The 253346-nt window shown below is 48.8% G+C and overlaps 16 protein-coding genes, 2 long non-coding RNA genes, 5 other non-coding genes and 1 pseudogene across 42 annotated transcripts; 5 read left to right on the forward strand and 19 right to left on the reverse strand.

The window, feature by feature from the left end:
- Positions 1–5888: 5888 nt before the first annotated feature.
- On the reverse strand, positions 5889–5960 carry TRNAE-CUC. Its single transcript has one exon. It is a non-coding gene; the product is annotated as a tRNA-Glu (tRNA).
- A 6439-nt stretch (positions 5961–12399) lies between these two features.
- LGALS7 (galectin 7) lies at positions 12400–14681 on the reverse strand. The gene is made up of 4 exons (XM_025269078.2): positions 14570–14681; positions 14085–14173; positions 13216–13417; positions 12400–12584 (listed from the first exon to the last, which is right to left on the reverse strand). Exons 1-4 carry the CDS (start codon positions 14582–14584, stop codon positions 12471–12473), a joined length of 420 nt encoding a protein of 139 aa, XP_025124863.1. The 5' UTR covers positions 14585–14681; the 3' UTR covers positions 12400–12470.
- Positions 14682–19648: 4967 nt separating this feature from the next.
- On the forward strand, positions 19649–20720 carry LOC102398315 (annotated as a pseudogene).
- Positions 20721–35261: 14541 nt separating this feature from the next.
- LOC102398000 (galectin-7) lies at positions 35262–37540 on the forward strand. Its single transcript, XM_006068832.3, has 4 exons — positions 35262–35365; positions 35762–35850; positions 36519–36720; positions 37356–37540. Exons 1-4 carry the CDS (start codon positions 35351–35353, stop codon positions 37467–37469), a joined length of 420 nt encoding a protein of 139 aa, XP_006068894.2. The 5' UTR covers positions 35262–35350; the 3' UTR covers positions 37470–37540.
- A 9272-nt stretch (positions 37541–46812) lies between these two features.
- On the reverse strand, positions 46813–54671 carry LGALS4 (galectin 4). 2 transcript variants are annotated; one of them, XM_025269079.2, is made up of 10 exons: positions 53443–54671; positions 53032–53120; positions 51179–51383; positions 50222–50356; positions 48458–48484; positions 48306–48344; positions 47877–47906; positions 47497–47585; positions 47136–47301; positions 46813–47054 (listed from the first exon to the last, which is right to left on the reverse strand). In XM_025269079.2, the coding sequence occupies exons 1-10, from the start codon at positions 53485–53487 to the stop codon at positions 46908–46910; spliced, it is 972 nt and encodes a 323-aa protein (XP_025124864.1). In that variant the 5' UTR covers positions 53488–54671; the 3' UTR covers positions 46813–46907. The 2 variants fall into 2 exon arrangements, with proteins under 2 accessions (XP_025124864.1, XP_044788228.1); XM_044932293.1 differs by lacking the exon at positions 47136–47301.
- Positions 54672–54814: 143 nt separating this feature from the next.
- On the reverse strand, positions 54815–64071 carry ECH1 (enoyl-CoA hydratase 1). The gene is made up of 10 exons (XM_006068693.3): positions 63915–64071; positions 62829–63030; positions 62612–62700; positions 56850–56974; positions 56717–56765; positions 56515–56579; positions 55863–55933; positions 55706–55777; positions 55299–55449; positions 54815–55116 (listed from the first exon to the last, which is right to left on the reverse strand). The coding sequence occupies exons 1-10, from the start codon at positions 63964–63966 to the stop codon at positions 55012–55014; spliced, it is 981 nt and encodes a 326-aa protein (XP_006068755.2). The 5' UTR covers positions 63967–64071; the 3' UTR covers positions 54815–55011.
- Positions 64072–67504: 3433 nt separating this feature from the next.
- HNRNPL (heterogeneous nuclear ribonucleoprotein L) lies at positions 67505–81388 on the reverse strand. 3 transcript variants are annotated; one of them, XM_025269081.3, is made up of 13 exons: positions 81310–81388; positions 76771–76889; positions 76129–76366; positions 75917–76002; positions 74793–74889; positions 74634–74706; positions 71276–71347; positions 70884–71164; positions 69897–70018; positions 69434–69635; positions 68670–68727; positions 68474–68569; positions 67505–67900 (listed from the first exon to the last, which is right to left on the reverse strand). In XM_025269081.3, the coding sequence occupies exons 3-13, from the start codon at positions 76351–76353 to the stop codon at positions 67842–67844; spliced, it is 1371 nt and encodes a 456-aa protein (XP_025124866.1). In that variant the 5' UTR covers positions 76354–76366; positions 76771–76889; positions 81310–81388; the 3' UTR covers positions 67505–67841. The 3 variants fall into 3 exon arrangements, with proteins under 3 accessions (XP_025124866.1, XP_025124865.1, XP_044788229.1); XM_025269080.3 differs by lacking the exon at positions 81310–81388 and adding an exon at positions 78822–79111; XM_044932294.2 differs by lacking the exon at positions 81310–81388 and adding an exon at positions 78822–79117 and having other exon boundaries at positions 70884–71347.
- On the reverse strand, positions 72533–74627 carry LOC123330470. The gene is made up of 2 exons (XR_006546451.1): positions 73032–74627; positions 72533–72935 (listed from the first exon to the last, which is right to left on the reverse strand). It is a non-coding gene; the product is annotated as an uncharacterized LOC123330470 (long non-coding RNA).
- Positions 81389–87511: 6123 nt separating the features above from the next.
- On the reverse strand, positions 87512–87584 carry TRNAW-CCA. The gene has a single exon. It is a non-coding gene; the product is annotated as a tRNA-Trp (tRNA).
- A 7000-nt stretch (positions 87585–94584) lies between these two features.
- Positions 94585–103665, reverse strand: RINL (Ras and Rab interactor like). Of its 5 annotated transcripts, none has more exons than XM_006068689.3 (12): positions 103426–103665; positions 101337–101428; positions 100978–101137; positions 99248–99350; positions 97811–97883; positions 97660–97724; positions 97018–97167; positions 96525–96932; positions 95807–96124; positions 95426–95557; positions 95122–95285; positions 94585–95039 (listed from the first exon to the last, which is right to left on the reverse strand). In XM_006068689.3, exons 2-12 carry the CDS (start codon positions 101387–101389, stop codon positions 94977–94979), a joined length of 1689 nt encoding a protein of 562 aa, XP_006068751.2. In that variant the 5' UTR covers positions 101390–101428; positions 103426–103665; the 3' UTR covers positions 94585–94976. The 5 variants fall into 5 exon arrangements, with proteins under 5 accessions (XP_006068751.2, XP_044788231.1, XP_006068753.2 ...); XM_044932296.2 differs by lacking the exon at positions 103426–103665 and adding an exon at positions 101511–101969; XM_006068691.3 differs by lacking the exon at positions 103426–103665 and having other exon boundaries at positions 100978–101121.
- A 131-nt stretch (positions 103666–103796) lies between these two features.
- On the reverse strand, positions 103797–123501 carry SIRT2 (sirtuin 2). Of its 2 annotated transcripts, XM_006068692.3 has the most exons (16): positions 123383–123501; positions 122509–122555; positions 119400–119448; positions 119023–119136; positions 115996–116037; positions 115773–115879; positions 115594–115650; positions 114908–114976; positions 108954–109083; positions 106577–106636; positions 106214–106269; positions 105988–106064; positions 105849–105900; positions 104849–104919; positions 104640–104706; positions 103797–104522 (listed from the first exon to the last, which is right to left on the reverse strand). In XM_006068692.3, exons 1-16 carry the CDS (start codon positions 123396–123398, stop codon positions 104364–104366), a joined length of 1173 nt encoding a protein of 390 aa, XP_006068754.2. In that variant the 5' UTR covers positions 123399–123501; the 3' UTR covers positions 103797–104363. The 2 variants fall into 2 exon arrangements, with proteins under 2 accessions (XP_006068754.2, XP_025124869.1); XM_025269084.2 differs by lacking the exon at positions 122509–122555 and having other exon boundaries at positions 123383–123491.
- Positions 123502–123731: 230 nt separating this feature from the next.
- Positions 123732–134343, forward strand: NFKBIB (NFKB inhibitor beta). The gene is made up of 6 exons (XM_006068688.4): positions 123732–124013; positions 131693–131798; positions 131880–132213; positions 132999–133087; positions 133178–133450; positions 134201–134343. Exons 1-6 carry the CDS (start codon positions 123835–123837, stop codon positions 134294–134296), a joined length of 1077 nt encoding a protein of 358 aa, XP_006068750.4. The 5' UTR covers positions 123732–123834; the 3' UTR covers positions 134297–134343.
- On the reverse strand, positions 126257–126329 carry TRNAG-UCC. The gene has a single exon. It is a non-coding gene; the product is annotated as a tRNA-Gly (tRNA).
- Positions 134344–134436: 93 nt separating the features above from the next.
- On the reverse strand, positions 134437–139327 carry CCER2 (coiled-coil glutamate rich protein 2). Of its 2 annotated transcripts, none has more exons than XM_025269086.2 (5): positions 138786–139327; positions 136499–136539; positions 136263–136350; positions 135418–135920; positions 134437–134776 (listed from the first exon to the last, which is right to left on the reverse strand). In XM_025269086.2, the coding sequence occupies exons 1-5, from the start codon at positions 138859–138861 to the stop codon at positions 134687–134689; spliced, it is 798 nt and encodes a 265-aa protein (XP_025124871.1). In that variant the 5' UTR covers positions 138862–139327; the 3' UTR covers positions 134437–134686. The 2 variants fall into 2 exon arrangements, with proteins under 2 accessions (XP_025124871.1, XP_006068749.1); XM_006068687.4 differs by having other exon boundaries at positions 136790–139327.
- A 143-nt stretch (positions 139328–139470) lies between these two features.
- SARS2 (seryl-tRNA synthetase 2, mitochondrial) lies at positions 139471–148895 on the reverse strand. Of its 2 annotated transcripts, XM_006068683.4 has the most exons (16): positions 148613–148895; positions 145890–145985; positions 145094–145123; positions 144424–144564; positions 144288–144342; positions 143937–144000; positions 143588–143693; positions 142802–142849; positions 142233–142341; positions 141922–141967; positions 141744–141831; positions 141554–141663; positions 140443–140536; positions 140247–140339; positions 140069–140134; positions 139471–139970 (listed from the first exon to the last, which is right to left on the reverse strand). In XM_006068683.4, exons 1-16 carry the CDS (start codon positions 148877–148879, stop codon positions 139827–139829), a joined length of 1557 nt encoding a protein of 518 aa, XP_006068745.3. In that variant the 5' UTR covers positions 148880–148895; the 3' UTR covers positions 139471–139826. The 2 variants fall into 2 exon arrangements, with proteins under 2 accessions (XP_006068745.3, XP_025124868.3); XM_025269083.3 differs by lacking the exons at positions 139471–139970; positions 140069–140134; positions 140247–140339; positions 140443–140536 and adding an exon at positions 140562–141210.
- MRPS12 (mitochondrial ribosomal protein S12) lies at positions 148892–150991 on the forward strand. Of its 4 annotated transcripts, none has more exons than XM_025269087.3 (3): positions 148892–149200; positions 149629–149696; positions 150339–150991. In XM_025269087.3, exons 2-3 carry the CDS (start codon positions 149648–149650, stop codon positions 150707–150709), a joined length of 420 nt encoding a protein of 139 aa, XP_025124872.1. In that variant the 5' UTR covers positions 148892–149200; positions 149629–149647; the 3' UTR covers positions 150710–150991. The 4 variants fall into 4 exon arrangements, with proteins under 4 accessions (XP_025124872.1, XP_006068748.1, XP_006068747.1 ...); XM_006068686.4 differs by having other exon boundaries at positions 148892–149184; XM_006068685.4 differs by having other exon boundaries at positions 148892–149130.
- Positions 150992–151994: 1003 nt separating this feature from the next.
- FBXO17 (F-box protein 17) lies at positions 151995–184211 on the reverse strand. Of its 6 annotated transcripts, none has more exons than XM_045163468.1 (7): positions 183873–184211; positions 164251–164345; positions 163046–163149; positions 157830–157941; positions 155879–155974; positions 155212–155347; positions 151995–153093 (listed from the first exon to the last, which is right to left on the reverse strand). In XM_045163468.1, the coding sequence occupies exons 1-7, from the start codon at positions 184194–184196 to the stop codon at positions 152950–152952; spliced, it is 1011 nt and encodes a 336-aa protein (XP_045019403.1). In that variant the 5' UTR covers positions 184197–184211; the 3' UTR covers positions 151995–152949. The 6 variants fall into 6 exon arrangements, with proteins under 6 accessions (XP_045019403.1, XP_006068739.2, XP_006068743.1 ...); XM_006068677.4 differs by having other exon boundaries at positions 162781–163149; positions 164253–164345; positions 183857–184092; XM_006068681.4 differs by having other exon boundaries at positions 162781–163149; positions 164235–164345; positions 183857–184092.
- LOC112580522 lies at positions 169693–169804 on the reverse strand. Its single transcript, XR_003104916.2, has one exon. It is a non-coding gene; the product is annotated as a U6 spliceosomal RNA (small nuclear RNA).
- LOC123330471 lies at positions 183413–187365 on the forward strand. 2 transcript variants are annotated; one of them, XR_006546453.2, is made up of 4 exons: positions 183413–183550; positions 184698–184737; positions 184839–184960; positions 185102–187365. It is a non-coding gene; the product is annotated as an uncharacterized LOC123330471 (long non-coding RNA). The 2 variants fall into 2 exon arrangements; XR_006546452.2 differs by lacking the exon at positions 183413–183550 and having other exon boundaries at positions 184139–184737.
- Positions 187366–194198: 6833 nt separating this feature from the next.
- On the reverse strand, positions 194199–194271 carry TRNAG-CCC. The gene has a single exon. It is a non-coding gene; the product is annotated as a tRNA-Gly (tRNA).
- Positions 194272–198245: 3974 nt separating this feature from the next.
- LOC102397030 (mitochondrial import receptor subunit TOM5 homolog) lies at positions 198246–199622 on the reverse strand. Its single transcript, XM_045163215.1, has 2 exons — positions 199609–199622; positions 198246–198683 (listed from the first exon to the last, which is right to left on the reverse strand). Exons 1-2 carry the CDS (start codon positions 199620–199622, stop codon positions 198494–198496), a joined length of 204 nt encoding a protein of 67 aa, XP_045019150.1. The 3' UTR covers positions 198246–198493.
- A 16587-nt stretch (positions 199623–216209) lies between these two features.
- Positions 216210–220992, reverse strand: LOC102396720 (F-box only protein 27-like). Its single transcript, XM_044931846.2, has 6 exons — positions 220922–220992; positions 220277–220660; positions 220024–220135; positions 219848–219943; positions 217714–217849; positions 216210–217031 (listed from the first exon to the last, which is right to left on the reverse strand). Exons 1-6 carry the CDS (start codon positions 220935–220937, stop codon positions 216834–216836), a joined length of 942 nt encoding a protein of 313 aa, XP_044787781.2. The 5' UTR covers positions 220938–220992; the 3' UTR covers positions 216210–216833.
- Positions 220993–231079: 10087 nt separating this feature from the next.
- Positions 231080–235194, reverse strand: LOC112580117 (F-box only protein 27-like). Its single transcript, XM_025268272.3, has 6 exons — positions 235115–235194; positions 234467–234844; positions 234149–234263; positions 233971–234066; positions 232587–232722; positions 231080–231920 (listed from the first exon to the last, which is right to left on the reverse strand). The coding sequence occupies exons 1-6, from the start codon at positions 235119–235121 to the stop codon at positions 231777–231779; spliced, it is 876 nt and encodes a 291-aa protein (XP_025124057.3). The 5' UTR covers positions 235122–235194; the 3' UTR covers positions 231080–231776.
- A 10090-nt stretch (positions 235195–245284) lies between these two features.
- LOC123465077 lies at positions 245285–246273 on the reverse strand. The gene is made up of 2 exons (XM_045163216.1): positions 246145–246273; positions 245285–246005 (listed from the first exon to the last, which is right to left on the reverse strand). Exons 1-2 carry the CDS (start codon positions 246271–246273, stop codon positions 245442–245444), a joined length of 693 nt encoding a protein of 230 aa, XP_045019151.1. The 3' UTR covers positions 245285–245441.
- Positions 246274–253346: the final 7073 nt, after the last annotated feature.

Here is a 253346-nt window from a genome sequence, read left to right on the forward strand (position 1 = left end):
CCCTAGACCGAAGGCCTTCTCTGTGCATGCATTGAGCTGGGAAACCCACAAGAATGCAGTAAATCAGGACCCACTGCTCCTGCTGGTATCCTATCTTGGAGCATCAGCAGGAGACCAGCTGCAGCTGCTCAGCCTGGGGCCTGATCCTTGTCTCAGATCCCTCCTGAGAGATGTGGACCCCCCCCCCCCAAATCTTATTGGGAGGATGATGGACAATGGTCCATCTTCTGTAGCTTCTTCAGGCTGACATTGGGCTTATACACCCTACCTAATTGGGGCCATGGAACACTCTTGTCAAGGGGCCCCAGGGCAGCTTCTGCTGTTTGGTTTGGTTTGGAGAGTCAGGATTGGTTTCAGAGAATCACTGGAATCCCTCTATCACCATCATCTTGAATTGCTGTAACCTGGAAAAAGCAAACTTAACAAGCAGATTAAAAAGACAAGCGTTGAAGATCACTCTGTGAACAGGCCTTTGCTCTACCCCTCAGATAAGGGGCTGTCCAAGGCCCCTCTTAACCCTAACATGGCCCAGAGGGAATCCAGAAAGTCTCTCCCCCGGAGTGGTGTAGGATGCTCAGGAAGAGCTAGAAAGGCATGTGAGATCAAACGCCGTTCTAATTGGCAAGTGAGAGGCACAGTGAAGTTATGGGTTCAAGGTTTCCCACTGACACCAGTTACGGAGCAAATTTTAGAGGAAAGAGGCCCATTTTGAGAAATCAGGATGGAATAAATGGCTCCGGCATTGATTAAAAAATTGATCTTCTGGACTTCTCTGCTGGTCCAGTGGTTAAGAATCTGCCTGCCAATGCATGGGACATGGGGTTCGATCCCTGGTCTGGGAAGATTCCACATCCCAGGGGGCAGCTAAGCCCATAGGTCACAACTACTGAGGCACAGGCATCCTAGAGCCTGTGCTCTGCAACAAGAGAAACCACTGCAGTGAGAAGCCCGCACACCACAACTACAGAAAGCCCACGTGCAGCAACAAAGACCCAGCGCAGCCAAAAATAAAGAAATAAAATAAACAAAAAACCCAAACTCCTTTAGAACAATTTTTAAAATTAATCTTATCTGCTTTGTTAAGGACCACCCAGGGAGAATTCCCTGGTGATCCATTGTTTAAGACTTTCCACTTCCAATGCAGGGGACTCAGGTTCCATCCCTGTTCAGGGAAATAATTTCCTGTATTCTGTGCAAAAAAAAAAAAGGACCACGCAGGATTCCTCGATGGAGATAGACATCTCCTTGGGGGAAGAAGGGAGCTGCTGGAATCCCTGGGGGCACCTTAGCTGTTCAGCATGGCCATTTCAGGAGCAGAAGCCCCCCCTTTCCCATCTGGGACTGAGGTCACTCCCTTCTCCAGAGCCTGGTCTCTTTGCAGGCTGAGAACGGCCCGGGGGGCTCCTGGCATCCACAGGCCTGGTAGCAAGTTGACTTACATTTGAAGCATTCCCCCTTGTTGGTTTTACCTCCAGATGGATGGGGGAATCTTCCTGAACACTGGGTTGTCCTGAGGTTGCAAAGCATGGCTGACAGCAACCCTATCAGTTGAGCTTGAACCCTGGCCTGCCTTTTCTCAAACTGAGCTCTTTTCTCCTCTTCCTCAGTTTGATCTTGATCATTAAGTACACCAAGGCCATAAAGAAGGCTGAGCACCGAAGAATTGATGCTTTCAAATTATGGTGCTGGAGAAGACTCTTGAAAGTCCCTTGGACTGCAAGGAGATCAAGCCAGTCCACCCTAAGGGAAATCAACTCTGAATACTCATTGGAAGGACTGATGTTGAAGCTGAAGCTTCAATACTTTGGCCATATGATGTGAACTCATTGAAAAAGACCTTGATGCTGGGAAAGATTGAAGGCAGGAGGAAAAGGAGAAGACAGAGAATGAGATGGTTGGATAGCACCACCAATTCAATGGACATGAACTTGGGTGAAATCCGGGAGATAATGAGGGATGGCAGGTGGGGGCGGGGGCCTGGCATGCTGCAGTCCATGGGGTTGCAAAGAGTCAGACACAACTGAGTGACTGAACAACAACAAAATTGCCTAGGAGGGGATTTCCCTCCTAAGTGGTCCAGTGGCTGAGACTCTGCACTCCCAGTGCAGGGCACGCGGGTTTGATCCCTGGTCAGGGAACTAGATCCCACATTCTGCAACTAAAGATCCTGCAACTAAAGATTTTAAAAATAAATAAGTATTTTTTAAAGTCTATTAGAAAAAAAATAAAATAAAATAAAGTCTATTAGGAGAAAGACTGAAGCGACTTAGCAGCAGCAGCAGGAGAAAGACACATGTACTTTAACTGTGTCTTCACCATTTGCCACTTCCCTAAGAGGACATATTTTCCCTGATCCAGGGTGATAGGAAGTCCCACTCTAGGTCACCCCAGCAGGACTAATCTTCTCATCCTGGGGTACCAGTCGTTGTAAACAAGCATAGGGGACTGGGGATCAGTCAGTGGAATACAAACTTATAGGAGTAGGAGGGGCTCAGTTTCCTTCCTGAGAGTTGGTGGGTGTGGTTAAAGAGGATTGTCTAAAATGGAGGAGAGAACATATGGGAGAAAAAAAGTACATGTGGAAGAGCACACAGGTAAACCCAGAGTGAGCTGCACGCAATAGCGGCAGTTCTGTCGCTCAGTTGTGTCCGACTCTTTTGTGACCCCATGAACTGTAGCCCACCAGGTTCCTCTTTCCATGGGATTTCTCAGGCAAAAATACTGGAGTGGGTTGCCATTTTCTTCTCTAGGGGATCTTCCCGAGCCAGGGATCAAACCTGCGTCTCCTGCATTACAGGCAGATTCTTTACCACTGAGCCACCAGAGAAGACCAGGGGCAACTTAAGTTGCTCATATAGGGGCAGTTTTCCAGGTTGTTTTTCTAGCCCAAGATTCCCATATTTTGTCCTGGAGTGGGCCCCCATCACTCAGCCAAGATGGCATCCAGCTGGCATCGTCTCCTTCCTTTGTCCTTCCTCTAAACTGAGGGCCTTCTCTGCGCTTGTGTCAGGCCAGGAAATCCACAAAAATGCACAGAATCAGGACCCAGTGCTCCTGTTGGGACCCCATCTCAAAGCATTAACAGGAGACCAGCTGCAGCGCCTCAGCCTGGGGCTTATCTATCCTCCCATCTTAGAGCTGTTGAGACAAATGGGAAAAATTGGCTTCAAGTGGCCAAAATTCACCAGTTTTCATCCCAGAAGCCTGTCCACTCTCAGCAGACAGGGGGGTCTCCTGCCCTAACAGAGCTTCATCTCCTCTGTGACACTAGATGAGCTTCAGCCCTCTGGGATCTTTCCCTCCAGATGGACCAAAAGATACTGTCTGTGTCCTGGTTGTGTGCCCACCAAAGAGGGGTTATAAACAGGTTTTCTTCCTATAGAATTGCCAAGACCAAACCCTCACATGAGGCAGGTGGCAGGGTCAGAAGCCAGAGGCATGCGTGTGTGCTAAGTCACTTCAGTCGTGTCCAACTCCCTGCGACCTCATAGATGGTAGCCCACCAGGCTCCTCTGTCCATGGGATGCTCCAGGCAAGAATACTGGAGTGGGGTGCCATTTCCTACTTTAAGGGATCTTCCTGATCCAGGGATCAAACTGGTGTCTCTTACATCTCCTGCATTGGCAGGCTGGTTCTTTACCACTTTCGCCACCTGCGAAGCTCAGGAGCCAGAGGGCCTGGGTTCAAATCTCAGCTCTGCCACTTAGAACTGTGTGTTGTGAGCAAGTCACTTAACCTCTCTGTGCCTCAGTTTCCTCATCTCTGTAATGGGGGTGATAATAAGACTTACTTCTGAGTGTTGAGAAACAAACAAGTTGATGTGTGGGACATGTTCAGAACAGTGCCTGACACATAGTTGGTGACCAATGAACCTTTGACGTCATGACTACATCCTGCAATCCCAACCATAGTCACCTATCACCACTGGCTCTGGAGGTCATCTCTGCCATTTTCATGGTCACTTCCACCATTCCCTATCTGTTCCCTATCTTCTCACCCCACGAGGTCACAGTGCTCTCCCCTTTATTTGCCCCAAAGTATCACTAACAGTTGCTTGTGTTGTTCAGTTGCTCAGTCGTGTCCAACTCTTTTCGACCCCACGGACTGCAGCACACCAGGCTTTCCTGTCTATCACCATCTCCCGGAGCTTGCGCAAACTCATATCCATTGAGTCAGTGATGCCATCCAACCATCTCATCTTTTGTTGTCCCCTTCTCCTCCTGCCCTTAAGCTTTTCCAGCATCAGAGTCTTTTTCGATGAGTCAGCTCTTTGAATTAGGTGGCCAAAGTACTGGAGCTTCAGCTTTAGCGTCAGTCCTAGGGGAAAGCTTTTAGTAAAACTTGACTGACATCTTGTTAACTGTTAGATGCCCTGGCCTCCTTCCCGCTTCTTCCCTGGCCCCTCCTGAAAGGCCCCCTCCAGGCTGCTGCTCTTCTTAGCTCCCCTCTGGCTGCCATGCTGCAGGGCTCACACCACCAAGAGTTCTTGTGATTACCACTCCCCAAATCTCTCCTTGAACCCAGAGTCAAATATGCTTTCCCCAGCCTAGCTAAGAAAAACAGACTGATGTTACTGTAGTGGCTGTTTGTGAACCCAGCACTCCTTACCTCTTTCTGGAATCAGTCACCTCATTATGTTTGGGGGACCCACGGGTCCCTTATTCTCAAGCCACATGGCTCTGGTTGGGCTGGCCCCTCCCACCTGTTCCAGGGAAACGCATGTGATTCAAGCCAGCCAATCAGAGCGCCTCGCCACCACCACCCCAACCCCGGCCCCGCCCGGCCCCGCCCACCCCCCCCACCGCCCACCCCCACCGCCCACCCCCCCACCCCCCCCCAGCCCCCCACCCCCACGTTACTTGTTTCAGTGCCTGGAAGTGAGGACAGGGCTTCTCTTTCCCTGAGGCCCCTAAGCAGGGGGGATGAAACCCCCGAGTGGCCCAGCTCTACCTTGGCCATGTTGTCAGGAGACCCTGCCTGAGAATGCGGACGCCGCTGAGTGAAGCGGAGCCAGAAATAAGATTTACTGAAGTACAGAACCCCTCCATCTGGGTGTGCTCAATACCAGACTTTTACATTCACAGAGTCAATAATTCTCTCTTTCCCATTTTTATTTTATTTATTTTTTTGTCAACCAAATAAAACCTTCCTAATTCAGTTGGCATGATCTCTGTAGCGGTGCACCAGCCCTAATGTCGATTAACTCATTTCCCTGTGGAGTAAGGAATCTGACACAGCCATGGAGTCAGGGGTCCGGTGCCAATTACCCAATTTCTACTCCTGCTTCCTGACCTAACCAGAAAAGTAGAGTGTTCCTGTCTCAACAACTTAAGGATTCACTTGAGCCAAATTGAAAAAAATAACAAGGTTTTGCCTGTAATGCTATCATGTAAATGAAGACATCCCATAGACAGCAGATATTTGTTATAAATAGGATAACAAGTGCTTACTATTTGCCGAGCACTTGCTGTGACTGTGTACACTAGGCACTATCCTAAGCTCTTTATAAATAATGATCTCATTTAATCCTCATACCAACCTTCAGAGATAGCTCCATCACCTCTGGCAGCTATAGCGAACACCACAGACTATGGGCTCACACAACAGATGGTTATTTCTCAGGTCTGGGGCCTGAGGATCCCAGATCAGAGTGTCAGTGTGGTCAGGTTCTGCTGAGGGCTCTCTGCCAGGCTTGCACATGGCCACCTTCCTGATGTATCTTCCCAGACAGAAGAGAGGTCTGGGGTCTCTTCCTCTTCTTTTTTTTTTTTTAATTTTAATTAAAATTTTTTTCTTTCATTTGGAAGATTTACACTTTTTCATTATGCTTATTTCTATGTCCCATTTTCCCCCCCTTGGCTGTTGCTTTGTGGCTTATGGGATTTTAACTCCCTGACCAGGGATTGAACCTGGGCCTCGGCCATGAGAGTGCTGAGTCCTCACCACTGGACCACCAGGGAATTCCCAAAGATTTCTTAAATAGGACACAAAGGCACACACCATAACAGAAAAAAAAAAAAAAAAAACCACACCTGATATTGCGGAACTCATCAATTAAATACTTCTGCTCTGAGAAACGCATAAACAATGAAAAGACTTTAGGTTTTTGTTTTTAGTCTGTTTACCCAAAGGAGAATACATGTTACATATTCACAATACATATATTTGGCAAAGGACTATATCCAGAACTCATAATTTTGGACTATATCCAAAAACTCATATATTAATAAGAAGAAAGCAAACAATCCAATTAAAATTGGCAAAAGATTTGAATAAACAAGTCTCAGAATATACAAATGGCCGGCAAGCACATAAAAGGATGCTCAACGTGAGTAGTTACAGGAAAATGCAAAGATGCAAATTAAAACTACAATGAGACACAAATACAGATCCACTTGAATGGCTGCTGCTGCTGCTAAGTCGCTTCAGTCGTGTCCGACTCTGTGCGACCCCATAGACGGCAGCCCACCAGGCTCCCTCGTCCCTGGGATTCTCCAGGCAAGAACACTGGAGTGGGTTGCCATTTCCTTCTCCAATGCATGAAAGTGGAAAGTGAAAGTGAAGTCGCTCAGTCGTGTCCGACTCTTTGCGACCCCATGGACTGCAGCCCACCAGGCTCCTCCGTCCATGGGATTTTCCAGGCAAGAGTACTGGAGTGGGGTGCCATTGCCTTCTCCGACTTGAATGGCTACAATTAAACAAACCAACAAACCTGGCCATACTACATGCTGATGAGGATGTGAGGTACCAGAGCTTTCATTCATGGCAGGTAGGCATGTAGCATGGTTCAAGTACACTGGAAAACAATTTGACAGTTCCTTAGAAGGCAAGCATACGCTCATCATTTGACGCAGCATCTCAACTCCTAGGTATTTAATCAAAACATATGGACAGGTACTTCCCTGGTGGTCCAGTGAGTAAGACTTTCTTTCCAATGCAGGGGATTCAAGTTAGATCCTTGGTCAAGAACCTAAAATCCCGCATGCCTTGTGGACAAAAAACCAAAACATAGAAGCAATATTGTAACAAATTGAATAAAGACTTTAAAATCTGTACACATTAAAAAAAATCTTAAAAAGAAAATACGTCCACACAAAGATTTGTCCATACCACTCTAGTTCATAATCACTAACACTAGAAACAACTCAAAAATCCATCAACAGGTGAATAGGTAAACTTCAGTGTGGTCATACAATGGTTACCATTCAGAATGAGTGGCTGCTACATGCAAATACATGAATGAACTTCAAAAACAAGCTGAACAGAAGTAGCCAGGCAGAAAAGAGCACATCCTACACTGTTACACCAAGTTTAGAGCAAGAAAAACCAGTTTATGATGATAATAAACAGTTCAGTGGCTAGCAGTTGCTAAGAGTGCTTGAGAAGAGGTGATGGAAATATTCTGTGCCCTGACTGTGATGCTAGTCCCACAACCATATGGATTTGTCAAAACTCATGGCACTGTACACGCAGGGTGAATTTTATTGTATGAGCAATATACCTCACAGCTATACTCCAATAAAAAGATTAAAAAAGAAAAATCAGACATATAAAAATCATTAATATGTATGTATTATAAAAAAAATACACCTCAATAAAGCTGATATTAAAAATTGAAACAAGAAAAGAAATAAAACATGATTTCCCAGTGGTTTAGACCCCAAGCTGTGGAATCTCCTTCACCAGGTATTTAATCAAAACATATGGATGGGTATGGAGCAGCTCTGGTCCCTGCTCCACCATCTACATGATATGTAACCTTGATCAGGTCACTTTACTTTCTTGTGCATCAGATGTCTCCTTTGCAAAATAGGAATAATAAGACTATACTGTACTGCTGCTGCTGCTGCTAAGTCACTTCAGTCGTGTCCGATTCTGTGCGATCCCATGGACTGCAGCCTTCTAGGCTCCTCCGTCCATGGGATTTTCCAGGCAAGAGTACTGGAGTGGGTGTCATTGCTTTCTCTGATACTATACTCAGTTCAATTCAGTAGCTCAGTCGTGTCCAACTCTTTGCGATCCCAGCACGCCAGGCCTCCCTGTCCATCACCAACTCCCGGAGTTCATTCAGACTCAGGTCCATCGAGTCAGTGATGCCATCCAACCATCTCATCCTCTGTCGTCCCCTTCTCCTCCTGCCCCCAATCCCTCCCAGCATCAGGGTCTTTTCCAATGAGTCAACTCTTCGCATGAGGTGGCCAAAGTACTGGAGTTTCAGCTTTAGCATCATTTCTTCCAAAGAAATCCCAGGGCTGATCTCCTTCAGAATGGACTGGTTGGATCTCCTTGCAGTCCAAGGGACTCTCAAGAGTCTTCTCCAACACCAGAGTTCAAAAGCATCAATTCTTTGGCGCTCAGCTTTCTTCACAGTCCAACTCTCACATCCATACTATACTACTCAGCCATAAAAAAGAACGAAATAAGGCCATTTGCAGCAATTTGGATGCAACTAGATCATAACTTGGATTGAAACTAGAGATTATCATACTAAATGAACGAAGTTAGAAAGAGAAAGACAAATACCAAATGATATCACTTATATGTAGAATCTAAAAGATGACGTATAGAATCACAGACATAGAGAATAGATTGGTGGTTGCCAAGGGGAAGGGGTTGGGGGAGGGATGGAGTGGGAGGTTGGGATTAGCAGATGTAAATTATTATATATAGGCTGGCTAATAGAGGATATATACAGGATAACAAGGTCTTACTGTGTGGTACAGAGAACTATATTCAATATCCTTTGAGAAATCATAAATGGAAAAGAATATTTTAAAAAGGAATCTGTATGTATATATGTATGTAAAGCTGAGTCACTTTGGTGTACAGCAGTGATTAACACAACACTGTAAATCAACTATACTTCATTTTGAAAAAGAAATAATTTTTAAAATTAAAAAAATAAAAAATTGTTATCTTTCTATAAATGAAAAAAAAGTATCTCAGAGTGTCATTTTAAGGACTGAATGGTTAGCACAGTGACTAACAACACATAGTAGGGACTCAGGAAATATTAGCTAAATATGTATATAAATATATATATATATTCCAACTTCCCCAGAATGTACAATGTAGATAAATTATTACAGAAAAATGCCTAGAAGGAAGTACACTAATACATCGAGTGGTTATTTCAGAGTGGTGAAATTGTGGGTGATTCAAAAAATCTTGTTAAAGATTGTACGGTAAATATGCATATATTTTCTAATCACAATGGAGAGTGTAAAAAAAGATGAAAGCTTTGGGCTGATGTAAGTCCAAGGAAACTGAAAAACTAAAGTACAGTTTGCATGCAGGGGATGCTTTGACACCAGTAGACATCCAGGGGGCCTCAAGTGGCCTAAGTTGTGCTATTCCTTACAATGGAGCCCTGGGGAGCCAGCAAAGTGAAAGAAGAAAAGTCAGTGTAGGGAAATGCAGCTGATTTTTGTGTGTTGACTATGTGTCCTGCTACTTTGCTGCATTCATTCATTAAGCTTTTAACAATAGGGTGAGGGAAACTTTGGGCTTCCCGGGTGGCTCAGCTGTAAAGAGTTTGCCTGCAATGCAGGAGACACAGGAGATGTGGGTTCGATCCTGGGTCGGGAAGATTCCCTGGAGGAGGGCATGGCAAACCACTCCAGTATTCTTGCCTGGAGAATCCCATGGGCAGAGGAGCCTGGTGGGTTATGGTCCATTGGGGTCACAAAGACTTGGACACGACTGAAGCGACTTAGCACACACACACGGGGAAAATTTTAGGGAATCCTACATATAAGATCATATCATATATATATGTTATAATTCATATATATATGTATTTCTTGACATGAAAAAAAAAGTTTTAAATACAATATAAACTTCAGTTTTTTCCTGAGCGATTTATGAATAAGTTGCCAATATATTGCCTCTTTACCTCCAAATACTTTACTCTGTATTTTGTGCAAATAAGAACATTCTCCACTATCTATACGGTAAGGCAGAGATGAAACCAGTAAATTAACACAGATGAATCATTACCATCTACTGCTCAGAACCTAACCACGTTTGTGGTTGTGCCAGTAAAATGCCTTACTTTTCACTCTATTTTCTAAAATTTGTACCGTATTGGTATGTTATCTACAAACATTTTAAAATGTTCAATAACGATATGAAAACACATACATAGAATAAAAATTAATTCACTTAACAATGAGCCTTGGAGTTCCAGTGGATGCCAGACTGGTCTCCGCAGGGGACCCCTTATTCCACTGTCCCCGAGAAACATACTCAGAAGGGCTGGCCATGGGGATGGGTACCTGCAGTTGGAGGTTTGCAAAGTGCAGGATAAGTTTGGGTCATGAAAGGGCTCAAACTGGCGCCCGGGGTTGGTGGTCCCACAGGATTTTGCACCCCTCTTCAAGGGCTTGTGTAAGTCGCTTCAGTCGTGTCCGACTCTTTGCGATCCTATGGAGCCTTCCAGGCTCCTCTGTCCATGAGATTCTCCAGGTAAGAATACTGGAGAGGGTGGCCGTTCCCTTCTCCAGGGGCTCTTCCCCGACCCAAGATTGCGATGTGGGCAGCGGCCAGGAGGGGGCAGCATGTCACTGGCTTCGCAAGGTACTAGGCTGAGAAACATCCAGCCAGGGGAGCGGCTCTGGACTTTTCCAACTCCTGGTATGCGGTGCACGCTCCCTCCAACCTCTCTCCATCAACTGCTTGAGACCATCCGCCGCTGCGAGCACCTCAGAGAGGGTGCGGGAGTCGGCGGGGGAGGGGGGCACTCCGTGGTATGGGCTCCTCTCCCCACAGTGGCCAGAAAATCCCCACCTGGCACTCGGGGCTGACTTGGCTTCTGAGTGTACCCCGCCCCCCGTTCCCCCTCCAGGATCCCTGGGGGAAGGGGCAGTTCAGGGCCATCAGGCGAGCCGAGAAGGAAGTGTGAGAACAGCGCCCTAGACGGCAGCAGGGACACAGGAGCCGGCACTTCGCGTTCCGGGCCCCGCCAGTGTGCGTCTGCCTCCGGGCGCGAACTGGCGGAGACTGTCCCATCTCGGGGACAGAGAAGTAGGCCGGCAACGCCCGGATCCCTTCCAAGCCTGAACCCGCCCCAGCGGAGGGCTGGAAAGCCTGGGGAGCCAGGAAGCGGGGGCAACTGCACAGAGAGGCCGAGATTCACACATCATCTCCACGAGACTGGGGTCTCCAAGGGACCTGTTTGCAGGCTGACCAACCGCTGGGGGGGGGGGGTGGAGGCGGGGGAGGGGGGGTGGAGGCGGGGGGGGGTGGAGGCGGGGGAGGGGGGGTGGAGGCGGAGGGGGGGGTGGAGGCGGGGGGGGGTGGAGGCGGGGGAGGGGGGGTGGAGGCGGAGGGGGGGGTGGAGGCGGGGGGGGTGGAGGCGGGGGGGGTGGAGGCGGGGGGGGTGGAGGCGGGGGGGGGGGTGGAGGCGGGGGGGGGGTGGAGGCGGGGGGGGTGGAGGCGGGGGAGGGGGTGGTGGCTGTTATACCCTCAGAGGGGGCGCCAAGGGTGGGCTTAGTAGTAATTCGTGCTCAGACTCTTTGCAACCCCGTGGGCCATATCCCGCCAGGCTCCTCAGTCCATGAGATTTCCCAGGCAAGAATACCGGAGGGGGTTGCCATTTCCTCCTCCAGATCTTCCAGACCCAGGGATTGAACCCGTGTCTCCTGCATCTCCTGCACTGGCAGGTCGGTTCTTTACCACTGAGCCACCTGGGAAGCCCAAGGGAGGGCTTCAGTTCAGTTCAGTCGCTCAGTCGTGTCCAACTCTTTGAGACCCCATGGACTGCCGCATGCCAGACTTCCCTGTCCATCACCAACTCCCGGAGCCTACTCAAACTCATGTCCATCGCTTTGGTGAGGGCTTGGGCTCCTCCAGACTCCCTCAGTCAACTCCACCGCATTATCACCCGGCTCCTCCGTAAAGTGCAGCAGGAAGGCGAGTCAAAGCCCCACCCCCACCCTCTCCAAGCCTCCAGGAATAGAAATTGCCCTCGGAGATTCAGGGTCGGACCCACCTGGGCCACTTTGTGACCATTAGCCATTGTCTTTACCTCTCTTCCCTGATAGCGCAGTTAAAGAATCCCCCTGCAATGCAGGAGACCCCGGTTCGATTCCTGGGTCAGGAAGATCCGCTGGAGAAGGAATAGGCTACCCACTCCAGTATACTTGGGCTTCCCTTGTGGCTCAGCTGGTTAAGAATCGCCCACAATGCGGGAGACCTAGGTTCGATCCCCGGGTTGGGAAGATCCCCTGAAGAAGGGAAATGCTCCCCACTAGTATTCTGGCCTGGAGAATTCCATGGAATGTATAGTCCATGGGGTCGCAAAGAGTCGGACACAACTGAGCGACTTTAACTTCACCTCTCTGAACTTGCTACTCTCGTCTATATGAAGGAGACACTGACACAAGAGAGGCGCACAGATGAGGGACTAAAGACTTTATTTGCCATCCAAGACCCCTGCCCCGGGTCTCCGCCAGCCCTCCTGGGAAGGCTCAGAAGATCTTCACCAACTCCAGCTGCAGGTCCCCGCCCACCTCCAACGCGCGCACGCGCCCTGGCGGGATCCGGTACCGGAAGTGGTGGTATTCAGAGTCTGCGATGACCGCCTGCAGGGACGAGGAGACACTGCTTAAGGTTCCCCAGGCACCTGCCGGGTTATTCCCGGCTCGTGCCCACGCGGCGTGACCTGGGCACGCACGCAAGCCCCCAGTGAAAAAGAGGTCTAGTATTCAATGAAGCCCCTTGTCATGAGGATTAAATGAGTTCATTGTTGACACCTGAGTGCTTTTTAAGCTTTGGCAGTGATGCAGTTGCCAGGATTCCTGGATGCATCGCCTTCCTAGGACTCACAGAAAGTGAAGAACAGCCTGGGTAGTGGAGGGTCTTCAGTGACCACCCGCGGCTGGGACTTATTCGGGGTCCTGTCTTCCAAGTCGTCCATTTCCCTGTCCCAGAACTGCTACCTCAGACGCCAGTGGACAGGGAACAGGATAGAGGATGTCCACATCTTCTGGCTGGACTCCCACCCTTTGAGCACTTGGCTCTCACTATCTCGTCCTTGCTACCGACACATGCCTGCCCTCTGACAGTAGTGCGCTTGCGCCAGAGGAGGTGAGGAACTGGGGAGGCCCTGCCCACCTTGGCCACGCCTTTGATCCCAACCTCTGCCAAGGGCCTTCCTGGCCTTGGCAGGGAAGAGATGTGGGTGTTGGAGCCCGCCCTGTGGAAGAGACACACCTTGAAGCCTTCTTCGGTGGCAATGAGGAGCACGTCGAAGGGCTGCCCTCGCTGGAAGGGAATGCCTGAGCCCCGCTCCTCTGCGCCCCAGGTGCCGCGCTCCAGGGTGTTGAAGACCACCGTGGACTCGTCCAGGCGGGGGTTGAAATGCAGGGCGGCATCACTGCCTGGTTCCTCACTGCACAGCAGGTTCACGTAGAACCTGGCAGGTGGTGGAGAAGAACATTGGATAGAGGAGTTACCCTTTGCCAGAGCACATCCATATTTACAGGAACGTGAGAGCCACACACCAGGGAAAGAGGGGAGATGGACTGGAGACCATGGAGCCCAGATCCCACGGCACCCAAAAATCAGTGGGAGACCTGGACACTCACCTAGACCAGGGCCTGGGTCCCCCTCATTTCCAGAGTCTGGGAGATGCCAAGGACTCATGGTCCTGAAGACCAGGGTGCTCCCAGTTCCCAGAGGGCTGGGACAATACCAGGGACCCTCAAATTCCCAGGCACTGTAGATTCTCAGAAATCCTGAAGATCCCCACCCAGGAAGCCCTAGGATTGATTGCCTAGGCCTCCTACATGCTGCCCAGGGCACCTCTGATTCATAGGTTATATTTCCAGAGTGGCTGTGCACTTGGACTTGTCATGAGATTGCCCTGGAACCCCGAGATTCTTTGATGTAGGGTCCCCACCTGCACAGTCATGGGACAGATAAGTGAAGACATCAGATTCCAGAAGGGCAGAAATAGCCTGGGGATTCCAAGATCCTGGTGGGCAAATTTGTCTTGGGGCTTTGTTCTCTGGGCTGTAAAAGTGGGGTTCACTGAGCCTGGAAACCTCCCACCCGTTACCGCTGAGGCTCGGGGGTCTCACCTGCCAGCCTTGTCGGGGACTAAACCACGAATTCTCAACACAGTGCCCACTCGGATGCCCTCGGGCAGCGAGGTCTTGTGGGGGACGTTCTGCAGCAGCCAGAGTGGATCAGGGAGGCAGAGGAGAGAGACAAGTGGGTCAGCTGTGTGGAGAACATGACCAGGACGCAGAGCAGCAGAATCAGAGAGAAGAAAGGGCACAGAGACACGGGAAAGAGAGCCGGGGGTGCATAGGAACACAGAGACTCAGCAGGAAGATACTCAGAGGGACAGAAAGATAGACAGTAAGGGGAATCAATGGGGGGAGGGGGGAGAGCGTGGGGATGGATTGGGTGAACCCAGAAACGGCAGCCCAGAACATTCTGGCACAACGGAGCACCCGCTTTCTCCGTGAAACAGGAGCCCTGAGCCAAGCTCCAGCCCCTCCCCTCTGCCAGTGCAGCCTTGGGTCCAAACCCCTCAAGCCCCCACACTGCAAGCACTCACAAAGCTCCCGGCCATGGCTGGAACAGCGGGATGGCAGTGGCAGTGGGGGCATGGCTGCTGGGACCTTAAATCAAAGCAGGGTGTGCCTGGCCCTGGTGACTCACCCTTTCCACACCCACCACCCACACCTGGCACAGACCCTGGGGCCATGCTGGCCCAGCACTCTCTTTCTAGGGCCTCTGATGCCCCTGTCATCCTGAGGATTCCCAGGTGTACGGTCCCTCCCCTTTGAGCTAATAGTGATAGAGACAGTTAACAATAATAACCATACCAGCACAGCACACAGCATGGAAGGCTTGTTGAGACACCATCCCTCCAGCCCTACCTTCCTGCTGCCTGGTGGAGAGAGAAGACTCGCACATCCATTCCATCATGGAAAATTTGAGTCCTGAGAGGCGAAGCTGTGAGCTCAAACTCTGCACCCTCTCTCCCAGGTTAGGACCTGCTGCCTAGGGCTAAGGATGGGTCTCCCCTGAAATTCCAGTTGATGCTCCTGTAATATAATAATAACCATGGCAACAGGATAATGATAGGAAAGGCAGCTAAGAGGACAGGATATTCTGCCCAGTGGTCAAAGCTGTATCCTTGGTGCCTAGTGCAGTGCCTGGCACACAGTAAGTGCTCAGTGAATGTGGATGAAAGAAAGAAGGAAAGATAATGAGAAGTGCCACTGACAAAGCCTCGGGCTTGCCTAGCATGTGGGAGAGACCACTGATCTCTGACAGGCCACTGAGCATAGGGCCCCTGATCACCCTTATCTGACAGATAAGGAAACTGAGGCTCAGAAAGGAGAAGCAGGTTGCCCAAGAAACACAACTAAGCAGAACCATGCAGACTGTGTGTCTGGCTTTCTTCATCTCTGGAAGTTCCTCTCTGGTTTTTTCTCCAGGATGCCCTAGTCTCTGGCTGTCCTGTTTCTCTGTCCTGCCCTGTCTCTCTCACATGTTCCTGTCTATTTCTCTCCTTAGAGTCTCTCTCGTTCCACCTCCCAGAATCGCCTCCTCTGTCCCACCTGGTGTTCAAGATAAGGGAAGGGAGTTGGAGAGGGGGAAGGGTGGCCCCTCTGCCCAGGCCAAGTCCCCACAGCCCAAGGCTCCTGAAGGGGCATGCAGGTTTGAAGGGTGGTGTGAGAGGGAGAATGTTGACAGAGGGTTCTGGAAGGCAGGGAACAGGGCATTGGGGAGCTGAGCAGAAACTCCTCCTAGAAGCCCGGGCAGCCTACCACTCCATTTCCATCTCCCCACCCCACCCACCCCTGTTGGTGCCCCACCCAGCAGAGGGAGAAAAGGCCTGGGGCTGAGTCAGGAATGGAGACTTTGGGTGGAGACAAGTAGAGTCAGAACCTGATCCACCGCCCTCAGCCTCCCAGCCTTCAGCCCCTTCACTGCACAGTTGGTGCAGCTGGTGGGGGCAAGCGTCTCAGAGAGCAAGGGTGGGAAACTGCATTTGGGTGGGGGCTACAGTCACCTCCATTTGGCAGAAGAGAAAGTGGGCTTAGAGAGGGCCAGCCCCTCCCCAAGGCCTCATGGGGAGGACGGGGCCAGGGGCTGGAGCTGATCTGTGTGCCAAGGACACCTACCTCATGGAGATTTTAAATAGAGAGGACAAGGACTTCCGTATTTGGTCCAATGGCTAAGACTCTGCACTTCCAATGCAGAGGGCCTGCGTTCGCCCCTTGGTCAGTGGACTAAGATCCCAGACGTGGCAGCTCAGCTGGGACACTGAAGTTAGAGAAGCTTACACACTGCAACAAAGACCCAGCACACCCAAAATAAAATAAATAAAAGTATTTTTCAATCTGGAGAGGACTGTGGGGTTTGAGGCGGTGACATCGATGTCTGTTCGGATGGAGAGTTTCCCAGAATGATGGGTTCTGTTATTCTGATCAGTAATCGTGTGCCTTTTGTATATGTCATTCTGTATATTGCTGTGTATCCTGGCAGTTTATCTTTTCCTGATTTCTTCATTGTCTCTAGATATTTCTCCACATGCTGCCGACCTGCACGTCCAGGCTTGTTTTTGATGTTTGGTCAAATGAGGCATTCAATCTGTCATCAGTTTGATTCCTGGTTTATTTCTCATAGCTCAGCTGTGGGATGCATTCTTATTCATCTGTGTTGATTATCTTCTATCAGTTTGGAAATAATATACTTAGTATCTTTTTTTTTTAACTTCTAAATAAGTGGTGAATGTAGTTATTTCCCAATACTCTTTTTGTTTTTCCAAGCTATATGCTACACTCATAAATCAGATCACCCAGGTTTCAACAGAATACTTCCATGAGTCTTAATGATATACAGACCTGGACAACCACCACCCTGATCAAGGTTTATCTCCTGAAAAAGTCTGCCCCTCGCATCTACCCCAGGATGAACCGTTATTCCTTAGTATTGAGCCAACACGATCATTTGCCATGAAAATAAAAAGAAGGATGCCCAGCAGGTTGTGTGTGTCTCTCCTTCCACCTTCCAGAATCACCTCCTGCAGAAATAACTGGGGGAGGGCTTCCCTGGTGGTCCAGTGGTTGGTTAAGAATCTGCCTTGCAATGCAAGGGACACTGGTTTGATCCCTGGTCCTGGAAGAGCCCCCACGCCATGGAGCAACTAATCCGTGGGCCACAGCTACTGAGCCCACACTCTAGGGCCCTCGTGCTTCAACTACTAAAGCCTGTGTGCCTAGAGCCCATCCTCCATAAAAGAGAAGCCACGGCAGTGAGAAGCTGGCCACCACAGCTAGTGAGTAGCCCCCACTCTCTGCAAATAGAGAAAGCCTGGGTGCAGCAATGAAGACCCACCACAGCCAAAAGATGAAATACATAAAAAGAAACAACTGGGGCGATGTGGGCTACCACTACTAAGAGCTTTAGACCCCACACTCCGCAACAAGAGAAGCCCGTGCAGTACAACTAGCGAAAGCCGGCGCGCAGCCATGAAGGCCCAGATCAGAAAAAATAAAAAGAAACAACTGGGGCCAGAAGTAATACTAAGTGCCCCCACAGCGGTTCCAGGAATTGAAAATCCCAGGCTCTGTCTGTGTCAGCTTCTTGGCGACTTTGGGTTGGTTTTCATATTCAGTGAAGATGTCCCAGGAGCTGCTTTGGTTTTGTAAATTACCTTCCCAGTGAGGAAAATGACGTTTTAAAAATCTGATTTTTTTCTTTTTTTGTTAATTTTTTTCTTTTTTTGTTAATTTTCTTCTTTTTTTTGGCCTTGATGCACTGGGCTTGCAGGATCTTTTTCCTGGATTGGGAATTGCCCTGGGTCCTCGACAGTGAAAGCTCTGAATCCTAACCACTGGGCCACAAGGAAATGCCCCCAAATTGGACTTTTCTTTTTAATTTATTTTAAAAAATGTATGTATTTACTTGCCTGAGTCAGGTGTTAGTTGCCCTTCTGCATGTGGGACTAGTTCCCCAACCAGGGATCGATCCCATGTCCCCTGTACTGGAAAGCAGGTTCTCATCCACTGGCCCACCAGGGGGGTCCCCCATTCTAACTATTTTTTAAATGTACAGTTCAGTGGCCTTAAGTACATTCCCATGTTGTGCACCCCTTACCACCAACATCTCCAGCACTTTTTCACCTTCCCCAACTGAAACTTGTACCCACTAAACACTCACTTTCTCTTCCCCTATCCCCAGCCCCTGACCACCACCATTCTACTTCCTGTCTCTGTGAATCTGGCTGCTCTGGGTACCTTGTATAAGTGGAGTCATACTTGCCCTCTGTGATGGATGAGCATTATATACACAAAAAAGAGAAAGTCAGTTGTAAATACCTGTGTTGTGTTGAAAGGTGACAAATGTGTCACCCAAAATATGCCCTTTGGTATAAGGATTATTTTGAGCTTTCAGCACTTGAAAAACAGCAAATACAGGAAGGTCATTCTAATCTCCACTTTTCTCCTGAAAACAGGAGATAAAAACTGCCAAGTGAAAGATGCTCTACTTGTGCCCTAAGAAAGTAACAATTTTATCAGCAGGGTGAGAACCTAGGGAGGCCTTGTTAAAATAATTCTTGTCTGGGACTTCCCTGGCAATCCAGTGGTTAAGACTCTGCACTCCCACTTCGGGGGAACTAAGATCAAACGTGGCCATTGCAGCCAAAAAAAAAGGTTCCTATCTTCCTTTAGCCTCCCCATGTATTAGTTTAGTTACTTTTCCACAATGCCTTTCATTGTTCTTAACTTGTAGGTGTAGCTACTTCTTTGTGTTTATTTCCTTATGCGGGCTCCAGGATCATGTAAAACATTTAAATGTGTATTAATTTCTTCTGTGTTGATTTGGTATGTCAGTTTAATTCTCAGGCCTTGCCAAAAGAAAAAAAAAAAAGGAAGATAAAGGTAAAAATGTGCCTACCCTACCATATGTAGACCTACACTTGTCTTCTTGTATTCCCACCTGGTTCCCCCAGAGGGCCTGGGAGCAGAGACATCTGAATGGCAGTGAGCACACTTGCACTCAGTCTTCCCTGGTGGCTCCAATGGTAAAGAATCTGCCTGCAGTGCAGGAGATCTGAGTTTGATCCCTGGGTGGGGAAGATACCCTGGAGAAGGGAGTGCTACCCACCCCAGTATTCTTGCTGGAGCATCCCATGGACAGAGGAGCCTGGCAGGCTACAGTCCATGGGGTCACAAAGAGTCAGACACGACTGAGCAACTAACACTTTCCCTTTTCACTGGCACCCATATCTTGGTTCCTAAGGACCATATCTTTCTCTACTGAAGGAACTGCTGTAGAAATGAGCGCTTCCCAGGCTCAGACAGGGAGCATACAAGATGTGCTGGGACCAACTGCTTGTGTCAGAGAAGAAGGAAGCACTTACAAAAGGATGGGGCATCCGGGGCAGGTGTATGAACTCACTTGAATCACTTGAAGGACTCCCACAGACTGAATCTGGGACCATGAGACTCCTAAGTGATAACACCATGACTAGAATAGGAAGCCATGAGCCCGTACTGATGTTGTCTTATTCTGTTAGGGCCACTGTGACAGCCCTAGAATATCATTGCCCAGATGGCTTACAAACGACAGAAATTTATTTCTCGGGGAGCAGAGAGTCATGATGGCGTCTGTATGATCTCTGGAGGCAGCAGCGTCAGAGTTCGGCCATACATTAAAGATCACAACAGCAGCTCGGCCAACTTTTGAACCTGCAAGAGGTGGAAGAGGAAAAGGCGAGGGTGATTTGAGCCAACTGTCAAAGCAGTATTCAAGCAGAGACCTACCCTCTCATACAAAGACAAAATATAGACAGACCACTCAGGATGCCCCTGAAGAGGTTTGAAACCGTGACTTCAGGAGAGAGTTGGAGGAGAGAGAGAGAGCTGCTGCAAGAGAAAAAAACAAGAGATCGGCCAACCTGAGAACATACAACCTCCTCTTCAGTGTCAAAGAAGCCTCGATTGGACCAGATTCCTGCTGCCAACCTTGATGCAGACGATCTACTAACAGATGAGGAAGATGAAGATGAAGATTTTGAAGAGGAAAGTGATGATGATGATACTGCAGCTCTTCTTGCAGAGCTGGAAAAAATTAAAAAAGAAAGAGCTGGAGAGCAAGCCAGGAAGGAACAAGAACAAAAGGCTAAAGAAGAAAGGATTCGTTCTTCTTAATCTCACTGGCCCATCCCAGCCTCAGGCCAACTTCAAAGCTAAAAGAAGGTGGGATGATGACATTGTCTTCAAGAACTGTGCAAAAGGTGTAGATGATCAGAAGAAAGACAAAAGATTTGTAAATGATACGCTTTGATCTGAATTTCACAAAAAGTTCATGGAGAAATACATTAAATAGTACAGTTTTATGTGCTGGATTGAAGGCTATAAATTGTAAACGATCTGACTTCATTTTGATGTATTTTTCTCTCCCACCCCTATCTAAATTGTGTATAGGCTTCCCTAATTTTTAGTTCTAAAGTATCTTTTCCTTTATTGATGAATTACTTGATAAGGACTTGGGAATTGGTTTAACCCAGTTTCCATCTCAATATTTCCAGTCATGTGTTTTCTCTTAAATATAGGAAAAGAAACCTTGTAATAAATATTTTTAATAATCTAAATAGCCAAATCTGTGTCCCCAACTTGTTTGTTGAAATGTATGCAGCTAGTAAAACATTGCATATTAAAAAAGAAGAAGAAATTTATTTCTCATGGTTCTGGTGGCTGAGAAGTCCAAGACCAAGGTGCCATTATCATCACTGAGAGCCTGATTGTGAGAGAGTCATTTCCTAGGCAGGTTGATAGGGAGTCTAGGGGTCCCCAAAGAGAGAGGGGTCTGGAATTCTCAAGGAGGAAGAAAGGACAAACCTTTTTCTTTCTCCACATTCCTTAGGATTATATAACAATAATGTATCCTGCCTAAGGACAGTCTCTGGATTAAACCTTCTGTTATCTTAAAATGTAAATTTTGGGAGTAGACCTGGTCTTTACAAGGATGTATCCTGCCTGAGGACAGTGTTATCTTAAAATGTAAATTATGGGAGTGGGTCTGATGAGGTCTTTACAACCTCAGACATCCTTTGGATTATATAACTTCATTGTTACCACTAGCAAGCGGGTACTCTTTCTGCCCCCTTCTGATGCCTATGTCAGAAGCTTTCTCTATCTCCTTTATACTTTAATGAAACTTTATTACACAAAAGCTCTGAGCGATCAAGCCTTGTCTCTGGCCCCGGATTGATTTCTTCTCTTCCGGGGGCCAAGAATCCCGGTGTCTTCACGTGATTCAACAACAACCTTTCAATTGCTGGTTCTCACCATGTCATGGTCCCCCCATGACTAGAGGGTCAAGGCACTCTCTAGGTCCCTTTATTTATTTTTAAATTTTTATTTATTTATTTTTGGCTGTGCGGGGTCTTCGTTGCTACACGTGGGTTTTCTCTAGTTGTGTTGAGCGGGGCTGCTCTCTAGTTGCAGCACGTGGGCCTCTCATTGCCGTGGCTGCTTCTTTTGTGGAGCACGGGCTCTGGGTGCACAGGCTTCAGTCATTGCAGCTCGAGAGCTTTGTTGCTTCCCAGCATGTGGGATCTTCCCAGATCAGGGATTGACCCTGGGTCCCCTGCATTGGCAGGTGTATTTTTTTTTTAAAGATTTATATTTATTTGGCTATTCCGGATCTTAGTTTCGGCACACAGGATCTTTGATCTCCATCACGGCATGCAAAATCTTTAGCTGTGGCATGTGGACTCTAGTTCCCTGACCAGGGATCAAACCTGGGCCCTCTGCACTGGGAGCGTGGAGTCTTAACCACTGGACCATCACAGATGACCCTCTGGGTCCCTTTATAAGAGACTCCCACTCATAAGGCCTCTGTCTCATGACCTTGTGTGTATTAGTCACTCAGTCGTATCTGACTCTTTGTGACCCCGTAGACTGTAGCCTGCCAGGCTCCCCGGTCCATGGGATTCTCCTGGCAAGAATACTGGGGTGGATTGCCATACCCTTTTCCAGGGGATCTTCAGGATCCAGGTATTGAACCTGGGTCTTTTCCTTGCAGGCAGATTTTTTTTACTGTCTGAGCTACCAGGGAAGCCCTTTATCTCCTCCTAAAGGCTCCACTTCCAAATACCATGGCATTGGGGATTAGGTTTCAACATGGGGATTTAGGGGGAGGAACATAAACAGTCTATAGCAGATGTGCATAAGGAAAGGAGAGAAATGATAAAAAATGGAATGAAGAATGTTTGCACTAAGTTCTAAGTGCTTCCCTACGAAATGTTTACTAATGACTAAAGACCAAAGGGTAACTCGATGGTGGAGAAACCTGGCAGGTACTGCTAATCACATGTTCAGAGTCCACATCACCAGCAACAGGATACCTGGAGGTTGTGAGCAGCTTCATAGGTACACACAGTGATGCTTCTGCCCCCAAAAATCCAAGGACAAGGAAACATCAACCTGTAACCTTCTAACATGTCAAGGTCTTGAAAGAAAGAAAGACTGAGGAACTGTTCCAGACTGAAGGGGACAGAAACTAAGAATATGTGACAACCAAGTCAATGCCAGGTTCTGAACTGAGTCCTCTGCTACCAGCTCCTCGGTGGCACCACAGGCAGAACTGGGATGGGGTCTGAAGGTCAGGTGGCAGTAGGGGCTCTAGGGTGAACCCCTGATGTTGGTGGGTGTGAGTGACTGTCCTCCTTTACCCCTCACACACACTCATTAGCGTATTTGAGGGTGGTGGGGCTGTCTATTGGCAACTGACTTACATAGTCCTGTATTTGCAAAGACAAACTAATACAAACGTACAAACTAATCTGTAAGTTTCCAATTGTTTCCAAATGTTTCAGTGATATCAAAATATAGGGAGTCTTCACAGACATAGAAAGCCAACTTATAGTTACCACAGGGGAAAGGGAGAGAGAGGGATGAATTAGGAGTTTGGGGTTAACAGATACACCCTACTACATTTAAGATAGGTAAACAAAGCTTTGCTAGTGGCCCAGTGGGAAGGAATCTGCCTGCCAATGCAGGGAGCACAGGTTCCATCCCTGGTTTGGGAGGAGTCCACACGCCGAGGGGCAACTGAGCCCATTTGCCACAACTACTGAGCCCGAGCTCTGGAGCCTGCGTGCTGCAACTGCTAAGCCTATGCGCCCGGAGCCCGTGTTCTGCAACAGGAGAAGCCACTGCAGTGAGAAGTCTGAACGCCACAGCTACAGAGGAGCCCCCGCTCGCCACAACCAGAGAAAAACCCTCTTGTGGCAATGAAGACTCAGCACAGCCAAATAAATGAATACAATTATTTTTAAAAATAGATGAACAACAAGGACCTACTGCATAGCACAGGGAACTATGTTCAATACCATGTAATGAGCTATAATGAAAAAGAATCTGAGAAAGAATTCATGAAAGTGAAGTGAAAGTGTTACTCGCTCTGCCATGTCTGATTCTTTACGATCCCATGAACTGTAGCCCAGTTCAGCCCTCCTCAGTCCCTGGAATTCTCCAGGCAAGAATACTGGAGTGGGTAGCCATTCCCTTCTCCAGGGGATCTTCCTGACCCAGGGATCAAACTCAGGTCTCCTGCATTACAGGTGGATTCATTACCATCTCAGCCACCAGGGAAGCCCTATATATTCATATATATATATACACACCTGTATTTATCACTGAATCACTTTGCTGTAGACCTGAAACTAACACAACATTATAAATCAACTATCCTTCAATTCAAAAAAAAGAAGAAAAAATATAATTAATCTTAAGTAGTCTGTAGTCCTTTTAAATGTCCCAGCACTGTTTTTAGAAATCATAAAGTAAAATTCACAAGTATAAACCATAACTCAATTATATACTTTAAGTTGGAATCACAAGGATATTCAGTTAGGTATTTTAATATGCCAAAGTTCTTTAAAACTTTACACATACTTAATACATCAAAGTTAACATCTTACAAAAGAATTATTTTAGCCCACTAGGATGGCAACAATAAAAAAGATAGATAATAACAAGTACAGGTAAGGACATGGAGAAAGGGATTTCCCTGATGGTCCAGTGGCTAAGACTCTGAGCTCCCAATGCAAGGGGCCTGGGTTCGATGCCGTTCGATGCCTGGTCAGGGAACTGGATCCTGCATGCTGCAACTAAGACTTTACACAGCCAAATAAATAAGTAAATATTTCTTAAAGAAGGATATAGAGAAACTGGAACCCTCTTAATTTGCTGGTGGGAATGTAAAATAGTGCAGCTATAGAAAACACTCCAGCAGTTCCCCAAAGATTAAACGTGAACTTATCCAGTGACCAAAAACCCCGTTCCTTGGTTGTTGTTCCTTTCTTGGTATATACCCAAGAAAAATGGTAACATATATCCACACAAAAACTTATATATTGGGAATTCCCTGGTAGCCCAGCAGTTCAGACTCTGCTGGACTTTCATTGCTGGAGCCTCAGTTCAATTCCAAGTCAGGGAACCAAGATCCCACAAGCTGCACAGCCTGGCAAATAATAATAAATAAAAATGCTCATGGAAGTATTATTTATAATAGTTGAAACAAAGTATTCATTATCAAAATGTGAAAACATTCCAATTATCCATCAACTAATGATGGATATGGTATAAATAATGGTATAAATATGGTATAAATAAATATGGTATATCCACATAATGGAAAATTATCAGCAGTAGAAACAGATGAAGTACAAATCCATGCTGAAAGATGGATGATCTTTGAAAGCACTGCTAAGTGAAAGAAGTCAGACCTAAAAAGCCATATATTGCATGATTCCATAGGAAATATCCAGAAAAGACAAATTCATGGAGACAGTGGTTGCCAAAAGCTGGGAGGAGGGGAGAATGGAGAGTGACTGCTGCTATGTGTGGGGTCTTTTGAGGAGTGAGAGGATATTTGGAATTAGATAGTGGTGATGCTTGTACAACCTGTGAAGATAGCAAAACCCACCGAACTGTGCGCTTTTTAAAACTTTTTATTTTATATTGGAGTGTAGTTGATTAACAATGTTGTGTTAGTTTCAAATATACAGCAAAGTGATTCAGTTATATGTATACATGTATCTATTCTTTTTCAAATTCTTTTCCCATTTAGGTTGTTACATAATATTGAACAGAGTTCCCGGTGCAATACTGTACACTTTAAAAGATTGACTTTAATAGTATATCAAAAATAAAGAATATTATCTTTACTAGGTAGAAAGTGGGCACACATGCAGATCAGGCAAGATTGGCTATGGTTTGGCAGGTGTTGTGCTGGGTGAGAGGTGCAGAGAAATTTATTTTCCTATGTTTTGTTGACTTTTGTACATTTGATAACCTCTGCTGCTGCTAAGTCGCTTCAGTTGTGTCCGACTCTGTGCGACCCATAGATGGCAGCCCACCAGGCTTCCCGTCCCTGGGATTCTCCAGGCAAGAACACTGGAGTGGGTTGCCATTTCCTTCTCCAATGCATGAAAGGGAAAAGTGAAAGTGAAGTCGCTCAGTCGTGTCCGACTCTAACAACCCCATGGACTGCAGCCTACCAGGTTCCTCCGTCTATGGGATTTTCTAGGCAAAAGTACTGGAGTGGGGTGCCATTGCCTTCTACAGTAAGACAATTTACTGCTGCTGCTGCTGCTGCTGCTAAGTCACTTCAGTCGTGTCCGACTCTGTGCGACCCCATAGACGGCAGCCCACCAGGCTCCTCTGTCCCTGGGAGTGGGTTGCTATTTCCTTCTCCAATGCATGAGAGTGAAAAGTGAAAGTGAAGTCGCTCAGTCGTGCCCAACTCTTAGCGACCCCATGGACTGCAGCCTACCAGGCTCCTCCATCCATGGGATTTTCCAGGCAAGAGTACTGGAGTGGGTTGCCATTGCCTTCTCCGAGACAATTTACAGGTATATACAATTAACTGAGACAAAAAATGTTTCCAATGATAATAACAAGTATTAGTCACTCAGTCGTGTCTGACTCTTTGTGACCCCATGGACTGTAGCCCACCAGGCTCCTCTGTCCATGGGAATTCTTCAGGCAAGAATACTGGAGGGGGTAGCCATTCCCTTCTCCAGATCTTCCTTCCTGACCCAGGGATCAAACCCGGATCTCCATACTGTAGGCAAATTCTCTACCATCTGAGCCACCAGGGACGTTCTGACAATAACAAAGTGCATTACAAAGGTCTGATCATGAAGTCAGGCAAGACAAGAGAAGTGCAGACCATAATCTGCTGTCATTTGAATATCTACAAGCATTGTGGTCCTGGTAGGCAAGAAAACTAGGAAAGGGGACTTCCCTTTCCCTGGTGTCCCAGTGGCTAAGACTCCATACTCCCATTGCAGGGACCCAGGTCTGATCCCTGATTGGGTAACTAAGATCCCACATGCTACAGAGCAGCTAAGACCTGATGCAGCCAAATAAATTAAAAAAAAATTTTTTTAAAGGCGGGCTTCCCTGGTGGCTCAGTGGTAAAGAATCCACCTGCCAATTCAGGAGACATGGGTTCTATCCCTGGTCTGGGAAGGTGGCATATGCTACAGAGCAACTAAGCCTGTGCACCACAACTATTGAGCCTGTGCTCTAGAGCCTTGGAGCCGAAACTACTGAGTCCACATAGCCTAGAGCCCACGCTCTGCAACAAGAGAAGCCACTGAGATGAGAAGACCACACACTGCAACTAGAGAAAGCCCTTGCAGCAACGAAGGCCCAGCACAGCCAAAAATAAATAAATAAAAATTTACATATATATATAAATGTTTGAGAAATGTGATGAATTGTAGTTTCCAAAGATGGCCACAAGACTATCTCACGTCCCACAGGCTTTTCTATGATATACGACTTTGGCAATTTTCCCACGGAGGGGGGATGGGTATCCTACAGCACCTCTGCTTGGGTCAGGGTGGGCTTCTGATCCATTTGTAACCAATGGAGTACAGCAGAAGTGGGACTGTGTCAGGAAAGGTTGCCATCCTGTGACCTGGGATGGTCCTTTTGGAACCCTGAGCTGCTATGTGAGCAGCCATATTATGAGGAAGCGCAAGCCATCCAGAAAGTGTTCATGTCCACCGCTCCATGCAGCTGAGATCCCAGTCAACCACCAGCATTGACTTACAGACGGACTTTTGAGTGAATAAGCCTCCAGATGATCCAGCCCCAAGCTTTCACATCAACGCCAACCACTGAGTCTTCCCAGCTACGGCCCCCGACATTGAGAAGCAGAAACAAGCTGAAACAAACTATACCCTGTTTGAATCCCTCACTCACAGGATCCTTGAGCAAAAGGAAATGGTTATTTTAAGCTTCTAGGTTGGAGTGATGTGCCAATCAGTAATAATGTATAATGTGACTCCCTTTCTGAAACCCACGAGCAGCAGCCACTCCAGTGCAAACGGCATATCCTGGTGTGTGTCACACAACTCTAGGCACTTTATCAACTTTCACTGTTTAGTCTCTCACTCTAATATTATCTTATCTATGCAGTAGCGACCACTGTTACCCCCGATTCACCAACATAAAGAGAAAAGCAACTGTCTTCAGTTCATGTAGTCAGGAGATGCCGAGCCAAAAAAAAAAAAAAAAAAATGATCTCAGACTTCTGGCCCTTAAACCATTATGTTTTAAAGGACTTTTAGAACATATTTTAATTAATTAATTTGGCTGTGCTGGGTCTTAATTGTGGTACACAGGATCTATTTCCCTGACCAGGGATTGAACCAGGAACCCCTGCATTGGGAGCACAGGGTCTTAGCCACTGGACCACCATGGAAGTCCGTACAGGATTTTTTTAAAGGTGTAAACCCTCAGGGACAAAGAAAAAGAGAGAAGACAGATTTAGGTACTGAATATATGGTAACGTAGTAGACCCCAGAAATTGAATCCTAGGCTGGAGTTGAAGAAGTGGAGAAGAAACTCATTAATTCAGAACTGCCGAACAGCCCAGCCCAGGAAGCCATGGCACCAGGTGCTTCTCCAGGACTAAAAATGTGAGGCTGAGAAGTGAGAGCTGTGCACAAAGACAGCTACCCGGGGCCTTCAACCACCTTTCCACCGAGGAGGAGATAGAGGACTGGAGTAAAGGGAAGTTTCCGGCAAAATCTGAGAAAGTGAAACTGATGGAAAATGGGGTGCATCTGAAAGTACTGAGGGCTTCCCCTGTGGCTCAGAGGTAAAGAATTCGCCTGCAGTGAAGGAGAGGCAGGAGACATGGGTTCGATCCCTGGGTCAGGAAGATCCCCTGGAGGAGGAAATGGCAACCCACTCCAGCATTCTTGCCTGGAAAACTGCATGGACAGAGAAGCCTGATGGGCTACAGTCCATGGGGTCGCAGAGTCAGACACAACTGAGCACACACGCACGCACAGAGAAAGCTAAACAAATACAAAACAAGATGATCGCTAATTCCAGGGAGAACACAAAGTTATACACCAAGGAGAACCTTCACAGATACACCACACGGCTGGCTGGAGAATTGTGCCAACAGAGTCACATGAATGTGAACACTGAACACAGCTCTAGCCACGATGACTTTAAAGTCTGCTGGTAAATGATAAGAGGGCACATGAACCCAGCAGTAGGGAGGAGGCGAGGAGATGAAAGAGAGCCACACCCTCTCCCTCTTTGTGTGTGCCCGTTCAGTCGATTTAGTCGTGTCCGACTCTTATCGAGCCCATGGACTGTAGCCCACCAGGCTTCTCTGTTGGCGGGATTTCCCAGGCAAGAATACTGGAGTGGGTTGCCATGTCCTCCTCCAGGGGATCTTCTCAGCCCAGGGATTAAACCAGTGTCACCTGTCGCACCTGAGTGGGAGTCAATATATAATGCCCCTACAGAAAACCCAGAAGTAGCAATAAATAGATTATTTATTTATAATCTATGATAAATAATGGACGGACCTAGGGAGTGATATACGAGGTGAAGTTAGAGAAAAACAAACATCATACATTAGCACATATACCAGGAATCTAGAAAAACGGTACAGATGAACCTATTTGCAAAGCAGAAATAGAGACACAGATGTAGAGAACAAACGTATGGACACCAAGTGTGCCAATGAATTGAGAAATTTGAAAAAAAAAAAAAGAAAAGAAATTGGGACTGACATGTATACACTATTGATACTATGTATAAAACAGATAACTAATGAAAACCTACTGGATAGCACAGAGAACTCTATTCAGTGCTCTGTGGTGACCTAAATGGGAAGGAAATCCAAAAAAGAGGGGATTGCAAGGAGATCCAACCAGTCCATTCTGAAGGAGATCAGCCCTGGGATTTCTTTGGAAGGAATGATCTAAAGCTGAAACTCCAGTACTTTGGCCACCTCATGCGCAGAGTTGACTCATTGGAAAAGACTCTGATGCTGGGAGGGATTGGGGACACGAGGAGAAGGGGACGACAGAGGATGAGATGGCTGGATGGCATCACTGACTCGATGGACATGAGTCTGAGTCTGAGTGAACTCTGGGAGTTGGTGATGGACAGGGAGGCCTGGCATGCTGCGATTCATGGGGTCCCAAAGAGTCAGACATGACTGAGCAACTGAACTGAACTGAACTGATGTAAACATATAGCTGATTCACTATGCTGTACAGCAGACACTAAGACAACATTTTAAAGCAACTAAATTCTGATAAAAATAAATAAGTAAATAAAGTAGCAATTGGCACACATCATATTAATATCCATTCAAATCATGTAAATGTTAAAAAAATTAAAAATCATTAAAAAGAAACGAAGAGGCAGGTTTCACCAGGTTAGCTGAAGGGGCACTAGCTTTTGGAGCCCTGGGCTGCCTTGGAGGTAGTCTGGCTTCTCTGAGGATGTTCAGGCTTCCTAGGGAGGGTAAGTGCAAGTGGCCCAGATGATCCCAGCCTCTAGCACTAGAGGTTGCCCAGACATCATGGACTAAGACAAGCCATTCCCATGTGCCCCATCCAAACTCTGGACCTACAGCAGCCGTGAGCCCCACCCACAATGGTCATCTGAAGCTGCAAGGCTTTGGGGCAATCAGCTTCACAACCAAAGTAACTGGAACCCTGGGAACTGCAACAGCCACATTGCCATCCTGGATTGAGTCAAGAGTCTTTGACTAAGAAAGAAAGTGATAGGAATTCCCTGGCAGTCCAGTGATTAAGGACTCGGAGCTTTGACTGTGGAGACTGTGCAGTGCGACCAAAAATAGAAAGAAATAAATAAGGAAGAGAGGGAGGAAGTAAGGAAGCAAGAAAGAACGAAAGATAATAAATAGTGGATGGTCAACAGGTGCTCCCTGCTACAGTCAACTCCTTTGGCTACAATGAGATTCACATGTACTGTTCTTCTCCTACCCAGACCATTCACTTCCCTGTCCAGGGCAGACAAGTTTAAGCTTCGTGTGCAACAGAGGGCCCAGGATTTTGGTGGAAGACATATTCCTCTTTGTCAAGCCCAGCTGAGTCTGGGCCCAGACACCCAATACACTAAGGTGGGAGAGGCTTCTTATTCAGAAACAGGGGAGCGTGGAAACTTGCAGCAGACACTGGCCCATGGCATAGATCAAGCCCACTGGACATGAAGACCAGAGACTGGCTCTGGTTCCGCCTCCAGGGAGGTTTTTCTTGTTGCCATTGCTCTCCAAGTCCTCATCTGGGGATATTCAGTGTGAATATGCTTGTGTGTGTGTGTGTGTGTGTCCATGTGTTCAGTCGTGTCCGAATCTTCGTAGCCTCATGGACTATAGCCCACCAGGTTCCTCTGTTCATGAGATTTTCCAGGCAAGAATACAGGAGTGGTTTACTACTTTCTACTCCAGGAGATCTTCCCTTCCCTGGGGATGGAACCCATGTCTCTTACATCTCCTGCATTAGCGGGGGAATTCTCTACCACTAGTGCCAGTGAACTGTACATTTATTTTTTTAATTTTTATTCTTCCACCCCTGCATGCCTGGCATGTGAGAGCTTAGTTCCCCCGACCAGGGATAGAACCTGCATCCCAGGCATTGGGAGTGTGGAGTCTTATTTGCTAGACCACCAGGGAAAGTCCAAACTGTACATTTAAAAAACCGTTAATGACTCAGGGAACTCAAACCGAGGCTTGGTAACAACCTGGAGGAGTGAGATGGGGAGGGAGGTGGGAGGGATGTTCAAGTGGGAGGGGACATGGGTAAACCTATGACTGATTCATGCTGATGCTTGGTAGAAGCCAACACAATACTATAAAGCAATTATCCTTCAGTTAAAAATAAATAAACTTTTAAAAAATGGTTGAAAGGGACTTCCCTGGTTAAGACTTTACCTTCCAATGCAGGGGGTGCTGGTTCAATCCCTAGCTGGGGAACTAAGATCCTGCAAGCCTAGAAGCCAAAAAAAAAAAAAAAAAGGTAAATTCCATGGTTTTCTATTTTAACAGAATTTAAAAAAAAAAATTGAAAGAACCCCCTTCAAAAAAACCCCCCAACTCATGAAATCATTAGTTTAAAAGGACACCTCAAATTTCAGTTCAGCATCATGGTGCATTTCTTTGGTCCGAATCTGTACCTGCCTCCATCCATGACATCCACAGGGCATTTCCTCCCCCGACTCTCATCCGGCCGCCCCCTTGCCCCGCATGGACACCTCCTCCCAGATGGGGTTGGGGTCCTCCCTTTACTCCTATCCAGAGGGTCAGCCTCTACTGAGCACCCTTCTCAGGGTTCCTTTTGATATCCCAGCTGATCCAGCCCTAGGGGAGCAGCGCCCCTCAGTCCCCTCCCCCTCCAACTATGACTGAAAATTCTCCTCCTTAGCAAGTCATTGGATTGGTACAACTTACTATCTTTATAAATAAAACTAAAAGCTATCCAATGGACTTAATTGCTTAAGGAAGAGTCAGGTTTGGGAGCATTCCCTGCATTCCCTGGGGGGTCCGGTGGTTAAGACTCGGTGCTTTCACTGCCGAGGGTCCGAGGTCAGTTTCTGGTGGTGAAATAAGATCCTGCAAGCCAAGCATGGCAGGGCTTTAATCAGATTTTGAAAACATGTCACTTTCCTCATTGGTAAACTAATTTACAAAACCAAAGCAGCCCCTGAATTATCTTCACTGAATATGAAAACTGACCTGAAGTCAGCAAGAAGCTGACACGGACAGAGCCTGGGATTGTCGATTGCCACAACCACCATGGGTGCAATGAATATTTATTTTTTGCTCCAGTTATTTCTGAAGGAGAGGAAAGTCAGCATGCTCGGCCCGCTGGGCATCCTTCTTTTATTTTCATGGCAAATGAACACGTTGGCTCCTAACTACTGAGGAATGACACTGTGTCCTGGGGCAGGTGGAGGGGGTCAAGCTGCCTTGATTAAACCTTAACTGGGGTGGTGGTTGCCCAGGTCTGTATATTGTCAAGGCTCAGGGAAGTATTCTGTTAAAATCTAGATAATTTATGAATGTGACATGCAGCTTGGGGAAACAAAAAGAGTCTTGGGAAATAAGCACGTTCACCACTTATTTGAAGTGAAGTGAAGTTGCTCAGTTGTGTCCGACTCTTTGGACCCCTGGTAGAACTGTAGCCTACCAGGCTCCTCTGTCCATGGGATTTTCCAGGCAAGAGCACTGGAGTGGATTGCCATTTCCTTCTCCAGGGGATCTTCCCAAGCCAGGGATCGAACCCGGGCCTCCCATATTGCAGGCAGTCACTTTACCATCTGAGCCACCAGGGAAGCCCAGCTTATTTAGAAGTGGTAAAAAAAAAAAAAAGTGCTACCAAGTGTATTATTTCAGAACTGATAGAATGCATCCAGGGTGCCCATATCTGAGTTATGAGAAATGAACCAGCAATCAAACTGATAACAGATTGAATGCAAATATCTGACCAAACATCAAAAACAAGTCTGGACGTACAGGTTGACAGCATGTGAAGAAACAGCCAGAGACAATGAAGAAATCAAGACAAAGATGAGCTATCAGGATACACAGCAATGTATGGAAGGAGGCCTACAAAGGGGACCCGATTATGGATCAGAGTAACAGAACCCATCATTCTGGGAAACTCTCCACCCGAATAGATGCTGGTGTTACCACCTCAAACCCTACTACTTTCTCTAAAATCACGATGTCGGGTGTCCTTGGCACATAGACCAGGCGCTGGCCCTACCCTTTCCATGAGGCCTTGGAGAAAGGCTGGCTTTCTCTAAGCCCACTTTGTTCTCTGCCAAATGGGGGTGCCTGCAGCCCCCACCTAAATGCAGCTGCCCACCCTCCCTATCTGAGAAGCTTGCCACGCCCCCACCCCCAGCTGTACCAACTGTGCGGTGATGGGGCTGGAGGGAGGCTGGCAGGCCTGAGAGGCTTTGGGCGGTGGACCAACTTCTGAGTTGTCTTGTCTCCACCCAAAGTCTCCATTCCTGGCTCGGCCCCAGGCCTCTTCTCCCTCTGCTGAGTGGGGTACCAACTGGGAGGGTGGGTGGGGTGGGGAGAGGGACACGGAGTTCTGGGCTGCTAAGCTGCTAGGAGGGGTTTCTGCTCAGCCCCACACCTCCCCTGTTCCCTGCCTTCCAGAACCTGATCTCGGGTGGCAATGGCTTGGAGCGGGGCTTGGGTTCCCAGCCAGAGACTGAGGCTGAGTTTTGGCAGTGAGAGCACCAGATCCTAGGGATGAGACCAGTGGTCAGTGACAAGGGCCCTGGTCCTTTGACTTTGCAGAAAAGAATTTCCACAAGGATGGAAGTAGTGAAGCAAGTAAAGTGTTTATTAAGAGGAAGAGTACTGCATGTGTAGAAGGACAAATGGGCAGACTCAGAGGGAAAGTCCCTGAGTGGTGCCCACATTGCATTTTAAGTCACTTATATGGGGCATTTCTGCCAGTTTTCCTTTGGCCAATCATTTTGATTTGCCTGGTTCACAATTCATATTTGGTAATCTCAGGATCCTTCGATGTGCGCGCACACATCTCTTGGTCAAGATGGATCCTACCACAAAGGCTTCTGGGTAGAGCATCCTTTGATATTGCTCCCCCATTGGCCTGCAAGGACCCTTTTCTGTGCACACGTGGTTGGGGAGGTCTCCTGACTTTAGGAACAAGAAATATCTGGTCTGAGCAGAGCCCAGCTTCCTCCCTTTGTTGTCCTGCTATTCTTGTCTAGAAGTTTTGGTCAATAATGACTCTCCAATTGCTTTACCCTAGGGGGACCCATCTGTCTCTAGCCTCAAACCCTTTCCAGGATTTTCTTTGTTACCCCACCCTTCATACCTGTGTTCCCCTCCTGGAGTCTTGGGCTGTGGGAACTGGAAATGGACCTGTGGTTCCCACTTTTTTATCTCCTTTGATCTGAGTCTGGGTGGTCCTCTTCCCCCTCCCTCGTCCCTGGTCCTGAACACCAGGTGGGAGAGAAGAAGCAATTCTGGAAGGAGAGAGGCTCAAAGAAGAGAAACAGACAGGAACACGTGAGAGAGAGAGAGAGAGAGTCAGAGACAGGGGTAGACAGAGACACAAGACAGCCAGAGACAAGGGGGTCTAGGGCATCCTGGAGACAGAAAAATCCAGAGAGGAACTTCCAGAGATGAAGAAAGCCAGACACACAGTCTGCATGGTTCTGCTTAGCTGTGTTTCTTGAGCAAACTGCTTCTCCTTTCTGAGCCTCAGTTTCCTTATCTGTCAGATAAGGGTGATCAGGGGCCCTATGCTCAGTGGCCTGTCAGAGATCAGTGGTCTCTCCCACATGCTAGGCAAGCCCGAGGCTTTGTCAGTGGCACTTCTCATTATCTTTCCTTCTTTCTTTCATCCACATTCACTGAGCACTTACTGTGTGCCAGGCACTGCACTAGGCACCAAGGATACAGCTTTGACCACTGGGCAGAATATCCTGTCCTCTTAGCTGCCTTTCCTATCATTATCCTGTTGCCATGGTTATTATTATATTACAGGAGCATCAACTGGAATTTCAGGGGAGACCCATCCTTAGCCCTAGGCAGCAGGTCCTAACCTGGGAGAGAGGGTGCAGAGTTTGAGCTCACAGCTTCGCCTCTCAGGACTCAGATTTTCCATGATGGAATGGATGTGCGAGTCTTCTCTCTCCACCAGGCAGCAGGAAGGTAGGGCTGGAGGGATGGTGTCTCAACAAGCCTTCCATGCTGTGTGCTGTGCTGGTATGGTTATTATTGTTAACTGTCTCTATCACTATTAGCTCAAAGGGGAGGGACCGTACACCTGGGAATCCTCAGGATGGCAGGCGTATCAGAGGCCCTAGAAAGAGGGTGCTGGGCCAGCATGGCCCCAGGGTCTGTGCCAGGTGTGGGTGGTGGGTGTGGAAAGGGTGAGTCACCAGGGCCAGGCACACCCTGCTTTGATTTAAGGTCCCAGCAGCCATGCCCCCACTGCCACTGCCATCCCGCTGTTCCAGCCATGGCCGGGAGCTTTGTGAGTGCTCACAGTGTGGGGGCTTGAGGGGTTTGGACCCAAGGCTGCACTGGCAGAGGGGAGGGGCTGGAGCTTGGCTGAGGGCTCCTGTTTCAAGGAGAAAGCAGGTGTTCTGGTGTGCCAGAATGTTCTGGGCTGCCGTTTCTGGGTTCACCCAATCCATCCCCACGCTCTCCCCCCTCCCCCCATTGGTTCCCCTTACTATCTATCTTTCTGTCCCTCTGAGTATCCTCCTACTGAGTCTCTGTGTTCCTCTGCGCCCCTGGCTCTCTTTCCCGTGTCTCTGTGCCCTTTCTTCTCTCTGATTCTGCTGCTCTGCGTCCTGGTCATGTTCTCCACACAGCTGACCCACTTGTCTCTCTCCTCTGCCTCCCTGATCCACTCTGGCTGCTGCAGAATGTCCCCCACAAGACCTCGCTGCCCGAGGGCATCCGAGTGGGCACTGTGTTGAGAATTCGTGGTTTAGTCCCCGACAAGGCTGGCAGGTGAGACCCCCGAGCCTCAGCGGTAACGGGTGGGAGGTTTCCAGGCTCAGTGAACCCCACTTTTACAGCCCAAAGAACAAAGCCCCAGGCCAACTTTGCCCACCAGGATCTTGGAATCCCAAGGCTATTTCTGCCCTCTGGAATCTGATGTCTTCACTTATCTGTCCCATGACTGTGGAGGTGGGGTCCCTACATCATTGTAAGAATCTGGGCATTCCAGGGCAATGATATGACTTCCAGTCTGAGACCACAGCCACTTTGGAAATATGATCTGTGAATCAGAGGTGCCCTCAGCATATGGAAGGCCTAAGCAATCAATCCTACGACTACCTGGGTCCAGTCTTCAGGATTTCTGAGAATCTACGGTGCCTGGGACTACTGGGGTCCCTCGCCTTGTTCTCAGCCCTCTGGGAACTGGGAGCACTCTCGTCTTCAGGACCATGACTCCTTGGTCCTCTCAAACTCTGGAAACGAGGGGGACCCAGGCCCTGGTCTAGGTGGATGTGTGTCCAGGTCCCCAGTTGGTTTTCGGGTGCCCTGCAATCTGGGCTCGTGGCCTCCAGTCCACCACCCCTTTCCCCCTGATTGTGGCTCTCAGGTCCCTCTAGATATGCTCTGGCAAAGGGTTAATTCTCTATCGGATGCCCCTCTCTTCCACCACCTGCCAGGTTCTACGTAAACCTGCTGTGCAGTGAGGAACCAGGCAGTGATGCCGCCCTGCATTTCAACCCCCGCCTGGACGAGTCCACGGTGGTCTTCAACACCCTGGAGCGCGGCACCTGGGGCGCAGAGGAACGGGGCTCAGGCATTCCCTTCCAGCGAGGGCAGCCCTTCGACGTGCTCCTCATTGCCACCGAAGAAGGCTTCAAGGTGTGTCTCTTCCACAGGGCGGGCTCCGACACCCAAGTCTCTTCCCTTGGCGAGGCCAGGAAGGCCCTTGGCAGAGGTTGGGAGCAAAGGCGTGGCCAAGGTGGGCAGGGCCTCCCCAGTTCCTCACCTCCCCTGGTGCAAGCGCACTACTGTCAGAGGGCAGGCGTGTAGCAGTGCCAAGGACCAGAGAGGGAGAGCCAAGTGCCCAAAAGGTGGGTTTCCAGCCGGGAGTTGTAGACATCCTGGATCCTATTCCCTGCCCACTGGCGACCGAGGTAGCGGCTCTGGGGCAGGAGAATGGATGGACTGGGAGACAGGGAAAGTGCAGGGTGTGGTCGCTGCAGATCCTCTACCACCCAGGCAGTCTTCACTTCCAATCTGCACGTCGAGGGAGGCAATGAACCCCGGCAATGCGGACACTACATCCACAGCTAAACCTAAAAGCACTCAGGTGTCAAAAATAAATTCATTTAATCCTCAGGACAAGGGGTTACAGTGAACAGTAGCCATTTGCCCAAAGGGGCCCTGGGGCCTGACAGGGTTCCCTGAGTGTCCAGGTCGCCGCGTGGGTACGAGGCGGGAATGACCCCACAGTTGCCTGGGGAACGTTAAGCCGCGTCCCTTTGCCCCTGCAGGTGGTGATAGCAGATTCTGAATACCACCACTTCCGGTACCGGATCCCGCCAGGGCGCGTGCGCGCGTTGGAGGTGGGCGGGGACCTGCAGTTGGAGTTGGTGAAGATCTTCTGAGCCTTCCCAGGAGGGCTGGCGGAGACCCGGGGTAGGGGTCTTGGATGGCAAATAAAGTCTTTAGTCGCTCATCTGTGCTCCTCCTTTGTGTCAGTGTCTCCTTCATATAGACGAGAGTAGCACGTTCAGAGAGGTGAAGACACTGATTGAAGGTCACACAGCAATGCCCTAGCGGGGGCGGGTCTGAGCCTAGATCTCCCAGAACTAGGCAGGTGCTGTCCCTAGAGGCCTAGGGACGGTCGCGATCTGGTGGGGCTGGGGCTTTGACTCGCCTTCCTGCTGCACTTTGCGGAGCAGCCAGGTGGTAGTGCGATGAGGGTGAGCCGATAAGAGTTTGGAGGGTCCCTCCCTTATGGGCTTCCCTGATAATTCAGTAAAGAATCTGCCTCCAATGCAGGAAACCCCGGTTCAATTTCTGGGTCGGGAAGATCCACTGAAGAAGGGATAGGCTACCCACTGCAGTATTCTTGGGCTTCCCCTGAGGCTCAGCTGGTAAAGAATCCGCCCGCAATGTGGGAGACCTGGGTTCAATCCCTGGGTTGGGAAGACCCCTGGAGGAGGAAAATGCTCCCACTCCAGTATTCTGGCTTGGAGAATTCCATGGACTGTATAGTCCATGGGGTCGCAAAGAGTTGGACACAACTGAGCGACTTTCCTTTTCTAAGCCCTCCCTTGACTTCCCTGGTGGCTCCAGCCGCCTGCCAATGCAGGAATTGCGGTTTCAATCTCAGGGTCGGAAGATCCCTGGAGGAGGACACCACAACCCACTCCAGTATTCTTGCCTGGGAAATCCCATGGACAGAAAAGCCTGACAGGCCATAGTCCATGGGGTCTCAAAGAGTCGGACACGACCGAGCGATTGAGCACATACACACACACATACACAAGCCTTCCCTTGGCGCCCCCGTGTAACAGACCCCCCAATCGGTTCGTCTGCAATCAGGTCCCTTGGGGACCTCAGGTGAGTGAATTTCAGGCTCCCCGCACGCACCCCCAGCTTCTTGTCTCTCCCCAGCTTCCCCCACCTCCAGGCGGCTGCAGGTGGCTCGTGCGGGGAGGGGTTCGGAAGCAAATCGGACTTCACCTGCCTAGACCTCTGGCAGTCGGGTCTGGACAGGCTTCCGCCCTTTGTGCCCCGGGTCAGAAGCGCACTGGAGCGCCAGCCTCCCCGCGGAGGAGACGCTGGACGCGAAGGGCGGGTCTGCCATGTCTAGTGGGTCCACACACTTCGTCCTCCTGGGCTCACCCGAAGGCTGCGAGCGTCCCATCCCCAACCCGGTCTTACCCGAGATTCTACGGGAAAGGGGGAGCTGGGTCCCTGCAGACGCCCAGTCTCCCCCCACTGCTCCCACCCCGCGACCTCCAGGTTGGGATTATCTGGATTCAGGGGTTCTCTGGGCCGCCACTGAAGGGCTCTGGTGGGGGCCGGGGGTAGTCAGGGACACACGATCACCCCCAACCCCCTCAGCGAGGCGCTCGCAGCTGCCGGGGTTGTCACCTGCGGATGGAGCCGGGAGGGTGCAGCATGCCAGCCGCGCACGGAGGGCTGGGCCGGGTTCTGGGAAAGTCCGGGGCCGCGCCTCTGGCGGAATGCACCCAGCTTCCGTGTCCATGGAAGATGTAAGAGACGTGGGTTCTGATCCTTGGGTTGGGAAAATCCCCTGGCCTAGTCCAGTACTCTTGCCTGGAAAATCCCATGGACGGAGGAGCCTGGTACGCTGCAGTCCATGGGGTCGCCAAGAGTCGGACACGACTGAGCGACTTCACTTTCACTCTTCACTTTCATGCATTGGAGAAGGAAATGGCAACCCACTCCAGTGTTCTTGCCTGGAGAATCCCAGAGACGGGGGAGCCTGGTGGGCTGCCGTCTATGGGGTCGCACAGAGTCGGAGACGGCTGAAGTGACTTAGCAGCAGCAGCAGGAAATGGCAACCCGCTCCAGTGTTCTTGCCTGGAAAATTCCGTGTCTGCTACAGAAGTTTAAAACTTGCTGAGCCTCGGCTTAAGAACAGAGGCTCAGCAAGCTGGGACCGGTTCCCTACTGAACCTGGGGTGGTGGGAAGACCAGCCGTGCTGCGCGGGGCTTCAGCCTTTTCTGGACCCATTTTTCTGCCCCTTGAGGCCCTTCGGCTGAAGTCACCCCACCCCAGGTTCAGCTCTTGAGAGTGTGTCTCTGGATGAATCGTGGGATGAAGGCTCCCCTCTCCCAGTGGAAGACCCAGGAAAGTCTGAATTCCCCTGGTCCCCTGGGCTCATTTTTGTTGTTGTTGTTGTTTTTTGTTTTTGCCTCTTCAAGGATATATTCCTGCTGTGCTTAGTCGCTCTGTAGTGTCCGACTCTGTGACCCCATGGACTGTAGCCTGCAAGACTTCTCTGTCCATGGGGATTCTCCAGGCAAGAATACAGGAGTGGGTTGCCATGCACTCCTCTAGGGGATCTTCCCAACCCCGGGATCGAATTCAGGTCTCCCAGGCATTCTTTACCGTCTGAGCTACCAGAGACATGTACACACACGCACACATGCACACACACACAGAGCAGATCTGGTGGCTCAGATGGTAAAGAATCTGCCTGCAACACAAGATACCCGGACTTGATCCCTGGGTCAGGAAGATCCCCTGGAGGAGGAAATGGCGACCCACTCCAGGATTCTTGCCTGGAGAATCCCATGGACGGAGGAGCCTGGCGGGCTCCAGTCCATGGGGTCGCAAAGAGTTGGACACCACTGAGCAACCAAGCTCACATGTACACAGATACACTTACGGTACAAATTTCCAGGTTTGCAGTGAAAAGTAGTCATTGGCACCATGGTAAACGCGGTTCGAGTCTTCAGAACAGATGATAGTTCTCCATGCCCGTAGATTTCCTGATTTTCACTGTGGCCTTACAGTGGACATGCAAAAAATGTTCTTGTTTGTGTGGAAATACACAGTGAAGTATTTGAAGGCGATCAGGCAGCATATTGGCAACTAGTGCTCAAATGTGTATAGGAAAAAAAAATGTTTGTGCTGTGCTTACAACTTTCTGTGTTTGTCATTTCAAAACAGAAAAATATAAATATATAAAACATGCCTATGAAAGTCCTCCTTTATAAGAATAAACTTCTGTTACCAGTGTCTTCATTTCTTGTGTTTCTTTCTAAAACTCTGTACTTCTTTTTTTAAAAATATGTTTTATTATTTACCTTTTTAATGTATATAAATATTTTATTATTTATCTACTTCTGGGCTGTGCTGGGTCCTCATTGCTGCTCTCTAGTTGCGGGGCTCGGGCTACGTCAGTTGTGGTGGCGTCTCTTGTGGAGCTGGGCTCTGGGGCGCGTGGGCTTCCGTATTTGTGGCACACCAGCCCGGTTGTCCCTTGGCACGTGGAATCTTCCCAGACCAGGGGTGGAACCAGTGTCCCCTGCATTACAAGGCAGATTCTTAACCACTGGACCACCAAAGAAGTCCTCTCTATACTCCTAAACTCATGCATATGCAGTTTTCCCGCCCCTCCCTGCATAAAATTGAGTTCTCCACCTACTCACCTTGCTTTGGTCACTTAGCAATATACATGTGTTTGGGGTTTTTTGTCTTTTTTTTTTTTTGTCTTTGCCATGCCTCTGGGCATGCAGGATGTTAGTTCCCTGACCAAGGATAGAATCCCTGCCCCGCTGCTGTGAACCCGTCAAGTCCTAACCACTGGAGCTCTAGGAAATTCCCTACATGTGTATCTTTGATGTGTATATTTGATGTCAGTTCAGTTCAGTTCAGTTCAGTCGCTCAGTCGTGTCCGACTGTTTGCGACCCCATGAATCGCAGCACGCCAGGCCTCCCTGTCCATCACCAACTCCTGGAGTTCACCCAGACCCACGTCCATGGAGTCAGTGATGCCCTCCAGCCATCTCATCCTCTGTCATCCCCTTCTCCTCCTGCCCCCAATCCCTCCGAGCATCAGAGTCTTTTCCAATGTGTCAACTCTGCGCATGAGGTGGCCAAAGTACTGGAATTTCAGCTTTAGCATCATTCCTTCCAAAGAAATCCCAGGGCTGATCTCCTTCAGAATGGACTGGTTGGATCTCCTTGCAGTCCAAGGGACTCTCAAGAGTCTTCTTCAACACCACAGTTCAAAAGCATCAATTCTTTGGTGCTCAGCCTTCTTCACAGTCCAACTCTCACATCCATACAAGCTAAGCTAAGTCACTTCAGTCGTGTCCGACTCTGTGCGACCCCATAGACGGCAGCCCACCAGGCTCCCCCGTCCCTGGGATTCTCCAGGCAAGAACACTGGAGTGGGTTGCCATTTCCTTCTCCAATGCATGAAAGTTAAAAGTGAAAGCAAAGCCGCTCAGTCGTATCTGACCCCCTGCGACCCCATGGACTGCAGCCTACCAGGCTCCTCCATCCATGGGACTCTCCAGGCAAGAGTACTGGAGTAGGGTGTCACACATCCATACATGACCACAGGAAAAAGCATAGCCTTGACTAGATGGACCTTTGTTGGCAAAGTAATGTCTCTGCTTTTGAATATGCTATCTAGGTTGGTCATAACTTTCCTTCCAAGGAGTAAGCGTCTTTTAATTTAATGGCTGCAGTCACCATCTGCAGTGATTTTGGAGCCCAGAAAAATAAAATCGGACACTGTTTCCACTGTTTCCTCATCTATTTCCCATGAAGTGATGGGACCGGATGCCATGATCTTCGTTTTCTGAATGTTGAGCTTTAAGCCAACTTTTTCTCTCTCCACTTTCACTTTCTATGTTCTTCTTTGTCTCTAGTAAAATTTTTTTAACATCTATTGCACTGATACCAATTTTGTCCTCACTCTCTTATGCTTACTGTTTGCCTGGTATTTTTCTTATCCTTTTACTTTCAACTTTTTTATGTCTAAAAAGTTAGATCTAAAGTACAAATAAGCATATGCTTGGGTCTGACTTTCTTATTCAGGCTGACAGTGTATTATTATCTATTGCTTCATAGCAAAGTATCCCATTAACGTCATAAAATAACAAATACTTATTGTCTTACTGTTTCTGAAGTTTGGAGTCCAGGAGTGGCTTAAGTAGGTGGTTGGGTGCTGAGTTTTCATGAAGCTACAAACTATCAGTGAAGTTTCTATCATCCGAAAGAAGTTTTGGCAAACTATGGCAGTGGGCTAAATCCACCCAATGCCTGTTTTTGTAAGAGTCACAATCTGAGAATGATTTCCACACTTTAAAATAGCTGGGAAAAAGTGAAAAAAAAAAAAGAATATTTCATAACTCTGAAAATGATATGAAATACACATTTCAGTGTCCATAAATAGTTTTACTGGAACATAGTCATGCTCTTTCATTTATGTATTGCCTATTGGCTGCTTTTGCGCTTCACCAGTGGATTTCAGGAATTTTTCAGGTCAACCACAACGCCTAAAGGGTTTACTATGTGGCTTGGCAGCTTAGCAGGAAAGAATCTGCCTGCCAGTGCAGGAGACTCTGGTTTGAATCTGGGTTGGGATGATCTCCTAGAGAGGGAAATGGCAACCCACTCCAGTGTCCTTGCCTGGAAAATCCCATGGACAGAGGAGCTTGGCCAGCTGCAGTCCATGGGGTGGCGAAGAGTTGGACACGACTTAGTAACTAAACAACACACAACAACATTATAGAAAAAGTTTGCAACCCCTATTCTCAAGGCTTGACTGGGATTACAGGAGCTTCTCCAAAGAGGGCTCACACACATGAGTGCTGGCAGGAGTTTCAGTCTCTTGTCACATGAACACTTACCCAGGACTGTTCAAGAAGTTCCTGACTCCTCCGAGAGGAGGGATGGAAAAATGTCAGCGGTAGAACAAGCCCAGACAGAAGCTGCAGTGTCTCATAACCCCGTTTGTACCACGAGTTCTGCCGTATTTTCCTACTCATTCACAGCAGCACTGGTAGTTTGGGAGGTGTTCACACAAGGGTGTGAGTATCCTTGGAGGCCACTTTGGAAGCTGACTACCACAGATGATCTCTGACTTTAGATTGGAATGTTTATGTCATTCACATGTGATGTCATGATCGATATGGTTGGCTTCATGGCTGCCATTTTGTTGTCCGTTTTCACTCGCTGTGACTCATTCACTACCTTCTCCTGTGTTAAACAACTTTTAGTATACTATTTAAATTCCTCTGTTTATTTTTTTAAAAAACTATATATTTTGAAAGCTGGTTTTTAAATGGCCACTCTAGGGATGACAATATTTATACTATAAATGATCACAGTCAACTTTAGGTTAATACATATTGAATTACAGTAAAATATAGCAGACTTGTTCCAACATATCTCCATTTCCCACCTTATTTTGTGCTACTGTTGTTCCATCACATCCATATATGTTATACACTCTACAACATAGTGTTATAATTTCCACTTTTACAATCACATTTTTAAATTAAAAAAAAAAAAACAAAGAAAAACACTGATTTTTAAAAATGTTTATCCACATATTTATAATTTCTAGGATTCTTCATTTCTTTCTTCCCGTGGATTTGATGTCATTTTCTTTCAAAGTGAAGGACTTTCTTCAGCATTTCCAACAGGGTAGATCAGCTCACAATGAATTCTTGATTTTTGTCTACCTGAGAATGTCTTTCTTTTGCCTTCGGTTTTGTTTTTTTAATATTTACTTAGCTATTTGATCATGTTGGGCTGTGTTGGGTCTCAGGTGTGGTGTGCGGGACCTTCCTGTGGCCTGCAGGACCCTTTGCTGCAGCACGCTGGCTTCTCTGTAGTTGTGGCAAATGGGTTTCAGAGTGCTCTGTGGTGTGGCCCATGGGCTTAGCTGCCCTGGGCATGTGAGAATTTAGTTCCCCAACCAGGGATTGAATCCTCATCCTCTGCATTGGCAGGAGGATTCTCAACCACTGGACCACCAGGGAAGTCCCTTGCCTTCAGTTTTAAAATGTAGTTTTGTTGAATATAGAATTATTGACAGTTTTCCTTTCTTTAGTACTCTGAATAAATCATTCAACTGCATTCTGACCTCCACCGTTTCTGTGAACAGTTAGTTCTTTCTGTAAACACATGCTGTTCCCCTGTTTGTGTTGAGCTGTTTTTCACTTGCAGCTTTCAAAACTGTCCTAGTCGTTTTTCCTTCTTCCTGCAGTTTGCCTATGTTGGGTCTAGGTACGGATCTCTTTGTATTTATCCTACTTGCAGTACACTGAGCTTCTTGGATCTAGAATCTAATGTCTTCCATAAAATTGGGTAAGTCTGTAGCCATTATTTCTTCAGACATTTTGCAGCAGTGATACAAAATCAGACATGACCTCCCCAGCTCTTTGGGGGCCCCTCTCCCTAAGCCCCTCTAGGCTCAGGTCTGATGTGTAGCTCCATGGCCATTCCTGGGCAGTGACTGTTCAGTGTGACAAGAGAGAGTCCAGAAGGAGAAGCCTCAGACTGGAGGTTGCCCAGGTCATCCCTCCTCCCTTCCTGACCCCTCCTAGCATCCATCCAGGGTCTGAGGAACATCTTGTATCAGAGTCTGACAAATCCATAGAATCATCTGGAGACCTAAATGAACATATTGATGCCTGGAACCTGCTACTGATATACCAGGCTGGAACATATGGAATGATTGATATTTAAGCATTTTAAACCTACAAAAATGGTGTTTTTATATAGTTTAATCAAATCATGGTCTGGGTTGGGATCAGATATCAATATTTTTTAAAAGCTCCCCAGGAAATTGCAATGTAGAACTGTTTGAGAACTAGACTAGGTGAATGAATGAGACAATAAACTGAATGAGCAACTGAGTGGGCACTGACAAATAACTGGATATGAGAACAAGCAAGTGAGTAAGTCAAATTATAAGGGAATAAATGGATGCAAGAAAGTATAAATAAATGAATTACTAAATCAACACAAAGGTGATGATAAAGGGATGTCTGAATAAATGACAGATGGTTAGTGGACATATGAAGAAATAATGGGTGCATAAACAGTTGGGAATGAATCATGAAGAGATGAATGGATGACTGGATAGATATAAATGGAGAAATGAATGGATGACTGGATGGAGAGGTGAATGGACAAATGGATGGATGGATGGATGGATGTGCTGTAAGGCAGAGAATTGCATGGACAAATGAAGGAGTGAAGAGATGAATGGATGAATGAAATTTGGATGTAAGGATGGCTGAATGGGTAGACATATGGACTAATAAACGAGTAAAAAGATGCTTGAATAGATGGAAGGTGAAAGATTGGATGATGAGTGGATGAACAGAGAGCTGAATGGATAAAGGGAGAGGAAGATTGACTGATGAGTGAATGAATGGTTGGATATTTAGGTGGATGGATGAACATATGCTTGCATGACTTTTTAGAAATATTGCTGGATGATGACAGAGATAGGTGGAGAGATGAATGGATGGGTGGATGGATGAAGGGTTGGATGAAAAGATGGCTGAACAGATGGATAAATGGACTAGCGAGTGGCTAGATATTTAGAAGTTGAATAGATTTATGGCTTTTGGTTAGATGGAGATAGTGGTGGATGGGACAACAGGTTATGTTGCCCTAATGGTCCAGGAGCACGTGACGAGAATGAAGACAGAACACGAAATCTGGTGCAATGGGTCAGGGGAACTGCAGCCTATGTGGGACTGAGGGGCAGAGTCCACTCTGAGTTCAGCTTTTATTCCTAATTGCATACTACAAGACTTTCTCAGATCTTATCCTTCTCAAGACACAGGTTATGTTAATCACGTACTTCTAAACGTAATAACTACACTGACTTAGTCCAGATCTCCTTGTGCTTATCCCAGGCCGTTCCCTTCTGGACTAGTCTCGGGAACAATTAGCAAGTACTTAGGCAGCGTTCATGCCTGGAGCCAACCTGGTGTTTCAAGGCCCGTGTTTTCATGATCCCAGTCATACTCCCTTCTGGGTCTGGCCTTGGAGTTCGTAACAAGGTGATTGTTCTTAAGAAAAACATGAAAGATAATCATTAACATAATTTCTTAATATATGCTGTTTTTTCAGGTGCTATTTCTGTGAAATTTCTCAAGCCTGTAAAAGTACATTATTAGGAATTCCCACTACAAGACTACACAGTGGTTGAGCACGGGAGCCAGACCACCTTGATTTGAATCCTAGTTCTGCCATTTATGGACTCTGTGACCTTAGGCAGTGAAGTTCATTTTTCTTTGCCTGTTTCCTCATCATTTACACATGGAAGATATTAATAGTTCCTACCTATTGGCATTGTGAGGAGTGAATGGGTTGATACACTCAAAGGCCTAGGTTTATTATGATGAGAAGATGGATGACCAGATGACTGGATGGCTGAATCAAAAAGAAAGAGACAATGAGGGAAGTGAATGGAGTCACATACATTCATGAGACACCCTCAGACATTTTATTAGGGGCTTAGAAAGGGTCCTACAGGATCTTCCTCTGTGTTCCCAAGGGTTATGGCCCCAGGAATAGATCAGATCTGGACGTAGGACAAGGTGACATCACCGTGGATCTCCACCAAGTCCACCCTCTGGAAGGCTGAGAGGCGATGGGAGAAGTCAAAGAGGTGCTGGCCATTGGCATACACCTTGAAGCGATCTGCGCCACAACGAATGGACAGCTGCAGGGAGAAGGGCAGGCATGAGGCCAGGGCCAGGACAGACGCTTCGGAGGGAAGCAGGGAAAGAGACCCCAGACTCACATCAAAGAACTGTCCAGGACCAAACGGGTTGTGGGGGACCTTCCTCTCCTCAGATCCCCAAGAGCCATTCAGAAAGCTGTTCCGAACCACAGCGCCCTCGGTCATGCGGGGGTTAATGTGCAGAGCCACGTCCCCAGAGGATCCCACCTTGAAGTTGATGACAAAGCTGGGGCAGAGAGGAAGGCAGGAGTAAGGTGGGGGTATGGGAGGGGGGCTGGGGGAGCACCTTGCTCCCCAAGGAAAGAGGGAACTGGGGCCTGGACTCCAGGGTCTCCAATGGAGGAGGGGATTGAGGGTTCAGACTCCTAGGTTTGAGCAATGATGGCGACAGAGATTTCACACCTCAATCTAGATTCTGTACCTCTTGGCTGTGGGGGGTATGTAGCCCTTGATAATGATGGTTCTTCGAGCTATGAGCCCCCCTTGCAGTCTCCCATTAAATGGCACGGGCTGTGGAAAGAAAACACAACACTCCAACATCTCTCAGGTCCCCAGAAGCCAGAGGCAGGGATGAATTTTCAGAGAGGAGCGTTCACTTATTGTGGGAAACGCTGCAAACCTCCAAGCCCCACCGACTCTGACCACCAATTCTACCCTCTCCCCACCCACCTCCTGTCCCAAATGTGCTCTGCCCGTTCTGTTTCCAACCTTCTCAAGGCTCCCAGTGGTTCAGGACCTCCCACTCCTGTTTTCCCACAAACTTCCCACCACAGAACCCTAAACTCCTGCCAGACACCTTACCGGGTTGAAGGCTGGGGGTCCCTCCATGGTCTGTGAAGTGAGGAAGAGGAGATACTATTCTGTAATATTCGACAAAAATTAGGGCACACCTATGGCATACAGGGGCCGTCCCTGATGGCTCAGAGATAAAGAATCCACCTGCCAATGCAGGAGATGTGGGTTCAGTCCCTGAGTTGGGAAGTTTGCCCAGAGAAGGAAATGGCAACCCACTCCAGTATTCTTGCCTGGAGAATCCCATGGACAGAGGAGCCTGGAGGGCTACAGTCTATGGGGTCACAAACAGTCAGACACGACTGAGCGACTAAACAACAACAGCTACTACATGCAGGCATATCTCTAGGTGCTGGATTAATACAACTGGGAACCAATCTGACCACCCCCCAACTCTTACCACCCAACACCCAAATGGCCATACACCGTCCCACTTACAGGCAGTCTGCTCTGTTGTTGATAGTACTGTCCGGGACTCTACATGGATAGAAGGAAGACATGAGTGGTGAGAGGCTGGGGGCCCCAGGGCCTCCTCAGCCACTGAACCCCCACCTCGAGGGGAAGTCCATCACCCACCAGCAGGTACTTACTGGGTACACCTGAGCAGGCATGGGCATCTGTGGAGAGAGGAGAAGGAGGCAATGAGGAGGGCCCCAAACTAGGGCCTGGAAGGTGTCAAGGATGCCTGCCCCAGGGCAGCCCGCCACCACCATCCATGGGAACTCTGGGTGTGCCCAGATGGCTCATTCATGGCAAGGAACTCATCAAGTTTAGGGATCTTCAGTGCACCTCTCCCCACCCCTCTAGGACAAGGCTGATACCTGCCCCATCCTGGCTTCCTGCTGTCCCAGGACCCTCATCCACTCCTCACCTCCCTCCTCAATCCAGGAGTCCCGCAATAAAGTGAGCATCCTCAGAACACCTCCCAAGCCCACACAATACTCTGCTCACCTCATCACCAACCACAATTTGCCCCTCACTCTGCGTGACCACCCTGAGGCAACCAGGGGTGCTTTTACCAGCCGAGTTCCCATCTCTCCCCTGTCTGTCTCAGGCGTTTTCAGTCTGTGTGAGACTCTCTCTTTCTCAGTCTCTGGCTCTCCCTGCCTCTGTTTCTCACTTGCCCTCACCTTCTCAACTGTGGCTTCTTGTGCCCGGAAAACCTTTTCCCCCATCTGGACAATTTTTCTTCACCCTTTCTCTCTGTTTCTAATGAACTCCTTTCTGCCTTGACTTCTGTGTTAAGCCAGTTTTTAAAAATAGCTTCTTTTTTTTTTTTTTTTCTCCTGCCTGTATTGTGCATTTGGTGGGATCTTAGTTCCCTGACCAGGGATCGAACCCAAGTGCTCAGCAGTGAAAGAACAAAGTCGTAATCCCTGGACCACCAGGGGATTTCCTTTTTTTTTTTTTTTTAAGATACATTGATGAGGGAATTCCCTCATTTTTGGCAGTGAGGCCAAAAATAAATAAATAAAAACTAAAAAAAATAATACAATACATTGACGGAGCACAAGATAAAATGAGGTTACCCTAGGCCTGAGGTTACCTTATGGATGAAGACATTCCTCACTGGGGAGGCAGAGTGGTTTGATCTGTGCCTCTGCCAATTACAAGCTCCAAGACCTTGGGCAAGTTACTTAAGCTCTCTGTGCCTCAGTTCCCACATCTGTAGAATGGGGCTGATGATCGTCAGAGAGTACTTTCCCCTGGGAGGGACTGGGGGACTCACAGGTTGGGAAGGGGAGAGCCCTCAGCTAGAGGACATGCCAGGGGTATGGAGTCTGAGTTGCTCCAAGTGGTGCTGCTGGGAGGGTTCTAGTGCCTGTGTTTTGGTGGCCAATCGTTCACTATGGACCTGGGAGTGGGTTTCCTGGTCACTGGGTCTGTGCTTTCTGACTCAGCTCACACACCTATGTCTTCTTCAGAAAGTCCTTCCTTAAGACCCTGCAGGGAATTCCCTGATGGTCCAGAGGTTGGTACTCTGTACTTTCATTACCAAGGGCCAGGGTTCAATCCCTGGTCAGGGAACAAGGATCTTGTAAGCCAAGTGGCACAGCCAAAAAAATAAGTAAAAATAAACAAAACAAAATGATGGTGTAGAAAATGGTTCAAATACCTTAGAAAAAGAAAGACTCTCCAAATCACCTGTATACCTCCCACCCCCGCACTGACCACCTGTGGCCACCACCATCTGGCGACAGAGCCATCTTCCCAGTAGATTGTCTTGGTTGTCGCTAGGTCCATGGAATCACCCAGCAGTGGGTCTGGCACAGAGAAAGTGCCCAGGAAATAAGTAAACATGGGCATGAATTAAGGAAGGAAACAAGCAGACAGGAGAGAGAGACACCACACACCTGGTTTGAGGGGGGCTGGCCTCCAATGAAGTTAATTGATTGAAGCCTCAGGTCACCATCCACATGCAGGTGGGTGACCATCTGCAGCGGGATCCGGTGCTTAAACTCATGGAAGGGAGTCCCATTCACCACCACCTGGAGGGCAGGGGTAAGGTCAGAGTCGGCACCCATGACCTTGGGAAGGTAGAAACAGGAAGCAGGCAATAGGGAGCTTTTTGACATGGGGTCAAAACAAAAATATTTATGAATGAAATTATATGATATCTAGGATTTGCAGTTAAATAATAGGGGAGGGGAAGTGGCAGGTAGAGATGGGAGCAGACAGACCTGGAGTTGACAGCTATCAGCCCTGGCCCAGGAGAGGAGGGTTTCCCACAATTCGGTGCTTCCTTTTGTGTGTGTTGGGGCTTCCCTAGTGGCTCAGAAGTTAAAGAGTCTGCCTGCAATGTGGGACACCTGGGTTCGACGCCTGGGTCAGGAAGATCCCCTGAGGAGAAGGGCAACCCACTCCAGTATTCTTGCCTGGAGAATTTCAGGGACAGAGGAGCCTGGCGGGCTGCAGTCCATGGGGTGGCAAAGAGTTGGATACGACTGAAGCGACTAACACAAATCTCAATCTCCCAAGAACACAGAGGGGCAAGATGATAAACGCGAAACATGTCAGAAGGGTCTCCACGGTGGAGGAATGGGAATAAGAAAAAGAGATGAGAGAATTTGTATTTAAAAAGTTCTAAATGAAAAAAAAATTAAAAGAAAAAGAATTGGCTAATAGGCAGGAAAGAAAGAAAAGAAAAGAAAAAAGGGAGGAGAGAGGGGAAAGGGAGAGAGGGAAAAAGAAGAAAGAAACGGCGGGTGGGAGGGAGTAAGGGAAGAAAGGCAGGCAGGCAGACAGGAAGAAAGGAAGAAAAGGAGGGAGGGAGGAGCGGGGCGGGGAGGCCCCGCCCCCACGGCTCTGACCTTGAAGTGCTCCGTCGTGACCATGAACACCAGCTCGAAGGCCGCGCCCTTGCGGAAGGGCATGCTCATTTTCCTCTCCTCGTTGCCCCACGAGCCGTTCTGCTTCGAGTTCAAGACCACCTTATCCCAGCCATCAAAGCGGGGATTGAAGTGGAAGGCGACGTCTGCCCCTTGGCCCTGCCCCACCTCGAAGTTCACGAAGAACCTGGCGGGACACGGAGGGCTGTACCCTTGGCCGCACTCCAAGGGGCAGTTTCCCATCGCTACCCCGTCGCTTACTCCCTGTCCTTATGAGAAATCCTTCCCCCACCCAGTTTCAAATAGGACCACCCCTGGGACTCCTGCGTTTGCCCCGACAAACTTGAATCTATCAGTTCAAGTCTCTTTATCCCCGTCCCCAGTTCCTGAAGCCCATTCCCCACGTGCAGCCAGAGGGACTCTCAGTTCAGTTCAGTTGCTCAGTCCTGTCCAACTCTTTGCGACCCCATGGACTGCTGCATGCCAGGCTTCCCTGTGCATCACCAACTCCTGGAGCGTGCTCAAACTCATGTCCATGGAGTCAGTGATGCCATCCAACCATTTCAAGACCCAAATCCGAGCACTTTCCACAGCTCATTTCACATCAGCATCCCACAAATTACCTCAAGGGGGCAGGCACACACCTGCCTCAGGACTTGGCAGTCAGATACACCTCAGACACACCCCAGACTCCCTCCCTCACCTCCTTCAGGTCTTTGCTGAAAAGTTCCCTTCCCTGGCCACCTTATTTAATGGGACAATGCCACATCCTCTCCCCCACATCTGTTCCCCATCTCTCTTCTCTCCTTATTTGTCTCCATAGCATTTATCACCATTTGCCAAATTGTATATTTGAGTTAAATTTATTTTTTATCCCTCTCCTCTACTAGGATGTCAGCTCCAGGGATCTTTGTCCTGTTGACTGCTCTGTTCCCAGCGTCTAGGCACAGAGTGGGCGCTCAGCGGATGTATAAAAAATGAACAAAGAAACGACGATCCTATTTTAAAGCCATAAAAAAATCTAAGGACTTCTCTGATGGCCCAGTGGTTGGGACTCTGCCTGCCAGTGAAAGGGACATGGGTTCAATCCCCGGTCTGGGAAGATTCCACATGTGCCAGGGCACCTAAGCTCGTGAGCAGCAACTACTGAGCCCATGCATCACAACTACTGAAGCCCGAGCTCTCGAGCCTGTTTCACATCAAGCTAAGCTACCACAATAAGAAGCCCGCACACTGCCACTAGAGAGTAATGCCCCCTCACTGCAACTAGAGAAAAGCCTGTATGCAGCAATGAAGACCATGTATGCAGCAATGAAGCCAAAAGTAAATAAATTAATAAAATAACATTTTTTTAAAAGCTAAGTTATTGTAGCACTGATTATACTACTTTACACATTTTACACATTGAATCCTCAAAACTCATTTTACAGATGAGAAAGTAAAGCACACAGAGCTTTCCCAGTCACACTGTTGGTAAGTGACAGATCTGGGATGTGAACTCAAGCGGACCAGTTCTGAGCCCATGATCTTAATTCATGCTATCATACCCATCAATTCCAATCCAGTGGTCCAAGTTTGGGGCCACCTGTCATAGTGAGTCTCCCTGACACCTCCCAGTCCCGAGGGTCCCCTTCTTGATCTGATCACCAAACCCTGGACTCCCCAGACCAGGGCTGGTCTTTGGCCATCCGATGCAGTGACATAGAGTCCTCTTCTCAGCCAGGGTGGAGGAAGGGAAGTAGGCCTCCTGCATTTGGGCTGGAAGCCCCGTTTGTAGTCACCCCCTTCCCTCCCCACTTCCTCCTTTGCTCGCCTGGCACAGGGGAGGGTCTTACCTCTTCATGTGCTCGCTTGCCACTCCTTGGATGTAAATGGACATTCCAACTCTGAGACCTCCTGGGATGGGGTTGTGGTAGGGCAGCGTCTGCAGATGGGGTCAGGTGAGGGGCCTCAAAGGCCATCTCCCTATTGCAGCCCTTACCACTTATTCAGAAGCCCCTCCAGCCCCACTCCATTAAGCAAGGGAGAGGAAACCAAAGTGGGAGGGATCAGTGAGATGAAGAGAGCTGAGTTACAGATGGAAGCAAATAGCCTGAGAGTCAGAGTGGGAGTAAGTCAGGCTCCAGGGTCACTATTGGGTAAATCAGCCCCAAGGGTCACAGATGGGTGCCTCTGAGGCTCAGGATGAGGATAAATTGGTGCGTGGAGGTCTGGGTGGAGCTAACCCCGGGGTTAGGGTATCTCACCGGGTTGTAGGTGGGCTGGTAGCCTGGTGCAGGGACAAAGGCCATCTTTAGAGCCTGGGCTGGTGACTTCTCCTGTGAGAAAAGCTGCAGGAGTCATGAATGGTGGCAGCTAGCAGGTGGTGGGTGGCTCTTATAGCTGAGGATAAGGGTGTGGCTGGCAGGGCAGGGTCCATGGTGGGGTCTCTCTTCTGCACATCCCAGGCTCCCTTCTCTTAACAGCCTCACTAGTGACCAACCAGCATCCAGATCACTGGGGCCACACCTGGTGCAACTCAGCTCAGAGCCGCTCTAGGCTCTTTTGTAAAGAGGAAGTGCTGGTGAACTTTGGCCCTTATCAGAGCCAATAAAACCTGACTGGACCTTTGTTAGCAGAAGGAAGGTGAGGCCAGGAGGGTTGGGCAGGGCAAGGCTAAAAGGAGTGGCTCAGAACAGATGGGCAATGAAAAAAGTGAAAGCAGGGAGGACCTGGGCACTCTTGGTACTCCCAGGAACTGTGAAAAGACCTAAATTTATTGCTTGCCCACTGCATGGCTCTACTATGTACATTATATTGTGTATGTAGTGCTTTAGATCACCAACTTCTGGAGCCAGAAGCCCTGGGTTGAATTCCTTCCTCTGCCATTTCTTGGCTGTTTGATCTTGGGTCAGGGCCTTCACTTCAATTTGCCCATTTGCCTGTCTGTTAAATGGGAGAATATTAATAGTATCAACCTCATAGAGTCCTTGAAAGTAATCACTAAATTAATAAATATGCAGAATAGGATGTGGCATATACAAGACACCAAATTAATGCTAAAATACTAAAAGACAGAGGGAAAATAATACTTTGCTCTCATTCTAAACATAAATCCAGGAGGTTAGTTGTTTTTTTTAATTAATTTTTTTGGCAGTGCCACCAGGCTTGTATGATCTTAGCTCCCCGACCAGGGATTGAACTCTGGGCCACCGCAGTGAAAGCGCCTAGTCCTAATTCCCCAGGAGGTTGAGATTACCTATGGAAAACTCGAAGCTTAAAGAAGTGAGGCAGTTGGCCCAAGAGTGTGTAGCAGCTGACTCCTAGTCACACTCCAGCACCGGATCCCACTATGTTCTGTGGTGTGTGGGTACCAGGCAGGGTAGACTCTGCCCTTGAGCATAAAGCAGGCAGGGAGACCATCTGGGGCCTTGTCAACCTAAAGGGAGTCACATGACTTTCTACCAGGCCTGGCCTGCCCACCAACACTCTGAATGGTCATCATCTGCACAGCTCCCGTTCCCAATTGGTCAAATCTCTATTCCCAACATTCAACACAACCGTGGTCCTTAGAGCCCCCAGGGTCATTGATCTACCTACTCTTTCTGCCTCGCCTCTCTTTCCAACAAGGACACCGGGTTCTTTACATTGCTTTATTGTTCGTGGGGCAAAGATAAGGCAGGAAGAAATGTGTCATAAAGATAAAAACTGGAAGACTTGAGAAGACAGCAAGCTAGACCATCTTTATGAATCTTCCCTTCCCGTGAATGAGAACACGCAGGCAGGAGGCAGGGCAAAGCCAGACCCCTGTGTCAAGACCTGGGATGACAGGCCTCTCAGAGCTTAGAGAAGGTGATGGTCTTCAGATCCTTCTTCTCCATTGCGGCCTGGACACACTTCATGATGTCTTTTGTTTGTAGCATGCTCATGTTCCAGGATTTCTGGATAAAGATGGCAGCCGGTAATAGAAAGAATACAGGAAGATTTTCGTTGGACCAATGAAAAATGGGAGGGAGATAGCAGCGAGCCAATCAGAGGACAAGGCCTGTAAACGGCCGCTGGGCCCTGATTGGTCACTCAGGGAATCAGAGATGGGTGTGACTGGTTGGATGGAGAGTCTCACCATATAGTTGAGGCTCTCCATCACCGAATGGTCGCGGGAGTAGATCAGGTTGATTTTTGTGCTCTGCACTGCCACGGGGCTCTTGCTGGAAATCTCAGCTGCCAAGGTGAAAGCCGCATCAAGCATGCTCTCCTTGTCTGGGAAGAGCCGGCTGAGGATGAAAGGAATTGGAAATCAGGCAATCTGAGAAGAGCTCTCCTCTCCCTCCCATGGATGAAGTGACCAATCGCAGTAGAAAGTGGAAGACAGTGCTGGTGAAATGGACCAATCGGAGCAAGGCAGTAGACTCCAGACCACCCACAGAGAGGAGGCCACTTGGAATCCATGAGTTAAGGTGCATGGGAATCCAGGGGGCCCCACCCAAGTCTGCCCCTGAATTCTTATCCAGCACAGGCCTCAGCCCTTACCTGACCAGTCCACTCTCCAGGGCCTCATCAGCCATCATCTTGCGGGCAGTGTAGGCCAGCTCGTTGACCAGGCTGCAAGAGGGCAGGACATGCGAGAGGATGGCATCCGGTTTAGGAGATGCTCTGCTGTCCCCTTCCCCAGGTTCCTCTCACCCACCTCTGGTTCCCGATGACTTTGGGCAGTCGCTGCAGGGTTCCCACATCTGCCGCCAAACCTATGTCCACCTCCTGGGGGAAGCGATAGTGTTAGTGCTTGGTTTCTGCCCAGTATTGTCCCCACTGCAGCCTCAATGCCAGCGAAACTCTGCATTTACCTCAGAGTCCCAGCACACTCTCACCTCGGAGATGCCCCTCCCAAACACCCCTTTTCATTCCCATCCACAGACTTTTGCCCATATAGGTTCCTTCGCTCTAGAATATAGCCCACCTTCCAACTCCTCTGTCCTCCCAACTCTTTGATGTCAGCTGCATCTATCTCCAGGAAAAGCCTTGCCCTGACCCCCTCCATCCATGAGCTCCATCCTGCCTCCCACCCACTCCAGCACTGACTTGAGCAAAGCCCCCACCCTCTTCCCCTCCCCCACACCTTGACTCACTCTTGACCTCACATTGACTCCGTGACCTCCCCTTGATGTCCCCAATGGCCAAGTTTTACTTTTTAAGATTCAATTCTAACTCTTCCATGAAGCCATCGAGGCTCACTCCCACCCCCTTTAGCTTGCTCCGTCCCTGCTCTGACCCGGCTCTGCCACTCATTTCTCAGCCCTCAGTAGGACCCAAGGGAGCAGAAGCTTGGGAGGATGGCTCACCTTCACCTGGAAGAAAGAATCCCGGGTACTGTATCGGATGTCACAGGCGGTGATGAGATCCACTCCTGGGAAGTAGAGGCCAGAGACAATGAACAACCACAGGACTGACCCACACCCATTCCCAGAGTGGGGAGCAGGGGCTTGCACCTTGGGGCAAAGTCTAACTAGCAACAGATCTGGGGTGGGTGGGTTCAGACTCAACCTCCGCCAATGCAGCCTCCATGGATGGCGGCGATCACCGGCTTAGGGCACTGGAAGGGGACAGAAAGGGCGGGGTCAAGGCTGGTCCGGGAGCAGCAGGTCGGGGGGACACCCTGCTAGACTCCCAGAGTTACCTTCTCGATGACGCTGAAGGTCTCTTGGTATCTGGTGAGGAGCCTATGGAGGTGCCAGCTGATGCGGGCATTGTCGTCACCTGTGGGCTGAAGGAGGTCTGAAGCCATGTCCATGAGGTCGATACCTGGTGGGGAGATGTGGGGAGGCTCACCTAGCCTCCCAGGCCCTACCCATTGCCCCGACTAGAGGTCATAGGCCAGGCAAACCACCACAGTGGAGAAAGCAACTCACACAGGACTTCTGGCGGGGTCGAATTTGGGGTGTGAAGGGCAATACAACTTAACACGTATTGAGTCTCTGCTCACTTTAGCCTCACAGTGATCCTCTGAGGTAGGTCCTATTACTATCTCCATTTTATCGGGGGAGAAACTAAGGCACAGGGAGCTTAAGTCACTTGCCCAAGGTCACCCTGGCTTGTGAGCAGTGGAACTGAGATTTCAAACCCAGAGCCATGCAGCTGGCTCTGGGCGGTAAAGAATCTGCCTTCAATGCAGGAGACCTGGGTTTGATCCCTGGGTCGGGAAGATCCCCTGGAGAAGGAAATGGCAACCCACTCCAGTATTCTTGCTGGAAAATCCCATGGACAGAAGGGCTGGCTCCTCTGTGGACTGGGCTACAGTCTATGGGATCTCAAAGAGTTGGACATGACTTGAGCAACTAACACTAATTTCGTCAAAGGTGGTAATGTTTCCTAAGACAGGGAGGTCAGAAATGGAGCAGTCTTTCTCACTCCAACCTTAAGACAATCCCAAGTCCGACCTTTTCCTCCACTGACCTGCTCCCACATTCTGTTCCCCACACACAGCCTCAGGGCCCTTGTGATCACTTCAGGGCCCTCTCTTCTTCCCATCCATCCATCCCTCTCATATAGAACAAAATGCGGGGTCTTATACCAGGACCTTACCAACTCCGCACAAGCACCATTTCTAACCTATTCCACTGGGCACGCAGGCCTCCACCAGCTGTTACAATAACGCGACACATTCCCTTCCTGGGGCCTTCATGCCTATTCCTCCCTCTGCCTAGAGCAGCCTTTCCCCAGCAATGGTCTCAAGACTGACTCCATCACACTGTTCAAGCCACAGGGCAAAGTCCACCTCCTCAGGGAGGCCCCCCTCCCCACCATGGCTCGATAGCAGCCTGTCACCCTTCATCTCCTTTCTCTGCCGTGCCTCCCACACTGCCCTCTGGTTATCACATAATTGTGTGCCTGTCTCCCTCTCTAGGATGTGAGATCCACGAGCAGAGGAGCTTGTCAGCTACACACACACACACACACACATGCACGGGCATGTGTGTGCGCGCAAGGCGTTTGGATCTTTGCCTCCCATTCTATCCCTGTGCCTAACACAGCTTAGTACACAGCAGGTGCTTCATAAATGAACAACACAGACAACAACCTCTGCCCCCAGGGGGCTGCTCTTCTATGGGGGAAACAAACAAATGAGAAAATTCATTTTGTCCAGTGGAGAAAAGTACTAAAAAAATTAAAGGAGGGAAATGGAATGGAGTGTGAGTGTGTGTGTGTGTGCACGCGCGTACGTGCACATGTGCACAGGCATACGCCGTGTGCAGTGAGGGCTGTTGCAGTATTAACTGGGGTGGTCAGGGACCCTCTCACTGAAACGGTGACATATGAGTAAAGATCTGAAGGACCAGAGGGAGGGAACTGTACAGATATCTGGGATAAGACAGTTCTCAATGTTAGGGACAGCCCGTGCAGAGGCCCTAGGGTAGGAGTGCCCCTGGTGTCTTCGTGAGGACCATGGAAGAGGCCAGTGTAGTGGAGCAGAGTGAGCAAGGAGAGTAGGAAGAGCCAAGGATAGAGAGGTGACAGAGGCAGATTCTGTGGGGCCTCCTGGGCCAAAAGGAGGACTTGGCTTTGACTCTGAGTGAGATGGAGCTACAGGATGGTTCTGAGCAGAATTTTCTTCTTCCTGAGGTTAATCATTCTCATTCTTTCGCTTGTCTGAACAGTGCAATTTGACAAAGCCGGAAAAATCAGTCCCACATTTGGCCACACCCCTGACCCTCTATAGCTTTGTGGCCTCTGCAGCTTGTTTAAATGAGCGAGAACAGAGGAGTGTTGACTTGGTAGAGCTGAATTTGTGCAAGGTAAATATCAGTAGGATATAACCCCAATTATCCTTCAAATAAAAATAAAATAGGGCTTCCCTGGTGGCTCAGTGGTAAAGAATCCGTCTGCCAATGCAGGTGAGATGGGTTCGATCCCTGGGCCAGGAAGATCCCACATGCTGTGGAGTGACTAAACCAGGGCACCCCAACTACTGAACCCGCACTCTAGAACTCAGGAGCTGCAACGACTGAAGCCCTTGCACCCTAGAGCCCGTGCTCCGCAACAAGAAGAGCCATCACAATGAGAGGCCCTCATACAACAGCTAGAGAGTAGCCCCTGCTCGCCACAACTAGAGAAAAGCCCTTGCAGCAATGAAGACCCAGAACAGCCCAAAATAAATAAATACAATAAAATTAAAAAAAAAAAAGAACTCTGTGTGACCTCAGCTAGGTCACTCCATTCTCTGGGTCTTGGGTTTCTGCTCTGAAAATTGAGGCTAAAACCCTCCCAAGAGTTCATGGGGATGCAAGGATTCAAGAGACAGAGCTCATGGCACTTTGAGCAGTGCCTGGCATGTAATGGCATCACAATAGTTCCTATTGTTATACACTCCATCTCTGCCAAGGCCAGAACCGCCTGCATCAGTCTGTAGGCATCTGCTGGCTTCCACACCAGGTCCGAGAAGCTTGTATGACTCAGTGGGAACCACGCTTACTCCCAGAACAAGCTCAGCTCAGCAACTTGCGACACCTCCTCCCACGGGCTTTGCTGGTTTACCTGCCCTACTTGGATCTGCAGACATGGGTGGTTGTCTGCAACCCCTTGGAATAAAGGGCCCCAGACCATGGTACAAGGTCTTTCCCTTCCAGAGCCAGAACTCATTCTTGAGGAGTCTCCCATCTCGTTCCCTGGGAACCTCTAAATGTTTCAGATCTCATTCACTGTCATAATTAAGTTATTCATCATCATCAAGAATAACAGCTACATCAATACAAGTTTCACATGAATTAACATTTGGTGCCTATTAACTCATTTAATCCTCTATGCAACCTGATGAGGGGGGTGATGAGTTGCTAAGTTGTGTCCAACTCTTTGCGACCCCATGGACTGTAGCCTGCCAGGCTCCTCTGTCTATGGGATTTCTCAGGCAAGAATACTGGAGTGGGTTGCCATGTCCTTCTCCAGGGGATCTTCCTAACACAGGGATCGAACCTGTGTCTCCTGCCTGGCAGGTGGATTCTTTACCACTGCACCCGTGGGTGCTCATAGCATCTCCATTGTCTTCAGATCAGAAGATCACAGAGAGGTGAAGGTGTGTGGAGGTGGCAGGGGTGGGAGGTAGCTGGCTACTGGGCCAGGAATACTCTGAATCAGCTTGCCACACACCTGGGCCATAGTCACTTAGTGGTGAAGGGCAAGGATTCTGCAGCCAGGCAGCCCACATTCAAAAATCCCAACAATGAGGACTGGGCACACTTCTTCCTCTCTGTGGGTCTCAGTTTCCTCATCTATCAAATGGGGATGATGACCAAGCTTGTCTCATAGGGCTGTGGTGAGAATTAATTAACATGTGTAAAGTGCTCAGAGACACTCCACAAATGTAAATAAGTCTGGACTTTTTTTTTTTTTAATTAGCAGTTTCATTCAATCTTTAAAACTGCTAAATAAACCAAATGTCTTCTTTCTGGCCTTCAGGTTGAAAATGGAACAAAATGGGCACAATCAACTGAGAGCTGAAAGATGAGGACCTCTGGCCTGGCACAGCTAGAGATGAACCCTCATCCTGCACTTCATCAGGATGAGGGGTCAGAAAACAGGCTGCTTCCTATTTCAAGGTCGGTGTCACCCAGGAAGGCGGCTGACACTGGAGTGACCTCACAGAATGTTGAATGGATGAACAAAGAAATGAAGGAGAACAGAAAAAGGAAATAAGGGACACGCAAAGATGTTACAGAGAAATAGAAAGAACAGAAGGAAAGAGAGGAAACACAAAGAAATACATTGTTTAATGTCCAGTCTTCCCCACTGAATGAGGGGCAGGGCCTGGGGCTATCTCAGTCGCCACTGGGTCCCCAGCACTGGGTTGTGCCCTGTGCAGAAATCAGTGTATGTGATCCCTCACTTCTGGCATGGAGCCTCCCACAGATGCCAACTATGTGCCCTAGATGAACAAGGTCCAATTACCTGACGGTACCAAGCAGATTCTTCTAGAAAGAACCAGCCAAGTGAGTTACCTGTTTTTGTTTTTTTTTTTAATTTAACCTGAGTACAGGGTGAAGTTGTGCCTGAAGAGCCATAGGACAGAGTCCAGGGGGAGCTCAACTGATGGAAAATGAGGGGGGAAAAATTCCAGAAAGCAGACAGCCAGAGAGGAGAGCCCCAGATTCTGTGTATGAGCTCTGCCCAAATCTCTATAACAAGAGACCCATGAACTAGACCTACAGCCCAGCAAAGAGATTTAAAAACTGATACCAACGTAGCAGCTAAAACAGGAAATTCAGCACTCTGGAATTATGTAATAGGATCGAGAATTTCCACATCATTTTCTTCCATAGTCCAACATCCAGGATACATGCAATCCAACCTTACTCCAAAAACAAAGAAACAGGAAAATGAGACTCATTTTTTTTCAGGAGAAAAGGTAATAAACAGGGATTGACCCCAAGGTGGCCCCGATGTTGGGATCAGGAGACAGGATTTTAAAAACAGCCATTGTAACCATGCGGAATGACACAAAGAAAAATATGACTGTGATGAATAAAAAGATATGAAACTTCAGCAGAAGAATGAAAACTATAAAAAAAAAAAATGGAAACTACGATACAGGCATATCTCATGTTACTGTGCTCTGCAGTATTGGGTTTTTTACACCTTGAAATTTAAAAAAAAAAGTCACTAGATGGGTTTAACAGCAGAAGAGAGATGACAAAGGAGACGATGAACCTGATCGATGGAAATTATCCAACCTGAAGAATAGACTTGTGGGACAATCAAAAGACCCAATAGACATGAACAGAAAATCAGTTCATGTAGGTTCAAAATTAATTGCACAAAAGCATGTATTTAAGAAAAAAAGGTTTTGGCCAATTCATGTGCAGCTGGCAGGATCTTAGTTCCCAACCAGGGACTGAACCTGGGCCCCTGCAGTGAAAGCACCAAATCCTAACATTGGACTTGATACGGAATTCCCAGAAAGCATGTAATTATCACAACACATTTTATTGACACCCAAAAAAAGACTGAGAGGTCAAGGGCCTTGATCAAGGCCATAGATTCAGCGTGAAAACCCAGACTTTAGAGCCCGTGATCCTGTCTTTTGTTGGACTAATTTCTACATTTGAGAATGATTTAAGTAGACCTTCCCCAAGTAAAAGATGGCACTAGTGGTAAAGAACCCGCCTTTCAATGCAGGAGACATATAAGACATGGGTTCGATCCCTGGGTCAGAAAGATCCCCTGGAGAAGGGCACAGCCACTCACTCCAGTATGCTTTCCTGGAGAATCCCCATGGACAGAGGAGCCTGGTGGGCTACAGTCCATGGGTCGCCGAGTCGGACACTGAAGTGACTTAGCATGCATATAAAGCAGAATTTAAAAGCTGCTTAAAACCCTAATTATGAAGCATTATTCTACTCCCAGGAGCAGGGGAGACTGGCAGGGGTGGGTGTGGAGAGCAGCTGGTACCTGAACTGAACATTTTTCCTGCACCAGAGATCACCACCACACGACAGTCAGAATCTTCTGCAATCTTGTTGAAGCATACCACCATTTCTCTGCAGAGGGGGAAAGGAGGAAGGGCTGTGTCTGGGGTGGGAATCCCCTGCCCTCAGGCCCTCCCCTGTCCAGTCCCCCAGCCCCTGCCTCCTCGTGCAGGCAGGCCTCCAGGATCTGCAGGCCAGACCTCCAGAAGGCCTTGTTCATGGCGTTTCTCTTCTCAGGCCGGTTTAGTTGCACATGCAGAACGTGTTTCTGGGCAGCTGTCACCCGAAGGGACTCATAGCTGTGGCCTGGGGCTTCTTCTGGGGACGCTTTGGAGGCTTCCTCTTGTGCAAAGGCACTCATTGGGCGAAGGTAGAGACCCAGGTTGGTGGAGGCTGTCAATCCTGGGGAGACAGAGGTAGGAAGTGCCTTTGATGACCCTGAATACGGGGCACAGCACCTTCAAGAGCAGAGGGTACACATCTCAGTTGACACTAGGTTGGGGGACACAGCCTATGAGAGGCCTCGGTTTAGGGGATACAGACTTTAAGATGGGCTTCCCTGGTGGCTGACTCAGTAAAGAATCTGCCTGCAATGCAGGAGGACTGGGTTTGACCACCCTGATTAGGAAGATCCCCTGGAAAAGAAATGGCAACCCACTCCTGTATTCTTGACTGGGAAATCCCATGGACAGAGGAGCCTGGAAGGCTACAGTGCATGGTGTCACAAGAGTCAGACGCCACGGAATGACTAAAGCACCACCACCACCAGACTTTAAGATTCAGGTGCACTTATAACGTGGCCTCAGCCTGAGGATCACTTCAGACCCATGACTGTGGTGCACGCTAAGTTGCTTCAGTCGTGAAGCAACCCTTTGGCCCTAGCCCGTTCTTTGCAACCCTCTGGGCCATAGCCCGTTAGGCTCCTCTGTTCATGGGATTCTCCAGGCAAGAATACTGGAGTGGGTTGCCCTGCCCTTCTTCAGGGGACCTTCCCGACCCGGGAATCGAACCCGTGTCTCTTAAGTCTCCTGCATTGGCAGGCAGGTTCTTTACCACTAGCGCCACCCAGAAAGCCCTGTGATCATGGTACTCACCCCAGAATGAGTACACTGAGCTTGTCAGCGGCCCAACTGTAAGACATAAGCCCTTTGGATGGGTGCACATAGACCCGTGAGTTTAATAAGGGGTTCGAACCCTCGGTGACCCTGGACAGACCTCTCCGTCCAACTGTCGCGATGACAGCACGACAGCTCAAAGGACCCCTCAAAGATCAAGAGGTGACTCACGCGGGGTAAGCAAGCTGCCGAATCGCCGAAGAGCTGCGAACGCTGCCGCCATTGCCACTGACTGGTGGTGTAAGGCGACGAGAGTAAGCTATGGGGGCGGGCACAAAGGGCCGCCATGTTTGGTGAGGGCATCGAAGCCTCAGGCTGACCGCGAAGACGGTCCCTCTTTCCGCCATCTTTATCAAGGGCAACCGGAAACAGTCTTCTAAGTTCACCGGCCATTAGAGTGATTCGGCATGAAACCTTTAACCCAGTAGGAACCTGGCCTAAGAAAACAGTTCACACTGCTTTTGAACATTGTGTTCAAAGTTCACCACAGCTGTTTCATAAAGGAGAAACTGGAGACAACTGAATGTCCACGGGCATAATGGCGAAATAACTGCCAACCTCCAAGTTTGCAATCATGCGTTTGTATATAGCCGGGAGAAATATCAATAACCTCAGATATGCAGATGACACCACCCTTATGGCAGAAAGTGAAGAGGAACTCAGAAGCCTCTTGATGAAAGTGAAAGAGGAGAGTGAAAAAATTGGCTTAAAGCTTAACATTCAGAAAACCAAGATCATGGCATCTGGTCCCATCACTTCATGGGAAATAGATGGGGAAACAGTGGAAACAGTGTCAGACTTTATTTTTTTGGGCTCCAAAATCACTGCAGATGGTGAGTGCAGCCATGAAATTAAAAGACGCTTACTCCTTGGAAGGAAAGTTATAACCAACCTAGATGGCATATTCAAAAGCAGAGATATTACTTTGCCAACAAATGTCCGTCTAGTCAAGGCTATGGTTTTTCCAGTGGTCATGTATGGATGTGAGAGTTGGACTGTGAAGAAGGCTGAGCGCCGAAGAATTGATGCTTTTGAACTGTGGTGTTGGAGAAGACTCTTGAGAGTCCCTTAGACTACAAGGAGGTCCAACCAGTCCATCCTAAAGGAGATCAGTCCTGGGTGTTCATTGGAAGAACTGATGCTAAAGCTGAAACTTCAATACTTTGGCCACCTCATGCGAAGAGTTGACTCATTGGAAAAGACCCTAATGCAGGGAGGGATTGGAGGCAGGAGAAGGGGACAACAGAGGATGAGATGGCTGGATGGCATCACCAACTCGATGGAGGTGAGTTTGAGTGAACTCACTCCGGGAGTTGGTGATGGACAGGGAGGCCTGGCATGCTGCGATTCATGGGGTTGCAGAGTCTGACACGACTGAGCAACTGAACTAAACTGAAAAGGAAAAAATAGGTCCCACCAAAGTTATCCACACAAGGGAATGTGAATACAGACAGGCCAACGTTAAACTCTGTGTAATCTGAATTGCCCCACCACACCCAAAGAACCCGGTTCTCCTGCGTTGCAGGATTCTTGACCAACTGAGCCACCAGGGAAACCCATCTTCAAGTCTGTATCTCCCTAAACCAAGGCCCCTAGTAGGCTGGTGGGGGTGGGGGTCTTACTATGTTACATCTACCTCCTCACTTGATAGGGGTCGTACTATTTTACCTTTGTATGCAGATGACTGGCTGGGGAGAAGTCACTAGTTCAAGGTCTCTGAGCTTCAGGAGTGCTAAAGAGGGGATTTATATATACAGTAAGTACATGTTGAAATTTCTTTCAAAAATAAAATGACTTTGGAAAAAGCTAGTTAACCCTAGAGTGTAAAAAAACAAAACTGGGGCTTCCCTGGTGATCCAGTGGTAAAGAATCCACCCTGCTATGCAAGGGACAGGTTGGATCAGTGGTCGGGTTAGATTCCACATGCCATGGAGCCACCAAGCCCCTGGGCCACTATTTCTGAGCCAGCACTCTAAAGCCTATGTGTTTTTTTTTAAGTGCTATTGAAGTGCTTAAGTATGCTCTTGTAGGTGAACAGGTGTCCCTGACACATGGGATTGAAATGAATATTTTGCTTTCTTTCTCCCCTTTTGGCTGCACCCTTGACTTGCTAGGTAAGTCCCACTTTGCCTTTTTCACGTGTCAGATGGTAAAGGTCTTTTGGAAGACAGAGAACTGTTTGGTTATCTGGAACCACTAAGCAGGTACCAAGATTTGAAATTTGAGGTAGTACATTTAGTTCAGTTCAGTCGCTCCGTCGTGTCCGACTCTTTGCGACCCCATGAATCGCAGCACGCCAGGCCTCCCTGTCCATCACCAACTCCCGGAGTTCACTCAGACTGAGACTCACGTCCATCGAGTCAGTGATGCCATCCAGCCATCTCATCCTCTGTCGTCCCCTTCTCCTCCTGCCCCCAATCCCTCCCAGCATCAGGGTCTTTTCCAATGAGTCAACTCTTCGCATGAGGTGGCCAAAGTACTGGGGTTTCAGCTTTAGCGTCATTCCTTCCAAAGAAATCCCAGGGCTGATCTCCTTCAGAATGGACTGGTTGGATCTCCTTGCAATCCAAGGGACTCTCAAGAGTCTTCTCCAACACCACAGTTCAAAAGCATCAATTCTTTGGTGCTCAGCCTTCTTCACAGTCCGACTCTCACATCCATACATGACCACAGGAAAAACCATAGCCTTGACCAAACGGACCTTTGTTGCCAAAGTAATGTCTCTGCTTTTGAATATGCCATCTAGGTTGGTTATAACTTTCCTTCCAAGGAGTAAGCGTCTTTTAATTTCATGGCTGCACTCACCATCTGCAGTGATTTTGGAGCCCCCCAAAATAAAAGTCTGACACTGTTTCCCCATCTATTTCCCATTTAGTTAGGTTGGTATAGACAGACAGTTGTGAAACAATTGAAGGTGGAAGGGGGTTGACAGGATATGACTGGATGGCATCACTGACTCAATGGACCTGAGTTTGAGTAAACTTATGCACAGGCTACCTAGGAACTAGAACTTAACATGGGGTGAAAGCTGAGTGCTGGGAGTCAGAGTAGAGAAATTTACTTTTTACCCAAGTAGCTTAAAACCTAGTAGATTGTGTAAGTTATGGCTGCCAAGTGACTGTAGTTTCTCCTTGTTTAGAGGTTCTCTTAAATTTCAACCCTGATGAAGCAGTTTATCTGATGTCACTTGACTTCGGTATTGTTTAAAACCTCTACAGAAAATCCCCAAAGTGGTGATACAAACACATACAAGTGGGGGATACACACACACAAGGCACTGGACTTTGTTCCCAGTCACCACTATCAGAGAGTATCAAGAGTAACTGAACATACCCTTTAATCCAGCAATTCCACTGCTAGGAATTTACTTCTAGATCAGTATCAGGGAAGTTGCCTAAGAAGTTTGTGTAAAGCTATACATCACAGTACTGTTTGCAAAACCAAATAATCGGAAATTACCTTCAGGACCAAGTAAACTATGACACATCCACACGTTAGGAGTAAAGATAAGGAGGTTGCCCTGCATGCGATATGAGATCACTGTACAGTACAATGCATTTTGTTAAAAGACACACAAATTGGAAAACTTCCCTTATAGACAAAAAAAGACTCTCAGAATTCCCAGCATCACCCCCAAGCCACAGCTCTGGCCCACACTGCTCCTCAGAGCTGGGTCCGTCCCTCTGGAGGCTGCAGCTGTTCCTAGCCACCCTGCCTGCCTTCAGAAGACTGAGTGGGAGGGAAGCAGACACACCTCAGAATCCCAGAAAGTGACCTTTATTTTCCAAACAATTTTATTGAAATGTGCCAAGAGTACATGGGCAGCACAAATGTATGAACAGGAAAAAAAAAAAAAAAAAAGAAATCACATGTACAATAATTTTTAAAAAGTGAAGGTTAATCTTGGGAGATATCAGTTCCCCTTCCCCTCCCCCTTTAGACTTCCAGCCAGTCCATTATGGTTAAAGCCTCTACTAAACTAGCATTTAAAAAAAAGGAATACAGGAACATTTGCAGGAAAAAAAAAAAACAAACAAAAACCAGCATAAAAGAAAGAAATGTTTTCCTGCTCAGATGGGACTCTTCTTAGGCACCTAATTAGGAGGCGTGCTGAGCGGTGGAGAAACACAACTTCAGAGTGTATGGGTATGGCCCATCTGTAAGAGAGGAGAGAGACATGACTGGGCCCCTTTCTGGAGACTTCCCACTCCCCACATTTCCCTGGTTTTGCACACATCTTTTTCTGCAATTCGGGGGTCTAACTCATCCTTGCCAGTTTTGAGATTCAAAAACAAGCCAAATCCACAAGGCATTCCTCCTTCTGTTCCTTAACTGCAAGGAGGACCCCTTTCCCAGCTCTTTAGCTGGTACATGAGGAGAGGCCTGCCCAGGAACTGGGTAGGTGAATTTTACCTGGTGGCTAGCACAGCCCCCCTTTTCCTGGGCATTATGTGAGCCAGCCTCTGACGCACACAGAATGCCAGCTCCTTGGAGGACAAGCCTAAGCAACTCCCAAGCTGGCAGAGTGGGTGGCAGCAAGCGGCTAGGCTGGCCCTCCCATGTGGAACAGCAGGCTGCTCTCCTGGCGACCAGGTCCCACCTGCCTGTGTCAGCAACAAGGAGGAAATCTCCAGGGCCCTGTCTTGACAGTAGGAAGGACGGCTCTGGCAGGAAGCCAGCCAACCCACTAGGCCACAAGGGAGATGACTGCGGGACACACAGATACTCACTTGGGTTTTTCATCTGGTAATGGTTCAGGAAGCCCAGAGTCTCCAGGGCATCACTCTTGGATTCCCACTCCAGCAGTCCAGAGGAGCTGCGTTCACCTGAGGGAAAATGAAGGTGTTAGGCTGATCTGAGGAGGAGCCAGCGAGCTGCCTGTGTACCACCAGGGAACGGTGGAGACAGGCGGGGCAATTCACTCACTTTTGCCTGAGAATACTTTCACAGAAGATGGCCGCTTCACTCCCAACTCATCGCAGATCTGCAACAGAGAGAGAAAACAGACTCAGGAACACAAGAAGTGCCACATGGTGGAATGCAAGCACACAACCAAACACCTGCGTTTTTCTGGACAAGGAGTCGCTAAGCTTTTCTCACACACTCTGTGTTCCTATGATCCCCCTCCCCAAAGACTGAAGTACATCACTATTATGTTGCCAAACACTGGAAAACTGCTTTTTAAATTTCCCATCTTCAGCTGTTAATTTGGGTGTGTTGCAGGTACTAGGTAAATGTTTGCTGAACTGAACAGCAACACCTCAGGCTAGAATAAGGCCGAAAGTCCAAATCAGCAGTCAGACTCCCACCCTTCCCTGAAGCTGCCTGGTTCCCCTCTGAGGGCACTGTAATGGGACCCTCCCTTCTAATGTCATCTAGGCCCCAGAGGGCCTGACAGCGCAGGTGTTTCAAGATTGGGCTCCAATCACCAACCTACCATCTAGACAAGGAGGACTCTCTCACGGCAGATGAGCAGCCACTCTAGCTTGCCAAAGACGCAGAGAGCACAGGAGACTTCACTGCTGGTAGGTGTTCTGTGCTGTTCTGAGCCTTCCTTGGTCCCTGACATGTGTCCAGCACCCAACCCAAAGCCCAGGAGAGTGGGAGCTCAATAGATATTTGTTAAAAAATAAGAAAACGGATGGCCTCCTCAGATGGCTGTGCTGAGGGACCAACTCTGCAGCACCCACCTCAAAGAAGTTCTCTTCAGTCACCTCCAGAGGGGCATTGAAGAAGTGCAGCACATTGCTAGGGTGCTGGATGCGGTTCTTGGCTGCCTGCTCTGGAGTGGAGAACCGGTTGTTCCTTGATTCACTGAAGTCTTTGTAACTGCAGGACCCGTCTTCTAGCCCATATGACTGACCGGGCATGATGGCTGGTTGCTTGGAGACACTGTTGGACAGAAGGGGAGCCCCCTGTCAGACCTCAAGCTGTCCCCCACCTTCTACTGTGGCTTTCCCATCTGACAACACTGTGTGCCTCGCAGGGCCCTGCTCCACAGCAGAGAGAGGCTGACAAGACACTTCCATCACACCCAATGCCAGCCTGGCTAAGCACCTGGCTGTTCTGTGCTCCTCTGACCCCTGTCCAGATTGGGCTCCACTGCCCTTCCCCTCTCCACACCTCCCAGGCCCACAGAGATGGGGTACCTACCAGACATTCAGCTTCTGCCCAAACATGAAGTTGTTGTTGAGGTGAGTGATGGCCCGGTCCACAGCATAGCCATCAGCCATCTCCACCATGGCAGCCCCCGGCTTGCTTTTCATGAATTTCACCTTGAGAAGAGCAGTCACGGTCAGCACCACTGGTCAGGTGCCAGAGACCCTTCTGCTGACCCTTCCTAGTTAGTTAAAAGCAAGTGAACTCCTGCTCTGGATCTAGGCTTCTTCTATCTCCTCACTTGTTAAGACAGGTGGACAGAGACACTGGCCTGGCCCACAGCAAGTGCTGAGCCCAAGGTGGGCAGCAGAGACTCACTTGGCAGTGTTTCCCTAATGGCAGGACCCAACCCATGAATGGGTCATTTAATGAAGCACAACAGAAAAGCGGCCACAGGGGGAAAAAAGCACCTACTCCCATCAACACAGAATATGTACAAATACTGAGTTGTGGCTGTTATACAAACACTGAAAAACAGTAGTGTCAGCTAGAAGTCCTGCTTCCACATAAAGGCATGTGAAACTGGACAAGTTATCTGCTGCCCCCGATGCTTTCAACTTCCCTGCTTGTCTCACTAAGGATTCTTATAATGAATTTAAGCAACTTACAGCACCTTTAACACCGTCCTGATACAGCAAGAATACCTGACATGTGCTAGCTGCTATTATCAATGGGCTAGGTCAGGGGCTGCAAAGCAAAAGGCTTTCAGGACCCAGATGGGTTTGACAGCAGAAACCACCTAGTCTGAGGTCGGCGGTCACCAGGCAGCCCCAGGCAGCTGTTACCCCTGGCAAGGCAGAGCACTCAGGGTGCTGTTATCACCTGAAGCACTCCAGAGAAAACCCTTATTACCCACTCTGGACCTGCTTGCTTCTAAAGAGGCTCCTGCACGCTCTCTGCTCACTGAGGGGTCAGAGGATCAGGGCCTCCCTTGGGCCTGTCAGGTTTACTAGGAAAGCAGTGGACCTAGCAGAAGCTCACCTTCTCCACATTGCCATACAAGCAGAAGACATTGAAGACCCGGTCACAGTTCATCTTAGACTGATCCAAGCCATAGACCATGAGCACAGGGCTGTCGGCGTGGGGGCCATACTCGGGTGGTGGGGGAGGGGGTGGGGGGTGCCCATACTGGGGGCCGTAGCGACTTGGGCCCCGGCGGTGACCCCCCACTGGTGGGCCCATCCTTCTCCCTTCGTAGTGAGGTGGGGGGGGCCCGTAGCCCTCATCATGGTAATGGCTGTGGTACCCACCGTGGGGCCCTCCTGGGGGGTGGGAAGGAAAGAGAGGGAGGGCGGGTGAGAATTTGCGTGTCGGGCGGCGGGCAGGGGCACACGAGCCACGGGAGTCCACGGAGGAGAACCCCCTGCCCTCACCATATTCTGCGGGGTGATCTCCCAGTAGAGGGGGCTGCCTCTGGCGTTTGTTAGGGTTGCTGCCAGGGTCACCTGTAGACAGAGAGAACAGTCAGAGGCTGACTTGGAAATGGGCATCTCCCTCCCTCCTGACTGCAGGGCACAGTCTCAGCGTCCCTTGGCTCCTGAGGGCCTGGGCACCGGCCTTCTGAGGGCTGGATCCAGGGTGGGCATGAAGCCCAGGTCTCAAGGCTGGAGCCCACCGTCCCTCCCCCAGCCCTGCCCACTGCAGGCAGGTTGCTTTCCTTTCCCAGTGAAGGGTGAAGCCAGATTCTGGACTTCCCACTTCCCAGAGCTCTGCCAGGAAGGTCAGCTCTTGGGCCCTCTGGGAAACTTGCAGCCACTATGGAAGCTGACTGGGGGCCAGGAACAGCGTTCTACAGTAACTCCCAAAAAGGCAAAGGAGTTAAGAGCCATAAAATAACTCAGGGAGGAGCAGAAAGGTAAAATCGGGCCCTTGAAGCCCCAAGGTTCTACGTCTCACTCTCTAGAGACGATTTTCTCAAATCTGGTCCCAGTCACCCTCCCCGCTCATCATGTTCACCCCAAGGAGAGGGACTGTAGGAAAGGACAAAACAGGGCATCATCAGAACCAATTCAAATGAGCATCATGTACAAGGCATCAACATTCTCAAGACAATGGCGCAGATCCACCCTGCCCCACCCACAGCTACAGTTCATAATCGCTACCTTAACTTAGCACTTCAAATGGCAGACACGGTGCTAAGCGCTTTACAAACAGACATCATTGTTTCTTAAATTCCTCACAACAACCCTATGAGGTAGGTACTAATATTTTTGCCCCATTTCACAGATAAGGATAATGAGCAATTAATTTTTAACTGAGCAGTTAAGACACTTTGGCCCAAGGTCACAAAGCAAGTTAGTGACTGAGCCGGGATTTGAACCCAGGCCTGGCTGACTCCAAAAACCCAGGGCTTGGGGCCACTGCCCTTTCCTGCCACCCGGCCTGGGTTTTGTTTTCCAACAGTCATTACAAAAATGGAAAAGGGTTACTTACAGCAGAAGTACAGAGTACAATATCCATTTGTCACAAAAAACAAATCTGTGTTTTCTCTTACCATTGGACGCTTCAACAGTGAGTTAGCACAGTTCTGAAAGATGGCGTCCCACCAAACATACACTGCGACCCTGCATCACATGGTTTTACAGTCATAAATACAAGTTACGGTACACATCCGCTACAATTTTTTTTTCTTTAAAAAGAATTGTTTTAAAAGTCAATGTCTCGATTAAGTCAAAAATGGCTCACAGATGTTCTGTCCTCAGAAGATACCAGAAAGCGGACAATAAAGGTGTATGCAGTGGGTAGTGTCCCTCCGTGTTGTCACTCCTCACTGTGTGCTCAGTGCGGTGCTGCTGGCTGTGTAGCGCTCCGTGTGCGTGTCTCCTGGTTGTGAGGTGTGCCAGTGGCCCCGCTATGCCCGCACTTTTGGCCTTGGGAGCGCGCCTGGTTACCCGCCAGCAGGTAACTGTGTACCTCTGAGCTGTTTGGTTTTAGGTCTGTTTTGGCTTTTTGATTTTTTTTTTTTGCTGTTGTTGTGGTTTTTTTTTTGGTTTCTGATCTCCAGCTGGTGCAGATTATGTTGGCAGCCGATGACTGCAGAAAAAAAATATATCAAAACACAAAAGAAAAAAAAAGAAGGCCCTCCCCAAACCAAAGGACTTAAAAAACAAACAAAAAAACCAAACCCACATGGCGAGGAATGGAGAGGATCCTATTGTCTTGGAGGCCCATGGAATCTACTTCAGTCTATGAATCGTTCTCCGAAAAGAGCGCCGCTGGCTGGCTGGGAGAGCTCTGTTCTCTGTGTTTCCTACTTCTGTGTACATTTTCGGGTTCAAGTTTGCTTGGATTTTGACTTTTTTTAATGTTTAGTAAAAAAGCAGTGTCTGCTGCCATGTTGCGTCTCTTTCTTTGTCTCTGTCTGCCTCTGTCTCTGTGCTTGTAGCTGTTCCTTGGAGCACGGTGTGGTGGTGTTCTTGATGTAGTGAGCTCAAGTCTGCGGCTGTTTCTGGGGACGTGGTGGAGGCTGCGTGTTCTGTTCTCTCCAGGAAGAGCTAGTGGTTTCTACCCTGTGTGTTGGTGAGCAATGTGCAGAGGCAGAGCCGCTGAAGTCTGGTTCCCGAGGGGGTGGCGAAGCACCGCCCTCACTCCAGGTCACCTCATCAGCTCTCGTTTTTTTTTTGACCCCGGGCCTGGGGCCGGCCAAAGCTGAGAGGCATGAAAACCAATGCACAGCCAGCCCCTGCCACTAGCCCCTGCCGGTCTGCACATCTTCTACTTATGTTCCTTGGAGAAGAAATGGTTGGTTGCCGTGTTTCTGTTAGCAGTCATGTAATGCCATTGCCCGCTCTGGTACATTCACTTGGTCACCAATTTGCCTCTGATCTCTGGAGGGGGCAGCCTGCCCCACAGCGCCCATTGTGAGGGTCCTGGGGAAGAGTCTAGCCCACCCGGCCCACGGCTTCCCAGCGGCAAGGGCAAGCAGGACAGGCCTGCCTAGAAACAGGCGCCTCTGGCTTCCCAGGGCCGGTGAGATGTCAGCAACCAGCACCTCCCTCAGCCCATGGCCTAGTCCAAACAATCAGACCAAAACAGAAACAGACGGGTGGTTTGGCTGAGGGGGTGCTGCTGTTTTTCAAAGGCAATGCTCCACCTCTCCCTCCTATCCAAGGCAAACCATTCTTGAGAGATTCTAGGAAGAGGGTTGTCCATTTGGGCCCCATGCAGAGATGTTGCGTCCCCTCTACAAGTGAGGCAAGGCGTGTCTGCCCCGCTCCAATCCGGGGTGTCTGAACTTCACAAGGTCAATTTGCTCAAAGGCTCTGCTGCAAAGGCCTGGGAGCCCTCATCACCTCCCCCGTCTCTCTCCCCACAAGCAGACCCTGTCAATAGTGGACAGCAAAAGGGCCATTCCTAGCCCAGTGAGAATGGAGTCAGTGACCCTAAGCAGCCTCTGAGAAGGTGAGCGGCAGAACCCGCCTGGGAGCTGGGAGGCACTGGTTTGCAAGCCATTGCCAGGGCCTGTGCTCTGTTCCCCACCCCACCCAGGCCTCTGCCTTGACCCTGCATCCTCAGCTGCATCAAAGGGCCGCAACCAGCAGCTAGGATATAGAGGCCCCTTATTTACCCTCTTCCACAGGAGTGCCTTCTCCAAGAGCTGATCCTTAAGGCCCTCCCATGTCCACAGGGAGCCCAATGGCATTACATAACCCTGAGCCCAGGTCTATGAAGTGAGCTAATCAAGTGAAGGCAAGGCGGGTGTGTTTAGAATAAAGCGGCCATCAGGATTACCTTGTCCACTGAGATTGGGGTTTGTGTAGTCCCAAGTATCCTGATCATTCTTGAACACGTTTAAGCGTGTAGGCTGCAGGGACAAAACAAAGCTTGAGATCAGCCAGGCCCTAGGCTCACCTGAGAAGCGGACAAGGGGCAGCCATTTCCCAGACCTACCTTTGCATATTCTATCTTCAGAGTGCAACAGCCTGAGTAGATGTCAGCCCCGTTGAGTGAGGCCTTAGCTCGCTGGGCACTCTGCACAGAGTCAAACGTGAATCAAGTTAAGGGAAAGTCCCTTCCCAAGAGCTTTTCGGAAAGAGCTCAAGTTGGGCCAAAGGGGAATGAGGGCAAGGCAGCACCCAAAGACAGCTCCAAGTGGGCTCTGGGGTGAGCTCACTGCCCACAGCCACTCCTATGGAGACAGGTAGAGTGCTGCGCTGAGGCACAGAAACTAGCTAGAGTTCTTCTATGACTTGTACGCCCCCCGCAACCCAGATATTAGCATCAGCCTTCTCTGTCACCATCAAAGGTCAAACCACCTTCTTCAGCCGAACCCTCCCCTCGTGCTACATGTCTTGACTAAGCCTGAAGAGCATCTGAAATGTCAACGAGATTATGTTCCTGTCCCGAAAAATCCATCACTGAGCTCCCTCTGCACCCTGATCCAAGCTTCACCCCACTGCCTGGGCCACCCTAACTTCTCCGGATGTCTTAAGGAACCCTCTGTTCGCTACTCCTCAGTTGTCAGGTTGTTTGCTTTCTCCAACACTAAGTGCCTGCCCACTCGCAGACCTCTGCAGAGGTGGTGTCCTCGGTGGTGCACGTATCAGTTCCCACCTCCACGTGAAAACAGGACGTCACTTCCTCAGAGACCTTCCCAGAACCTCTGTAAATTCCATCCCCTTATAGCTCACAGCATGCTCTTCTTTCCCTTCAAGCTTTAAACTCTGCACTGCACTTTCACAATACACAATTAACCCTTAAACATGGGTGTGTTTTACAGATATCGACCTCTGTGCAGCTGAAAACCAATATATTTAACCAACTACAGATAACCTACTACTGAAGTATGCACTTAGTACGTGAAATTCACCTTAAGAGGATCCACAGAGTTCAAGCCTGTGCTGTTCAAGGGTCATCTGTTTACATGTGATTGTTTAACTAACCCTCCCAGGAGACCATGGGCTCTATGAAGGCATCTGGCACAAGGCAGGTTTTCAGGAGACACATGCTGCTTGAAAATACGGACTCCTGTGAGCTCCCATCTCAAGGAACACCCATTTCCCAGCAAAGGATATTCCACCATGGCCTGGACGCCATTCTTCCGGAAAATCACAATTCTCTGGACAGGACCACAAGGATTACAGATAGTATAAAGAACATCCTGTAAAAACCAAAGATGAAAAGGCACCAGCCAATCAGTCTGACTCAGGGGAAAGGGAACAGGGAGAAATGGCAGGAGAGAGACTATACAGAAGGAGAACCTCAACAAATAACTGCTGGCACGCACCGTGGTAATGGAATAGATGGGGTTTAGGATGGTAAAGAGAAGCACACTGTTGACGCTCCGGGAGTCATCTGAGTCCCCGGGACGGGAGATTTTCTGGCTGGTAGAGTAATTGACAAAAGCTGGGTGGCCCGCAATGTAGATCTGGTTGTCGGCTGCGTAGTTCACAGCGTTGCAAGCCCCCAACACATCTTCAAACTCCACCAATGCTTGTCTCTTTTTAGGCATCACCACCACATAGCTGGCAGAGAGAACACAGGTTGCAATCATCTTAGGGGGATGGAGACAATGAGAATCAGAGGACAGCTTCAACCTTCTATGAGCTGATTGCTCCCTGGCCTCTCGAGTGCTCTGAGCCCTGTCATGGCATCCTGACCCGTACCTTACACCCCTTACCGTAAACGGCATGACAAGCAAAAGGTGTCTGCAGCTTTGGCATTACATTCTTTGGCACAGAACTTGCTGTAACTTATCCAAAGTACAATGGCTAACCCCAGGAGTAGTGGAGCCTCAGGACCTAGCTAAAGGAACCTGGACTGAAACTGAAATAGGTTACTTCCAACCAGAAACCCGGTGACACGTAGGACACCAAGGAGTTAACTCATTTGAATACCCAAGCCCAATCCCTGGCCTCTGACTGAGTACCTGATGGGTCCAAACTCCTGCAAGGCCTCCACAAGGTCAGCTTCCACCACACCATCAATCAGGCCCCTGATGTGAACAACTGGGGAGGCAGGGGTTTTATGCGGGTCATCGTAGTTCTCCTGAGAAAGGAAGCAAAACCAAGATTTTACTTTCTGCTGTATAAGATGGTGGCCTACTGGGTTCTGCACTGTTGGGGACTCAGATGGATAAAACATTTGCGTGTCACCCAGGAAGGACATACATGGCAGACAATAAGGAACAGCAATTCAACCAATCATCCCAAAAGGATTCTGGGTCAACAGAGCAGAAGGCCTAAGTGGATGGCCACTTGCCTAATGGCTCTCACTGTTAACTTCTGAAGATGACAAAATGGAAGATGAAGCAAATCTCAAGCCCCATCTTATTAATTCATTCTTCCCAGAACCAATCTCTTCCAACTGACCAAAGAAATGTGGGAAGAGTGGCTTTGGAAAGGGGACTCAATGTTCTGCTGCTGCCTGAACCGGGACATTCCCTTTCCATTCATCCCAGCTTCTTCGCTCATCCTCTATTGGAGGAAGCTGCCATCACCACACAGCCAAACACTGCTGTTCCCCATCACTCATCCCCAGGTCCAGCAGGTGCCTCAGACACTGTGGCATCCAGGCCAGTCTTTACTCTCCCACCAAAATCTGTATTGAAAAATACTACCTAGACACCAAACTAAGGAAAAAGAGGGTGAGGAAAGTCTTTAAAAAAAACAAAACACAAAACTCCAACCCATATCACTAAAAACCAGGACACTTCCTTTCCCAGGGGAAGTATTTTTCCACCCACAGACAAAAGTCTCTGAGAGTCAAGAGGAAAGTTAAGCTTCTCCTCCTCTCCTGGGCTCTGGGCCCAGCCTCCCGTCTGAGAACCACTAGGCAGAAGCCCATGTAACAGGGGCAGAATGGGATTCTATTTCAGGAATGAACCACACAAACCACAGGCACCACACCCGCCTGAGGTTACCAGCTCAGCGATTTGGAGTTCCACAGCCCTCATCAGTACTAATCCCAGCTGCTCCCTAGTTTAGCTACAAGATCAAACGTGTAATAGTAACACCATTCTTTATCTTATAGAAGAGTGTTAAGTATTAAAATACCTTTATTATGCATGCAATGAAGCTTCTCGCACAGTTTAAATGCCTGTAAACCACAGCTACAGAGCGCCACTAAACCCTGGAAAACCCTGCAAATGGCTGAACCGGACAGGATTTCATGAACTTCCAGGGGAAAAAAAAATGGGCTCCAAGCCAGGAGTAACAATTGGTTGTCTTTTCGACGTAGGACGCTGAAGAGGCTGAATCCCTTCCAAAGTGCCCACCCCTCAGGGAACATTTTCGTTCATCACACCTACCGCACCCATTTAATTAACCCCAGAAATTGTAAGCAAACTTGCGATGACTCCAAAGCATGGTTCAACTTCCAAATATCTAAAAAGACCTTTCACAATTTTTTTCTTCCGGTTTTCAACGTTCACTAAATGAGGCATACTTTGATCTGGGTAAATACCCTCAAGTAAATAAAGTTCTATATTGAGACAAAACATGACGCTACAAAACTAAACAGTGTTCAGGCATAATGCCCAACTCAGGCGCGGAAAAGGCCACCACCCACTAGTTCCCGCTCAGGCGGTCCCCCCCACCCCCCGCACAACCGCCCACGAGGCCCGGACAGGAGAAGTGCGCCTGCGCATAGGGCCAGAGAAGAGAATGATAAAGAAAAAAAAAACGGCCCGGCCGCGTGCCCGGCCCCCACATGCCAGCCCGCGACGCCTGCGCACTGCAGCACCTGCAGCGCGAGCAGTTTCCTCCGCCCCCGTACACCCGGCTCTGTAGAGCGCGCACGCGCAAGCGCTTGTCCTCGCGCAAACCCCGCCGTTTGCCCAACGCCCGCCCCTCCCCCACCCCTTCTACAGAGCGAGGGCCTGGGCGCGTGCGCACAGCCCCCCAACAAATAAATGCCCTCAAAGTGAGAAAATTTCCCTCCCTGCCCGACCATCTCCAGCGTCTAGGACCCTGGCCTCACCCCGCCGCCACCGCCCGCCGCCCCGGCTCCTCCGCCGCCGCCGCCGCCGCCTCCATGCTGGTCGCCGGCGTTGTCAGTCTTGAGCCGTTTGGGGGCCCGGCCGCCCTCACTGCCGCCGCCGTAGTAACGGCCACCGCCGCCTCCGCCGCCCGCCGCCGCCATCTTCACCATCGCTCCGGACCGCCTCCGCTGCTCGTCCGGCTGCTGCCTCTGCTCCAGCCGCCGACGCCGCTTCTCCGCCCGGGGCAGCAGCCTCCGCGACATGGCGGCGCAGAACCCGCCTCCCCCCGCCTCTCATTGGGGGAGGGACACGCCCGTCACCCGCCGCCCCCACCCGATAGGGGGAGCCACTGGTCCCGCCGCGGGGGGAGGGGAAGCCTCCATACGCCTTGCGCGCCTATTGGGTAAAGCGCACGCCCTTCTGCAGGAGTGCCCGCCCTCGTTTGTCTGGGACACTTCTTATAGGCGAGAGCTTTCTGCCAGTCATTTCTCTGGCCCCGCCGCCTTAAAATAAACTGTAACTTGATTGGTTGGATTTCTGGCACGGCATGGCCTCCTTAGGAGTACCTGATAGGAGCAGCACACCCTCACTGTCAAAAGCCCCGCCTCCTTCCCACTTTCATTGGTTTTTCTCGCTAATCCATCAAACCAAAAGACCCCTTCGCCTCTCCACAAGGAAAGAAGACGGCCCCCTCCCTTTGCCTCTCTCCAATGGCTACTGCAGACGCCGATCTTCTGCTAGACGCCCGATTAGTTAATTGAGAGTGGAAAGAGTCCTCTCACTAGATGTTAGGCCCACTGGTGACCCCTGATTGGGTGAAAAAGGGGAACCCACTTTGGCGCAGTCTACGAAAGGATCGGGACCGAGGACGCACGCGCGAATCGCGTTCAGTCACCTCCGGAGGCGGGGCGACCCTCCAGAGGAGGGAAGGCCTGGAGCACCAAGAGTGTGTGTTGATTCCTGTGAGCGGCACCGGCAGGGTAGACTCTTAGAAGGGCAATTGCCAGTGCAGCTCTGTACCGATCCCTATCTCCTATTCCTCTCCATTGCTAACCTTCACAATGCCAGAGGGAAAAAAAATTTTAAACTCAATTTGACCCTTTCCCTCAGTATTAAACCATTTGCTGCTGCCGTCTATCTTATGACCCTGTCCAATTCGCCCGCGTCCTTTCACCACTTCACCTCTAAATTCAACCACAAATAACTCCTTTTAGTTTGCAGAAAGGGAAGAATCTCGCACCACACGATCTATGCCCGAGCAGGCTCTTCGAACTAGAACACTTTCATCCACTATCCCTCCTGCCAGAATTAGGGATCAACATTCTAAAATTTCTCTTGTTCGTGCTCAGTTCACGCTGAAAAGCGTTCTTGGCCCTACCATCCCAGACCCTCGGTTTCCCTCGTGCTAACCCCTGATAGCTCAGGCCACCGGTTTTCACTCGACAGTCCTTACTAGTCTGGGTTGTCAGTTTGGTGAATGCCCTTTTTCGTAGCATGAAAGTGCTTGTGTGATCTGTGTGTTGATCTTAGTGAAGCTGCCCACGACCACGCCCGCCACCAAGCGCCAGGCACCCGGCACAGTGCTAGCTAGCTACTCGGCAAAGGCGAGCAGTTATGGTGTTCTAAGTGTCCGACGGGCCTCATTTCCTCTGGGACGGGTAGGGCTACCCACGCAAAGAACACCCACCCAGTCTCTAGGGTCCAACGACGGCCAACGCCCGGAACGTGGGGGCGGGGTCCGGGGTTGACCCTAGGATCCGGCCCAAAGAACTCTATAACCTTACGGGGCTGTCTGCTGGCGGGTGGTGGGTGTGGGGGGTCGTGGGGAGGAGGGAAGGAGAATGGAAGAGGCTAAAGATGCTACGGAACTTTTCCACTCGGGCGAAAGGGGCTTCCTGAAATAGGGTGTCCTCGTGGAAACTAAGTTTGAAATGGGGTCAGTGGCACTAAGAGAGTGGGATCGGCTTGGTAGCTCTGTGAGTTTGGGGAGGTGAAAGTTGGGGTAGGCTGATCTGGATCTAAATCAGCTCTCAATCACCCCGGAAAGATCCGAAGAGGCCGGCCAAAAGGAGACGGGGGACGGCGCAGCGCCTCCAACACGTGATCGGAGCGACAGAATTAAGGCTGGGCGGGTCGGACTGAAGGGCGGGGTCGCCGAGGTCCCGACGTCAGAGGAATGCGGTGGGGGGAGGGGGAGAGAAGGGGCCCCTCCCCTCCCCGCCCCCGCGCCTGTCCCGGACGCCCCTCGCGCCGGCGCGCGCCGACGGGACGCGGCGGAACCGTACCCCGCGCGATACGTTTCAGGCCGCTCGCCCCCTCGAGCGCGTCCACGGCGGGCGACCGAACGGCCGCGTTATCTGCACCCCTGGGCTCCCAGCCTCCGCCCCTCCCCCACCCGTTGCACGCGGACCGCGGCCGCGGGCCCGGGGCGGCGCCTCCCTCGGATCCCCCCGCACCCCTCCCTGACCCCTCGCCCCCAGCCCCTACCAGTTCGGCGGCGAGCCTGGCCGGCCGTCCGAGATCGAAAAGAGAGCAGACACTGGGAAGTTTTGGGGGAGGGAGGGGCGGGCCTTAAAGGGACCACGACCTTTTTCCAGCCGGGGGAAAAAACACGTGGGGGGGTTGTTGCGCGGGGAGATCGAGAGTTGCCCCGCAATTGAATGGAGGAAACAACGCAAAAAGAGGATGGGAAGACTCCGCATCCCTTTTCCCCAAACAACTCCAACCTCTCAACACCCGCCCCACATCCCTCACAGAAAGGGGCACAGTTGTTTGGGAATCAATGCCTCTTTGCTCCTGGTCAGCCAAGTGTTGCGTTGGTTGAGGTGAATGTTGGGGTGCTCATTATACAGACAGGGAAATGAGCTCAGGGGACGCTGGCAACTAACCCAGGATCCCACCGCTTGTAAGTGGCAGATATAGACGAATTTGCCGCAAAGACGCATAACCACTGCAGTGCCTGTTATGGTTATGGAGTGGGGGTGGGGTGGGGCTGCAGTATACCCTGGAGATTAAGAGCGTGGGTCCCGGGGTCAGACTGTCAGCTTTCAGATGTGGACGGTGAACCTACTAGCTCTGTGGCGTTGGAAAAGTGATTTCGCATTCTGGGGCCTCTGTTTGAGTTGGGTGCAGGTGCACTCAACTCACATCGTTGGCTGGTCTTGAGAGGTGCTGAGAATGTCCAAACGGAAGAGACTGAGGCCGGGAGAAGGGAAAGACCAGCTGAAGATTAACTAGCCTCTGAAAAAACAAATCCTCCCCTCCTTAGCACCCCCAGGGCATAATCTAACCTTTGTGGGCCCTTCTAAATCCACGCCTAACCCTTGAACACTGGTTTTCCTTCTGTTCATCAAATACCCAAAGCTCATTCCTGATGCTGCACTGGCTACTAGTCTGTCTAGAGGACACTCTTCTCCCAAATATTTGCTCTCATTTGACAGGCTTTGGCTCAAATGTCACTTGCTAAGCACCCTGCCTAGTTAGCCCCCATACATAATCATGGTTTCCCATCTTTGCTCTTATTGACATGTGAAAATATCTAATTATTTAATTTTTGTCACCTCACTAGCATCTGGGCTCTTTGGGAGCCAGAAGTAGGTATGTTTTAATTCCTCCAAGGACCATTCATTCATATAACAGATGTTTATTGAGCTCACACTATTTGGGGTATCTGGGATAAAATGATGAACAAGATAGGAAAAAACTCCCTCCTTCCTGGAGTTTACAATCTAGTGTAAAAGATGCACAATTCCCAAGTAAAACATGTATCAGATGATGATAACTGCTATGAAGATAGTAAAATAGGGAAGGAGGATGAAACGTGCATGAGGGCAGTTGGCTCAGAAGGGTGTTCAGGGGAAGCCTCGCTGAGAAGATGATATTTATTTAATTATTGTATTTAAAAAATTTAAAAATTTTTTGGCTATGCCACACTTAGTTCCCCAACCAGGGATTGAACCTGAGCCCCCTGCATTGGAAGCACAAAGCCTTAACCACTGGACACCAGGGAAGTCTCTATTTTATTATTATTATTTACAAGATGACATTTTAGCAAAGCCCTGAAGTGGAGAGAGAGGAGGTCATGTAGATGCTGGGGGAAGAGCATTCCAAGGGAGCATCCAGTGCAAAGGCCCTGAGGTGGTAGTGTGCCTGATGTGTTCCAGGAACTGGGGCTTCCCTGTTGGCTCAGGTGGTAAAGAATCTGTCCACCATGCAGGAGATCGGGATTCGATCCCTGGGTCAGAAAGATCCCCTGGAGAAGGGAATGGCTACCAGTATTCTACAATATTCTTACCTGGAGAATCCCATGGACAGGGAAGGCTCCAGGCTACAGTCCATGGGGTCACAAAGAATCAGACACTGCTGAGCCACTGACACTTTGTGGCAGGAGTAAAGGGAGGAAGGGGTAAATGGTAAGTGATGACATCAGGGAACAGGGAGAGGGCAGCTTGTGAGTGTCCTCCTGGGCCACAGGGAGGGGAGGACTTTGAGACGAGGTCTCAGGACGGTTATGAGCAGGGGAGGGCCCTGATCCGGGTCGGGTGTTCATGGGAGCCCTGCGGCTGTGGGCTGTGGGTGTGGGAAACTGTGGGAGGTGAGATGGGAGCAGGAAGACGGTGAGGAGGCTGAGTCAGTGGGAACGGCTGGAGAAGGTGGAAGAGATCAGGATGGGAGCCGTGGAGGGATTGAAGTGAGCAGGTTATGGATGTGTTTTGAACGCTGAGCTCACAGGATGGTCTGAGGGGTCAGAATTCCTCATGATTTAAAACTACCCCATCTGCAGGGCTTGTGGGGGTTTAGTCACTAAGTCGTGTCCAACCCTTGCAACCCCATGAACTGTACCCGGCCAGGCTCCTCTGTCCATGGGATTTTCCAGGCAAAAATTCTGGAGTGGGTTGCCATTTCCTTTTCCAGGGGATCTTCCTGACCCAGGGATTGAACCCACATCTCCAGCATTGCAAGTTGATTCTTTAGAGACACAGATAATGCCTGCAGGGTTCATAGCGGTGGCCAACATCCCCAGCTATTTTTGGTCCTCTATCCACTAAGAGATGCTGCATTTTTAAGGAGAATCTCTTTTCCCTCTCCGTTTGACAAAGACCTTTTCCATGGCCTCCCAGGACCAGCTCTCCTGGGAGTGTGTCCATGTCAGTGTTGGGCGTGTGCATAACCACTCTAGAACACTTACAGCAAAACCCAATCCAGAGGGAGGTGGGGGTTCCTCTGTCTTGTAGCCTTAAAAAAAACCACACAATTTTTTTTTTTATTTTAAAATTTTATTTATGTATTTACTTTTTGACCACTGCATGGCTTGTGGGATCTGAGTTCTTGGACCAGGGATCAAACCCATGCCCCCTGTAGCAGAATCACCGATTCTTAACCACTAGACCACCAGGGAAGTCCCAATAATTTTTTAAATTGAAGTATAGTGGATTTATGATATTGTGTGTCCCTCCCATGGCCATACTTAGACCTTGTCTCACTAACCACAGCCTCTTTAGAACCTCAGTTTCAGGTGTGTTACTCTGTACCTATTGCCTATCTGTTTCATTCCTTTCAGAAGCTCAACTCCAATAATTCATTAGCCCTACCATGTTTCCATGGCCGCTCAGCTCCCTCGTACCTTCACACAGATTAAATTCCTTGACCAACCACTGTCATCACTGCACCCGACCTTATGCCCATTCTCTATACACTCCACCCTACTCATCTTGCAAAACCACAATCCTTATTAAATCTAAGGCTCCATCTATCACATGCCTGCATCTGTGCAGGTGAATGTGGGTGGATAAAAATACACAATCATGTTAACTGGTCTCACCTTAAATTCATTCCCATGGACTTGGAATGGATGCACAATGGTGTGTGATTTTCCTGTGTCCCCGGTCCCTTGGGCTTCCCTCGTGCCTCAGATGGTAAAGAATTCGCCTGTCATGCGGGAGACCTGGGTTCAATTCCTGGGTTGGGAACATCCCCTGGAGGAGGGCACGGCAACCCACTCCAATATTCTTGCCTAGAGAATCCCCTTGGACAGAGGTGCCTGGCGGGCTACAGTCCACGGGCTGGCAAAGAGTCGGACATGACTGAGCAACTAAGCGTGCGTGTGCGTGCGCATACACTCACGCACGCACACATACACACGTCCCTTGACTCTCCCAGAGGATATATCAGATCTTCTCCTCAAATCTCTACCAGCGGGTCTTCCCTGGTTGTCCAGTGGCTAAGACTCCATGCTCCCAATGCACAGGGCCTGGGTTCCATCCTGATCAGGAACTAGATACCACATGCCACAGGAAAGACTGAAGATCCCACGTGCTGCAACTAAAACCCAGAACAGCCAAATAAATAAAATAAATTAATCAAACCCTCTAACATCATATTCCTCTCAACAGTGTCTTTCTTCTTGCTTCCTGAGAGAACCACAGCCACCCTCCCCCCACATCCCCTCTCCTGCATCTTCACCGCCCACTCCACCTTCCCACTTTTAAGTGGGGTAACTAGCCATGTTCCCATCTGCTGAGCTGCTTTTTTTTTCCCCTATGCATATTCTTATTTTTTTTTCTTCACTTATTCAAGAAATTGGTCTCCTGTGGGCTCAGGGTCTCAGGAGAGAAATGTGACAAGCCCCAAAGCAGGAATAGGTCAGCTTTCTTTTCTTTTTTTAAAGCCTCTTCAGGGCTTTGAACGAAATAGCTTCATGGTCTGTTGGGCCTCAAATTGAAAACTCAGATGCCATTAGGGGTTAATGGGTAAAGCCGGCCTGGTAGGGGGAAAATTCTCAGTTGCATTACACAGTTGCAACTTAATTTTCCTCAAGCTTTATTGAGATATGCCTGACTTTCAAGAAACCATACATATTCAAAGTATACAGTTGCTGGGGACTTCCCTGGCAGTCCAGTAGTTGAGACTCCTAACGCCCAGTGCAGGGGGTGCAAGTTTAATACCTGGTCAAGGAATTAAGATCCTACATGCCACACAGTGCAGCCAAAAATAATTTTAAAAAATAAAATTAAAACTATAAAGTATACAGTTGATGAGTTTTGACTTACATATAAACCTGTAAAAATACCACCACCGTCAAGATAATGACCAAAAGAAACAAAAGACCTACTAGTGTACAGCACAGGGAACTATACTCAATATTTCATGATAACCTATATGGGAAAAGAATCTGAAAAAGAGTGTGTGTGTATATATATGTGTATGTATGTATACACACACACACACACAGACTTCCCAGGTGACGCTAGCAGTAAAGAACCCACCTTCTAGTGCAGGAGTTCGATCCCTGGGTCAGGAAGATCCCCTGGAGAAGGAAATGGCAACCCAGTCCAGTATTTTTGCGAGGAGAATCCCATGGACAGAGGAGCCTCGTGGGCTACAATCCATATTGTTGCAAAGAGTCGGACATGACTGAAGCAATTTAGCATGCACACATGCATATATATGTATATATATATGAATCACTTAGCTGTACACCTGAAACTAACACATTGACATTGTAAATCAACTATACTTCAATAAAAAATAAGTTAATTAAAAATTTTTTAAAAAGGGAATCTGTAAAAGAATGTATATGTGTATAACTGAAACACTGTGCTGTATACCTGAAGCTAACACAATATTGTAAATCAACTATCCTTCAATTAAAAAAAAAAAAAGGTGACTTCTCTGGTGGGCCAGTAGCTAAGACTCCATGCTCCCAATGAAGGGGCCTGGTTTTGATCCCTGATCAGGGAGCCGAATCCCCCATGCCACAACTAAAAGATTCCCACATGCTACAAAGAGGATGGAAATTCCCATGTGCCACAACTAAGACCCAGTGCAGCCAAATAAATAACAACCAAAAAAAAGAAGCAGCAGCAATGGCTTAACCATGAAAACAACAAAAATTAAAAATAAATGAATAAGGGAGAGGGTGGGAAGATTTGGGAGAATGGCATTGAAACATGTAAATATCATGTATGAAATGAGTTGCCAGTCCAGGTTCGATGCACGATACTGGATGCTTGGGGCTGGTGCACTGGGACGACCCAGAGGGATGGAATGGGGAGGGAGGAGGGAGGAGGGTTCAGGATGGGGAACACATGTATACCTGTGGCGGATTCATTTTGATATTTGGCAAATCTAATACAGTTATGTAAAGTTTAAAAATAAAATAAAATTAAAAAAAAAAAAAAATAAAAAATAAATGAATAAGTTAAATGTATGTTCTGAAGAAAAGATAATGACGCAAAAGTAATGAACATATCCATCATGTCTGAATTTCCTCCTGCTTCTTGATAAACCCTTCATCCCTCATCCTTCCACACACACACATCCCCAGACAAGCACCAATCTACTTTCTATCGCTATTGGTTAGTTTGCATTTTTTAGAATGATATTCTATAGTATGTACTCTCATGTCTGGCTTTTTCCCTTCAATATAGTTCTTTTGAGATTCATATATGTTTAGCAGTAATTCATTCTTTTTATTTCTGAGTACTGTTCCATTGCATGCAATAGTTTATTTATCAAGTCACCACAATTTGTTTATGAGTCACCCACTGGTGGGCATTCAGGTTATTTGTAATTTTTGGCAATTACAAATGAGGGTGCTATGAACATCGATGTGTATGTCTTTTTTTTTTTTTTTTTAATCTTATTTATTTGGCTGAACTGGGTCTTGGTTGTGGCGTGTGAGATCTAGTTCCCTGACCAGGGATCGAACCTGGGCCCAGTGCACTGGAAGCTTGGAGTCTTAACCACTGGACTACCAGGGAAGTCCTGATGTGCAAGTCTTTGTGTAGATATTTTTCCTTTTTTTAGCCTATATACCCAGGAGTGGAATGCTTGGATCATATGGTGGGTATATATTTAACTTTTAAATAAAAGTCATTTTCTGAAGTAGTTTACTGCAGTGTCCAACCAGCATCTATTACTTAAAAAAATATATTATTTATTTCTTTATGGCTATGTGAGGTCTTTGCTGCTGCTCAGGCTTTTCTCTAGTTGTGGAGAGCAGGGGCTACTCTCTAGCTGTGATCTTCTCATTGCAGTGGCTTCCCTTGCTTCAGAGCACAGGCTCTAGGGCGTACACTATTCCGTACTTGGGGTGTGTAGGCTCAGGAGTTGCAGCTCCTGAGCTCTAGAGCACAGGCTCAGAAGCTCTTCCCCAACGAGGGATGGAACCCGTGTCTCCTGCATTGGTGTGTGGATTCTTCACTACTGAGCTACCAGGGAAGCCCTCAACTTCTATTACTTTTAAAAACAACAACAATAATAAACTGGTTGAAAGTTTAGTGTTTATTTTAATTCATTCATTCCTTGATCAGACAAATATTTACTAGGTACTGCCAGACCTTGTTCTAGACGCTGGGGATTCAGTAGTGAACAAGACACACAAAATTCCCACTCTTGGGCAGCTGGTGTTCGACTTAGAGCCTCTCTCAGCCCAGGTGTGTTGGTTTTCTAGATTGGGACCACACACACGAAAAGGACACAGATGACCTGGTCCAAATCCTGGCTCTGCCATTTCCTAACTATGTGGCCTGGGCAAGACCCCTTGTCTCTGAGTCTTGCACTGTGAAAACGGGATGCTGATAATACCATCTTTACCTCCTAAGGTTGTGGCATTGTTGATTCACAAACTGGCCCCTGAACATAGAGGGTCAGAAGATGCCAAGAAAGAGGCATGTCCAGATAGAAAAGTGACAGTGTTAGTCGCTCAGTCCCGTCCGACTCTTTGTGACCCCGTGGACCGTAGCTTGCCAGACTCCTCTGTCCATGAAATTCTCCAGGCAAGAATACTGGAGTGGGTTGCCATTTACTTCTACAGGGGCTCTTTGTGACTCAGGGGTCGAACTCGGGTCTCTTGCATTGCAGGCAGATCCTTTGCTGAGTCACCAGAGAAAACCTGGTGCTAGACGGCAGGTGTAACAAGCAAGGGAAAGTTCATAGGAGGCTTATCTTGGGCAGCCAAAAGATGAACAGATCTCTGCACCCACCTGCAAGAATCTTCAAACTCTATGTACAGAGGCCTTGACTGGGCCATCAGGTATACCATCTAGATGGTCTCAACAACACCGTACTTTCCCAGAGTTATGTGCCCTTGGAACAACTCCCATTGTGGGAACAGTGGTCAGTGTACATTCCAAGGACAGGGGAGAGGGTGAGGAGCCTCTGATGGTCTGGGTCCAGCTCTCAGGTCAACTGGCAGCCATGTGTGTTCTCTTGATGACCTCCTCCAGCAGGCAGGCAAGCCACTAGACATTAGTTAGTATCTACCCTTGGGTTTCTGGGGAGCCAGAGAATAAATAAGCGAAACAAAGCATGCCTCTTTAAGGGTCATGAAATGGTGGCTTGTAGTGATTTTGATTTGCACTTCTTGAATGATGAGTGATATTTATTATCTTTTCAAGGCTTCTCTGATGGCTTGGTGGTAAAGAATCTGCTTGCAATGCAGGAGATATGGGTTCGATCTCTGGGTCGGGAAGATCCCCTGGAGGAGGAAATGGCAACCTGCTCCAATATTCTTGCCTGGGAACTCCCATGAACAGAGGAGCCTAGTGGGCTACAGTCCATGGGGTCTCAAAAGAGTTGGACACGACTGAGCACATTATCTTTTCATGAGCCTTTTAGCCACATGCATATCTTTTTTGGAGAAATCTCCATTTAATTCCTTTGCCTGCTTAAAAAATTTTATTGTTTGGGTTTTGTTGTTGTTGCTGCTGAGTTTTAGAAATTATATATATATATATATATATATATATATATATCTCATACATATTCTGGATATTAACCCCTTATGATTTGCGGATACTTTCCCCTATTCCATGGGTTGATTTTACATTCTGTTGATTGTTTCCTTCCCCCCACCCCCCACCACCTCCCTGGCCATGCTGTGTGGCTTGCAGGATCTTAGTTCCCCTAGAAGGGACTGAAACCAGGCCCACAACAGTGAAAGCAGCAAGTCTTAACCCACTCCAGTGTTTTTGCCTGGAGAATCCCAGGGACGGGGGAGCCTGGTGGGCTGCCGTCTCTGGGGTTGCACAGAGTCGGACACGACTGAAGTGACTTAGCAGCAGTAGCATCCATCCAGTTTTCCCAATTCCATTCATTGAAAAGACGATTCTTCCCCAGTCCAATAATATGAAACCTTTGTCAAAAATCATTTGATCATACTTGCTGCTGCTGCTGCTGCTGCTGCTAAGTCGCTTCAGTCATGTCCGACTCTGTGCGACCCCATAGACGGCAGCCCACCAGGCTCCCCCGTCCCTGAGATTCTCCAGGCAAGAACACTGGAGTGGGTTGCCATTTCCTTCTCCAATGCATGAAAGTGAAAAGTGAAAGTGAAATTGAAGTTGCTCAGTCGTGTCCGACTCTTAGAGACCCCATGGACTGCAGCCCACCAGGCTCCTCCATCCATGGGATTTGCCAGGCAAGAGTACTGGAGTGGGTTGCCATTGCCTTCTTCATTGACCATACTTGTGAGCATTTATTTCCAGAATTTGTATTTTTAACAAATTGCTGCTGAGAATGATTGATACATGGTATCAGATTGTTGCAGGAAGAGGTACTGCTTCTGTTACAAAGTCCAAGCTCTTTCTATCGGTCCTAGGCCATGAAAACAAGGTGTTGAGGCAAGGAATTCGACTTTATTTAGAGAGGTGACTGACCAAGAAGAAGGCAGGCTAATGTCTCAAAATAACCATCTTATCTGGGTCTGGATACCAGGTTCTTTTAAATATCAGAGATGAGGAGGAGATAAGGAAACAAAGTAACATGGTCATTAATCTTGCAAATATCTCCTAGAATGGCAAACCTCAGGGAGATGTGTTAATTTCTTCCTTCCTGCCATCTACAGGTGGACAGGGTTCTGAACAAAGGCACTTTAATAGTCAGGCAGAGGGGCAGGATTCTCTGAGGCAGGCCATTATGTATGATCATAATAATAAAAGCAAGTCAGAGAAACAGTTTCAACATGGAATCAGAATTGACTTCTCCATGCAACACTTCCAGGGTCTGAGTGAGGACTCTTTTCTAACACTCAGAAATGAATTTTTTGAGGAGACACACTTGCTGATAAAGCAAAAGACTTTATTGGGAAGGGGCGCCCAGGTGCAGAGCAGCAGGTTAAGGGAACCCAGGAGAGCTGCTCTGCCACATGGCTTGCACTCTCAGGTTTTATGGTGACGGGATTAGTTCCCAGGTTGTCTCTGGCTAATCATTCTGACTGGGGGTCCATCCTGGTGGTGTGTGCATCTTTCAACCAAGATGGATTCCAGCGAGGAAGATTCTGGGAGGTTGGCAGAACACAGCATCTCCTCCCTCCTCCTTTTGGCCCCTCCCAAATTCTTCTGAGTTAGTTTTTTTACAAGACATACAATGGGCTGGTGTGCTCCCTCCTTTTGTCTCCTCCTGAATTCTGGTTATCTTTTGGTGACAGCACCCTGTTTTTTTTTTGTTTTTTTTTTTTTTTTATCAGAACCTCCTGTTGTGAGACAACTCAGGCAAGTGGTTAGCATCATGCCTGGCCAAGGCAGGTGGTTTTGGTCAATGGTTCCCTAACAAGATAAACAGGAAAGGAGGCTGCACTTTTTGAGAAGTCATAGAGAAGATGATGCAGAGATGCGAGTTCGATCTCTGGGTGGGGAAGATCCCCTGGAGAAGGAAATGGCAACTGGCTCCAGTATTCTTGCCTGGGAAATCCCATGGACAGAGGAGCCTGGCAGACTACAATCCATGGGGCTGCAAAAGAGCTGGACAAGTTGAACGACTAAACAACCACTGCCACAACAATAAACTTTGAGCCTTATTCTATGCTCATTGTAACACATTAGCATATGTTAAATGACACACCCACAGGCACCAGGACAGTTCCAAGGCTGACCATAAAAGGCCAAAAAAGTGGGCAGTTGGTGGTCCAATTTCTGGAAATCCCTGCTCCTTCCCCCAAATAGTTAGAATATTGTTTGTTCATTAGCATATGAAATTACCCAGCCTATAAAAACTAACACCCACCCCCCCACACCCGAGCCTCTCTCACCTGAGATGACACACATTCTGTCTATGGAATGTGGATTTCCCAAGATTGCTCTCACTTTCTGAGATGACCCTCATTCTGCTTGTGGAATGTGTTTCTCTCTAAATAAAGTTGCTTTCACTTTACCACGGCTTGCTCTTATATTCTTTTCTGCCCAAAGCCATGGACCATAACTTGGCAGCCCATCCTGAATCCTTGGCAGCCTACCCCATCAAGACCTGGGATGTGACCATTCTCTCACTCCCCCTTCTCCTGCAACACAGGTAGGGGAAAGTCTGGCAAAGGCCCTGGGCTGGGTGGATGCCTGGCAGGTGTGGGGAGCAATGAGGAGGTGAGTGAGGCTGGAGCAGGTGAATGAGGGGACGAGTGGGAGGAGATGAGAATCTGGCAGGTCCTATGGGAACTTGTGGGCTTCGAGGGCCCTGGGCAGCACTCAGGCCTTCACCTGGAGTGAGCTGGGCTACGTGACCTGGGCAAACAGTGGAACAGCAGGATGAGAAGAGGCCTCAAGATCAAGACAGTGGGTTGTCTCCAGCTGACTTATGTGACCAGGCCCTAGGATGAACTGAGGGGAAGTGGGAGGCTTATTGTATTAAATAAACAAATTAAAATTTCCTCTCAGGTTAAAATTTCTTCCCAACATGGTGGGAGGAGGGCTCAGCTTAGATATCAAAGAATAAAAAAATAAAATTGTGTTTCTTGCAAACCTAATTTTTGGCCTGAGAGGTAGATCTCTGATCTATTTTTAAAATTTCCTCTGGCTGCCACTTGGAGGGCATGGGACAGGATTCCCAGGACTGGGAGCCAGGAGGCAGGGGGAGGCTGGGGCTGGACCATGATGGAGCTGTGGAAGGGGAGGAAGTGGGGGGAAGAGGGAGGAGAGGAAGGGTCCAGGATGAGGCTTGGGCTCTGGTCTAGGGACTTGGGGATCATGAGGGCCCCCTGAAATGTGGACTAGAAGGAGGAGTGGGTTTCTGGGGGATGCTGTGGCCAGTTTGGGACATCATGGGAATGGGAGTCCAAGAGGAGGTATCCAGTAGGAAGCCCAGAGCTTCAGAGTGAAGCCAAAGCCATAATTAACCAATGATACTCCAAACATCAGCCATTTAGTCTCACTTTCCCATACTTTACCTCGTATCCATGTGTCACCTATACACTTAGCTACTTAATAGTTTTCTTTAAATCACTTCACTTTTTAAAAAATTAAACACATTTATTTATACAGGAAACATCATTTCACTCCAGGAAGTGGAAAACTGCCATAAACAGAATAGAATAGTACAAATAAATCCAATGATTCAGCAAGGATCAAAGAGAGGTGTTGAGAGCACGGGCTAAAAAGTTGTTGGTGGGCAAGTTAGTCAGGGTCTCAAGATACCGCCCACAGAGTGTCAAAAAGCTGAATTGTGTTCCTCCCCAAATTTATATGTTCAAGTCCTAACCCCCGGAACTCAGAATGTGACTGTATTTGGAGAAAGGGCTTTTAAGAGGTGGGTGATTAAGTGAAAGTGAAGTCATACAGATGGGCTCTGATGCAACATGAAAGAAAAGAAAGAAAGAAAGTGAAGTCGCTCAGTCGTGTCCGACTCTGCGATCCCATGGACTGTAGTCTACCAGGCTTCTCTGTCCATGGGATTTTCCAGGCAAGAGTACTGGAGTGGGTTGCCATTTCCTTCTCCAGGGATGCAACATGAGTGGTGTCCTTACACGAAGAGGAGATTAAAATGCAAACACGCATGCAAAAGAAAGACCATGTTGGGACTTCCCTGGTAGTCTGGAGGCCAACACTGCACTCCCAATGCAGGGGGCCTGGGTTTGATCCCTGGTCAGGGAACTAGATCCCACATGTTGCAACTAAGGGTTCACATGCTGCAACTAAAAATCCCCTCATGCTGCAACTAAGACCCAGCACAGCCAAATAAATAAAATAAATATTTTAAAAAATACCCACTCCAGTATTCTTGCCTGGAGAATCCCATGGACAGAGGAGCTTGGTGCTTGGCAGACTACAGTCCATGGGGTCGCAAAGAGTTGGACACAACTGAAGCGACTGAGTAAGAGTACTGTATATAAAATAGGTAAACAACAAGGACCAAGTGCATAGCACAGGGAACTGTACTTAGCATCTCATAATAACCTGTAATGGAAAAGAATCTGAGGAATATATATATATATTCTTTAAATATTCTTAAAGCTAACACAACATTGTAAATTAATTATACTTCAGTTTTAAAAAACAAAGTCAAAAGCTGAGTCCCCTTCAGTTTTAAAAAACAAAGTCAAAAGCTGAGGCCCCACTGAGATTCCAGGGGAAAATCCATTCCTTGTCTTTTCCAGCTTCTAGAGGATGCCTACATTCTTTGGCTCCTAGCCACATCACTCCAACCTCTGTGTGCATCATCATATCTCTTCCTCTGACTCTGATCTCCTTGCCTCGCTCTTATAAGGGGATTACATTGGGCCCACCTGAATCCAGGATAATCTCCCCATAGCAAGATCCTTAATTTAATCACATCAGTAAAGTCCCTTTTGGGCTTCTCTGGTGGCTCTGATGGTAAAGAATTCACCTGCAATGCAGGACACCCAGGTTTCATCCCTGGGTCAGGAAGATCTCTGGGAGAAGTGAATGGCAATCCACTCCAGTATTCTTGCCTGGGAAATCCAACGGACAGAGGAGCCTGGTGGGCTACAGTTCATGGGGTCGCAAAGAGTTGGACACGACTGAGAGACTAACACTATCACTTTTCAAAGTCCCTTTTACCACTTAAGGTAAAATATTCACAGATTATGGGTATTAGCAGGTGGACATCTTGGGAGGGGCATTCTTCTGTTTACCCCAGGGAGGATCCAGTCAGAGAAGCTGTAGTTTTAGACAGCAGTGCCTGAGACAGCCTCACTAAGAAGGTGATGTCTACCTAAGGGTCTGAAAGAAGAGAAGGAAGGAGCAAGGTGGATATTGGGGAATGGCATGCCAGGAAACAGGAACAGCCAGTGTAAAGGTTCAGAGGTCCTTCCTCAGGCCTGTTTCCTTTTCCTGGAAACCCCTGCCTCTAAACGACAGGGGTCAGAAGTCGGTGCTGTCCCAGATGCCTCCTGAATCTTGCTTGTGGGGCAGAAGGGTCTGAGATCTCTAATCATCTTTGGTCTCTTGCATAATCTCTATCGCCCATGGTTCCTCAAAGGGCAGCTTGGCCTGCGGGGAGAGGTAGGGGCCTGGGTCAGAAAGGAAACAGGTCCAGCCCTCCCTGCCACCCGCAGTTCTGAGGAGTGATCACCTGGTCCCCGGAGAGACTCTCTCTGTGCAGCGTCCGCCTGCGGTGCCACTGGCGCAGAGAGGCCCGGACCTCAGAGCTGAGCCCCTTGTGCGCACGGGCCGTGTCGGGCTCGTAGTGGGCAATGTGGTACAGCGCCCCAAACCACGTGGTCAGGTAGTACCCGGCTACCGGCAAGAAGAGCAGGTCAGCGCCCGACACCACCTCCCCCCGACCCCGCGCAGGTTGCCTGCCTTCCCTCCCACTGCAGGCAGGGGGCCTAGGGTGCCTCTTGTCGGGTCCCGGGGTTCTGAGGCTGGGGGCTCACCTTCTCCCCGTAGTTCGTCCGGATCCAGGAGCTCCATGAGAAACTCTACGTCCAGCTGCGTCTCCCCAATGTCTGGACTCCAGATCAGTTCCTCTGTCAGCGCTGGCAGGAAGGCGTCGGCCCCCAGGGGCTCTAAGGGAGGGGAGGACAGGCTCTGGGGTTGGAGGGGACGTGCTGGCAACTTCCATCCCATCCCCAAGACCGCGAGTGCTGGCTACCCTTCCACTTTGCGGGATATGCAAACGACCCTCACTAGATTCCCCAGGTCCGCGTAAAGCTTGCCATCTTCTCCCGCTCGACGTGTGCACAACCACCTGCTGCCTGGCTCTCACAACCCTCAAGTCACTCCACATCCAGGTAGACTCAAGACCCCTACTTTACCTTGGTTCTCCCCACGAGCCAGACCCTCGTAGACGTCACTGCACACCGCCAGCAGGAGCGACACCTTGCGGCGCGGGGCGCAGGCGGCGTGGAGGTGCGCCAGGCGCGCATGAATGCGGCTCCGCAGGGCAGGGGCGGGGCTTCGCCTCTCACGCCCCGCCCCCTGGGCTCCCGGAGGCCCCGCCTCCGCCCGCAGGGCTACCTGTCGCCGCCGTAGTTGCCGCAGCTCTGGGGCGCGGAGCGTGCGGAGTCGCATCCACAGGGCAGGCTTCAGAGGCGCCAGCACCGCGCGGTACAAGGCCGCCTCCACTGCGGGGCCTGCAAGGGTTGAGATGGGGTTAGGCAGGGCCGCCTGGTTGACCCATGGCCACGTTCTCTCCACTGATCCACCATCACCAATCACCACCCCTCCTTAGCCTCTGTCCACCCGCTTGTGTACACGTAGGTGTGAGCACATGTGGAAGAAGGATCCTGGGTATGAACAACCGCTTGGGAGAGAGAATATGCGATGTCACACATGCGATGCGGAGCAGTGGTGAACAGAGTAGGTGTTGCTACTTGTAGGAAAGGGAGCGTGAGTAGAAAAGGAAACAGATGCGCTCAGAGATGGAGAGAACGAAGTTGGATGTGAACACCGATGTAGGGCCAAGAGATGGCAAATGTGAACCTGTGGGGGTTTGGAGAGTGTCCCTCGGTTCCCTCTCAGTCTCCCCCTTACCTAGCTCCTCCTCCTTCTGGGGGGCCCCAGGTCCCCTGCTTGCGAAGACAGCCCTGACATCGGGATCCTTTGCTAAGTGATCCTGGAGGTCAGTAAGAAGGTGCCGGACGTCCTGAAGCAGCTCTGTGGCCGGGTCCCCAGGCCTGTGGGGGCCCCCAGCACCTGAGGTGAGGCGCGCCCGGAAGCTCCGGAACTGCTTGGCCACGTAGCTGCTCCGGGCCCTGGCTAGAGCCCGGACGTGCTGAGTGAGCATGTCCTCAGGTCCTTCTTCATCATCTTTGTCATCCTCCTCCTCCTCATCCTCCTTCTCCTCCACCAGGCTGGCCAGAGCTGGCCTAAGATGGTGTTCCTCTGGGCTGAGCGGGCCCTCCACCCAGGAGACGCGGTGAGGGGCTGGGTTCCTGGGGGCTGATGTGGGGAGAGGTTTGGATTCCACAGAACAGCAGCAGCAGCTCCTTCATCCCTCAGGGGCCCCAGGCCCTGCTTATCTAACCTGGACCATGTCTCTCCGCAGTCTCTGGAGTTGTCTCTGGCGGGGTCTGCTCCGTCCCCCATCCTCTGTGGGTCTCCAGGTAGAGGCTGTTCACCAGGAAGAGTACCCTCCTTGAGGTGCCGACTTGGATGCTGCCGATCTGCAGAGGATCTGGGGGACAGCAGGAGTGAGGTGTCCCAGGTGTCCAAGGGGCCAGCCTTGGAGTCTTAGTGTTCAGCCTCATTACTGGAGGAACTGAGATTCAGTTCCTGGTACCTCCTCACTCAGACCCAGGAGCTGAGAACCACCCCCCTCAACTTTTTCAGGTCCCCTTGTGCTGTGTGCTTGGTTGCTCAGTCGTGTCCAACTCTTTGCAACGTCATGGACTGTAGCCTGCCAAGTTCCTCTGTCCATGGGGATTCTCTAGGCAAGAATACTGGAGTGGATTGCCATGTCCTCCTCCAGGGGATCTTCTCAACCTAGGGAATGAACCCAGGTCTCCCGCATTGTGGGAGGATTCTTTACCATCTGAGCCACCAGGGAAGCCCCTCCAGTCCCCTTTATCCTCCCTCAAACCCTGTAGTTTGGCCCCCCAGGTACCATCCTCCTGGACCGAAGAGGTGGATAGGTGGGCTCTTTCTTTCTTAGAGTATCATGTCTCACCTGTGTTTTGGTCTTCAGGCCCCAGGGTAGGAGGGGGCAAGAGCAATGTTCTAGGCAAAATATCCCTGAGAAAAGATAAGCAGGAGCCACAGTGTGGGTGGGGTGTCATAGGGAAGGAGCCTCCTTAGCACCTTTGATGGATGACCTGTACCTGCTGGCTGATAGGAAGGCCAGGAGATGGGGCAGATCTGGCATGCAGAGCTTAGAGGATTCCAGACACACACCTGGGGTAGTGGAGGGGAAAGAGGGCAAGAAGGAATAGTTAGAAAACTTGAGGGGTAGCAGCGTTCTTTTTTCTGGGACTCTCTCTTCCCCAATCCTGCAGTTCCCCCCAAAAACCTTCAGAACAGAAAAATATCTAGCCATTGCAGTCCCCTTCTTTTCCTGTATTCTTATGCTAGCATCCCATTTATGCCACCAAATATGATTCATTGATTAGGCAATATTTATTAAGATAACTATTTTCAGGCATTGGAGATACATTTGTCAAAAGACAGATACATTCACTGCCTACCTGTAGCTTACCTTTTAGTGGAGGGAGATGAATGAGCAAACAAATAATGCTAAGTATATAGTGTATTGAGTGCCAGAAATGAAATAGAGTGATTGAAAGTGACTAGGGCTATCATTAGCTGTGGTGGTCAAAGAAGATTACATTTCTATAGAGGTAGAAAGGATGGAGACTAAACTAGCCATTCAAGGAAGGGCACTCATACAGAAAAACAAATACAAAGGCCCTGAAGTTAGGACACATTTAGCCTGCTCAAGGAACAGAAAAAACAGTCTCTAGAGCAGAGAGAATGACAGGCAGTAGTGAGCAAGTGCTAATCATAATCTTATAGGCCATGATAAGGAGTTTATTTTTTAAGTATTTATTTATCTGGCTATACTGGGTCTTAGTTGCAGCCTGTGGGATCTTCATTTTGGCATGAAAACAGTTGCAGCATGCCGGATCTAGTTTCTCAACCAGGGATTGAACCCGGGCCCCCTGCATTGGGAGCATGGAGTCTCAACCACTGGACCACCAGGGAAATCCCATGAGGAGTTTAATGTTTATCTAAAATGTTGTAGGGCTTCCCTGGTGGCTCAGAGAGTAAAGCGTCTGCCTGCAATGCAGTAGACCCGGGTCTGATCTCTGGGTTGGGAATATCTCCTGGAGAAGGAAATGGCAACCCACTCCAGTATTCTTGCCTGGAGAATCCCATGGATGGAGGAGCCTAGTAGGCTACAGTCCACGGGGTCACAAAGAGTCGGACACGACTGAGCAACTTCACTTTCTTTCTTTTTTTTTAAAGATGTTGCATGTCCTTTGCAGGGTTTAAGGCAGGAATGTATAATATCTGGTTTGTGTTTCAAAAGACCACTCTGGCTGCTGTGTCCAGAATGGACTGCAGGAAGAAAAGGGTGGGAGCACAGAGACCAGAGAGGTAGCCGCAGCAATTGTCTGGGCAAGAGGTGATGGTGGTTAGGATTAGGGTGATGGAGGTAGAGAGGATTAGGAAGATTCAGGAGATATTTTACAATAAAAAATGACTGATCTTGGTGATAAATTTGTTGTGGACTGGAAACTTGAGGGTAGGCTCCTCACCTCCAGGAAGCTTCTGGATCTGGTAGGTGTTGACTTCCCCTGGTGAAGATCCTGTCTTCAACACCAGGACCTGTCTGGGATCATGTCCTATGACCAGGAAACTCTTGGGGAAGGGAGACAAAGGCCAGGTTGAAGAGGAATTCTGCAGAAGTCTATTACTATTGCCTGCCTAGTATCCATTTCCTTTATTTTGGGTCCCACACCCCAAATTTCCTTTAGAAAACTCTATTCCACTCTCTACTCTAGGTCCTGCAGGTTGGACTAACTCTCCCAAGAGCCCTAAGTGTGGGTCCATGACCTGACCTAGCCAATAGGATTGAGTGTTCTCTGACCACTGTGGTTAGTTCAGAGATGGGCATGTGAACCAGATCCAGCCAATGGAAATCTCCCACGGGAGTTCTTTGGAAAGAGGCCTCTTTTTACACTGGGGTTGCTAACCTGGTAAGATGTGGCCCGGTGCTTGGGCCAGCCATCTAGAATTGCTTTATCCAAATCTATTCCCTACTCCTTGCAGAACTCTAGCTTTGTTCAGGGCATTAACAGGCCCAGCCATAGAAGATAGGTAGTGATCGATGTAGGCACTGGTTCTCACCTCTGGCTACATAACTCCCAGGAGAGCTTTAATTTTTTGGTTTGTTTGCTTTCTGGCTGCACAGCATGGCTTGTAGGATCTTAATTCCTCCACCAGGGGTCAAACCCGAGCCCTCAGCAGTGAAAGCTCAGAGTCCTAACCACTGGACTGCCAGGGAATCCTTTCCAGGTGAACTTTTAAAAAATATTGCTACCTGGGCCTTGTCTGTATATTCTGGATCAATTGTGAAGGCTTTTGTTTTTGCTGGTAAAAGGAAAAAATGCAGCTGGTGCCTCCTTTCTTCCTTCCTCCTGTCTGGAATGCACACATGTGCTTGGGTATGGGGCAGCCACTGGGCAACCATAAGGGAAGTCTAGGAGAACTGCTGAGATGTCCTTGATGTCGTTTGAGGAGCAGAACTAGAGCCTTCAGCTGTCTTTCTGGTTATGTTAGAAAGATAAATGCCTACTTATCAAGATATTAAAGAACAAGTGTTTATTTGCATTGAAAAATATTTAGAATTTCCCAAAGTTTAAAGCAAATCCAAGGAATTCCTTGGAGGTCCAGTGTTAGGACTCTGCACTTCCATTGCAGGGGGCCTGGGTTCAAGCCTTGGTCAGGAAATTAAGATCTCAGAAGCTGTGCAGTGTGGTTAAAAACAACAACAACAACAAGAAATGGGATGAAGAGAAATACATATATATATATATATATATTGTCTGATGTTCAAGATCCAGATATCCCTAAAATTACTTTTACTTCTGGACTTTTTGTGCTTCCCTGGTAGCTCAGATGGTAACGAATCTGCTTATAATGCAGGAGACCCGAGTTCGATCCCTGGGAAAATCCCCTGGAGAAGGGAATGACTACCCACTCTAGTATGCTTGCCGGGAAAATCCCAAAGACAGAGGAACCTGGCAGGTTACAATCCATGCGGTCGCAGAGAGTCGGACATGACTAACGGACATGACTAGAGTCGGAGCGACTAACACTTTCACTTTCACTGGTCTTTTCTGCACTTTTCAGTCATGTGAATCAATAAGCAGGATTTCGGTTTGCCTGGTTTGTGTTGTGCTTGTCCCTGGCAACCGGCAAGGTCCTAACTGCTTCAGGGTGTCATGGGGAGGGTCAGAGAGGGTGCCTGGGGGTGAGTACTTACCCCTGGTGGCCACAGGTCCAGAAGGGCTTTCGCACTGTGGGCATCCAGCTCTGGGATCTGCCACACCCCCCATGTCCTCTGAAGGCGAAGGAGTGACTCTGGGGTCCCAAGGACCCTTAAGGGGGTCTCACCAGCTCCATTCGCCTGTGATGGGATTAGTCTGGGACAGGCAGGGGCCAGGAGACCAGGGGACAGAGGAAGGCAGTTGGACACTGAGATGGGGTCAGAGGTACAGGAAGGGGAAGCCTGGGGGCAAAGGGTAAGAGATGTGGCTCTGGGTCATGTCTGGGGGTGGGTGGGAGTTGGATGGAAGGGGCTTCTGAATCCAGGGAGGCAGAGATGGCCTCAGCAACCCTCACCTCTCCTGGTCCGTGGGGCCTGCTGGGGCCTTGTCCTCTGGCTGGGCCATCATCCTCAGGATGCAGGAGGCCAGGGAGCCATGGTCTGGCCTCTGGCAGGGAGGAAAGTATGTCTCAAGGCTGTTCCAGCCCAGGGGTAATATTCTAAATATTTACAACCCACATGGCAGAGACCTTGACCAACCAGGATGGATTTGAGACCCCTCGCTGTGCCAGGTGTTAATTCTTCAGTTCCTGGGTGGTGGGGAGATCTGGGGATCCTAGCGGGGAGGCCGGTAGGGGGAGAGGGAGGGGGAGGTAGGGGGAAAGGAAGAGGACTCAAAGTAGCAGCTATTTACCAAGTGGTAGGGTAATATTTTTTTAGGGAAGCCCAGGTGCTCAGCTGTAAAGAATCTGCCTGCCAATGCAGGAGAAGCGGATTTGATGCCTGGGTCAGGCTGACCCCCTGGAGAATGAAATGGCAAACCACTCCAGTATTCTTTTTTTTTTAATTGAAAAAATATTTACTTGGCTGTACCAGGTCTCATTTGTGGCATGTGGGCCCTTCAACGTTTGCCGCAGCCTGCAGTTTCTTCAGCTGTGGCATGTAGGATCTAGTTCCCTGACCGGGGATCAAACATGGGCCGCCTGCATTGGGAACGTGCAGTCTTAGCTACTGGACCACCAGGGAAGTTCCCCACTCCAGTATTCTTCCCTGGGAAATCCTATGGACAGAGGAGCCTACAGTCCATAGGATCACAAAAGAATTGGACAGGACTCAGTGACAACAGGGTAATATTTTATATTTTAACATCCAGTGAAGCCTTATGAAAGTGGACCATATGAATAACAACCATTGTCAAAACCCAGGGCCTGGAAAAGGGCTCTGCCCATTGTAGACACTCTGTAAATGTGATCAATGTTATACGATGTCTCCTCTTCCTCCCTTCCCTGATCATAAAGGGGCCTTCAGATATTTTCCCCCGAGGTTTTATCATGAGAGATCTCAAACAGAAAAATTAAAATAGGAACTTCCCTGGTGGTCCAGTGGTTAAGAATTGGCCTTCCGATGCAGGGGATTCAGCTTTCATCCCTGGTCCGGGAACTAAGACCCCCACACGAAAGTGAAAGGGTTAGTCGCTCAGTCATGTGGGACTCTGCGACCCCATAGACTGTCGCCCGCCACAGCCTCCTCTGTCCATGGGATTTCCCAGGCAAGAATGCTGGAGTGGGTTGCCATTCCCTTCTCCAGGGGATCTTCCCCACTCAGGGATCGAATGTGGGTCTCCCACATTGCAGGTAGACTCTTTACCTTCTGGGCCACCAGGGAAGCCCAAGATACCACGCTGCAGAGCAAGTAAGCCCATGTGCGCTGCAAATACTGAGCCCAGGAGTTCTAGACCATGCTCCTCAACAAGAGAAGCTCTCATGCCCAAATGAAGACCCAGTGCAGCCAAAATAAGCAAATTAAAAAAAAAACCTGAAATGATTTTACAGGGAACATTTATGTACCCACTACCTAGATTCTACTATTGACATGTTACTCTTTTTGCTTTGTCGCACATCTGTCCCTCTAGCCACTGGATCCCAACTCTTAACTGGGTATAGCTTCCTATGGTGGGTTATCAGTTAAGGAGGGCGTTATAAAATATTTTCCTTGCAGCAGTCCCAGGAGCAGGAATCCATCCATCTATCCATGCACCCATACATCCAACAAATATTTACTGAAGTACAGGACCACAATTAGGTGCCTGGGGAAAGGGTGATGGGCAGAATAGGCCCCTGCTCCCAGGGGCTTCCCTTCTTCTTGGGGTGGGTATAAGGGATGGATAATAAACAGCTAAACCAATGCATCAGCCCACTGTCCCGAAGTCCAGGGTGTTAGGAAGTGGGGGACAGAGAGCAGGTGCCCTGCTTAGGGGAGAGCAGGCAGGAAGGGCGGGGAGAGGAAGGCAGAGGCTTGCCTGGGCCCCATGAGAAGGCAGAAGGAGATGAGGGGTGCTGGGCAGGGTGTGACAGGGGCAGCTGCCTGATGCCACAGGGAGGCTGCAGGTCAGTGTAGCGGAGGGGGGTGGTGATGCCAGCTGCTCGGTCCCCTGGGGGCCCCTACCTGTTCTCCGAAGGGAGGCCTGAAGTAGCAGGAAGTGAAAGTTCCTCACAGAGAGAGAGAGGAAGCTGAGCTGGCAGGGGAAGAGGCGGGGCTGGGGGGATCTGAAATGGACCCTCCTCCCTCTTTTTGGGGGCTCAGGTCTTAGGTGACCCGGCTTTGGAGGAAGGGACTCTGGCAGGTGTCTGGGAGTCCAGGGGTAACAGCCACGACACGAGGCTCCCACGGCCCCAGGAGTCCGCTCTCAGCACCTTTCAGCACTCTTCACTCTGCTTCTCATGATGGTTTCCTTAGCGGCCGGAGATCTAACCCCCTTCCTCCGACAGCTTCCCTCTGGGCCCCAGAAAAGAACAGCGAGGCCAGACAGCTAATCGTTAGTTGTTTTTTGTTTTTAATTCGTCTCTAATAAGCAACACCATCTGCCCACCCCTGCCTGGGAAGCGGAACCCAAGAGAGGGGCCTAGCACCCACTTTCAGAGTTGGAGGCAGAGGCCTGTGAGGCCTTGAGGCTCGGATCTCCCCACTGGGTGCATGGAGGGCACAACCCCCCACCCAGGGTAGGTTAGGTTTTATCTACTTGGCCACAGACGCTTGGGAGCAGTAGAGAGCGTGTGGGCCCTGGGGCTCTTGTCCTGGGACAGTTAGCAGTTTGGAGGTACCTGTGGCCCCCTGAGCAGTTAGAGATTAGGGGGGCTGATCCTTGGCCATAGGGGTGGTTAGAGGCTGTGGGCTGTTAGAGACAGGCTGTCCAAGCCTCTGCCCCCAAGAATGTTAGAGATTTGGTGAGGTCAGGGGTGCTGGGACACCAGTTTTGGGAGGGAATCGTTAATACATTGAAGAAATGTTCTGAGCTCCCCAGAAAAGAGCTGTAAGTTAGAGGAGGGCCAGGGCTGGTTGGGGCTCAGCTGTCCCAAGGCTGGGTGTCCTGGGAGACGCAGTGGTCACTGGGGTTTCTCTCCCTCAGTGGTCCTGGGCTCCTCCTTGGTGGGAGGTGGTGGAGAATTCCTGGGGGAAGCTGAAGTAGTGGGGTTGGAGGCCCCCAACCCCGACTGGGCATCTATGCTGGCATGCTCCTTCCGAACAAGGTCCTCCAGCTCCTTCTGCAGGGGGCAAAGTTCATAGAGGTCAGAGGTCATCATGTGTCATTGGGTCGGAGGACCTGTGGGAGGGGGATCCAGGGACTGGGCTCGGGGTGAGCTGGGGTGATAGCTCCTCACCTTCCATCCAAGGAGGTCGGCAAGGGCCAGGCAGCCCTGGTCACAGTCGCCCAGCCAGGCCACGTCCCTGAGGGCGAGGGAAGAGTCTAAGCTCCCAGGCTTGTCCCAGCACCAGTGGTTCTGCCTGTCCTTTGCCTCCGTGCCTTCCCGCCCACCTGGGCCCTGTCCCTCCCAGGCTCCACCTCACCCGCTGCAGGCCCGGGCCTCACCTGTAGGCCTTCTTGGAGTCAAAGTCCATGCCTCCTCCAAGGGCCATCATCATCCCGAGGAAAGGGTCAGTCTGTGGGGGAGGGGGAGCTCAGAGCACAGACTCCGGAGCCGGGGGGCCTGGGTTTGAATCCCAGCTCTGTGACTTCACTCAAGTGGCCTGGCCTCTCTGAACCTCAGTTGCCTTCTCTGCAGAGTGGGGGTAATCACCACACCCACTCCTAAGATGACACTGTCAGTGGGCTAATACAGAGAAAATGCTGAGCAGTGTCTGCCACACAGTATGTTTTTTGCCTGCTGGAGGAAACAGCTGTCCCCAGGAGGGAGCCCTCCTGGGACAGAGGTCACCTCAGTTTGAAAAGAGAGCTGAGAGACGGCACAGCGACTCCAGATGGCACTGCTGCCGGCCCGGGGACCAGCGAGCCCAGACTCCTCAGTCACAGGAAGCTCAAGGTTCCTGTTTTGGCTTAAGTTGCTTTGAGCTGGGGTTCTATCATCCCCTCAAAAGGGTGAATGGGACTTCCCTGGCGGTCCAGTGGTTAAGAATCCGCCTGCCAATGTAGGGGACATGGGTTCCATTCCTGGTCTGGGAAGATCCCACATGCTGTGGGACGACTAAGCCCGTGTACCCCAACTACTGAGCCCGTACCCTAGAGGCCGTGCGCTGAACAGGAGAAGCCCCTGCAAAGAGAAGCCCGCCATGCACAGCAGTTACAGTACCCTTGCTAGCCACAACTAGCGAGAGCCCGAGTACAGCAACGAAGGCCTACTATAGACAAAAAAGAAGATAAAAAAGGGTGACTGACCCAGAGGCCTGTGGAACCCTGGAGTCGAGGTACCCTGGAATCTGACCCCTGAGGATTCCAAGATCCCCAGGTCTGAGCTGAGGGGCCCAGAGTATTGGGCTTCCCCAGAGACCTGTCCCCTGGTTCCCGGGGGGCCTGGGGGAGGTGACGTGGGGCTCGTGTGTGGGGGTGGTGGGGTAGGACGAAGAGGACTCACCTGGCCAGTCTTCTCCTTGTTGATGAGCAGGCGCGGGGTCGACAGGGGCGCCCTGGGGGATGGTGAGCTGAGTGGTGAGGGCCTGTCGCGGCTCCCCTGGCCTCCCAGCAGCCTCCCACAGCCCCAGCCCCCAACCTACTTGCCGATGAGGGACGCGAAGGGCTGCACCTGCAGGGAGGTGCCCATGATGATAAGGAGGTCCACCTTCAGGAAGTCCTATGAAGCGGGAGTGGCCAGTGAGGTCGGCTGCTGGCCCCCGCCCCCCACTGCAAGCCCACCCGCAGCTATTTGGGGAAGCCACCTGCCACAGGGCAGGACCTAGGCTGCCCCCGTGTGGGCTGAGACGGGGCGGCCGGGACACTTACTGACTGCATGCAGGAGAAGAAACGCGCTGGGAGGTTCTCGCCGAAGAACACGATATCTGAGGGGGAGACCGATGGACAGACAGACACGGGGACAGAAAGAGATGGTGAAAAAGCGGCAGACAGAGACAGGGAGTGGAGAGAGAACGGGCAGGAGAAGGCGGACCCCAGGGCTGGGGCGGGAGTGTGGACGGGGCAGTGGGGAATAGGCCAGGGGGCTATGGCACCCCCTCCCCTAGTTAGGGAGAGGGGGTGACCAGGGTGGGGTGGATGGATGGGGAGTGTGGCCTTCTTGGGAAGGGGTTAGCGGGTGTGCAGGGTCCCAGCCCGCATCTACCTCGGTTGGTCCCAGGCCCCAAGGCTCACCAGGCTTCACCACGCTCTGACATTTCTCACACTTGGGAGTCACCTCGGAGAAGATCTTCTCTGGGCATGGGGAAGGGGAGGAGGAGGAGGATGTAAGAGGCTCTGGGTTGGGGCTGCAGCCTGCCCACGCCACCCCCTTCATTGTCAATACAAACACATCTCAGTCATGGGGGAGCCTCCTGGGGCATTTGCCCTGCCCAGGAAGGACCTCCTCCCAGCAGCAGTCCACAGCTATTACATGAAAGAACAAACAAATAAGCAGACACTTGTCCCCAAAAGGGGCAACTGGGTTCTGCCAACCCCCAACTTGGGGAATCTGGACTTGGGAGTGAAGTTCTTCCCATGGGTCTTTTTTTCTTTATTGATTTTTGGCCGTGCTGGGTCTTCATTGCTACACGGGCTTTTCTCTAGTTTCGGCGAGTGGGGGCTACTCTCTAGTTGCGGTGCACGAGCTTCTCATTGAGGTGGCTTTTCTTGGAGCATGGGTTCTAGGGTGCATGGGCTTCAGTAGTTGAGGCTGCCGGACTCCACAGCACAGGCTCAATAGTTGTGGTGCACACATGGGCTTAGTTGCTCCACAGCATGTGGGATCTTCCCAGATCAGAGATCAAACTTATGTCTCCTGCACTGGCAGGTGGATTCTTTACCACTGAGCCACCGGGGAAGCCCTTCCCATGGGTCCTTGAGGGCAGCCCTACTTCCATCATGGGTCAGGTCAGAGAGACCTGGTGGGTGCTAGGTCAGAGAGGGAAGAATTATGCAGATAATCCTGGGATGGGGACAAAACCTTAGGTCCAGGTGCTTCCCACTCTTAGGCTCAGTGACAGACCCCCTCCCCCCAACACACACACATGCTATGACAATCCTCCTCCTCATTGCCTATTGATCAAAGCTGCAAAGGCCTCTGTCACTTGCAACCCACAGAATCCTAGCTTGTTCATTCAGATATTCACTCATTCCTTCAGTATTTATATAGAGCAATGTGTTAAGGTCTGCCATTTACTTTAAAATATTTCTGCATTGACAGCTCATGATATTTCGTGGGTGATGCTCTGTCACTGCTGCAAGGGACACATAATGGGGTAATGTTAATTGTACACGACCCCCAGCTGCTTGTACTTGGGCTATTCAGGAACCCTTGCCCCAGGGGCAGTCAGCTGGCATTTTGTCAGAAGGGCTACACTCCAAAAGCCCTACTCTCAGCACTGCAGCTGTCCTTGTCCACATGGACACCAGAGGCTTTGTGAAATCAGCATAAAGAAGGTCAGAAATGGGTCTGCATGGATGAAATAAGTGGCTTCTTAATTAGCACAATGGATACCAGAAATCAACTCTCACTGGCATTCTAGAAATGTGGATTGACTGGGTTGTTTTTTTCTTTTCTTTTTCTTCTTCTTCTTCTCTTTTTGGACACTCTGCCCTCACATGAACAGGGACAATGACTTTAGCAAGCCCTGGAGTCTCTTCCCTTAGAGACAGCCCCCACCCAGCCTTCATACCAGCGCTGTGGGCAGCTTCACATGTCATGGGCTCCACTCACCTGAATCCGGCTAATGGGCTGGTTGAACCCTGTGTCTCTGGGGCAGTGCTGTTCAATATGGTGGTTAGAGCCACATGTGGCTTTTACATTTTAATTAATACAAGCTGAAGAAAGTTAGAGATTCGGTTCCTTGGTCATTTTAGCCACATTATAAGAGCTCAATTGCCTCATGGAGCAGATGGCTGCTATGTTGGACAGTGAAGATATATATAGAACATGCCCCTCACCACAGAAAGTTCTCCTAGATACTTCTGCTCTTCTTAGAATGTAGTTGTGTTGGCCTGGATGAGGCCCTCATGTAAGAAGGGGTCAGAGCACCCAAAGGACAAAGGGCTAGGGTTTCATGACCTCATGCAACAGGCTGCATGACCATGTGGAGGCCAGTATGCTAACACACGTTGCTGTGTCTGGAGCATGCATCCCTGGCTATGAGATGGGGTTGGAGCAGAGAACCCCCACTGCCACCTCACATCTTTAGGGGCTGCCGTTACCTGCTAAAAAGAGCCGCAGGGACTTCCCTGGCAGTCCAGTGACTGAGACTCCACACTCCCAATGCAGGAGGCCTGGGTTTGATTCCTGGTCAGGGAACTAGATCCCACGTGCCCCAACTAAAGACCCCCACATGCTATAATAAAGGTTAAAGATCCTGTATGCCCCGATTGAAACCTGGCACAGCCAAATAAATAAACAAATATATTTAAAAAAAAGAGAGAAAGGAAGAGCTGCAGAACTGTGTAGGACAGAGCTGGTGTGTGTGTATGGAGACCCTTTCCCTGGTGCTGAGGAGCAGACAGGGGACATGAAGCCTGCCCTCGGGGGTAACCTCCAGCCCCTCACCTTTCATCCAGCTTAGTGAGTACTCCTGCCGGCAGCCTGAGCTGATGCAGTGGGACGTGTAGAAGGTGCCGTGGGCCTCCACCAGGTCTTCGGGCTCCAGCCCAGCCACTCGCTCCAGGGTGTCTATGTTCTGGAGGGAGACACGGAGGGGAGAGGGTCAGGAGTGAACCACCTTCCCCTCCCAGGGGTCAGAAGACAGAGCAGGGGACTGCAGCTGAGAGAGGCAAGTGGGATAGGCTGAGAAGAGAGGAGGGGAGAGGCAAGGGACAGAGGTGTGTCTAAAACTCTTTGGTTCCCCCTGATGGTGCCTCTGAAAAGTCAGTCATGGACGCTTCAAGTCAGGGGCCCAAACTCAAATGCCTATGAACCCAAGCCACTGCCACCAACCAGCCCTGGTGTTTTTCTGCAAAATCAGGTCATTTTCCTTCCCTTTTGTGGAAAATTTGTTTTGTTAGAACCAGACACTCCAGTGGCACCGGCCAGAAATTTGGTGAAATAAATGTACTAATCTTCAGTGTCTCTACTGTAAACACAGCCCTCTCAGATACGGCGTCCTTGTGCAGTGCCCAACCTGCACAGCTGTCTGTGGCAGGCTTGGCCAGACATTAACACAAATCAATGAATCAGGAAGTTTTTTTGAGTTTTAATTACAGTTTTCCTATTTAACAGTCGGGTTTCTTACTGTGATCTGCTGCATAGATAGTATATTAACTTGTATTCTTTTCAGACAGAATGACTTTCCTTAGTCAACACACAAGGATATTTGTCTCTTTCACATTTGTGGTTTCTCCAGCCATTTTGGAGCAGCTTTTGTTTGCCCATGAGGAATGCCAATGAGGCAGGTGCTTCTGGAGGACCTAGCAGATGTTACAGAGATGGCCAGGAACGTGTAGTCCACAGCTGACCCAATAAGGTTTCCCAGAGACTCTGCGAACCACCATTCCATTTCCAACTGCCCTCTCTGCTTCCAGTCAGCCATCAGTTTACCCCCAAAACATGCAGACAAGAGTCTCTGTTTCCAGACTTTCTGCAGCTTTCTCTTGCCCCAGCCTAGTAGAAATGCTAGTTTTGCCTTTGTTCCTGGACTTAGTTTGCCGACTTCCTCATACGCGAGTAAGCAGTGTGTATGCAGATAACTGGGCTTTCCTGGTGCTCGGATGGTAAAGAAGGTGGAGACCTGGTTTCGATGGCTGGGTGGGGAAGATTCCCCTGGAGAAAGGAATGGCAACCCACTCCACTATTCTTGCCTGGAGAATCCCATGGACAGAGGAGCCTGGTGGGCTACAGTCCGTGCATGGGATTGCAGAGAGTTGGACATGACTGAGCAACTAACACTACTCAGTACTACTCATGCAAATAACTAAACGGCATATCAAAGGACTACCTACGTGCCTCTGTGGTACCTTTTGATGCCCCTTAAAAGAAATTATTTATTTGGTTGCACCAGGTCGTGGCACGAGGGATCTTTGATCTTCGTTGCTGCATGCAGGACCTTTGGTTGTGGCACGCAGGATTTTGTTCTCTGACCAGGGATAGAACCTGGGCTCCCTGCAATGGGAGCTTGGAGTCAGCCACTGGACCACCAGGGAAGTCCCTTGATGCCACTTGTGATGGGGCACCCACAAATAAACAAAAACGAATGTGGCTGGGGAGTTCCCTGGTAGTCCAGTGCTTAGGACTTGGCCCTTTCACTGCCATGGCCTGGGTTCAATCCCTGGTTGGGGAACTAAGATCTTGCAAGCTGTGAGCACAGCCAAAAAGAAAAAAGAATGTGCCCAGACTTCCTGAGTGTTCTAGTGGTTAAGCATCTGCTGACAATGCAGGGGACATGAGTTCGATCCCTGGGCTGGGAAGATTCCACATGCCTTGGGGCCACTAAGCCCATGTGTCACAACTACTGAGCCTGTGCTCTAGAGCCCACGCACCACAACTACTGAAGCCACCACATCGAGAAGCCTTGGCACCACAATGAAGAGTGCAACTAGAATGCACTCTTCAACTAGAGTGCAACCAATGAAGAGTAGCCCCTGCTCACGGCAACTAGAGAAAGCCCGCATGTAGCAACAAAGACTCAGCACAGCCAAAAAACAAATAAATATTGAAAAAAAAAATCTATCTTTAAAAAAAAAAAATGACGTGGCTGACCCGTATGTACTGGTATGAAGGAAATCTCTTCAAGATGTTAGAAGGCCCTGTGTACATTGTGGAAAAAATCAACATATGAATTTGTGTGTTTGCTTGCCTAAGTGTGGACTATTTTCAAAGGAAACCCAAGAAGCAGGCAGCAGTAGTGGCCTCCAGAGAGGAAGCTGGGGCTGGGGAATACGGCCCAAGGGGCTCCATATAAAGGACAAGCAGCAGTGACCGCATGGAGACACAGAGCAGCCGGCGTCTGGCCTCAGTGCCAGGCAGGGAACAGGGTGTGGTGAGGAGGTGGGCCATTCAGCTCTAGTCAACTGCTCCCTGCTCCACCCATCCCAGAAAGCCACCCAGGGTGCACCCAGCTCTTCCAGATCTGCAAGAGGAGCCTGAAGTCTGAGTTTTCATCTGCAATCTCTTTTGATTGTCAAACCTTAGCTCACTTTCGGTTTCAAGACATCACGTCTCTGACATGCTTTTCAAAAGCATGAATTGTGCTTCTCCAGTAGCTCAGTGTTAAAATATTCGTGTGCTGATGCAGATGTGAGTTTGATCCCTGGGGAAGATCTCACATGCCAAGGGACAACTAGGGACAACTGAACAACTACTGAAGCCCACACAAAGCCCCTAAAGTCTGTGCTCCCCAACAGGAGAAGTCACAGCAACGAGAAGCCTATGCACTGCAACTAGAGAGCAGCCCCTGCTTGCTGCAACTGGAGAAAAGCCTGTGCAGCAACGAAGACCCAGCACAGCCAAAAAAAAAAAAAAAAAAAAAAGGCTTCTCTGCTATAAACGGGAAATTTATTTTTAAATTAATAAAAAGCATGAAGCTGCTATGTGGCTGAGTATAAGGAAGGGTCTTCTAGATAAGGGCTTAAGGGAAAGAAAGCTGAGTATAAATCCAATGTATAATGTGAATGCCACGGATATAGATTTAAAAGAGTGGAGATCACAGGGACTTGACTGAAGGAGACAACTGTTCTGTTTGAATGGATACTTGTGTCTTGAGATAAAAATAGCATGCTTCAAAAGTGCTACATCGTCACAATTCAGGAAGACATGAAGACAGTATGTTGCAGAAAACTAGGTCGATGACTCAAAAAGTGGCTGAGGTTGAAGAAGAGGGTGAGGAGGAGTTAAAAAAAAGAATGGCTACATGAAACATGAGAGTGGAAAAAATGTTTCCACCTGTGTGTAATGTAATGCACCAGTGTGAATATATATGTAGACTTAAATCTGTGCGTGAAGTATTATAAGGGGAAATGCCACCACATTTCACACTGACCCCAGAACATATTCATGTTGGCTTTCATGTAAAAATACCCTGCATCTGGTGTGCTTTTGTGGTTTGGGGCAGGGGAGGGGGGCGCCTCATATGGAGGTGGGGAGTCAGCCCTCTGAGCATCCGGGATGAACCACGTGGTCCTGGGCCTGTGTTTCTCGTGCTGGGACCCCTGTGATCTCTTGGTCTCCCTTGGTCTCCAGCTTGAGTCCAGATGCCTTAGTGTCTGGCTGTCTATCTGCCTACAGCACCATGTGGCTGTCTAATGGGCATCTCAACCTCGACATGCCTTCAACCAAACTCCTCCTCTGCCCCCAACGCCTGCACATCCCACCATCTCAGTAAAAGACAGCAGGTGCTTAGGCTGAGAGATGTCCGGCCATCCCTGACTCTCCTCCTCTCAAGAACCGTTCATTCAAACCAACAGCAAGTCCTGTTGGCTCCACCTTCAAAACGGGTTCACAAGTCACCCACTTCTCCCCTTGGACAGCCCCCTCCCCGGCCCAGCCTCCATCCTCTCCTGCTTGGACCATCACTGCAGCCCCCTTCCTGGCCTCTGTATCCACCCCCTACCCCCATTGCTCCCTCCCACAGTCTGCCCTCCACATGCAGCCAGAGGGACCCTGTGAACACCTGGGGCAGGTCACGTCTCGGCCCTGCCCAGAGCCCTCCTGTGGTTCCATCTCCCACCAGGGAAAAGATAAAGCCCTCCCAGTGGCCCCCAAATGCCCACATGGTCCACCTGTCACCTCCTGACCTCATCTCCTGTCCTTTCCTACTACTGTCCTCCTCGCTCACTCAGATCCAGCTATTTGAACACGCCAAGTGCAGCCTCACCTCAGGGCCTTTGCACTGGCTGTTCCCTTTGCCTCTCTCCCTGAGATGATCCCATGACTCCCTCCCTCAAGTCTTTGTTTAAATGTCCCTTTTCTCCATGAGGCCTTTCCTGACTTATTGTTCACAACAACACCCTTCTCCCCACTCACACACAGAACTTCTTATTCCCCTTCTCTGCTCAGCCCAGTGCTCCACAGACATCTCAGCATTAAACAGACGAGTTACTCGACTCATCCTTCTTGTCTACTGTCCCTCCCCACCTTAGAGTGTCAGCTCCAGGAGAACAGGGATGTCTGCTCCTTCTGTCTACTGCCTTCAGGGCCTGGCACTGGTTGGCACTCGTAAACACCGGGACAGAAGCTGACGAACAGGATTGACAGCAGGGCCGTGGTGAAGATTTCATGAAATCACACAGAAGGTGCTTGGCTTCAGGTGAGCTGTTTGTATCATGTCTGAGTGTATTCCATGGATAAAACTGACTCTCTGAGAAGAAAGGTCAAGTTTATCCTTAGCTGGGGCTCCCCCTCAACCCCCACCAGCCCTAGGTGGGAGTACTTGCCCCCTTCTGAGAATTCTGGACCTGAACAAAAAGACTTCATCCTCCCCCTGGTGGCAGATTCTGAGGCTGCAGGCTCCAGACTGCCAGGCCAGGAAGAAAATAATAGAACACCTACTTCTATCCATGGGTTCTCTCTCTATTTTATAAATTTGGGTTCTGAGATATGAATTAGAGCAGGCATGGTATCACTGCTCTAGTAGATCATGTAATTCAACACGTATTTATAAAACAAAAGTAGAGGGACACTTTTCACTATTGGGCGCGCGAGACCCCAAAAGTCTCACCAACTAGGAAGCCAAGAATGTGAGCTGTCCTTACCTGAGGACTTCTGGGTGAGGCCCTCAGCTAAGTGCCTGACATACATAAGCCGTGGCCCATGGCCCACACAAGGCCTTTGTGCAAATTAGAAGAAGGTGCCCTTTCTTAAGACTCTATAGCCACCAACTGGAAAATTTCAGGGTGCAGCGAACGTGTTGGGCTTCCCTGATGCCTCAGATGGTAAAGAATCTGCCTGCAACGTGGGAGACCTGGGTTCAATCCCTGGATGGGGAAGATCCCCTGGAGAAGGAAATGGCAATCCACTCCAGTATTCCTGCCTGAGAAATCCCATGGACAGAGAAGCCTGGTGGGCTACAGTCCATGGGGTCACAAAGAGTCAGACACGACTGAGCGACTAACACTTTAACGCTTCAGTGATGATGCTAAACCAAGTCACTTCAGATCACCTGATGGAAAACCCAAAAAAATATGGTGCCAAAGGTGTCTGCTCAGAGAAGGGGTCCTTTCTCAGTACTCATGGGGTGGCCCTGAGGGAGGTCACTGCCATGTTACCACAGGCCTGAGAAGGTGAAGTGGTTCTGGCCTCTGCTTTTTTTTTTCACCCATCCTGTGGGGCGTGTGGAATCCTTGTTCCCTGAACAGGGATCAAACCTGTGTCCCCTGCATTGGAAGCAGCATGGGGTCGTAACCACTGGATTGCCAGGGAAGTCCCTGGCCTCTGTTTCATAGAAAGGGAAACTTAAGGCTGAGAGAGGGGATGTGACTCACTGCAAGTCACACAACAGAGAGGCTGCGGCCTGAGCTCCTGACCCCTCCCGCCCGGCCTCTTCCTCCCAGGATGCCCAAGGTCCTGCCTACCTGTGTGTAGCAGCGCAGGAGCAGTCCTTTTTCCTTCAGCAGGCGGATGAAGTAGTGGCAGATGGTGGGCTGGAGGGAAGCAAGCATGGCAATGCTGAATGCGCACCGCCCTGTGCCAGGAACTGTTCCAGACCTGTTTCTCCTCATGGAATCTTCATACCATGAGGCACAGACCTTCATTATCCCCATTTCACAGGTAGGGAACTGAGGATCAGGGAGGGTGACTGTCTGGCCAGAGTCACACAAACTGTGGAGTTGGGGTTAGCACAGAAGCAGCCTGGCTCCAGTCTGGGCTCTTACATGTATCATTAGCTCATTTAAGCCTCACAGTATTTCTTTTCATGGACTATCATCTGCTCCATTTTTACAGATGGGAAAACTGAGGTCCAAGGACACAAGAGCAGGAAATGAGAGAACAGGACTTGGACTCAGGTGGTCTGGGCCCAAAGCCCACACTGTTTTGTTTTGTTTTTTACTTTGCTTCAAGGCTTGCAGGATCTCAGTTTCCTGACCAGGGATTGAACCTGGGCCATGGCAGTGAAAACCCAGAATCCTAAAGATTAGGCCACCAGGGCCCATGTATTTAATGGTTGTAGGATATCTGTCTAAAGGGCCCTGAAGGGGTCCTTCCCATGCCTGCTGGCCCCCAATTTTTCCTGTCCCCACTTCCACAAAAAAGAGCTCACCTTGAACTGCCCAGGATAGAGTTCCTTGGCGAGAGCAAAGAAGGGCTCTGGATGTTTCTGTGGGAGAGAGAGCCGGAGGGCAGGTGGGCACCCACATGCCCCTGGTGAGATGTGAGCAGGAGCCAGGAGGCCCTGTCCACCCCCATCACTATAGACCCTCCTCCCTGTGTGACACGTACCTTGAAGTAGCTGATTTCAAAGATGGCCTCCGGGTAGGGAAGACGATATTTCTCCAGGTTGGCATAGAGGCCCGTGTTTGGGGACCGAAAGTCAGGGATGCCTGCGGCTGGGGGAGGAGGAGTAATCAATAAGGGACTCTGGCCCCTTTTCTTTCACACCCCCCAACACAGCTCCTCCCCAGGCCCTCGCAGGAAGTGGCTTTTGGGGGAGGGGAGCACTTACAAGTGGAGATTCCAGCTCCCACCAAACAGATGACCCTGCGACCTGGAGGAGGAGAGTTTAGGCAGTGTGTGCTTTTCTCTTTTTCAACTTACATTTGTTTATTGTTGCTTTGAACATCAAACATTGCTCCAAAATATGAACCATTTATCTTAAGAGAGTTGTCTTTGCCATAAATTAAGTACTGAGCTGATTGATGTTTACAATTGATTTCTGACAACTTAAAAAACTTATTAGTGGCACTGCTGTCTAATAATCAGATATATTATCATAGACTGAATATAATGATTAAGAAAGTAAAGTTTAAAAAAAAAAGAGCAATGTTTCCCCTTCCCGTTCTTACCTTTAAGTAATTTCACCTATCACAGTCTCTGAAGCCATTTACTCTGTGCCAGGCCCTGCGGCGAGCACTTCAGATCCCTGAATGGGTCTCCCAGCCATCTCAAGGTGGGTGGTGTTAACATTCCCATTTTACAGATGAGGAAACTGAGGCTTAGACAGGGGAAGGGGTCAGACAGCTGACTGAGGGAAGAGCCAGCATGGGGTCAAAGAGTCCATTGGTTAAGATGACACCAGTGTAGTAAGATTCATGACAAGGCCATTTGGAGAGAAATTTCTCCTCCTAGCTAGATCTAGACAAACACAAGAGATCTTAGTGAGAGGTAGCTCTTAGGGAAAAGGCTGGGAGGGTGTGTTCCCCTGGAAGTGCTGCATGTTATTGTGAAAAAAAATCTCTGGCCACCTCTTTATCTTCTGGACACAATATTGGACAGCCATCTATTTCCAGCATATGATACACATTCCTCCATCCTATTCCTTCCCTCTATAATCAAATGCATGTTAGCCACCAGAAGTCAATTAATTTTCAAGTGAGGTTCCAAGCTGGGCCATTCTCAGCTCACACCCAGTGAGCAGCAGAGTGGATAAAGGCTTCCAATCCCGGCTTTCCTGTGCACCAGCAGAGTTGCGGAGGGGGTGGGGCAGGGGTGGGTCTTAGTTCAGATCGCCACGCTGGGCTTTAGCTTCCTGCTCTGTAAAATGGGCACAATCACCGCACTGGCCTTGTGGGGGCTGTTGAGAGAAGGAATTCTCTCCTGTGAAGCTGAGATCAATGCCGAGCACTAATGATTCTTCGAGACACTAGTACTCAACTTCTTCAGACCCGTGATTCGTATCCCTATAAACACTTTGTTCCCCCAATGTCACCAGCTTTTGGAAAAGATAGGAAGATGTGGGAGGGGAGAGGTGGAATCATTTCACAAGCATGCAGGGCTATACAGAAATAGCCTGACTGCCTCTCTGGTGGCTGGCTGGCAGCCCTGCCGTGCAGCACCCTTGGCATCTGTCAGTCGGCTGATGGATACACACGAGTGTGAGGGCCTCTGGAGTGTCAGGATGCCATCGGACCAGGCCTGGCAGACCCAGTGGAAGGGAGTGAGTGTGCACTCTAGATTCAGGAGCCCTGACTGCCTCTCGCCAGCTGTGTAACCCCGCACCAGGTTACAACCTCTCTGTGTCTCAGTTTTCTCCTCTGCCCAGCTGACTCCGCACAGGTCTCCTGTGAAGATCATATGAGGGGACGCCTGTCAAGTGCATAGCCCAGTGCCTGGCAAAAGCTGAGAGCCCAACTCATTGTTATTAGTTATTACTATCCCCTCACAGGCACCATCAATTATTCTAAAACCCAGGTGCAGGAGGACGGACGGAACGAAAGCTTTGTAGCCATTCCCTGTATTCTCTTTGGGGCCCACCCAAGCCAGAAGATGGGGCTTCCTGAGTAGCTCCGTGGTAAAGAATCCACCTGCCAATGAGGGCTCGATCCCTGGGTCAGGAAGATCCCCTGGAGAAGGAAAGGGCAACTGACTCCAATATTCTTGCCTGGGAAATCCTATGGACAGAGGAGCCTGGCGGGCTACAATCCGTGGCATTGCAAAATAGTCGGACATGATTTGACTAAATGACAACAACAAAGGCAGGAGATGGCTGAAGGCCGCCGCTCCAGGAGAGGGGGGCTCAGGGCGTCTGGCCTGGCTGCCTGAGGAGAGATGGCAGCAGCTAGAGGACAGGGAAACTGCAGGAGACGTCCTCAACAGAAGGCTGCTCAGGACCCTCAAAGGGTCGATTGTTCTAGTCAAGGGCTGTTTAGGGCTGGGTTTCTCAGACTCTGGTGACCTCAACTCGAGGCAAGAAATATAAATTACCCAGTGACCAGGTAAAAAGATCTCTACACCACACAAGGAACAAGCCTCCTATAAGAATCGTCACTGGGAACACTTAGGCAACGCTTGCTCTGTTTCAGGCATTTATCTATGAATTTATGTAATCCCTCTTCATAATCCTGGGGCTTCCTTGGTGGCTCAGATGGTAAAGAGTCTGCCTGCAACGCAGGAGATGAGGGTTTGATCCCTGGCTCAGGAAGATCCCCTGGAGAAGGGCATGGCAACCCTCTCCAGTATTCTTGCCCGGAGAATCCCATGGCCAGAGGAGCCTGGCAGGCTACAGTCCATGTGGTCCCAAAGAGAAGGAAGGAAGCCATGGGGATACCTGGGGGAAGAGTCTATTCCATAATCTTATAAGGTAATTACTATAATATACTATTATTAGCATCTTCACTCTAATAAACAAGCCTGACCAATAGAGACATGGTGATTGGTTCGGGGGGTAGGACTGTGACCCAAGCTGGGCCAATAGGAGCCAATCTCTGCTCTTGTGCTTGAACCACTGGGAGAAAGATGCTGTTTTTTAGTGGGAGCTGCTAGGCTGGTGGAACTTGTTTTTACAGCTGCCAGGAGCTCCCAATACACAGAAGAGCCAAGAAAGGGCTCAGCATAGAAGTTGCTGAATCCAGCCACACACTTCAGGATCAACAGTTACAGGATCAACACACTCCCTTTCTGGCACCAGACGGTTTGAGTTGGGTTTCTTGTGACTTGCAGACGTAAGCTGTGAATGGTTTGGGGTTGAGAAGTCATGAGAAGAAGTGGGGGTAGGGGGAGTCACGCAGGAAGGGGCCCAGGGCGGGGAACTCACAGCGCTCGCTCTGCATGTAGCGGCTCACTCCTTCCAGGGTTAGTTCGTCCAGGAGTCGCTCCTTCTGGGTGCCCAGGCCCAGAGTCTGGGAGAAGAAATTCCGCAGGAAGTCCACTGGCCAAAAAGAAGAGAGACAGCGGTTTGGTGGGTGTTTGTTCAAGGGGACACAGAGGCCCCGAGTGCCCCTGCCCAGCCCTTGGGTCTCCTGTCTTCCCACGACTAAAGGTTGGATGCCTGGCCTGGCCAGGGATCCCAAAATGCTGCATCTGTTCTTACACACTTTGCATGTCACCCCTGGTGGAGGTGAACACCCGGATCCCTGCCTTAAACCGCCCTCCAGCACCCCCCAGAACCGTACTCCCAAGGCAGATACTCACTCTCTGCTTCTCCGCCAGTGGCTCCTGCCTCAGTGTCTGAATCTGAGTCCTGGAAGGGGTGGAGGTGGGGTGACGAGGCCCCAGAAGTGGGGTTAGGGAGGGGAAGAGGGGATGACACCAGGGTTCCAGGGAAAGGCTGTGGCTGGGAGGTGGGCCCAAGGGAGTGAGGAGCAGCGGGGACTGCGCTGGGGGCGCGTGTGGGCTCTGGGACAGGCCGCCTGTGTTGGAAACCCAACTCTGCAACTCGAGAGGAGTGCGGCCTCCTGTGGGTGACTGCGTTTTTTCTGAGGCTCCGAGCTCCTCCTCACAAGTGGAGCTCGGAGGACTGAGGAAGGCCACCTGGAGGGCTTTGAGCAGTGAGTTCCTATGTGAGGCTCTCAGAACAGCCCTGGTTGGGGCGGCAGTGGTGGTGAGTGCTCAGGAAGTGCTCGTTACTGCTCTCATCACCTCCCATTGTCCACGTCCTCAACTTATATCCCCTCCAGTCCCCTGCCCTGCCCAGCTGCGCCGCAGCCTGCCCCACCTACGTCAATAACGCTGGTAGAAACGCCTCGGTCCTCACCCTGTGGCCGTCAGCCCTCTGGCTTAAAGCACCCCCACTCCACCTTTCCAACCCTTCCGTCTGCTTTATCAACTCCTCTCCTCGGCCAGGCGCCCAAATCGCGGGTCTGGGACTCCATCCCGGGCCCTCCCTCCCGTCTCTGTCTGCCTTCCCTGGGCCAGCTCCCCCATGCACGCCAGTGGTCTCAGCCTAGTTTCTGAGGATGCCACCTTTCTGTCTCCAGATCCGGGGTTTCCACAGCCCCCAGATGCCTCCCCCTAAGTGTGACCCCAGACCCCTCACTCTCACGGTGTCCCAAACTGGCCTCAGTATCTCTTCCAAACCTGCTCCTCCCCCTGGGCCCCTAACTCAGTGTGGCTTCTGTCCCCGTGTTTGCCAGATGTCTCCTGCCTCCCTCGCCTGCCCTCCTGTGGGAGCATGTCCCCTCCCCGGGGCTCCACGTGGGCCAGCCTGTCCCTCCAGGGGCCCTGCCCCGGCCTCCACCGTAGCTCCCAGTCTCAGTCTCCATCTCTGATCTACTCTCCCACTCTCTGTGTGTTGACTTGTCTGGGTCCACCCTTTGCCCTCCACATCAAAGGCCTTTCTCTTTGGCTTCCCCAGTTTAATCATGTGATCATAAACATCTGTGGCGTTTACCATGATGCCCGCTCCAAGAAGTCTGGGATTTTTCACGGTCACCACTGGGTAAAAATGTGTTAAGTCCCTCAGTCGTGTCTGACTCTTTGCAACCCCATGGACTGTAGCCCGCCAGGCTCCTCTGTCCATAGGATTCTCCAGGCAAGAATATTGGAGTGGGTTGCCATGCCCTTCTCCAGGGGATCTTCCCAACCCAGGTCTCCTGCATTGCAGGCAGATTCTTTACTGTCTGAGCCACCAGGAAAGTCAGGTTTCCTTGCTTTAAGATTGTGTCTATAAGCTTTACAAAACTCTGACCATTAGACAATGTATAACTTGAAGGTGCTTGCCTCCTGAGTCCCTCACCCACAGCCCCACCTCCCCCACCCCAACCTCCCCTTCCAGATAGCCACTATTAACAGTACAATGGTAATTACTCCAGATTTTTTTATCTGAATTGGTGATGGACAGGGAAGCCTGGCATGCAGCAGTCCATGGGGTCGCAAAGAGTTGGACACGACTGAGAGACTGAACTGAACTGAAAACTCATTATTTCCCCAGAAATGGGTCACCCCACAGTACAATGCTGCGCCTCGCATTTTCCACCAAACAATATATCACAGACCCGCCAGCTACAGAGTGTTGCATTGTACGGTTCATAGTTCATTTAACCCATCAACTGACAGTCGTTTGGGCTGTTTCCAGTTTGGCTGTATTGCACAATGCTGCAATTTACACCCTCGGATCTCTCTCTTTGGGACTGAGGGTCCTTTTTCCACATGAAACCTTTTTCTCTGACAGTGGCCAGGCTTTGGGAGCCAGGAGAGGGAGAAGCCTGGCCTGACAGGGAGCTCTTGTCCCCTTGGTGTGGCTCGGCCGTGCATCTGTGGGGCGCTCTCGTCACAGCTTCTGCTCTGCCCTACATGTGAACCGCGACCTCGTGTCTGTGGGTGGGCTGGCACGCTTTCAGGCTGCAGACAGTGAAGCTCTGTGGAAGGAGGCGAGGGCCCTGCCCAGCACGTGGGAGCAACTTGGTCTCAGGGGGAAGCTGAAGGTGATGGTGGAGCCTCTGTGACCCGTTTCCAGTGAAGTGTCTGGGAGGCAATATGTCAAGGCGCCGAGGGTTGCAAATCTGTCCCTGCTCTTCTAGCCAGTGGACAGAGGACAAGTTGTTAAAGAACTCAGTTTCCAATTCCTTGGCTATAAAATGACCACAGTAGACCTGCACCCCTCCCCTCCACCACTGCCCCCGGGATGCTAGGATGCCCATCAAACACGAAGCAGAGCACCCAGTTGGCTTAAATACTCGGTAAATGCTAACCATCAAGGTAATCAGCCACCTGAATCCTGAACACATGACACTCTTTCATGCCCCCCAGTATACCCTCTGCCTGGGACACCACTTCTCACCTTGCCTAAGAAAATCCTAAGTTACTCTACACTGACTACCATGTGCTGTATCTCAGTCCGACTCTGAGATCAGCCTGTGGATTCTTCCCGGGAAGGGACTGGCTGGGAACTGTGTGATCTCACACAGTTTACTCCGTGCTCCCCAAGTGCCCTGCCCTATTTTCATGATCACCAGTAGAGCACTGTCGAGTCACACGTCTGTGAGATCTGTGAATTCAGGAACCAAATCTCTTCCATGCCCACTGGGAATGAGGTTCAGGAGGGAAGGTGGGTGGGAGGGGTGTGCAGGGAGAAAGGAAAGTTTGCAAGGGCAGGCCTAGGCTTGAGGCCGCACACCCTTCTCTGACAGGCCCCAGAATCCACCATTCCCCCAGGAGCTGAACCACAAGGGGAGGTGGGGTGAGGGGCTGGGGCAGTGAGCTGAGGGCCCTGGGGTATCTGACTCCCCTCTGCCACCTCCCCCCGGTGTGGGGTGTGGGAAGTCCATCTCTCTCCTTCCCTCCACCCTTGTCCCCATCTCACCTGAGCCTCCTGCACCTTCCCTGCCTGGGTCTCCTCAGGGTCAGAGGCTGGGGGAGGAGGGGGAGCAGACGTGGTTACGGTGAAGGGAGTGGTTAACGGGGAATAAAGGGCTTCCAAGTTGGGGTGCAGAGAGGGGCAACAAGACCCTCCAACCTAGTTATACGGGGTGGGGGTATAAAAAGGGAGTAGACGGAGGGAGGGAAAGGAAGAACAGCAGATCTTATTAGAGTGGAGAGTGCTGGGAGAGGTGGTTGGTGAAGGACAAAGAGGCTGGGACAAGGAGGCTTAGGAAAGCGAAAAGAAAGTAAAGCATATAAGGGCATGAAGGAAAACTTAGGAGGAGTTAGGAAGGACACAGTACTTTGTGAGTGTGTGCTGGGAGGGTTAGGTTTACAAGCAGAAAAAATGTAGAAAGAAAGAGAAGATAAGGGATACTGGGCCTGGAGGCAGGTTTGCAAGAAGAGGTGGTGGGGGTGGAACGGAAGGGCGAGATGGTAGGTTTAGAAAAGGAAGAGATAGGAGGGGACACTAGGGGTCCCCTAGCACCCTACAGTTCCCACTAACAACCAGGTACCCTTAGCAACCCGGACAGCGGTATTCTTAAGTCCCTAGTAACAAGGGTCCTTAGCAACTAAGGTGCGAGACACACGCTATCATTAGTAACTTAGGGGACATGGCAAACGGACCCTTAAAACCTCGCGACCCAGAAACCCACCAATCTAGCAATATGTATCACAACGGCTCCCTGAACCTCATTCCCCTCCATGCAGTCCCCATCTCCTGCCCCACCACTCCCGCCCTCGGGCCCCGGGGCCTGCAGCCCTCAGCCAGGCCCCGGCGCGGCCCGACCCTCCCACCAGGGCACCCGACTCACGATCCGGATCGGCCATGGGCGCGGGGCGGGGGCCCTCGGGACTGTCACCGACTGCTCTATCCCGTGACGGCACCGGAAACAGGAGGGGGCCGAGATAGGTCAAAGAACTACAACTCCCAGGAGCCATAGAAAACGCCCCGAGCGTGCCCCTCTGAGGTAAGAGGAGACACGCGAGAGCCGGACTACGAATCCCAGAGTGCCTCGCGTCCACAGCCATATTGGTAAAGGGCGCGCGGAATGAGTGGGAAAGGGTAGAGAGTCGCAGTCCATCTGAATACTCTGATTGGTCATGGTGTAGTATAAGGGCGGGGCGCTTACTATTTAGCCGGCTCTGATTGGATGAGTCCCGGGGGAGTGTTGGGGAATTCCCAGCAGGGCGGAAGCGCCAGAATTCCAGGCAGAGCCCAGCGACTGGCGGGCAGCCGCTGGGGTCCCCTGAGGCTTTGGGGGCTATGGCCGGGGTCGCGTGTTTGGGGAAAGCTGCGGACGCCGATGAATGGTGCGACAGCGGCCTGGGCTCTCTGGGTCCGGACGCGGCGGCCCCCGGAGGACCTGGGCTAGGCGCGGAGCTGGGCCCGGGGCTGTCGTGGGCGCCCCTCGTTTTCGGCTACGTCACTGAGGATGGCGACACGTGAGTGAACCTTAGCCTGCCCCACCGAGCCTTAGGATCCCACATCTGATTCCCTGTTAGTCCCTGATACTGATTTTCCAACCTCTTAATCCTAAATCTGTCTTCTAATGCTTACTCTGACCTCTAACCCCCAAGTCTAACCCTTGATAAAATCAGTTTCCAAACTAGTTTTTATCATAACCCCGTCCTTTCTGAAACTCTGGTCCTCAGAGTTTCACATCCATTGATTGATTCCACATTCAAAGTTCAATTTGAGCTTCCTGACCCCAGTCCTGTGACCTAACTTAAAACTATAGCTCACAGGCTCCTTCTGACATCTCACCTCCAAATACGATCTTTGATCCTTAGCTCCTAATTTAGGAGCTTTAAATTTTGATTTCCAAAATTAACATTTGGCTTTTGACTCTAAGGTCCCACTTTCTGAGCACTGATCTTCAAATCCTACATTGAAAGAGAAAATGTAAACTCTGTGACAGCAAGGATTCGTCTGTTAAACAAGTTATTTATCTAGCACCTACAACGTTTCAGGCCCAGTTGTAGATGCTGGCGATAAGGCAGTGAAGAAAGTACAACAACTTATGCCTTGTGGAGTTTACATTCTAGTGTGGGGGTCTGTAAATGGAAGGGCAGACAGACTGACAGAAAGGACGAAAGGAACGGTGGGAGGAACAAAAAAGAAAGAGAGAAGGAAAGAAAGAAACAGAAAGCCGTATAGACACGAAGTAATAAAGAGAGAGAAGAAACAGAAAAATGAAAAAAAAAAAATGGTTTGTCAGAAGACAGTAATTTCCTTGGTGAAAAATAAAGCAGGAAAGAATGAGACAAGTAGATTATCTGGGGAGAACATTCCAGGTAGAAGGAACAACGTCATAAAGACCTAATTGAGGGAATGTACCTGGGGTTTTTGTGTGTTGTGTTTACTGCTATAGCCCCAGTGACAGAACTGCCTGACCCATAGGAGGCACTCAAGAAACACCGATCTTCTCAGAGAACTAGCTGTGGTTTCATTTATTTTCTCTCTCTTTTTTTGCTTTCTGCTGTGTTTATCTCTGTTTTGACTTTCGTTATTTACTTTCTTCTGCTTACTTTGAGTTTATTTTTGTTCTTTCTCCAGTCTCTTAAGGTGAAAGCTGAGGTCATTGATTTGAGGCCTTCCTATTTTTCTAATATAGGTTTCATGTAAATTTCCCAAAGTAGTACTTTAGCTGTATCTCATCAATTCTAATGTGCTGTGCTTTCATTTGCACTTAATTCAGGATAGTTTCTAATTTCTCCTTTGATTTCTTCTTTGGGCGGTGGATTATTTAGGAGTATGTTATTTAGTTTCCAGATATTCCAAATACCTTCCTTTTATTGGTTTTTAGTTAAATTCTATTGTGTGTGCCGTTGAAAAGAATGTCCATTATCTTGTCGTTGAGTGTAGTTCTCCAGGTGTCAGTTAGAGGTTGTGTAGATTTCTTTTCAAAAACTTTTTATTTATTTATTTTTGGCTGTGCTGCGTCTTTCTTGCTGCCCATGGACTTTCTCTAGTTCCGGTGAGCTGGGGCTCCTCTAGTTGCGGTGTGAGGGCTTCTCGTTTTGGTGGCTTCTCTTGTTGGGGAGCAGTGTCTCTAGGGCACAGGCGCAGTAGTTGCTGCGCATTGGCTTAGTTTCCCCGAGGCATGTGGGGTCTTCCCGGATTAAAGATTGAGCCTGTGTTCCCTTGGCAGGTGGATTCTTTAGCACTAGACCACCAGTAAGTCCTGTGCTGGTTTCTTTGGTTCTTCTCTTTTTCAAGTCTACTATATCCTTGCTGGTAATTTCTGTCTATTTGATCTATCAGTTATTGAGAGTGGGATATTGAAATCTTCAATAATAATTGTGGATTTCCTTGTTGTTTTATCAGGTTTTCCTTCATGTGATTGGATGGTCTGTTATAAGGGGTGCAAATGTTTTAGGTTTATTGTGTCCTCTTCCTGAACTGACCTCTTTATCACTGTGAAATAATCTTCACTATCCCGGGTAATATTCCTTGCTCTGAAATCTACTCTCATTTTAAAAAACTCCGACTTTCTTTTGACTGACAGGCGTTAGCATGGTATATCTTTTTCCATCTTTTCATTCTTAACCTAGTTTTAAATTTATTTGAAAAGCTGTCGCTTGTAGGCATCATATAGTTAGGTTTTGCTTTTTTTTCTTTTTTTAATGTTTATTTTTAATTTATTTGGCTGCATGGGCTCCTAGTTGCAGCATGTGGGATCTTGTTCCCTGACCAGGGATTGAACCCTGACCCTCTGCATTGGAAGTGCAATGTCTTAACCACTGAACCATCAGAGAAGACCCTAGGTTTTGCTTTTTTATCCAGTCTGACAGCTTCTCCCTTTTTTAACATTTGTGTTTATTTAGCTGTTTATTTTTGGCTGCACTGGGTCTTGGTTGCTGCGCACAGGCTTTTGCGAGTGGGGTTTGCTCTCAGCTGTGCTGTGCAGGCTTCGCACAGTGCTGGTCTCTCTTATTGGGGAGCACGGGCTCTAGAGCACACGGGCAGTTGTGGCATATGGTGTTAGTTGCCCCACAGCACCTGGAATCTTCCCAGACCAGGGATCAAACCCATGCCCCCTGACTGCCAGTGCGTTGGCAGGCGGATTCTTAACCACTAGACCACCAGGGAAGTCCAGTGTCTACCTTTCAATTGGAGTGTTTAGACTATTTGTATTTAATTAATTATTGATATGGTTATGTCTGTCATCTCGTTGTTAGTTTTCTGCTTATCTCTCCTTTGTTTACCTTTTTTTTCTGCCTTTTGGAATGAGCGAATTTTGTTCCATTGCATTTCTTTTGTCAGCTTGTTACCTTTTACTCATTATTTTTTATTTTAGTGGTTGCTGTGAAAGATAGGTTGGCAAACTGGTCTCCAGGCAAAATCCCGCAAGCCGCCAGCTTTTGTATGGCTGTGAGCTAAGAATGGTTTTTTACATTGTTAACTGGTTGGAGCAAAGTCAAAAGAAGAACGTTTCATGGCAAGTGAAAATTACATGAAATCCAAATTTTAGACTCCATAAAGTAAGTTCTGTTAGAATCCAGCCATGCCGCCCATTCATTTATCAATACATATCAATGGCTGCTATTGTATCCTAACAGCAGAGCTGAATACTAATAGACAGACCATAGCATCCACTAAGCCTGAATTATTTATCTGGCCCTTTACAGAAAAGGTTTGCTGACTCCTGCTTTAGGGCATATAGTGGCCTGTGGGCTTAGTACACGCTCCCTAACCAGGGATCGAACCTGCATCCCCTGCATTGCGTGGCAGATTCTTAACCACTGGACCACCAGGGAAGTCCCCACTTTAGCTTTATTATGTGCCACCTTTAAGTGCTGTTGTGCTCCTTCTCATAACATAAAAGAACCTTAGAATTGTGTGTTTCCATTTGTCTCTTCCTGGCCTTTAGTGTGTTGCTGTCATAGACTTCCTTTATCCGTGTATTCTAAACTTCAGACGTTGTTGTTATTTTTGCTTAAACACTCATTTCTTTTTAAGACCTATCAAAAGATAGGAGATTTACATATTGAGAAAGAAAAAATCTTATGTACTTACCCATATAGTGACTCTTTTCAGTGTTCTTTATTCTTTCATTTTCCATATTTTTGTTTGATGTCATGTTCCTTTTTGCTTACAAGTTTCGTTGGACGTTTCTTGTGATGTGGGTCGGCTAGTGATGAGTTCCGTTAACTTTTGTGTAGTTGAAAGCATGTATTTTTGTCTCCGTCTTTGAAAAATATTTTGGCTGAGTTAAAGAATTCTAGGTTGACAGCCTGTCTTTGAGTACTTTAAAGAAGTGGCTCCGCTGTGTTCTCTTGCATTATTTCCTTTGTGAAATCTGCCGTCATGCTTATTTTTATTCCTCTGTACTTAAGGTATCTTTTCCTCTAGCTGCTTTGAAGGTATTTGTCTTTATTGCTGGTTTCGAACAGAGTTTCCATGTTGGGCCCTGGTGTGTGTGTGTGTGTGTGTGTGAAGTCGCTTTCGCTGTATCCGCCTCTTTGCGACCCTATGGACCAGAGCCCACCAGGCTCCTCTGTCCATGGGATTCTCCAGGCAAGAACACTGGAGTGGGTTGCCATGCCCTCCTCCAGGGGACCTTCCGACCCAGGGATCAAACCTGTGTGTCCTGCGACTCCTGCATTGGCAGGCAGATTCTTTACCGCTGAGCCACTGGGGAAGCCCCATGCTTCCTTCAGTTACAGGTATATCGGGCTGCTTATATACAGATATATCCCGTGGCTCACTGATGTTCTTTCCATTTTTAAATATTTCTCTTTGTTTTTTTGTTTCATTCTGGACAGTTGCTATTGTGAAGTCCTGAAGTTTGCTAATCTATTTTCTGCAACATGTAACCTGTTGTTAATGCCATCCAGCATATTTTTTATTTTAGGTGCTGTAGTGTTTTTTGTTATTTTTTTAAATATTTATTTATTTGCCTGCACCAGGTCTTAGTTGCAGCATGTGGGATCTAGCTCCCTGATCAGCGATCGAACCCGAGCCCCCTGCATTGGGAGCACAGAGTCTTAGCCGCTGGACCACCAGGGAAGTCCCTGTGTCTGATCTTTTTGTTCGATTTGAGATGGGCATGAAACCTGGTCCATGTTACTTCTTCTTGGGAGGGAGTAGAAGTCCTACTTAGTAAACATTGGAGACTTCCCTGGTGGTCCAGTGGTTAAGACTCCTTGCTTCCATTGCAGGGGGCGAGGATTCCATCTCTGGTTAGGGACCTAAGATCCCATATGCCGCACAGTGCAGCCAAAAACAAAAAATGAAATAAAACACCAAAGAAACAAAAAATACCAAACCAAACCAAAGCAAAACAAAAAAACACATTGATTAAATAAATTTGCTGAATTAACTCTGACCTGACCCTCCCAGATTCCTGACAGCTGGTTCTAGAGCTGTGGGTCATCATGCTTCGCACAGTGGGTCCTCCACGTTTGTTGAAGGAATGAATGCAAGAGTGCTTGTCCTCATAAGAAGGAAAACAAACAAACAACCCGTCCACCCACCAAAAAAACAAAACCCAGTTCAGTTCAGTTCAGTTGTTCAGTCGTGTCCGACTCTTTGCTACCCTATGAATCGCAGCACGCCAGGCCTCCCTGTCCATCACCAACTCTTGGAGTCTACTAAACTCATGTCCATAGAGTCTGTGATGCCATCCAGCCATCTCATCCTCTCGTCCCCTTCTCCTCCTGCCCGCAATCCCTCCCAGCATCAGGGTCTTTTCCAGTGAGTCAACTCTTCACATGAGGTGGCCAAAGTATTGGAGTTTCAGCTTTAGCATCAGTCCTTCCAATGAACACCCAGGACTGATCTCCTTTAGGATGGACTGGTTGGACCTCCTTGTAGTCCAAGGGACTCTCAAGAGTCTTCTCCAACACCACAGTTCAAAAGCATCAATTCTTCGGCACTCAGCTTTCTTCACAGTCCAACACTCACATTCATACATGACCACTGGAAAAACCAAAGCTTGACTAGACGGACCTTTGTTGGCAAAGTAATGTCTCTGCTTTTCAATATGCTGTCTTGGTTGGTCATAACTTTCCTTCCAAGGAGTAAGCGTCTTTTAATTTCACGGCTGCAATCACCATCTGCAGTGATTTTTGGAGCCCCCCAAAATGAAGTCTGACATTGTTTCCACTGTTTCCCCATCTATTTCCCATGAAGTGATGGGACCAGATGCCATGCTCTTAGTTTTCTGAATGTTGAGCTTTAAGCCAACTTTTTCACTCTCCTCTTTCACTTTCATCAAGAGGCTTTTTAGTTCCTCTTCACTTTCTGCCATAAGGGTGGTGTCATCTGCATGTCTGAGGTTATTGATATTTCTGCCGGCAATCTTGATTCCAGCTTGTGCTTCCTCCAGCCCAGCGTTTCTCATGATGTACTCTGCATAGAAGTTAAATAAGCAGGGTGACAATATACAGCCTTGATGTACTCCTTTTCCTATGTGGAACCAGTCTGTTGTTCCATGTCCAGTTCTAACTGTTGCTTCCTGACCTGCATACAGGTTTCTCAAGAGGCAGGTCAGGTGGTCTGGTATTCCCATCTCGTTCAGAATTTTCCAGTTAATGTGATCCACACAAAGGCTTTGGCATAGTCAATAAAGCAGAAATAGATGTTTTTCTGGAACTCTCTTGCTTTTTCCATGATTCAGCAGATGTTGGCAATTTGATCTCTGGTTCCTCTGCCTTTTCTAAAACCAGCTTGAACATATGGAAGTTCACGGTTCACATATTGCTGAAGCCTGGCTTGGAGAATTTTGAGCATTACTTTACTAGCATGTGAGATGAGTGCAATTGTGCAGTAGTTTGAGCATTCTTTGGCATTGCCTTTCTTTGGGATTGGAATGAAAACTGACCTTTTCCAGTCCTGTGGCCACTGCTGAGTTTTCCAAATTTGCTGGCATACTGAGTGCAGCACTTTCACAGCATCATCTTTCAGGATTTGAAAGAGCTCAACTGGAATTCCATCACCTCCACTAGCTTTGTTCATAGTGATGCTTTCTAAGCCCCACTTGACTTCACATTCCAGGATATCTGGCTTTAGGTGAGTGATCACACCATCGTGATTATCTGGGTCATGAAGATCTTTTCTGTACAGTTCTTCTGTGTATTCTTGCCATCTGTTCTTAATATCTTCTGCTTCTGTTAGGTCCATACCATTTCTGTCCTTTATTGAGCCCATCTTTGCATGAAATGTTCCCTTGGCATCTCTAATATTCTTGAAGAGATCTCTAGTTTTTCCCATTCTATTGTTTTCCTCTCTTTCTTTGCATTGATCGCTGAAGAAGGCTTTCTTATCTCTCCTTGCTATTCTTTGGAATTCTGCATTCAGATGCTTATATCTTTTCTTTTCTCCTTTGCTTTTCGCTTCTCTTCTTTTCACAGCTATTTGTAAGGCCTCCTCAGACAGCCATTTTGCTTTTTTGCATTTCTTTTCCATGGGGATGGTCTTGATCCCTGTCTCCTGTACAATGTCATGAACTTCCATCCATAGTTCATCAGGCATTCTATCTATCAGATCTAGTCCCTTAAATCTATTTCTCACTTCCATTGTATAATCATAAGGGATTTGATTTAGGTCATACCTGAATGGTCTAGTGGTTTTCCCTCCTTTCTTCAATTTCAGTCTGAATTTGGCAATAAGGAGTTCATGATCTGAGCCACAGTCAGCTCCTGGTCTTGTTTTTGCTGACTGTATAGAGCTTCTCCATCTTTGGCTGCAAAGAATATAATCAATCTGATTTTGGTGTTGACCATCTGCTGATGTCTATGTGTAGAGTCTTCTCTCGTGTTGTTGGAAGAGGGTGTTTGTTATGACCAGTGCATTTTCTTGGCAAAACTCTATTAGTCTTTGCCCTGCTTCATTCCGTATTCCAAGGCCAAATGTGCCTGTTACTCCAGGTGTTTCTTGACTTCCTACTTTTGCATTCCAGTCCCCTATAATGAAAAGGATATCTTTTTTGGGTGTTAGTTCTAGAAAGTCTTGTAGGTCTTCATAGGACCGTTCGACTTCAGCTTCTTCAGTGTTACTGGTTGGAGCATAGGCTTGGATTACCGTGCTATTGAATGGTTTGCCTTGGAGATGAAAGCAAGCAAACTGTAAAAAGAATACTTGGCCTCTGCCTTCTGACCCTGGTCCTCGTCCTCAGGGCACTGCACTTGGCGGTGATTCATCGGCATGAGCCCTTCCTGGACTTCCTTCTAGGCTTTGCAGCTGGTACCGAGTACCTGGACCTGCAGAATGACTTGGGCCAGGTGAGCCGCCCGTGGACAGCGTAGGGCGTGGGGCCCAGGATTCTCAGTATGGCCCCTCATCCCTGCCTTCTGCTCCTGCAGACGGCCCTGCACCTGGCCGCCATCCTGGAGGAGGCGTCCGCAGTAGAGAAGTTGTATGCAGCAGGCTCCAGTGTGCTGGTGGCGGAGCGTGGAGGCCACACGGCGCTGCACCTGGCCTGCCGCGTGGGGGCCCACGCCTGCGCTCGCGTGCTGCTCCAGCCTCGTCCCCAGCGCCCCAGGGGAGCCCCCAAAACCTACCTCGCTCAGGGCTCTGACCATACCCCTGACACCGACCACACCCCTATTGCCCTGTATTCTGAACCTGACGTGGAGAAAGAAGAGGATGAGAGTGAAGAGGACTGGAAACTGCAGCTGGAGGCTGAAGACTATGAGGGTGAGGGTCCCCAGTCACCATGAAGGGCCCAGGCTCCCAAGAAGAGCGAGGGCAGCTGGGTTCAGCTGGCTCTGGGCTCAGCTCTCCTGATGCAGAGCTTGGCTCCTTGGGAAATAATCCCAGTAATAATAATAATACTCAAGGGACCCAGGCATCAGGACCAAGGATGCCTGCTCAGCCCCAGGTTATTGAGAACCACAGGCCCCAGCCCACCTGGGACAAGGGAACTTAAAGGCCAGGCCCTCTGAAACTCTGGCGACTCAGGTTCCCAGAGGCTGATATCGGGGTTCAGGGACAGCCGTCTTCAGCCAGACCTCATGGGAAAATAGATTCTGTCTACCCAGGGCCCTCGCATTGGAGTCTTAGCTACCCCATATCTAAGCCCAACTATTCAATACTTGGGATCAGACCCCCACCACAGGTGGAAGGTGAGGACCCAGGGTTCAGGGCCCACCTCACCCCCCAAGGACATGGACCCAGGAATTTGGGGACCTGATTCTTTGTAAAGTAAGACCAAAGACTCAGGTCCCCTGTCTGAAGCCCCTGGGCTCTTCACCCCTAGCCTCCAGACAACCCCACAGCCCAGGCATTGGCACTGCCAGCAAGTTCCAGATCACCTGAGACTTAGGGATTTGGGATACAGGGCCTCTTTGATATACCCAGGAATGCAGAAGTCAGACCCAAACTCCATCAACCTCAGGTCACAAAACCTTCCCTGAAGATAGTGGCATTGGGGGCCCAGTGTCCTCCCCTCCATCATCTGACATCAGTCACTCTGTCCCTAGGCCACACCCCACTCCACGTGGCTGTCATCCACAAAGACGCAGAGATGGTCCGACTGCTCCAGGAGGCAGGAGCTGACCTCAACAAACCCGTGAGCCGCCCTACGGAGAAGATGTGGCAGGGTGGGGGGTCGTCCTCGAGTGGGGCAGGACCCCAGTGACCTCTCTGCTGCACCCCTCAGGAGCCCACCTGCGGCCGGAGCCCCCTGCACTTGGCCGTGGAGGCCCAAGCAGCTGACGTGCTGGAGCTTCTCCTGAAGGCCGGTGCTGACCCCGCCGTCCGCATGTATGGTGGCCGCACCCCACTCGGCAGTGCCACGCTCCGGCCCAACGCCATCCTCGCGCGCCTCCTCCGTGCTCACGGAGCCCCAGAGCCTGAGGACGAGGACAAGCCTGGCCCCTGCAGCAGCAGCAGCAGCAGCAGCAGCAGCGACAGCGAAAGCGGGGATGAGGGCGTGAGTCAGGAGAGAGCGGGCAGCCCAGCTGGGGGGCCAGGGTAAAAGCGGGCAGGTGGAAGGGGGAGAGGAGACATTATGTAGCTCACTGAGGCCCACTGACATTGGGGCTGCTCTGATTAGAGAGCTCAGGCAGCCGTGCAGGCAGTATCAGGGGAGACCTGGACAGGGGTGGTGGGGGGAGCTCGGGCACCGGTGGGTGAGAAGTGAAGGCAGTGGCAGAGGCAGAACTCAAGCAGAGAGAGAGAGAAGACCTCGGTTGTAGTGGTTGGTAAAGATAGGCAGCAGAGGATGGCTGCAGGAGATTTTTTTTCGGGGAGCAAGAGCGGGAGAACGCAGGCTGCGGGAAGGTGACCTTGGGCAGCAGTGATACGAACACTGGCAGTGGTGGGGAACGACCTTAGCCAGCGGGGAAGGGGCTTCCTTGGAGAGCCCAGGCGGCGAGACATGACTGTGGGCAGGGGTTGTCGCTGACTGGCAGGGGTTGAGGAATTTGGGTAAAGGCAGAGAGAAGTGGGGCAAAGGGGGAGACCTCCCTGCGGCAGCTGAAGGACTTGCGAGGCCGCGGGCCGGGAGAACACAGGTGACTTTGGGAGAGGTGGCGAGAGAACTAGGAGCTGGGATTTAGACTTAGGAGCGGGGACCTCGGGCTTCGACGCAGCACCCGGTTCCCACGGTGGGTGGGGGAACTTGGGCAGTGGGCAAGGTGGCAGCTGCCTGAGCCCCTCTGCCTGGCCCCTCTGCCCCCAGGATGAATACGACGACATCGTAGTCCACAGTGGCCGGAGTCCCAACCAGCTACCTCCCACCCCAGCGTCAAAACTGCTCCCTGATGACCCCATCTGACTTAACTGTTAATAGTTTCCAATTTAATAAAATGTCAGTTCCGACAACCAGTGACTAGATCAGCGGTCACCTTCCCAGGCCTCCAGGTCGTTCCTGAGCCCCTGTCCCTCTAAAATCAAGTGCGATGCCATCAGCCTCGGTGGTTTTCTCTGTGCTTTATTCACTCGGGGTCGGGGGTTGGAGCGGGTTAGGGCATCTGGGCTGTGTCCTGAGTCAGGCGGAGCCCAGCCCCTCTACCCAGCTCAGACTTGGCCCCTCAGGCCTGGTTTCAAGGCACACCCTTCTCCCCGCTCCTGCCCATTGGGGAGCAGGGTGGGTTGACAGGTTGGGGGTCAGCAGTACTAAGCTGTATAGGGTGTGTGGGGGAGGAGGAGGATGTGAGGTCAGGGGTCAGCCCCCCCTCCTGAGCTCCTCTCGCAGCATCTCCGTCACCTTCTTCAGCTCATTGCTCATGTGCTCCAGCCGCTCCACATCATGCCCCTGGCGGCAACAGAAACAGGGTCTCAGCACCCACCTTCAAAGGCAGGCCACCTCAGTGGTTGTCCACAAATGTGGGCCAGGTCCGTTCACACAGTGGCAACCGCAGCGGTCTCCCTGGTCATTGTGGACTACGATGGTGACCCCACTGGTTGACCCTGGAAGAGTCACGTGGGCTAACATGGCCAGCGATGAGGCCCACGGTGTCTGCCATAGCCAGTGCGGCGGACAGAGGACTAGCAAAGGCACTCAGCTTGGATGCCATGACCCACCTGCGAGGTGAGGGCCTTTCTGTCAGTGCTGCTGGTCGTGGTGGCAGCTGTACCTTCCACGGCCCGCCAGTGGCACCCGCCTATGGCCCAGGGAGCCGGGCACAGCCGCTACTCTTCACGGGGCCAGCACACTGGTCACAGACTAGCAATGGTAGCTAACTCGGGCACTTCTGAGCAATAAGGGTGGCTTCTTGGTTGCTGAACGGGGAGTAGGCGTGGAAGCCCTCCTGGTCAGGTGAAGGCCCCGCTTAGGTGTTGCTACCTACTCCTTGTGTCAGCCTGTTCATGGTGGATGTTGCTGTTGGTGACTACTTGGAAGGATGTCCACTGACATCTGGTCTACCCTGCTCCCCCATTGCCGCCTCCACTCACCTGCCTGTCTGAAGCCTCTTCCTTCTCCTCCTGCTGGGGCTCGGCTTCTGGCTGACGGGAGTGGTGGTGGTCCTCAGGTCTCTCTCCGCCCGCCTCGACCCCCTGCCACAGGCTGCGGCCCTCGCCCAGCACCTGCACTCCCTTCTCCTCTGCCTCGAACTGGGCCATCTCCTCATCACTGGCCTGCTCTGCCACCCGCTTCTGGGGGCCCCTGCCGCCCTCCAGATGCTTCTTCCATAGGCCCTCCAAGGTCTCCATGGGCCCCCTCTTCTTTTCTTCTTCCTCCTCTTCGTGGTCCTGGTGGAGCCGGCTGTGGAGCTGCTCACGGACAGCCTGTTCCCGCACCTCAGACTTGTCGGTCCTTTCTGCTGCCTCCTCCTCTTCCTCGTCCCTCACCTCCTGACTAGACCTCATCTTCCCAGCCTCTGGCTTTTTAAAATCCCCAAGCAGTAGGCCGTTCTCTTCAGTGGACCGACAGCCATAGGGCTCTGTCTCACACATTTCTGATGGAAAGAGGGGATGTTCTCTATGCAGCTAATCAGGAGACAGACCTAGAGGAGTTCCGGGGGGTGGGCTGCCCAAGGTCCCCCAGGTGACAGCCCAGACCTGGGAGAGGAGGCTCAGTACCGGGAGACACTCTGCCCCCATCCTGTACCCTTGCAGGGAGCCCCAAGGGTGGGGCTGTGGGCCAGGCTCCTTCAGTCTGGACACGCTTAACGGTGCCGTGCCAGTCCAGACAGTGGCTTTGGGATCAGAAGGGGATGCCACTGCCTCCAGGTAGCCCTGGGCAGACCCCTGGTGGGGCGGGGGCTCCTAAGAGGAACTGGGGTCTGAGCCCCCCTTACCTCTGTGGAGGAGAGCCAGGCAGGGGCCTCGCCTTGCCTGGCCCAGCATCAGCACTTCTGTGACCACCTCTGCCAGACAGCGCGTCAGCTGGGGGTGAAGGATGAAGGGTCAGAGGGGAGATTGAGGGCAGGGCAGATAGGGAGAATGAGAGCGTAGGAGGGTTGGGAGATGGAGATGGTGGAGGGGGCTGGGGTCCCAGGGAGATGAGGTGGGGTGAAAGGGCCACAGTCCTTACCTCCTCCTTGGAGGGTCTGGGTGCCAGGGGAGCCGCAGTGGCTGTGGGGGAAGGAGGTGGGTGCTGGGCTCAGACCCCGGGCACTGTCCCTGGTGCTGATTCCAGCTCCGAGGTCGTCCCGGTACCCACAAGTCCACTCCCCCAGCCACCTGCCAGGGGCACTGGCTCTACTTGGAAGCTCAGTCAGGAAAGCTCTAGTCTGGCCCCACTGGGTGCACTGTCCCCATCCCTGGTCACCTGAGTCCCTGCTCCCCCAGCTGGCTGCTCTTTGCCCTGATCTCGGGCACTCACCAGCCCCCAGCAGCAGTGCCAGCAGAGCAGGCAGCAACAGCAAGAGCAGCATGGTGGACCCTTGGCGCTGCATGGTGGGGCGTCCAGACCAGGGTCCTTGGCGCTGTGTGGCTGGGGTGGCAGCTCCTTATAACCCGCACCTGCCCTCCCCTGTTGAGTAGCCCCCACAGGAGAGGAAGTGATATCACCGCCTCCCCCTTGCCACCTGAGGCAGGGCAACAGCTGTGGGGCAGCGAGACACCTGTCTGAGACCCTCAATTATTCATGGGGGCCCACTGCCCTGCACCCTCCTCTCCAGCTTCCAGCCCCTGAATGCCTGCTTGGAGGGTGAGGGCTTCCCTTCCCACATAAACAGGGTCTGACTGGGGCTTCCCTGGTGGCTTAGACAGTAAAGAATCTGCCTGCAATGCAGGACACCCGGGTTCAATCCCTGGGTCAGGAAGATCCCCTGGAGAAGGGAATGGCTACTCACTTCAGTATTCTTGCCTGGAGAATCCCATGGACAGAAGCTGGCTATAGCCCACAGGGTCACAAAGAAGTGGACATGTTAGCACGAGCTTAAGGCCCCGCTGGGAGGTGGGACCTGCTCTGAATGCAGAGGCAGCCACTTACAGACCATCCTCAGGCAACGCCTTGCCTTCTGGAAAGCAGGTCTCATCAATCTACTTCCTCAGAGTTGTAACTGGACCCCACCTGAGTCCCAGCTCCTCTGCTACCAGCACTGCAGCCCTGGGACAACTGCTTCATCCAAGACCTGTTAACTCACTTGTGGAACGGGGCTGGTGACAACCTATTCCACAGCTGATGGGAAAGATTAAAGTGATGCACATACATATTAGCTTGGGCGGTGCCTGGCATGGAGAACTACACGGGCCCGAGCTCCTTCATCCCAGTAATTTTTCTTGGACACACTATATGTCCAGTCCTCTTCTAGACACTGGGGTTACAACAGAGAATGAGGCTACGGGCAAACCTCCCTGGCCTCTTGGAGTGGACATTTAAGAGGGGAAGACAGACAACACTCAAGGAAGGAGGAGGGACTTCCATGGTGGTCCAACGGTTAAGAATCCGCCTTGCAATGCAGGGGACACAGGTTTAATCCCTGGTCGGGGAACTAAGTCCCACATGCCCCGGGGCCAACCAAGCCTTCGAGGCAACTTCTGAAGTCCACCTGGGTCACAGCTAGGGAATCCGCGCACCACGATGAAAGATCCTGCATGCCGAAAGTAAGATCAATGCTGCAACTAAGACCAGAGGCTGCCGAATTAAAAAAAAAAAAATCTGCCTTCTAATGTTCCAATGCAAGGGATGTGGGTTTGATTACTGATCAGGGAACTAAGATCCCACATGCCATGGGGCAACTGAGCCCTTGTGCTCTGGAGCCTGCGTACCACACCTAGGGAGAAGCCTCCGCACTGCAACCAAGACCCGACACAGTCAAAAAATATTTTTAAAAAAGGCAAGGAGGAAATGGCTGTGGCGCATCACAGGAGCACGGCAGCTACAGCCTGGGGTTTTTGGCCAGGCTGGTCAGGGGAGCCCTCTCTGAGGAGGTGACATTTGGGCTAAGGCCTGAAGGATAAAATGCAGGCAATCTCACAAGATTTAGGGGAAGAACAGCTAGGATAGGAAAGAGTCGAGCAAGTGCAGAGGCCTGAATTGGGACTGAGTCTGAGCGAACAGGCAGGCAGGTTGGGGGGCTGGCCAGAGCACAACAGGGAAGAGGCCGTCAGAAGGGGAAGGAGGGAGGCAGTTCCTGGGGGCCCCGGTGACAACTTGTCCTTCCCTCCTGGGGAGATGGAGCCACAGGAGGGCTCTGAGCAGGGAGGCACATGACCTGATGCAGTTGCCCACAGGGTCCCTCTGGCTTTGTGTGGGGGTACAGAAAGCAAGAAGAGGCTGCTACGATTCTCCAAATGGGAGATAAGGATGGACAGGACAGCGGACGAGACAGCAAAGGCAGGATTTGGGAATTTTTTTTTTTTTTAAGATTTACTTATTTTTGGCTGCACTGGGTCCTCATTGCTGCATACAGGCTTCCTCTGGTTGTAGAGAGTACAGGTTCTAGGCATGCAGGCTCAGTGGTTGCAGTTCTTGGGCTCCAGAGCTTGGGCTCAGTAGCTGTGGAGTACAGCCTTAGTTGCTCCATGGCATGTGGGATCTTCCCGGACCAGGGATTGAACTTGTGTCCTCTGCATTGGCAAGTGGATTCTTAACCACTGGGCAACCAGAGACCCCTGGAAATATTTTGAAGGAGGAGCTGCCAGGGTTTGCTGAAGGATGGGATGTGGGTGTGAGAATAGCCTAGGATGACTTGAAGTGCTGCAGTTGGAGGAGCTGCAGAAGCAGTTCCAGGTATGGAGATGGGGGCTCCAAGGGGAGGAGTGGGTTCTGGCTTCACCGAGTTCAGGCTGCTTCCCGCCCCACCTAGGGCTGGGAACTGAGGCGGAAGGTTAGGTGTGAGGTGCCACTTATCCCAGGGTCAGGGGAGAGGCCTCAGCATCCTTTTTGTTCCCTCAGTGACCCCCAACTACCCTCTACATGCCCCAGGAGTGCTGGACACTTCTGGCATGGTCCCTGTAGCCACAGACCCCTGGATGGTTCAGCACCTCTGAGAAACTGGCCAGCATCCCTGGCAAGTCGGCCAGGCCACCTCCCTCATTCACAGACCCACACAAGCCTTTGTTCTGACCATTTATTAGGGAACCTTCTCTTAACCACTGAGGGTGGGAAGAAGGAAGGAGGCATGGAGGCCTCCTCTCCCTCTCCTCCACCCTCCCCCAGACCTCCAAGTCCCCTTGGAGGAACCACTCCTTCCCACTGCAGGCTGGGACCCTCAATGACAACAGGGTCTCTGACTGATCCCCAGGAAGAAGAGGCATAGGAGAGGTGAACCCTGGAGTCCAGAGGCCCAGGTGGGGAGTGGACATGAAGAAGGTGGATGTCAGGACAGACTCAGGACACCAGGTCCCAGGGCCCAGGGACCCCTAAGCTCCAGGAAGTGGTGACAACCCTACTGGCCCACAAGGATGAGTCCTCAGCTCGAGGCAGGCTGGCCCGGGAGCCTGGGCTTCTGGGGCTGGTTGGGGCCGATGTACTGGAGAGGCACGTGGCTGGGGGTGGTGATCCGATCGGTGCCGAGGTAGGGCTGGAGGGCAGGGGGCACGAGCACCGAGCCGTCCTGGGGAGACAGCAGGCCTCAGGCGGCTGCCCGGCCGGCCTTCCAGCCTCCGGCCTCCACCTCCCACCATGGGATCCTCCCGCCGCCCCACCCCTCACCTTCTGCTGATAGCTCTCCAGGAGGGCGATGAGGACACGAGGGACAGCACAGCCCGTGGCATTCACCTGAGAGGAGGGGATGCTCAGATCCAGGCTCCAGTGGGCCCAGGGAAGGGGCTGCGGTGGTGGGTCTCCAGTGTAGGGGCGCAGGGCAGGGCGGGCGAGGGTGTGGGCTCACCGTGTGTGCGAACTGCAGCTCCCCAGCCTCGGTCTGGAACATGATGTGTAGACGGCGGCTCTGGAAGTCCGTGCAGTTGGAAGCACTGGTGACCTGGGCGTGGGGGCGGGCTGGGCTGAGACGATGGGCCGTGGGGAGCAGTGGAGGGGAGGGTCCTCTTTCCCACCCTGAGGGCCCCGCCGGACAGGGGGCTAACCTCGCCGAACCGGCCTCGCCCTGGCATCCAGGCCTCGATGTCGAACTTGCGGTAGGCGGGCAGGCCCAGCTCCTGTGTGGGCATGTCCAGGACTCTGCAGCCCCGGAGAAAGACAGGGCGAAGGACAGCAGATGAGAGGTCGGGGGGAGGGAGGGGGGCGCAGTGGGAGGCGATGGAAGGGGAGGAAGCCCCAAAAGAGGGAAACGGAGGTGATAAAGAGATGACGGTGGCAAAGGGGACGAGATGGCCAAGTCACCGGGCTGTTTGTTCACCAGGGCTCTTCTTCCTTCTATAGATAGCAACAGCACCCCCAGATTTCTGTAATGGGTCACTCAGAAAAAAGTCTACCCTCCTCAGCCTCTCCTGAAAATGTGTGACTGACAGGGTGAGAGAGGCGGTGGGGCTCCCGATGTCCGGTCACTCCCTTAGAGGGAAGGGGTGTGCCCTCTCCCCAACCTCCCTTCCCACTGGAAGGTAAAAAGCTGTCCTGGGGCTTCCCTGGTGGCTCAGTGGTTAAGAATCCACCTGCCAATGCAGGGGACATGGGTTCGATCTCTGATCCAGGAAGATCTCACATGCTGTGGAGCAACAGAGCACACGCGCCGCAACTACTGAGCCTGCGCTCTGGAGCCCGGGAGCCGCAACTACTGAACCCACGCATTTCAACTATGGAAGCCTGAGCGCTCCAGAGCCCGTGCTCCACGAGAGAAGTCACTGCAAGGAGAAGCCCGCACACGGCCACTGGACAGCAGCTCCCGCTCGCTGCAACTGGAGAAAAGCCCGCACAGCAATGAAGAGCCAGCACCGCCAGTAACAATGATAAGTAAACAAAACAGTATTTTAAAAAGCCATCTTGGACTAGGCAGATGAGACAGCACGCTAGGGTCGGGGAGTCACAGGAGGGAAGGGACCTTGTCTTGACACTGGACTTGATAGATAGACATCCTATATACAATCCTAACACGGGCAAAAGAGGGCAGGGGAGAAAAGGTGGTGAGGGTTTTCAAGATGCGGGAGCACCCAGCCAGCCTTCCCCTCCTCCCCACCCCTCACCCTCTGTCCCCGACCCCAGACCCCACCATCCCTCTCAGCCCCTGGCCCCTCCCCGCACCGGAAGTGCAAGCCCAGCTCTGTCAAGATCTCCATCTGAAGGGACAGGAACTCCTCCAGCAGCTCTGAGCTCTGCTCCAGCCCAGGCCCTGTCACCCCGAACATCTCCACCTGGGGCAGGGCGAGGGGCACAGGAGTCAGGAGGCGCTAGGTCGTTGGGGTGTCCCTGCCACAGTCCTAGCTATGCCAACCTTGGTGAAGTGGTGTACTCGATACAGCCCCCACGGCTCCTTCCCCGTGTCTGTTTCCGCCCGGTAGCAGGTACTGGAACAAACCATCCTGGCGGGGGGGTGGGGTGGGTAAGTGGGGTCAGGGAGAGGACAGGGGATGTCACAGGTGGGGACAAGTTCTACAGGAACAAGGCATCACCTGATTGGCAGGTCCCTGAAGGCCACGGAGTGGTCCATGAAGTAGCCTGGGAGGAGAAGGGGACAGAAGGGGTCAGCCAGGGCCACCATCCATCCATCCACAGGAAACCTTTGTGGGAATTAGAAAAGGTGTCCCTTCTGGCAGACACAACCTCATGTCAGGACACGTGGCTGAACAACCTACACAACTGTACGTGTAGGCCCTGGGCGGGCAGCCGTCACCCCCGGGATGCTCCCGGCTGCCCGCTTTCCCTCCCGCGCCGAGGACCCGAGGGGCTCTCGCCCTGCTCTGGCCCCCAGGTGCGCTCTCACCTGCAAGTCCTACCTCCGCTGTCCCGGCCAGGTTGAGGTCTTCAAAGCGGGAGGGGTCGATGTTGTAAATTTGGGATGGCTTGGCATTTGGCGTCATCCCACAGCCTTCCTGGGGAGGAAGCCAGAGGACAGGTAACCTCGGGGGCCATTCTGTCGTCACATCCCTGGCTCCTCCCCTGGAAGGAAGGGAAGCACCCTGCGTGCGTGTGCATGCTCAGTCACTCAGTCGTGCTGACTCCTTGTGACCCCATGGACTGCCGCCCGCCAGGCTCCTCTGTCTACGGAATTGTCCAGGCAAGAAGACTGGAGGGAGTTGCCATTTCCTCCTCCAGGGGATTATCCTGACCCAGGGATCAAACCCACAGCTCCTGCATTGGCAGGCGGATTCTTGACCACTGAGCCACCTGGGAAGCCCCAGATTCACCCTGAGTTCCCTATTATGACATGACCCCCTCAACCCAACCCCAGGGCAGTTTCTTCGGCGGAGACAGGCTGGTCTTGCTGCCTGGGGCCCTCATAACACGGCCTGACACATGGCTGGGCATGGGGAACGGAGAGTCCTCACTTACAAACACAACTCCTCGGAGAAGGTCTGGCACCGTCATGGGGGTGAAGCCCTGGGAAGGGGTAGGGAATGGGGTGAGGAGCAGAGCCAGGACCCCCACCAGACCCCAAGCTCAGGCCTGAAGAACGGACACTGCAGAGGGGACTAACAGCTCCCCCGTGTCACTCTGAAACCCATTCCACTGGAGAGGACACTGAGGCAGGCCCGAGCAGTGGGCATGGAGCTGGCCCTGGGGTGCTGGGGCCCTGTCACTGGGGCCTCCCAATGTCCTCACTCAGGTTACCATACAGGGCAGTGGAGGTGTAGTTCTCCGTACAGATCTGACTGTGTCCCCCACCAATGAAGACCCTCTGTGACTTCCAGTGCCCTCAGGACATGTCCGGGTCCCTCACTGTGACCAGCGTCCCATTGGTCGCTGCATGACCAGCCCTCAGCCCTTGCCGACCCCCCGTTTCAACAGACACTGTTCTTTCCCCAACACTCTCTGTCCACTGCAGGCAGGCAGTGAGGGCCAATGGTGACAGGTGCAGGCTCTCAGGCCAGTCCCACACACGAGCCAGAGGTCCTGGACAGTTCCTCCCTCTCCAGGCCTCAACTTCTCCATCTCTAAAGGGGACAGTAATAGCACTCTCCTCTTAACGCTGCCCTAAGAATGAAGTATGCCAATGATACACAAAAGCTCTGAAAACAGTGATTGGAGTAGAGGTCACCCCCTTCTCTCCACCTTGAGCCTTTGGAGCTCAGCGTGGATGCCACCCCCTCCAGGCAGCCCTCCCATCCTGGCCCATACCCGGTGGATTAGCTTGTTGAGTGTGAAGTTGACCAGGCCGTGCTGCAGGAGGGCCCCAGCCCCGCGCAGGTAATAGGAGCGGTGGCCAGACACGTGGGACAGGCGCCTGGGAGACAGATGGGCAGACAGGTGGGGGCCTGTGGGCCGGGGCTGGTGGGGGAAGAAGGGGGGGACTCAAGCACCCTGGGGCAGAGGCCCAGCTGCCAGGCGGGAGGCCGGTCATCAAACATTGATGCCGGGCGAGGCCCTGGCGGTTCCACACCCCGTGCTGAGCCCAGTGAAGTGGAGCCGGCAGCCAGCTGCTGGGGTGGGGGTTGCTGAACGGCAGGCTCTGGGAGGGGGTGCTCACTTCTGACGGATGATGTCGAGTTTCTCGGCTATTTCCAGGTGGCCCCGGGGTTGGAAGGAGAAAGCTGTATGTGGATGAAAAGCAATGGGGTAAGAGGAGAAGAGACAGGGAACAGGGGATAGAGAGAAAGAGGATTAGAGAGACAGTGGGGGGAGAGGGAGGGAGAGAAAAGGAGAGAGGGGAAGAGAAAGAGCCAGACACACGCACACACACATGCGCACACACAGGAACACACACACACACATGAGACAGTGTGAGAAAGCCCAGGGCTCTACGGGCTCTGGCCACAGTCCCAGACCCCAGGAGCCCCCGCCCTCAGCCTGGGGTCCCCCAGCCTGGGCTGTGGCCTACCTGGCTTGTCTCCAACCACATGGAGCACGCGGGCCTGGCTTTCGTCCCCGACAGGCTGTGGGAAACAGCGGGTGTCAGAGAGAAAGTGGCGCCGGACAGGGCCCTGGCCTCCCCTGCCGCCCAGCGAGGTGCTCACCACGTCTGGGTGGGTCTGGTTGGGCAGCCTCAGCGCCCGCAGGTAGAACTGCTCTTCGAGCTGGGCCTCCTTGGGGTAGAGGAGTGTAAGCTGCTTCCGGATCTCCCGGCCATGCGCCCGCAGACTCTGATATTGGGGGTCCTGGGAGCGGGACACGTGCGGTCAGCCCAGGAGAGGATAACCTCTGCGGTGGACTTTGTTGCTTCTTCTTCGGGCTCAACATCCTGAATTTCCTTTCAGGAACCTCCCCTCACCACCTCGTGGCACGTCCACAAGGACATGCCTCTGGCTTGGCCTACTAGAACATTCCATTGCTTGGCCAAAGTGATTGGCTTAAAGACAGGCACGTGATCCAAGACAAACTCATGACAATCAGCCCCAGGGCTTTGTCTGGAAGTATCAAGAAAATGGCCCTCTTTGCACCAGACCTTGTCTTCCCTGCCCCCAAGGGGAGAAAGCTGAACCAAATATGGAGGAGCCAGGAGCTGGATCCAGCTGTACCTGAAGCCAAGATTTTTAGTTTTATGAATCAACAGAGCCTGTTGCTATTTTTCTTACTCCTACTTGAGTTACGTTTTCCATCACATACAATGGAGACTTTATGACTGATAATGGTTATCTGTGCTGCCCACCCCCGATCAGGGACAGGATATCAACTCTCTGTAGTTACCTGCTGCACTTGATTGTTGTCCTGGTTTACCTGGTAGAAAAGAGACGAGGAGGTGATTAGAGTGATGAAGTTGGGGATGAGGGGGAGGGGAAAGAGGGGTGAAAGGTCAGGGCTAGGGGATCTGAATTCCTTGCTCTGCCAGTGCCTGGCTGGACCCTCCTCCACTCTGTACCTCAGTTTCTCTATTAGTAAAACTGGGAGGAGGCAAGATAACATAACAGCAATCACACCCTGTAGCTCAGTTTAGTGCTGCCTCATGTCTAGCCATGGGCAGAGGACTCTCAGATGATCCTTTTTCTTCATAACCCCCACTATGAGGTTCGTATCAATGTGATTCCCATTTTGTTGATGAGAAAACTGAGACTGGGAATGGTAAAGTCTATGAGCATGCATATGGAGGCCTGACACCAGCGGTCTTTGATACTCGGAACCTTCTGTGGTCCTGAGCACCAGGGAATGCAGCAGAACTGGGTCTGAAAGTTGGGTGCCAACCAGAGTGTGCTCTTGGGCAAATCTCTTCCCCTCTCCAAGGCTTGGTATCCTGGTCTGTGAAATGGGCTCAGGGCAGGAGCTCCCCAGTCAGGCTGTTGCATGGTGTCCCCCAGATGATGAGCTAGGGACTTCCCTGGTGGTCCAGTGGTTAAGAATCAGCCCCAGGGATGCCTGGCCCTGGATGGCTGTGGTGTGAGACGATGAATGTCCATATCCTTCAAACTCCTGAAACTGGGTTTCCCGTTACCGGTAGCCAGAGGCATCTTGCTGCCATCCCCACACCTGCCCAGGACCCCGTGCTCACCACCAGGGCCCGCACTGCCTCTGTCACGGCCTCCTTCTCCTCCTCCAGGCTCCGGATCTGTTCCCGCAGCTGCCTCAGCTCCTGCCATGTCGAGATCTGGGATAAAATATACATAGAATTTTGCACATTAACTGTTTTTTAAGTGTAGGTTTCAGTGGCATTAAATACGTTTATATTGTGCTATAGCATCACAGCTACCCATCTCTGGAACCACTGAACCTTCCCAAACTGAAACTCTGTACCCATTAGACATTCCTGCCCCTGCCAACTACCATTCTATATTCTGTCTCTGTGGATTTGACTGAGACAAATCCAGAAGCCTCACAGAACTGGAATCACACAGTGCTTGCCCTTTTGCGACTGGCTTACTTCACCTAAGCTAAGCTAAGCTAAGCTAAGTCACCTCAGTCGTGTCCGACTCTGTGTGACCCCATACACGGCAGCCCACCAGGCTCCCCCATCCTTGGGATTCTCCAGGCAAGAACACTGGAGTGGGTTGCCATTTCCTTCTCCAGTGCATGAAAGTGAAAAGGGAAAGTGAAGTCGCTCAGTCGTATCCGACTCCTAGGGACCCCATGGACTGCAGTCTACCAGGCTCCTCCGTCCATGGGATTTTCCAGGCAAGAGTACTGGAGTGGGGTGCCATTGCCTTCTCCATTACTTCACATAGCATAACGTATTTAAGGTAAATCCATTTTGCAGTATGGGCTTCCCAGGTGGCTCAGTGCTAAAGAATCCACCTGCCAATGCAGGAGACACAGGGGTCGGGAAGATCCCCTGGAGGAGGAAATGGCAACCCACTCTAGTGTTCTTGCTGGAAGATCTCATGGACGGAGGAGGCTGGCAGGCTACAGTCCATGGAGTTGCAAAGAGGCAGACATGACTGATCAACTGAGCAGTCACATTGTAGCATGTGTCAGAATTTCCTTCCTTTTTAAGGCTGAATATTATTCCATTGCAAGTATTTACCACATTTTCTTTTACAAGATTCTTTTTGATGTGGACCATTTTTAAAGTCTTTATTGTATTGGTCACAGTATTGCTTCTGTTTCACATTTTGGTTTTTTGGCCTCAGTGCTTGTGGGGTCTTAGCTTCCTGGCCAGGGATCGAACCTGCATCCCCTGCTTTGGACCATGAAGTCTTAACCACTGGATTACCAGGGAAGTCCCTATCACATTTTCTTTATCCATTCATTGATTAGTGGACACTTGGGTTACTTCCACCTTTTGGCCACTGTGAATAATGCTGCTATAAACACGAACATACAGGCATCTGTTTGAGTCCCTGCTTTTCTTTTTTTTTTTTTGGGGGGGGGGGGCGGGTATGTACTCAGAAGTGGGATTGCTGAATTACATGGTAATTCTATGTTTAATTTTTTGAGGAACTGCCATATGTTTGTTTCTTTTTAAATTAGCTTCTCTGAGCCTTAGTTTCCCCTCTGTTAAAATTGTGGAAATAATGGCACCCATCTCATAGGGTTGCTGTGAAACTTAAAGGAGACTCATCTGCATAAAGCACTTATACTAGATTGGATGTATGGGGTAGGGGGGGGTGTCCAAGAGAGGGCTGGGAGGATTTGGGGTCCCTATCACCCCCAGCATTTCAGCAGGGTCTAGAAATATGGCAATTCCAGTCCTAGTTCACCAGCATGTCGTATTATGTACATGCTGGCTTTATTAGTAGTAGCAGCAGTATGAATGTGTGTGTTAGTCGCTTAGTCGTGTCCAGCTCTTTGTGATGCTATGGACTGTAGCCCACCAGGCTCTTCTGACCATGGAATTCTCCAGGCAAGAATACTGGAGTGGGTAGCCCTGCCCTTCTCCAGGGAATCTTCCTGACCTAGGGATCAAGCCTGGGTCTCCTGCATTACAGGCAGATTCTTTACCGTCTGAACCACCAGGGAAGCCCAGTAGTATGAATATTAATATTCACTGCCTTATTCTCAACACCAGGTACAGAACATAAGCACTCCCTAAATATGTTCAAAAACACATTCGTTCATAAAATAACACTACTTAACTGCCTGATCGGAGAAGGCAATGGCACCCTACTGCAGAAGTCTTGCCTGGAAAATCCCATGGACGGAGGAGCCTGGTAGGCTGCAGTCCATGGGGTCGCTAAGAGTCGGACACGACTGAGCGACTTCACTTTCACTTTTCACTTTCATGCATTGGAGAAGGAAATGGCAACCCACTCCAGTGTTCTTGCCTGGAGAATCCCAGGGACGGGGGAGCCTGGTGGGCGACGTCTATCGGGTCACACAGAATCGGACACGACTGACACGACTTAGCAGCAGCAGCAGCAACTGCCTGATACTTGTGGGGTAAGTGCATAACTCTTCCTCTCACTCCCCTAAGGCAAGAGTCTCCCCTTACACACTGATTCATATCTCTGTTCCCCGTTTTCCTTTGTGGCTTTACCATAAGCCTGGCAAGAGGTCTGAGCACAAAGGACGCGGGAAGACAGTAAGTTCCCAGCACGCTTTATGGACTAGGAGCATCATGGCTATATGGACAGTAGGGCCTTAGCACTCCGTGGTATCTGACACGTACTTAGGTGCCAGGCACAACACATTGGCTCAACTGGGAAGGAATTAAAATTCTTGTGATCAGAACGCCCCCTGCGGGACAGTATCTTGTAAGCCCATTTCGTCCGTAAAGCGAACAGCCAATAGGCAAAGCGGACCGGCCCCGCGGTGGTTGGGCCGCGCAAGCGCACTCACGATGCCGGGCAGATCCTTAGACCGCAACTCCCCCTTGCGGAGATCCAGCGCGCGCGCGGCATCTTCCGGGTATGCGCACAGTGGTTCCATATCCAGCTGAGGGAGCGCGCTGTAGCCCTCACGCGCGTGTTCGTACAGGAGGTTCCGGTCCTGTCTCTCCGTAGCGAAACTTCTCTTGAAGTTCTGGTTACAGACACAGCCTCCTCGAAGCCGCAGGCCCCGACCAGCTACTAGAGGACCCAAGCGCCGCACCATGGACGCAGCCATCTTGGAAGGCGGACAAGGAGTCACGCACCCTTCGTCCCGCCCACTACTCATTTAGACCAATTACAAAGCTGCTGCTCTGCTCGAGACTAGCCAATCAGACCCTGGGAGGGGTAAAGCCCTTCCATGCCTCAAAAAAACATAATTCAATGAGAACAGTTGCCCGAGATTGACACTATCGTTGTCCAATCGTTCTCTGTTCCCCGCAGATCGAGCTAGAAATCGGTTTCGGCGTGTCGGCGGACCGGGCTAGGGTCGGTAAAGTCTACAGAGCTCGAGTTCTCCAAACCTCCGGGCTCTCCCCTCAGGTTCCCGTTTTATTCTGTATGTGAGCAGAGACAGTTGGCTCCCCGAGAGCTTATTCAGTGCAAGCCTAAACTTACGGAGGGACTTTCTGTTAGCAGCGTTAGGGGTTGCGGTTATACGGTAGAGGAAATTGCTTAGATTTGACCGGAAGGCTAAATAGGGAGGGTGGGGGAGAATTTGGGGTTCCATTGTGGCTCAGCTGGTAAAGAATCCGCCTGCAGTGTGGGGCACCTGGGTTCGATCCTTGGGTTGGGAAGATCCCCTGGAGAAGGGAAAGGCTGCCCACTCCAGAATTCTGGCGTGGAGAATTCCATGGCCTGTATACTCCATGGGATCACAAAGAGTCGGATATGACTGAGTGAGTTTCATTTCACTAAATAGAGAGAGTTGGGGAGAATTTGGACCCTACCCCAATGAAGGCCACTTTCTCTTATCCCCTTATACAGGGACTCTGCAGGCGGTGGGATGTCTTGGTCCGGCCTTCTCCGTGGCCTTAGCATGTCCCTAAATTATGGTAAGTGGGGGGCTTGGGGTTCCCCTGGGTGGGAATTTGGCTCTTCATCGGACTGAGATGGAGCCATAGGGAGGCTCTGAGCAGGGGAGGAATGTATCTGACCCAGTGTCCACAGGGTACCTCTGGCTGCGTGTGGGGAGCAGACAGTAGAAATAGGGAGACTTGGGAGGAGGAGGACAGGAGAGTCCAGTGAGAATCAAGGGTAGACAGGACCAGGGTGGATGCTGTGGAGGAGGAAGGGGATTCCGATCAGTTGTGAAGTCTCAGTTGACAGAATCTGCTCATGGGGATGGGAGTGGGGTGACAGGAGTGACACGGCCCAGAGACCAGCCTCCCCTCCGCCTCATAGGGTGGCTGTGGGGCGGTGTATGTTAATGTAGATACGATGCATAGAACAGTACAGGACACAGTGGAAACCTGTGAGTTAATTCTTACGAAATGCTTAAAAAAGAACCCGACACATGGTGATTGCTCCATAAATGTTATTAATATTACTCTCAGCCATGAGTACCCCCAGCCATAAACAAATATAGCCCCGGGAAGTACTTGGAACGGTGCCTCAAACAAAAGAGCCAGTGGCTGATGCTATTATCTGTTCGCTGGGATAATAATCTCTCTTCCGCCCTCTTGGTGTCTCTCCAGGCCTAGCCCTGGCCCCCCGGCCTTGGGGCACGCGTCCCATGGCCACCCTGAACCAGCTACACCGTCGGGGCCCCCCGAAGTTTCCACCTTCGAAACCAGGCCCGACGGAGGGCCGACCACAGCTGAAGGGCGTGGTCCTGCGCACCTTTATCCGCAAGCCCAAGAAGCCCAACTCAGCCAACCGCAAGTGTTGCCGCGTGAGGCTCAGCACTGGCCGGGAGGCCGTCTGCTTCATCCCTGGAGAGGGCCACAACCTGCAGGAGCACCACGTGGTCCTCGTACAGGGCGGCCGCACGCAGGACCTGCCGGGTGTCAAGCTCAAGGTCGTGCGCGGCAAGTACGACTGTGGCCACGTGCAGAAGAAGAAGTGACTGTGGGGACCCGGTGGGTGGATCATCACGCAGAACTTTCTTTCCCTCGGTGCACCTGCAGTGCCCTCAGGAAGCAAGTCCAGCTCTAGAAGTAGCTGGTCTGGGTTCAAAGCCCAGCCCCATGGACCCTTAACCCATAGGGGTCCTGGGCGCCCCTCTCCCAACACCGTTGGCTTCCATGCTGGCTCCAACAACCTCTTCTGCTGGGACAAGACTCTGTACTGCCATCTACTGGGGAGGGGTTGCAATAAAGACCCCAGCCCCCAAGGTTTGTGACCTGAACCCTCTTGTGTGGTATTCACCCTCTTTGTGGTCTTGGCAACTGGATATCCCCCCGGCCTCAATTTCCTTCACCAGAAAAAAAATAACTCTGCTCACAGTATCCCCTCTGTTGGATTTGGTGACGATTAAACCATATGCTTTTACGTGTATAATAGCACATGCAGTGACTGCTGTTCCACGCTTTGCAATCAGGTGGGCAGCGCTGAGGTCCAGTTCCCCTTCCTTCAGGCCAAGGGCCTGGACATGAAAGCCCTCCTGTCAAGCTTCCTCATCTGAAAAGTGCCAGTAATTGTAACGTTGGCAGCAAAAGGGTGTTGCTAGGATTGGTTGGCGTGCATGGTTCTGCTCAGACACACACACCTGTGTTCAAATCCTACCTCCTCCGCCTCTTCCTTGCTCTGTGACTCCGGGTATATGTGTTCCCCACTCTGGCTCCATTTCCATGGCACTGAGAGTGATGCGGACCTCACCCGATCACGTGCTTGGCCAGGTTAGAGGTTTTTTTCCTCTGTTTTTTGGCCACACCGTGCTGCATGTGGGATCTTAATTCTTCTACCAAGGATTGAGCTCTCTCCCCTTGGACTGGAAGTGCAGCGTCTTGCCCACTGGACCACTGGGGAAGTCCCGTGGTTTTAAGATTTGGGAGCTGAGCATATATCACTGGGCTCTGGAGCCCAACGTCTGGTTCAAGTCTGGCTTCCCCTACTTCCCGGCGAGGTGACCCTGGGCAGGCCTTTTAAACTCTGAACCTGTTTCCTTCTGGACCAAATGGCAGTGACAATGGGGTACCTCCCTGAGAACTGCTGGGAGAACAGCTGAGAACAGGCAGGGGAGCTGTTGGCTGAGTCCTGGTGACCCATCTGTGTTCTTGAAACTCACCCACTTCTTGCATGGCACTTAGTACCCCTGAGGTTCTCACTATTGGAAATAACCCACATGGCCTTTTAGGGTCAGAGCTGGGGGCAGACAAGCACATCAGTTACAGATAAAATCCCCCATCAGCTCACACTCTGCACCAATTTTTTATTAAGCTGGCTTGTCAGCTGCACTCAGCTAGGGAAACAGTGGGAGACATCAGGGGAGCCTTGCTCCCGGAGTCCTTCTCCAAGTGGGCTCAGGTGTGGAGAAAAGGAGGCTGTCATCTTGGCAGAAGGAGAGCTGCCCGACACAGGGCCAGGAGGTGGGGGTAGAGGATACAGTTTGGGGGTCAGTGCAGACTGGGCCTTAGGAATTCTGAAAGAAATGGCACCTGTATGGCTCAGAGGAGAGGAGCTGTTGGGTGTGGTGCTGGAGGAGCTTGCATGGGCCCCACTACTGAGTCCCAGAGATTACCCCAAATGAGAGGATGGGTTCCCTTTGAGGCCCCTGTTGGTCCCCCCGAGGACAACCTCTGCTCCCTGCCAGCAATTGCCTTACTTCCAAAATATGCTGACAAGAGTCCTTGTCCAGGATTGTTAGCAGCATTCCTCTATTTTTAACCTGGGTTTGGCCTTTGCTTTTTGACTCAGTGGGTTCGATCCCTGGGTTGGGAAGATCCTCTGGAGAAGGGAATGGCAATCCACTCCAGTATTCTTACCTGGGAAATCCCATAGACAGAGGAGCCTGGTGGGCTACAGTCCATGGGGTCATAAGAATTGGACACGACTTGGTGATTAAACCAGCATCAACTGATCAGCACACATGTGAGAAAGAAGTTTACAAGTACAGTACAGGTCTCTGAGTTACTCTTTGACACTGCCCTGGGGAAGCAAGTGACCAGCCTGGTTGGATCCCTGGTTTCTTGGCTGAAGCAGCAGCAAGTGGGGTTCACTGGAAGAGTGCCAGGAACAGGCCACACAGGACCTCCTCCGACCCTTCCACAGGCATCCTCTGGCTCCTGGCTGCAAAAGCTGCCCTTGATTGACGTTAGTGTCCGGCAGATGGCAGTCTGTCCTGGAAGGCTGGGTCAGGCTGGTTAGCTAGGACAGGCGGATCCTGACCCTCACACTGGAGTGGGTCACAAGGGTGCCGTAGTGCCCCACCCAGGAACGTGTGTCTCTTCCATACTGCTCAAAAGACACGTAGCGGATACCCTTGCCAAAGTTGGTAAAGACGTGGGAGACCTGTGCAGGGAAGGAGAGGGAGGGAGTGAGGCTCCAGGGGCTCCTCTTCCTCCGTCTCCTTGACATATCATCTCCATCACCTGACCCTGCTCCAGGCACTGGGGATATCTCAATGAAGAAAGCAGCCCAAAGAGCTCCTCCTGGGACTTCCTTCTAGTCCAGTGGTTAAGAATCTGCCTGTCAAGGCAGGGGACATAGGTTCGAGCCCAGGTCCGGGAAGATCCCACATGCCCTGGAGCAACTAAGCGCGTGTGCTGCTGCTGCTGAACCCACAAACCCTAAAGCCTGTGCTCTGCAGCAAAAGAAGCCACCGCTGTGAGAAGTCTATGCACTGTAACTGGAGAGTAACCCCTGCTCGCTGCAACTAGAGAACAGCCTTCATGCAGCAATGAAGACCCATTGCTGCCAAAAATAAATAAATAAATCTTTTTCTGGTGAAGCTGAGAGTCTAGACTCTGATGCTGAAGACAGAGGGGGGAAAGGGTGGAGGAAATTCTGCAAGTGGGTGGGGTTGTAATATGAGTAAGCAAGGGCTGCACTGAGATGACATTTGAGCAGAGACCTGGTGGAGGTGGGGATCTGGAGGAAGACTGGTCCAGACAGAGGAACAGTGCAAAAGCCCTGAGGTGGCAGCGTGCCTCGAGCAGAGTGAGAGAAGTAGGAAAGGGTGTCAAGGAGGCAGTGGGCAGAGCACGTGGGGCATTTGAAATGGGCCCCAAAAAGACTTTGGCTTCTGTCTTTTAATTTTTTGAGGCCATGCCACTGGGCTTGTGGGATCTTAGTTCCCCCACCAGGGATGGAACTTACGCCTCCTGTAGTGGAAGCACAGAGTCTTAACCACAGGGAAGTCCCTTGCTTCTGGCTTTTTTGGTAATTTTTTAAATTGAGCTGAAATTCAAATTCACCTAACGTACCATTTAAGACTACAATTCAGTGTATTTTTTTTTTTTTTTGCATATTTGTAATATTATGCAACCATCACCACTATCTAAATCTGGAACATTTCATCACCCTAGGAAAAAACCTCAAATCCATTAGCTGTCATTTCCAATTCCTCCCTCCCTCTGTCCTCTGGCAACCACTAATCTATCTGCTTTTTGTCTGTATGTTGTTCAGTCACTAAGTCATGTCTTAATCTTTGCAACCCCATGGATTGCAGCATGTCAGGCTTTCCTGTCCTTAAATATCTCCTGGAGTTTGTTGAACTCATGTCCATTGACTTGGTGATGCCATCCAACCCTCTCATCCTTTGTCTCCCATTTCTCCTCCTGCCCTCAGTCTTTCCCAGCATCAGTCTTTTCCAGTGAGTCGGCTCTTTGCAGTCTCTAGGGCTTTGCTTATTCTGGAAATTTCATATAAATGCTATCATACAATATGTGGCCTTTGTGTCTGACCTCTTTCATTTAGCACAATGCTTTCATGGGTCACCCATGTTGAGGTGTGAATCTGTACTTCACTCCTTTTTATAACTGCATGATAGGATATTGGCTTTTGTTCTGAGATGTAGCCGTGGTAGGGTTACAGGCAGGTGAAATCTGTGGTCTGACCCGCTTTTTTTTTTTTTTAATTCACTTTTTAATAGCTTTCTAGATGCTGAGTCTGTGTGTTGGGTTGGGATTGGAGGGAGAAGATCAGGAATTGAACCAGAAGACCAAAGGTTACTTTGATAAGTGAGGTATGATGACCGTGACAGCTTAGGCTCAGGAGCCACTGTGGCTTTGAATCAAGCCCTGAATGCTTTAGGGTGAGTTTGGGTGTCACTTCCATCCCTCAGTTTCCCCAACTCTAGAATGGGGATGGAGCAAGGATTTTGGTTCACCACATGCATTCCAGCAAGGATTTTGGTTCACCACTGCATTTCGAGCAACTACAGCAGTGCCCAGTACACAGTAGGTGCTCAATAAATGTCTATTGAATAACTAGGTCATTGTGCTAATGAAATAAATTAATGGGTAAAACTTTTGGACAGGCCTGTAATAAGGGCTTAATAATTGTTAGCTATTGTTATTATAGATACAGATGGTGGTGCTGAGAGCTGAGAACCGAATTTGAGCAGGGTGAGAAGTGGATGTGCCCCTGGACAGGTCAAGGGTGGTGTGGACGGCGGTCTGGACCCACCTGTCGGCAGCCTCTTTCAGTCCACTGAAGGACCGGGTTGGGTGAGGCCGAGAACTTGACCACTTCATTTTCATACACGTCCAGGAGGCGGACCCGAAGCCGGTAGATGCAGCCGCAGTTCTCCCGGGCACCCCACCTGCCAGGTGGTGGTGAGCCTTCACGTCTCCGCTACCCACTTAGGTCTCTGGCCTCCAGGAACTTTGATGATGCCAGGCCTGGGAACCTAGGGGGAGGAGCCTAGGTGCCCCTGAGGTGGAGCCAGAGCTTGGAGGAGGAGCCTGGGTGTCCCTGGGGGTGGGGCCAGAGCTTGGGGGAGGAGCCTGGGTGTTCCTGGGGTGGAGCCAAAACTTGGGGGAGGAGCCTGGGTGTTCTTGAAGTGGGGCCAGAGCCTGGGGGAGGACCCTGGGTGTTCTTGGGGTGGAGCCAGAGCTGGGGGAGGAGCCTGGATATTCCTAGGGTGGCGCCAGAGCCTGGGCTCGCTAAAGGTCCGTCCCTGCCTGGCTCTGCTACTATGAGAGCATAGCTTCCCTTCTTTCAGCCTCACTATGAAGGGGACACAGTAGCAGTGCCAGCCCGTGGGAGTGACAGGGTGTGAAATGAGCCCCTTCTGTAGACCTGCCACCTCCACCGGGGTGGCGGTGTGGGCAGGTTGCCACTCTTCACTCACCAGTCGGCCACACAGATCTCGATTTGGGCGCTGTCGAGCAGCTCCTGCCACACCCCTTCCATCACCAAGTCCACAAGCTGCCTCTTAAAGCACCATCTAGGAAGAGGGGGATAATGCGGGGTGGAGGGCCAAGAGTTCCATCATTCAAATCACAGCCCACAAATCACCTCCTCCTGGAAGCCTCCCCTGACTATCCTGTCTGAAGCAGCCCCTTAGGGCTGCTCTACCAGACAAGACGTATAATGGGCTGTGGGCATCCCTGTTGGCCTCTCAGATTCCCCTCCATCATTCACTCCGCTGTGGCGCCAGAAGTCTGGACCATATGCAGGCTTGCCCCTTATATTTGTGGGGACCAGAACATGAATGCAAATAGAGGCACACCATAGTAGACATCTGAGCGAGAGTTCTGAGGTCTCCTCACAATCCAAGAGGCCCCCCGTCTAAGATTGTGTTGCCTGTATGGAAGGGTCTCCCTTCCCCTCTACTTGCTGTTGGGTCAGTCAAGGGAAACTTTAGCAGCAGATAGAAGGGAGAAGGCCATGGCACCCCACTCCAGTACTTTTTGCCTGGAAAATCTCATGGATGGAGAAGCCTGGTAGGCTGCAATCCATGGGGTCACTAGAGTCAGACAAGACTGAGCGATTTCACTTTCACTTTTCACTTTCATGCATTGGAGAAGGAAATGGCAACCCACTCCAGTGTTCTTGCCTGGAGAATCCCAGGGACAGGGAAGCCTGGTGGGCCGCCGTCTATGGGGTCGCACAGAGTCGGACACAACTGAAGCGACTTAGCAGCAGCAGCAGCAGCAGCAGAAGGGAGAAGAGAGTGGAATCAGGGTATTTATCCTCCTGGCTCCCTCCCAAGGGATCATAGTGGGGCTTTGTGTCTCTCCAAGAAAGGACCTTCTCCACAGTGCCCTCTCCTCCCAGCTTTCTCTGTCATCATGTTTCAATAACTGTTTTCTCCCTTACCCCTGCCAGGCCTAGGGGTGATAATGTCCCTTCCCCCTAGCCTAGGGTCCTACAGTATCTCTTGTGTTCTGCCTGTACCTTTGTAAATAGTCCTTCTTGAATTTCAATGTGCCATAATAACAGAAATAGTGATTTATCATGAGAACTGATAAACTGACCAGAACAGAGTGCTCAAGGACACACCTAGCTATGTATGGGAACTTCATAAATGATGGAAGTGGCGCTGACATTCCATGGTGAAAGGAAGGATTCTTTAGTACATGGTGTTGGGAAAACTGGCTCAGTATATAGAGGGAAAAACAAAAAACTGGATCCTTACCGAACATCACATTCAAAGGTGGATTAAAGATCTAAATGTAAAAGATAAAACTATGAGGTTACTAGAAAAAAGTAGAAGTGAACACTGTTAGGATCTAAGGGGAGGGAAGGATTTTTTAAACAAAATTTCAAAAACAAATTCTAAAGCAAAAAGATGAATTTGATCATACGAAAATAACAAAGAATGCCATGGACACACTTAATTCATATGGTAGAGTGGGAGATTTCTGTAATGTCCAGGATGGAAAAACAACTGACATCTAGAATATATAGAAATTCTTGTATATCAACGAGAATAAGACATCAACCTTAATAAAAATATGAACAGGCAGGGACTTCCCTGGTGGTCCAGTGGCTAAGACTCCATGCTCCCAGTGCAGGGGGCCTGGGTTCCATCCCTGGTCAGGGAACTAGATCCCACATGCTGCAACTGAGAGTTTGTATGCCGCAGCTAAGACCTGATGCAGCCAAATAAATAAAGTAAGTGTTAAAAACAGGAACAGGTAACTGACAAAAGAGGGAATTCAAAAGGCTAACAATTATTAGTCGAATGACTGAGTACATGCATGTGGGAAGGAGAGTGTGAAAGTGGGTGAGGGTGAGGATGAGGACTGTAGGGTAGGGTTCTCCCTCCCTCGCCCCAGTGATCAAGGGCCACTCACTCGAACGAAGTCACGAAGCAGGTCTGGGAAGGAGCGCCCGGCATCATTATGAGGTTCTTTTCCACGGCCCAGCCATTCCCGCCGTGCTCCACCTCCCAGCCTCTGAAGCCCTCTGTGGGATATAATAGGGTTAAACACGGGGGATTCGCGCTCCAGCTTGCCCAGGAGAGAGCCCACCACTACCTAATGTGCTCGGTCCACCGGCCCCTCCCTCCTAGCAGGCAGTCTTTGTGGACCGCTTCACTCCGCGACCGCCTCACTCAGCTCGGTGCATCCACTCAGCTTCTTCTCAGCCTCCCTGGGCCCAGTCCCCTGCCCTGCCTCTCTTAAATCTCTTGAACCACTGGACTTTAATTCTGGCCCCGCCCGCCGGGGGTGCTACCTCTGGGATCCTCCAGCCTTGACCCCGCCCATTTACTCAGTCCCCCTTCCCACAGCCTCTCAAAAAGGCCTGATAGTTCTATGCAAGCTCCGCCCCCTGTCAGAGCCCAGTCGGTTTCTCCCCAGCCCTCCCCTGACCCCTCACCCTTTAACTACTGCCCACTGAGTTGAGGGGACTTCCTCAGTGGTCCAGTGGCAAACACCCTCTTTCAACAACACAAGAGAAGACTACACATGGACATCACAAGATGGTCAATACCGAAATCAGATTGATTATATTCTTTGCAGCGGAAGATGAAGAAGCTTTTGACAATCAGCAAAAACAAGACCTGGAGCTGACTGTAACTCAGATCATCAGCTCCTTATTGCAAAATTGAAGAAGTAGGGAAAACCACTAGACCATGCAGGCACGACCTAAATCAAATCCCTTATGATTATACAGTGGAGGTGATGAATAGATTCAAGGGATTAGATCTGGTAGACAGATAACTATGAATGGAGGTTTGTAATATTGTACAGGAGGCAGTGACCATAACCATCCCAAAGAAAAAGAAATGCAAGAAGGCAAAGTGGTTGTCTGAGCTGAGAGAAGACGAGAAGCGAAACGCAAAGGAGAAAGGGAAAGATACCCATTTGAATGCAGAGTACCAAAGAACAGCAAGGCTTCAGCAATATGTAAACCGTGAACTTCCAGATGTTCAAGCTGGTTTTAGAAAAGGCAGAGGAACCAGAGATCAAATTGCCAACATCCGCTGGATCATCGAAAAAGCAAGAGAGTTCCAGAAAAACATTTCTGCTTCATTGACTATGCCAAAGCCTTTGACTGTGTGGATCACAATAAACTGTGGAGAATTCTTCAAGAGATGGGAATACCAGACCACCTGACCTGCCTCTTGAGAAATCTATATGCAGGTCAGGAAGCAACAGTTAGAACTGGGCATGGAACAACAGACTGGTTGCAAATAGGAAAAAGAGTACGTCAAGGCTGTATATTGTCACCCTGCTTATTTAACTTATACACAGAGTACATCATGAGAAATGCTGGGCTGGAAGAAGCACAAGCTGGAATCAAGATTGCGGGGAGAAATATCAATAACCTCAGATATACAGATGACACCACCCTTATGGCAGAAAGTGAAGAGGAACTAAAAACCCTCTTGATGAAAGTGAAAGAGGAGAGTGAAAATGTTGGCTTAAAGCTCAACATTCAGAAAACAAAGATCATGGCATCTGGTCCCATCACTTCATGAGAAATAGATGGGGAAACAGTGGAAACAGTGTCAGACTTTATTTTTGGGAGCTCCAAAATCACTGCAGATGGTGATTGCAGCCATGAAATTAAAAGATGCTTACTCCTTGGAAGGAAAGTTATGACCAACCTAGATAGCATATTCAAAAGCAGAGATATTACTTTGCCAAGAAAGGTCCATCTAGTCAATGCTATGGTTTTTCCAGTGGTCGTGTATGGGTGTGAGAGTTGGACTGTGAAGAAAGCTGAACGCCGAAGAATTGATGCTTTTGAACTGCGGTGTTGGCAAAGACTCTTGAGAGTCCCTTGGACTGCAAGGAGATCCAACCAGTCCATTCTAAAGGAGATCAGCCCTGGGTGTTCTTTGTTTTTTTTTTTAACTTTACAAAATTGTATTAGTTTTGCCAAATATCAAAATGAATCCACCACAGGTATACATGTGTTCCCCATCCTGAACCCTCCTCCCTCCTCCCTCCCCATACCATCCCTCTGGGTGTTCTTTGGAAGGAATGATGCTAAAGCTGAAACTCCAGTACTTTGGCCACCTCATGCGAAGAGTTGACTCATTGGAAAAGACTGTGATGCTTGGAGGGATTGGGGGCAGAAGGAGAAGGGGATGACAGAGGATGAGATGGCTGGATGGCATCACCGACTCGATGGACATGAGTCTGAGTGAACTCTGGGAGTTGGTGATGGACAGGGAGGCCTGGTGTGCTGCGATTCATGGTGTCACAGAGAGTCGGACATGACTGAGCGACTGAACTGAACTGAAAGAACAGCAAGGAGAGGAAAGAAAGCCTTTTTAAGTGAACGATGCAAAGAAATAGAGGAAAACAATAGAATGGGAAAGACTAGAGATCTCTTCAAGAAATTTGGATACCAAGGGCACATTTCATTCGAGGGATGGGACAGAAACCATAAGGGACTAATTGAAGCAAAAGAGATTAAAAGGAGGTGGCAAGAATACACAGAAGAACTACACAAATAAAGGTCTTGCTGCTAAGTCACTTCAGTCGTGTCCGACTCTGTGTGACCCCATAGACGGTAGTCCACCAGGCTCCCCCATCCCTGGGATTCTCCAGGCAAGAACACTGGAGTGGGTTGCCATTTCCTTCTCCAATGCATGAAAGGGAAAAGTGAAAGTGAAGTCGCTCAGTCGTGTCCGACTCTTCGAGACCCCATGGTCTGCAGCCTACCAGGCTCCTCCGTCCATGGGATTTTCCAGGCAAGAGTACTGGAGTGGGGTGCCATTGCCTTCTCCAATAAAGGTCTTAATGACTGGGAAAACCACAATGGTGTGGTCACTCAGAGCCAGACATCTGGAGTGTGAAGTCAAGTGGGCCTTAGAAAGCATTACTATGAACAAAGCTAGTGGAGGTGATGGAATTCCAGCTGAGCTATTTCAAATCCTAAAAGATGCTGCTGTTAAAGTGCTGCACTCATTATGCCAGCAAATTTGGAAAACTCAGCAGTGGCCACAGGACTGGAAAAGGTCAGTTTTCATTCCAATCCCAAAGAAGAGCATTGCCAAAGTTAACGTTCAAACTACCGCACAATCCAATCAACTCACAAGCTATCAAGGTAATGCTCAAAATCCCTCAAGCTAGGCTTCGACAGTATGTGAACCAAAATCTTTCAGATATACAAGCTGGATTTAGAAAAGACAGAGGAACCAGAGATCAAATTGCCAACATCCAGTAGATCATAGAAAAAGCAAGGGAATTCCAGAAAAACATCTACTTCCGCTTCATTGACTACACTAAAGCCTTTAACTGTGTGGATCACAACAAACTGTGTAAATTATAAAAAATGGGAATACCAGACCACTTTACCTGCCTCCTGAGAAACCTGTATGCAGGTCAAGAAGCAAGAGTTAGAACCAGACATGAAACAACAGACTGGGTCAAAACTGGGAAAAGAGTACATCAAGGCTGTATATTTTCACCCTGCTTACTTAACATCTATACAGAGTACATCATGTAAAATGCCGGGTTGGATGAATCACAAGCTGGAATCAAGATTCCTGGGAGAAATATCAACGACCTCTGATATGCAGATGATACCACTCTAATGGCAAACAGCAAAGAGGAACTAAAGAGCGTCTTGATGAAAGTGAAACAGGAGAGTGAATAAGCTGGCTTACAACTCAACATTAAAAAAAACTAAGATCACGGCATCCAGTCCCATCACTTCATGGCAAATAGATGGGGAAAAGTGGAAACAGTAGCAGATTTTATTTTCCTGGGCTCCAAAATCACCATGGATGGTGATTGTAGCCAGGAAATTAAAAGACGCTTGCTCCTTGGAAGAAAAGCTATGTGTATTAAAAAGCAGAGATATCACTTTTCTGACAAAGGTCTGTATAGTCAAAGCTATGGTTTTTCCAGTAATCATGTATGGATGTGAGAGTTGGATCATAAAGAAGGCTGACTGCTGAAGACTTCATGTTTTCGAATTGTGGTGCTGAAGAAGACTCTTGAGACGCCCTTGGACTGCAAAATCAAACCAGTCAATCCTAAAGGAAATCAATCCTGAATATTCATTGGAAGGACTGATGCTGAAGCTCCAATACTTCGGCCACCTAATGGGAAGACCCGACTCATTGGGAAAAACCCTGATGCTGGGAAAGCTTGAGGGCAGGAGGAGAAGGGGACGACAGTGGATGAGATGGTTGGATAGCGTCACCGACTCAATGGATGAGTTTGAGCAAATTCCAGGAGATGGTGAAGGACAGGGAAGCCTGGCGTGCTGCAGTCCACGGGGTCACAATGAGTTGGACATGACTTAGTGACTGAACAACTGAGTCTACAGTTCCAGCAGAGCGTCACCTCTGCCACGGCTCCGCCCCTTGGCGCCTCCTCCTCTGTCTTGCCAACCAATTTGTACTCCCTCCACTGAAGCTCCAATTCTTTGGCCACCTGATGCGAAAGCCGACGCATTGGAAAAGACCCTGATGCTGGGAAAGATTGAAGGTAGGAGGAGAAGGGCACGACGTAAGATGAGATGTTTGGATGGCATCACTGACTCAATGGACATGAGTTTGAGCAAGCTCCGGAGATGATGAAGGACAGGGAGGCCTGGCGTCCTGCAGTCAATGGGACCGCAAATAGTTGGACAGGAGCGAGCAACTGAACAACACTGCCCACAGTCCCTGGCTCCTCCCACTCAGTGTGTCTCTTCCCCAGCTCCTCCCTGGCCTCGCCCACCCAGTTTCTCAAGGACCTTGTCCCTTGGCTCCTGGCCCCGCCCACCCATCCATGGGGTCTCTTCGGTCCCACCCCTGGCCCCGCCCCGCCCCTCGGCCCCACCCCCGGCACCCACGCTCTCCGCAGGAGTTGAAGATGAGGTTGCGGCCTAGGGGCGCTCTCAGGCAGTAGCGCGCCAGAGCGCATAGCGGGAACTCTTCCTCATCCTCGCTGTTGGGCGGGCAGCGCTGGGCCACTGAATAGAGGGCGCGGCCCTCCGCGCTGCGGTCGCGAGCCAGCTGCAGCAGCCAGACGGTGGGCCCGTCCACCACGTCGCGCCAGGCGCGGCACACCGGGCGGCAGCGCATCACTAACGCGCGCGGGGGCACGTGGCTCAGCACCTGCACGAGCAGCTCCGGGGGCAGCGCGTCCAAGGCTATGGGCGGGTCCGCGGGCAGCCGCCGCCGCCTCGAGGGCCGGGCGCCCATCTCCGGCCTCCAGAGTCCTGCAGATAAAGAGAGGAGTCGTCGGGTTAGGGCAGCCTGGCCTCCCTCCAGCTCTCCTTCCAGGACGCAAGGAGAGCTTAACCGTGACCTCACCAGGTACACGGGCGACCGGGAGGCTGCCAGCTCTAAGAAATTCAGCATCTGGTTCCTGCCACTTGGCTCCAGACGGCGACCGGTTTCTCCCCAACTTTCCCCCTTGACCAACAAACCCCGAAGCCTGATCATGACCCCAGGAGGGCTACTAGCCACGGCTTCCTGCTCAGGCCGGTGCCCTCGTGTCAGGCTGAGCGCTTTACATATGACCACACCCTCACTGAAGATCTATGAGAAAAACCCAACGAGAGGGAAACCATTCCCCAGGTGTCCCAACTCTCTGGCCTTTGGAATCCATGACCTGTCCTGCAAAATCCATTTCCTCAATCTCTTCGTTGAACATTCTTGTCACCTTCTTGCTCTAACCAGAACCCAGATGTCCTGTGACCCTTCCAAGTGGGTATATCTTGCTCCTTGGTACTGTTTTCAGATCCTTCTCTCCCTCAAACGCCCCAGCTCATCAGGGTTGATCGTTTGTTACCTTGTCAGCATCATCTGGTGACCCAGATGACGACTCATCACTTCTCCATGATTTTAGCTCTAGGCTCATTGCCACTCAGGTCGCTCTTATCAACATTCCGGGTGATTTCCAGATCCAGGTTGATGATCCTCCCATCTACCATCCGGGCCTCTCTTGATCCCTGACCAGCTGTCCTCCTAGCCCCTCTTTCCTGAGGTTGCACCTACGCCTTGTCTCAACGGCCTCTTCAGAGCCTCCGTCTCAGGCTTCTCACTCTCCAGTCATCACCTCCTCTCTTTCCAGCTCTGTCCCTCCAATGCCCTAGACCCTCCACAGTCCTGCCAACCCACTATGATCTCCCATCCTTTGTCCCTACCTCTTTTTCATTGCCCCCCACGCCATCAATTCTCAGTTCTTCTTTATCCAGCTTAAGTTCCTTGGTTAATCATTAAAAACATTTTTTGCATACACCCTGGCCTCCTCTGGCTTCCTCCCACACATGACCTGGTTAAATCCAAGCCCTCCACTTACCTGTGCCTGTACTCACACGATTTGAAGCAGCTGAAGAACAGCACACAACTCCACTGGCCAGCTCCACTTCAAGTTTGTGAACTTGACACTCAAGCGTGCCTGCAGCGCTGTCTGGCAATGAGATTGCATTTCTCTTATCCACTAGCTCTTCCTCTCTATACATAGTTATTTCACACCTTCTCGCCTAACCTCCAACACATCACACTTCCTTCCACCTTTTCACTCTTTTCTTCTTCTTATTTATTTTTGGCCACGTGGTATGGCATGCAGGTTCTTACTTAGTTCCCCCTAATCAGGGATCCAACCAGTTCCCCCTGAAGAGGTGGAAGCACAAAGTCCTGACCTCTGGACCACCATGAAAGCCCCTCCTTTCTTCTTATTTTGCAGGAAAAAAAATCGATAGAAAGTGAATGTCCACAGACCCCCACTGCCCCATAGACCCTCCCTGCCCTCTGCTTTCCCACCATAACTGTGCCTATTCCAGGCCACTGTCTCATAGTTCTCCTCTCTCTCTGCTGCACCTTAGCTTCCCTCTCTGAACTGGGTCATTCTCATCAGCCCACAGAATCATCTCATATGAAAATGAATGAAAATACTCTTGATTCCAGCTCCCTTTCCAGCTATGACCCCATTTCTTTGGTCCTCTTTATAGTAAAACTTCTCCAAAAAGTTGTCACACTCACTGCCTCCATATGGCCTACTGCTATTCTTATTCAAACCTTCTCTAATCAGGCTTTACCCTCCTTAAAATGTTAATCGCTCAGTTGTGTCCGACTCTTTGCGATATCATGGACTGTAGCCTGCCAGGCCCCTCTGTCCATGGAATTCTCCAGGCAAGAATACCGGAGTGGGTAGCCATTCCCTTCTCCAGGGGATCTACCTGACCCAGGGATTGAATCTGGGTCTGCGGCATTGCAGGCAGATCCCCTGAGCCACCAGGGAAGCCCCTCCTTCTCTACCCTGAAATGTCAAGGTCACCCACCAGTGACCTCCCTTGGTGCTGAACCAGTAGTCACTGTTCGCTCAGTCTTCACTTTGCTTGACCTGTTAACAGCACCTGACACAGGAGTCGCTCTCTCTTCACTTCACTCTTCTGAGCCACCACATCCCTCTGGACCCCTTCCGGCTGCCTGGTGGCTCCCAGTCAGTCTCCTTGGCTGTTTCTTCCTCCTTCCTCTGATCTCAGGGTCAGGGATTAGTCTTTGAACCTCCTCTATTCTCCATCAGTACTCACTCCCTTGGGGATCTCATCCACTCTCATCACCTCTCACCTGGACCATTGCTATCTCCCTGCTCCTTTCCCCAACAGCCTGTTTCCCACAAGTGGCCAGGACAGCTGTGAACACCTGAGTTTGGGTCCAGTCCCTGCCTGCTCAGAGCCCTACTGGGCTCCACTCATCAGGGTCAGGGAAAGGTGCTCACTATGGCCCACAAGCCCCACGTGATCAGCACTCGTCATCTCCCTGCCCTCATTTCCCCTTGCTCACTCTGCCCCAGCCATACCAGCCTCCATAACTCAGAGCCTTTGCACAGGCTGTTTTCATCACCTAGATCCAGAGTACTTCTTTGTTCACCTCCACACGTCCTTCAAACCTTAGCTCAACTTCTCCACGAGACTGTCTCTGGCCACCATATTTACAATTTCAGGGCCTCATGACCATCACCTACTTCTCCTTCCCTTTTCCCTACTTTATTCTTTTCTAACACTCCTATCACACCACACACATAAGTACAGGCGGATTCTTTACCATCTGAGCCACCAGGGAAGCCCATATATTGATATAATTTACTTAATTAAGTAAATCTTCTGTACTGTCTGTTCCCCTAGCCACATTGTAATAATCACCATGAGGGCAGAATTGCTGCTGTTTTGCACACTGCACACCAGTGTCCACACCAGTGTGTGACACATAATAAGTGTTCAATAAAGAGATATTAAGTGACTGAATGAACAAACTGTCACATCAGAAACCCACTTCACAGATGAGGAAACTGAGGTATAACAAAACGAAACACCTTTATTTAAAACAAAACAAAACACCTTGGCAAAAGAGCTTAGTGATGAAATGCTGATTCCTGAGTACAGCCAGCCTGGGTTGAGTCCCAGCTAAGCCTCTTGCCTCAAGAGCAAATCTCTTATTCTTTTTGTGCCTCACTTTCTTCTTCTGAAAATGAGGGTGTTAACCATACTTCCTTCATAGGGTTGTTGTGAGAATGAAATGAATTAATATTGGTAAAGCACTCAAGAAATAACCTCCGGTATCTCGTAAATAAAAGTGATATTAATATATTAGACACTAAATTTAATTGCTATTATTATTACATACCATAAAAACATGATGAGCAACCATTTAGCTATGATATTTCCATCTGGTGACATTTATTGGGCCCTTCCTAAACCACTGTGCGGAGCATTTAAGCTGCATCATTGCACTGAATTCCATCATTGTGTTTTAATGGCCAAAACGATCCTCGGAGCTTGCCCTGGGTTAAGAGCCTTCAATGATCTAATGCTTGTTATATCATCTAGTGCCAGTAAGTGCTCGATTCATGTCAGCTGCTACTATTTTGAAATAAATTGATTAACGTCTTGTTAAGAATTAAGCCTTTATCAGGCAAGCGGTCTGTGGACATGGCACAAAGCCTGACTCCGCTTTGCCCCCACAACAGAGAACTGAAGTTGTGGAGCCGGGATTTAGAGACTAGAGTGTATTTTGCCCCCAGGTGGTTATTAGTTGTATTAATAATTAGCTGCAATTTACAAGTGAGTCCACCAGCTTGCCCGGCAGGGACATGAAACTCACCAGAGCCTAGTTCCCTGGGTCAGCTCTCCTTAGGAATGTGCCAATCGCTGCTGGTGAGTGCGGGATTTCTGGACCTGAGAGTGGTCCCCTCACACCACTAGGGCAGCCAGACTTCACTGAGGAGCAAGGACTTTCAAGTGATGTACTGTATGAGCCCCTGGGTATTCAAAATGCTTATCTGTGATACTCTCCTGAGGACCATGAGGTGCCTTGTAGCCACCATGTCCAGCCCAGCTGAATGCCAGCTACTGGCTGGGTCAGAATGGCAGGTCACTCCCTGCTGCCAGGGTGTTTGGATGTGTGTGTGTGTGTATGTGTGTGTTTGGTGGGGAGGATAATTGTATTGGTTGTCACAGTGACTGGGGGATGACGCTGGTATTCAGTTTCCAGGGACCTGTGACGCACAGCAGACATCTTCTCCAAAAGGCTATAACAACGTATCCAATCTGACTTGCTCTTTTCCACCACTTGATCATTCTCCATTCACACCCCTCCACTTCACATGGGCAGGCCTTTGGGACTGCTTCACCTTTTCAGAGCATCACAGAAGTGACGTCGCTAAGGGGTTGTGGAGGTTGTGTTGTCTGGGGATGCATGCCTGGGGAGCTGTGAGTCCAGTGGCGTGCTCCTAAATGTTTAACAACGGACTTTTGGACTTCCCTGGGGGTCCCATGGTTGAGACTTTGCCTTCCAATCCAGGGTGTGCAGTTTCGATCCCCGATTGGGGGATCCATGAAAGACATGGTTTTCAGAGCTTTTGGATTTAGGGATTGTAGCATTTGCTGATTTCTGTGGTGTGACTATACTGTCCATGGCTGATGGCAAGCTACCAACATGATGTCTCTGAACTTTGGAGTTGGAAAGCACTGTCCACAATGCGCTCCCAGGATCTGGTGTGAACCAGTTCCAGCACACCACCGCCTGAGTCACCGTGTGAGTCTGGCTGTCCTGTATATATATATACGCTTGGGGAGCCTCAGCTGTTTGAGTCTTCCCATCCTAGGTGCTGGTGGCTCAGTGGTAAAGAATCCACCTGCCAGTGCAGGAGACCCAGGTTCGATCCCTGGGTGAGGAAGTTCCCCTGGAGGAGGGCATGGCAACCCATTCCAGTTTTCTTGCCTGGAGAATCCCATGGACAGAGGAGCCCGGAGGGGTACTGGGGTCGAAAAAGAGTTGGACACGACTTAGCAACTGAACAACAACGACATCCCAGGTGCTAGACAGGGAAGCTAATGAGCCCTCTGATGACCCAGCCCCAATCACTGCCTGCTGGGACCTGCACAGCAGCCCCTGAGAATTGCTTAGCTGAGCCCAGTCAGTCCCAGAGCCATCAGAATAATAAAGGAACGGGTATTGTTTTAAGTCACCGCATTTTGAGTGGTCTCTTATGCAGCACTTGCTAAATGTAACGATGGTCAGTGGCTTGTATTGCAGGGGACAGGTACTACTCACAGAGGAAGGCCAAGAGAATCCCAGGCAGGATTAAAAGTTCCATTTGGAATGGATAAAGATGTGGTCCATATGTATAATAGAATACTACTCTGTTATAAAAAAGAAGGAAATAATGTCATTTGCAGCAACATAGGTAGGCCCAGAGATGATTATACTAAGTGAAGTAAGAGACAAATGCCATGTAATATCACTTACATGTGGAATCTAAACTATAACCCAAGTGAACTTCTCTATAAAACAGATACAGACTCATAGACAGAGAGAACAGACTTGCAGTTCCCAAGAGGGAGGGGAATGAGGGAAGGAGGGATTGAGAGTTTGGGATTAGCAGATGCAAACTATTGTAAGTAGAATGGATAAACAAGATCCTGAGGTTTCCCTGGTGGTCCATTGACTGTCTCTGTGCTCCCAATGCAGGGGGCCTGAGTTCGATTCCTGGTCAGGGAACTAGATCTCACATGCTGCAACTAAGACTCAGTGCAGCCAAATAAATAATACATAATTTTTTAAAAAATATTTTAAAAAACCCACCAAGGTTCTAACGTGTACCACAGAAAACTATGTTCAATATCCTGGGATAAGCCACAATGGAAAGGAATATGAAAAAAGAAGGTGTATGTATGTATAACTGAACCACTTTGCTGTACAGCAGAAATTAACCCAACATTGTAAATCAACTATATTCTCTTTTTGTTTGCTTTTTTTTTCTTAAATCAACTATATTTTAATAAAATGAGTTTTTAAAAAAGTTCCATCTGGGCAGAGGTACTCATTTGAAAGTTGTTTTTTTTTTTCTTCCTGTTTCTTGATCTAAAGTTGGGTTACATGTGTGTTCATTTGTGAAAATTCAGCAGGCTGTACAGTGTGTTTCTAGAAAAGGTTTACTGGAAACAATAACAATAAAAACAGAGATGGTAGTCCATGGAAAGGAACCGAAAGATATCCAAAAGGCTCTCTGCAAAGTTATTAAACAAAAAATAGGATGAGGACGATGATGATGATTTTAAAAAGTGAAAGTGTTGCTCAGTCATGTCCGACTTTTTTCGACCCCATGAACTGTGTAGCCTGCCAGGCCCTGTCCATGGAATTCTCCAGGCAAGAATACTGGACTGGGTTGCCATTCCCTTCTCTAGGGGATCTTCCCCACCCAGGGATGGAACCTGGGTCTCCCGAGTTGCAGGCAGATTCTTTACCATCTGAGCGACAAGGGAAGCTGCTTCACAAATACATGGGTCATCCTTGCCCAGGGGGCATGCTAGTCTTCTCTGTATCGTTCCAATTTTAGTATATATGTGCTGCCCAAAGTGACCACAAAAGGATTATTTTTAAATTCAAGAACCCTCGAAACTATTAAGAGGTAGCGTCTCTCTTTCCTCGGTGGTTCCTCGAATTGTGTAGGGCCTTTTTAGAGTGACTGGAAAATTTCGCACAAAAATACCCCCATGACTCAGTGGTAAAACCATTGATTGCCATGGTATAATAAACATTGTTTTATGATTATTTTTGATGGTCCTGGGGACTACCTGGGCTCAGTCACATGGTTCTCAGGGGCTCTTGTGCCGTGGTCCTCAGGCAGAGCATGGCACTTAGTCATCTTCTGAAAGTTCGTCACTCCTCCGCTGAGCGCTGGACCAGGGGACTCTGGCTGGGAATCCCCAGGCAGTTCTCCATCTCCACGTGGTCTCTCCTGCTAGCTGCACACTTTTCCCAGAGTAGTTACTCTTGATGAAGATCCAATAATATCATTTCATTTTCACAGCTCATTATTCATTAAACTATCTTCATTTTACATAGCGTTTTTGAAAGTAATTTTATTTATTATTCTTATTTTTGGCTGCGCTGGGTCTTCACTGCTGCTCGGGCTTTTCTCTACTTGCAGAGTGGTCTAGGGCGCAAGGGTTTCAGTAGTTGCGGCTCCCAGGATCTAGAGCACAGGCTCCATAGTTGTGACGCACGGGCTTAGTTGTCTGGAGGCATCTGGAATCTTCTCGGATCAGGAATCGAATCTGTGTCTCCTACATTGGCAGGCAGATTCTTTACCACCACGCCACCTGGGAAGCCCTATAGCGTCATTTTTACTTGGTTAATTTTCTTAACTTTGTTAATTTTATCTTTATTAAATTTAGCAAGTATACTTCCATCGATTTTGAAATTACTTTTATGATTTGATCAACTAATAATATATTGGGATAACTTAGGTGCAACCATTGCTTATTTATCATTTATTAATTTTGGGGGGCTGGGCCATGCGGCATGCAAGATCTTTAGTTCCCCCACTAGGGATCAAACCCTTGCCCCCTGCAGTGAGACTGCAGGGTCTTAACTGCTGAACCATCAGGGAAGTCCCAACCTTTGTATATTTATAAATGTATGATTGTACTTGCTGTGGTATTTATACTTTTTTGTACTTGAAGTGTCATGCCACTAACTTTTGTTTTATGAATTTGGAATACTGAACAAACAGTTGCTCTGAATGGCAATGTTTCAGTATCAGTCTAAAAAAAATACATAGGCATTGTCTTTGTCTCCCTATCTTAGGAGTCACTGTATAATTATTTGAGCGTTTCTGTATGCCTGAATTTTTTCAGAATACAATCATGGGGGTAGAAAAGATTTGACTGTCAAAGATGCAATATTGGTAAATCCTATTAGGACCCTCTGCTGGGGGCAGGGAGCGGCTGAGGGTTTCCAGGACTCTCTCTAGGCTGCTGCTCCCAGCAGGACAGCTGGTGGTCAGGAGCTCCCACTATAGAGGCAGATAATCCAGGTTCAAATCCTGGTTCTGGGCTTCCCTGGTGGCTCAAGGGTAAAGAATCCACCTGCCAAGGCAGGAGACACGGGTTCAGTCCCTGATCAGGGAAGACCTCAGATGCCTTGGAGCAACTAAGTCCATGCTCCACAATAACGAGCCTGTGCTCTGCAACGAGAAGCCACTGCAATGAGAAGCCTGAATGTCGCAACTAGAGAGTAGTCCCTGCTCGTTGCAACTAGAGAAAAACCAGACCAGCAACAAACTCTCAGCACAGCCGGAAAAAAAAAAAAAAACAATCTGGTTCTGCCTTTTCTTGGGCAGGCCATCACTTTGGCATGTTGCTGGCCTCTGAGCCTCAGTTTTCTTGTCTGTAACATGTGCCATATGAATAACTATTCTATCTCAAGGGCTGGATGTGAGCAGTGAAGGAGAAATATCCTTAAGTCATGTCTGGGACTCAAGGAATAAGTAAGACCCCATGTCATACAAGAACTAATAGGATTTCACTCTTTGGATGAAGATTTGGTAATCTGAACCTAGTGAGATGCCCTTTGTGGATCTCCCTTGGGGAGAAGGGAAATGGGAGAGGCGGGTGGGCACATGTTCAACTCATCTCCCTTTCAAAACTCTTGCCAACTACCTAGGGCACCCATGTTGAACTTGAACTCCTGAGGGAGAATGCATGAACAGGGCACCAATCCAAAGCCAGGAATTACCTCCAGTAACACTTCACGGAGATACAGTGAATGCACCAGGATAAGCGAGGGAATCTCAGTGGTGGGATTTGGGGCACATTGCTGCGGTTCTTCCCTGGTAGCTCAGCTGGTAAAGAATCCGCCTGCAATGAGGGAGACCTGGGTTTGACCCCTGGTTTGGGAAGATCCCCTAAAGAAGGGAATGGCTATCCACTCCAGTATTCTGGCCTGGGGAATTCCAGGGACTGTATGGTCCATGGGGTTGCAAATAGTCAGGCACGACTGAGCGACTTTCTGTGGTGTGTGCATGCATGCATATATTCCATTTATATTTGCCCAAGAGTCCTATTTCCCAGAAATTTTTAAAAATTAAAAAAAAATTCACGGATGTCTAATTTACATCCAATAAAATGCAAACATTTCAAGTGTACAGTCTGTGTTCTAACAACTGTATGCGATGGTACAACCATCCTCATAAACAAGAGGTGGCATTTCTGTTACTCTAGAATGTTTACCCTTTCCCACCTCCACCCCAACCACTAATTTGTTTTTTGTCACTACAAGTTTTCTTTTCTAGAGTTTCATATAAATGGAATCATATGGTGTGCCAGTTACCAATTTACTGCCTCACAGCTCCAAGTCGAGAAACTGGCGTTTAGGCATTTAAATCTTCTTCCTTCGCCGGCTGCCATGTTAAAGTTTTCCAGTAGAGGGAGCCAGAGAGGTGTTGCAGGCGGAAACGGTTTTGCTTCTAGCTTCCAGTTCAGTTCAGTTCAGTTCAGTTCAGTCGCTCAGTCGTGTCCGACTCTTTGCGACCCCATGAATCGCAGCACGCCAGGCCTCCCTGTCCATCACCAACTCCCAGAGTTCACTCGAACTCACGCCAGGCCTCCCTGTCCATCACCAACTCCCGGAGTTCACTCAGACTCACGTCCATCGAGTCAGTGATGCCATCCAGCCATCTCATCCTCTGTCGTCCCCTTCTCCTCCTGCCCCCAATCCCTCCCAGCATCACAGTCTTTTCCAGTGAGTCAACTCTTCGCATGAGGTGGCCAAAGTACTGGAGTTTCAGCTTTAGCATCATTCCTTCCAAAGAACACCCAGGACTGATCTCCTTTAGAATGGACTGGTTGGATCTCCCTGCAGTCCAAGGGACTCTCAAGAGTCTTCTCCAACACTATAGTTCAAAAGCATCAATTCTTCGACGCTCAGCTTTCTTCACAGTCCAACTCTCACATCCATACATGACCACTGGAAAAACCATAGCCTTGACTAGACGGACCTTTCTTGGCCAAGTAATGTCTCTGCTTTTTAATATGCTGTCTAGGTTGGTCATAACTTTCCTTCCAAGGAGTAAGAGTCTTTTAATTTCATGGCTGCAGTCACCATCTGCAGTGATTTTGGAGCCTCAAAAAATAAAGTCTGACACTGTTTCCACTGTTTCCCCATCTATTTCCCATGAAGTGATGGGACCAGATGCCATGATCTTAGTTTTCTTCCTGAATGTTGAGCTTTAACCATCTAGCTTCCAGATGGTTCTCCAAAGGCAGGCAGCTTTTCCTGCCACATTCACAAGGGTGTAGGCTTCTCCAGTGCCTGGCAGTGAGGAGCACCCCTCAGCCAGCATCTTGCCCTGGCACCCACTTCAGCTGGTTTATTGGCTGAGTACTTCTGGTGAGATACTTCCTTGTGAACTGTTTTCCCTAGCATCCTTAAAGGACTGACTTCTGGCAACTTCCAGAGGGTGGATTTCCAGCAAGTTCCACAGCCAGAGCACTAAAGGGACTCCTTTGCCCTTTAGTGAGCCATGTCCAAGTGTTCTTCCAAAGCATCAGGGTCTAGGGACTTCCCTGGTGTTCCAGTGGCGTAAGGCTCCATGTTCCCAATACAGGGAGCCAGGGTTCAACCCCTGGCCAGGGAACTAGATCCTGCATGCCACAGCTAAGACCTGGCGTAGCCAAATAAAAATAAATGTTAAAGAAAAACAAAAACCCCCAAAGCGTGAGGGATTCTGGGACTGCCAAGGACAGTCTGGAGCTGACACCTTTCTCAAGCTCTCTATCTTAGATCTTAGGGGTAGAGGCTGTTTTCTGTATTTGCCATTTTATATTCTTTACCATTCTCTTTATTTCTCAGTAGCTATTCCTTCTAACTGTAATCCCCTGCTATGATGAATAAATCTGTATATTAAACATTCTCCCTTCAAATTACTGTGTGGTTTCAGTCTCTGGATTGGACCCTGAGTGATAACCATAGGATGCACCCCTGTATCTTCTTTCCTTCAGCAGAATAGTGTGTGATTCAGTCACATCATTGCTGTATTAATCGCCAGCTCACTCCTGTTTATCACTGAGTAGTACTCCATTGAACAGATAAACCACAATCTGTTTACTCACTCGGCATGATGGACATTTGGATTGTTTCCAGCTTGAGGCTGTTATGAATAAAGCTTCTATGAACATTCACATTCAAGTGGTTGTCTGGACATATGTTTTCATTTCCCATGAGTAAATATGTAGGAGTGGAATTCTTGGATCGCATGTTGTTTACGAGAACACACCCAATCATTTTTTTTCAGCATGACTGTGCACTCCCACCAACATGTATGACAGCGGCACGTCCTAGCACCTTGTATGGTCAATCTTTTCAATTGTAGGTAGAATGGCTTCCGTTTCATTCCTTGGAGAGATTTTCCTCTACCTGACATTCTCCCTTATCAATTTTAACACTTTACTCTTGAACAGTGGTGCCGGTGTTGTCTCTATTTTATTTTTTGGCCACACTGTGCTACTTGCAGGATCTTAGTTTCCCAACCTGGGATTGAACCCGAGCCCTCAGCAGTGAAAGCGCCCAGTCCTAATCACTGGACTGTCAGGGAGGGAAGTCCTGCCAGTGTTGTTCCTAACCTACAACAAATGGTTGCAGAAATATCATCAAGAAACAGGATTGAGATGTCTCTGGTGGTCAAGTGGCTAAGACCCTGAGCTGCCAATGCAGGGGGCCCAGGTTCAATTCCTGGTCAGGGACCTAGAGCCCATAAGCCCCAACTAAGAGTTCACTTGCTGCCGCAACTGGGACCCAGTGAAGGCAAATAAGGGCTTTCCAGGTGGTGTTAGTGGTAAAGAGCCCACCTGCCAATGTAGAGAGGCAGGTTTGATCCCCGGGTTGGGAAGATCCCCTGGGAAAGGGCATGGCAACTCACTCCAGTATTCTTGCCTGGAGAATCCCAAGGATAAAGGAACCTGGCGGGCAGCAGTCCATAGGTTTGCCAAGAGTTGGACACAACTGAAGCGACTTAGCATGCATGCATACAGCCAAATAAATAAAAAATTAAAAACAAATGAAATATATAAGCAACAAGGGTATACTGTACAGCACAGGGAATTATAGTCAAACAAACAAACAGAAAACCCCCCAAAAAACAAGATTGAAAATTTCTCGCTCTTTAGAATTATTTGCATGTACAAAGATTTGGCATGCCTTCTCCTTCAAGAAGGAAGACTGAGCTAGAGATAATCAGGGCCTGCCTGGCCTGTAGAGTCTTTAGGTAGATTTTTTTTTTTTTTTTTTTTAAGGCACCTCTTCTGGGTGAAGGCAAGCCTGGGGTAGCATGACCTGGTGACTGGAGCAAGGCATGGATTTGAGTCCCCACTCATACCACCGCCCCTGGCTGGCCTCACAATTACAACAGCTGGTCCTGTGCTGCGTGCGTGCTAAGTCACGTCCAAAACACTTCGTGACCCTATGGACTGTAAGCCGCCAGGTTCCTCCATCCATGGGATTCTCCAGGCAAGGATACAGTGTGGGCTGCCGTGCTCTCCTCCAGGGGATCTTCCCGACCCAGGTATGGGACCCAGGTCTCTTATGTCTCCTGCACTGGCAGGCAGGTTCTTTACCACTAACACCACCTGGGGTTCTGTCTCTAAGTGAGGTGGACTGAGTGCAAGCCAACAGGGAGTGGTGGTGCCTCTGTCAGTCCGGAGAGAAGAGCCCAGCGTGGAGGCACTCACTCTGGCTGACTTACTGCCCAGTAGGAAGGTGGGCCTAGTTTGGCCACATCTTCCAGTTTGTCAAGAGACTGGAAATCCCTGTGTTTATGTGAAATCACCCGATTTTTAAATGTTAGCAGTGCATTTAAAGGAAAAAAAATTATTATAGCACAGTGTAGGTCAGAAGAGACAGATCTTCAAACCCAGGAACTGATTGGGGATGATCTTTGTGGTTTCTGTATTATTCCCATTGATTGTCACAACATGAGGAAACTGAGGCCCAGAGAGGTGAAATGATGTACACAGCAGTCAGAAGTGGAGTGGCATGGACTTCCCTGGTGACCCAGAAGTTAAGAATTCACCTTGCAATGCAGGGTACATGAGTTCAATCCCTAGTCGGGGAACTAAGATCTCACATGCCTGAGAGCAACTAAGCCTGTGGGCCACAACTAGAGATCCCACATGTGGCAACTAAGACCTGATGTGGCTAAATAAACAAATATTAAAAAAAAAAAAAGATTTCTTGGATATAATACCAAAAGTATGATTTATAAAAGAAAAAATGGGTTAATTAAACATTACCAAAATTTTAAACCTTTGTACTTCAAAAGACATTATTAAGAAAATGAAAGACAAGCTATAGATTGGCAGAAAATATTTGTATATCACACACTTGATAAAAGACTTAAATCTAGATTATATAAAGAACACTTAAAATTCAATAATATGACATATCAATTTAAAAATTGACAAAAGATTTGAATAGACATTTCACCAAAGAAGAAATACAAAGGACTAATAAGCAAATGCGGGCTTCCCAGCTGGCACTAGTCGTTAAGAACCCACCTGCTAATGCAAGAGACACGGGTTTGATCCCTGGGTCGGGAAAATCCCCTGGAGGAGGCCATGGCAACCCACTCTAGTACTCTTGTCTGGAGAATCTTGTGGACAGAGGAGCCTGGCTGGCTACAGTCCATAGGATCACAAAGAGTCAGCATAACTGAAGTGACTTAGCACAGCAATAAGCATGTGAAAAGATGCTCAACATCATTAGTCATGAAGGAAATGCAAATTAAAATCACAGTGAGATGCCACTTCATGCTCTCTAGAATGGCTGCTGTCCAAAAGATTGGTGAGGACAGGGAGAACCCGGGACCCTTATACACCGCTGATGGGAATGTAAAATGGTAAAGCCTCTTTGGAAAACAGTTTCTATAAAAGTTGAACATTTAAAAAAAGAGAAGTGAAATATAAATTTACCATGAAATCCAACAATTCTTTTTTTTTTAAATTATGTATTTATTTATTTTGGCTTCAAGGAATATGGGATCCTAGTTCCTCAACCAGGGATCAAACTTGTGCCCCCCGCATTGGAAGCCTGGAGTCTTAACCACTGGAAGTTTGAAACACAGCAATTCTACCACTAGGCTATCTACCCAAGAGAAATGAAAAGGTATGTCACACAAAGACTGACTTGACTGCCAAAGTGCACAGCAGCATTATATATTGGAAAACAACCCAGGTGTCTATCAACTGGTGAATGGTAAGCAATATGTGGTCTATCCATACAGTGGAATACTGTTCAACACTAAAAGGAATGAGGACTCCCCTGGTGGTGCAGTGTTTAAGAATCTGCCTGCAAAAAAAAAAAAGAAGAAGAAGAAGAAGAACCCGCCTGCAGGGGACACGGGTTTGATCCCTAATCAGGGAAGATTCCACAAGCTGTGGGTCAACTACTGAGACCTCCTGCTGCAACCACTGAACCCCAGCACCCTAGAGCCCCTGCTTAATGGCAACTAGAGAAAGACCATGCACAGCAAGGAAGACCCAGTGCAGCCAAAAGTCAAAACAAAACAAAACAATAAAGGAGTAATGGTACAGGATACAGTGAGAATGAACCCTAAGACAGCACGCTAAGTGAAAGTGCTGGATACAAAAGGCTACATACTGTATGATGGATCTATATGAAATGTCCAGAAGAGACCGATCTAAATATAGGGAAAGATGAGGAGTTGCTGTGACTGGGTGTGGGAACAAGGAGTGACCGCAACTAGGCACAATGGCTATTTTGGAGGTGATAGAAATGCTCTAAAACTGTACTGCTGGCTGCTAAACTCGGAAAACTCACTAAATCACTGAATCGTACACTCAACAGGGCTGAATTTTATGGTATGTAAATTACTTCAATCAAGCTGTCAAAAAAAAAAAAAAAACCCAAATCCTGCACACTTTACAGTTACAGCGTGTGAGACTTAAATAGGGTAATAGAACAGGCGATAGATGTAATCAGCCTTGATGGCGTGAAAGCAAATGCATTACCGACAAGATGGGAAAGGAAAGGTGGGGGAGGGGAAGCCAAGACACTCCTCTCACTCACTTAGTATCACGGGAATCAAAAGTTGCCAGGATAAAAAAAATACAAGTGAAGCATAAAATGTAAAGTCTCAAAGGTAAATAAGAAATGATCTTAAAAAAAGTACAAGTGTTAAAAACTAGTGGAGTGAATACACATTGAGCTAAATACCATCTTTCATAGCTGACAGTAATAGACGATTTTGAATTCCTCTATTTCTCTGTCATTTTCACCGTCATCACCTTCTCAGTTATCCAACTGCCTTCTGAACCACAGCATGGGTGAGATGAGAGACAGTTACTTTGGATTTTGGTATATTCTAGTTTAAAAATCATGGATATCATGTGTATTAAAGAAAATGCTTTTATTAAAAAAAAAAACCAACCAACCAATAATACAACGTTACCATAATTTACAATCAGTGAGAACTCCCATACACACCTGATGAGAGTAAAAATTGGTGCAACCACTTTGGAAACTAGTTGGGGATTTTTTTTTTAACTGAAGTTAGAAAAGTGCCTTTCCAACAAGCTGGCAATTTGACCCTAAAGCCAGGAAACATATACTAGAATATTCACGACAGCATTGCCCCTCATAGCTCCAACCTGGAAATGATCCAGGTACCCACATAGGGTGTATAAATGAAATAAGGTAGTCATAGAATGGAAGACTAAGTAGCAATAACAATAAGTAAACACAACAGCACAAATGGACCTCAAAAGCATAATTTGGGGTGAAATTTACCAGAGACACAAGTCATCCAGAGTGTGAGTCCCAGGACAACCAGACAGTCGGGGTGGCCTGGGGCAGTCCTGATTTACACCTAGTGTCCCAGGGTAATTAGGGTAAATATCAGTGACCCCTATCGCTTCCAAAATTGCCTGGTTTGAAAATTGGATGATAAATTATATTCTCACACCAGTGATTTTTAGAAAGTTTACAAACAGGCTAAACTAATAAATCCTATTTATGAACGTACATACAGGTACTAAAATCATATATATATATACACATATATATATTATATATCAGTTCAGTCACTCAATTGTGTCTGACTCTTTGTGACCCCATGGACTGCAGCACACCAGGCTTCTCTGTCCATCACCATCACTGGCGCTTGCCCAAAATAATGTCCATTGCATCGGTGATGCCACCCAATCATCTCATCCTCTGTCGTCCCCTTCTCCTCCCGCCTGTATATACATATATATATAAAACAAGCAGAAACTTCCCTGGTGATCTAGTGGCTAAGACTTCATGCTCCTAATGCAGAGGAAAGTGTTAGTCGCTCAGTCGTGTCCGACTCTCTGCGACCCCCATGGACAGACAAGAATACTGGAATGGGTAGCCATTCCCTTCTCCAGGGCATCTTCCTGACCCAGAGATCGAACCCAGATCTCCTGCATAGCACGTATATTCTTTACCATCTGAGCCACCAAGGGGGCTTGGGTTCAGCTCCTGCTTGGGGAACTAGATCCCACATGCCACAACAAAGATTGAAGATCCTGTGTGCCACAACTAAGACCCAGTGCAGCCAAATAAACAAATACTAAATATTAAAACACACACACACACACACAACAACACAAAACAAAATAACCAAGCCGGGAAACGAGCATTATAAAAGTCAGGATGCTGGTTCCCCCTGTGGGGAAGGAGAAGGCTTCTAACCAGAGAAACATCTAGGGGGCTGGCAATGTTCTCCTTATTGGCCTGGGTGCTCGTTATATACTTTGTTATATATTTCATGTACTTTTCTGTATGAGTGTTATATTTTACAATTTAAAAAATTATTAATGCTATCAATGAACACCATGATTATTTAAGTCAAAGAAGGGAACAGTCGAATTGCATCTTAGTACAGATTAACAGTTCACATTTGTCGATGCTTTCTTGGTGTGAGGCACCCTGGGAAATTCTTTACGTGCATCATCTCATTCCCTGGAGGCAGCACTGACATTTCTGGGGCATCACAGGGCCAGCCAGGGACACTGGTTTTGGGAATTGCTGGCGACAGCCTGCAGAGGAGGTGGCACTGCGGAGAGGTGAAACTTTGTCAGCTGCATATTCAGCCAGCCCCAGGTTAGCCTCAGCCCAAACTCAAACTTTTTCATGAACTTGGGCAAATGGGTTTCCCTCTCTCAGTGTAGATTTCTCCTCTGGAAAATGGGATGTGAATGTCCACATGTCCTCTCCAGGCCTCCCTGGTGGCTCAGTCAGTAAAGAATCTACCTGCAATGCAGGAGACCTGGGTTTGATCCCTAGGTTGGGAAGATCCCCTGGAGGAAGAAATGGCAAGTCACTCCTGTATTCTTGCCTGGGAAATCCCATGGACAGAGGAGCCTGGTGGGTTAGAGTCCATGGGGTCGAAAAGTTGGATATGACTGAGTGACTAAACCACCACCACACTCCACAATCCCTAAATCCGAAAGCTCCGAAAACCAAGGCTTTCATAGACCCACTTGGTGGCAGACCTGCCTGGAACTGATGGAAGATTTTAATTTATGATATGAACATGCATTTCACTGAAGAATTATCTGTGTGTTTGATCACTCCCCAGTCCTGCTAGGGATTTTTTTTGGAAAAAGTTTTAAGTAATTATTTATTTTTGGCTGCCCTATGGCTTTGTTGCTGCACGCAGGATTCTCTGCGGAGAGCAGGGGCTGCTCTCTGGTTTCCGTGGGCGGGCTTTTTATTGTGGGAGTTTCTCTTGTCCTGGAAGAGCCCCACGCCTTGTCTTGTCTAGGCGTGGGGCTCCGGTAGTTGTGGCTTGTGGGCTCTGGAGTGTGGGTTCAGTAGCTGTGATGCACAGGCTTAGTTGCCCCTTCGCATGTGGAATCCTCCCGGACCAGGATCTAACCTGTGTCTCTTGCATTAGCAAGCAGATTCCCAACCACTGGACCATCAGGGAAGTCTACTCCAATAAGGATCATATGTAATACACAGGATGGTTCTTTGTGCCTCATATTCAGTTCCCCAAATGCACCGAATAGCAAAAGTTTGGGCTAACACGCTGTGGACTTGTAGGAACTCTCACTTCCCACGGTGAGGGGGAAATAAAACAAGATCAAGGCTGGTCTTCAACAAGTGTTAGCTGCCGTTGTGAGTGGTATGACAATGATTAGCGGTCAAGGCCAGCTATGGGACTGGACTCTGGGGCTGCACCTCCTTATGTCAGAATCATGCAGCCACTGAAACCACGCCTGGAGGAATGTAGGTTCAGGGGATTCGTGCCTAGGAAGGAACAAAACACAGCAGGACAGAAAACTGCACCAATGGCAAGATCAGAGCCACCTGGTGAATTTAAAAAAAGGCAAAAGATGGACGGTCCTAGTGGTTCAGTGGTTTAGAATCTGCCTTCCAGTGCAGGGGACGCAGGTTCATCCCTGGTCTGAAAACTAAGATCCCATGTGCTTCAGGGGCAGCTAAGCCTGTGCGCTACGATTATTGAGCCCCAAGAGCAGTTATGATGTTATGGATAATTATTCACAGGTGAGCTGACCATGGTTGTTAAGAAAAACCCTTCACAAAATACTAACAGCTACTGTTAACTGAACACTAAATCCTCCAGGCACGCACGTGGAAAGTGCTTTCCAAGATCTCACAGAAGTCTCACCAACAACCCCATGAGGCCGGTGCTATTTTCAGCTGGGGAAACTGAGGCTTGGAGGAGGGAAGCAATCAACCTGGGGTCACCAAACAAGCAAGGGGCAGATTGGGGTGGAGGACTCCAGGGTCGTGCCACTATGCATGTATTCATCTCTGAGTTTCTAAACTTTTATCTTTCTTTATTTTTTATATTTGTTTATTTTTCTGTCTCAATGCATTTTATTTATTTGTTTTTATTGGAGTATAGATGCTTTACAATGCTGTGTTAGTTTCTGCTGGTAAATCGTCTTTATCGTCCCTAGATTTCACCATAAAAATGTCACCATACAGAAAAGCTGAAAATATAGTTAAAATGGATATCTCTGTTCCATATTTTGCCATATTTGCTTTCTCTCTCTCTTTTGATGAACTATTAAATACCTGAATATGCATCTCCTAAGAAAGAATAAGAACCCTTTATAGGTCTATTATCTCTCAACCCACTAAGAGAAATTCAATCTACTATCTAATACTCAGTCTATGAACACTTTTTCTCATTGTTCCAAGGTCTTCTGGAATTGTACTGTTTGGAAGACCAAACAAAGATGGGACTCACACACTGCTGGGGATGCTTATTTCTCTCCAATCTCTTTTAATCTAAAAGACTGCCCCTGGGAATTACCTAGCAGTCCAGTGGTTAGGACTCCAAAATCTCACTGCCAAGGGCCGGGTTTTTTGGACACCTGGTCTAGGAGCTAGTATCGCCAAAACAAAACAAAAACAAAAAACACTGCCCCGGCCTTTTCCATTTTTGTTAAACGGATTATATTACTTTTATCATAGGGAAAAAATAAGGCAGTCTCATTTATATTTGATTTGTGAACCATATGTATATCTTGATTGAAAAATTAGCATTTAAATAAATATGAAAACTTTATTAAAAGGAGAGTCAACAGATTCTATATATGTATATAGAATATACAAATATATATGGATATGCTTAAAGAAAAAGAAACAAAAGTTTACAAAAAATTATTAGCTAAAAGGAATGTTGTGATTATACAGGGAGGAGAGAAACCCTGGAGATGATAAGCTTCTGTCCCCATCTATTTTTAGCAAAAGACTGCAGATATTGTGTAAAAGTTGATAAACTAACAAATAACAATGGAAGAATTTGCTTTAAAGATTTGGAAGGAACTACCAGAGGGATCACAAGTTACTTCTGCCATCTCCGAAAAGTAATTTAATTACAAAATTTAAAAACTAGCTGCAGAGGAGACTGCGCTTGTTTAAAGGATTGATACTGCATGCAAACCTTTGTCGTATGTACTTGTGTTACTGGGACACTAAAAAAAAAATGTTATTGTCTATTTTAAAAGTAGATTGGTAATACTATAGTCTTTCAAAATAGCGGTAAACAGCTGCAGTCTAAAGTTGAAAGATCAAGACATGGAACATTAACAAATATGACCGGTCACTGCAAAAGTTAACTTAGAACAAAGTTTAAATTGGGTACAGCGGCAGCAGCTAAAAACAAACTGTGCCCAAGTTGCTAAGGCAAGAAACAGCGCTCTAAGATCTTCCAATTCGTAGATTCTCCTGCCAGCCAGAGGACACAAAAAACAGAATTGGTAAAAAGTGGTCAGGCCTTTTACCAGCTGCTGTTGAACACGTGTTGGTCGAGTACGTGGGGGGTGGGGGTGGGGGTGGGGGTGGTGTTTAATAGTGGCCTCCTCAGACCAGCCGGCGGGCGGAGAGGCGAGGGCTTTAGAGGACCGGTTTTATAGCCAAGCCCTTTTCCTACGATCTGGGGCTTTCAAACGTGCGTTCGTGTAACTCTGGACTTAAAGGGGCAGAAGCGGGGGAAGGCGTGATGGGGCGCAGGACTCCAGGGACACGCCACTCCGGGCCGGGCCTGGGACGGAAATCCTCCCCGGGGCGCCCCAGCTGCGAGTGTGGACGGACACCGGTCCCGACCTCGGTCCCTACCTGTCCCGGCGCTCACCTGGCGGCCTGCTCGGAGGTGGCGGCGGACTACGATCCCCTTCCCCACCCTGCTCTGAGAGGCAGTCCGGGGGGGTGCTCCTTGGGATCGGCCCCGCCCAGGGAGTCCTCTAGGAGGGTGGGGGGGGTGGTGGCGGCGGCTGAAGTCTGGAGCCGGGGGCTGGAGACTGTGAAGTCCAGCGGGCAGGCGGGCGGCTGCGCGGAGCCGGAGCGGGGGAGGGGCGGGGTCTGGGAGGCCGCAGGCGGCGGGGGAGGGCTCAGCTGCCGCGAGGCTGGCGGGGTGGAGACCCAATCCCTGCGCTCCCGGATTTGGGGGCCTGCTCATCGCTCCTTTGGAAAGTCTATACTTTCTCCACGTGGTTACCTGCTGCCCTCGCGATCTAAGACTGGGGTGGGTCGGTGAAGGCGGGGTGGCGAGGTGCGGGGAGGACATTCACCGCAGGCATCTCCAATGGGAGAGTTCTGCCTCCCCCCGCGGAGCCTCCTGCGATGGGAATTGTCCCGTCTGCCCCGACTCCCCAAATTCCCCTCTTTGCTTCTTATTCCAGCTGATCTTGAATGGCTTGAAGCAGGCTCCGGCTAGAGATTGAGGTCTAGCGGTGGCAGTGAAAGCGCTGAATCCTAACCACTAGACCACCAGGGACAGTGACAAGGCCTTGGCCCATCAACTGTATAGAAATGAGTTTCCACATAGAGACGGAAAGTATTTTTTGGAAGAAAAAGGGATAGACACACGGGAGGGCCAGATGGGGGCATTTCTTCCGGGTTTCCTTTGGCCAATCATCTTGCTTTGCCTGGTTCTGAGTCTGTATTTGGTTTATTTCAGGGTCCTCCCGTCTGCAGGGGCTTGCCTGGTGGCTCAGACGGTAAAGAATCTGCCTGCAATGCCAGAGACCTGGGTTCGGTCCCTGACTGGGGAAGATCCCCTGGAGGAGAATATGGCAACCCACTGCAGTATTCTTGGCAGGAGAAGTCCATGGACAAAGGAGCCTGGCCGCCTACGGTCCATGGGACCACAAAGAGTCAGACAGGATTGAGCAACTAACACTCCCATCTGTGCCTCAGCTTCTCTTAGCCAAGAGGCCTACGGTAGGTTGACATCACTTACCATGAGGTGACGCCCCCCTGCCTTTAGACCTCCAAGGAGCCTTTCTGCGCATGTGTAGTTGAGAATGTCTCCTTGACTTCAAGAATGAGGAACATGGGGTCTTTTATTTCTTATCTGGGCAGGGCCCAGCGCTTCTCTGGCTTCTCATCTTGGAGGACCTGCCCACAGGGGACAAACTCTGGCTGTTCAGACTGGGTCCATCTATCTCCTGCCTCACAGCCACCTGCCTCCAGCTGCCTCCAGCATTCACGTCTCTTTCACCATCTGTTTACTCCTAGTAAATGGCTGAGCTGTGACTCCAACCCTGGGCTTGGTGGAAAACACTTGGACTGAAGCTTCTGTCTGCAGGAATTCTCTGGAATTTATGTTGTGTCCCCAGGGTAGTGTCTCAGAAGCCCAGGCCTGTTCTTAAGTTGAACATCTCTGCCACACAAACTCCTGGGGCGACAACCTGGGTGATGCTACATTCGAAATCTGCCCCTCCCCTAAATTGCAGACAAGAGAATTAATCCGAGGTTCACAGTAAGGATGGGACCAAGACCCATGTCTCTCTTGACCTCTGCCGTTGCCCTTCACGGTGATTTTTTTTTTTTTTTTCCTGATTGCCCTAGATGGTGTGCACTCAAGGACTGACCTTACACATCTTAGAGGCAGCCTTCTGAACTGCAGGCCTCCCATGCATGCGTGCTAAGTTGCTTCAGTTGTGTCCGCCTCTTTGCAATACCATGGACTGTAGCCCACCAGGCTCCTCTATCCATAGGATTCTCCAAGCAGGAATACCGCAGTGCGTTGCCATGCCCTCCTCCAGGGGATCTTTCTGACCCAGGAATTGAACTTGGGTCTCTTACGTCTGCTGCATTGGCAGGCGGGTTCTTTACCACTAGCGCCACCTGGGAGGCTACTAGGAAATCACCAGCAATCCCAGTTACCCCAGTGCTCAGTCATCACAGGCACTATGGAACTGATAGAATGTGTCTCTGTACTTAGTACAGTGTAGGTGCTTCTGTCTCGGGGCAGAAAGAATTCAATGAGAGGCAGAGAGACAGGTAAGGAAAGAGTTTATTAGTATAGGAGGCTTGAATTCACCCTGAGAATTTAGTGGGCTGCAGTTTTATAATCAAAGAAAAAGTGGGGAGGGGGGGAAAACCACCTTTTTCCTCATTCTTAAGTAGATGTCAAGCTTCCATCATCAGCTCCTCCTTCATGTCAGGTGGAGTTTTCATGTCCCTACCTGGTCCAGCCAGCCCTGTTCTGGCATAATGGAAATGAGCAAAGAGGCGGTAACATATGCTAAGAATAGTAAATCATCTCAGGTTTCAGTATAATGTCACCCTTTCCTTATATTTTTATTTTTGGTGTGCCCAGAGGAGCATTTCCTAGGTATTATTAACTTACTGAGCTCACTGGACAGGATATGGGTCTCGTTTCACCATCATTTTTACCGTCTGGGGGCATGTCTCAGGCTTCTGTTCCATGGTTTTTGTTGCTAAGCAAGTCTGCTTGGCTTTGTGCTTAAGCAAACCTGCTTTCTTCTTCTTCTTCTTCTTCTTCTTTTTTTTTTTAATATTTTTTGGCCCCACTGGGTCTTAGTTTTGGCATGTGAGATCTTAGTTCCCCGATCAGGGATGGAACCTGTGCCCGCTTCATGGGGTTCCCTGTGTAGTCCTATGCAATCCGATGGGCCTCCCGACCACCAGGGAAGTCTCAAACCTGCTTTCTCGAATGATCATTGACTTACAGGGGTCTTCCATACTTTTTTTCTCTACTTACAATCCCCCAGTGGGATGAGGGCTCCCCTGGTGACTCAGATGGTGAAGAATCTGCCTGCAATGCCGGAGACCTGGGTTGGAAAGATCCCCTGGAGGAGGGCATGGCAATCCACTCCAGTGTTCTTGCCTGGAGAATCCCCATGGACAAAGGAGCCTGGTGGGCTACAGTTCATGAGGTCACAAAGAGTCAGACATGACTGAGAGTCTAAGCACACACGTGCACAGAGTGGGATGAAGTATTTAATCACCTACTTTGCCCTTATTCTGTCTCTACCAACTAGGCTAAATGCTTTATATGTAGTTCTCTGCAGCTGCCTCCTCTCCTGAGAAACTGAGGCCCAGAGATGGGTAGGCTTCGCATAAGGTGTGAGTCACTTGCTTGGGGGTCACACAAAAAGGGGTTTAAGCCTCCTCTCCCAGGTCCCCTCCACTGGAAGCCTGGGAAAGGCACCACAGCGCTGCCATGAGGACGGTGTGAGATCGGCGTCTGTAGCGGCCATGAAATTAAAAGACACTTGCTCCTTGAAGAAGTAGCTATGACAAATCTAGAGAACATATTAAAAAGCAGACATCACTTTGCCAACAAAGATCCATATAGTCAAAACTATGGTTTTTTTAGTAGTCATGTACAGATGTGAGATTTGGACCATAAAGAAGGCTGAGTGCCAAAGAATTGATGCTTTTGAACTGTGGTGCTGGAGAAGACTCTTGAGAGTCACTTGGACTGCAAGGAGATCCAACCAGTCCATCCTAAAGGAAATCAACCAAGAATATTCATTGGAAGGACTGATGCTGAAGCTAAAGCTCCAATATTTGGCCACCTGAAGTGAAGAGCCGACTCACTGGAAAAGACCCTGATGCTGGGAAAGATTGAAGGTGGGAGGAGAAAGGGATGGCAGAGGATGAGATGGTTGGATGGCATCACCAACTCAAAGGACATGAGTTTGAGCAAACTCAGGGAAGCCTGGCATGCTGCAGTCCGTGGGGTCGCAAAGAGTCAGACTCAACTTAGCGACTGAACACCACCACCACCACCCAGTAAACGCTACCTCTCATTATTTGTACCATCCACCTTTCAAAGCATTTTCTGATACAGGTTGTAAAATTGTTGTATTATTATTAAGGTTTTCAGTATAGATCCACACACAGTCCTTTATCTGAAAGATCTAGGACTAGATAGTATGGATTCCGGATTTTTTTTTTTTTTTTTTAAAGAAGTCAGTGGGTTGGAAAGATCCCCTGGAGAAGGGAAAGGCTACCCACTCCAGTATTCTGGCCTGGAGAATTCCATGGACTGTATAGTCCATGGGGTCACAAAGAGTTGGACACGACTGAGTGACTTTCACTTTCCGAATGTATGTAAGGCATATACAGCATTCTGCAGCATTCCCAGAAGGGTCAGGGCAGCCGTCCATGATCACATGATAATTCTACTTCAAAGCACGTATAGAAAGAAGTACACTCTTAGTGGAATAGTTATAAATATGTGATGTCGGTTCTGTCAGATCTTATTGCTTGAAGACTTTGGGGCCTAATTTATGAAGAAAGTTTGCGGGTAAGAGACTGTAGCAATGCTTTTTAGGTTTTTGTTTTTTTTTTTAATTGATACTATTATTAAGCAGCTGCTTTGCAGACTTCAGATTATGTAGATTTACAGGCACTAAACAATTTATTTCAACAGATAATGCTGGCTTATTACAGATAAAATGGAGAAAAAACACAGGGTATCCCCCCAAAAATAATTGGATTATCAGAGGGTATTAAGGCTGTTGGAGAATAGTCCAGAATTATTACCCATCAGATGACTTATTCATTAGAGAGGGGGAAAATATACCTACCAAGTGAGGGATGGTGGGTATTGGCAGACAGACTCTTAACCAAATGATCAAATGATATCCTCAGTAGTGGGACAGCATGACCTCAAGGGTCTCTTGATTTGACACTATAAGAAGTATACAACATTGCCTAAGCAGAACGCTAGTTAAAAAAATTTAAATCTCGATTTATTTTTTAAAATAATTTTATGTATTTATTTTTGGCTATGCAGGGCCTTCCTCGATGCGCGGGCTTATCTCCAGTTGCAGCGAGTGGCGGCTGGTCTCTAGTGTGGTGCGTGGGCTTCTCATTGCCGTGGCTGCTCTTGTTGCAGAGCAATGAGCTCTAGGGTGCACAGGCTTCACTAGTCATGGCTCGTGGGCTCTAGAGCAAGGCTCAGTAGTTGTGGCACACGGGCTTAGTTGCTCTGTGGCCTGTGGGATCTTCCTGGACTGGTGATCGAACCTGTGTCTCCTGTAGTGGCAGCCAGATTCTTTACCACTGAGTCACCAGGGAAGCCCTAAATCTACGTTTAACAACGTGAAAGCAATCAGTATTGAACATAATATAACTGGTCCCTGCCAAAAAATAACTGTCCAGAACTTTTCAAAAAAGTCAACATGAAAAACTAAAAAAGAGACTAAAGAGACAAGAACCAGAGTCAGTTTGTGCACCTTGGTTGGGGCTTGAATTGGTGATTTCCTTTGGGTTCTGTCTTGCTCGGGGCTGGTTTTCTTTTCCTGTCTGATGATGTAGCTTGTTTCTTGCCGTTCTCAATGGAGGCACAAGGCTGCTGTCTGTAGGTGATGGGCTGTGCTTTCTGTTATAAATGTTGACTGTTTGCCTGCCAGGCCACGCCATGAATGCGGGCTTTGTGTCTGGGTGTGGGACTTGCCGCCAGGCTGGCCTCCCGCGTGGGTGGTAAGAGACCAGGAGTCCCACTTCCAGCTGCCCTCCCCTCCCCCGCAAGTGCCAGAACAGGGCGGGCTTTTTCCAAAGCCACCACCTAGCCTAGTGACCGCCTCAGGCTGGCAGAGAGCTGGGTCTCTTTAGGGAACCGCCCTTCAGTTCTTGTTTTCCTGCCCATGAATGCGGGGTGGCTTGTGCCCTGGGGAAGGCGGGAGGACAGGATGCAGGAAGCTTGAAGAAACCATCATCAGAGCCTGCCTAGGCTGCATTTTCTCATTCCTGCTCACACACTGCAGCCTGGGTCCTGCTGGGCTCGCTCTTTCCTGCAGTCCTGTCTTGAATGCACTGACCTCTTTACTCTGATTCATGTCCCCAAGCCTCTACCTCGTTTGTCTTACCAGAAATGTGTGGAATTTGGAATTTCTCACAAGTGGTGGTGTCTGTGGTAGTGAAACCTGAGGGAAGGGGACAGGGCACAACCTTTAAAATAATGACAGAGCCCGAGGATACGACATGAGCTGATTAGAACCAAATAGGTCCACGATGGTGGGCAGGTTGATTTCCACTAGACCTTGAGCATCAATATACGCTCATTTGTAACACATTTGCATAGGCAACACATTTGCATATGCTAACACACCCACCAGTGCCTTGACAGTTCCAAGGCTGACCATGGAAGACCAAAAAGTGGGCAGTGGCCTAATCCCACCCCCTTCCCCCAAATTTCTTGACTTCCTACTTTTGCATTCCAGTCCCCTATGGTGAAAAGGACATCTTTTTTGGGTGTTAGTTCTAGAAGGTCTTGTAGGTCTTCATAGAACCATTCAACTTCAGCTTCTTCAGCGTTACTGGTTGGGGCATAGACTTGGATTACTGTGACATTGAATGGTTTGCCTCGGAAATGAACAGAGATCATCCTGTCATTTTTGAGATTTTCTTCTAAGGGATTCTTGCCCACAGTAATAGATATAATGGTCATCTGAATTAAATTCACCCATTCCAGTCCATTTTAGTTCACTGTGACAGTTGGACTATAAAGAAAGCTGAGCGCCAAAGAATTGATGCTTTTGAACTGTAGTGCTGGAGAAGACCCTTGAGAGTCCCTTGGACTGCAAGGAGATCAAACCTGTCAAGTCAATCATAAAGGAAATCAGTCCTGAATATTCATTGGAAGGATTGATGCTGAAGCTGAAACTCTAATACTTTGGCCACCTGATGGGAAGAACTGACTCATCTGAAAAGACCCTGATGCTGGGAAAGACTGAAGGCAGGAGGAGAAGGGGATGACAGAGGATGAGATGGTTGGATGGCATCACCGACTTGATGGACATGAGTTTGAGCACACTCCGGGAGTTGGTGATGGACGGGAAAGCCTGCTGTGCTACACCAGGGGGTCACAAAGAGTTGGACATGATTGAGCGACTAAGCTGAACTCCCCCAAATAGTTGGAATAATCCTCCCACTCATTAGCCTATGAAGTTACCCAGCCCATAAAAACTATCCACACCATCACTTGTCTCTCACTGAATCTTTCTGCAAAGAGACATCAAAACCCCAAGCTTCATTAAGTCCTGAGACCAGATGTGTGATCTTGGTTAAAAGATCATGGAGTCAAGTTGCAATCTGAGTTACACAGTTACACTAGGCTGAAGAAAGTCCCCCACCAAGATATCTGTGCCCTAATTCTTGGAATCTGTGAATGTTGCCTTTCTGTTGTTCAGTTGCTAAGTCATGTCCGACTCTTTGTGATCCCATGAACTGCAACACGCCAGGCTTCCCGGTCCTTCACTATCTCCTAGCATGAATCCTCAAATTCATGCTCATTGAGTTGGTGATGCTATCTAACCATCTCATCCTCTGTCACCCCCTTCTCCTTTTGCCTTCAAGCTTTCCCAGCATCAGGGTCTTTTCCAATGAGTCGGCTCTTGGCATCAGGTGGCCAGAGTATCGGCCCATGCATACTTTTCGGTAACACTTGCAATCAATATTCAGGGTTGATTTCCTTTAGAACTTACTGGCTTGATCTCCTTGCTGTCCAAGGGGCTCTCAAGAGTCTTCTCCAGCACCATAGTTCAAAATCATCAATTTTTCGGTGCTCAGCCTCCTTTATGGTCCAACTCTCAACATCCATACATGACCACTGGAAAAACCATAGCTTTGACCAAACTGACTTTTGTTGGCAAAATGAATGTTGCCTAACACAGCAAAAAATATTGTGTGGATGTGATTGAGTTAAGGATCTTGGGATGCTGAGACCAGCCTGAATACAATCTCAGTATTCCTGATAGAAAGGAGACAGGAAGACTCTGTCAGAGGGAGGGCAATGTGATAACAGAAGCAGAGATGCTAGTGATGAGCTTTGAATGTGAAGGAAGGGGCCACAAGCCAACTGGAAGCTGACAAAGGCAAGGACATAGTCTCCCACTCAGAATCTTGTAAAACAAACAGCCCTGAGCCCCCTTGACTATGGACCTAACTGATTTTGTACTTGTAACTTTTGCTGTGTTAAGCCATTGAGTTTATGGCAATTTGTTACAGCAGCAAAAGGAAACAAAGCCAGTCTCCTTCCCCATCCCTGTGCATTGTCAGCTGATTTCCTTTTTTGTTCTATTACTTTGAGCACGTGGGAGTGCACCATACCCTCTGAGGTGCTAAGAGGGTGGGCTTTGGGTCAGACTTTATTTCCTGGTGACAACGGTGATTGCTGAGTGACCCAAGGCAGCTCACTCCGTCGTCTCACTGTGCTGTCAGTCTCCTTGTGGTGTGAGGCTCAAATTCCAGTTTCTTTCTTTTTTATTTTTTGGGCTGTGTCATGCAGCAGAGTCTTAGGTCCCCCACCAGGGATCGAACCTGTGCCTCTTGTAGTGCAAGTGTGGAGTCTTAACCACCGGGCCATCAGGGACGTCTTGCCTCCATTTTCTTTACTTTTTAAAAAAATTTATTTTTTAATTGGAGGAAAATTGCTTTACAATGTTGTGATGGTTTCTGCCATAGGATAATGCAAATCAGCCATAATTATACATAAATCCCCTTCCTCTTGAGCCTCCCTCCCCTCCTCCTAACCTACCTCTAGATTGCCTCCATTTTCTATCAGGCCTGTATATGTTTTGTTTAGTTTTCAGTGTTTTAAAGTGTTCTCATTGAATAGGATAATTATCCTATAGGGTAATTTATTTTGAATGCTGCTAAGTCACGTCAGTCGTGTCTGACTCTGTGCAACCCCATAGACGGCAGCCCACCAGGCTCCCCTGTCCCTGGGATTCTCCAGGCAAGATCACTGGAGTGGGTTGCCATTTCCTTCTCCAATGCATGAAAGTGAAAAGGGAAAGTGAAGTCGCTCAGTCGTATCCGACTCTTAGCCACCCCATGGACTGCAGCCTACCAGGCTCCTCCATCCATGGGATTTTCCAGGCAAGAGTACTGGAGTGGGGTGCCATATTTTGAATAGGATAATGTATTTACATGGTATAAGAATTTAAAAGTATAAAAATGTTTCCAGCGCTAATCTCTCGTCTACCATTGCCTTCAGCCATCCCAGTTATCCACTTGATTCAGATATGTTCTTACAGAGACTTTTCTATACATGGACAAGTAATTGCATACACACACACACACACATACACTCACACACTCTCTCTCATCAAATGAACAATCACATACCATATGCTCCCTGCTTGACACTTTGCTTTTATCATATATTTTTTAAGAATTCTTTTCCAATATGGTTTATTACAGGATTTTGAATATAGTTCCCTGTGCTATCACAATAGGACCTTGTTATCTATCCGTTCTATATATAGTTTGCATCTGCTAGTCCCAAACTCCCAGTGTATCCCTTCTCCCCACCGCCTCTCATTTAGTATATTTTTTATTATCTTTCCATATCATTGCATAGAGAATTTCCTTTTTAAATTTTTTTTTAATTGGCCATTTGGCTTGTGGGAGCTTAATTCTCCAGCCAAAGATGGGGCCTGCGCCCTTGGCAGTGAAAGTCAGAGTCCTAACTCCTGGACCACTGGAGAATTCCCATCCTTATTTATTTATTTTTGTATGAAGATACCTGAAACTTTTCTCTTGTCCTTTACTGATAGAAAAAAAAAAAAGAGTATTTCTAATAGTGCCATATACAATGTGCGTATATATTTCTAAAAGTGACTCAGTCACAAGATATGTGCATGGTTGTGATTTTACTTTAAATTTTTAAAAATTTATTTTTCTTTTTTGGTTGTGCCATGTGGTGGGATCTTAGTTCCACTACCTGGGATGGAACCTGTGGCACCCCCTGTAGTGGAAGCTCGAAGTCTTAACCTCTGGACTGCCAGGGAAGTCCCTTGGTTGTAATTTTTAAAAGGAACAATGATAAGTGTTGCTGAGTGTGTGGGTAAATTGGAACCCTCATACATTGCTGCTGGTGAAAATGTAAAATGGTGTGGCTGCTTTGAACTACACCAGTCTGGAAAAGGTCCTCAAAAAGTTGAACATAGAGTTCTCACATAATACTCAGTTCCACTCTGAGGTATACACCATAGAGAAAGGAAAACATATGTCCACACAAATACCTGTACACAAGTGTTCATAGCAAGATTATTCATAACAGCCAAAAGACAGAAACAACCCAGGTGTCCATTAATGAATGAATAGATTAACATAATGTGATATTTCGATGCAATGGAATTCTATCATTATTATTATTATTGGCCTCTCTGTGCAGCAGGCAGGATCTTAGTTCCCTGACCAGGGATTGAACCTGAGCCCCCTGCATTGGGAATGCTGAGTCTTAACCACTGGACCACCAGGGAAGTCCTGCAATGAAATTCTTGAAACGGGATTATTGAGCCAGAAAAAGAAATGAAGTACGAATACATGTTACCACCAGGATGAAACTTGAAATAATTATGATAAGTTAAAGGACCCAGGACAGAAAGCCACATGCTGTACTGATCCCATTTATTTAAGAATGACCAAAACAGGCAAATCCACAGAGGCGCAAAGTAGACTAGTGGTTGCCAAGGGGGGCTTCCCAGGTGGCACTAGTGGTAAAGAATCTGCCTGCCAATGCAGGAGACGTAAGAGACGTGGGTTTGATCCCTGGGTTGGGAAGATCCCCTGGAGTAGGAAGTGGCAACCCTCTCCAGTATTCTTGCCTAGAGAGTCCTGTGGAAAGAGGAGCCTGGTGGGCTACAGTCCATGGGATTGCAAAGAATGCCTGGTGGGCTACAGTCCATGGGGTTGCAAAGAGTCGGACATGACTGAAGCAATGCACACACACAAACACACACACACACATATCCGAGGGAACTGCAGAGAAAGGAGAGATGTTAAGGTTCTCGAATCAGATAATGGGTGATGGTTCAACAGTATTGTTCAATTGTTCATACATACTAGAAACCACAGAGTCACACAATTTAATACGATAAATTGTTTTGTTATGTGAATTCTATCTCAATAAAAAACACAATACTTTATAAAATGGTATATGCATAAAATTTTCTTACTTACTGCAGAATTACCCACTGCTCAGCAATGTATGCAAGCAACCATTTTCCCACGCCACTGGATTTGCCAACAGCCATGGGGCTTGTGTGTGAATAGGAATACTAACTAATCTTTGTTCTTTGATAAAATCACTAAGCAGTTATTCTTCTATATCAGGTTTCCCTAACCCATTAAACAGTCCTTCCAAATGCTATCACTTAAACCCTTCACAAATCTAATATCAGATCCTTGTAAATGTTGTAAGTACCTTAATGGATAGACAAGGCGATCGTGTGATATTATAATGATTATGAGACTGATGACTGTATTGAGTCATGTCACCAATGTGCTGACACCGCGGGTGTGAATTTGTTGTTTCTTTACGATGGCTGTTCCAATGTGTATTCTTCTTTCCTGTTGGAAGTATGATTTTATTTGCCCGATGGGAAGAGTCAGGTTTACTGGCTCAGAGTTGCCAAGCTTTTGGGTGGAGGTAGAGCCAGTTTGGAGTGAGCCAATGGTTCAGGATCAGTGATGAGATGAGGGAGCACCCATCACGGCAGCTCACCAATGTGGTCGTTCCCCAGGAACTGTCTACGGGATCAGCTCTGAACACGTAGAAAGGCTTTATTTACGACCCCATTGGGCATGACCCCTGCCCCCTCCCATCACATATGTTCTGAGCATCTTCTCATAGCATATAGGCTGGCACTTTTTGTTCTGAGCAGGACCTGTTTCTTTTTAAAATATTTATTTGACTGCGTTGGGTGTTGGTGGTGGCATGCGGGATCTTTGATCTTCTTGCAGCATGGGGGATCTTTAGTTTCGGCATGCAAACTCTTAGTTGCTGCATGTAGGATCTAGTTTCCTGATCAGGGATCAAACCCGGGCTCGCTGCTCTGGGAATGCGGAGTCTCAGCCACTGGACCACCAGGGAAGTCCCTGAGCAGGATTTGTTTCTATCTGGTTAAATCCAAAGTCAGTATGGTTTAATAAAACTCCAGCTATTTTTTTTAACTGAGGTAAAAAATATATAACAGAAAATTTGCCAATTTAGTCCTTTTTAAGTGTATTCTGCTGCAGCACTGGTTGCCTTCTTAATATCTTGCAAACATCACCTTTATCTATTTCCCAAATATTTCATCATTTCAAACAGAAACTCTGTATCCATTAAGCAATAATTCCTATTCCTTCCTCCCTTCAGCCCCTGCTAACATCTAATTTACTTTCTCTATGAATTGCCAGTTCTAGATATTTCATGTTAGTGGAATCATATGGTGTTTTTTCTTTCGTGTCTGGCTTACTTCACTTTGCATAATGCTTCCAAGGTTCATCCACATGGTAGCACACATCTGAGCCTCATTCCTTTTGATGGCTGAAGAGTATTCCTCTGCGTGGATGTACTGTATTTTGTTTATCCCTTCATCAGAGATGTTTGGTGTATGCCTGCCCTTGGGCTACTGTAGATAAAGCTGCTATGAACGTTCACTTACGGGTCTCTGCTTGAGTTCCTGTTTCCAATTCTTTATGGGTATATACCTAGGAGAGGAATTGCTCATGTGATTATGGTAATTCTGTTTCACTTTTTGATAACCAACTGGACAGTTTCCCACGGCATCTGCACCATTTTACATTCCCACTAGCAGCATACGAGGGTTCCAGTTTCATCACGTCCTCGCCAGCACTTACTCTCTGTTTTTACCATTATTATGGCCATACGAGTAGTCATACGGTGTTATACAACCTCAGATTTTATTTTTTTCTGCCACACTGCATGGCAAGCATGTGGGATCTCAGTTCCCCAACCAGGGATCAAACCCATTCCCCCTGCATTAGAAGCAGGAATCTTAACCACTAGACTGCCAGGCAAGTCCCTAACCCCAGCTTTTATCCTCATCAACCATCAAGACCTGAAATGACAAGCTGCTACATGTTTTCTAGTTCGGTGTCTTATCAAATGTTTTCAATCTTTTCCTAAGACATGACAAATGGTAACTTGCCCAGTCTTACTTTGCATTTCTCTTGGGGTGAGGAAGTGGATCTTCTTCTGTTTAAGAATTGCTCGTGTTTCTTTTCCATGATTTTTCTGTTCATCAACCTTTGCCCACTTTCCTGCGGTTACTGGTCATATGCTGTGTTTTAAAAATGAAGCATTGGCTGCAAACACTGAAAGCTCCAGGGGTGACATCACACAAAAATCTAATTTTCCAGCTTCTTTTGGAAGTGCCCTAGCCTGCACACTCACAAGGCAGGGAGTGACTGGAAGAGAGGCTGCTCTGTAGGCTACACCGTCCCCCACCTGCATTCTGATATGCCTGGGCCCATTACCTGTCACATGACCTGCCTGGCCCTGTGGGCATTTGTGGGGGCAGCTCCTGGGATAATCCTTTCAAAGCACTCGGTCCAGAGCCTGGCCCTGCAGAAAATTCAAAACAGTTAGATAGAAAAGAAATTTCAAAAACAGAGCTGGCCAGTCTCATCTCAGTGATTGATGGTGGTTAAGGCACCAGTTAAAAAACTAGAAGCACATCTGTTCAGTGATGGTGTGCAGAGTTGGAGGGCAGAGAGTTCCAATGAAAACACATTCAATCGAGGAAAACCTTCTGAATGAAAAGGCAAGTTGCAAATGATGCAGTTCAGGACATGCAGCCTTCAAATGTGGCATGTTGGCATTCAGATTATTTTAAGCTTAGGGAGTTTGAAAACGGCAGAAGTAGGGAGATCACTCTGACCTCCTCCTTTCTTTGCCCTTCTTCCCTGAAGTAGGTCATAAAATCGTCATGTGAGAGGTGTTCCCACCCCACCCCCAATTCCCCCCCATCCCCAACCCCTCACCCAGACCTGGAGGAAAAGAGCATGGCATTTGTGAAGACAATGGGAGAAAAAGAAGAGTCCTAATAGACCTGCTGTGAGTTTTAATTGCTCAGTCCCACTTGCATAATCTAGGAGAATCTCCCCATCTCAGGACTCTAGGGACTTCCTTGATGGTTCAGTGGCTAAGACTCTAAGCTCCCAATGCCGGGAGCCCAAGTTTGAACTAGGTCTCATATGCCACAACTAAGAGTTTGCCTGCCAGAACTAAGACCCAGTGCAGCCAAATAAATAAAAAAAATTTTAAACCATGTAAAGTCTCTTTTGCAATATGAGAGAGTATTTACATGTTCCAGGGGTGAGGACCTAGGTCATTTGGGGGCCAAATTCAGCTGACCACAAACCACGGTTCTTTTACTTATTTAACTTTATTAAATAATTTTTTTTCACAGGCATAATTCTCTTACAATTAATACTTGCTACAAAAATGACTTGAACATCATCTACAATTTTACCACCATTCAGCTGCTGAATATCATATGCATGACAGTGTACTCAGATCACAAAAAATCTTTTCATACTTTCCAAATAGTCTTTTCTTTCAGCTATAAAGGTCAGTTACCTGAGCCAAACTTGTTCTTAATAAGTAGAATTTCTGTGTCCATTCAAAAAGTCTCTGACATCTTTCTGGGCCTATTCATTTGCAGACAGGAATAGAAACTGTGACCAGGGTTTTCACATTATGCATTGACAGGTGATGCCTGCTCTTCTTAGGCTGTCCGATTTTTCTAAGATAAAAGGAGTGACTCTCGGCAGGGCCACGTGGATGAGGAAGTTCCGTGCGGAGGAGATCACATCCTTGCGCATCTTCTCTGCAGGGTCCAGCTTCAGATTCAGGCTCTTGATGCAAAATACTGTGGCTCGGCTTCACCCATGGTTCTATTTTCTTCTTTTTTGACTGTGCCTCAGTGCATGTGGGATCTTAGTTCCCTGACCAGGGATCAAACCCATGCGCCCTGCAGTGAAGTGCAGAGTACCAACCATGGTTCTTTTTATTTCAAGAGTCGTCATCATCTGGACTTCCCTGATGGCTTAGCAGTGAGGACTCCACCTGCCGATGAAGGAGACATGAGTTCGATCCCTAGGTTGGGGAGATCTCCTAGAGAAGGAAATAGCAACCCTCTCCAGTATTTTTGCCTAGGAAAATCCCCTGGACAGAGATGCCTGGTGGGCTACAGTCCATGGAGTCGCAAAAAGTCAGATGCGACTTAGGGACTAAACAACAAGTCATCATCCTAATAGATACTACTCAAGAATGTTCTGTAGTAATGGCTCTTACGTGTCAGGTGCCGGGCTAAGTGCTTTAGGTATGTTATGTCATCTAATCCTTCCAGCAGCCCTCGGAGGCAGGTACCACTGCTGTCCTGAAGATTCAGGCAAAGACAACACAGGGAAGGGATGAGAAGAGCTCTGACCCCAGAGCCCACTAGCTGGGCTGGTCCACCTGAGCGCATGAGAGGCACGGCTACCCCAGATGCCCCCTTCCCTGGACAGAGGTTTCCTAGGGCTTCGCACACTGAATTTTGTACCTTGTTCTTCATGTGTTGGCCCCTTCACAAACTCCTCCTGCCATTATTTTATGAAGCTGGCCCACTCAGCAGGAGAAGCCCTGCTGAATCAGAGATCTAAGGGCTGCGGGGTTACCTGTCGGTGCCAGGTGCACGATGGGGAATCTCTGAAAGCCTCAGGCTCAGGTACGCCTACACAAGTCAGACTTGCTGGGAATCACTGCATGTGATTTTCTCTAAGGCAGTGTTTGCCGAGTATCCAGTGTCTGTAATCGGGATCACCTTTGAAGATCCATGCTTAGGAAGAAAGACAGCCCGTAGTTTTTGTCAAGCTGGCCAGCTGAGCCACCAGGAGACCATGGGTTGCCAGAGGATTGCTGGTACAGGAGAAGATTTTGAAAAGAAATATATGAATATAGCCTTCACAAGCAATACTTCCCTGGGGCAAAGAAACGAAAGAGCAGCACTTACATGATTGATGGCACATGTGCTGGTAGGGGGTTGCCTTATGACTTATGTGAAAAAAACATGTATTTATTAACAATTGTAATGTTTTGGGGAAAACACTGAAAACTCATACAAAGCTTGCCAAACTATAAGGTCTTCATCATCATTGATGAAAATGAGGCTAGTAAGAGAGAGAATGTTGATTAAAAGATGAGGTGGGGGTTTGGGAAAAGCTGAGATTTATCTGTCAAACAGAGATCCAAGTTCGAGGTTTATTTTTCTCTTCCTCTTTCTCTCCAGGTTGATAAAACAACTCTGCCCCATGAAGTTATTCAGGGATCTTTGTTCCTCCTAGGTGCTGGTCTTATCTTTGTGGTCAGAGGGCTCATCACGACTACCATACCGCACAAGACCATGCCTGGCTGCATGGGAGGATGGGAAATGTAGGTTTTCTATCTGCAGGATCTTATGCCCAATAAGATACTATTACGATTGTATTAGTTAGCTATTGCTGTATAACAAATCACTCCCCTACAGCACTTATGCATGCATGCTGTCACTTCAATCATGTCTGACTCTTGCAACCCTGTGGACAGTAGCCCACCAGTCTCCTCTGTCCATGGGATTCTCCAGGCAAGAATACTGGAGTGGGTTGCCATGCCCTTCTCCAGGGGATCTTCCCAACCCAGGAATTGAAGCTGAGTCTCTTTTGTCTCCTGCACTGGCAGACGGGTTCTTTACCACTAGTGCCATCTGTGAAGACCCCTAAACACTTAGTGATTTAAAACAATGAACACTTTTTATCTTGTTTTCTAAGGTCAGGAATCAGTCCCTCTGGGTCAGAGTCTCATCCAAAACTACAAGTAAGGTGTTGGCCAAGGCTCCAGTCATTTCAAAGCAACAGGGGGCAGACACTTTTCCAAGATTTCCGGCATGCTTGTTGGCAGGTCCCAGGTCCTCACTGGTTATTGGTCAGTGACATCAATTCCTTGCCATCCGGGCCTCTCTGCAGGGTGGTTCAGAGTGTGGCTTCCCTCTGAGCAAGACAGCAAGTGAGAGAGACTTCACTGGTGGTCTGGTGACTAAAAATCTCCCTGCCAATGCAGGAGACACGGGTTTGATCCCTAGTCTGGAAGGATCACTCATGTCATGGAACAACTAAGCCCGTGGGCCGCAATTACTGAGCTCACACAACTATTGAGGCCTGGAAACCTAGAATCCATGCTCTGCAACAAGAGAAACTGCCATGAGGAGCTTGCACACGCAACTAGAGAGTAGCTTCTGCTCTCTGCAAGCAGAGAAAGCCTGCATGTGCAGCAGTGAAGACCCAGTGAAGCCAAAAATAAAAATTAATTAATTAAAAAAAAAAAAAAGAAAGCAAGTGAGAGAGGCAGAGAGGGCAAGCAAGAGAGAAGTCACAGCCCTTTTGTAGCCTGATCTCAGAAGTGACATCTCACTACTTTGGCCATTTTCTGTTTGTTCGAAGTGAGCCACTTAAATCCGGTGCACAGAGGAGGGGACTGTGCACAGGATAAACACGTGGAGTTGGGGGTCACTGGAGGTCATCTCAGGGGCTTCCTGTGGACCAAAGGGAGGTGGATTGGGGGACAAAGTAGCTGTGTCTTGCACCATTTCTCTAAGTGAAAATTAGTAACTTACACCAGTGAGGGGCCGTGTAGAAGGAAATGGCAACCCACTCCCAGTATTCTTGCCTGGGAAATCCCACGGACAGAAGAGCCTGGTGGGCTACGGTCTATGGGGTCACAGAGTCAGACACGACCGAGCAACGAAAACAACAACCACCACCAGTGAGGTGGGGTGGCTTCTTACCAGCAGAGGACAGAGGGTCCAGCAGTGTTCTGGTGTCACTGGGAAGACGTTTGTGGATGGAAAAGATGAATTACTTCGTGTTTTAAGTTAATCTTCAATACATTAACACTACCAATTAAAAATATAGTCCTCTTTAGCGTCAAACTTTTACTTCCAAATATTATTCTATTTATAAATGCAGTAAACTTTATTTTTTATTTATTTAAACATTTTTTTGGAGTATAGTTGATTTACAATGCTGTGTTAGTTTCAGGTATACAGCAAAGTGGATCAGTTATACATGTACATATACCCACTCTTTGTTTAGGATTCTTTTCCCACATGGGTATTTACAGAGTATTGAATAGAGGTCCCTGTGCCCTACAGTAGGTTCTTATTTAAATCCAACCATTTTAACGGGCACTTTCAGGGAGGTCTTTGATTAATGTTCAATCAAGTCCAGTTACAACAGCTTCACATCCTATTTAGAATTTCAGTTAATTAAATTTCCTTAAGTGCTCTGCTTTCACATCTCAATTTTCTTTGACCACTCAACAGAAGCTTCTAAAAAGCACAACCTCCCCAGGTTCTTAACTCGTATAATAAATTACAAGCATATCAAGATCTTTTAAATATTCTAGCACCATTTACTCACTTTGAAAAATGCCCTTTCACGTTTCAGTGAAAAATTCCAAGTCTAAAATAATGAATTGCTCAATTATACATGTTACGTTGGAAGACTGACATTTACAGGACACGTTTGTCCCATTTTTTATGCCAAGTTCTCTTAAACATTTCAAATATATTAAATACTGACTATCCCAGATGATTCTTAAACATAACATGGCAGTCTTAATTCTGTGGGTTCCGTTGGCTTTCTCTATGTAATTGTAAGCCTTCTTACAACTGGGCATTAAAAAACATTCTTAAGGAAAATTTTATTAGTGTGGTGAGATTGATTCGTAGCCAGAAATTTGGGGCTGGAACAAGAACAAGAGCTCTGACTTATTGGTTATGAAAAAATCCACAGGGTCCTTTTTAAATAGTTACCAAAACAAAGCAGCTTCACAGGCTCCTAAGTTCTGGTCCCCTGGCTTGTGTCCCAGGTCAGGGTGTACCGTTCCCTCTCATGAGTACCGGTTCACAGCCAGTGAAATCAGAGGAAGTCTGCAAGGCTACCCAGGGTTGCTTACGGCTTGGATTGGCATCAGCTGGTCCGTCTACTGCCCAGCTGTCTATTCCGCATTCTTTCCTGAGTCTTGCTGTCAGGCCTGGCCACAGCCCCTGGAGGGAGTTAATGATGTCCAGTGTGTTAATGGTATCACTCAGCATCCGTTTGCCTGGCTCCGCTCCTGGCCAGGCTGAAGTCAGGATTGTGATGCAGACATGAACAAGGATGTCTTAAGGTTCCCCAGGGATCGGGGATCAGGAATTTGGAGACTATCCCTGGGTTCGATCAACTCTCATGTCTATAGGATGGGAATGTGGGGAGGGTGCAACCAACCTGGAATTATCCAGCCTGGGTGTGGAGGGAGCACCTGGGCTCAGATTCTTTTTTCTGTGTGTTCTTTTTTCTTTTTTTTTTTTTCCTGGCCATGCCACGTGGCTTGCAGAATCTTAACTCTGGGACCAGGGACTGAGTCTGGGCGATGGCCAGTGAAAGTGCTGAGTCCTAACCACCCGACTGCCCAGGAATTCTCTGGGCTCAAATTGGAGGAGGATGCAAAGGGCCAACAGGGAGGAAGATCAGAGAACAGGCTCTTGTGGGGGTTATGGTGGAGGGGGACAGTGGAAGGATGCTGGCCAAGCAACCTCACAGCCCAGCCCTGCTCCTTCCACCCTCACTGATTAGGGGTGAGGAGGTGGTTCAGTCAGCCCAGACACGATCACCTCCAGCATGCAGCACCTACTATGTGCAGAGTGCCTTCCTGGATCCTGCTGTCTCCAAACTAGATGAATCATAACCGAGGTAAAGGCAATCCTGCCCAGGACTAGAGCCAGGTGGTGGCAGAGGTGGGGCTGATTCTGCATATATATTTTTTAAAGTTAATCATCTCAAGTGTGTTTAAATGGTTGTTGTTCAGTCACTAAGTCGTGTCTGACCCTTTGTGACCCCATGTACTGTAGCATGTCAGGCTTCTCTGTTCTTCACTATCCCCCAGAGTTTGCTCAGACTCATGTCCACTGAGTTGGTGATGCTATCCAACCGTCTCATCCTCTGCCATCCCCTTCTCCTCCTACCCTCAATCTTTTCCAGGATCAGGATCTTTTCTAATGAGTCGGCTCATCACATCAGGTGGCCAAAGTATTGGAGCTTCAGCTCAGCATTAGTTCTTCCAGTGAATATTCAGGGTTGATTTCCTTTAGAATTGACTGGTTTGATCTCCTTGCTGTCCAAAGAACTCTCAAGAGTCTTCTCTAGCACCACAGTTTGAAAACATCAATTTAAACGGTAATAAATAATTAAATGTATGTATTTATTACTATTATTAAAATTTTTATTGGAATATAATTGCTTTACAAAATAATACTAGTTTCTACTCCACTCTACATGTATTTTGAAGGGAAGAAACAGGATTTTCTGTTGGGCTGGGTGGAGAGACAAGAGAGAGAGGAATCCAGAATGAGGCCAGGGTCTCTGATTTGAGTGTCTGGTTAAACAAAAGGAACTTTCCCTGAGAATGGCCTGAGCAAAAGGTTTAGAGGGGCCTGATATTAATTCTTTCCAGGCATGTGCTGTGGACTTCAAGGCACAATATCCTTCCAAATGTTGTAATCACAATCTGAGTATGAAATACATTTTCCATAGCAATCAGTACACAGAATTTCTTGCAGCTATTTACCCTTGCTATATGCCAAGTCAGACATGACTTGGTGACTGAACAACAATATGTTGTGTACTCTGGAAAAATCAATTTTTTATTGTATTCCATTTAAAAACAAAGTGCTAATTATGACTTGTCAATAAGTCATGGCCAGAAATTTGTAAACCACTATTCTGGGTTCTACCTCTTTGAAACTTGTTTTGGGCTTATTTCTGCCCTGGAGGCGTCGGGGAGCTTGGGCTGGGCTGACCACGGGGCAGTCAGAGATGGCTCAGGTGACTGGAGCGGGGAGATGCTGATGACTGGGGAGACCACGGGGCGGTGGGACTCCTGAGGATCCCTCTAGGGATGGCTATGCTGGGTTAGGGAAAAGTTCAAGTCTGCTGACCCAGCATGGAAAACTGGCAGGGACAGGCACTGAGGGCAGCCAGGGTATGCGAGCATGGAGCAGGGGTGAATAGGCTGCTGGGCGGCCGTGGGCAGGCACCTGCCCACGCCTACTCCTGCAGAGGATGGCCAGGGTCTGCGGCACCATGGAAATGACATCTGGTGGAGAACAGCCCCTCCGATCCAGCTTCTGGGACCGCTCTGCTTCTTGCTGCCAGTGAGTGCCTGTCCCCTGCCCTCACCAGCCCCAGGGTGGGTGCAGTAATTTAGTTATGTCCTCAAGGAGCCTGGCTGTCTCTCCTTCCCCTTCACCATCCTCAGTACATTGGCTTTTATCCTTCAAGGCGGTGGCCTCAGTTGCAGGTGCTATAACTACACCCGGAGGCAGGAAGGAATGGGAACAGAGGGCCTCCCCTGCGGAGAACGGGGCCGCATGGCCACCTTCCTGCAGCAGCCAGCATCCAACAAAGGGAAATATGTCTGCCTCCTGAGGCTGGCCCGTGGCTGCATCTAAAAAAAGATCATGGGGACTTTCCTGTTGGTTCAGTGGGCTAAGATCTTGCTCTCCCAGTGCAGGGGGCCCAGGTTCCATCCCTGGTTGGGGAACTAGATCCCACAGGGCACAACTAAGAGTTCTCATGCCCCAACTAAAGATCCTGCATACTGCTACAAAGATCGAAGATCCTCCGTGCCACAACTGAGACCAGGTGCAGTCAAAGAAATAAAAATAAGTATTTTTAAAAATTGCAGTTCTGGGCTTCCCTGGTGGTCCACTGCTTAAAAGAATCTGCCTTGCAATACAGGGGACATCAGTTTGATCCCTGATCCAGGAAAATCCCACGTGCAGAAAAATCCTGGTAAGCCATTGAGCCGCAACTAGTGAAACCTGCACACTCCAGAACCTGTGCTGCACAACAAGAGAAGTCACTGCAGTGAGAAGCCCGTGCACCGTGCCAGAGAGTAGACCCATTCACCATGCCAGAGAGTAGACCCAATTCACCGTGACTAGAGAGTAGACCCATTCACCATGCCAGAGAGTAGACCCAATTCACCGTGACTAGAAAGTAGACCCAATTCACCCTGACTAGAGAGTAGACCCATTCACCGTGACTAGAGAGTAGACCCATTCACCGTGCCAGAGGGTAGACCCAATTCACCGTGACTAGAGAGTAGACCCAATTCACCATGACTAGAGAGTAGACCCATTCACCGTGCCAGAGAGTAGACCCATTCACCATGCCAGAGAGTAGACCCAATTCACCGTGACTAGAGAGTAGACCCATTCACCATGCCAGAGAGTAGACCCAATTCACCGTGACTAGAAAGTAGACCCAATTCACCCTGACTAGAGAGTAGACCCATTCACCGTGACTAGAGAGTAGACCCATTCACCGTGCCAGAGGGTAGACCCAATTCACCGTGACTAGAGAGTAGACCCAATTCACCATGACTAGAGAGTAGACCCATTCACCGTGCCAGAGAGTAGACCCATTCACTGTGCCAGAGAGTAGACCCAATTCACCGTGCCTAGAGAAAGCCGGAGCGCAGCAACGAAGGTCCAGCGCAGCCAAAAATAAATAAAAACTATATATATATATATGTATGTATGTATATATGTGTGTGTATATAGTGTGGTTCTGTTAGTGAGGAAAGTGGATGGCTGGCAAGTAACAAGGCTGCCACAGCAGGACTGATAGGACATCTGCATTTTGTAATAGCAGCCCAGTCACGGCTGAGCGCTGGAGCGGGGCCTCAGAAGCACCCTGTGTGTCCCTTTGATTGTGGGAGGTGGTGAGGAAGTCTTGAGAAGGAGCAGAAGAGAGGAGGGGACTTGGCAGTCGATATTCACCAACCTGGGTGGAATATTTTAATATTTAAACAATCCATTTGACTAACAGAGGTAAGTTGGGTCCCACTATATGTGACCCCATGAACTGTAGCCCACCAGGCTCCTCTGTCCATGGGATTCCCCAGGCAAGAATACTGGAGTGGGTGGCAATTCTCTTCTCCAGGGGATCTTTCCGACCCAGAGATCGAACCTGGGTCTCCTGCATTGCAGATGGATTCTTTATCCACCGAGCTATGAGGGAAATCCCTGGGGATGCTCAAGAAAGGAGAACAGAGTCTTGCACATAAGGAAACAGGCTCAGAGACAGGAACTTATTCAAGATGGCTGAGAGGCGTTAAAGTAGCTTCTAAACACTGAGGGTGTGCTTCTAATTACATATAATAACATATAATAACAACATAATGATACTAATTACAATCATCTGACAGCTGTCCCTCTATACCAGGCCTTATTCCAAGCATAACACACATGTTAACACACAGTTTAACATGCAGGTGCATGCTGTTATATGAGTAGATATGGTACATAGTGAAGATATACCAGGTAAATACTGTTACTGGCAATATTATGTAGAGGAGGAAGTTCTTAGAAATTAAGTCGTTCACCCAGGACAATGGTTCTCAACTGGGGTGACTTCCCCCTTCCAGGAGACATTTGGCAGTATTTGAAGACACTCTGGGTCTTCCCAGGTGGCTCTAACGGTAAAAAAAACCTGCCTGCCAATGCAGGAGACATGAGAGATGTGGGTTTGATCCCAGGGCGGGAAGATCCCCTGGAAGAGGGCATGGAAACCCACTCCAGTATTGTTGCCTGGAGAATCCCATGGACAAAGGAGCCTGGCAGGCTATAGTCCATGGGGTTGAAAAGAGTCGGGCACAACTGAAGTGACTTAGCCTACACACATAGCAAAAATAATTATTTATGGAGATACTCAAACAGTTTAAATTTCAATCCTTCTGTTAGTGACAAAAACAAGGGAGTGTCGCACAAATTTTGATTTGGCCTCACTGGTCTTAATTGTGGCACGTGGGTGTCTCTAGCTTTTGTGGCCCACAGGGTGGCATGTGGGATCTTAGTTCTGCTACCAGGGATTGAATCCATGTCCTGTGCATTGGAAGGTGAATTCTTAACCACTGGACCACCAGGGAAGTCCCCCTCCTCCCCTCTGCCGCCCCCCTACACCACCCCCACCACACAACTTGTTTTTGCTGTTTTCCTTGATCCAGAACGGTTCTTTACTGTACATTACAAGCCTATGGTATTGTCAGGCGAGTGTATTCTCCTCGGTTCTGTCTCGTCACAATAAAGATTTGGAGTGACGGACATTAAAGCCCTCGGCGCGTCACAGCTCCCGGGTCTTGGACAGACCATGTTATAGCTCTTAGGCAATTCAGTGTTACAGCTCCATGTTACAGTTCTATTTTATTTAGAAAATAGCAGGAGAATCCATCCTCGAGGCATGAGAGCATGCCGACCCAAAGACATGAAGAGAAGAGAGTGGGGGAGCGCGCCGGCGCACAGAAGAGAGAGAAAGAGAGCGAGAGAGAGACAGCCTTTTAGCTCCTCTTTTTTATATGTTTTTCCTCCCCCTGGGCCTGCCCTGTGTAAATTGGGCTAGCCGGGAGTGCTGTTTGTTCTACCTGAGGTCCTCACTCTGGTCCTTGGACCTTCCTTTGTTCTATTTTCGCGGGCTTTTCCCTTCCTTGTCTTTTAGCCACCGCCATTTAGGGCTCCTGTTTCCTATTCTAACTACCTAACAGTATTTTACTGTTTTGTGTCCTTTCATGAGATGGTCAGTCCATTGAAGCCACAAGAGGAGACAGAGGAGAGGCTCAGGAAAAGCAAGTTTATTGTACTCACAGGTCCTAGTAACCGGAGGTGTGTCACATGGGGCCACTTGGGAAGTACACAGTGTGGTCAAGGGATAGGAGATAGGAGCCAGGGAAAGGCTGAGATCATGACCTTTACTGGGGTTTCCTCAGGAAAGATGGGCTTCCCTGATGGCTCAGCAGGTAAAGAATCCACCTGCAATGCAGGAGACACAAGAAACACAATTTTGATCCCTGGGTTAGGAGATCCCCTGGAGGAGGAAATGGCAGCCCATACCAGGATTCTTGCCTAAAAAATGCCATGGAATCAGAGGAGTTGCAGATTGCACGGGGTTGCAGGGTGAAACATGGGACTGAGTGACTAAGAACACAGTAAAGGCAGGGCTTAGTTTCATTGAGTTAGACAAGGCTGTGGTCCCTGTGATTAGATTGACTAGTTTTCTGTGATTATGGTTTCAGTGTGTCTGCCTTCTGATGCCTCTCGCAACACCTACAGTCTTCTTTGGGTTTCTCTTACCTTGGACGTGGGGTATCTCTTCAAGGCTGCTCCAGCAAAGCACAGCTGCTGCTCCTTACCTTGGATGAGGGGTATCTCCTCACAGCCGCTCCTCCTGACCTTGAACATGGAGTAGCTCCTCTCGGCCCTCCTGCGCCCACGCAGCCACTGCTCCTTGGACGGAAGAAAGCCTTCCTCAGCAATCTATGCAAAGAAATAGAGGAAAACAACAGAATGGGAAAAACTAGAGATCTCTTCAAGAAAATCAGAGATACCAAGGGAACATTACATGCAAAGATGGGCTCGATAAAGGACAGAAATGGTATGGACCTAACAGAAGCAGAAGATATTAAGAAGAGGTGGCAAGAATACACAGAAGAACTGTACAAAAAAGATGTTCACGACCCAGAAAAACACGATGGTGTGATCACTCACCTAAAGCCAGACATCCGGGAATGTGAAGTCAAGTGGGCCTTAGAAAGCATCACTACGAACAAAGCTAGTGGAGGTGATGGAATTCCAGTTGAGCTCTTTCAAATCCTGAAAGATGATGCTGTGAAAGTGTTGCACTCAATATGCCAGCAAATTTGGAAAACTCAGCAGTGGCCACAGGACTGGAAAAGGTCAGTTTTCATTCCAATCCCAAAGAAAGGCAATGCCAAAGAATGCTCAAATTACCGCACAATTACACTCATCTCACATGCTAGTAAAGTAACGCTCAAAATTCTCCAAGCCAGGCTTCAGCAATACGTGAACCGTGAACTTCCAGATGTTCAAGCTGGTTTTAGAAAAGGCAGAGGAACCAGAGATTAAATTGCCAACATCTGCTGAATCATGGAAAAAGCAAGAGAGTTCCAGAAAAACATCTATTTCTGCTTTCTTGACTATGCCAAAGCCTTTGATTGTGTAAATCACAAGAAACTGTGGAAAATTCTGAAAGAGATGGGAATACCAGACCACCTGACCTGCCTCTAGAGAAACCTGTATGCAGGTCAGGAAGCAACAGTTAGAACTGGACATGGAACAACAGACTGGTTCCAAACAGGAAAAGGAGTATGTCAAGGCTGTATATTGTCACCCTGCTTATTTAACTTCTATGCAGAGTACATCATGAGAAACGCTGGGCTGGAAGAAGCACAAGCTGGAATCAAGATTGCTGGGAGAAAGATCAATAACCTCAGATATGCAGATGACACCACCCTTATGGCAGAAAGTGAAGAGGAACTAAAAAGCCTCTTGGTGAAAGTGAAAGAGGAGAGTGAAAATGTTGGCTTAAAGCTCAACATTCAGAAAACGAAGATCATGGCATCTGGTCCCATCACTTCATGGGAAATAGATGAGGAAACAGTGGAAACAGTGTCAGACTTTATTTTTCTGGGCTCCAAAATCACTACAGATGGTGATTGCAGCCATGAAATTAAAAGACGCTTACTCCTTGGAAGGAAAGTTATGACCAACCTAGATAGCATATTGAAAAGCAGAGATATTACTTTGCCAAGAAAGGTCCGTCTAGTCAAGGCTGTGGTTTTTCCAGTGGTCATGTATGGATGTGAGAGTTGGACTGTGAAGAAGGCTGAGCGTTGAAGAATTGATGCTTTTGAACTGTGGTGTTGGAGAAGACTCTTGAGAGTCCCTTGGACTGCAGGGAGATCCAAGTCCATTCTAAAGGAGATCAGGCCTGGGAGTTTTTTGGAAGGAATGATGCTGAAGCTGAAGCTCCAGTACTTTGGCCACCTCATGGGAAGAGTTGACTCATTGGAAAAGACTCTGATGGTGGGGGGATTGGGGGCAGGAGGAGAAGGGGACGACAGAGGATGAGATGGCTGGATGGCATCACTGACTCGATGGATGTGAGTTTGAGTGAACTCCGGGAGTTGGTGATGGACAGGGCGGGCCTGGCGTGCTGCAATTCATGGGGTCGCAAAGAGTTGGACACGACTGAGCGACTGAATTGAACCGAACGGAACTGAAAGGCAGGGCAGGATAAACAGTTTGGAATGGGCCATCAGCATGATTTAAGCGGGCTTTGGATTCTTGATGTGCTTTCTAGTTGCTTGCACTGGCTCTGGGATGTTTAAGGCAAAGGAATACAGGCAGACCTTGGAGATTTTGTGTGTTCAATTCTAGACCACTGCAAACAAAGTGAATATCTCAATAAAGCAAGTCAAACGATTTTTTTGGTTTCCCAGTGCAATGATACCATGGGGCTCCCGAGGCCTTTCTGTGTCCCTCATTTCTTTGATTACAGGAGACAGCCTTCATTCAGCCCCAATGACCTTCCCTGAGTTCCAATGGGCAAATTCAATCAGTTGTTAATAAGGGAGGGAATGCAAGATCAGGAAGAAACAAACAGCCAAGAGCAGCCTTGGGGTAAGGTCCTGTTTCTCCATCAATAGATATACACACAACAATATCTTTGAGCTATTTTGCAGATACTGAAATCCCCTCCAGGTGGGAGAAGTTAATGATTACCTTCTATGCTGCCCACAAGCATGTAGACCCCAGACCAGCTGGACATGAAGGTTGATGATGCTGACTCCTACTTACCTCACTACCAGCCCATCAGAAGAAGGTTCACCATCTGATAATGCCTTCTCTGAACAATTGCTGTAAAAGCTCTCACTATCTTCCCCACGTCGGGACACATGGTTTTGAGGGCATTAGCCTGCCATGGGCTTCCCTGGTGGCTCAGGTGGTAAAGAAGACACCTGCAATGCGGGAGACCTGGGTTCGATTCCTGGGTGGGGAAGATCCCCTGAAGGAGTGCATGGCAACCCACTCCAGTATTCTTGCCTGGAGAATCTCATGGACAGAGGAGTCTGGTGGGCTACAGTTCATGGGGTCGCAAAGAGTCGGACACGACTGAGTGACTAAGCACAGCACAGCCTGCTGTGGTCCCCCCTTGCCCAGCAAAGCAATAAAGCTATTCTCTTCTGTGTGTGCTGAGCTTAGTCGCTCAGTCATGTCCGACTCTTTGTGACCCCGTGGACTGTACCCTGCCAGGGTTCTCTGTCCATGGGGATTCTCCAGGCAAGAATACTGGAGTGGGTTGCCATGCCCTCCTTCAGGGGATCTTCCTGACCCAGGGATCGAATGCGGGTCTCCTGCATTGCAACTGGATTCTTTACTGTCTGAGCCACCAGGGAAGCCCCGACAGTTCTGCTCTGCTATGCTAAGTCACTTCAGTCGTGTCCGACTCTGTGTGACCCCATAGACGGCAGCCCACCAGGCTTCCCTGTCCCTGGGATTCTCCAGGCAAGAACACTGGAGTGGGTTGCCATTTTGAGGCCAACCATAAAAGGTCAAAAAGTGAGTGGTGGTCTAGTTCCTAGAAATCTCCACCCCTTCCCCCCAAATAATCTCCCATCTTTCAGCCTATGAAATTACCCAGTCCATAAAATCTAACCACACCATATTTTGGGGCCTCTTCCCTTCTAAGATGGCCCATGTTCTGTCTGTGGAATGTTTCTCTCTAAATAAATTTACTTCTTACCCATTACTTAGTTTCTGAGCGAATTCTTTCTCCATTGAGATATCAAGGACCTGCCTTCATTAACTCCTGAGACCAGGTATGATCTGTTAAAAGACCATGGATTCAATCTGGGTTTTGGCTGGGTTCAAGTCTCACTTGCATCATATATAAGCCAGAATGTCTTCCCTAGATGAAAATATGTTAAATTTATTTCATTGGAACTCAGGGACAGTCTAGGAAGGTGAAGCCTGTTTCCTACAAGCAAGAAATGGGGGTCTTGGAAAGGCTTTTGTACCCAGGGGGATCCTACTCCGTTTTATTTCCCCCTTTTCTTTGACACCCCTCAGTCTTGGGGGAAACACTATGGGACAAGAAAAGAAATCAAGTTTTGGACAGAGAGGTCAATCATAGACTTGTTAGGGGAACTCGGTTTTATGGGGACTCAGATCAAACAGGGAGAAGGCGATGGCACCCACTCCAGTACTCTTGCCTGGAAAATCCCATGGACGGAGGAGCCTGGTGGGCTGCAGTCCATGGGATCGCCGGAAGTCGGACATGACTGAGCGACTTCGCTTTCACTTTTCACTTTCATGCATTGGAGAAGGAAATGGCAACCCACTCCAGTGTTCTTGCCTGGAGAATCCCAGGGACGGGGGAGCCTGATGGGCTGCCGTCTATGGGGTCGCACAGAGTCGGACACGACTGAAGCGACTTAGCAGCAGCAGCAGCAGCAGATCAAACAGAGAAGCTCAGCTGTTTCAAACCATGAGCAACTCCATGGCCACCAGGCACTGGGGTTTCCCCATTCCACCCACCCCCGCCCTCCCTTTAACAGACAGGCCATAGTTTAGGTAGCCAGGATCTTTCTAGCAATGCCACCCCTGCCACCACTGTGCATGTGTTCGTGTATCCCCAAGGCTACCCCCATGGCTGCATATTTGCCAGAAGGACTTGGGGGTCTCTGCATACAGTTGGACTCACTCCTGAGACATACTCCTTTAGAAGGAGAGGCCAAGCTATGTTAACCCTTTTCTGCTACTTCATCAGGCAACTATTTAATCATTGTGACCTCTTCAGTCTAATGGTTGCAGAAAATACACCCTAAAGGTGGTGAGAGTGCATCCAGTTGTAAATGTGCTAAATATCTTGGGTGGAAAAATCCTCTTTGGTAGCTACAACTTCTCTTTAAGTTTGAAATTGTGCCAAAAAAAAAAAAAAAGAATTTGGACGTCCCCGATGGTCCAGTGGTTAAGACTTCGCCTTCCAATGCAGAGGGTGCGGGTTTGATCCCTGGTCAGGGAACTAAGATCCCACATGCCCCGTGGCCAAAAGCCCAAAACACAGAACAAAAACAATGTTATAACAAATTCAATAAAGACTTAAAAAATGGTCTGTATATATATATATATATAAAACAAAATTGAGGCAGTTTTGGTGAAGTGGATGAACCTAGAATCTGTTATATTGAGTGAAGTACATTAGAAAGAGAAAAGCGAGTATTGTATAGTGATGCATATATATATATATCAACAGTATCTGGAAAAATGGTATTAATGAACCTATTTGCACAGAAGGAATGGAGATGCAGATAGAACGGAATTGTGCACACAGTAGGGGAAGGAAAGAGTGGGACGAATGGAAAAATAGCATTGACATATATACACAGCCATGTGTAACATAGATAGCTGGTGAGAAGCTGCTATATACCACAAGGAGCCCAGCCTGGCGCTCTGTGATGATCTAGAGGGATGGGATGGGGGAGGAGAGAGAGGCTCAAGAGGGAGGAGATATATGTATAATTATGGCTGATTTGCATTGTTGTGTGGCGGAAACCAACACAACATTGTAAAGCAATTTTCCTCTAATTAAAAAATAAATAAAACAAAATATTAAAATATACATTAAAAATATAAAGAGAAGGGTGTAAATTGAGGACTGGCCCTAAGTTGAAACTGTTTCTGGGTAATAGAAAGTGACATGGAAATAACAATACTCTTCTCTCTACATTTGCTTGTATACAGAATTCTCCAAACAAAATTTTAAAACCCTGTCAGCAAAGATGTCTTCTAAAAGTGGTTATATCTGAAAGTGAAGGGAAATTGCCCTGGAGGATGCTTCATACTTGTCTGTAACATAGTATTCCTACACACAGATACAGAAAATGAGAAATTCAGGTATGCAAAATGAGTAAGTACAGAAGTAACTTCTATCCACTGTGCACCACTGCGCACCACTGCGGTAAGCCTGTAATGCTTTGGTTCATATTCTTGTTATGAATAGATATATCCAGAAGGGAAGTGAAGTGGCTCAGTCGTGTCCAACTCTTTGCGACCCCTTAGACTGTAGCCTATCAGGCTCCTCCATCCATGGAATTTTCCAGGCAAGAGTACTGGAGTCGGTTGCCATTTCCTTCTTCAGGATATCCAGAAGGTAATCCATAATACAAATGCAAGGAAATATATTTAAATAAGCATGTGTGTAAGTTTAATTGAGGCTTTCCAGGTGGCACTAGTGGTAAAGAACCACCTGCCAATGCAGGAGACCTAAGAGATGCTGGTTCAGTGCCTGGTTTGGGAAGATCCCCTGGAGGAGGGCATGGCAACCCACTCCAGTATTCTTGCCTGGAGAATTTCATGAAAAGAGAAGCCTGGTGGGCTACAGTTCATGGGGTCACACAGAGTCGGACATTACTGAAATAACTTAGCACACATACACACATATTAAATTTGGCATATAGGTACACACACCTACAAATATGCATATAGGTATAATACAACACGTAGGAGTATATATGTGAAAGTTAAATACTATGTTTATTTTTCAGGCAATGGTGTCTATCTTTCCCTTCCTGTAAATTCCTGTCTCATATTCCTTCTATCCAAAGTCCTCCAGTGGAACCAAAAATATCCTCCAGAGTTGAGTCTGAACCAGTATCTATTCCAGGACCACACACTGCATGTGGTCCTGACTCTCGGGTCTGTTTCAACCTGTCAATTCCCCTTTGGATGATACTGACCAAACACCCTCCCCTTGGGGTGTGTCCCATCTTCTACTGCAGGTGGGGGGATACTTCAGGGTGGACACGTCAAAGGCAGCAGCGGCTTCATCTGCTTTCCATCCGGAGACCTGGAGCTCCTTAGGGAACCTGCAGCAGGGAGGGGGCAGCCATGGTCCCTGGACTGGGGTGGGGACAGCCGGATCCTGCCGTTGCAAGGTTCTCTCTCACCCTCATGACCGGAATGTCACAAATGTGGTGTCACTGTGACACTGTGCCCATATCCACTGCCTGCCCAAGGCTTCTAACCCTGGTTGATAACTTGTGACCCCATGATTTCCTTCCATTCAGTTCAGTCACTCAGTCGTGTCCGACTCTTTGCGACCCCATGAATTGCAGCACGCCAGGCCTCCCTGTCCATCACCAACTCCCGGAGTTCACTCAAACTCATGTCCATCGAGTGGGTGATGCCATCCAGCCATTTCATCCTCTGTCGTCCCCTTCTCCTCCTGCCCCCAACCCCTCCCAGCATCAGAGTCTTTTCCAATGAGTCAACTCTTTTCATGAGGTGGCCAAAGTACTGGAGTTTCAGCTTTAGCATCCGTCAGGACTTGGGAAATAAGGTTCTGACTCTGCCATTCTCTCCACTGGAGAATACCGTCTCTAGATGTTTCCTCCTGTACAGTTTTCCCTCAACTGAAACAGCTCCTTACTCTGAATCCAGTAGTCACCCAGGCTGTAACACTGTATTGCTATTAAAAACCGCTGAGACACTTTGGCAAGATTATATTACATTTATTACCTATGATTGGCAGATATGTTCTTGATTTATTCTCTCCATATTTGAAAAGAATTTCAAAATGTAACAAAATAATTTTATACACCATAGGATCCAGGGTAGGGTTGGGCTCAGGGGACCGTATCATTGCTCACAGGGTGGGCAGAACCCTCTGTCTCCAAACAGTTTTTGAGGCAGTTTGACTTCCTGCTCTGAGTCCTGGTCCAAGTCTTGAAACCCCATGAGGTTAAGTTCACCACTGTTGGGGGCTAGGATTTTCTTAGCCATGGGGATGAGCTTCTACTTCAGACATGAGGAGAGGGCTTTCTGCACATGACCAGTGAAGCCTCTGCCACAGAACCAGAAGGAAATGAAGACGGAGGGCACAGGGGCTGAGCCAGAGGGCCTGGCATGGGGGGAGGACGAGGAGCCCTCTCACCATCTCTCCGTCTTCACCTGTGCGTCTCCACTTACTAGAAGAGTGCCTGCCTTAGAGCAGTGGCAACCAGTAAATCTGATATAAGAATGTTCTTCCTGTAGCTTCCAGAACCTGAAGACAGGGCCCCTTAGAAACTTCAACTGGATTCACGAGATCCCCAGAGGCCAGGAGCTACAAGTCCTTAACGCTGAGATGGCTCGGCCAAGGGTCCAAGAGCCTGAAAGGCATGATCAGGTAGTGCCTGACAGACCTGCACGGTCACACTCGGGTGTAATGGATAGTCTCCATGCTGCTCACACGAGAACTCAAAGTCCCGGACCCAGTGTTCAAAAGACACAAAGCGGACACCTTTCTTGAGGTTGGAGAACACGTGGTTGACCTGTAGACAGAGAAAAAGATTAAGTCCCACTATGCCATGGCCTTCCCCTCAAAAGCTGAGTTGGGGGCCTTCTGGCAGATGGTATTACCTAAGATGGCTGCAACCAGGTCTCTACTTCCACACATCCTTCTAGAATCATTCCACTCCTCACCCAGGGGTGGAGTCTAATTCCCACCCCCTTGCATCTGGGCAGGTTTCATTGTAACCAAGAGTGTGGTGGGAGTGATGCTGAGTGACTTTCACCAAGTGACTTCCACAGCAGGATCACAGAGGCAATGCAGCTTCTGCTGGTTTCTCCAGCAGCCTCATGGTGGAGCCCTGAGCCACCAGGAAGCAGCTGCCTGCCTTGAAGCCGCCATGCTGTGAGGAAGCCCAACTAGACCATGCAGGGGGATCCCATGGCCAAGCTCTGAGACTAAACCAAGAGCTGCCTGGCCAGCCACCAGCTGCTGTGTACACACTCACAGCCCACCCTGCCCTTCAACTCCAGCCTGTGTCTGAAGGGAACGACATGAGACCAGAGCCATAAACTCCCAGCAAAATCATCCTCATAGAAACTATGAGAGGAGATAAGATGACTGCTGTTGATATTAAGCAACTAAATTCCAGGGCAATTTGTTAATGCAGCCATAGGTCATCATAGGTTCCACTGTCCTTTCCCACAGCCCTCATAGAGACTCACCTCAAAGAAGAAACCGTTGCCCAACCGATCGCTGGGAAACGGCAAAGGAGAGAAGTGATGCAGGACGGCCTGGTTGGCATCTAAAAGTTGGACAATTAGCCGATATAAACAGTCAGCGTCTCGGTCTTCGAACCACCTAAGGCAGAAGGGAGACTGTGAAGCCTGAACTGGTCACCCCATCCCTTTGGGGGTTTGCCTGCCTCCACCTGAAAGGGCCTGCCATGCATACAAGTGCCAAATGTTGTCATGGGAACTGACACCGTCATTGTCACGGGCCAGCTTGACCCCATTGTATGTCTAACTGAATCCATCTGCACTAAGCACGCTCCCCAGCTGGTCTGCACGTTCATTTCAGGAGGAATGACCTAGACTCCCAGGCTTAAAGGTGCATGTGCGTGCTAAGTCACTCAGTTGTGTCCGACTCTTTGTGACCCTGTGGACTGTAGCCCTCCAGGCTCCTCTGCCCACGGGATTCTCCACACAATAACACAGGAGTGGATTGCCATGCCCTCCTCCAGGGGATCATCCTGACCCAGGGATCAAACCCATGTCTCATATTTCCTGCATTGGCGGACAGGTTCTCTACCACTGGTGCCATCTGGGAAGCCTCAAGGTACCTCCTTCCATTGTCTTATTTCTCATCCTATAATACATTTCAGTGGTGGCCAAGATGTCATTTCCAATGTATACAATGGTAATGTTTTAAGGTACAATTTTTCTTTTTTATCAGTTGTGTAACAGGATTCAGGGGCACCTAAATACAGTGGTGATGGGCTATCCAGCAACATTCAAAGAAATGACCTCCAAATAGATAGCTATGTTTTGATGTAAGAAATTAAAGTTTAAAAAATTAAGAGTAATAGACTATACAAACACACAAACAACTATCTTTCACAGAGACTTCATATCACTCCACTTCTTAGAAACAGATGCCCATTCTACTTCTTCCTGTAGTATTTTGTCTTAATTCTGTATTAATATATTTGTGTGTTCTTCTGACTTACCTTTCATACTGTTCTGTGCCAATCACACAGACACACACACACACACACAAATGGCCTGTCAATATGAAATGGTTGGGGCTGACCACATCCTCCATTATAGTCACATAACGGAGGCCAGCCACTCCAGATCAACAATGTGACTTAGCATGAAGTTCGGAATATGAATTGACCTGGAGGTTAACACATGATAAAGGCCTAGTAAAAACTTGGGTGAGGGTTTCCCTGGTGGCTCAGTGTGTAAGGAACCAGCTTGCCAATGCAGGAGACAGGGTCTTGCTCCCTGATCCAGGAAAAGCCCACATGCCACAGAGGAACTAAGCCCGTGCACCACAGCTACTGAGCCTGAGCGCTAGACCCTGTGCCCTGCAACAAGAGAAGGCCACCACAATGAGAAGCCTGGGCACTGCAACTAGAGAGTAACCCCTGCTCGCCACAGCTAGAGAAGTCTCGTACAGCAGCAAAGACCTAGCAGACCCTATAAATAAGTAAATAACACAATAAAATAAAGACCGAGGGACTTCCCTGGTGGTCCATTGGCTAAGACTCTGGATTCTTAAGTGGGGGCGGGCGGGTTTGATCCCTGGTCAGGGAACTAGATCCTACATGCCAGCCCCTCATGGTGGAATTAAGACCCAGCACAGTAAAGCAAATAGATATTTTTTTAAAAAGCCACTCTTCTCTACAGCTTTTTCTCCACTGAAACAACTGGCTTTGTGGCTGATATATAACCCTGTCTTATGAAGATAGGGAAATGGAGGCACACTGTGACTTGCCCAAGGCCACAAAGCCAGGAAGCTGGGATTTGAGTGTGAGAGGTCTGGTTCCAGAATCTGACCTCTTAGACAACTCTTCTGTCTCGTCCCCTCCTGAACCAAGGAGCATTTCATTTACAGACTAGACTTAGTTGGACCCAAGTCCTCTGCTAGGATCCAACCAGGCATCTTCCAATCCAGGTCCCTTTGGGGGCTGAGAGAGGGTTCAGGGAGAGGATGTTGCTAAGTACTAAAGCTCTGATGGTGATGAAGTCATTCATCTTGCTGCTTATCTAAGGGCTGTTAGGAGACCTACATGAAGTCACCCAAACCAAAGCCAATGCTCAGCTAAAGAGCTGTATTTGTTACCACACTCACCAGTCGGAGACACAGATCTCAATGTTTCCACTATCCAGGAGTTCCCGCCACAGACCCTCCTTCTCCAGGTCCAACACCTGCTTCTGTTGACACCACCTAGGAAAGAGGGAGCAAGGTCAATGAGAACCAAACAAGTACTCGACAACCGCCCGACCCTGGGGAACTAGGGACATCACCTGTAGGTAGACAGGAACCATCTCTGTCTATAGGCCATCAGCGGGCCCACCCTCGCGTTTTCCTCTGCACCCCGGGCAGCCCCTGCGGTCAGCACCATCCGGTTCAAGAATCCTTCCATTAAAAAAAAAAAAGGTTGGTGACTGAGTTCCCCGCCAGCCCACTCGTCCAGGTACAGGCCTCTCGTCTTTCCCATGCCTGCCCCTTTCGCGTCCTCCCACATGCTCCCACAAGGACCCTTTCCTGGGCTCCCACCTAGGCCACGAGAGCTCTGAGAGTTCCGGAGGAGGTTGCGTCCTATGGGTCTGCGCTCGCAGAAGCGGCCCAGGATGCAGGGCCCGGGGTCGTCAGCAGGGGGCAGGCAGGTGCGGATGACGGGCCACAGGTCGGGGTGTTTCCAGGGCAGGATGCTCCGCCACAGGTCCCAGCCGTCCACCACGTCTCGCCAGCGCCGGCACACCCGGCGGCAGTGCCGGAGCAGCGTGCTTGGGGGCAGGTAGCTCAGCACCTCCTGGAGCAGCTCGTTGGGCAGTCGGTTCAGGTCCAGCACCTCCTCGGGTTCCGTGTCCGGAGTGGCAACACTGGCGGGCAGGCCCCCAGAGGCCCACAGGTCGTCCTCGCCAGGCCAGGCTGCCGCTGCTGGAGACCGGGTGTCAAGACGTCAGTTTCCATGACCTCCAGCCTCCACCAGCCCCGCCCCTACCAGCCACACCCCGAGGCTGTCACTCCCCAAAACCCCATCAGCTGCCTCCCTATCTTCATCACCCCCAGCCCTGTCCTCAAGTCCCCTAATTCTCAAGCTGTCCTTGCCAGACTCCCATCTACTCCACTCGCCACCGTGCGCCCCACAGCCGCCCCCCACCCAGTCGCCTCTGGGGCCGTGCAGCCCAGGAGCCCCACCCTCCATCTCACTCATCGCTCCTTGCAGGCAGCCAAGCTTCAGGTACCCCCATCTCTACATCTGCCCTTTTTATTCTCTGGCCCCTCCTTTCTTCCTACCCAGCACCACCCTCCCCCACCCACTCCCACTCCCTTTCTGATTCCATATTCTCTGCCCGCCCCTCCCTTCTCACTGTCCTGCCCCTCCTCCCTCTGCTTGTACTTACAAGCCTGCCCCTCCCTTTCCTCCCTGGGTGATCTCCAGAAAATCCCTCCATTGGGCTGTATTGGGACCATGGGGTAGCTACTCAACTGAAGAAACGCCTTGGAGGAGGGAGGGGTTGGCTCAAGTAGTCAGTCTTGTCATCGTCATCCCCGCCAGTGACCCCTTGGAGTGTCCCTAACCAGGTTGCAGGACTTCCCCAGTGGTCCAGTGGTTATGAATACACCTACCAATGCAGGGGACACGGGTTTGATCCCTGGTCTAGAAAGATCCCACATGCCTAAGCGCAACTAAGCCTGAGCACCACTACAACTGAGCCCACATGTAGTCACTACTGAGGTCTTCGTGTGCCCTAGAGCCCACACACCCTAACAAGAGAAACCACCGCAATGAGGAAGCTGGAAAACTGAAACTAGAGAAAGCCCATGCGCAGCAGCGAAGAACCAGCACCGCCAAAAATAAATGAATAAATTGTCGTTGTTCAGTTGTGTCCAACTCTTTGCGACGCCATGAACTGCCAGGCTTCCCTGTCTTCACTATCTCCCTGAGTTTGAATCCTTGCTTTTAATCTGTATATCAACTCTATCCAGTGTATGTTGGCAATTTGATCTCTGATTCCTCTGCCTTTTCTAAATCCAGTTTGTACATTTGGAAGTTCTTGGTTCATGTACTGCTGAAGCTTAGTTTGAAGGACTTGAGCATAATCTTGCTGGCATGTGCAACTGTATGGTAATTTGAGCATTCTTTGGCATTGCCTTTCTTTGGGATTGGAATGAAAAACTGACTTTTTCCAGTCCTGTGGCCACAGCTGAGTTTTCCAAATTTGCTGACATAATGAGTGCAGCACTTTTACAGCATCATCTTTTAGGATTTGAAATAGCTCAGCTGGAATTCCATCACCTCCACTAACTTTGTTCATAGTAATGCTTTCTAAGGCCCACTTTACTTCACACTTGAGGATGTCTGGCTCAAGGTGAGGGACCACATCAACATGGTTATCTGGGTCATTAAGAGCTTTTTTGTAACATTCTTCTGTGTATTCTTGCCATCTCTTCTTAATCTCTTCTGCTTCTGGGTCTTTGCCATTAAAAAGAAAAAAAAGGCCTTTGGTGCTGAGCAATTGCTGTTATTTGGGTCAGACATCTGAGTCGGAGGCTTCCTATTCATTAGGTCGCATAAAATTCTTATCGCCTTTAAGTACCCAATATCACTAACTCAGAAACCACATTGCACAGGAGAAAACAGGCTCCAGCAGGAAGCAAATGCATTTCCATTTGACTCCCTAAATAAGGGCTGTTGTTGTTGTTTAGTCATGTTGTAAGTCGTATCCAACTCTTCTGTGACCTTATGGACTACAGCCTGCCAGGTTCCTCTGTCCATGGGAGTTCCCAGGCAAGAATACTGAAGTGGGCCGCCATTCCCTTTTCCAGGGGAATCTTCTCAACCCAGGAATGGAACCTATGTCTCCTGGTTGGCACATGGATTCTTTATCACTGAGCCACTGGGGAAGCCCCAGTCCACCTTCATGGAGTCTTTTATTATCAATCAGGGTAATAGTAGATATGGCTATGTCCCTACTTCACAGCTCAGAAAACTGAGGCCAAGTGACCTGCCCAAGGTCACACGGCTGGTAGGTGGCAGAGCTGGGATTTGAACCTAACCAGGTGCCTCAGAGGACTTCCCTGGTAGCTCAGCTGGTAAAGAATCTGCCTGCAATGCAGGACACTTTGGTTCAATTCCTGGGTCAGGAAGATCTGCTGGAGAAGGGATAGGCTACCCACTCCAGTATTCTTGGGTTTCCATGGTGGCTCAGCTGGTAAAAGAATCCACCCACAATGCAGGACACCTGGGTTCAATCCCTAGGTTGGGAAGATCTCCTGGAGAAGGGAATGGCTCCAGTATTCTTGCCTGGAGAATTCCATGGACTGTATAGTCCATGGAGTCACAAGCAGTCAGACGTGACTGAGCGACTTTCACTCAGGCTGGCTCAAGAATCTTTAGTTTTAATCTGTATACTGACTCTATCCAATAAAAATAAAAGGGGAGTTACACATATAATTTCAATATCAGCAAGTAGAACTAGACCTGGATTCTTGCCCACATGGAACTTACCTTCTAGGGAGAGACATGTTAAGTAGGAGGCATGATAAGCAAATTAGATACTATTGGGAAATCAGTAAAAAATAAAATCCCCTGGAATTTCCCTGGCAGTCCAGGGGTTAAGACTCTGAGCTTCCGCTATAGCGGGGTGAGATTGATCCCTGGTCAGGGAATTAAGATCCCTGCATGCCAAGGATTGCGACCAATAAAACCCTCCCCCCGCCCTCCCCCACTGCCACCCTTCTCCTCCAATCCTCTCCACAAATGTAGAAGAGAATAAAACATTTTTAACAAATGAAATAAGCATGAAATCAGACTGTGATTCACATGGGCCATCATGAACATAGACTGAACATGGAAATGACCTCGTACGTTGGAAGGTGGTCAGTGCTATGGGAAATCGAGCAGGAAAGGGGAAAGGAGGCCATCAGCAGTCTGGGTGGGAGACCCTGAATTCTGAGACATGGATTGACTCTTATACGAAACAAATTTCTTTTCAAAGTGTACATTTTCAATGCGACTTTTACTGCCGAGGTTTTCTAACATGTCCCAAATTGGAAGAATGGAAGGAGCACCCTGCTCCAACAGTTCACTCCTGGCCAATCTGTTTTCATCTCTACACCCTCTCACTTGCTCCCCCTGAGCGATTTGAAGCAAATCTTAGAAACCACCTCAGTCCCCGGGGTCGCAAAGAGTTGGACACGGCCAAACAACTCACTCTTTCACACTTTAGAAACCACACCCTTCTGTCCATCAGTTCAGTTCAGTCGCTCAGTTGTGTCCAACTCTTTGTGACCCCATGGATCGCAGCACGCCAGGTCTCCCTGTCCATCACCAACTTCCGGAGTTCACTCAGACTCATGTCCATCAAGTCAGTGATGCCATCCAGCCATCTCATCCTCTGTCGTCCCCTTCTCCTCCTGCCCCCAATCCCTCCCAGCATCACAGTCTTTTCCAATGAGTCAACTCTTCGCATGAGGTGGCCAAAGTACTGGAGTTTCAGCTTTAGCATCATTCCTTCCAAAGAAATCCCAGGGCTGATCTCCTTCAGAGTGGACTGGTCTGATCTCCTTGCAGTCCAAGGGACTCTCAAGAGTCTTCTCCAACACCACAGTTCAAAAGCATCAATTCTTCGGCACTCAGCTTTCTTCACAGTCCAACTCTCACATCCATACATGACCATTGGAAAAACCATAGCCTTGACTAGACGGACCTTTGTTGGCAAAGTAATGTCTCTGCTTTTGAATATGCTATCTAGGTTGGTCATAACTTTCCTTCCAAGGAGTAAGCGTCTTTTAATTTCATGGCTGCAGTCACCATCTGCAGTGATTTTGGAGCCCCCAAAAATAAAGTCTGACACTGTTTCCACTGTTTCCCCATCTATTTCCCATGAACTGATGGGACCAGATGCCATGATCTTAGTTTTCTGAATGTTGAGCTTGAAGCCAACTTTTTCACTCTCCACTTTCACTTTCATCAAGAGGCTTTTTAGTTCCTCTTCACTTTCTGCCATAAGGGTGGTGTCACCTGCATATCTGAGGTTATTATTTCTCCCGGCAATCTTGATTCCAGCTTGTGCTTCTTCCAGCCCAGCGTTTCTCATGATGTACTCTGCATAGAAGTTAAATAAGCAGGGTGACAATATACAGCCTTGACGTATTCCTTTTCCTATTTGGAACCAGTCTGTTGTTCCATGTCCAGTTCTAACTGTTGCTTCCTGACCTGCATACAAATTTCTCAAGAGGCAGGTCAGGTGGTCTGGTACTCCCATCTCTTTCAGAATTTTCCACAGTTTCTTGTGATTTACACAGTCAAAGGCTTTGGCATAGTCAATAAAGCAGAAATAGATGTTTTTCTGGAACTCTCTTGCTTTTTCCATGATCCAGAGGATGTTGGCAATTTGATCTCTTGTTCCTCTGCCTTTTCTAAAACCGGCTTGAACATCTGAAAGTTCATGGTTCACATATTGCTGAAGCCTGGCTTAGAGAATTTTGAGCATTATTTTACTAGCGTGTGAGATGAGTGTAATTGTGCGGTAGTTTGAGCATTCTTTGGCATTGCCTTTCTTTGGGATTGGAATGAAAACTGACCTTTTCCAGTCCTGTGGCCACTGCTGAGTTTTCCAAATTTGCTGGCATATTGAGTGCAACACTTTCACAGCATCATCTTTCAGGATTTGAAAGAGCTCAACTGGAATTCCATCACCTCCACTAGCTTTGTTCGTAGTGATGCTTTCTAAGGCCCACTTGACTTCACATTCCAGGATGTCTGGCTCTAGGTGAGTGATCACACCATCGTGATTATCTGGGTCGTGAAGATCTTTTTTGTACAGTTCTTCTGTGTATTCTTGCCACTTCTTCTTAATATCTTCTGCTTCTGTTAGGTCCATACCATTTCTGTCCTTTATCGAGCCCATCTTTGCATGAAACATTCCCTTGGTATCTCTAGTTTTCTTGAAGAGATCTCTAGTCTTTCCCATTCTGTTGTTTTCCTCTATTTCTTTGCATTGATCGCCGAGGAAGGCTTTCTTATCTCGTCTTGCTATTCTTTGGAACTCTGCATTCAGATGCTTATATCTTTCCTTTTTTCCTTTGCTTTTCGTTTCTCTTCTTTTCACAGCAATTTGTAAGGCCTCCTCAGACAGCCATTTTGCTTTTTTGCATTTCTTTTCCGTGGGGATGGTCTTGATCCCTGTCTCCTGTACAATATCACGAACCTCCATCCATAGTTCATCAGGCACTCTATCTATCAGATGTAGTCCCTTAAATCTATTTCTCGCTTCCACTGTATAATCATAAGGGATTTGATTTAGGTCATACCTGAATGGTCTAGTGGTTTTCCCTCCTTTCTTCAATTTAAGTCTGAATTTGGCAATAAGGAGTTCATATTGCTTCTGTCCATAGCAATACATTATTTTTTTGATGTAATCTGTTTGCTAATGAGATTATGAAAATTGATTGGATCCAATCAGGGGTTTAAAAAGTGGTTTGAAAAAATCGGTAAAAAAATCTTCAAGTAAAGCTCAAAGGGAAAATACTGACAAGCAAGTCTGCGTCTCCATTCTTCAATTTCCTCCTGAGAGACCATCACCGTTAATTTTTGGAATCATATCTCATGGAGTATGCTGATTAAGAAGAAAAACAAATATAACTGTGTGCCAAAAGGGCTTTCCACCTAGAAGATAATGCTCTTAGAGTAATGGCTTCCAGGAGGGGAAGGAGTATAACGCCCCCCAGGGGCCTTTTGAGAAAGTTAGGGCTCCTTTTATGTCACAGTAATGGGAGTGCTTTTCGGAAGCCGTGCTCGGGACAGCGCCCCCTAGGGGAGAGCCGTCCTGGATTCCTCCCTCTGGTCAATGTTGTGCGTGCTTTCCGATAGGAGGAAAGCTCCCAGATGGGCAGTCACTCACTCCAACTCCATCTGGCTTCATGTACATTTGGAACAGAGCCAGTGCTCGTGAACACTTATCTTAACTCTTAAATGGCCAGGAGGGAGCTTTTTTTTGACATTTAGAGAAAGTCAGCTTGATAAAACACCTTTTCAAAATTCTGACCCTGAGAGAGTCAACGATCTCCTAGGAGAAACCTTAAAGTTATAACTCTTGGTATGTCCTTGAAAGGTAAAACAGCCCACATCATCTGAGACTACAGCCTTAGCTCAATTAGTGGAGTTTAAAACAGAAAGGGAGAGAAAAAAGTGGGAGAGGGACAGAGGCTTTCCGAAACTTAAGCAGTGAAGGTATGAGATCTCTGTCTGTGCCTATCTAGATGTATGTATTAGTCACTCAGTCGTATCTGACTCTTTGCGACCTCCTGGATTTAGCCCACCAGGCTCCTCTGTGCATGGGATTCTCCAGGCAAGAATACTGGAGAGGGTTGCCATGCCTTTATCCAGGGGATCTTCCTAACCTAGGGATTGAACCCAGGTCTCCTGCATTGTCAGGCAGATTTTTTACCGTCTGAGCCACCAGGGAAGCCCAATGTCTGTGTGTACATTAAAAATATATGTCCTTATCTCTGGATGGTGCTATCAAAATATTACAACATTAATACTGTTAACAATATTCATTTTTTCCCATCTAAAAGTATGGGATATCTTTCCATTTCTTTGAATCACCTTCAATTTCCTTTATCAATATTTTATAGTTCTCAGCATATAAGATTTTCACCTCCTTTGTCAAATTTATTTCTAAGGTATTTATTTTTTGATGGAATTTTTTGTTTGTTTAAATATTTATGTACTTGGCTGTGTTGGGTCTTAGCTGTGGCATGCAGAATCTCTGCTGCGGCTTTCTAATTGTGGCTCACAGGCTCCGGAGTGTGACGGCTCAGTACTTGCCTGTGGGCTTAGTTACTCTGAGGTATGTGGGATCTTAGTTCCCTGACCAGGGATCAGACCCTTGTCCCCTGCATTGCAAGGTGAATTCTTAACCAGTGGATCACAAGGGTTGTCTGTGTGGAAATTTTAAAAGGGCTTTTTTTTTTTTTTTCCACTTTTTGATATTTCATTGTCAGGGTAAAGAAATGCAACAGATTTCTGTGTGTTAATCTTGTATTCTGCTACCTCAATGAATTCGTTTGTCAGTTCCAGTATTTTTGTGTAAAGTCTTTAATGCTTTTTCTATATAGTAGCATGTCATCTGCATTTAAGGCAGCTTCACCTCTTCTCTTCCAATTTGGATGTCCTTTCTTGTCTCACCCTGGTTGCTAGGACTCCCAATATAATGTAGTATAGAAGTGGTGGGAGTGGGCCTCTATATCTTGTTTCAGATTAGTGGGAAGGCTTTCATTTTTCACTGTTGTGCATTCTGTTGACTGTAGATTTGTCGTAAGTAGCTATAATTATATTGAGATGTGATCCCTCTATACTCACTTTGACACGAGTTTTTATTGTGGGTGGATGTTGGATATTATCAAATGCTTTTTCTGCATCTATTGAGATGATCACGTGGTTTCTGTCCTTTGTTGATGTGGTGTATCACGTTGATTGACTTGCATATGTTGAATCATCCTTGTGATGCTGGGATGAACCCAGCTTGATAATGGTGTATGCTCTTTGTTGGATTTGGTTTACTAGTATTTTGTTGAGAATTTTTGCATCTATATCCATCAAAGATATTGGTCCATAGTTTTCCTTTTTGGAGTGGTTTTATCTGGTTTTGGTATCAGGGTGATGGTGGCTCATAGAATGACTTTGAGAGTGTTCTGTCCTGCAGTTATTTGGAAGAGTGTGAGAGCAATCCGTAAAGGTTCTCCTTACGTTTGGTAGAATTCCCAAGTGAAGCCATCAGTCCTGGACTTTCGTTTGCAGGGAGTTTTAAAATTGCAAAATCGATTTCACTTCTAGTGATAGGTTTATTCAAATTATCTATTTCTTCCTGATTCAGTTTTGTTGTATGGGTTGTATGTTTCTAGAAACTTGTCTATTTCTTCTAGGTTGTCTAAAATGTTGGCATATAATTGTTCATAGTATTCTCTTAATTTAAAAAAAAATGCCTGTAATATCCGTTGCTATTTCTCCTCTTTCTTTGGAAGCTTATTCACTTTATTTTTCAGCTGTGCTGGGTCCTAGCCGCTGTGCCCAGGCTTTGTCTAGTTGCGGAGAGCAGGAGCTACTCTTGTGCGCAGTGCGTGGGCTTCTCACAGCGGTGGCTTCTCTTGTTGCGGAGCGTGGGCGCTAGGCAGGAGGCTTTAGAAGTTGCAGCACATGGGCTTAGTAGTTGAGGTTCATGGGCTCGGGCGCTCCGTGGCATGTGGGATCTTCTCGGACCAGGGGTTGAATCTATGTTCTCTACATTAGCAGATGGATTCTTAACCACTGGATCACCAGGGAAGTCCAGCATGTGGGATCTTAGTACCTGGACCAGGAATTGAACTGGTGCCCCTGAAATGGAAGCACAGAGTTCTAACCGCTGGACCATGAGGGAATTCCCATTTTTGCCCCATTTCTTCTTGTTGAATTCTTATATTATTTATTTGGGTCCTCTCGCTTTTCTCCTTGGAGAGCAGGCCAGAGCTTTGTCTATTTTGTTTACCCTTTCAAAAAACTGGCTCTTGATTTTATTATTTTTATTCTTTGAAAAAGTGTATGTTATTTCTTTCCTTCTGCTGACTTTAGGCTTTCTTTAGTCTTCCTTTTTCTTAGTTCTTTAGGTGCTGGGTTAGGTTGTTTATGTCAGGGCTTGCTGGTTGTTTGTTTTTTGGGAAAGCCTGCATCACTATGAATGCTCCTCTTAGAACTGCTTTTGCTGCATCCCATAGATTTTGCATGGTTATGTTTTCAATGTGATTTGTCTCAAGATAGTTTTAAATTTCCTCTTTGATTTCATCATTGACCCATCATTTTTTTTTAACTAGCATGTTGTTTAGCTTCCATGGAACAATTATTTTTCCTGTAGTTTTCTAGTTTCATGCTGTTGTGGCCTAAAAAGGTATATGTGTGTGTGTATATATATATACACACACACATATATATACATACACATACACACATGCATATATCTATGTATATAGTGTGTGTATATATATATATACACACACACACACACACACACACATACCTACATACATGGGTGTGTGCTAAGTCATTTCAGTTGTGTCTGACTCTGTGAGTAGCCAATGGACTGTGGCCCAAATGGCTCCTCTGTCCGTGGGATTCTCCAGGCAAGAATATTGGAGTAAGTTGCCATGCCACCTGCAGGTGATCTTCCAGACCCAGGGATTGAACCTGAGTCTTACGACTCTTGCATTGGCAGGTGGGTTCTTTCCCACTAGTGCCACCTGGGAAGCCTGTACATACTTACACATACGCATATATGGACAATAAAAATAGAAGGGTATTTGTATGTCCAAATTAAATTCTATGGTTGCCTTTCCTTTTTCTTGTTCATCGGTTGTGTCTGTACCGGGCCTCTGTTGCTCTGTGCGGGTTTTCTCTAGCTGTGGTACGTGGGCTTCTCACTATGGTGGCTTCTCTTGTGGAGCACAGGCTCCAGAGCATGTGCTCAGTAGTTGTGGCCACGGACTTAGTTGCTCCTCTGCATGAGGAATCTTCCTGGAGCAGGGATCGAACCCATGTCCCCTGCATTGGTAGGCAGACTCTTAACCACCGGACCAGCGATTGCTTTTTCTTTAGGGCAATTGTCTCCACCTTTAATTTTCTGTAAATGCCTGATTCATATTCCTCATATCCAAATTCCTCCAGTTGACCCCAAAATATTCTCCAGAGCTAAACTGTCCTAACTATGACCCAGGCCAGAGCAATAGAGCTCATTAGAGCAGGAGGAAGGACCACACAAGATCCTTCAGGACCCACGTTACATGTGGTCACAACTCTTAGGTCTGTTTCAACCTGTCTACTCCCCTTAGAATGAAACTGACAAAATACCCTCCCCTCAGGGTGTGTCCCATCTTCTGCAGGTGGGGGGACACTTCAGGGTGGACACATCAAAGGCAGCAGCGGCTTCAACTGCTTTCCATCCGGAGACCTGGAGCTCCTTAGGGATCCTGTAGCAGGGAGGGGGCAGCCATGGCCCCTGGACTGGGGTGGGGGCAGCCAGATCCTGCCGTTGGATGGTTCTCTCACCCTTGTGGCCAGAATGTCACAAATGTGGTGTCCCTGTGACACGGTGCCCGGGTCCACCACAGGCCTAAGTCTTAATGCTGCTTGATAACCTTTGACCCCATGATTTCCTTGGGGCTTGGGAAATAGGGTTCTGACTTCCATTCTTTCCAGTGGAGAACACCTTCTCTTGATGCTTTCTTCTGCACAGTTTTTCCTCAACTGAAACTTACTCTGAACCAAGTAGTCACCAATGCAGTTAACAATGTTTTTCTATTAAAAAAGAGCTGAGACACTTTTGGCAAAGTTATATGTATTACCTATGATTTAAAAGATGTTCCTTAATTATCTTCTCCATATTTGAAAAGAATTTCAAAATTACAAAGTAATTTTACATACAATACAATCCAGGGTAGGGGTGGGCTCAGGGGACGACTTCATTGTTCACAGGGTGGGCAGGACCCTCTGCCTCCAAACAGTTTTTGAGGTAGTTTGACTTTCTGCTCTGAGTCCTAGTCCCAGTCTTGAAACCCCACGAGGTTAAGCTCACCACCAGTGGGGGCTGGAATTTTCTCAGCCATGGGGATGAGCTTCTAGATACGAGGAGAGGGCTTCCTACATGGGACCAATAAAGCTTCTGATGCAGAACCAGGAGGAGACGAGGGCAGAGGGCATGTGGGTTGAACCAGAGGTGCCTGGCGTCGGGGGAGGGTGAGGAGCCTTGTCCCTCTACAGCATTTCACGGGTTCACCCATGGACCTCCACTCGGTAGAACAGGAGTTGTCTTCGAGTAGCAGCAGCCAATAAATCTGATGGAAGAGCTTTCTTCTTGTAGCTTCCGGAATTTAAAGACAGGGCCCAGTAGAAGCTTTGACTGGATTCATGAGGTTCCCAGAGGCCAGGCAGCTACAAGTCCCCAAGTACTGAGATGGCTCAGCCACTAGTCCCAGCTCCTGGAAGGAAGGTCAGGTGGTCTTCAAGGACAGCCCTTGATTAGGGTAGACAGACCTGCACGATGACACTGGAGTTCATCAGACAGACTCCATACTGCTCATGTCTGAACTCCAAGTCCCAGATGTGGCGTTCAAAAGACACAAAGCGAACGCCCTCCTTGATGTTGGAGAACACGTGGCTGGCCTGTAGACAGAAAAATAGGTTAATTTTCAGTGTGTTTTCAAAAGCTGAGTTAGAGCTTCTGGCAGGTGATGTTTTCCCTAGATGGCTGTAACAATGTCTCCACTTCCCCATGTCCTTCTAGAATCATGCCTCTCCTCACCCAGGGGTGGAGTCTAATTCCCACCCCCTTGAATCTGGGAGGGTTTCACTGTAACCAAGAAAGTGGTGGGAGTGATGCTGAGTGATTTTCACCAAGTGACTTCCATTGTGGGGTCAGAGGCAATGCAGCTTCTGCTAGTTTCTCCAGCAGCCTCATGGAGCCCTGAGCCACCAGAAAGCAGCTGCCTGCCCCAAAGCCACCATGCTGTGAGGAAGCCCCAGCTAGAGCAAACAGGGAGATCCCAAGGCCAAGCTCTGAGACTAAACCCAGAGCTGCCTGGCCAGCCACCAGCTGCTGTGTACACACTCACAGCCCACCCTGCCCTTTGGCTCCAGCCAGTGTCTGAAGGGAACTACCTGAGAGACCGGAGCCAGAAACTCCCAGCAGAGCCCTCTTTATAGAAACCATGAAACGTGATGAAATGAGTGCTGTTGTTATTAAGTCACTATATTTGAGGGCAATTTGTTACACAGCTGTAGATCATCATAAGCCCCACTGTCCTTTCCCACACCCCTGCAGAGACTCACCCGAGAAGAGACACTGTTTCTACCACGCCGGATGGGAAAAGGCAGTGGAGAGAAATGGTCCAGGATGGCCTGGTTGGCATCTAGAAGATGGACAGTTAGCTGATATATGCAGTCAATTCCTTGTCGGTCGTTCCGCCTGTGGGAGAAGGGAAAACTTGAAGGTTAAACTTGCCTTCCCATCTCGCTGGGGGTCTACCTGCTTCATCTGAATGGCTTTCTCATGCATGCAAGTGCAAAATAGTTCTGTGGTCCCCAGGACTTCCACCATCGGTGTCATGTTGGAGCTCAGCCCCTCTGCATCCCCAATGAATCAGTCTACACTAAAGAAGCTCCCCAGCCACTCTGCATGCACATTCATTTCAGAAGTAATGAACTAGAGCCATGCTCTTCAAGGTACTTCCTCCCATATTATTTCTCATCCTGTGATGAGATTTTTCCACTGGTGGCAAAAGATGTGACTTCTAATGTGTACAATGGTGATGTTTTTAAGATACAATTTTCTTTCCTATCATTTAAACAGATCCAGGGAAATCTACTGGAGAAGAGCATGGCAATCCACTCTAGTATTCTTGCCTGGAGAATCCCGTGGACAGAGGAGCCTGGTGGGCTACAGTCTATGGGGTCACAACTGAAGTGACTGAGCACAGCACAGCATAGAGAAATCTACATAAATTAGTGATGGGATATCCAACAAGATTCAAAGACAGAATATCCCATGTCCTTCAGTGGTAAATGGCTAAATTATGGTATATTCCTGTAATGGGATATTATAAACCAGTGAAAGTAAAGTAACAGCAGCTCCATACAATTAGGGATGAATTTACAAACATGTTATTGGTTAAAAGAAGACATATACTATATACTGTACAACTCCATATATATTAAATGTCCAAATGAACAAAACTGATCTATGGCAACAGAATTCAGGATGGTACTACCCTTGGGTTGAAAGTGATGGGGAACAGAGCATGAGGGCTGATGGGGGCGGGGTTTGCTAGCAATGTTCTGTTCTTGATTGAAATGAATGTGTTCACTTTGTGATAATTCACTGCATTGCACAACCAAGATACGTGCTTTTTTGGTGATTGAAATTAAAAATGTAAAAATAATTAAGAGTAATAACTGGTGTAAATACACAGTTATCTCGTTTTACAGAGACTTCCCATCACCCCACTTCTTTAGACATAGAAGTCCATTCTACTTCTCCCAGAGAATTTTGTCCTAATGTCATATTCATGCATTTTTATATTATTCTCATTTGCCATTCATACTGTTCTGTGCCAACTGCACACAGGTACATACAAAGAACACAATTAGAAATTAAAAAAATTTCAAGCCAAGATCAGTGATCAGCCGAAGGGCCGTTTTTTGTCATGACACTCACCAGTCAGAGACACAGATCTCAATGTTTCCACTATCCAGGAGTTCACGCCACAGACCCTCCTTCTCCAGGTCCAACACCTGCTTCTTATGATACCTCCTAGGAAAGAGGGGGAAAGGTCAGTGAGAACCGGGCAAGTACTCAACAACAGCTCTGGCCCTTGGGGAAGAGGGACGTTCACCTGTAGGAAGACAGGAAGCTGGTTTGCATATAGGCCCTCGGCATGACCTCCAAGTTTTCCTTCTCCTCCTTCCAGTCATCTTCACGGCTCAGCACGGTCCATTTCTGGAAGCCTCCTGTTAAATGAAAACAGTTAGTGCCCAAGTTCCTTGCCAACTCACCTGCCCAGGTATTAAGTCTCCCCGGGGGTTTCCCTTGGGGAAACTCCCGCTCGTCTCTTGGGATCCAGTTCCACCCGGTTCACGGAGTCCAAGCGCCCCATGCGTCTGGCCCCTCCCACCTTCTCCCTGGAGTAAGACCTCTTTCCTGGGCTCCCCACCTAGGCCACGAGGGCTCCGGAGGAGGTTGCGTCCTATGGGTCTGCGCTCGCAGAAGCGGCCCAGGATGCAGGGCCCTGGGTTGTCAGCAGGGGGCAAGCAGGTGCGGATGACGGGCCACAGGTTGGGGTGTTTCCAGGGCAGGATGCTCCGCCACAGGTCCCAGTCATCCACCACGTCTCGCCAGCGCCGGCACACCGGGCGGCAGTGCCGGATCAGCATGCGTGGAGGCAGGTAGCTCAGCACCTCCCGGAGCATCTCAATCGGCAGTTGGTTCGGGCCTGGCGTCTCCTTGGGTTCAGGCTTCAGAGAGCAAACACTGACTGGCCAGTTTCTGGAAGCTGAGGTACACATGGTCTCCTCTCCAGGCTTGGTTGCCGCTGCGGGAGAGTCAGTGTCCAAATGTCAGGGACCTGCAGCTCCGACGGCCAGACCCCGCCAGCTGCCCTCCAAGAGTGCCATTCCCAAACCCTGCCAGCTGCCTCTCCATCCTCACCACCCCCACCAGGCCCATCCTCAAGTCCCCAGACTCTCAACCCATGCTTTGCCAGCCGACTACTACAGACCCTCTCCTCCACAGGAAGCACAGCACAGCGCAGCCAACCCCCACCCAGCCCACCCCCGTGGCCTCGCAGACCCCAGAGTCATACCCTGCATCTCAGCCAGTGCTCCTGGTGGGCTAGCCGGTCACCTTGTTTTCTGAGCCTCCAGCGCCAAGTCTGCCCTTTTTATAGGCCGCCCCTCCCTAATACTAGCACCGTCCACCAGGCCCCGCCCCTTGCCCCACCTTCTCACTGACTATCCAATCTACCCCTCCGCTCCCTTCTCACTGTCAGGCCCCCTCCTCCCTCGGCCTTGAACCAATTTACTAGCCAGCCCCTCTGGCCCCACCCCTCATATTCTCCAGAACCCCTTCATCAGGTTATACTCAGACTAGGGGAATTAATATGGAGCCAAATGTGACATGGACAATGTTGTCGGACATTTATTACTACAAATGTTCTAGAAGTTCCCCAAATTTTAAGTATTCCAAGATGCAGTCATGTTTCTAGCTATTGCTGCTGCTGCTGCTAAGTTGCTCCAGTCGTGTCCGACTCTGTGCGACCCCATAGACGGCAGCCCACCAGGCTCCCCCGTCCCTGGGATTCTCCAGGCAAGAACACTGGAGTGGGTTGCCATTTCCTTCTCCAATGCATGAAAGTGAAAGTGAAGTCGCTCAGTCGTGTCCGACCCTTAGCGACCCCATGGACTGCAGCCTACCAGGCTCCTCCGTCCATGGGAGTTTCCAGGCAAGAGTACTGGAGTGGGGTGCCATTGCCTTCTGCCTACTAGCTATTATTAATATCTTAAAATTTGTATGTCACAGAAATAGCCAAATTTCTTTGATGATTGCATAGTTATCAGGTCTTTAACCATGCGTAAGTCTTTTGCCCTTGTAGATGGTTATTGTCTTACACCAATGCTTTTACAAAAATGCTTGTCGATGACTTGCTTTTATGCTACAAAACTAAATTATACTTGGTAGCAAGGGACTTTCACTTTGTGTGATGGTTATTTCAGAAACGACTCTCTTATGGAAGGCTACTGAAGAAGTAGTAATGGGGTCTCCTTTAACTATGTCTCACAGTCAATCGAGTCTCTTCTATACTTTCAAAACACACCACACAATTCTATAAGCCAACAGACTTCTTAAGAAGTATTGTTGCTTTAATACCCTGGTTTTTTGGGGTTTGTTTTGTTTTGTTTTTTTGGCCACGTGGTATAGCTTACAGGATCTTAGTTCTCCGACCAGGGATCAGACCTGGATGCCCCACAGTGAAAGCACCAAGTCCTAACCACTGGGTGGCCAGGGAATTCCCAGTACTACTCTGGCTTGATCTACTCTAGTCTTGCAACTTCCAGCATCACAACAAGAAAAAAAAATGATTGCATTTTGTTAACAGATTGGATTAACTTCTTGCTCCCAGGAATGACCTGTTAACACCAGAAACCCCTATTGATAATACTGATATAATTAGTTTTATGGATGTGTCCTACGTAAAGGATGAGCAGGGACATTATTGAGCTGGATATGCAATGACACCCACAGTGGACATAATTTGAAAGCTCTTATTTACCAGAAACAAAGGTAGCACAACACGTCAAATTAATTGCCTTAATTTTTTAGCTTGTCAATTAAAGACCAGGTAACAAATATTTATACTGACAGTCATTATGTTTTTGGAGTGGTACACAACTTTGGAATGCCATGAAAACAATGAGTACCTTTAAAAAATTATTTATTTGATTGTGCCCAATCTAGGTTTTGGCAATTGGGATTTTCGATCTTCATTGCTGTAAGTGGGATCTAGTTCCCTGACCAGGGATCGAACCCAGCATGTGGAATCTGAGCCACTGGATCACCAGAGAAATCCCAACAATAAAGTTTTTAACATCTTCAGGGCAACCTACAAAAAAAAAAATTAGAAAACTGATTGACACGTTATTATTGCTATATAGCTACTATACAACTGCCAAAGCAGCTATCAATTATTAAAACACCAGGCATTCCAAATCTGACCCTATGGAAGCTGAAAGAAATCACTTGCTGATGCTGTAGCCAAACAGGCAGCTTTAAATATTTATTCTGCCCAGCTGTGAAAATGTCCACTTTTCTCCATTAACCCTGCTAACCCAATAAAAGGTTTTTTCCTATGGGTTCAAGAAATTGCTACTAATAAAGAGAAACAGATACAGCAACAAAAAGGAGGAATTTTGACCCCAGCACACAAATATGGTTTAGCTCTAATAAAACCAAACCAAACCAAACATTAGTGTCTGTTGAAACCCAATTGCTGATACTTCATCATGCACATTGGACATCTGAGAAAGTAGTTTTATGGGGAAAACAGTGTTTTGAAAATTTTCACCCAAGATGGCTCAAAGGAAACACATTACATTATTGAGATACTTTTAAAAAATTGGGAACTACTTTTACAAATAGCTCCCAGGAGATGGGGAGGATCATGGATTACAATCCAGAGATTTTGTTTATTGGAAAGGACATTAAAAAATGATTGTTTGCAGCCACGATAGAAAGAAACTTATCAGATATTATTACCAACCCATGCACTGACAAACTGAGAGACATTAATTCATGGATTAACATCTCTCAGTCTCCACCTGAAGGGACTCTGATGGCTATTTCTAGCATTTAATTTGAACTAAGACAAGCATCACCAAGCTCAGAAGAGAAGAAAATGACAAGAGTAGCAGGCAGCTGACTGAAGAGTCTGGGCCACACCTGAAAGACACATTGTACCAGTTCAAATGTACTGTTACCAAATGTCTGTCTTGCAATCAAAATTAAAATTTATTAAACTCTTTAATGACACTATCACTACTGAGGGCAATGACTACTGGGGGCAATTTAACCAATCACTGGATTTTGTCATCAAATTCATCGGTCAATAAGACTAATAGGAGCCCCTTGTAATTCTCATCACTGACTTTTCAGATATTCCTATACGCTATTAAAGTATTCCCATTAGCATATGTTTGTTTAGTACATTCAATTAATTTATACGATTCTGAAGTTTCTATGATGAAAAGCTGATGCTGCAAAGCCAAATGGCTCTTGATTTTTAAAACTACTTTGCAGGGACAAACTTGTGCAGTAATTCAGACAATGTTGTATTTTCACATCAGATGAGTCCTCTAATATAAACATCTAATGACTCACATACAAAGTAAAAAGTCCGTCAAAGGACACACTTTTTAGTCTAAATGAAATCTTTGGTAAATGGTTCAGTTCTGGTTGGCTTAAATATCTGCTTCTGACTTTGTTATTGTTGTTGGCTCTGTTGATTTTATTCTATATCATTTATAGAGTAATAAAGTCTTGCACATTGCAGTGTATATTCAAAACTCCAATTAAATAAGGATGTCTAAATGACCTGAAACTATTGATTTTATCTATTGCTCTCTATAAAGGCCATGCATAAGGCACATACAGGGTGAAATTGGCATAAGTCCTATTGGACAACCTAGAATCGACTATCAGTCCTTGTGAAATATTCTCTAGCATAACCCCCTAAAAGGAAAGGAAAAACTGGGCTCTTAAGACTGGCATCAAAGAACATGATGAATTCAGGGCAGGTGAGCAACCACCCTGGCATCGGGGACCAGATATTTGATCACCTAATGTTTTCTATTGAAATAATAATACTCGAAGGAGGGAAATGATGAAATAAAATTTATATTTGAAACAGGAAGAGAAAAAAAATTAAGCGTAAGGGACTTTCCTGGTGGTCCGCTGGGTAAGAATCTGCCTTGCAATCCAGGGGACCTGGATTTGATCCCTGGTTAGGGAACTAAGATCCCACATGCTGTGGCGCGACTAAGCCTGCATCACAACTCCAGAGCCCGTGAGCTCTGGAGCCTGCACACCACAGCTTGAGAGCTGCGGAGAAAGATCCTGCATGACCAAGCAAGGATCCCACAAGCTGCAACCAAGATGTGAGACAACTCTGGAGGCACAAGAGGCTGGGTCTGATTTCTTAGTCATTAGCTGGTTAGATGGGTTTAGATTGCACTTTTCTGGGCATACCTTATAATTTCAGTACAAACTTAAAACATAACACAAGAAGTGAGCTTGATAACTGTTGAATCTGGGTGATGGGGATATGAGGTTTTATTATGCTATGTTCTCTCCTTTTGTGTGTGTGTGTGAAAGCTCAAAGTTAAAAAAAAATTAATTCCATAAATGATTCAGCAATTCCACTTCTGGATAAATACCCAAAAGAACTGAAAGCAGAGTCTTGAGGAGATATTTGTACACCCATGTTTATAGAAATATTCACAACAGCCCTAGGTGGAAGTAACCCACGTGTCCCTTGACAGACGACTGGATAAGCAGAATGTGGTGTTTTTAAGGCTTGAATGTTATTCAGCCTTAAAAAAGAAATTCTGATACATGCTACAACATGACCTTTGAGGACATTACTCTAGAGAAATAAGCCAGACACAAAAAGACAAAAACTGTATGATGCCACTTAGACAAGGTCCCTAGAGTAGGGAAAGTCATAGAGACCAAGTGGAATGGTGGTTGCTGGGGGTGAGGTGGAGAGAATGGAGGATTGTTGATTAATGGGTAGAAAGTTTCAGTTTTACAAGATGAAAAGTGTTCTGGAAATTGGCCCCACCACAATGTGAATATGCTTAACATTTCGTGCATGCTAAGTTGCTTCAGTCGTGTCCAACTCTGTGTGACCCTGTGGGAAGCCCATACTTAATATTATTGAATGTAGAAAAGGTAAAGATGGTAGTTTTGATAATTAAGAATTATTTTGTTAAACAAATTTTAGGGACTTCCCTGGTGCTCCAATGGTTAAGAATCCACCTGCCAACGCAGGGGACACGGGTTCTATCCCTTGTCTGGGAAGATCCCACATGCCTCGGCGCAACAAAGCCCATGTTCCACAACTACCGAAGCCCAAGCACTGCAGAGCTGGTGATCTGCGACAAGAGAAGCCGCCACAGCGAGAAGACCGAGCACTGAGCAGTCTCTGCTCGCCACAAGTAGAGAAAACCTGTGAGCGGCAATGAAGGTTCAGCACAACCAAGAGTAAATATAGAAAATTAAAAATTTTAAAGTCCGTTTACAAAAGCCTAAGGTAGCTCAGAACAAATCTAACAAAAAATATGCAGTATTCTATAAAAAATTTATGAAACGTTATTGAAGGGCACTTAAAAAAGAGTTAAATACTGACACACAAAAGGACAAGATCTCTAGGTAATAATATGGACTAATTCAAAAGCAGGTCCTCAGGGTAAACATGAAGTTGTGGGTTGGTGAGTACAATATTTCCACGTAACTTAAAAACAGAACAATGCTGTATGATAATTGTGGGACAAACATAGGTAGAAAAAGGAGAAAGTAACCCAAAGTGTGTACCTTCCCAGGATAGTAGTTGGAAATGGGAAGTGGGACTGGAGGGATGGGACAGATACAGAGTATCTAGTTTGTCACAGCTGGAATTTGAAACCTGGCAGTCTTGGCTTTCCTGGTGGCTCAGATGGTAAAGAATCCACTCGCAATGCAAGAGACCTGGGTTTGATCCCCAGGTTGGGAAGATCCCCTGGAGGAGGGCATGGCAACCCACTCCAGTATTCTTGCCTGGAGAATCCCCATGGACAGAGGAGCCTGGTGGGCTACAGTCCATGGGGTTGCAAAGAGTTGGACATGACTGAGTGGCTAAGCACAGTCTTGGCTTCAGAGGTGATGCTAACGATTCCTCTAGGCTCTATGCCAAGTTCATGGATGGCTGGTGCAGAAGGGTCAGGGACTTAGACACCTGCCTCCACTCCCACCCTAGTCACTGCTGGATCAGACGTTCCACTCATAACTGTCACCATTCAGCATATATAGAAGAATGAAGACCCTCAAATGGACCCAGAAGATCCCAGGAGGCCAGGGAGCTACAAGTCACTGATTACTGAGAAGGCCCGGCCAGTGGTCCCAGCTCCTGGAAGGTACGGTCAGGTAGGGTAGTCTTCAAGGTCAGCCCTGGACTAGGGCAGATGAACCTGCCTAGTGACACTGGAGTGAAATCATGGAGTCCTAACCACTGGACCACCAGGGAAGTCCCTTTTCAATCAAGGCACACACTGAAGTTGGAGAGCACATGGCTGACCTACAGAAAGGAAGAAGTAATTCTCCTTGAGCCTTCAGAAGCTGAGTTGAGGGCCTTCGGGCAGGCGATATTTTCCACAGATGGCTGCCATAATGTCTCCAGTTTTACATCCTTCTAGAATCATGCCACTCCTTACCCAGGGGTGGGGTCTAATTCCCACCCCCTTGAATCTGGGCAGGTTGATTCATTGCAACCAAGAGTGTGGTGGGAGTGATGCTGAGTGACTTTCACCAAGTGACTTCCATGGTGGGGATCACAAAGGCAATGCAGCTTCTGCTGGTTTCTCCAGCAGCCTCATGGTGGAGCCCTGAGCCACCAGGAAGCAGCTGTCTGCCCCGAAGCCGCCATGCTGTGAGGAAGCCCCAGCTAGAGCAAACAGGGAGATCCCCAGGCCAAGCTCTGAGACTAAACCCAGAGCTGCCTGGCCAGCCACCAGATGCTGTGTACACACTCACAGCCCACCCTGCCCTTTAGCTCCGGCCAGTGTCTGAAGGGAACTACCTGAGAGACCAGAGCCAGAAACTCCCAGCAGAGCCCTCCTCATAGAAACCATGAGAGGAGATAAAATGAGTGCCGTTGATACTGAGCCACTAAATTTGGGGGCAATTTGTTATGTAACATTAGTTCATCAGAAACTCTACCATCCTTTCCCTTCACCCCTGTCAGAGACTCACCACCTAGGAGACACTGTCCACTGCTGATGGGAACAGGCATAACATAGAAATCACCCAGGATGGACTGGTTGGCATTTAAAAGTTGGACAATGAGATGATACAAATTGTCAGAGCCACGTCGGCTGGTCCACCTATGCGATAAGGGAGACCTTGAAGGCTGGACTTGCTGCTTCATCTTTTTGGATGTCTGCCCACTTCATGTGTATCGCCTCTGCATGTACGCAAATCCAAAATGTGGTCCCCAGGCCAAGCACCATCAGGGTTCCTTGGCAGCTTGGATCTTGCCTATACCCAAAAAACCCCAATGAATTGCATTAAATAAGCTCCCCAGGGACTTTCCTGGCAGTCCAGACCCCATGGTCCCAATTCAACAGGAATGGGTTTGATCCCTGAAGAGGGAAATCAGATCCCACAATGAGCCCATGAGAAAAAAAAAGCAGCCAGCTGGTCTTCATGCACATTCATTTCAGGTAATGAATTGGAGTCACAGGCTTCAAGGTACCTCCACCCACTGTTGTTGTTGTTTAGTTGCTAAGTCATGTCTTGACTCTTTTTTTGCAACCCCATGGACTGTAGCCTGCCAGGCTCCTCTATCCATGGGATTTCTCAGGCAAGAATACTGGTGTGGGTTGCCATCCCCCTTTCCAGGGGATCTTCCTGACCCAGGGATCAAACCTGAGTCTCTGGCATTGGCAGGCGAATTCTCTACCACTGAGCCACCTGGGAAGCACCTCCTCCCATAGGCAGGTCCCAACATATAGTCTTTGCTCTCTGCTTCTGGGATGTAATCTCTGGACCCTTGGGATTTTATGTCTGACAGGAGAAACCTTGTTTGCCTGGGGACAGCCTGCCACTGTGATTGTCGAGTGCTGGCCATGTCCACATTGATAGTCTATAATGGGGGCTGGTCACTCCAGGAAGACCAGCAATGTGACTTAGATGCTTCAGGCAATATTAGCTGACCTGGAGGCTGAGATTAAACATATGATAAAGCCGCTATAAACTCAGGCGAGCTTCCTGGTTGGCATTACTCCCTGTATACTGTCACCCACGGAGGCCAGGTCAATTGTACATCCTGACTCCACGGGGAGGAGAGGGCAATGGAAGTCTGGTGTTGGATACTTCTCCTGGATGCTGCCCTGTGATCGTCCCCTTGGCTAATTTTATCTGTACTTTTTTCCCTTTAATAAACTAATGGTATAGAGTTTTCATTCAAGCCTATGTCTTTCTAGTCAATTACTGAGGCTGAGGGTGGCTTTGAGAATCCCCCTACCTGGCAGTTGAAAGGTGCTCTTGACATCGTGACCTCTAACCTTGTAGTAGGCTCTAAATTTCAAAGACCTTGACACCTGGCTCTCTCATCCTAGACACTCCTATTTACTTGGTATGGAGTGTGACCCAGGCATTGGGAGTTTTCAGGGTTTCTGGGTGATGTATGGCAAAACTGAGGCTGCTCCTGCTAAGTCGCTTCAGTCGTGTCCAACTCTGTGCGACCCCATAGACGGCAGCCCACCAGGCTCCCCCGTCCCTGGGATTCTCCAGGCAAGAACACTGGAGTGGGTTGCCATTTCCTTCTCCAATGCATGAAAGTGAAAAGTCAAAGTGAAGTCGCTCAGTCGTGTCCAACTCTTCGCGACCCCATGGACTGCAGCCTACCAGGCTCCTCCATCCATGGGATTTTCCAGGCAAGAGTACTGGAGTGGGGTGCCATTGCCTTCTCCGAAGGAGTTACTGATTATTACAATCAACTGGTACACTATTGCTCAAAGCCATACAAATACGCTATAATAGTTTGATAAAGAATTAAAAACAGAAGTTGACGGTAAATACATCTTCTAAGGAGATGGATTTGCAGAGGGGGCAGTTTATGGTGCCTTGATTGAAAGTAAGTTTGGGGGACTTCCTGGTGGTCTTGTGGTTAGGACTCCATGATTCCACTGCAGGGGGCATAGATTCCATCCCTGGTCAGGGAACTAAGGTATTTATATTTGGCAGCACGGCCAAAAAACTTAAAAAGTGAAGAAATGAAATAAGCACAGGACTTCCCTGGTGGTCCAGTGGCTAAGACTCTGCACTCCCAATGTAGGGGGCTGGTTCAATCCCTGATCAGGGAACTAGATCCCACATGCCATACCTGAGGGTTCACATGCTGCAAGGTCAAAGATCCCGCATGCTGGAAACTAAGACCCAGTGCAGTCAAAAAAAAAAAAACCAAAAGCCCTTGAGTTTCCAAAATCCCCAACCTTCATCATCAGGCTGTGCACAGAATGGACCATTTAAAAAAAAAAAGGAAATTTGGTAAGGCCAAAATTTCAGCTGATCACTCTGCTTATCTCTCAAGTACTCTTTATGTCTGGGGACCATATAACACAATAAGGGGCTTTCTTTTTCTGTAAAACTGCAGGATTATGAGATAGCAATTGGGAAGAATAACTATATGATGCTCCCACCATAGATGTGATCTGTAGCTGAGTTATTTAAAACAGAGAACAAAGATGTGGAGGTTTGGAATTTGCCTCCCTTGAAATTGTCTGAGTCAGGTATCCCATGGAAGGTGCTCACGGACCATCATGGTTTCAAAACCAGCATACAGAGCACAAGCTCTGGAGTCAGCAAGCATGAGCCTAATGCCAGGTTCTGTGATGCCACTAGGGGAAGTCATCTCCCCTTTCTGAACTACTCAGTTTGAGACTTCAAAACACACACTAACCCACAGGATCAAGGATCATGAAGGGCGATGAAACAGGTCACACTTCGAAGCACTGGCTCTGTGGCTGACATGGAGCCCTGTCTTGCACCTGTGACTTGCCCAAGGCCACAAAACCAGGAAGCCACGGTTTGAGTGTGGGAGGTCTGGCTCCAGAATCTGATCTCTTAGCCAGCTCTATCTTGCCTCCTCCTGAACCAAGTCCTCTGTATAGGATCTAATCGGGCATCTTCCCATCCAGGTCCGTTTTGGGGGTTGGGCGAGGGTTCAGGGAGTGGACACCGCTAAGTAGTAAAGCCCTGGTGGTGGTGAAGTCATTTCCCTTCCTGCTTAATCTAAGAGCTTGTTGGGAGGCCTATATGCTTTGTCACCCATGCCAAGGTCAGCTTTGTTTTTAAAGCTGTTTTTGTCACACTCACCAGTCAGAGACATAAATCTCAATCTTTCCACTATCCAGGATTTCTGGCCACAGACCCTCCCCTCCTCCAGGTCCAACACTTGTTTCTTTTTATGACACCACCTAAGAAAGCAGAACATAAATCAGTGAGAACCCATAACAAGAACTCACCACTGTCCTGGCCCTTGGGGAGTAGGGATATTCATTGGTAGGCACCCTGGAAGCTCATCTGCGAAGGGCCCTAGGCATGACCCTCTATTGCCAAGGGGTCCCAACTTTGCTGAACCATGGATTTCTGGAGGTCTTGTGTAAAATGAAAAAGGTGTGTGATGGGGGCGGGGAAAGGGATAGTTAGAGAGTTTGGGGTAGGCATGTATACACTGCTATATTTAAAATGGATAACCAACAAGGACTGATTGTATGGAACTCTGCTCAATATGTGGCAGCCTGGATGGGAGGGGGTTTGGAGGGGTGGGGGATGAATACACGGATATGTATGACAGTCCCTTCGCTGTTCCCCTGAAACTAGCACAACATTGTTAATCTGCTATACCTACAAAATAAAAAAGTTAAAAAAAAAAAGAGATTTGTGACCAAGTTCCCGACCAGCCCTCCAGCCCACGGAGAAGTCCCATAGGTTTCCCATGAGGCTAAACCTCTCAAGACCCTCTCATCCGCATCCTTGAGGACCCCTTTCCTGGGCTCCCCACCCAGGCCACGAGAGCTCTGAGAGTTCCGGAGGTTGCGTCTTATGGGTCTGAGCTCGCAGAAGCGGCCCAGGATGCAGGGCCCGGGGTCGTCAGCAGGGGGCAGGCAGGTGCGGATGACGGGCCACAGGTCGGGGTGTTTCCAGGGCAGGATGCTCCGCCACAGGTCCCAGCCGTCCACCACGTCTCGCCAGCGCCGGCACACCGGGCGGCATTGCCGGAGCAGCGTGCTTGGGGGCAGGTAGCTCAGCACCTCCTGGAGCAGCTCGTTTGGCAGTTGGTCCACGTCCACTGCCTCCCGGGTTTGGGATCTGGAGGCGGGACCCAGGCGGGCAGGTCCCACCGGAGGCCGAGCTATCCATTCTCGTTTTACCAGGCTGGGCTACCACTGCGGGAAAACCAGGGTCATACTTCAGGGTTTCGGGGGCCTGAAACCTCCGCCAGCCCCACCCCTGCCAGCCATACCCCGAGACTTTCAGCCCCTAAATCCCGCCAGCTGCCTCTCCATCCTCACCACCCACAGTCCCGTCCTCAAGACCCCAGACTCTGCATCCGCCCTCGCCAGCAGACGCCTGCTGTCCCCCCTCCGCGTGCAGCACAGCCCCCGCAGCCAACCCCTTGGGACGAGTCCTACCTTGCGTCTCAGGCATTGCTCTGCAAGCTTTCACCTAGCTAGCTTCCACCTAGCTAGCTTCAGGCGCCCGCTTTTTATTCCCCGGCCCCTCCCTTCTTAATACCCAGCACCACCCGGCGACACCCCCACTCTCTTCCCTACGTCACATTCTCTGCCCACCCTTCCCTTCTCGCTGGCCTTCTCCTCCTCCCTCTGCCTCGACTTACTAGTCCTTCCCTCCCATCTCCACCTCCAGTGATCTCCAGAAACCCTCTCTATTTGGGGCTGTATTGGGACCTTGGAGGTAGCTGCTCAATTGAGCCGAAACTTCAGAAGAGGGAGAGGTTGGCGGAAGTATTCAGTCTTGTCACCTGCCATCCTCACCAGTGGCCTCTGGGAGTGTCCCTAACCAGGCTCTGAGTTCAGTTGGTGCTGAACACTTGCTGTTGTTCAGTCAGCCATCTGAGTGGGAGGCCTCATATCCTTTAGCTCCTGTAACAATTCTCATCACCTTGGAGGATCCAGCATCACTATTCCAGAGATCATTGCACAGGAGAAAACAGGCTGCAACAGGAGCCAAATGCTCTTTTTTTATTTTTAATTTTTAATATTTATTTATGTATTAGGCTGTGCTGGGCCTTAGTTGCAGCAGTCCAAGTCTTCAGTCTTTGCTGGGGAATCTTTAGTTGTGGCATGTGGGATTTAGTTCCCTGACCAAGGATCAAACCCGGGCCCCCTGCATCCAGAATGTGGAATCTTAGCCACTGGACCACCAGGGAAGTCTCCCAAGTGCACTTCTATTTGACTCCCTAAAAGAGTGTTGTAACCTGTAATAAACCCAGCCAACCTTCATGGAGCCTTTTACTACCAGTCAGAGGAGCATCACTGACTCAATAGACATGAGTTTGAGCAAATTCCAGGAGACAGTGAAGGACAGGGAAGCCCATCATGCTGCAGTTCATGGGGTTGCAGAGTTGGACACGACTTAGCTACTGAACAACGACAGGAGCAACCCACTAATATGGGGGCTATGTCTCCACTTCACAGGTTGGAAACTGAGGCCAAGTGACCTGACCAAGGTCACACAGCTAGTAGGTGACAGAGATGGGATTTGAACCTAGCCTGGCGGGCCCTAGAATTCTTGCTTTTAACCTCTGTACCAACTCTATCCAAGAAAAATGAAATGCACGCTACGCATTTAATTTTAAATATCAGCAAGTAAAACCATCATGGATTTTTGCCCACGTGGAACTTACCTTCTAAGTGAGAGCGATATGGTGAGCAGGAGACCTAATAAACAAATTAGATGCTTTTGGGAAATCTCCTGTCAGCTCCCCAACATCTTCTTCACAATTGTAGAAAAACTGTTTCATTATGGAGTAATCGTTAAATCAGACTGTGATTCACATGGGCCATGATGAGCAGTAGACGTGACATGTGAATGACATCTGTGTTGGAAGGTGATCCATGCTGCGGGAAATAGAGAAGGGAAAGGGAAAGGGAGCCATAGCAGTCCGCACAGGGAGACCTTGAATTTTAAGAGGTGGACTGACTGTAATACATGGCACATTTCTTTTCAATATGTACATTTTTCAATGCAGTTTTTCCCAAAGTGGAAGAGTGGAAGGAACACCAGTAACAGTTAGCTCTAACAGTTAACTCCTAACTAATCCTGTTTCATCTCTACTCCCATGCACTTGCTCCCACAGGCAATTTGAAGCAAATCTTAGAAATCACAGCCTTCTGTCCAAAGCAATACATTATTTTTTGATGTAATGTTTAAACTGTGGGACTCTGTTTAATAATGAGATTATGAAAATCAATTAGGATCCAAAGATGAGTTTGGGCTTCCCAGGTGGCACTAGTGGTAAAGAATCTGCCTACCAATGGAGGAGACGTAAGAGTTGTGGGTTCGATCCCTGGGTCGGGAAGATCCCCTGGAGGCGGGCACAGCAACCCACTCCAGTGTTCTTGCCTGGAGAATCCCATGGACAGAGGAGCCTGGTGGGCTACTGTCCAGAGGGTCGCAAAGCTTTGGACACGACTGAAGCAACTTAGCACCCATGCACACATGAGTTCAAAAAGTGGTTTAAAAAACAGTCTAAAAGCTTCAAGTAGCATAAAAGGGCAGAAACTGACAAGTCTGTTTCCATTCTTCGGTTTCTTCCTCAGACACCATCTCTGTTAATTCCTGGAATTACACTCCGTGATGTACTCCAGTTAAACAGAAAAAAATAATTGGATTCCAGGAGCCTGCTGCCTGGAAGGTAATGATTAGAGCATAATAGCTCCCAGGAGAGGAGAGTGTACAAAGCACCCCAGGGGCCTTTGGGGAAATTATGGGTGCATTTTGGTGTCACAATACAGGACAGCACCCCTTAAGGGAGAACTGTCCTGGATTCTTCCTCCTTTTAGTCAATGTCCTGGGTGTTTTCTTGCAGGAGGAAAGCCTGTTAAGCTAAGCCTTGAACCTAATTCCAGTTTGTCTGTAAATGTAGAGAGTGTCCGGAGAAGGCAATGGCAACCCATTCCAGTACTCTTGCCTGGAAACTCCCATGGACGGAGGAGCCTGGTAGGCTGCAGTCCATGGGGTTGCGAAGAGTCAGACATGACTGAGCGACTTCACTTTCACTTTTCACTTTCATGCATTGGAGAAGGAAATGGCAACCCACTCCAGCGTTCTTGTCCGGAGAATCCCAGGGATGGAGGAGCCTGGTAGGCCGGTGTCTACGGGGCCGCACAGAGTCGGACACGACTGAAGCGACTTAGCAGCAGCAGTAGAGAGTGAAAATAGACCCTGAAAGGTCCAGGAGTTCAACTACTGGGTTAATTGGAAGAATATTCTTGGCATTGTTGGCACTTTACTAGTTATTATGCTCCAATTCAGAAAAGGGCAAAATCTCTTCATCTAGGCAGTGCCAGCTGTGGGTGTTATGAAGCCTTGCCTGCCCTGCATGCTCAGGTGCTTCAGTCATGTCCAGCTCTTTGGGACCCTGTGGACTGTAGCTCTCCAGGCTCCTCTGTCCATGGGATTCTTACCAGATTCTGCAGGCAAGAACACTGGAGTAGGTTGCCATTTCTTCCTCCAGGGGATCTTCCTCACTCAGGGATCGAACCCACGTCTTTTACATCTCCTGCATTGGCAGGCAGGTTCTTTACCACTAGCGCCACTTGGCAAGTGCAGGTTATGGAGCCCACTCCAGTATTCTTGCCTGGAGAATCCCCATGGACAGAGGAGCCTGGTGGGCTACAGTCCATGGGGTCACAAAGAGTTGGACATGACTGAGCGACTGAGCACACCCACACAAGAAGTCTGTATGCCCTGGGGATTTTTCACATATCCTGCAGAGGTTTTAAAATCTGACTCTGAAGGAGGTCTGCACTTGTAACAAATTCCCAAGGGGTACTGATGGCTGTCCTCCATGGACCGCACTTTGAGTAGCTGAAACTTACTGGAATCAAGTTCAGGTATCATTTGCATATTGAAATATGTATTCTTTTACTCATGAATTTCTCTCCTTTTATTTCAGCTTTCCACTATACATAAATACTTTGGGACATTTTATTAACATTTAAAGAATTCTCAGTGGAGGTAGGTTTCATTATCTAGGTATTTCATTTCTTTTTAAAAAAAATTAATTATTTTTATTGCTCTGGGTCTTCATTGCTGTACTCTGGCTTTCTCCAGTTGTGGCAAGCTGGGGCTACTCTTCACTGTGGTGCTTGGGCTTCTCATTGCCGTGGCTTCTCTTGTCGAGGAGCATGGGCTCTAGGCACGCAGGCTTCGGTAATTGCAGCACATGGGCTCAGCAGTGGTCCACGGGCTTAGTTACTCAGCGGCATGTGGAATCTTCTCAGGCCAGGGATTGAACCCATGGCCCCTGCACTGGCAGGTGGATTCTTATCCACTGTACCACCAGGGAAGTCCCTGAATATTTCATCTCAAGGTGGTAAAGGCTGCATGAGAAGCTATTTGCCATAAATGCAGGGAGGTTGTGGTGGGCTCTGACCCAGTGAAGCCACAAGGATGGGCAGGGAAGTGTTGAGTAGGGATCAAGGTGCATCTCTGGAGGTGTGCTTGGGAAGTGGGAGGTAGGGACCTGCCAGTCTGGTTTGCAGAAGTAGAAAATTCCTGAACCTTGGAGGAGCACCTGCAGGCTTGCTACGTGAATATAATGAAGGCATTAAAACCTCCGTCAACTTGGCTTCCCTGGCCCTGGTTCTCCTATCTTGTTAACAGGAATAGAGTGGTGAGCTGGGAGGTATTTTGATTCCAGGGAAGGAACTGAACTGGGAATGGGCCCTTTGTGTGGATGGAGGGTCCCAGGGATCCTAGGAGGAAGTGGGTAAGTAGTTAACAAAATCTCCTCTCTCTGGAGAGTGGGAGGGATTAGAAAAGAGCCCCACTCCCTAGAGATAGGGTTGAGTGGGGCAGCCCTGGGTGTTGGATTCAAGCCCTTTGCCCAAGGTGTTTCAGCCCTGACGTGCCCATGTCTCCTGGAGTAGTGGTGTGGGGGATGTGAGTGTAGAGCTGGGATTTCTGACAAAGGCTTCTCAGCTCCCCATCCAACCCAGAATGGCAGGGCGCGGGGGATGTTAAGAGCAGAAAAGGGCCACAAAATCCATATAACTTCTTCTGCCTCAAGAAGTAATTCCTTCCACTGAAGCCACGCTTGGAAATGAAGTAATCAAAGCCTTAAGAAAAGTTCAGGCCAGAGGCAATTTTATAGGCTTTACAATAAAATAAGAGGCTTTAAACATCAAAGCACCGGGAATTCTCTGGCGGTCCAGGAGTTAGGATTCTGAGCTCTCAGTGCGGGGGACCCGGATCCCTGGTTGGGGAACTAAGATCCCACAAGCCTCACTGTGCAGCCAAAGGAAAAAAAAAAAAAGATCAAAGCACCAACCTATCTGGAGAGGGACACTCGCACCTTGGGGGTTTTGAAAAGAAAGAGCTGGGTGGGGCAAGGAGTGGGACAGGAGGGTCTGGAGGGAGAGTTTGTTATGGAAGGTCTGCAGAGGGGGTGGGGGATGGGGAGGAGGGCTCCAGTCTGAGGGGGAGATGGGCCTGGTGGGTGTGGAGGGGTTCCCTCCTTCTAGAAGAAGCCACTACTTGCTTCTCATCAAACTGTCTAGCTGGAATATCCAAAATCACAGACTATGTGAACATTCCCAATAAGGGTTCAGCCAAAGTTGCCTGCATCTCTGGCGTATCCTGCCTGGTCATATTACTCCATGCTGGCAACTGCTCATTTAGAAAATATCAGTAATGGGTGATCTCATGTATTTTAAAAGACATTAATAATTCCTTGTGTGGGGGACTTCTCTGGTGGTGCAGTGCAATACAGGGGATGTGGGTTCGATCCCTGGTCCGGGAACTAAGACCCCACATGTCTGGGAACAACTAAACCCATGTGGCACCGCTACTGAGCCCAAGGGCTCTCAAGCCTGCACGACATGTCTAGAGAGTCTGTGTGCAGACAAAATTAAATACAAAAATAAATCTTAAAAAAAACTGTATTATGAATAAACAGTTTTTGTTTTTTTGTTTTTTGTTAAAAACAAACCTATGTCTAGAAGTGAAATAGACTCTGTAATTTACAGACTCCCTACAGGGGCTTCCGTGGAGGTCCAGTGGTTAAGATTCTGCCTGTCAATGGAGGAGACTCGGGTTCAATCCCTGGTCTGGGAAGATCCCACAGGCCATAGAGTAACCAAGCCTGTGCACCACAACTACAGAGTCCACAGCATAAATAAATAAATCTTAAAAAAATAAAAACTCCCTACAAACAAAAATCCAGGACCAGATGGCTTCACTGGGAAATTCTAGAAAACATTCAAAGTAGAACTTAACACTGATCCCTCTCAAACTCTTCCAAGAGATTGAAGTGGAGGGACCACTCCCAAAGTCGATCTCACAACTGTCCTTTGTTTGACCTACACAATAATAATAGTAATAACAATAATGAAGTGATCAGATGGAAAGATCATTTAACCTCTTACTGGATCTTAAGCTGTGGGTACTATGGCTCCTCCCATTTACAAAACAGTAAACCGAGGCTGGAGCCTCAGTAAATGGGGGAGCCTGGTGGGCTGCCATCTATGGGGTCACACAGAGTCGGACACAACTGAAGTGACTTAGTAGTAGTAGTAAACTGAGGCTCAGGCTTCCTTAGTGGCTCAGTGGTAAAGAATCCACCTGCCAATGCAGGAGATGTAGGTTCGATCCCTGGGTCAGGAAGAGCTCCTGAAAGAAGAAATGGCATCCCAAGCCAGTATCCTTCCCTGGGAAATCCCATGGACAGAGGAGCCTGGTGGGCTACAGTCCATGGGGTCGCAAAGACTTGGACATGACTGAAGCCACTTAGCATGCATGCATGTTCGAGGAGAGGTACATCCAGGTTCAAACATTGCAGCGCTTTTCAGCAAAGGGTCCCAGGTCCCAGGTCTGTCTCAGACTCACTCCTGAAATATACTACAGGAGTGCAGAAAGGATGCACAGCCTGATCCTCAGGGGAAAACACTAAAGCAGAGACTGGGAGAATCCATGTGCCTCTTCTCTCTGTCCTCCCCCTTCCCTCGCGGGGGTCATGCAGAGTGAAATTTTCCCACAGCAACAAAAAGGCAGTCACACATGAGCGATGTCCTGGGAAGCTCATGAGAGACCCAGCACCCTGGGGTGTCACTGGGACCTGGACATGGAGGACCCTCTTTCTGGCATGTAACAGAATTATGGATTCCCCAAATGAAAGCGGGGGTCAAGCAGAAACCATCTTGGTTGCACAGTCTAAGTATAATGAGCCTTCTTATCAGTTAGGAAACAGTGGGGACACTTCCAAAATTCAAGTTTCCAGCTGCCAGCCAGGGCTCACCTTGCAAACAGGTATTTCCAAGAAGAGAGAAAAGCTATGTTAAGCCTTTCTGTTATTTATTCAACATGAGCTTCATTATTCCAATGGTTGTATTGTAGTTATGTAGAAGTATGTCCGGATTTGCAGAAAATACACACAAAAAGATTTTGCAGTGATGTTGGTGGTGCATCAAGTTGGAAATTTACTAAATATTTCACAGGGAAAAAATGTTTATGTGCCATAACCACAATATCTCTTT

This window comes from Bubalus bubalis, chromosome 18, assembly GCF_019923935.1.
Source record: "Bubalus bubalis isolate 160015118507 breed Murrah chromosome 18, NDDB_SH_1, whole genome shotgun sequence".
NCBI lineage: Eukaryota > Metazoa > Chordata > Mammalia > Artiodactyla > Bovidae > Bubalus > Bubalus bubalis.

What these genes read in the sequence shown, in the direction of transcription:
- LOC102396720 (XM_044931846.2), bottom strand. An exon ending in TCAGAGCTCTCGTGGCCTAG is followed by an intron (nt 220,136 to 220,276) that starts GTGGGAGCCCAG and finishes TTTTAATGGAAG; the next exon opens with GATTCTTGAACCGGATGGTG. An exon ending in GCAACGGTTTCTTCTTTGAG is followed by an intron (nt 217,032 to 217,713) that starts GTGAGTCTCTAT and finishes CTCTGTCTACAG; the next exon opens with GTCAACCACGTGTTCTCCAA.
- LOC112580117 (XM_025268272.3), bottom strand. An exon ending in GAGATCTGTGTCTCTGACTG is followed by an intron (nt 232,723 to 233,970) that starts GTGAGTGTCATG and finishes CTTCTCCCACAG; the next exon opens with GCGGAACGACCGACAAGGAA. An exon ending in GAAACAGTGTCTCTTCTCGG is followed by an intron (nt 231,921 to 232,586) that starts GTGAGTCTCTGC and finishes TTCTGTCTACAG; the next exon opens with GCCAGCCACGTGTTCTCCAA.
- LOC102398000 (XM_006068832.3), top strand. An exon ending in GTCCCCGACAAGGCTGGCAG is followed by an intron (nt 35,851 to 36,518) that starts GTGAGACCCCCG and finishes ACCACCTGCCAG; the next exon opens with GTTCTACGTAAACCTGCTGT. An exon ending in CCACCGAAGAAGGCTTCAAG is followed by an intron (nt 36,721 to 37,355) that starts GTGTGTCTCTTC and finishes TTGCCCCTGCAG; the next exon opens with GTGGTGATAGCAGATTCTGA.
- LOC123465077 (XM_045163216.1), bottom strand. Translation starts at nt 246,273, where the DNA reads ATGCCTGAGACGCAAGGTAGGACTCGTCCCAAGGGGTTGGCTGCGGGG. An exon ending in GGGGTCTTGAGGACGGGACT is followed by an intron (nt 246,006 to 246,144) that starts GTGGGTGGTGAG and finishes CCGCAGTGGTAG; the next exon opens with CCCAGCCTGGTAAAACGAGA.
- LGALS4 (XM_025269079.2), bottom strand. Translation starts at nt 53,487, where the DNA reads ATGGCCTTTGTCCCTGCACCAGGCTACCAGCCCACCTACAACCCG. An exon ending in TCACGACGGAGCACTTCAAG is followed by an intron (nt 50,357 to 51,178) that starts GTCAGAGCCGTG and finishes CCTGCCCTCCAG; the next exon opens with GTGGTGGTGAATGGGACTCC. An exon ending in GACCCCCAGCCTTCAACCCG is followed by an intron (nt 47,586 to 47,876) that starts GTAAGGTGTCTG and finishes TTCTTTCCACAG; the next exon opens with CCCGTGCCATTTAATGGGAG.
- RINL (XM_006068689.3), bottom strand. Translation starts at nt 101,389, where the DNA reads ATGATGGCCCAGCCAGAGGACAAGGCCCCAGCAGGCCCCACGGACCAG. An exon ending in GCCTTCCTATCAGCCAGCAG is followed by an intron (nt 97,725 to 97,810) that starts GTACAGGTCATC and finishes ATCTTTTCTCAG; the next exon opens with GGATATTTTGCCTAGAACAT. An exon ending in GGACGAACTACGGGGAGAAG is followed by an intron (nt 95,286 to 95,425) that starts GTGAGCCCCCAG and finishes TCTTGCCGGTAG; the next exon opens with CCGGGTACTACCTGACCACG.
- SARS2 (XM_006068683.4), bottom strand. Translation starts at nt 148,879, where the DNA reads ATGGCTGCGTCCATGGTGCGGCGCTTGGGTCCTCTAGTAGCTGGTCGG. An exon ending in GAGTACACCACTTCACCAAG is followed by an intron (nt 141,664 to 141,743) that starts GTTGGCATAGCT and finishes GCCCTGCCCCAG; the next exon opens with GTGGAGATGTTCGGGGTGAC. An exon ending in AGCTGCAGTTCGCACACACG is followed by an intron (nt 140,135 to 140,246) that starts GTGAGCCCACAC and finishes CCCTCCTCTCAG; the next exon opens with GTGAATGCCACGGGCTGTGC.
- MRPS12 (XM_044932298.2), top strand. An exon ending in TAGCATGTCCCTAAATTATG is followed by an intron (nt 149,697 to 150,338) that starts GTAAGTGGGGGG and finishes GTGTCTCTCCAG; the next exon opens with GCCTAGCCCTGGCCCCCCGG.
- FBXO17 (XM_045163468.1), bottom strand. Translation starts at nt 184,196, where the DNA reads ATGAGCAGGCCCCCAAATCCGGGAGCGCAGGGATTGGGTCTCCACCCC. An exon ending in ACCTCCGAGCAGGCCGCCAG is followed by an intron (nt 164,346 to 183,872) that starts GTGAGCGCCGGG and finishes TCTCATTGCCAG; the next exon opens with ACAGCGCTGCAGGCACGCTT. An exon ending in TGCTTCGTGACTTCGTTCGA is followed by an intron (nt 155,975 to 157,829) that starts GTGAGTGGCCCT and finishes CCCTCTTCCTAG; the next exon opens with ATGGTGCTTTAAGAGGCAGC.
- SIRT2 (XM_006068692.3), bottom strand. An exon ending in GGAAGGTGCAGGAGGCTCAG is followed by an intron (nt 119,449 to 122,508) that starts GTGAGATGGGGA and finishes CACCCCTTCCAG; the next exon opens with GACTCAGATTCAGACACTGA. An exon ending in TCTTCTCCTGCATGCAGTCA is followed by an intron (nt 106,065 to 106,213) that starts GTAAGTGTCCCG and finishes CCCGCTTCATAG; the next exon opens with GACTTCCTGAAGGTGGACCT.
- LGALS7 (XM_025269078.2), bottom strand. An exon ending in GTCCCCGACAAGGCTGGCAG is followed by an intron (nt 13,418 to 14,084) that starts GTGAGACCCCCG and finishes ACCACCTGCCAG; the next exon opens with GTTCTACGTGAACCTGCTGT. An exon ending in CCACCGAAGAAGGCTTCAAG is followed by an intron (nt 12,585 to 13,215) that starts GTGTGTCTCTTC and finishes TCGTCCCTGCAG; the next exon opens with GCGGTCATCGCAGACTCTGA.
- CCER2 (XM_025269086.2), bottom strand. Translation starts at nt 138,861, where the DNA reads ATGCCTAGAACCTGTACTCTCTACAACCAGAGGAAGCCTGTATGCAGC. An exon ending in CCAGACCCTCCAAGGAGGAG is followed by an intron (nt 136,351 to 136,498) that starts GTAAGGACTGTG and finishes CTTCACCCCCAG; the next exon opens with CTGACGCGCTGTCTGGCAGA. An exon ending in AAGAGGCTTCAGACAGGCAG is followed by an intron (nt 134,777 to 135,417) that starts GTGAGTGGAGGC and finishes TGTTGCCGCCAG; the next exon opens with GGGCATGATGTGGAGCGGCT.
- NFKBIB (XM_006068688.4), top strand. Translation starts at nt 123,835, where the DNA reads ATGGCCGGGGTCGCGTGTTTGGGGAAAGCTGCGGACGCCGATGAATGG. An exon ending in GGAGGCTGAAGACTATGAGG is followed by an intron (nt 132,214 to 132,998) that starts GTGAGGGTCCCC and finishes CTCTGTCCCTAG; the next exon opens with GCCACACCCCACTCCACGTG. An exon ending in GCGAAAGCGGGGATGAGGGC is followed by an intron (nt 133,451 to 134,200) that starts GTGAGTCAGGAG and finishes CTCTGCCCCCAG; the next exon opens with GATGAATACGACGACATCGT.
- HNRNPL (XM_044932294.2), bottom strand. Translation starts at nt 79,085, where the DNA reads ATGTCGCGGAGGCTGCTGCCCCGGGCGGAGAAGCGGCGTCGGCGGCTG. An exon ending in CGGCGGGCGGTGGCGGCGGG is followed by an intron (nt 76,890 to 78,821) that starts GTGAGGCCAGGG and finishes TTCCTTTCTCAG; the next exon opens with GAGAACTACGATGACCCGCA. An exon ending in GAAAGTATTCTCAGGCAAAA is followed by an intron (nt 68,570 to 68,669) that starts GTGAGTGAATTG and finishes ATTTTCCCTCAG; the next exon opens with GTGAACGCAGCTCCTCTGGA.
- ECH1 (XM_006068693.3), bottom strand. Translation starts at nt 63,966, where the DNA reads ATGGCGGCAGCGTTCGCAGCTCTTCGGCGATTCGGCAGCTTGCTTACC. An exon ending in TGGAGGCTGCATTGGCGGAG is followed by an intron (nt 56,580 to 56,716) that starts GTTGAGTCTGAA and finishes TCTACTTCCCAG; the next exon opens with GAGTGGATCTCATCACCGCC. An exon ending in AAAGTCATCGGGAACCAGAG is followed by an intron (nt 55,778 to 55,862) that starts GTGGGTGAGAGG and finishes GCCCTCTTGCAG; the next exon opens with CCTGGTCAACGAGCTGGCCT.